At 36.5% G+C, this 288,358-nt stretch overlaps 1 protein-coding gene across 3 annotated transcripts; it reads right to left on the reverse strand.

The window, feature by feature from the left end:
• Window positions 1-6,831: 6,831 nt before the first annotated feature.
• On the reverse strand, window positions 6,832-206,986 carry LUZP2 (leucine zipper protein 2). 3 transcript variants are annotated; one of them, XM_009688373.2, is made up of 12 exons: window positions 206,626-206,986; window positions 112,005-112,122; window positions 110,518-110,588; window positions 107,359-107,440; window positions 97,448-97,510; window positions 69,928-69,990; window positions 67,011-67,073; window positions 51,922-51,996; window positions 47,417-47,581; window positions 20,449-20,535; window positions 7,978-8,055; window positions 6,832-7,653 (listed from the first exon to the last, which is right to left on the reverse strand). In XM_009688373.2, the coding sequence occupies exons 1-12, from the start codon at window positions 206,685-206,687 to the stop codon at window positions 7,549-7,551; spliced, it is 1,032 nt and encodes a 343-aa protein (XP_009686668.2). In that variant the 5' UTR covers window positions 206,688-206,986; the 3' UTR covers window positions 6,832-7,548. The 3 variants fall into 3 exon arrangements, with proteins under 3 accessions (XP_009686668.2, XP_068801429.1, XP_068801430.1); XM_068945328.1 differs by lacking the exon at window positions 97,448-97,510 and having other exon boundaries at window positions 7,006-7,653; window positions 206,626-206,978; XM_068945329.1 differs by lacking the exons at window positions 67,011-67,073; window positions 69,928-69,990 and having other exon boundaries at window positions 7,006-7,653; window positions 206,626-206,955.
• Window positions 206,987-288,358: the final 81,372 nt, after the last annotated feature.

Genomic DNA, 288,358 nt, shown 5'->3' on the forward strand with positions numbered 1-288,358 from the left:
AAAAAGTATTTTTATACCAGAGGATGGTTGAAAACCCATTTCTAGTTTGTTTCCTCCTCTGTATTCTTAATTAATTCTTAATTACTTTTGATATCTCCAAACCAGCTTACCCCTCGTGTCCTTCCAGGCATTTTTTTTAAGTGGCACTAAAGTTTAGTTGTTTTTCTTTCATTATAACATATCATTGAATTAAAATAGATCCATAAGCATTGTGAATTGAAAGAACTTCCTTTTTTATTTAATCACATCCAGCACTACTTATTTGTACGTTTCTCTAAAATTGAACTGCTCAACTGCTCCCTCCAAATCCAATAAGAAGATAGCTGTCTTAAAGCAAACATAAGTAAGAATAGGTCTCTACTTTTCCTGTCCATTCCCTTTGCCGCTGAACCTCTGTAACATCTCCTAAGCACCCATCATTCAGAGGAACTCTTCTGAAAGGCCCACCTCTCGTTGTTAAACAGCACAGCTTAGCTGGCTACAGCACGCCACTGCGGTCTGAGTTTGGATTACAATTAATCTTTAAAAAATCTAGAATATTGTAGCTTTTGCCCTTTAGAGCATTTAAATTAGCTTTTGAAGAACATGAAACACATAAAGAGCATGCTGGACATGATTTGGGAGGGTCCTGCTGCTATTTCAAATAACTCAGCCTCGCTTCATTCTGACCAAGCAGAGTCTAAACGCTGTAATAGACGCATATATGAAAGAAATTATCATCAAAGAACTTGACGTGCCAAACTTCAGGCTCAGATTTTGACATCACTCATAAGTTGGAGCTTTAGAACAGGGCTGAATCAGTCTCAGCAGTGGTTTTCTCAAAGAACAAGGAATAATTAACCCATATATATGTAATTTGTTGTTTTATTTAACCGATGCATTTAAATTGATTTTGTATAGATACACGTATATTACGTTAAACATAAATGCTAAAAAGAATTATTCTGGAATGTATACACTATATAAAAACATATACTATATATGAGTGTATCTATAGCATGAACACACTATACACACACTATTTTATACACTAGTGTATAAAATATATATTTTATAAGCTATAAAATATATATTATGGATGGATACATATTTGATATAGAAGATGGAGCCAGACTCTTCTCAGGTATCCAATGAACAGATGAGAGGTAATTGGCACAAGTCAGGAAAAATTCTAGCACTGAAGAAATAAAATACAAGCTGTATCTGAGAAATGTTTTAATATTTGTTAGGACTCAGTATCCCGTGCTGGAAGGAAAGAATTTGAAATGCTGAGAAAAATTTCTAGATTGCTTAACACCTTTTTCTAGATGCAGATGAGAAAATATTTTTCCGTTTTTTTCTCTTTTAAATTCACAAGCACTACTTCTATGCCTAATGACGTTTTTTATTTCTCCATCATCTGCTAAACTTTTTTCAGGTGAGCATACATCCATTTTAATGATTGCTTATTGTAATTCACAATATTATTCTCAAAAGCATTCATAGCTATTCAAATGCAGACACACACATTACAAAAAACAAGAATACATTTCCAGTTTAGAATAATAAAATGCAAACATTTTAGGACAGATGTGTGAGGAGTGAGTTGTAGCCCATTTTTCTTACAACAAAATATTTGTTGTGCTAAGGTTTGTATTTGCTGGGATATATTTAAATAAATATTTTGGTTATTTTCCAATAACACCTCACTCATATCACACAAAGCAAAAATATGCAAACGTAAAAAATGAACTTTTCTTATTCCTGATTATATTATTTTGTTCAGGGATGTTTAGCCTCATGGGAAATTAATTTATTTGAACTCGACCCCATTTTTATCCACTAACCCAGTGCCCTCCCCTCCAATAATGAATTCAGCTCTAGAAAAAAAGTAAGTTGCATTTTGAAGATACCCTACAGTTAAAAACAATTTGAAACAGGACTTAAATAAAGTAAATGCAGATAACAGCACAACTCCCTTTTACCTAGATCCAAAAGTTTCAAGATATATATGCATAATATATTAAAAATCAACTAGAAAAAATGTGACAACTGTCAAATGATCTCTTTAAGATTATCAGTTTTATGAAGATGCACCTGGTGTGATGTTAACTATAAAAAAAAAAAAGTCTTTTCCATACACCACCAGAAATGCACCTTTGCATTTTTGATATTGTACCTATTTATAAAATAATCCTTAAATGTTCATAAATGCACCCGTGGCTGTTTACTACGGGTATTATTTAATGATCCTCCTACACATTCTGTTTTAGTTTATAATTTAAACAACTAACATTCCCCTATCAGGATAACATGAATGAATAAATAAAAGGATAAATGAAAGGAACACCTGCAGTAAGCTTCAGCTAGATGATATGAGATCTTAGATGCAAGCTGCAAATTTAAAAGGCTGTATTTTGTATTCAAGTTCTGATTCAGATTAGAACTCATAATTTTTTTGGAAAATGCAGTTTCATTGGAATTAGAATTTATTTTAAAAACAATTCTAATTAAATGAAATACTTCAGGTATGTTACCCATCATTTCTTTTTCTGGTATTCAAAATATTACAGTTTTGTCATTTTACTTAATTTTCGTAATAATTAATTATATACAATTATATTGATATAATGCATTTTATATTCATGTATTCATTTATTATACAATTATTACTGTTGTATATTTTACATTTCCTTTGCTAATGCTTTGACATCATTGAAATATAATATTTTGATATTTTCCAATTTCAGGCTTGCAGAATTTTCACTTAAAAAAGTAATTTTTATTAAAAAGGACAGCACATTTCAAGATAGCAAATTTACACAAAGAACAGAAATTCTACTCTCCTATCTGCTAGGATTCTAACATTCTAATAATAATATTTTAACAAGAATTCTAATATTTGTACTTCCCATTAGGTAATCATGGACTGTTTGTTCCCAGAAGCTTCACTGAAATCACCTGGTTAAGAAACAATCTGGCCCAAGGATCATAAAACAATCTTAAATTTTACAGCTTTCTTTATATGGGTCCTCTTTCAATTAGTAAACAAACATTTCTCTGACATCAGCATGTCTAAATTTTGTCCTGGCTTTTCTGCTTGTTTAGTTTTTTTTGTAGTTTTTAATTTTTATGCTTTTAGATGGTATCTTCTACTGCATTCCTCAAAAACTCCCTAGCTTGAAAGTCAACTGCACCTCTGATGCATTAGGGATCCATAAAACCAACGGTAAAACAATGACAGATTATTTTAAACAGTGTGTTTTCCCATACCACAGGAATGATGTAAATTAATTTTCCTTGTGTGAGAGGCACTAAAGAAAGTGTACTAAACACGTTTTGGCACCTTTGCCAAGTTTTATCATAATTCTGAAATGAGCAGTTATGCTTGGTGTCATTTTAAAGGCTTTTGTAGAAAAGAGCAACATGGAAACTAGTGTTAACCCCATTCATTTCTGTTTAACATCATCTCTAACTACAGAGCAAGTGCCACAGCAATTTTTGCGCTGAATGACGCCTGCCACAACTCCTGAATAACACCAAGAGTTCAACACTGACAGTTTCCAACCTGACACCTCATCCAGCCATGCATGAGCCAAATCCATTGCCCATGTGCAGCGGTCTGAGGGACATGCGTAAGTGTACCTGCAGAAGATGTCTTGTGTCAATGGCACGTGACCGCTGCCTCGTATTGTCACATACTCGAGCAGGATTCAGTAGGAACGGCATCCTTGAAGCTGGCACTTTAGCCAACAGTTTGACAATAGAAAAGGCAGAAAGTGAGAGGATATTACCTGATGAATACGCTGAAACTCTTCTGAAAGTTACATCACTTTATATTACAGGCCAATATTTAATGAAGACAGATGTTTAACCAAATTGTTCATGATATGCCAAAATATTATTTGCTTGTCATAGCGTTAATGAAAAGCATTCCTACAAAGTTACTGCTACAAAAGGAGAGGTATCTATGCAAAATATCCGTATTTCCATGCAGATGTTAAATATTTCATAGTTTTAGTTAAACACTTAATTCACTGATTCATCACTGTATACAGCAAGGTGGTATATTTGCAACACGTATGCATATACACCTATCTGTGTCATTGTATCTAGAACCACACTAATCTCTTTTCAGGAATACAAATGACAGGATTGCAAGAACAGAAGTAGCAGGCACGATACTACCTTAGTAGACATGATACTACCTGTGGTTTTTTATTCTCAGATCCTTGGAAGAGCTGCTAGAACTGCCCATTTGAGACTCTTCCAACACTTGCAGTTATCAGGCCCTCTTTTTATCCTGTTTATGCAGTATGGAGTAAAGTATGGACTAAGTATGCACTGAAGTTTTACTGGTGGTTCAGGTGCAGGACACTTCACAAACGTTCAGAACAAATCATAAACTAAAATTAGTTAAATCACCAGCAAAACTTGTTTTACTTCATTTTTTAGTTTCAGCTATTAATCATGATAAAGTACAAAGAGATCACTGCATTACAATCATAATACAAGCTTTAACATCATTTCCAAAAATAAAATTCTCTATCTTTCTTAACTTTCTGAATCAATGTATAAGGAATTTTGGGACGTTCTTGTTCCACTGTGCAAATCAAGTTGCATTATGAAAGTGTCCAAGTAAATCTCTAATATTACTGTACCAGAAAAAAAACTTACAGAAATTTAATAAAAAATATTTTCAGTTAGAGAACATATAGCTAATAATTGCTAAGATAGTTTTGTTGGTCTGGTTATTTACATACATAATCTACTTAGGCACATGAGTTGTTTCATGGCTTGAATCAAGGCCAAAAATTATGGGATAAAAATATTCCAATAGAATCGAGTTAAAATGTTTTATAGATCATTAAGTTGTACGGTCTTGATTCACAGCACCTTTAAGAGTATTTGCGAAGAACAATGTAATGGTGTCTGGGTATTGCTAATATTTAAAGTTCGTTTTTTTTTTTAACTATTATTTTGAATAAACCAATACTTTGTGGATAGCAGCGTATTTAACATACATTTAATCACAAGTATGCCAGCTATGCAAACTTTTATAGTTAACTTAAAAAAGAAACACTAAAAATAAAATCAAATGATCATATCAAACATGGAAGAAGGATTTCAAGTACAGATTTTGCTACCTATTTTCATCATTAAAATAAAAAAACCCCACATTTTAAGTGAAGTCAAAATGAGACTTTTCCTTATAAACACCTTGTCAACATACTCAAATCACATAGACTATAGGGAAAAAACCCACAATAGCTGTTTTAATGTATAAGATACTGGTTTGAGATTTTCCCAGAAACCTACCCAATAAAATTTGTATTTCTTTAAACAAACAAGCAAAGAAATACTTCATATGCTTCTATAACATTTTTAATGTGAGGATCATGCAAATATAACCCAGATCACAACTCCATGGCTAGAAGAAAGCTTCTTACAATGAACCTTTTTGAGGGGAAAAAAATAGAACAGACATCTAGTGTTGTTTTTCTGATGGAAAACAGATGTAAATTACCTTGTGGTGAAATACCAATTAGATGATGCATTTTCCCAGACAGCAAGGCTGAATTCCTAAAAAGTACCAGAAAATTTCCTAGAAGGCCGAGAGGTGAATTCTTAGAAAAGGCATGGAGAATTTGCAGCAAGCAAAGGGGGATAATTTCCTAGAAAGTAGCATGTGCAATACCTAGAAAGCAGAGGGGACGTTCCTAGAAAGCATATGGAAAATTTCCTGCAAAGCTGAAGCATAAATTCCTAGAAAACAGAGGGGAGATATTCCAAACCCGACTGGACACAGCCCAGAGCAGCCTGCTCCAGCTGACCCTGCTCCAAGCACGGGATTGGACTGTTGGGTCTCCACAGATCTCTTCCAACCTCAATCATCCTGTGAAGCTAGATTGTTACTGACTTACAAGGTATAAGTTTTTTCATGTTGTGGACAGCAACCTCAAGCTGTCTCTTGATACAGCAATAATAAGCAGTTATAACAATAGTAGATGTTTTGCCAGCATTACTAAATTCTTTGGAAAGGTGAAATGAATGCCAAGGAGGACAGCTTACCTCATTCTTCTAAGACATGTATGTAAAGATTCACGTCCTTTCTAGAGAGGTGACAGAAACAGTTTCGGTGGCCTTTTCAACCCACACCTCAGATACTTCATTTAATGTGCATCAGGTGCAAAGACATTTTAGTTTTGATATATAACCAAAAATTAGGTGCCAGTTGTAGATTTGACAGGATCACAAGGCTTTACCAAAAATTTTGAAGTACAGCAGACTGGCTTCAACCTGGTTTGCAGTGGCTACAGCTGAAATGCAGAAAAGGACTGCTGTGTTGCCCAGACTGCCCGAAACAAATTCATATTGTATGTGATAAGCTTGATTTTATAATGCTGGTTAGGCTCAACTGTAAAAAGTCAGATCTCTTTTCTGATCATCTTTGCGGTCAGGATTTCTCATATCACTTAACATGGATAATCTTTTCTTAGCAAGTTGGTAGTAAATTATAAACAACCAGTTACAATGGTTACAATTGTTCAAAACTCTTCATGCAAGAGGAAAGCATATAAGCACGGCATCAGGTATTGTTCCTAAGGCATTAGGTTTTTGAGAGATTTTCACGGGAGGTGTATGAATTCCTAAATTAGATTGACTTTGATATATACCCAAAGAAGAAAAGGAAATCTTTCTTCCTTCTCCTCACTTTCTTTCTGCTTTGAAATCTTCCGTGGACTATGTGACCTATGAGAAAGTGAAAAAATCCTAGGAGTCATATAGTGCATCCCAATGAAAATACTAACCGGTACTGTAGTGACAAAACACCACCTGTAGTGGACAAAATGTGTTTTTACCATTTAATGTGCATTTATCCTATCGAGATCAGCACAACTATAAGGTATGGAAATGAATTTTTGCTTGAATCCTGAAAGCCACAGCTCTTCCCATCTCCATCCCTTTAACTCCGCATTTCTGCCAACATTTCTGTGCTCAAAATTGGGCTAGTAGTTATAGCACTTAGAAAAAACAAACAAACAACTTTTATTGTTTAAGTAAGCAGACTTGAAATGGTATTACTGAAATGCAAATATACATGGATCCTTAGTCTTCCACTTTTACAGTTACTCTGATGAATTGCACTCCACTTCAACTATGCTTACAAAGACTTGTAAATATTTTTTCCATGTTAACTGCCTTTTATTCTTAACTTGATTTAAATGCTAATCTGCTGTAAAGGTACTTCATGTAGAATAGATGCAGAAAATGATATTTGAGAATGGCAGTTGTTTACAAAACAAACTAATTTATAATATGCAATTACTGACCAGGGTAGAATTATATTTCAAAAAAAACTGGACTGTATTACAAAGCATTTCTTCAAACATCCATTTTGGATTATTGCTTAAAGATACTAAATGGTCTATTCTAGACTATTTTACAAACATTCATAAAATAGTGAAAAAAAGCATGCTTTAGAAACCTGTTACATTTCATGCCTCTGAACTAAAAAAAAGAAGATGGGAGCAAGTGAAGGACATTTTTCATGTAGATTAGTAGTGCTTAGAGGTTTTTTTCTTTTGTACTAACAGGCTCTTCAAATTTTCTCTCATTTCTTTCAGGTGATTTTTTATCTTCAGGTTTAGTCCACGGAGGGCTGTGCAACTTCTGTTGAAGGTGAAAATAGTACTAGCGTAAGTATTGCATATATGATACGCACATATATAAGCAAACAGAAAAGTGTGTTAAAATTCCATAGGAACAGCACACACAGAGCTGCATTTCAAATATTAAATAGTTTTCCAAACTGGTAATAACCAAGAGCCATTCTGAGCAGAACAAATGAAATCAAGTATAGTAACAGCTTATACTGAATTGAGTAAGCAGTTCCATTTCAAAAGTACTAGCTCAGAATGGGTAAACGTACTTCAAGTAATTGCGTATTTTAAAAGACCTTTTGTTAAAAACTTGAGAATTTCAGAAACAGAATACCTGAAAGCTTGTCTCTGTGTCTGCTGCCTTCACATGAGATGCTGAATTATTGCGGTTCCCCAAACATGTCTTGCCAACCTGCAAAATACATATGTCCCATATAACTAGCTAAAACAAGCATGTTGTTTCCTAAAACAAGCACGATTTTCCTGAAACATTCACCATATTTTCTTAGCCTAGCTGATGAGATGGAATAAAGAAGTTCTAATAGCTAAGTGAATCCCACACTGCCATCATTCACGTAGAGTCTACCGTGACTGCAAAAAAACCAACAACTTAGCACTTGCATAGATTTTTCCTCCTTTTTTAAATCCTACAATAGTCCCATGGAACAGATAAATAACTACAATCTTCTGTTATGGATGAATATTAACAGACAAAAACTAGCATTAGAGTTCAGGACTCCTCTATTACTATTCCCTTGTCTAAATCTTTAGACCTCTTGCATATAATAAGCACTGAGTATATTGAATGGGGAAGTCGGAGGACTCTCAAGGTATGGAAAGGCTTGATAGATTCATCTCTGTCATTTTATTGCAGCAGGAATGTTGTTTTCCTTACCAAAATGATTTTTAATATGAAGAAAAACCTATTCTTCTACTGTGAAGAAGAACAGTACAGATAAAATGCACTCCGGTGCTGGAACAACTACAGTGGATGTTGAATCAAAGAGGCCTTGTGTTAGGAGCCTTAAGCAGAGATTTACCCAGCACTGAAATTTCTACTGAAACAGTATCCTTCAGGACTGGGATTAATGACACCATAGGTGAAGAAATTAAAATGTGAAATGTAGTAAAATATGGATAATCTTTGATCATTGCTTTAAAATAATGTTCACACTGGAATTTTTCTACTTATTTTGAAATTAAAAACAGATACTTTCAAATGAAGTGAAAATGAAAAGGGAAATAACATCTTTCAAGTTTTAAAGTCCTCAAGACTCTTTCCAACGTAATAGAAATTTTGCTTACTTTAAATTTAAACATGACACTTCGTCTGAAACGCTTCCTGTTTTGCGTTAAGTTCTTGAAATTTTTCAGAGCTAAGTCATGCCTAGATGGAATATTTTTACACATCAGACATAGCCCAACATATTGGTAAAAATAAGGTGCAAAAATCATTAACATATATATGTTTAGCAATATTAACATAAATATGCACTTAGTAAGGAACTTCCAATAATATCCACTACCAAGGTTGCTGGCATTTCTGCAACTTCTTACAACATTTCAAAAATGTACAGTTGATAACATTGGTCTAGGATAGAATTAGCTATATGTGCATTGTAGGGCAAAGGTATCACGAACAAAAACAAGAGGAAAAAAATCTGTTTAAATGGCACTTTTCAATACTTTTCTCCTAGACAGGGATTCTTCAGAAAACAGAAATTAAGTTTAAAGTCATCCAATAGAAGGTTAAATCATAGCAGGATAAAAATTACCTCACCAACAGAGCGTTTGCTGAACGTTTGCTGAAATTGATAATAAACACCGTAACATACAAAGCAAATGCAAACATACAAAGCAAAGAGAAACGTTTGCTGAAATTGATAATAAACACCATAACATACAAAGCAAATGTCAAGAAATTGTATAAATATGCTTTGCACAACTCCATATTTAATTTGAGTTAATTAAAAAGTAAGCGATTAACAAGAAGGAAGAAAATTCATTGGTTTTGCACTTGAGAGATTCTGACAATTCCTTGCCTATAACAAAGTTGATCTAGGAACAGATGTGAATAAGAAAATGAAACGTGTTATTAAGAAAATTACTACAAGAAGGGACTGCTGCCTCTCTACTAAAACCTTCTAGAAATAGCATAGTATTGCCAAGTGGTACTTCAGGGCATTTTTAGTCATGTTTGAGCTAATAAAGTGAGCCTCCGAGCTGATGCAATTTAAGTGACTTATGGTGAATCCTTTTTTCCCCTCCATTATACAAAACAGCTAATGAAAGCTGGATGAATATTACCTAATAGGGAATAATTAGTATAGTGTTCATAAAAAATACATTTTTTATCTATTGATACCTTTTCTCATAAAAAAAAGAAATATTAGTATTTAGCTGGTGTTAAAGATTTAGGAGTGAGATGACTGACAATAGAAATTTTAAATACATTTTTAACATTTCAAAGCTTCAGATCCTGGTAGAACTGGTATTTAATATATCTACTAATGAGCAAACTAAAACAGCGTTTTCAACTTAGTAATGTTTAGGAAAATTCTGAGGATTTCAGAGACCTCTAGGTGAACAGCTTGAGGGCAAAAGATGCAACAGTTCAAAACAGCAACATTTCATGTTATTTAAGAGGACAGAAGTAATACTAGTGAAATTTAAGGTCACTTAGTAAAGATACCAAAAAGTTTCACGTCACATCACAAAGATAATAAGAGGGAGATAGGAATCCAGAAATATTAACTGAAATTAATAAAATTATGGGAGGGCAACCGTTTTAAGTGATACCGAAAAGAAATGCTTACCTTAGAGAAATAAAAATATAAAACCTAATAATAAAAACAATGCTTTATAAGTGATTAATCCTTCATAGTCCTTTTAATGGACTAGATATGGAGGCCATCTTGGTAGGAAAACAGAAATACACGTCTGTCGTATTTCATATTTTTTTGACTCACAGCTGTTATCCTTTCTAGTAACACATGAGACAGATTACTGTGAGGGAACAGACAGAAGACGGGGACATTTTTCTAAACAAAGAAGTCAACTCGTGTCTTTACACTGCTAGAACAACATTAATTATTGATTCCTTATCACAGTGAAATCTTTGATGTTATTAACAAATAAATTACAGGTTGAACAACAGAGATGAACCTAAATACGTCCCCAATCAATAGCAATATCAGAGCCAGAATTCTAACCAGTCACTATGGATGTGCTGTATATATGTTCAATTTTACAATTTTTCTCAATTTTAAGTCAGTTCTGTTCCTAAGAGGTAAGACAGATGGTTTTAACACCATCTCCTATTATAAAATGTAAACGGAATTAAAGACAATCCAACAAAAATTTTTTCCCAGAAAAAAAACTTTTCCCCAGAAAAGATAGGGGGTGTTTGTGTGCATATTTGCATATGTATGTACACATACCTATATTTACAGGCATGTGTGTGTGTGTGCATATATACATATAAATATATACGTACATACACACACACACCTTTTACCTTGGACAAAGAAGCCTTCAAAGAAATTGGAAATATAAAACTAAAACAGTAAAATGCCTTTCATAGGTGTGAGTGACATACAGACAGAAACAAATATCAAACTTTGGGTTTCTTTTTTTTTGATAGTTTCTGCTATGCCAAGTGGTGGAAAAAAATTTGTTGTTGCTTGCTTTTCTGTGTGTCTGTCTCTCTTTTTTCTTGCCATATTCACTCCCAGGAGAGGTAACTACTCACAAAAATATAGCTTGATATGGTGGAAAATGCAAATAATAATTGCTTTTAGAAAAGAAAGGGCTTGAAATATTGTCTGTGTGGCTTTGCTATTTTATGAAGATGAGATTTTTAGAAACGTTTGCTGAAATAGACAACTGGATTTTGCCAGGCTTTGATTCATGATTTTTGTATATTAGGGTTCGAATAGAGAACTACTATCTATGTTTTCCCACAACAACAGGGACTACAGCAGTAGTTTTTGGAGATGGGATGGTGGGGGGGGGGGGAGAGGGAACAGGAAGCTGCTGACTCAGCAAGTCTCTCTGCAGGACACCTACCCCTCCAGCGCACACATACCTGCTAAGGCCAGGGAGTAGAGCATGGTCCCTGCTTGCAACCCAGTGCTCTTTGCTCCTTGCACCTATTTGTGAGTACAATATTTAAGTACAGGAGAAAGTGCGATATAGTTTGACGCTCCCCTAGATGTATGCTTGTATAGACGTACACCCCGGACAAAAAGCAGCACTCCTCATTTCTCTCAGAGAAGATTGATTGCTTTTCTTCCAATGAATACACAATTTTGGCAAGGATATTACTAGAAAAGCTAATAAAATGCCAAGACTGTGAAAAAAGATTAAAACCATCCAAGCAGAAACATGTTCAGAAGGTAAAAAAAAGTGAAAAGAAGTAGGTTGCAGACAAAACCATCTCAAGTCAGCCTCGTTAGTTTAATGCAACCACTGACTTCTCTTGTACCATCACAACAAAGCAGGTTGCAATTTAAAACCTTGTCAAAAATACTTCAAAGAATGCTACCTTTTGAATGTCAATATTGCACACCACTTCACAACGTGGACTGTCTCACCAGCTGTGCTGTGAAAATGCTTTGCAGCTGTATGGAGAAGACAGGGGACACCGCTAAGTGGAGCAGAGAGTTTTGTCTCCCCAAAATCTCCATCAGTCACAGCTAAGTTTTAAATCTAGGCTGGTCTCAGGGAGCGGCAGGGAACAGGCGCTACTGTTCTGTCACTGTCTGAAGACTTCATCCTTCGTATTTGTTAGTGTTTTGCATTTATGAAACCAGATCTTCCCAATATCAAAAGAGCTAACAATACTCGCAAATTCTAGCTTCATTATCTAAGTCTATTTTCTGCCATTGGCATTTAGAACAAAACACAGTTTTCCCTTAACTCTGTTCTGTGCTTTCTTATCCCTCCCTTTAACGAGTGCAGTTGGCTGTTGTCGAAGGAAGCGGAGGTGGGAGTCCAAGCAAGTCTCACTCAGAAGCACAGTGCCTATGTTCCTGCTCTTATTACACTACTGCAATTCCAAATATTTCACAAAATCCACATGTGATGTCCATGATATTATTTTAACTCAAAATGCAAGATAAATGCACTTTTAGACTAAATTCCCATTTTCTCAATATACTTGAGACTGACGTTTTAGAGATTCAATTATTATCTGCTTGATTCATTGGTCACAAGGAATACATCTATTACCATGGTGAAAGGGTTTTTTGGAGCATTTCATTGTTTATATCATCCAGCCAAACTTGTGTCTTACATTTCCTTAGAAATGGAGAGGGATTCTGCTACAGACGGTTTTTTTAGTACCTAAAGACTTCTCAGTCAAATATACTTATCCTAACTTCACATCCTAGCATGTGCCCAGATGAACAACCTCTTCTTTCTGACTCAGGACTCAAACCTTTAATACTTACAAGTCGGTATTTACCCAAGTATGTAGTTATTAACTAAATGATGACTAGTCCTTGAAATGGTTATTTGAATCAAACAAGACAGAAAGCTACATTTCTCTGAAGCATATTTTTCCTTCCCTAACATTATCTCTTTATACTAAAAATGGTAATAAAGTGCTGTATCTAACCATTAGTGACTGATTCCAGAATTTTACCCACAAATGAATTACTTTCACAGCTAGTCTGTATATTTTATTTATGGCAGCATTCTTTGCTTTGCCATTAGTATGCTACACTCTCATTGATTTTTCAGGTATGTCTGCCATATTTTTTGTAATTTATAGCCTTATTGATAACACAACATTTTATTAATTAAACTAAAATGTGCTGCATTTTGAACATAAAGCATCATGCAGGACCAAATGCTTGAGCAATCACTTTTAAAAGCTCTCATACACATCAGCGAGAATTCTGAGCAGTGAAAAGGCTTCAAGAAAAAGAAACTATGGAAACTTTATTCAAATCTGTTTGCTAGCTGACCGTGCCATTTCATTGTTTTTACTGCTACTAACTCTCTTCTAATTGTGTATTTTCTTCTTAACATCTCCTTAAAACTGAGCCTTGCCAACAACTGTAATTTTTATGACTATGTTCTTAATCTAAACAAAGCAGAAGGCTTATTATGATTCTCTTCTACACAGTAGATAAATAATTTAGCAGACTGTATTTAGTGGTGTTGAGGGCTCATGTTACTTGCTCTATTAAAAAAAAAGCATTAATGATTTATTTATTTGTGTTTGTAAAATAAAGTTTTCATACTGCAGTGCATTTTGCCTTAAGCAATACATTTTGTGTGTACAACAGGATTCAAAGTATCTGGAACAGTTAAGTGAGATATTTAATGAGACAGGATAATTGAGGCATGGCATATGGCTTAAAATACTATTCCATCTTGATCAGTTTAGTATGCATGTTAATTAGCAAAGTACCTTCATATGAAATTCTGGTTATTAAATATGCAGCTTGACCAGTACAGTATGCAAAATTTCATAAGCTACGGTGTTCAGTTTACCTAGTGAATTATACAGCAGAGCTGGAGCAGTTCACAGTTGGGTGTGTAAATTATAAAGGTGGATCACCCAAGTGTGTATCTTCATTTAAAAAGAACATTAAAAAGTCTGTTAAAATTCAGCATGTCCCTTGGCTATTAAACTATGCAATTTGATCCACAAACTGCTGTACTGTAACTGTACTGTAACTGTACTGGTATTCCACCGTATCAATGCAGTTAATAAGAAAATAACATTGTGTTGTTCAAATAACCCGGCAACTTATTACAAGTTCCTGACAGGAAGTCAAGAAGCTTAAATAAGTGAGACTATATTGCACTGTTACAGTAATAAAGTATTTCCTTGACTGCTACAGCACATCACTGAGGCACGTTGCCCTTAAAACTCAGCAGAAGCCACCACAGGTTCCCGTGCAGCGCTCCCACACGCCACTGCAGACCTCCGGCGAGCGCTCAAGGAGACGTGCCGGATACGTTTACAGAGCACAGCACAGCAGAGAGGACGGAGCTAGTTCCAATAAAACTAACCAGAATATGGGAGCAAAGGATGGCACGATTAGCTCAACTGAGAAACCAGGTGTCTTAGTGGAAGTGGTACTCTCCGCTGTATCGATCCTACTCTCTTAAATTAGTGTCATCAGCTCTACAATACAGTAGCTGCGGTACGGGCAAAAGAAGCCTGGTGATTTGCTCACTAATGATGGCATTGATTAGCTTAAACCAGCATAACTCACAGAAGAGAAAGAAGATTTCATAATATTGAAGTTGGACTACACTTAGATGAGATATCTCTTTGGAACTGGATTCAGAGCAAATTGCATTTCCAGATTTTTCAGTATTTCTTTGTGCTATCTGTTCAAAAGATTTTTAACCTTTAAAAGACAAGCTTTGCTAAAACTTTCAAATCTCAACTAATTACAAGTGAAAGAACTTATATTTTACATTTAAAACTGAAAAGGGGGACATTTCATCAAAACAATTACAAACTCTATCAAATGTTGCAATGGGTTTGATGACTGAATTTTTGTTACACTCTAATCTCTCAATAATCATGTATGTCTGGTGGTCTGCAAATATATGCTGCTATCTTATTGCAAAGAGTGCTAAGTTTTACTAATTGGTATGACTAATGTTAGTTGCTACTAGTTCTACCCCAGACTGACTGAAAATTTTGGGATCATGGTATTTTAGCTCTTTAATACATGAAATACACAGTTCTTCGTCACATTTTTTTCTCCCTGTGCTGAACGGTATTTTCAAATTTCTTGCGCTTCATTTGTTTTGAGAGTATTATGACATTTCCGTTTTCTATAGTGGACTGTTGCCAAATAGATAATTTGGAAGAGAAGATTTTGCACTAGCATACAATGTTCAGCTTCAATGAAGCCAGTAGTACTGCATGCAGTTATACCCACTGTTGAATATGACTTGATATTTTATTCTCTCATTTTTCTCCTGTCACAGTAATTCCCATAGTTCCATGAAATATGCCTTTAATAGCTCATTTACAACATGTTCCTTAAAATGTACACAAACTATATCCATATCCAGATTAAACTGGATTTCAAAATCACAATTCAAAATCATGATTCAATTTTTTTTAAAAAATATGGCATAAGCACGGTAATATACAGGATAGATGTTCCTCTCTCAAAAAAACATTCTGCAATGTAAATAACATTATTAGCCAAGTTAGGTTTATTCAAGGACATATTTTATCAGATCTGCTCATGAATGCATAATAGATCTATACTTTAATCTCCCACGACCCTCACTGTTTATTAAGATATGCTGCAAGATGCATGCCAAGTGTGCATATGTGTTTTCCTAAGACACTCCTGCAGTTTTTCATACTTCTCTCTTACTGTAGAGCATAGTGGATGGTTCAACTAAATTGATTTAACTCCCTATGACCTTCGTAGTCCTCATTTAGGGAACAGAATTACTGAGTTAATTTTAAGAATTTTATCATTTTGAAATTTTGTTACAGTAATGGTTTCTTTTTTCTCTCATTGCTCCCTTGGGAAAGTGAGAGTACAATGTGATCAAAGCTGTGCAACTGAAACTCAGAGAAAAATGAAGCTAAATGGTGTGGTTGCTTAGGAACATGTGCATGTTTTGGTCCAATACTTTTTGTCCTTTGTCACTGAATGATTAATGAATATGCAGTGTTTGTTTACTGCAGGAAATTAAGGCAGTAAATAAAAACACTATCACTTTTATTTATCAGAAAAGACTCTGCAAGGACAAAGAGGAAGAAATCTAAGATGAGAGCAAGAAATAACTACCACATAGATGGTTTTAAATGACATGTGTCACATGCATAAGGATTATTTGATATGAAAAGAAGACAAACTACATTCTTAGGTAAGAGTAGTTGGCCTTTGCAAGGGAGAAGGGAAACGATACATCAATAAGAGTTCAGATTTCCCCACAGCGACTTTCAGGAGCCAATCACAAGGAAAAGGTCTCTGAATAAGACTAAGAAAAATACTATGGATGAGATTCCTCCAGGAAAAAAAATTCTTTAGAGTAATAGGAACTTTTAAAAGAAAACTGAAGTTAAGATACTATGGTCTTATTTTTATGGGCAAATTTCAGATGATATGAGCAATGAGAATTTTGAATTACACGATGTCCTACCTACTTATGGCTACAAGTCCCATGTCAAATATTGTGACAGAAAAGCTGCCAGAAGCATCTAATTTCCAAATGAGTTCTTATAATTTAGTTTGTCTGTATCCCATTTGTAAATAAAATTTCATTTATCTACATTCCAATATAAACTACATTAATTAGTATGAACATACATAAAGCTATAAAGAAAAATTGCAACAGGATTAGCAGATTAGATACAACTAGAGAGATGGTTAGTCATATAGACCAAAAATATCGGTTGATACAAGCAACTAGCCATTTACCTTTTTTTCTCTTTTGCCTTAAAATCTGAAATGTTGTACGTTCTTCTGTAATAGGTGAACATCACTAGACTAATTCTCCCAAGTAATAAATCACAATTATTTTTATCAGAGAGACAAACAGAGGAAATTTGCAGAGCTCAGAGAGTGTTGCTGAAAAACTATGTTTCTAAGCAACATCTTAATTTTAAGCATATTCATGATTTTTTTTCTTGGCCTCAACATTTTTTTTTTTCAAACAAACAGCACATGAGAACGTGTTCTTGACCACCAATAGCTATACTTTTCCCATTAGGATCTTAGCAGCTGTAAAAGCTTCTGTCAAGAGAAAAAGAACAACTCCCTGCCCTTTCCCTCATCCCCCCCCCCCCCCCCCCCAAACACACACATACATACAAAGTATAAAAACATGAGAAAAACACTGATATATTCCCAAGTCTGGAATTTTCTCAAAGCGATAGTGGTCTCAGGTGCAAATCACAGCTTTCTACTACGAAAATAATTTCCTCCTCTAAGAAAAGAAACTTCTTGTAATTCTATAAGGACTTGAGATGATATCCTGGGAATAATCATGTTATGATTCACTGGAAAAAGGGACATTTTTAGTTCCTTATTCAAAAATATTAAATTTGAATTCCTCCTTGTCTCTAGAACGTATATATTTTATGACATAACATACAAAAATAATGAGAAAAGGTGGGAAGCAGTTGTTATCCCAATGTCAGATCATTATCTGTACTATTGGTATGTCCCACACAGTGCTTAGGAAGAGCTCAGAGCAAATGCAGACCACCTGGCAGCCCATACTGAATGCGCTCCTTGTGCACAATGTATCACATATTCTGCCAGTCTTAAAAATATTGCAACCATCAGGAAGGTCTTTTAATCGGGATGAACATGCTGAGTAAAAGATAACAACAGGATTGTAAACACAGAGAAGTTCTCCGGAGGGGAGTGTTTGCTATAGTTGAGCTGAAAGGAAGCTTGAACCACGTTGAGAATGACAGTGCACATACGAGAAAGATGAAAAGTTTCATCTTAAACAGCAGCAGACAAAACTGCTCAGCTATGTGAGCAACCTGCAGGACAAAAAGTGGTCAAGGCTAGGTCAGTTGTGAAAAAATTTATTTTAGTGTTTTGTTTCTCTTTTAAAATATTGCTTTCATTTCTTTAATCAGAATCCAGGTTTACTAGAAAACTTTAAAATTTTCATATTTTAGGTTTATCTGGTATTCAAAGTGAAATCAAGTGATTCTGACAAATCAGAATATTTTAACTTTGCTGTGATAGGCTCCAAATGAGCCTTTCACAGGCATAGACGAAAAGTCTCATTTAATGTTACAGAGGACACGTCTTCTTATATTTGTGTTTTAATTACACGGGAGATTCTAATAGGCATAAATATCACTCTGTTTACAGCTTCTTCACATCAGACTGTTGCTGTCCTAATAACCTTTTTTGTAACTCAGCTGTCAAAGCCATTCCTTGAACTGCTATTGCAGGAAAGGCATACTGAAATTTCAGAGACCTTTTTGCAAATCAGTATGAGTCCTAGTTTTTTTAATGTGTACAGAATGGAACTATGAAAATGATATAATATACCCATTTTTCACTTGCAAAATGAATTTATAGCATCATATTTTAAAGCAAGATTGGACCGACAAAACTATTACTTGCCCGATTTTCCAGTAAGTAATGTTATCTAGGCAAGACACAATGAATTTGTAATGGAGGTCTCTCTTACGGTATGTTTTTTCTAATTTTGCTCCTTTTTGTCCATACAGAAGTTTTTGTCAAATGCAGATTTAACACACCTTACATGTTTAAAGTTTAATGGAAATGTGAGTACCATGGACTATACAATTGGTCTTAAAATATGCTAACTTATTGTGAAATTAAATGTTATAAAACCTAGTCCTAATATTCAAATTTAGAAGTATAACCTAGTTTCTTTTTCTGTCAACTGTAATGCTACTTAGAAGGAGTAGGCAGGGAAAAGGACGAGTTAAGTTTCAATTTAACTTGAATCATGAAAAATAGCTTGACTCCTAGAAACTTCTAACGCCACATGGAGTCGCCTCTTGCTTTTCATTCCAAGTTCAGCCACGCCGACTTTCCTAGGTGACTTTCCCAAGTGTTTACAAACTTTCAGTTATAATCTAAATGGAGTTAACGCCAACTTAGGAATTTTATATCTTATTCTTTCCTCTTCTTCTGCTCTTTTCATGAATAGGAACTGAAGCTTCCTTCATCTCTAGACATTAAGAAAGATGCAATGGCAAATCATACACTCTTCTCCTAGATAGATAATTTCCCTTTGTCTCTTCCCCCTTCTAGAGGACTTGGCAGGGGGAAGTCATTTATAATGTTCTTAATACATGGGTAATATATATAGCTTTTTACAATTTGTTAGACATTGACTTACCTAGACCTGTTTTCCAAACTGTTCTTTACAGTGCTTTCCATTGCTATGATCACTACCAGCAAGTTACCCAGATACCTCCAAGTCAAGTCAGCCTGTTACGTTTGGAGGACGCTAACGTGTTCAGTATCTCATTCAAGAGCCACTATGACTGTCCTATTTTTTTCCTGCTGTCTTGTATGTTTCACCTGCAGAATTGCTAAAGTCAAAACAGCACTATATTTTTGGACTGCCCAGCAGAAAGTACATTCTCTGAATAAATTTTCTTTCTCACATGCTTTCTGTTTTTTCTGTCTTTTTGGTTGCTGTTTTATTTGCATTGTTATAAACCCAGCCACAATAAATGCTTTTGGGATTTATGTTAACAGCTCCCATCATGCTGCCTAAATGAGAGTTTTGCCTCAGTACAAGTAGCAGATTTAGCTTTCTGTCAGATGTGTCATGAGGAGAACGAAGCTTGTAGCTCTGCTCGCCTGGCAGTGGGCAAGATTACCTACTTAAACTGTTACACTGTCACCTGTTACTGTTCAAGCTAAAAATCTCCCTAAAGGTTTTGTTTTATCAAAGGAAGCACCTGTGATAGCTGCGCCTGCTTCGCAGTGGCAATGCTATGTAAACAGCGTTCTGCACCGCGCTGCGATCCAGCAGCTCTTCAACCCAGTCGCGCGACTACAGGTACTTCTCGAAATGGTTAAACATCAAATTACATCTTCTCTACTGCCCTTTTCCCTGCAAAAGCTCTACAAGTCCTATCAGTCTGTAAAACAAACCTAGTGAGCACACCTGCATAAATTCACAGCAAAGAGCATTTGCTCCTCAGCACTTCAATGCAGAATATAGCTGGCTTCTAAAATATACGCACCAGCTTGATTAGGAAAAGTAAGTCACACTGATAATTGCCTAAGGCCTTAGTGTTTTCATACAGTCTGTATTAAAACCTGATTCATAAGTGGGCTGAACTTACGTCTTGAGAATCACACTCCTGGATGCTCCGATTTTCTTTCTTTCTTGAGGTAATGCGAAGACTCTCTTTGTCTGCTGAGACATTTGGCTGGGCACAGGAAGTAAAAAAGGAAATGAAACATACTGTGAATATAGAAAAAAGCTTTAAACAGGTCACATTTGAAAAATCAGGATAACACGAAAATATGAGGTCAGAATTTGCAAACTGTTAATTACTTTATGCATCACATTTTCAGTAAGTTTTATAAAGGGAATTATTAAATATATCTTTATTAAAGCACTTCCTTGCAAAGGATAACTTGTGTATAAATCAATAATTAAGATTTTTTTATTGGAAAACTGACCACATAAAATTGACTCAATGGTATGTTGCCTTTTATGTATTAGTAAACAAGAGCATCTTCTTTTGTCCAACCGTTTGCATAGGGGTAAAGGAGAAATAAGAATTTTCAAAACTCATTTCTCTGGTGCTGCTGAATACTGGGCCAGATTTAGCCCCAGAATTTAAGCAGTTTATGAACTGCTGTAACTTATTTCAGCTGTTTACAATCTCTCCCTGCTGGGACCCCATGTCACTGTGAGTTAGGAAAATGTGTTCTATTTCATGCCTTTCATTTATCTCCCTAAAGGCAAAATGGGCTTCTATACGTAGCTACTCTACAGTCAAGGCTATCCCTTTATAAAAGCAGTGAATTTCCTCCCTCTGATGTTTTAGGCGTGTTTTCCCATATTTCCTTGCCACTTCAAAGATGCAAAGGAACATGAATAGAGAGAATCTGCACTGCTCTCTTTATAAGGAACTTGCATTAGATTTATACCACAGTATTTTTGAATTTACCTTGATATTTTCACAGTCCTGCAGCCTTACATACTACAGTATGGCATAACATGACAGATTTATTTTTAAAAGAAATGCACCATAAAAATCTTAAAAATGTATCACTCATATTAAATGGATATTCTGGTGTGTATACCATTGTACCATTGCTTGTGCACAATTTTATATTTTGCTGAAACATAAAACGATAAATAGAACACTGGATGCACCATAATTTGATGGTAGTCATGAGATAATCATTATCCCCATCCTGCTTGCTTAGGTATGCAGAATTATTTCTTTAGCAAGTATTCATCTCACAGTGATCATGACTTACACACACAGAACTTCTTCTGTTTCTTCATAAGATATTTAAGGTCTAAATCAGATTCAAATAAAATTCATGGAAAGAATGTAAACGATTTAGCTGAGATTTAATGAGATTCTTACGTTGCCAAAATAAAATTTTCTTAAAAAAAAAAAAAACTTAATTATTCATCTTTGCAGAAAAAATTCAAGAATGTACTCTCAGATAATTATCTCCTAACAAATTCAAAAAGATCAATGAGCCTTTTTTTCTTGTTGTTACAGATTTCACAATATGAAAATTTTGTAGCTATCCTTAGGGAACTGGCTTCCATCAAACTGTTTGCAAGACATCTTGAAGTTTTAAGGGTGGGGGCAGATAGAGAAGGAATTAAAACAATTTCTATTCAAAGAAGAGTTAGAACTTCAGATACTGGTTTTGCAAGCCTGAACCATCTTTTCTCATGTTATTTATAGCCCCGCACTGAATTACTACAGAATATAAAATTTTCAAAACCACTGGAGAACAGGAAAGGAAAAACCCTGCAGGTTACTGTGTGCAATATAGTCTGTTTGTTTAACAGCTCTTCAGTAAGGAAACGTTAGTTTTATAGAGCAACTCACTACTATAAAAAAGCAGCCAGGAGATGAACAGATTAAAAGAATGGATAGAAAAAAATTATTCTGTGAAATAATAAAAATCATTTCGTACATGGCCTTTAAGCTGTTACATGATTTGCCTGTTTGGACTGTGATAAAAATATTACAGGACTGCAAACTTAAATTTCTATTTCTTATTGCTATTGAATAAGACACATCATACGTGCAGTGAATGATAGAGCATGGATTCACCTGATTTCTTGACTACCTGAACCAGTAAATCCACATGGGAGGCCAGGAAGGTCAACCAGCTTGAGGCTTTATTAACTCAGTCTTGCATCCAAGAGGAAAATAAATGTTTAGTGCCTCTAGTTCTAGAATTTGTTTTCTGTTCAAGAGTGTACATTGACAAGTTATGCATACAGCATAGATACCACATTTCTCAACATGTTGTACAGACTTCTATTCAATGAAGAGAAGTCCTAAACATTTTGGTGAGGCTAGCATTAAGGAAATACTTTCCCAGTATAATGTTTACGTGAGTAGTGGAAGCCCTATAGCATTTCCTATCTCTAGGAAAATGGAAAATAGGAACAATTTTCTACTCTCATCCTTTTTATTATTCAAAATATTCAAGTGCAATATTTTATACTAGAAATCTTCCTCTTCGTTTGCCACCAAAACAAAATATAACATTTTTCTAAGTGTCTCAGTTCTCATGTAACTGCTTTAACCAATACAACCAGCCTCTGTAACAGTCCTCCAAAACAGGCTGTCACAGCTGCACTGCTCAGGTGTTGGCCAAACCCTCCAGGCATGAGAGACAGGTCTCCTTCATTCAGCGTCTAACCGACACGGTGCACACCCTGAGCTATATCATCTACAATTATTTCTCATGCTATTACCCTAAGCCGTCATTTACCTGCAGGTCTTGAGTTCCAGATTAAAATTACCTTATATTTCTTGCAGGTCCAAAGAAGGATACCAGAAACAGAAAAATCAGAAAGAAGGAAGTGCAAGAAGGAAAGGAGGAAGGGCAAAATGGGTCCTTACCAGGCTGGGGCTCATTTCCACAGGTCTGAGTTCTGCCCTTGAGGCCAGAAACCTCTTGCATCCTATATATGTACTTTTAATCCATCACATTTTTATCGTTAGACTGACTTCTTATACACACACAAAAAAATCTACATGAAAATTAATATTTTTGAATACCTTTCCCCCTGCTGATGATGGGGAAGTCTTCAAAGCAGACTTTGCAAAGAAGATTCTTTCTGCTATTAAAAATAATCTCTCCTAATAAAAAATGAATATAAATTCATTATCTGCAATGAAATGAATTCATAGTCTGAATGAAGCCTATTTAGTAGATTGACAGTTTACCTAATAAAAATGCCACTGAGTATTCCAGAGTGAAACAGTTTGGAAACAGTTTATCAATTCCTCTCCAATTTGCTTAAACCTCTCTGAACTCTCCTCAAAGCTTTTCAGTCCAGGATTTCACATCTGATTTTTTTTCCAAGGATCAGCAACTCTTTTTTCTTTTGCTTTGAAATCATTTGGAAATTACAGCAACTTCCTGGTGAGATCTTTCAAGCTTGACTGAAAACCAAGCTTTGAATTTCAGACGCTTGAAATATGCATAACGGTTTACAACCCATTTAACATATATGCTTGCCAATGAAAATGGAATCCATTTGTGTGCGTGCTGCTCGCGGCAAAAATTCCAGCATACTTATGACAGAAAAGCAAGCCAAACTCATTATTTCTTTGAGTTCTCTTCCAAAGTTTGTACTTGAATAAATGACAGAGCCCAATTCCGCTGCATGTCTTTAAAATTTCCTTCCCTTATATTTTGTATATTTTTCTTTTCATTTCAAATATCTTAGAAATTTGGCTGTCAAAGCATGCATTGTTACTATAATGTCCTCACGGTACTGCTGAAGATGACTACATAGTTGGGTCAACTGAATTCCATGTTTTGTAATCTCTCTTGACTTTGATATGTAGTTCAATTCTTCCCTATCTCAGTCAGCATTTATTCATGCGAGATGCCAGAGTGCTTTTGACAGGACTGCTTGCCAACACAAATACGGGTTCCATCAACACATTTATTTCCTATCGCTTACAATATCACTGATTTCTCTTTTCCGTGTTGAGGGTTTCTAACAATATTTAGTTTCCAAGTTAGGAAAAATACTTAAATCAAGGATAGTCATATAGATCTAATGAGGAGATTGAACTGCTTTTTGAATTTTGAATTGCACTGCAATTCCTGTTACAGTGCAAATAACTACCTGACACCTAATAATAATTAAAAAATAATCAATTATGCGAAAACCAAAATGATTTCTGTCCAGTCATGGGCAATGTCCTGATATGTACACTTATAAGCTATTTTGGTAAACTTTAGCTGAAATTACTGGAGCTGGTCCAGGAACACTTTTTGCTACTGAAGGCTTCACTGGCCCAATCTGCAAATATTTAAAAACTACCTACAGGAATGACTTGACAACCTGTCACTGTGCCTGCTCAGTGCCTAGCTGAAAACTCCGTGGCATCCATCTGGCAAGTGGAGGCCAGTCTCAGGGACACTCCTATGGCAGAGGTTGTTTCTCTTCACCTCCTTCCTATAAAATTACTGAACAGGCAGACTGATGGTCTGTAAAAAGACTACAAATAGCAAATAATTACGGTCTGAGTTGCCCCTGGTTTGCAGGGCCCTTTGTATGCTCAGAAAAGATGCATTCTTCTGGGAGATGTCTTATTCCTTTGGGATGGAAATAGTTCATTGCCATATCTAGGAAATTCAAAATTGCTCAAGGATTTGTAGCACTTGCTGTGAAAAAAGCAGAGCAATTTTGTATGTAGCAGGTGGATGAAGTTGTCAAAGCATTTCCGGGCAAGGTGCATAGTGGAAGAGCCAGAAATCAGCTCCTTTCCAAAATCAGTTCTGTCTGACTGCTCCTGGAAACCTGGGACTTTGTCTGCACACCACACACTTCACACAGGCCAACTGCCAAATGATGCTTCACTCATCCGACTTATTTGCTTAAGGAAAAAAGTATCTATTCTATCAGCTCTTCCTTCACTTATCTTTTTTGAATAGCATCATTTGCAATTGCACTAGTTCACAATTGTTTTCTGGATTGGATGACAGATTTTTGACTTCTAACCTAGCCCTACAAATTTTAGACGTTTTAACGTAACTGAACATTTATTAAATACTTGGAAATAAATACCAAAGATTTTCCACAACAGAAATCACAGTATGAGTATCTACATGTAGTATAAACCAAGCCGTTGTATTGCAGTGCTTTATATTATGACTTAAAAATCTTGCACAGTTTATAAATAATTGAAAAGTCCAATTCTAGCAAAGATAAACCACTATGTATATTTCTACGGTCTGTGTGTGTGTGTGTGCACAGCAGATGTAATCAGATTTTATCTATTGCATAGCCAATATTACTCAAGAAAGAGTGAGAAGGACACAGCTTAGTTTTTATCTCCATTTAATTCACATCTCCAAAGTTAAATTACATTTATATAGGGCATTTATTTCTAAAGGACTGCAAATAATACTATATGCCAAACCTTTAAGCTCCTACATGCTGTTTTTTAAACAAACGAATTGCCTCTGAATTTTTTCATTTGCACTATATCTAAACACCTTTAGGGTAGAAAATAGCTGCTTATTGGTATATGTTATGCAATCAGCTTTTTTTATTTTTTTAAAAAAGCACTCTACAAACCTCACTCCCACTAAAACTGAACATTGCTAGGATGCCTTTAACCTGGAAACCAAACGACCACGTTTTATTTTCTTCACATACCACATACATTTGTATTGGTTGTAATAGAATTCCTCTGAGATAAACATTAACGATAAGCAACCATCAACTTTCAAATGGCTGAACACATCCATCGGAGAGAAATGATCTGCGCTTTCAGATAGATGATTTGGGGATGATAGATATCATATTTAGACATAAATCTCCTGAATCATCCTTTCTCCCTAATATTTTTCATTAGGGAACTTTAAAAGTATAATTTAGAGAGTAAAATATGACATCACTTTTCATACAAATCTAGGTCTAATCTTTCAAAACACCTTTTCATAACATTACACGAGTGCATAGTTTTCCCTTCACACATGCACCCACCTCCCAGGGGCATATAATAATGGAACATTAATGGTTTTACCTTTTCTTTGCTAACTGTTTTAGATTCTTTCCTCTCTTAAAAAAACTACTGTAGAAGAAAAAAAATTATTCAGAAAAACTCTCACCGTCAAGAGCCAGGGAAGACACCTTTCCAGCACTGAATGTAGTACTTCCCACTACGCCAGTCTTCCAGTTAAAATGCATCTCCAGGCAAAATCAGTTACAAACCACCTAAAACTGGCAGACTCAATCTCTAATTGGAATATCCTTTCTCACGGAGAGCCAGGAGAGTCTCCCCGAACGCCAGAGACCAGGATATCCTGCTGTCAGAGAGCGGAGCTGAGCACCCTCTCTAGGCAAGTTCAACGCTATGCGTAGCAAACTCACAGTTTCTTTCGTTGAAATAGGAAAGAGGCACAGAAGGGGAAAATAATAATCAAGACTACTCCAATATTTGAAAAAAAGAAAAGGGAGGTTAAATTATCTTCCTCTGGGAATGCAAAAAACACACGTAAATGTATGTTAACAAACAACCCCTCCCTACACTAGTAAGATTAAACAAGAAAAGGAGCTACCATCTAAGTTAACAGAGAACAACATTTAAGAATACTGTTCCTACCACTGACCTTGCGAATTCCTTAAATAATGATGTTTATTAAGCTGAGGACAAGAAAATCACCTTGTCATATAGCAAACATGCATATGTTCTATGAAACATCTGAGACAATGAAAACCTGAAATTATTGGAGCCAGCTGTTAGGAAGGCTGTTCAGGGAAATTAAGCACTAAAAAGAATCTTGAATATCATATAGCTTTGGAACTTAGCTTGCCTAAATATTCACAATCCAAATTCCATTTTAATTGATAATGACCATCATAAAGGAGTCTAAATAGCGTTGAATATATATTTACACTCCGCCATATGTGTGTATATATAAGAAATATATAGCATAAAATAGAAACTTATTGTATCTAATGAATATGTTCATTTAGATATATTTGTGTGCAAATGTACATGTGTGAGAGCACGAGAGAGACAGTGAGAGGGAGATTGAGATTAATGCCACCAGTCTGATTACAAAATCCATTTACTATCAGGTCATGCTAATGCACTGGTTCTTACTCTTCCTAAATGGCAAGATAAGAAGAAAATTCAATAAACAATGACATAAAAAAGTAGTGTGTTGTAAGATAAACACATAAAGGTAAAGGGGAATGTGATTTGTACAGTCATTTCAAAGAATACTCACAGAAGAGTATAGCATAACTATAATTATACTACATATACTGCTAGTATTCACCACCTACTCTGAAGCGTTTGGTACTTTGCATACTGTCTACATACCAACTAAGAAAAGATAGACTTAGAAAGATATTACGTTAACAGCCATGGTCACTTAAGGTGATACTGAAAAGGGGTTCCATTATGTTTTATGGGGGAAAAAAAATCTGATCATTATACAAGTCCCACAAGATGACAGTCTTATAAGAACTAAACAAACTGAAGGATTTGTTTTTTCTTATGTCTTTTCCTACTTTTTTCCTACTTTTTCCTCCAGAAGATACAGCTAATATTGAACAAACTGTTACAGTATGCTTAGATTTGAAGGTCCTTGCAAGTTCTCTGGAGCATGAATTATTCTTTTAGGTTTTTGACAGTATTCAATACTATACTTTCAAGTACAGTCGTTAACAGAGCAGCTGTTCACTGGCACAAAGGGCAGCTAGGAAACAACTTCCTGTTGTCTTTCATTTTTACCTGGGGTTAATTGGCCCTTATGTCTTAGAATATTTCCTAATAGTAATAGCAGTAGTAAGAAATAAATATTTGTAAACGCTTGCAGATAATTCAGCTTACAGCAAAAACTGCAAAATTAAACAAATACATTGTTCACTTGTTCGGTTCTAATGTTGTCTAGTGCCTAGAGTAGCCGATGCAAAGTAAGTATTGGCAAAGAGTAGCTTCCGAAGTAAATGCGCATACTGCCTAGGCTGTTGAGTGCTCTAAGCAGAAGTGGTCTGCTATTATAAAATTCAGCAAATGAATGATAATTCTACTCCCTTCTTCAAAGACAATGGAATAATACGGTTGCCATAGATACTTTTTAAGTTCGTAAAAACACTGAAATATCACTTAATGGTCAAGTCTCAGCTTATCTGATTAACCACAACTTTCCAGACTCCATTGGTTTACTGTGGTAAGTCCTTATTCTCCTGTTTTCTGCTTGAGTCTTCTCTCTATTAGAAGCCTCTGTGTGAAAAAATTGGAAAGGTAGACAAAACATTACAGGTATTTTAATGTTGAAAAAAATGGTGGGTCATGGTTCATACCTGCTACTATCTCAAAAGCTCTGAATACCTCCATATACCAGCTGCAGGCAAAAAAAATTGCTGTTCCTAACAGCTTGTTCTGACTTGGACTGATTTTACTTCTTTCACATAAATAAGGAGAATCACAACTGGCTGAAGAACAGCATGAAGTCTAGAACTAATCATGCAGTGTTTTTTTTAAGGCTCTCGCTCTCAGGGAAAGTGAAATCTTGAATCACTCCATTAGAACTATATAAGACCTAATAATAACTCGGCAAAATTCCAATTTGGGTACATTCTAACCAGCTAAATTTGCTCTGTATGTTCATTTTGGCTGACAAATCTTTCTTCGCTTGTTGTTTTTTGCAAGTATGTCTATTTATGAATTAAAGTCAAAAGAAACGAGAATAATTTCATTTAAAGTGTAGCTTGATTCTAGTGACAAGAGAATCAACCTGTATTAGTCTGAAATTTATTAACATTTAATTGTAGAAGATATTCAGGCACGTTCTGTGTACAGGACAATTCTTCTATTGCCATAGACTTTTGGTAGCTGACAATTTGTGCAGTCACAAGAAAGATTATTAATAAAAGAAGACATCTGAAGTTTGCTGAAGATAACAGAACTGAGAGTTGCAGCTAAATACACAAGGAAATGTAATATAAGAAAAAACATTTGAAATTTGAGGACAGATGGTATGCTGACGTTACTTGAAACGGCACTGTATCACAGTAACACCCCAAAAAACAGCTATTCAACTTTGAGGGTCACTGAACATTGTAAATTTTCCAAATGAGCCCCAATTACAAAAACACCTGTGCCCAGTAATTTTATGCTAATCCAATGAAAAGTACAACGTTGAGCATGAAGAGTCTACATTATTTCTCATTTATTATCTGTTAGCCTGTTGTTTTTCTGTTCTATTTCAGTAGAGGACATAATTGCAAAGTGAATTTAAAGGACACCTTCCTCAGTCTGCCAAACCAAAACAAGTATCCAGTTTTGCCTTTGCTTAAAAATACCCACACTTGTTATTCATGCAGCAATGTGCAATAAATTATGCTATTATAAATATGAGGCTAAAAATGTGCATATGTAAGAAGCTATAAAATGAACCCATAGGAAAGTACATCTTATCACTAAAAAGCAATATAAGATTTCATCATTATTGTCAGCAGCAAGTGACACTGCACTCTGTACAAGATGCTAGTGGGAATGGTAAAATAATTGCTTTGCCTGATTATCTGTTGGGATTTTGTCTGTTACTGGGTAGGTGTTCCCACAGCTGCCTAGAGCTTTTGTCTCATTTTAATCATTTGGCTGATATGTAAAGAGAAAAACACTTTTTGAAAAACACATCTCCTATTTCATGAGTGTAAATGAAAGTTTGTGCCTTAAAGAAGAAATACGAAATTATGCTTCATATAATCCAGTTAGAAAATGTAACATGTCCCGTTAGATCTGTTCTACTCTGTTTGAAGGCCTCGCTTTTGTTAATCCTAGCTTTTATAGGAGAGAGAAATGTTTTATTGCTATACAATTTGGTTTCTTTGAAGTCAACCAGGCTAATGATACAAACATTTTCTGCAGGCTAGTCCTGCTCTAATGATGTAGCGAAGCACGAGTTGCATACACATCATGCATTTGGAGGAGAGCCAACTGTTGTGGGAAAGCTGTTGATGTTTGGGGCTTGGTCCTGCAAACTCTGAGGCACCACTGCAGCTATTTCTGCGGAAGCTGAGCACGGTCAGCGCCTTTACAGAAACACCTGGAATTCCTGCAAGGAATCCCTTTTTTTAAATCCCCCCATACAAACTTTTGCTATGACCTTTCTAAACCGAGATTTCCTTTGGAATAATTTTCTATCTCATCATGGATTTTAAGGAAAACGCTTGTGTAGTATTATAGGATTTCAGTACCTGCATTCAGATTTCACAGTGCTACAGTTAGTTACACTGCAAACATTTTTGTAATTCATCCCATAGTGCACCATTGAAGTCTGCAGGCAGCCTTTGCGTAAATCTCTCAGGAGCAATGGATCCTAAAATCTTGACTTATATCATATAGGTGTTTACATGCTGTTGGACTATTTAAGAGTCTAAAAATATTGCTAAACTGCTTCCATTGCACTTCACTGCACCCAATACACCCCAAACAACATTACCTAGTTAAAAGGAAAAGTAGAACAATCTCTAAGGTGGCCAAGAAAATAATTACATTTATTATGTGAAAGTTCTACATAGTTTGCCTATAAATATGACTGGATTTATCATATAGCATGTCAGGACTTTGTTGATTTATTGTACTGTAAGAAGATTTACTAGACTTCTGGCATCTGTATCATTAATCATTTGCATTTCAATTATAAACTTACTTTGTTGATTCTCTAACCCAAGCAAAAGAATTTTATGAAGCTAAAACTTTGTCTGTAAGGGGCAGCTTGAGAAATTATTACATAATCACACATCATAAAAGCTGTATCTGCTTTTCATACCCTATAATTATTGAAAGGATCAATTCTGTGAAATGTTATCTTCTGCTACAGGCCTGATGTAATTAACAAAGTTATTGGAAAAACATGAGTTAAAGGCAGGATTGGGTCTCCTATGTTTTGCTGCCTTGTACTATCAAAGAAAAATGTCCTTCAAATTTTGTTTTTAGGTAAAGTTTTGAATTCCAAGAAAGGAAGGATAAACTTCAGCATGACCTGCAGGGTCTCTTATGACTCTCTAGCAACACATTGCATAGACTTCATTTCCAGGAGATCTTTGTAAGTATAGATAACAAATTTCAAGGTTGTCCCAGTGCACCTTCAAGACAATCCTCCTGTGAATGTGACTTGCCACCACAACACTCCTGCAACTTGCCTTCCAGTGTCCTTCAGAACAGTAACGGTATCGCCAGCAACAACTTTAGAGGACTTACATAAAGACAGAGAGAGAGATACAGAGCACTGGCTGACTGACCTATGTAAATCATAGCCCTAGAGTAGCTGAAAATTCATCAGCTAGATAGTCCTACTCATTAAAAAAAAATCACAACATTAGCAAAGACTAGATATCAGAACACATACGAGAAAAAAAGGTAACCACTGTAATACAAAAAATTAAACGGGCATTAGTGACAAATGCTAAGTGAAAAAGAGCAGATATAGTATATTTTGATAATACGTGCCATGGAAACTAACAGCAGCAGATGGAGGTACCTACACAAGGTTGCCTTCACCTTGTCCCCTTGTTTTTAATTCTTGCTTACCCCATCAAAAATTGTTACCTATTTGAAACAGTGAAGAAGGTCCACATGTGGTCCTGATACCAATTAGCATGCTAAAACCAGCGTTCCTACAGTGTTTTTCAGTAGTCAATGCCACTATTTTTATTTTATGGATGGAAAAACTGATGTATAGCATGGCAAACCACAGGATCACTTAATCAGAAAAAATAATAGGAATAGAACTTCGCTTTATATAGTTGGCCACACTACATCATCTATGGCTTACTCCACACAGGGACTATAAGTGAATAACAGTCAATCAAAATTAAGACTATTGGGGTAGAATACAGAAATAATTCAATCTCCAAAGGAATGCAAGTACTATTTTAAGTCCAAAATTTGTGTGGTAAGTGCATACAGTTTAGACTTACTGAGATTTCACAAACATTTAAAATATAAAGAAGGAAAGAAAAAAATCTGGATGGCAAGTTAACTATATAGTTTACATTCTGCACAGAAATAGCAAAGCTTTGGAAATGTGTTATTTTTAAAAGTAAAAAGACCTAAAAATAGCCAACTGCAGAGCACTGGTTGTACAGCACCATACTGCACAGCAGAGCAGCCCCAGACATTCATTTGTATTATGTGTTAAAGATACCTACACCACATCAGTATACCATATTTCTCTTAAGCCCCCAGTGATCTCTTACTGTGTACTTTGAAAAAAACCTTCTTCAATAAATAATATATATGTTTTAATCTATAAATGATATAGCTAGAGATAAGCTGCATTTTTAAGTGTTTTCCTAATAGTGATTTAGACTTGCTTGCCTGGAGATCTCATATGCGCCTGTATGATATAACACACTGTAAGCACTGTAAATATCTAGGCACAATGTCATTGATTGAGATGAAGGGTCACCCTGACTAAATTTAATTGCTTTTGGCACTTAGATAAACACCTTACTGCCTTTTAAGTAGAATTTTTATGCAAGTCAGTAACTTTGTTTTTGCACTTTAGTTCAAATAAAGATGTGCTCCTGCTATTTTTAGTGCTAAATTCACATTGAGACATTCTATGCAACTCTACTGAGGCTAGTCTAATCTTAAAATCACATATTTGAGATGCTGAATTTTTGCTTTCACAAGAAACATAGCATTTTTCTCCCATTTGATTTGCAGTGGGAGTTGGACATTAAACTTTCCCTTGTATCTTTGAAATTCTCTGGGCCACTGTACCGTCACGTCCTGACAGAAACATAAAGGAAGATGAATGAGGGAACCACCAAAAGACATATTTTGTTCAAATATCTAACAATTTGGAACTACAGCTATGCTAAGCTTCATGATAGTCCAAATCACAGTTTTAGCTTCATAACTGGAAATTGAAACGGAGGTGCTCAGCTCTTTCAGGGTTAACATTTCCACAACTGAGCTTAGGTTCTAGTCCACACACACCTGTAATTTTCTACATGGCAGATGATGCCAACATGTAAGTAATTAATTTGTAAGGTATTCTATAATCATTTTATTATCAAGTAAGCCTTTCTGGTATTCATTCAGTAGTACAGTAACTTAAAACAAATAAACTGAAAACAATCAACTTAAGTCTGCAAACCCTGATGAGTGTAGGATGCTACTAAAGATACTACATATCTCCTTTCAAACCTGCAAAGGAAAAACAGCAGCAGCTAAAAAAGTCCTTTCAAGACACAGACAGCTCAAGAGTAACTTCTTCAGTACTCACACTTTCAGCTGATCAGTGTTAGAAACTTTATAGTTTTTTCACTGTTTGTCAGACAACTATTTGAGAGCTGGAAGCAGCATGACATTTTCTGCCTCAGATCCTCGGTATTAATTCAGAAATAACCAGCCATTTCAACAGGAGAATATTCATCTGCATCAGCATAATATTGATCTAAATCAGCTGAGAATTTGGATTGTGTTTCTGTAAAATGTTATTTGTTTGTTGTTTGTTTGTTTTTAAGGCTAGGATGCAATTTGGCTATGTGCAAGAGCTATTCTATTATCCTTCAAGTCCCTGGGTATGTGTACATTTTTTGTTTATGACAATGAGATAGATTTGTTTCATTATGTGCGTGGATCACTGATGTTATTTACTATACAAGCACAGGAGAACAGATTCTTAGCTTTCAAAGGTTACTGAAAGACATGATCTGTCAGAAAGGAAAAAATAATACAGTAATCACCATAAGTAAACAAATAGCAATAAAACTATCTCTATATAAATATATGGATTAACATTGACGTTTTCATTCTAATCGTACTCAAAATGACAGATCCAAGAAAGTCAACGAACAGAAAATCTGTAATTTGGACCAAGGTGATACAAAAGTAGAGAAGAAGCAACCAAAATAGTTTCAGTTTAACCTCACATACCTCTGACCTCTCCTGTTCCATGGTGAGGTTAGTATGATGCCTAAATAAACAGCACAGCAGCACTGGCAGCATTCTACTTTAATTCAGTTATGAAGATAGCCATTATCTTTAACTTGCATCATGTCAGTTTGGGAGGCTGAATATGTTTTCTAACAGCTTATAAATGAGACATACATTTATTTTTACATAAATACAAAAATTTTCTATAATTCCTGCCTAATGATTCCTACCTATTGCAAACCATTTAGAATAATAAAAGATAGTCTAAAATCAATCTAAAAATCAAGACAGTGATATATTTTGACTAAAAATAAAGGGCTATCTTTCATAACAGAGAGCAGACATACGATTACAAAGAAAAGAGAGAGTCGTTTGACATACTACTTACTAACGAATGAATTTGTTTCCACATCATTACCTTCACTGCATCCACCTTTTCCCCTAGTAACTTCTCAGTAGTATGTCATGTGCTTATCTGTGCCCTTTCTCTTCACCATTTGGGCTGTTGCCTGGATTGCATACCAGCATATAAATTGCCAGGGCTGCACTGGTGTCAGTTGTGATATAAATGGCTTGACAGCGGAGGACGTTTTGCTGCAGGCTATTCAAAGTACAAAATGCATCTTTCCATGTGTTTGGAAAGAGCTTAATTCACATTAGTGCAATTTAAATAATAAATAGTAACGGTCTGGACAGCAAGTCTTAGCTCCTCAGGAGGCATTTTGTTCAAAGAAGTCAAACGCTTCTAGCAGTACTCAGTACAATACAGTATGCCAGATGCTAAATTATTGTCCAATGGAATTTACTATCCCGGTCCAGATTTTTCCTATTCAGCTCTTTTATCTAATACCTGAAAATCAAAATGTACTCAAGGGTAATAGAGAACAAGCAGCGGTTATAATTCTGCCTAACTGAACTATGGGCTGTAGGAGGAGAGGGAGAGTTACCTTGTTATTTCTTTCAATGAATGTCCATGTAGAGACAGGTAGAGCCTCCCCTTGAGAAATTTCACCAGATCACAACATTATAAGATTGGAGAGAGAGCCTGAATTAGGTGTATATAACATCTATACTTTTGCTGAATTTCTGGTGCTGAGGCCATGGACAAAAGTATTAATTTAAAGAGTTTTTAAAGAACTGGAAAACTAGTGGAATAAAATTCTCAAGCTAGACATCATATTATTTATGGAAAAATTTTGTAGTCAGTATTATGCCAGGAGAGGCTATCCATCCCCAAGGTTTTTTCTGTCCTTAAAATTTATCACAATGAAATAAATTCATAATGTAAACTATCACATTTCACTGATGTCAATATATTACTCCAGTATGGTATCATACAGTGGCAGCAGACAGGAGAAGCCTAGCTTTCAAGTTACTCATGAGCACTTATGTCTAATGTCGCAATGCAATTAGCTGACTTGATATGGATTATTTCACTTCAAGCTTTTTATGATACCCATTTGTTTAGCAGTAGCTCTAGAGGTTTATTGGAAATGTATCTGTAGCTAAAATTAACTAGGTGTGAAAAACAGAACTTTTTATTGGATCATCACAAATATAGCTAGCATTATTACAGAAATATTTGCCAGTATATATATATATCTATTAATTACATGTATAATTCTGATGTAAACCTATAATTTGCATTCCTTTAATAATTACTAAACTTTAATGTCTGCATTCTTACAGATCAGGCAAATTGCAATACCTAAATATTTTGTAGTACGCAAAGTTCAAAGATAGCTAGGGATATGGGTAGATAGTCAAGGATACAAATAAATCTATATAGATGTATGCCCCGAAACACATATATTTATTTTTGAAAACTATTTTGAGCTTGGTATTAAAACAATATACTTTCAGCTTCCTGAAAAGTTTTTTTCATCTTGCTCGAGCAGTATGCTACATTTTGGTTTTAACTGGTTTGAGAAAAATCTCTACCTTTAATAAGCATCGCCGCAGTTGTCACTGAAAATCTTTATTCCCCTTTCTATATCCTTATGCACCCTTACCAGACCCCTGTTATTGACTGCATGACTTTAATTACTGCCATACATCACGTGAATGATAATTGTATAAAATTATTCTTCAAAGAAAATACTGATTCTAATGCAATTTCCTTTCTTTCTAACATTTTGACAAGCCTTAAGCAGTTCTTGGTTCAATTTGTTTTACTATATGAAAGACATCTAGTTCAGTAGTCTCTTACAAACACAAACCAGTCCTGAGAAAGGTCAACATTCTGGTCTTGTTCTTGCACTCGCAGGAACCTTTCACCACCTGACATCATCTGCTAAGTATTCATTACTTAACTGAAATAGTGGCCCCAGTCTCTATTTCCAGTCAATCTTGCGTCAAAACAACAGATCAATTAAATAATGTAGTTAGTCGATACATACATACCTAAATAATCCCCTACAGAAAGTATATTTCTTTGTTGCATCTTCAGAAAAAACCTCCAAAAGCTATTCTAGATAGTTACTCTCCACAATAGCAAAGCAAATAACCTTGACTTCACAGTCAGAATCTGTAAGTCTGAAGTTTGTCTGCTCAAATCTGATAGCAGAGGCCAACAAGATAGGCAGACCCACATCAGATGGGACGGAAAAGGCTTGCTGCCTTACAAAATATTATCTGCTTGCTGTTTCTGAGGAAGGATAGCAGCAAGGAAGTGAAGACTTTGTTTAGGCTCACTCAGCCCATCTGCAAAAAAAAAAAAAAAGCCCTGATGGCCTTTATACATTTCTTTTGCTTTTCTGTGATGCCTGAACTTTAGAAATAGTCTATCCTTCATTGTAAAGGAGAAAAACATTAAAACTTTCTTTTACAAAGCATTAAGAGATTGGGTAAGTGTATCTTAAAAAATTTTTTTTTTGACTTAATAACATCTAAGAAACTGAAGCAATTGAATAAACACATTCTTTCAATGCCAGTCTTGGTTTTCCACAGCTATCGCAGAGGAAAAAGCCATTAGTTGCAGGATAATAAATGTTGTATAACAATTCTTACATTTTAGAGTAGAATTAATACAATGTCAGAGTAGGCAATTACAGCCTTCCCAGATGAACATAAGCAACTACTGAAGTTACGGTCACAGAGATGAGCATTTGTATTTGTAGGAAGACAAGGCCAAAGAGGTCCAACCCCCAGAAGAATTCTAGCCACCAGGAAGACAGTCTCAGTGAAATTGGAAACCTTCTGAAGCATAAGCTAAGTTTCAGAAATGATGAGGTCACTAAGAGAAACGCTTTTCCTTTTGAGACCTCAATTTTCTCCCTGATCATGCCTTAAAAGAGGCTTTCATATTGATTGAAAAAAGGCAAGAATCCTGGTAGAGGTAGCCTTTTCCAAAATACATGTAGTCCGCTAGCTTCCAACTCTCCTGGTTTTTAAGCCCTTCTTATAAAAAAGTCCCTGCCAACACGTTTGCCATCATGACTACAGTTACAACGTAGATCAGGACCATATTTTAAAGATATTAGACAGTATGATTCCATGAATAATGCATACCAACAATTTCAAAATAATAACAGAAAATATTAAATATGCATTTAATCTCCAACTCCATTTGTCATCAAGTTTACTTGAAATATTCAATTTAAGCACTATCCATTTAACTTTTATGCCTTGTGTTTAGTACATTCTGCTTTTCTTACGCTTGATGACTCAATGCAATATAAAATTCAATGCTACTTTTTTTTTTTTTTAAAATGGTCAGAGTGCTTTGCTCTCAAGAGTCAGTCAAAGATATTTCTTTGCATTTTCCAAATCACTCTTTGCTCAAGGCAAAAAACCTTAAAACTTAACTGTATCTCTAATGTCTCCCAGTTGGCTCCATACAAATATGCCATGCGAAACTTTGTAACGGTGGATTAATAGTACATACTGTATATATGGTAAGGACATTAATAATTATCATATAAACCATTAATGCATCCTTGAGCAGTAAAATTCTTTTGGAAGTACTCTCACAACTACGTTCAAGCTTGTAAGCCACTTAAAATGATTAATTACCTCTTCTGCACGTTTCATTTCTTCTTTTACACATAATATATTGTTCGAAAAAAGCATTAATACTAACAAATCTTAAAATATGTTCACTAGTGTGCAACTGCAGAGGCGTATAAATTCACTTTCTTTTCCATTGCTTTCATCAAAAAAAATGGAGCATTACAATGGCCAGACATCCTACATACGCTTTTTTTTTAATAGATCATGTAACGAAGATGTCAGGAAAATCATAAGATAATGCAACTATGCATTATCATCTTTCTGCTAAAAGTACCTTTAACAAAAATGAGAATTATTCTGTGTTTCCCTATCATCTCAGCTACCAACAGAAAAGAAAAAACGTATCTCATATCAAGTAACAGTTTTTTTTCCACGAGCAAGGGAGGGGAGATACCTGTAAAATAATAACATCTGAAATATAAGTAAGAGGATATCCTTCCCTTTCTCCTTTATGACAGAGTGAAAAGAAAACTTGTCCAAAACAGCAATGCCTAAGCTGGGCTAGCACTGGGCCCTATTTTCAGACTAAAGCAGAACTTGAGAAGATGGATAGATATAAACTGTCTTTGCTAATCCCTGGGCCCATTAGCGAGTCCATTAGCTACACCTAACGACCTGTTTTTTGAAGTTATTTAACACGTCTTCAGAAATTTAAATTTAATGTGGTCACATCACTTTTCCACCACTATCAAACAGTAACCTACAGTATTTTTATGACAGATGATGTACTAGATTGTGTGAGACTTTACAGAAACATGCAATAAGATATTAATTGAAAAGAGGATATTCTTTGGAGTTCTTCATACAAAGGCCAATCAGCCAGAAAGAGTGGTAATAAGTGCTTACCAGTTACTTTCTCACCTCATTAGCTCATTGCTAATTTTAGAGTCATAGGAACCCTGGGGTAATACAAGTAATTCCTACTTAGATAGTATTTTTACTTAGTATAAATTATGATGGACCAGCTCAGCTATTTGCACTGTGACAAAGAAGAGTGAGGTCAAACAGGTAATCTACAAAATGAAGGCAATTATAAAGATCATGCCACTACAACTTGAATGAGAAGATAATAGTTTGGGATACGGGCTAAATAAGAGATGTCAGATGCCTTTATTCCAATTTCCCTTGATTGTCCTCAGTCAAAAAAAGCCTCTAAAACTAATTTACTTTCAAGATAATGTGCTAATAATGAAGTCTTCTTTAAAGGGAGTAATAAAATCAAACAGCTTCACCTTTCTATTTAATTTCTCTGGTGTTAAACATTTTCCAGGGCATCATAAAAGTTTATTAAAAATTAGTCACTGAAGAAAAAGGACTCGTTGTGTAGAAGCTTTCTGAGGAAACAGCATAAACACACCCACGCTGAAGCAAATTCAAAAAATGAAACGAGATACAGGAGGAGTTGTCATTCTATTATGAATCATCATTAAAGGAAAAACAATACAAGACTACAGCTGGCATCTAGCTGATCATAATAAGAATAAAATCTGTAAGCCTGCAGTGAGGTATAAAAAGCAGAAAAGGAGAGACTTTCATGAAGAAATAGGTCATACCAATAAAGCTTCTACAATTAAATTACACTTTTTTCTTTTTTAAAAAAAAAAATTTCTTAGTGCATTAACCTTACAGATACTGTTAGTATCAGAGGTTTGCAGGGTAACTACCTCAGAAGGACACACACATTCCTTACGCTCTCTGAAACTTATAAAACAATGCATGGTGTCATTTTTCAATGCTATTTTATTCTCAGCATGTTTATGTGTTAGGAAAGGGTTATATGATTGTATGTCGTTATCACATATTACAAAATGTGGCTGACTCTGCATTTAGTAATTACCTTTTTCTTTTTCTAATTATGGTTTCCCAGTCCCAGTGCCGAATGCAATGAACTACAGGTCACTGAAACTGCAGGTGTCAGTGATATCTCATTAACTCTGGCAGAAGTAAAGTCTGAGGAACCAGAAGTAGAAAAGCATGAAGGCACCCCAGAGGCAGGCTTTCCAAGGCTTTGATAGAGCACAATTCAAGGCACTGCTCTTGACATTCTTACTGTTTTCTTATAGCTAACCGTAGATATGATATTTTGTGACCTTAGCTTCAACCTGTTTTCTCTGACAAAGTTATGAGGATACACACTAATTTTTTTGTCTCAACTGTGAACACACAGTCAATTTCCAATGAAATCTGAACACACTTCATGTGGTATCTGTATTGGTCCGTATTATCCTGGAGTGCAATTAAATGAAAGAACAGCTTTGCTCCATGTTTTTTCATAGTTGCACAGAATTTTCACTTAGCACCACAGCAAAGAAAACATTTTTGGTTTAAAACCCACCATTCATTGTTTCAGGTCTCTTACATTTTGTGGCCTTTTTTGACACAAGCCCTTTAACAAAGTTGCCTCTTTGAGGCAACACTGGGCCCAAGGTACTCCAAAATGCTAATGATACAGGAAGAGAAATAGTATGGTGGGTTTTACTATCCTTGGATTTAAAGAAGGAATAGGAGATTCAAAAGGAAATATGTAGCCAGACAGAGTGAGAGAATAATGCTGAAAAGTAGGAAGACAGGAGACAAGATGAGTATTCAGCAGTCCAGAACAGAAGAATAAAACCAGTAGGGAGAAAGAAGAAAAAAAACTTGACTGCTATTACCCTTCTCCTCCCTCACCGTCTGAAATAGCAGATAACTGCAGATAATGATTTAGCAAAATCGATGAAAAATTGGAAAAGAACAGTCACAAACATTTTGGATTACATAGCATTACTACTATTTGGTATACAAGTCCCCAAAACACAGACTATGTTACCAAAAAGCTTGTAAGTATTCTGAATTTCAGGTATCCAGCTCATTTCATAAACATCTTTTTAATTCAACCTAGTATCTTTTCTGTTTCAAAATAAGTCCATTTGCCTGTTTTTTGAGCTCTGCAATATGGTTATTACAAGAAAGATTTGGGTTGTTTCCTGACATAATGCCATAACATCAGTTTGAAATTTACTGCCTAAAGAGAAATAACTTCCAAATTATGTATTCTGTATGTTATAATAACAGAGGTCACCCTGAGTAAAAATAATTGGACACCTTAGAAAAGCTTTCAGAGTCTCAGTCCTTCTTATAAGGACAAAAATAAGTCCATAATTATATTTGTGTTGTTTCATAGGTTCTTGAGTGAAGAATTTATGACTGCTTTGTTCAAAGGGTTGGAATCTTCATTTTTTCAGGAATATTATGATAAATGATACGATCAGCAATAGCTCTAATTTTCGAATAGGTAAATTTTTTATTTAAATAATTTGTTCTGATTTTGATTCCTTTCATGACCTATAAAGGGAGAGAGATGAGATGATCTATTGCTACATTTGGTTGATTAATTTTTCATGAATCTGAAACTACTGTTAGTTTTCTAGGACCTGCAAAAATAATTTAAAAACACAATTTAAATGTATTCTCTGCACACTCTTCATAAGCATGGATTTGACCCAGCTTACACGCGTCAAACATTGCTTCATTCCTTCAAAAGGAATATGCATATAACTCTACATTAATTTTTTCATATCTAATATATGTATCACTGTATTAGACTATTCTACAGTATTATCATTAATATAATAGAAAATATTATATAAATAATATTTAGCACAAAATTAACTATTGTGCTATTATTTTACATCAAATACTCATACTTATCATTTCTAATTTTGTAGCTACTCTTTTCAGATGAAATGAGTGAGGTCCTGAGGCTAGATAAATCAAAGGTCCTTTATAAATATATTTTTTTTTAATCAAAAATTCTGATAAAACAAGTGAAGAAGCTAAGACTCTTGAGACTACATATAGCCTTGTTTTTTCAGCAGGCTTGCAGGCTTGCTCAGCATCTGTAGTTGACAGATGCTCTATGCACTTAGAGTGACTGTTAGCTTAAAGTCAACCTAAATGCATAAAAGTGCCAATTAGGAAAATTCAGGCTCTTGCGTTTCTATATTGCAGTACCAAAACACTTTCCAGAGTCTAGTCCCTTTCTGACAAATGGGAAGGTCCAAGTCTACAAAGCAACAGTCTCAGAAACTCTTATCCCTCCTGTCCCTTCAAGAACTCTTTCTTAGGCTTAATATACCTATAAAGTTCCCTTACCTCATTCAGACAGAGGAATGAATAGAATACTTATTTTTCCAGATTACATGTCGGACAGTATTTCATCTTTTTCTGGATTTTTACACTCATCAGTGTATGCTGTAACCCACAACATTCACTATATTTGAGGCGGAAACAAGAGCTCCCTGCAGCTGTTGATACCAGGAAAGGTAACCTTTCGACAAGCTAATTAGAGCAAGTTTTTATTTGTGTATTTTCTTGAAAGATTTTTAAAGCTTTTAAAAATGCATGCAGTATTGCAACACTTATTCCCCTTTCAAGTCTGTACTAGACATTACTTTTAAAAGATAGCTCTCATTCTTACCCAGCCTGTTGTTCCTACATCGAGACTAGGACACTGCTGTGGTGTTCCTAGGTAGTCCTTCCTTCAAGCTATCTACAACATGGAAGGGGTTGCTACTTTCTTCTTAACAGTCTGATATTCTTGGGTATTTCCGAGATAGATAATGTAGTTCACAAAACACACAAAAACCACTGGGCCTCTATAATGAAAGAATTAATTTGGGGAACATATGCAACAATGTTTTTGCATCTGGAAAAAACACTGCAGAGCGAACTAGTTGCTATTATTCTAGCATCCATGTCACAGTATTCCCCATTATTCATATGTTCAACTTTGTTAGTGGATGTAGAGACTTTTTCTCCGTTTCACTTGTGATGTAGCTTGCCGTTAATTTTCCAGAGTGTTACTGAAGCTCATTTTGTTGCATTTGGGACACAGGTATATTTACACTGCACAGTCAAAGATGTTTGAATGACACCTACTATCATTAAATTGTTTTCTAAGTTTAATGTTAATTTCTATAAGAAAGACACATTAAAAGAAATTAAAGAAGAAAACATTCCATATAATAATTCCACATAATTGGAAAGAAATCTATAACTTCACAGAATTTTTTGTTAAATCAAAATACAGTTAGAGCAAGAAATGCCTCAAAGGAAGTCGGTTCCAGTACCCACAGCATACACTGGCCTACATACGCCACTGCATGTATCCTAGTAAATGCCTAGATGCCTAATAAATGCCTAAATGTTCCCATCCATTAGCAATATTCTTGAAGCACCTAAATGCTTGCAAAGTTCTGGGTCCTCAGAAATTCATCTAGACGTTTTGTAGGAGTGCAGAGTTTTAGTCCTCTTCCTTCTTGTCCTTTTTCTCTTTCTCCATGCCCTCTGGAACGGGCATGAAGAAAGGAAAGGGCTACAAAAGCCAGATCTGCCATTTCTGTGCTAGTCTAGAAGTATTTTCCACTGACATAAAACAGAATGGTCACCTGCTGCTATTACAGTGCAAAAGAAACTATACAATAAAAATAATTGCCAACGGTCTAGAAAGTTAAAGACCAGACAATTCAGGATTAAGGATCAGCCTTCTGATTACGTTTGGCCTCCTCTGAGGTGTTAGTGTCATTGAACATTAAGGCACAGAGCCTTAAATCCATTTGTAACGGCATTTGCCCTTACATCAGGATTATGATGAGAACTCATAGTAAAATGAGTTTCGTCTGACATATTAGTACCAATTCAGATGGTAAATTCCATAGCTTACGTTCTTGTAAGATGTAAAGATTATTAACTCATTTAATGCATGCCACAAAACACACCTCAGATGGTAACTGCTTTTGATACTTTAAGCCAACTCCTTCTATGGCTTAAATGTAAAAATATGTAAAAATTTCCTGTTACTACCCACTACTCCAAATCCCTGAGCTATCCACATCAACAGCTTTTTAATTCTGATTTGCGTTTCTTTAAGTCACTATCTCTAGAAAGACCAAAATACATCAGTAGCAAATTAGGTTTTCAAATGAACCTTCACAAGAAATTTGGCAATTTTCTTGCCTAATTAACCTTTCTGTACAATGTTTTTTCTTCAATATCATCTCTAACAAGTACTATGAGGGGAGATGCTAGAAGAACCTTAGCTGTTATGGTCACCAGCTACAAATACAAATATATGATCGACCTATTTGCACTTTTTAACAGGAATCAATCCCAATTCCAGGGATGATTGTCCCCAGGTGATACAGATACACTGTATGATGTACCCTTTAATTACAACTTTAAAACCAAGTTTGACATTTTTAGAAAACATTTTTATGCTGGATAGGTACGTCTTTGAAGCAAGATACTTATCAGGCAAAGTATTTTTTCTATTCTTAAGGTTAAACTGCTGCTTTTGAGATATGACAAGGTACATAAGCATTGCTCATCAGAATTTCCCATTTTTACATACAAAAATACATTTAATTGATCATATTTCTACACACCTAAAAAATAATCGAGCCTACTATTTAAAAATGTTCATGCAAGTCTTAACAAAAAGAAAAAGCTATACATCTGTAGTTGGAGCTAGCTGGGTTGTAAGAGGAAGACAAACCAAGGAATAGATACATAAAAAGGGCTGTCATTACAAGAAAAAGTAAAAAAGAAGCCTTCCAAAATACAGTTCAGCTGTAGCGGGTATAATTCTGGAATCACTATGATTCCTTGACAACCTATTACACAGTTGCAGATTTCAGTTGTTTTATAATCACAGATAATGCACAAATTTATACTAATGAGATGTCAATGTGTGGACAAGTAGGACTGCAAGCTATTATTTTCTCAGACATTTTCGTGGCATACGCTAAGCGCAGAGAAACATGAGCAACGTCTGTTAAAGAGGCAATATCGTTTACTCAGGCACTTGGATACAGCAGACTAACTGCTGGTTCTCAAAAGACTGTAGCAGGGAAATACTGATACATTTTATAAACAGGAATATTAAACACAAAGTCAACAGGAATATGGAAAAAGAAGGAAGAGTATTTTGTGTTTCAGTCAAAACTTCAAAGGTTTAATTCTAATCTCTTAGAACAAAGAGCTCAAATGCTCTGTAGTCCTTTTGTCGCACCGCAGTAATACCTATAAAACCAAGGAAGCTCAAATGCTTCAGAGCCTTTGACCTACATCGCACATTAAACACAGGCATAGCAGCCTGTTAGACCTTATCTTTGAGCACTCCTATGTTTTTGAGACAGAGGCACAAACGTTTCCAGGCTGAAAAGATGGATGATAAGAACAAAATAGACAATACTACAAGCCACATTAATAAGGAAAAGTGTGCTACTGAGGTCCCAGGGTACAGCTCAGTATGACCTAAAGGAAGAGTCCAGTCTCCTGCAGAACATGAAATGAGTGATCTCAGTCTCAGTGAGTGCTGATATAATATCCCCATGCAACGTAACTAAGTAATATACTCCTTTGTTTCTGGTGGTGATAATTTTTGGAAAGGAAGGCTTCTTACTATAAAATAACTATCAAGGAACCTACAATCCTTACTGCAAGAATAGCGATATGAGATCCAGTTTCCTTATGAATTTTTAGTTTCCGTAATTATATTCTGCTTACTGAAATTATATTTCAATATTAATTGCATATAGAAAGATTCATTGATTTTTTGTTTCAACCTCTGTACTGACAGTACATATCAATAGGTGCTATACGGAAACTACAAATTGATTACCAGTAGCAACGAGTAAGCAATTCCTATTTATATTTTTTAGAAAAGTGTTTTAAGGCTAGCTGGAATTTAAGGGGTATATTAATTTGTCCTTTAGTTATCCTTTTGTAAAACTTTCATTTTTATTTGAAATCACCGATTTGTCCTAGATCTATGCAGTTAAATACAGGAGCAAAATACAACCCCGTAGTTGGAAATAATCAGGATAGTAGTTAATCACTATAATTCTTGACTGTATTAAAATGATTTAATGTCAAATAGTTTTCACCAGAGCACTTTTCATCAAAGCTATGTATCATTTTAATATCTTAGTCAGAGACTTCATAAGTTGAAGGAGATCTTGTGTGACCCTACCCCTTAAAAAAAGTACACGAGACTTTTGCCAAAAATCTGTATTTTGGCAGTTCAAGGAGCAAGGTTAAATATCCCCCAAGCAAAGCAAAGACTATTTTGGAGTTAACTGATTTCAGTAAAAAAGAAAAAAAAGGAAAAAAAAGTGCCTCCAAATGAAAGATCATTTCTAAAAGTTTAAATCTTTATAAATCTATATATAAATATATAATTGTCCATTTTAGAGATGGGAAAAGTGAGTCACAGTGTGAAAGGAAATGTCCCATGGAAAAGCGGAAGGTAGATGTTCTTTGTTCATAATCCAATTGCCAAACCTGCTGGATCACATCCCTTTATTTTTTTTTTTAAACTAAAACTATGCTTGACCCCTGACTTGGTCCTAAGCCCTGCCTGCAGTAGTTTGAAAAACAGGATCAGAGATAGGCTGGCTTGCCTTAAGTAAGATGCTGTTTTGAAAGCTATTTCTAACTGCATTATATCCCCAAAGACCAGAGTGGGCAGAAGAACAAGCCAGCCAGGGTACAAAAGTCCAACTATAACAACGCATCTGTTCTAACGTTCAGGCTTGCTCCCAGGCTGTCCTTCCCATTTCTTGGATATCTTGTACAATTAGAATATTTCCTATGTCCTATTATCAGTTTCATTCAGATCTCTTCCGGCTACAGATGCAGACTAAAGAAAACAGATCGAAAGAGATTCCTTCCCTTTGGGTGTCCCATAATGTTTTATGCTTCTGTATCAGTTTTTTTTTCCCAATATAAACACAATAAGCAGAAACTTTTTTAGTATTTAATACTGTATTACCACAAACACGTTATCAATGCCCAGTAGGTAACTGATCCTATGAATTTGCATCCTCACTTATCTTAGATGCAAATCCATCCTCCTCGTAGATATGCTATGCAGACATGGTTCATTTACCAAGTGACAGACAGATTTTTGCTCCTCAGCAAGGAAAATAGCTGTTTCCCAGCTTCTTAAAATTTTACCAACATCAGAAACAGGCTTAGAATTATCCTCAAAATTCATCCTAATCTTTCAATGAATTTTAAATCCTCCTTAGTTGCAGTTTTTTGATGTTCTTACAGGGCAAACTCTCAAGGTTGTTTAAAAAAAAAAAAAAAGGAGAAACCATACCTTAGTGCTTGTCGCTTGAAAGGGAACTTTTGAGCCCTTTGTCATGGGGGCCGTCAGCTTCTCTGCTGGATTTGCAGGGATCAGATTCCTAGCGGGAGGGTGATTGTGCAGAACGGAAGAGAGGCAAAGCTGTACAGTCTCCTTCAGAGCTTTCAACTGTGACTCCTGGGGAGAATAAGAAATCATCAGATCTCAGAGATGTGTTATTATCACCAGAACTGCTTGGTTTCTCTCTCTGCATTAAACCAAACATTCAGGAAAAATTGCTGCTTTTTTTTTTTTAATTAAAGAAAGAAATTAAGGCTGTTTAATGCATTTTTTAATATGATTACCCCATAGGTTACTGTGCATTACACATCAAGCTGCCCAGGAAGCCATTGCACTCTTCTCTTTCAGCCATGCAATTTTATCCATATTAATTATTGCGAAGACTTATTTAATATTACTTAATCTTAAAAGGAACATAAATACAATCTGGCAAATATTATACAGTGTGTAGACTTCTACGTATAATAGTAGACAGAACTAGATGTTTACCTGCATCGCAGACATACACTTTGCATGGAATTTTACACCCTTCGGAATAATTAGTATTCTTCTACACATTATAAATATTCATTTTATTCCAACAGAAAGATGATTTACCTCATGCACATACATGTACACATTGTGCTGTTGTCTGACCTTCAATCTGTTAAAAATATCATTGTCCATATCCATTACTGACCATAAAGCAGAACTAAAACTTAAGTGGTGAATAAGCTGCCATTCTCATAATGTTTACAAGATAGTGCTTGCAACTGAAATCTGGGCCAGTCTGGAAGAAAACCAGTCAGTACAGTATTCAAAAAAAAAAAAAAAAGACCAAAAGACTACCATAAAAATACTGTTCATACACAGCACAATAAGGGAAATAAGACATGGAAAGGAGCTCACTTGTTTGTGAACAAGAGTATCTTTCCCAGAAGATGCATGCGTTGAGGAGGAACACTTTATTATTAAAGAGGACAGTATGAGTGGATACTTATTAACATGTATGAACCCTGAGTCAGACTGAGATGTCTCTAACACAGCCATTTCAGCATTTCTGAACGTCCCCACACGTGCAGCATACACCTCAGCTCTTCTTGCTCCACCATCAAACAGCTGCCAAGAGGCTGTCTGATGATGAGCAGCTGCTTCTGTGAACAGGGAAAAGGATTCCTCCTGCACAGGGAGGAAGTGTCTCTTGATCCCAGGAAGAAGTTCAACTGAGGCTGGGTCCTCTGGAATCACACTCCTCCCGGAAATCCCTCTAAATAGCTTCTAGTCCTCTCACCTCCCTCCTGCCCTGCCCTCCACAACCTCCTCTGCCTTGGAGACTGCATTATATTTTGCCAATTCAAAAGGCAAAAGCAGAGTACATTATTATGTTTTCATCCTGGAGGCAGCAAAGTTTAACCCTGACTACACTGCTAGGAGACCTCTAGGACGTCAGCACGAGAGAAACTTAAGGAAATGCAATTGGAACAAGGATGTGATTTTACCAAGTTTCACATAACCTTTGAAATATCTGACTGACTGCTGGTCACAATAAGCTGTTTGCCAGTCAAAATACTGCCAGCACATGATACATGTTCTCATACTTCCCAGACCTGTTTATATTCTTGTTATATTGCTGAATTCAATACACAATAATTTGGGCTGTGGTAATGCAAAAAATTTCAGTCTTTCAGGGGTTCCCGACTGGCAGTAGAAAACTGCTGTAGTGTAAATATACTTATGAGAGACACTAAGTCCACTGTCAGGACAAAAAAATTTTAAGAGAAACATTTAACAGAAATGTCTGAAATCTCTGAAAAATGCAATAAAATGTCTATTTATAGGCACAGCTTGAGACTCAATGGCTCAATTCTTCGTTTCAAATATAGCTCATGTTCCAAGAGCACACATCGCTTTGTATTGTTTCTATTCCTTTAGCTGACACTACCTGGGCTAACATTGTCAAAACAGTTGATTAAGTCTTCACTGAAGATATGGACGGACTTTTGGCCATCCCTAACTCTTTTTAGTTCATACAGAAATGCTCTCAAATAGGGGGAAAAGGTGCTTTCGACTTTAATAGCTATATTACTCTGCAGTTAGAACTAGTGAAGCGGGGGTACTTCTAGTCTCACAAAACTATCTCACAATCCCAATGATAGGAACTTTGTCTTTCTCCTTCATTTGTGCTGCTTTTTTAACTCCCTTTGCCAGCTCCATTACCACTGCATTTTCACAGCATGTGAGTAATGATGACATCCAATGAATATCTCAAAGATAATTTGCCAAAATACGACAACAGCCTTCTGGTCAGCCTAGAGAGACACAGAACCAAAACTGTGCCCTAAATTATAATCCTATATTATTTAACAGGAAAGAAAGAGAGGATCAAAGAAGCCAGTTGGGTTTGCTGCAAATCCCCTTTTAATTTGCAGACTGAATTCCTTAATAGCGTTCTCATTAAAACTTCCTGATGTCAAACGTTCTTTGTCTTCTGTTTCACAACTGTCTGCATTATAATGAACAACTGTATTTAGAGTATATTTACTGCAAGCATTGTGGTCTTGTCATTGCCACAGACAGCAGATTGGCACTGACAGCAGATGAGTGCACATGTGTATGAGTGCATACGCATGCAAAGAAGGAACATGCTTAATTTTTAGATTAATTTGTGCAGCAGCTCAGTTCAGTGTACTAACAAGAAACATATATCCCACCAGAAACTCAGCACACAGGTCTGGGTGGTGGCTATTGTGAGCATCACTTGCACAGATGACCTTTGGCAATGCTGGAGGGAAATCCTCAGCTAAGATGACGACTTCAGTGATTACCGCATTGAAGATCAAAATAAAAGTCTTTAGTACAAGGGACGTTTTTGTGTGTTTATACACACACGTACACACGTATGTATATATTTGTGTGTGTGTATCTCTCTCTCTCTCTCCATATATAGATTATCTATATATACACACAAACATACACTTTTTTAAATTTCAATAGAACCTGAAAATACTAGAAAACTAAACATAAAAATTAGTCTTCAGTAGTATGTTGAATTTTTTTTCCTCACTCTTCAGTTCCGTCTTTTGGCATACATTGTCCATATTTAAAAACACAACCACCATGTCAATTAACCAAAAACTGAGACAGAATGTGTACATAAAAGTCCTAAGTGGTAAAAATTTCAATTCCTGTTTCTTGGAAAGAAAAGAAAAACAGAAAAATTTCAATTGAGAACTTAGAATGATATTGTAATTTTATTTAAAAGGTTAATCTTGACAGTCGTAAGAGTCCAGAATAGGTTTCTCAATAAGACTTTCTCCCTAAAAGACCTCAGAAATTCAAATTCAAAAATTTCATTCTACTGAGACTACTCCATTTTCAATATTTCACTTCATCCAGTAAAGAACTAAAACTGAAATATTAGAAATTTCATCCAGATACATTTCTCAAGATTTTAATGGAAACAATGAAACACTTTTGGATCAGCCATTTTTAGTCAGAAAATATTATCCAGGAATTTTGAATATGCTATGGAAAAAATTACTGAAAAAAATAAGGCTTGTAAATCAAAATTCATAAGACATTTCCCGGACTCTCAACACACAAGAATGGTTGGTAAAAAAAAATTCAGTTTCCTTTTCCCTCCAGTTCCATACTAGGTGGAGCCATTGCTCTGTGTTTAGGGGACAGCATGTTCTTTCTGCATGTACCTGAAGGCTAGGAAGGAAAGCAACCCCTGCTACCCCTCAGATGTAGCTGGGTACCCCAGGTTACTCACTCGTGAGCGAAGTGGTGATCTCGCTTGCAGCTGAGTGTCCAGGATGGTCCCGTTGCACAAAGATCATCAATGGGCAGACTCAAACCTACCTGAGAAGGCTGAGGAGATTAAGTACCTGTTCCTACCATGGTCTGGGCAGCTGATAAACTGCCTCCCTGTTGCATCACATTTTCTCTGCAGATACCCTAGATCTAGAAGAACGTTTCACTGTTGCTCACAGGAGTGTGTGTGTCCTGGTTTGCCCCCTGCCCAGTTCCTCTCTGCTTGCCTGTCACAAGCCCTGACGTGTGCGGATGCGCTCCGCAGACAGACGACCTCCTTCAGGCCTAGCAATCCCAGCAGACTTATGTATTTCTCTACTGCATCCTACTTGGAACTACAACTAAATCTCAAACAAAAATCGTATTAGCTACAGGCACATTCTCTTTAGTGTACTTTAGTGCACAAAGAATCTCAGCCTGCTGTTTACTATGGGTCTTTGAGATGTTTCTTTCTAATTTGACTGCCCTTCACTTAAATAACTTTGCAGCTGTGCTTAACTCCATGCGTTATAATTAGGCCCACTGACTTCAGTACAATTACTCCCACGTACGTGTAATTAAGTATGCACCTAAATCTTTGCAAGACTTTCATTTATTTTTGTCAAATTACACTGAAACACTCATAGCTGATAAACACGCTTAAATTACTTAACACGTCTTACTTTGTCAAGGGCTGCCTTTTCCAATTCATCTTTTGCAACTGCTAGTTTTTGCTCCAGATCCGTTAGCTGTTGTGCCTGTGAGAATAAACAAGAAAAAGATGATACAATCTACAACACAAGTTTTTTTCCCCATAATTCCTCATGCAGTGCCTGTGAGAGAGGAAAGGATTTAAATTCTACAAATAATGCATATGAACTGGGTCAGAATCCTTTGCCAAGCGACCAGGCCTCAAGGGATACTTTCTTCCCGAGAAAAAGTGTATTTCTATGTGGGAACTGGGCTCAAACCTTCTCCACTAATGTGAATGCAAGTTTACTCTTTAATCGCAATGTCATTGAGAAAAATAATTCTATTCTATAAAGTATTTATAATTATACCACTGAATATTTTGATTGTTCCTAAGCAAGCTAACAATTTAAATTCCTCCGTGTATCTAATCTTCTGTTAGCAATTTGAAACACTATTTTGTTTTTTTAGGCATTGAGACGTTAATGCCCAACGTTATGCCTTAACATAACTAGAGAAACTAGAATAATTCCAAACATTAATGTGCACAAACTCCTCGTGAAAGGCTACTGGGTTGTCTATTGGTAAACAAGTGGTTAACCCCAGATTTCTTCATTTCCTTCCCTAGAGATCCAAAAGTAGGAATCCACAAGGCCAGTTAATTACGCAACTACAGAGTGAGAACGCATTTTGGGAGATTTGGGTTTGAAGTCAGAGTCAGGCAACTAGTCTGAACCACACAGAAAAGGATTGTTTGCTTTTTATATTACATCATATTATTTTCTCTTATATTCCTTCAGGAGGAGATCTGGCTTCTCACAGCATGTATGGAATATATAGGGCGCAGGGGTTTGGGAGATACTTTTAAAACTCAGTAAATAAAGGCAAGGATTTTCTCTTCTTCTCTTCCCTAGGAAAGAGATAAAATTAAAGAGAATTCTTGCTTTAGGAAGATGCATCCTCTGCAAGAACTATGCATTTAAAGGAAGCAGGAGCTCCAGTTTCACTGAGTACAGTATATTACTTACCACCAGAAACGCATAGCATTAGCTCTGGTACTCCATTGACTGGAACTGTAACATTGGTGATACTGAATGAAAAAGTGGTCTAGCTGTCCAGCCCAGACCTTGTGGAAATCAATCATCCTCTCTGTAACACTGGTCTTTCAGCAATACATACTCTAAGAAATGCCATCCTGGCCTTTCATTTATCAAGTAAACTTTATTTTGTACAATTAACTTTCAAATGGCAATTGAAATTATTTAATTCTATAGGCTACTTTTTAAATCTAGCTTCTTATTAATGAAAACATGTATTAATTTGTATAGTGGTACCATAATAAAATAATTTGAATAACAATAATTAAAAATTAAGGTGAAGGAAAAGCGTTCAACTTCTTTAAGTGGTGCCATGCCTGCCATTCACAATTCTCCTCCGAAGGAAGATCATTAATCCAATACATTGTAACAAAGTTACTCACATCAAGGGAAATATTTCCAGTTTATGGCGAAAATCTATTCTTCCAAAGGATAGGTGAATACCTATTAATAACCTCTTCTGAATGCATCAGTTATTAAGCCCTGTACGTATTTCTGGTACTATAGTAATATTTTGATGGACTGATTTTACCCGCATCTTTCTTGTAAATATATTTTATTCACAGATTACTGAGCCAATAGGCCAGTGATATCAATCCAACTGACATGAAGTGACAATAAAATCCTTGCATTAAAATGCATTTTTTTTGAAATAATGAACTGCTCACTTGAAAGTGGTACTCTTTACATCTTAGTCCCAAGACCACAGAACGATCAATTTTTTTTGGCAAGCTTTCAAAATCATCTATCAAACTTGAATTCATATTGCAGCAGTTTTACTGCTGCTTTAATTAAGAGGATTGTAAAGGAGTCTAATTCAATTAACATGGTTTAGACACTGAATACAGAACAAGGACAAAATATCAACCAATAGGACTATGAAAGGCCCATTCTGATAACGGCTAAAAGCTCTTTGAAAAGTATGGTCCACGAAAACTAAAAATGTTAAGTTTGCCTTAGGCATTCTGGAAGAATCAGGTCCTTATAGAGGAAATAATGAGATAAATCAATTCTTGATTCTCTGAAAGAATGCACTGAGCAATTACTGTCAGTGAAGTATACTCTACTAACTCAAATAAATGTACTAACCTTTACTTATTGTGAATTACACTACACATAGTGCCCATGTTTAAAGTTTTCTAGACATACATACAAAAGGAAAAAAAGAAGAGTAATCTGACCTCAAGCAGACAGAGAGAAATCCAAAGTGACTTGGAAGTTATTCATAGCTTACAATTGAGAACAAAGTGAATTTCTGCATCTACGTCAAATAATGCACAAACAATACCTTCATGTTTTTGGTACAGTGCTTTTGAATTTTCAAGAATTTATAAATATCATACTTATATAACATAGATAGTTGAGATGTTCAAATTTCTCTCTCAAACTCAAGGCCATACACCAGCAACAAAGGAGTAGGCGAGGACTCCGTTCCACTCCTGGAACAATTAAGGGTCATTTCATATCATTGAATAGCATGGCTGCTGTGCAGTTTAAAAACATTTTCAAGACAGCTTTCTAGCATTTTTAGAACTTCATGCAACATGCCATTCAATGTGGAATAAGAATTAAATGGTGGTGGAGTTTTTGTTGTTTTTGTTTGGTTGTAACTGCTAACTGCTCAAAATAAACAGGAAAAAAATATGCCACTCCTTTTATTTTCCCTAAACAAAATTTCACAAAGTATTTTTCCCAGAAAAGGCGAGGTAACAGCTTCACCTCAGAAGGATTCCTCACACAGGCAGAGATAAACATATTTATGCCTGGGTTTTCTTCACGACATAAGAAATTAGAATTTTATTCGGTTGCTCATTACGAAACTTTTTAAGCCTTATGCCTTCAATACTCACAACTGCTGCTTTTTGAGGACAAAATTATGACGCATTCTGCTGAATTAGAAAAAATGATTGACTAAGTGATGTTTAATTACACGTTAAATAGACGGGATATTCTGAACTACTTTTTTTTTTTCCACTTAGCCCTTAAACAAACGTTTAAGGGGGAAAAAAAGATAAAATACTTGGTATATGTATATTTATTTTATAATTTATCATAATTATACTTTCTAACTGGGACAACTTCTTAATTGGAAATCACTTAACTGGAAACTGGGACAACTGCTTACATTGAATGATTTATCCTGTAAAATAGGAGTCTACTGTGCTTATTCTGCAGGCATTATTTGCATCTCAGAAAAACACATACGCTTTGTGCTTCTGAATTGTACTACTTACCGTAGCAAAAGAGGTTAAATGTAATTGAAAATAACACTTTTTTTGGTAGCTATACCATTTAATCAGATGTGCAGCTAAAACCAGATATTCAGCAACATCTGAATTCTATTTTAAGCACTTATAAGAAAAAGAAAACAGCTAATTAAAAAAATCATTTCCTCCAAAATCTCACAGTTTGTACATTTTCTTGATGCTTATTGCTGCTGCAATGCTTTCAGCTCTCATTAGTCACTATAATGGATGTGTAGTAAAAGGAAATTAAGGCCTTTGTGTTTGTTATCAGTGGAAATTTCACTTTTCCTCACCAAATGGTATCTTTTCCCCACACTCATGCTCTTCCTTCACATAAAAAAAATAGCTACGATTAAAGTAAATTTGCAGTTCATTAGTTCATTTACTAAAGAGCTCAAGTTTTACCTAAAGGAAAAGAGCCATTTTTCTGTAGAAGCACAACATGCTCAGAGCCACTTCACTACACTAACCTAGGTTCCTCGTTGCTCCCCCCCCCCAAAAAAAATCTCCCATGGTGGGTTTTTCTCCCTTTAGATCAAGCCAGAGTACCCTAGTATGTATTAGTTGTTATTTCCAAATGCTAATAGGTCCACTTCATTACAGCAACCTGTTGCTCTTTTGTTTTTGATGTCAGCCTTCTTTAAATAATTATATTACTCATTTTAGCAGTAAGAAAACAAACATTGCGAGGGTAAACATTTTAAAATTCATTTTAAGCATACCAGTGTGTTCTATAACTTTGTCAGTAGTGTGCTGCAAACATCTGCTTCCTTCTTCTTGAGAAAGGTGAGTTCAGATCTTGTCAGAGGCTACAACTTTTTGTTTTTTGGGGGGATTATTTCTAGGCTTTGACTCCACCCAGGAAAATAAACAAAAAAAAAAAAAAATACAAAAACAGACCTAATATTCCTGGCAATACCACTCAACTTAGAAGAATTTGTCAAGAAATAACGATCATAAAGCTTTCAATTATGAAAATATTACCTCATATTCAGCTGATCAATAAAGACAAAAATCACCCAGACCAAACAATATTCATTAACAACAACATGTTCATTAATTATTGCAAAGTGGCTTCAAATCTGTCAAAGAATAGTGCAGAGATTTAAAAAAATAATCTCAAAATGAAGATTAAATTTTACTTTATTTATTTTGTAAAATTTCTATAGCACATCATAAATATCATCATAAATATCCTTCCTACAGGGGACTCTGAATTTACTGTCAGCACTGTCTTAGAAAACGGGACCAAGTAACAGGCAGACAAAGTGATGCAGCACTATACTCTTAAATAATACATACATCTGACAGAAGCTTTATTTCTTTCTGATTTGGAACAAATGCTGAAGTGTTCACAATTCCCTACGTACTTGAGACCAGATGCATCATCGCGCTCCAGATGATGCCGGAGAAAGGCACAACTCCTGGCCCTGGGCAGGAGAAATCCTGGGCAGGGAGCAAGGAGCAGGCGAGGAAGCCTGCCCACCCAGGGAGTGGGGCATGTGGCCACCCAGCCCACCCCAGCCCCAGCTGGGAGAGGCTCCTGCCTCCCCCTTCTCCGGGGCCCACGGCACAAATCGCCACGAGTCCTGCAACGCAATTCACAACGCAACTCGCAACGCGACTTGCAGGTCAGCGAGTTTTCCGTTCTAATTTTTCAGAAGAAAGTGTTTTTCTTGGGAATTGCTGCAGCACCTATCACTGCAGAAGTTTAAATGCTGAAGAAAAATAACTGTGCCCATACAGCTACTTTCAAAGCACATATCTGGCATCACTATTGTTGATTCAGACTCTTTACCCCATTTTGCTATAAGGAACACCAGGATCCAAATTAGGAGTTTTCCTCAGAAACAGTTCCTTTTTTTCCTGTTACATGCTTATACAACCCGAGGCTTTGGCTCATCTTTCAGTTTTCTTCTATTTCTTTCTGAGTCCTACTTTTTCTTCTCATCTTTGGGCGGTTTGGATTTACTCAATGCTTCACAGCAGCAACATTTTAAAAATCTGTCAAGCCACCTGGGCCACACTCAAAAGTGTTATTAGAATTAGATAACCAGGAAAATGTCAGTCATCAAGTCCCGATCCATTTCACTTTGATACTAACGGCAAAACTCTCCTTGTCTTGGAGGGAGCTGGACCAGATCTGTAAGTTGATTGAACAGTTAAATGCTTACAGTTCAATGTAAAGCTGCTGCTGCCAAATTTATTTAAGTAACCTCATCTCATCTTGGCTACTGAGCAGCCTTGTCTCGCGCAGTAACGCAGACCGGCTATCAAGGACTACATTAACTTCCAATGCAAGTCCATACTCTCAAGGCCATTTCCTCAGGGGTATACAGGAACTTTTTAAATTGGATTTTTCAGTTCATTAAAAATGTTGTAACAGTTTTAAAGACTATTAAGACTGTATATAGACTCAAGACTATGTTATAAAAAAAACTTCTCTAACAATGTACTAAATAGATATCAATTACTAAGCACTGAAATGATATTCGCATTTTTCAAACCGGTTTTTTCCACCAAACCATTTTCCACCACTACATGAAATTATTAAAGAAATAAAAGAGTTGAAGGACATCTCGTTCAATAAGAACATCACTAAATTGTCTACTGTTTAAGGAATAATGACAGTCAGAAGGCAGGTGAAGTCAGCTGTCATCTTAGAATAAGAATGTTACAAAAATATAATCCAATGTCCTTAATGTATATGATGACATCCCTGCACCTTCTAGATGTCACTTATCTCCTTTTATTTAAAAACTTTCAATGTTTGCAAACAGTGTTGTAAATATTTTTCAACAACCAGTTCTGTCAAGATCCTCAGACCCCTCCTGTGTTACATTAAACCATTACTAACAACTCTAACATTATAATAACAATATACAAGATACTAAAATATGACAATTTAAATGGAAAACACGCAACTGTAAGACAATGCCAAGGTAAACAGTGACATCTGCTTCCTAAGCAAAAGGCGTATAATCTACATAAGAGTTGCTACACACAGTTGTCTCGAAGCAATACAAATACACAATGCAACTATTCAAGAGAATCCAGGGAAAAAAAAGCAAGAATCCACTTTTTTCACCGGACCTACTCCAAAAGGAATCAAATTAAAAAATAAATAAATCTTGTGCTTCACAAAAATGGAAAGTTCTCACTCACCATATAACAAAAGACCATGCGATACAAGACAAAGAAAAGAGCTGAACTAAGTATACTTTCTCAACAAGATAGCTGTCTGAAAAGTAATCACAGCACCACTTACCAACTGAACATCAGCCACAGATATTTATGCAGTATGCTTAAAATCCATTAGCCAAATCTAAATCACCTCTTCCAAGGGCCTCAACTTCTACTAAAAAAATTTTGTCCCAATAGTGGACAACATCCAACTACAGATGTAAAAAGTGCTGCATGGATCAAGAAAAAAAAAAAGACTAATTAACAAAAACAAGTAGCATTGTAAACCTTCTCATCTGGAAAGAAAAAAGAATTCTAGCAGTCTCTAAGACTCAGTTATCACACGCAGCAAGAGACGCAGAAATCTGAAATCATCAAGACTGTTAGGACGAACACTCATACTGCAGCGTAGAAATACCACAGGGAAGCCCCTACAATATCTTTTCTTAGAACTCAGAGAAAACATAAATTCTCACTCTTGACACATCCAACAATAAAACCCTGCACAGCCTAACTCCTCACTCATCCATATCAGGATGCGTTCTTCCAGACTCAAGAGCAAAAAAACCACCGGCACTAAGTTCATATTCAGCCCTGCCATTCTCAAACAGGAAAAACGGAATTCTCTGAAATTAGGATATGATAGAAATCCACAGATAAATAGACTAACCTCCATATAACTAATAACTGCTTCAAATATGAGCAAAATCTGCAATACAATTTCAGGCCCTCAGCCATCACTGCAGTGGCTTTGAGGAGAACATTTACAGTCTTCTTCCCCTATCATAGCTAAAGATGACTTTCAACAAACAAGGCTACTCCTCGAAGGAAATACACCTGTTTTCAAGCAAGTTTTCAGAATAATAACTATATATTATAACACTGCAACAAGAAAATTTGACTCTCTCCAACAACGTGCTCCTGGATGTCACCTATCCCCAGACACAACAACTTTTGTGGACCATCAATTACCGATTAAGCTATTAAACCTTTGCTGATTGTGTAATTTCAACCATTTGCAATACAGGGTAAAGACAAATATCATTAATCTCATCTTCAGACTTGGCACAAACCCGTGTACACAAACGGAACCAGAGTGTCAAACGCAAAGAACTCTGTAAGTGCTGCATTCTGCGCTCACAGAGAAACTGATTTGCGCCTAAGGTCCAAATACCACCATATCACTCAATCTGTTACTCAGAAATCTTTAGTAAGGTCAACACAAAGGAAATAATTCCTGACCGAAAGACAAAGAAAAACATTTTGCAATGCTTGCAGTCAGTATGCTTTTTTCCTATACTCCAAGCCCATCACTCTAAAAGAACAAACCACAGTTTGAAATAATTACTCAAAATACTACTATTGAGCTCATCTTCCAAGGTCTGAGGCAGATTACATTATTTGACAAATAGTATTACTTAAGCCTTTCTTCTCAAAATTATTTTTAATATTGATCTGAGGGTTGATATTTAATATTCTTTTCTCTGCCTTTTCTGTCAAATTTCTATGCTATGGCACTGAGTACCTGTAAGGTTTTTTTTTTTGGTTTTTTGGGGTTTTTTTTAGGTATGTTCCTAAATTTTTAGGCAAATCAGTAAAAGATCATTTTTCTATCTTACATGAGTCCACCTAATTACAGGTTCATATGATTTTTCACTTTGTCATTTTCTATTAGTTATGTTTGCGCATAATCACTTTTCTGTTTTTGGAAGTGTTATTTGGCTCTAAAATCCTAGTTACTTACAGAGTTTTCAGGGAGCGGATTAAGAACCCAAAGACTGGAAAACAATAAATGTGATACACATCTTCAGAAAGAGAGGAAAGGAGGAGTTGATGAGTTATAGATCGTTAGTACAACTTTGATTTCTGGAAAAATACTGACAAAAATAATCAAACAAACTACCTCTCTAGTGGACAGGGTATTATTTGGTATATGTCATTCATGAGCTGAACAACAAATTAAACATATACTCACTATATATGCTGGTGACACCAAGCCAGAACTCTGTGTCATGAGGACAGACATTATCTAAATTTATCTTGACATACTGGAGAACCAGTCTGAATATAAGACAGCATTTGCTAAACATAGGCAGGAATAATCAATAAAACAAATATAGGATCAAAAACAATAGAGATGAATGACTCGGGATGATATCACCACTCAACATTCATGGGAAAGGCAAAGAACGCTGCGCATACAGACTGCAAGATCCTTTTACTCCACTCAGCAGGAGAGAAATCCCCAACTGGACCCCAGTGTCCATTTTAGGGCACCTCAGAAGGACGAAGACCAAAGGAAACAAGTCCAGATGAGAACAGCAGGAAGAACTAGTGGTGTGCAAACATATCCTGGAAAGCAAAGCTGGAAACAAAACCCAAAAAAAAGTTAAGCTAAAAATGAGAACAACATGAGATAACCAAGATGATAGTCTCAAAAATGTAAAACGTCGCTGTAAAGAGAAGGGAAAAAACCCTACTTGCCAAGTCTACTGGACTTCCATTTCAGTTAAGTAAAATTCAAGATAGAAATAAGAATACCTCTTTAAAAGGTAAGTACTTAAGAGTTTGAACTATTGCAGGTTTCTAAAAATATGTTCCTTACACATGAACATTGTGTAAGGATAAGACAAACATAGTGGAATCTTCTTTGGAGTAAGAGAATGTGGAATAGATGACCTGCAATATCCTTTCTATTTTCCATAGCTTTCCATAGTTTCCCTAAGAAAACACCTTTGGCCAGAACTGAACATGAGCTGATGGAATTGCCACATATGTAGAAGAATCTTTTATTTATCTCATTAATTATGAAGTTACATTTCTTGTATTTAATAGGAAAATTCTGTAAGAATATTTCAGACTTTTAATTTTATGATTTATCAGATTGCAATTGTATTGTGGATATTTTTGTTTGGTTCATCTTTCTCTTTCTTAAGAAAAGTAAACGCTTTTTAAAGAAAATAAATGCAATCCAAAGCAAAATGATCCTGTTTTTGCTAATGAAGTTATCAAAGAATAACATACAAGCCACAGTAGACTGCTAGGATTATTGCATAGAAACCATCACAAAATATAATAAATAAAATTATAATTAAAAGGAGGTTCAATTTGCTATTTCCTTCTCATTCAACATGACATTTTTGCCAAAGTCAAGGGAAACTTGTTAGAGGACATTTTCATATCTGAAGTCTTGGAGAGTTATTCTTCCAAAAGAATATTCTTATAAATGCTCTACATTAAGTGTGCAATAACCTGCAAGTCTCTTCTTCCAGGTACTCCTTAATTGTTATTCAGTTAATGTGCTGAAGTCAGCCTGTAGCTTTTAAAAGTTCTTATCCTTAGCAGAGTCACTGGTGTAAAATCTCTGTGAAAAATCTAATCTGATACTTTGCATTACACCATGTTTTTAAACAACTATTTTATACAAGCATTTTTAATTCTTTTTCCCAAGCAGCATTACTAAATTTCTAAGGGGAGGTCACAAAAGATCCAGACACTATGAAAACATATGAGATGAATAAATGTGCTACAGGCTAGAACCTGTCTGAAAGCAAGAAAAGTTGTGGGATTTTCTCTGAGAAGTTGATATGACAGCCCTGTATGCACCTGTGCTCAGCTTCCTCTTATTTTCTTTAAGCATTGAGCTAAAGAGATTACATTGGAGATTAGCATCACAGGGCGATGTAAAAGCAATAAAAAATAAGAGCCCTTTTTTTTGTGCTGAATAAATTAATATGTAAATAATGCTTAAGGAAAATAGTGTAGCTTTCTTGGAGAGCATTTTTTAAGAAAAAAAGAGTTTTATGGTTCTTTAAACATTATGAAGAATCCTTTAAAACGTGTTATAGCAGACTCATTTTTCAAACATGGACAGTCAGTTGCATTCTGCAGTTGATAGCAATATTAATATAAAAGGATGGAAATCATGGGTGAAGCGAAGGTGTATTTGAGAAATGGCTGGATTTGGGCCAAAGCTGACCACCAACTGTATCCAAGTAGTTAGCAGAACCATACTGAAAAAACTTAAACTTCTGCTTCTTTGTACATGTGTGAGCATAAAAAGGTAATCCATTAGAGGTTATCAAAGATTTAAAATTACCAAATCTATTTTTTAATCAAGATAACAATGTCATTTAAATTTTATTGATTAACATATGAGTTCTCTTCTAAGTCAGGTCTTTTAATCTGTAATGTCTTCACACCTCTTTCTCTGTAGGGAATGCAGAACGACACAGTCTGTGTCACAGAAATAGGTGTTTCGCAACTCCAGGAAATAGGTTTACTGTGGCATGTAATTTTCCTCCTAATAAGGAGGAAAACACATATGGTGGCATCAATTTTACTTTAGGAGGAAGAACGGTATAAATACTTACCATATCCAGTCAATATGATCTGAAAATAACTTCACAGAATTTGCCTTTCTTAGAGTCTATTTAACATATCAAAGGCATGGTTTTAAATGTATTTCACACATCCAATTGCTGTAGCACTATGTAATTTGAAAAATCTGGAAAGTGCTATTGAATATAAATGGCAGACAGAATCACAGAATGGTTTAGGTTGGAAGGGACTTCTGGAGATCATCTAGACCAACCTCCCTGCTCAAGCAGGGTCCTCTAGAGCATATTTCCCAGGATCGCATCCAGGTGGGTTTTGAATCTCTCCAGGGAAGGAGACTCCACAGTCTCTCTGGGCAACCTGTTCCAGTGCTCTGTCACCCTCACAGGAAAGAAGTTTTTCCTCATGTTCAGATGAGACCCATAATCATAGGTTTAGTTATGTCTTCAGATACTTCTGTCCTTTATACAAAAGATCAGTTCAGGTGTTTCCCAGACAGGGATACTTTCTTGACACATGCTCTGACTGCATTTCTGAAATATTATTTTTAACCTGCCTTCTCTTTTTCATATAGGTCTATGCAAATAGTTGCAAAAGACAAGCCCAAGTCTGAACTAATGACATCATATTGCTTAGTACTCACAGGTATTATAATTATCATTCAGAGTTCGTAGGTACCTACCTGAGGTTATACATTGTGCAAAAGCAACTGTAAAATTAAAGAACTTGATTGAAAATTTGTTATTAACTATTCTTTATTCTTCTCTTCTGTCAACTATTTAAGGTTTCTATGCAGTATGTGGTTAAGGGACTGAACACTGGACCAAGACACAGGAACTTAAATTCTAATCACAACAGACACACTGACAATGTCTGTAGCCTTGAGCAAAACCACTCAACACCAAAGTGTCTCCCACTAGTTATCTGTCGCATGGCATTATACCACATATGTGCCACATAAGTAATCAATAAGGTCATAAAACACTTTGAATATATAAGAAGGATATATAAATGCCAAATATAATAAACTCCGGTTTTATTTACTACCACTTGATAAGTTACTGTGACACAATGATGTCAAAAGTAGACATAATTTACCGGTTGCCTGGTGTATTAAAGGAGAAAGCTGTCTTTTCCCCCGCCTCCCCATTCCTCTTCCTCTCCCACTTATTCCCCAAAGCTCTAGTCCATACAGAAATAATAGTTAACTGAATAACAGTTAACTGAAGTTAGTTCAGTTAACTGACAATAATAGTTAACTGAAGCTAAGGCTCAGTGAGAACTAGTTTCTGGTAGATGTTGGTTACATTAAAAAACCCACTACTATTATCATATACATCTTGACAACTAATTTCACCAGAGAAAGCAATACTGTAATGGACACAGACTATAGTACTCCTACATGCTCTTTTGAAGTCCTACAGGCTGAAGTTTACATCCTTCTGTGGAAGTGTCACGAGAAGCTTGAAACAGTCTCAGCTATATAGAGAATGTAATTCCCTCAGCTCCTCAACGAAGCACTCAAAAAGGCTAAGTTAAGGTTTAACGGGTAAGGAAAAAGTGCAATGGTGAAAGGGTAGAAGTTGTAAAACATGGTAGTAACTAGCAGCCAGGACTTCACTACTGCACACTGTTCATGCTCTGTGCTGGCAGAAGACTATCCATCCACAATCTTGATCTTTTAATGGAAAAAAGTTAGAACTTCTCAGAACAGCCTTCACAGCAATAATAGCACAAAATCTTTCTAGTTGCTGGTATCAAAGCAACTAGAAATAAAATGAAATACCACCTGCTCTTGCCCAAATCTTGCAGCCTCTCTCAGATCAGATATTTAAAAAGGTTTCTATCCCATACCAAATGGTTTCCATTCTGTTCAGTATGTCTTACTTCAGACTTGAAACACATAAAAAACAGCATACTGAACCTACTATTTCCTAGATCTCACATGAATATTTAGGAGGCCAGCATAACATGCAGTATTCTCTTTTCTTTATAAATCAAGAATTATTTACTTCAGTCAGGAAAAAGACAGACAAATAAACCCTGCAAACACATTTCTGACAACACATAAAGGAGGTATCGAAATAGCAAATCACGAAGTCAATCACACACACAGCTGCACACAGTCAAGAGTTATTTCAACTATTTGCATAAGTAATAACCTGTACTTCTCAATATGTGGGACTTCACAATCCACATAACAATTCATTAACATCTTCCATCCACGGCTCTTAAAGCTTTTTTAGTTACATTACTTCATGATTTCCCTAAACATTTTCTCTGTTTTGCAGGTAAGTGCATTTGGAGCTGGATTTATCTTACGTAGTTTGGGCTCTACCCTTGGGCTGATGGCCCTAGCATGCCTATATAATCAAGAACTATATCTATCCCGTGTAGATGAAGAAGTTCAAGATAAAATTCATATGGCCAAATACAGGCATCTTCTTTAGAACAGGTTGAATTTCCTTGATTCCAGCTGCAATACTGAATCTCCAAAGATTAAAAATGGAATCTATGGTGCAAACATCCATATTCTGTTAGATAATATCCACTTCTAATCATGTTCACCCTATCAGCATCACATCAATTACAACACAAGTTAATAGCTTAACCACTAAATTATCATTCTTGAGGAAAGATCCTCTAAACAAGCTACTGAACTAGGAATCAAGAAAAGGAGGATTTCCCTTTAGACATGTAAGTGACTTGTCATATAGCCTTTGCAAATTTATTCACTTCACCCTTTTCCTCTCCTCTTCTGTAAGCTGTTTTTTAGGTGGTCAGCTTAGGGTAGGAATGCTCTCTTGTTAAGCATTACTACATGATCACGAATAATTCAGGTCCCTTTTCGGGACTGCTACACTAGCATAATAACAAGTAGATAACAGTACTGAGTAACTGTACTTCAACTAAATAAACCAAGCCACACCAAGGAGGTTTAGAAAATATAATCTTTTCCTCTGTTCTCAATTACATCTAAATTGATTTTGAAGAGAAATTTGTTATTTTGGCTAATAATGACTGATATTAAAATTTAACTGCCTAGATGTATAATATGCCTACCTGCTAACTCTAAATCTATTCCCCTGGTTTGAGTCTTATGATGATGAGAAAAAAAAAACGTTCCTGAAAAACCTTAGAATCAACATCTGTATGGAAAAGATTCATACTATATGTTTTAAACTGCCTGTGTTAGCCCATCTTTCCAGTACTCTACATACAACAGAGAGACAGCAGAGAGAGTTAAGTATCTCCAGAAAGCAACTTGGACCTCATATTGAGATGAATTACTCTTAAAAGAAATCTTAGTTCTAGTCACTTTGACGATGACAACTTATCCTCAACCTTTATGCAGGGAATAAAAGCACTACTCAATCAGCAGCCTCAGGTCAAGTGACCTGAGTCCCTCTCCTCCCTCTTCAACCGGGATTAACTCCTCCCTCTGTTAACAGGGATTTGATGTCCTTTAGCAAAGCGTTTGTACATTCTGCCTTTTTTTTTTTTTTTAAATAGCTAGACCAGCTATTCATTTGGCCTATATACCCAAAAGACATTTCCATTTTTTTCTAGAAGCTTCAGTTCTAGTAAAGATATTTTAGCATCTAATAGGAATTTAGATCCAGGGATCTAAGCAATATTCTATTGCTCAAGTTTATCACAAATCTAACACCTTGCTTAAGTGTCACCAGTAACGGCCATTGCCATGGAGGACTGCTAATCAAAGGAAAAAAACAAGAAATAGCTGTAAAATATTCTATTTTACATTCAGCCAGAATGAAAAATATTGTACAGAACCTATGAAATAGGGCAATACTTTTTGGTCACTGGCAGGCAACTAGGACATTGCTTTATGTGAGCCTGTGAATATAAATGTTCATAAACTATATATTTTCCATTAACTTCTGTCTATTTAGAAACAGACAAAGATATAAGATAATTTTTTAGGCTTTGGGTCTTCTCTTCTTTGCTCCAGAAAGCAATTTAATAAAAAGCACTGTCCCTGTTACAACAGTTTGTGAAAAAAGCCATTAAAATAGATGACATTTCTGAAATCACATTACGGTATTATTTGTCTTTGGTGTTTTGACTCATTCAGTACGGTGAGAAGGAAATCCTTCCTTAAAACTACAGTAATAAAGGTAGTTATCATACTCCTGGACCACTTCAATATTACCTCAACTCTAATATCATAGCTAGCGATAGTGAAGTAAAACTCACCTTAAAAATCAAATCCTTTTTCCCATAACGAAGTTCTTTCAGCTGAGCCTGGATCTTTTTTGACTGAAAGTGAGGATAATAAAAATCAGCATTTTTTCAGTTAAAATATTTACTTTTAAGAATGGGGGTGGGGGAGAGGGTGGAGAAGAAAATACATTCTGACAACAGCAGGAAAAAAAAATCAGCTTTAAGATGCAGAAAAAAAACCAAAATGAAAGTCAATTGCTTTTCCAGGGTAGCATGTCTATACTAGTTAAAGGTATCAATGGAAGCTTGGACTGGCCATAACCTAAAACATGAACATAAGCTAGTACTATTGTGAATAGTCATCTGGGTTACACATTTCGGACACTAGATGCTATTAATACTTTCCATGTATGCACAACTGAATGCAGCACCTTCACTATACAGAGTCGTCGTCTTTTTATATTTGTCTGCATTGTGGCTGTACCATAACTTATCATGACATTTATTCATGTTTTATAGAGGAAAAACTTCCATAGAGTTGCACAGGTTCTGTTTTGTAATGACCAAGGAAGTCCAGAGGGTGTTCAAATGAGCTAGGTCTTCAATTTGCGATCACCCCCATTGAAAAAGGCATAGTTATGCTGATTTATATCAGCTTAGGCTCTGGTTCAACTACATTTTTACTTTAAATATCTTTAAATTTACTCTTTAAAAAATAATTTCATTTAATTTCACTTCCCATTAGCTTTATACATTCTATCAATATTCACTCTGGAGCTGCCCAGTTCTTTCCTGGTGGTCTGCTGGCTGCACAAAGCTGGCTGCATTTGTTAGCAAGCAGAACTTCTGGCACACCTTCCCTGAGGGTGTCTTAAGATGACATGGACGAGCTTGCTCTGAGCAAGCTAATTATTCAAGTCAGCAAATTGTGTGGGGGGAGGGGTTTCTTTTTCTTAGCTCCAGCAGTGTCGCTAGTTTTACTGAGGAAGTAACTCCCCAAAAGTAGTTACATCATTTGCTAAATCACAAACCTGTGATGACATTAAGTCTTCTGGCCTAAATATACTCAATGTGTAACAGAAGTGACACCAAAGCAGTCACGTTGCCTGTAATTCTTTTGTGATAAAATTTGGTAGCGTCGCGGTTTTTCCTGTGCTTCTAGGAAGAGGCTGTACAAAGCTCACATCTTTTAGCACAATCAGAAGGCTAAAATCAAAACGTGATAAAACGTGATAGTTATCTCTAAACTATAGGATCAGGAATTATTTCCAGGCATACGCCCCCTTCTGTGCCCTGACAAGTCCTGGGTTTGCACCACCCTGCCTTCCTCTCTCCAGTGTGCCGACTTCTTTGAGAAGAAAACCATGGCATGCAAATTGTATGGGATCCCATCTACTACAAATCACACTAAAATAGGAAGTACACAGTATGAGAAAGCAGAATGAAAGCAGAGCTTACTATTAGGCAATTCTATCCATAAAGTATATTTGATCTACTAATTAAAAGAACACTGATTTCACATAGTTATAATGCTTAGTCCGTTCTACATACAGTACTTAATTAAAGGGCAGCAAATGCACTATATTTCTCCAGGCTACTCTGCTCAACTCTGGAAAATAGCAAAGAAAAGAATACTTCTGTAGCATCCTTAATTGTTCTAATGGCACCAACCCACTTAAAAGCCATGTTTTTTGCCAGGATGATCCATAAAGTCTGAAATTTTTAAGCTTAAAAATACATTCACAATCTGCTGTCATGAGTTTAGTTACTACAGAATTTGGTTTCCTGAAATTCTCTGACAGCAAGGCTTGTCACGCCACCCTGAGTATAAAATAATTCTAGACTTCTTCCTCAGAATTATGCACATTTATGTTGCAAATATTAAAGTAGATATGATCAGTGACTAGATCTTCAAGTTAATTACCAAACATTCAAGATGTTATGTAGTTAAGAAAAACAAACTTTAAAAAGAGTGGAAAACAGCAAGCTGTTACACACACTCACAATTTTTAGGAGTAAACAAGGGAAGAAAATATATTTGTATTCAAATACTGTGGCATGTTTGAAAAAAAATGATGATATCAGAAGATAACAGATTTAGACAAGGTAGTAAAAAAGTTATTATTTCTTACTGTTGAGGATTTCTCAGAAAAAGTGGTTGTAGATCTTCATTTAGGGTAAACAGCTAATATAATTAAAAATTAATCTATGAACTCGTAACTTCTGACTTTAAAAACAGTGTCTTTATTGAGGAAACACATTCAGTCACATTTTTAAATGAAAACATTCATAATTAAGGTGTTACGTTTCTGCTTCATTCTAGCAAGGTAAAATGACCTTCACAGGACTTATATATGCAGAAAAGGTGACTAAAGGGAGTAAATCAAGTTAATATGTAGTAAAATCCACTTTCATGAAAAGATGAGTAGCTAAAGTGACTGCTCACACGAATACAGTTACGCGGACATTTAACTAGTTAAGTAGTAGTTTCAAATAATGAAACATTCTGTGGATCAGCAATAATAAATCTTTCCCAACTCTTTAAACTGTTGAAAAAAGGCACTTTGTCTTATTCTAAAAAGGTTCTTCTCTTATTCTAAGCATGGGGGGTCATGAAAAGAAAATCACTTTTACAAATTTATATTATATTTATATTATTTATATATATTACAGTATAATATATATATATATTACATCTACAAAGCTATGTATGGTTTTCATAACCAAACTTTAGTGTATTTGTCCAAAACTAGAAGTTTCTGCTCATTTTCCAAAATACCTAAGTCACCTCTGGTGCAGTCACAGAAATGGGTTGAGGTGCAAGAGCTTTATGAACACTAATCGTACATGCATAGTAATACAATCTATGCCAGGGCCTCTGCATGAAAGCCACTGTAGCAAGCTTCTTTCTGGATATGCTAGATTTAAAATAAAGACAACCCCTACTTACCTCTTCTGCATGAATACCACAAAGCTTGTTTCCTGACAGGAGCTTGTTTTTGAGGCTTTTGTTCTAAGAGAGGGAAAAAACCCCAGTTTTGTTACTGAGAGTTACTGAAATATTAAGGGATACTTCAAATACTTTATCATACTGCTTTTATTTATACATGGATAACATCTTCCAGTCACCAGCGAAGACACAAATAAAAGGATAAGATAGATGTATCATGCCACAACAGTATCCTCTCTCACAAAATTCTGAAAGCCTATCAGCTTGCATCAACACATGCTTTCCCAGAAACAGGAGTCACATAGAAAACTTCCAAACCATCTAGCAACTGAAAGCAATTTAGATTGGATATGCTGAGATAAAAAGGCAATAAAAAAACACCTAATCCTTATCTAGTGTCAACTGCATAACTGAACATCATTTGCAGTAAATCATTACAAAAACTGAATAATAGTATCAAGGATCTCAGAAACTCAACTTGATGACCACATTCATGGGTTCTTTTCATTAAATTTCATAATTTAGAAGGAGAAGTAATCAAAAGATTTAAAAGGCTAGATAATTGATAGCACTTTCCCACTCAAGATTCTCTTCCTTGTAGCAGTTTTAATTGTATTCTCATTTACAGGTTGGTGGGGGGGGGGGGGCAAAAAAAAAAACAAAACCTTTTGATAAAATGAACTATCAATAGGCTGATAATTCTTTCCCCATTCTTCACTCATATTACCCTGTGGTTGAGAGTCAAGGGTAAAGTTTTCTCTGCCATGTGAACAGCTTTGTAAATTGTTCAGAAACTTTTAAATATTGAATATGCAGATACTCAAGTGCTGAACATAACATGCTAAAACAAAGAAACAGAAAGATTCCACTCCTATGTTAATGAACTATAAACATCCATAAACCTTGGCCATTGTATTTCAGAAATGCATACTTACTACTCAATATCAATATTGTTTTTTAACATTATGCAGAAGAACATGCTGGCATTTTACAAATAACATTAATTGGATTCAGTTCAGCAGTTCAAATTCAGGTCCACATCTCAGTTGTGAAGCTTTATTTCCAGAATTAGAAATTTTGTGTTTTTCTTGAAAATACTTATTAAAGCCAATGCAAAGGAACTCCCGCTCCGTTTGAAACTTCCTTTGCACAGTTCCAAAATAATGAGAAGATATGACATCATTTCATACATATTTCACTGTTGCTATTTACTGTGCACCAACACACACTGCCACAGATACAATAAATCATTTCAAGCTGTTTGACACAGGTGTTCACAACTCCGTAATGCAACAAGCAGCAACTGGGATATTACTTTGAATGAGACAAGCCAGATTCTGCCTCGCACAAAATATGATTTGCAAAGCTCTGGGTGCACAAGGAGGGAAAACAAATGCTCTTCTCTGAAGTTTCACAGTCAATTAGTTTTTGTTCTTTATTCCACAGTACTGTAGTAGCTTCAATCACAGACCAGCACCTAAATAAAGATGACGACAACTGACTCAGCTCAGAGGAAATCATGTAGCTGAGACAAGATAAAGAAAGATAAACGAGAAAGCAACCAGTGAGATGAAGCACACCCAGCACATCTATTAACCACCAGGGGTACGATTAAAGAGCGATGTGGTACTCTGATCACACATTAAGAGTGATTGCTTTCAGATAAAAGATCAACATCATCTCTTGGGGTGACTGCCCAGCAGAAGTGCCAGAAGGCAGCGGCTCACTAGGGAATTGCACTTTCTACTGGCCCTGGAAGTCAGTACATCGCTGTGTTTTGACTTAACTGGGTTCATTATCCCCCAGGCTCCTGAAAGCTGGACAACAGGCAGTTCAGAAAACAGACAAACTATTCCTGTATTCCAGAACAAGAGTAAGAACGAGCTGTAAACAATACATTTTCACTCATTTATCTTCCTTTTGCCCAGTATAAATGACCGTAAGAAATACTTTTATAAATACATCAACACTTTCTAATTAACTTCCACACTTGCTGTTTTGCCTGCTGCAACATAGGCTATCAAGATCTGAATGCCTTGCACCTCAAAAGGACATAAAATTGTATTAGGTGGCTGTAAGGATTTCCAAAATTCATGCCAAAATAGTCTGGCAAAGGAATACAGTTTGAAAATATTTTCGATTAGATGGACTCCATTTTGGATATTTAGCTAGGTTCTAAATGATTTAACAATCCTCTCGTATTACCCAGGCCACTAGCAACGAAACAACATTTGGGGTTGCCAGAATGCAGACAAAAAATGATTATTTAGTCTACAGTTGTGTTTATAAATGAGAGCAAGCATTAAAGGTTACACTTATCAAGGGCATAAGGAGGAACTTGTCAGAGCTAGCTGACAACTTCTTCCTTAGAACTGGAGTGTTTTTTAGGTACTTAGCAAATTACATGACACTAGCAAGTACAGCTTTGCAACCTAATTAATACTGGTAATTTTCCATAGCAGCATGTGAACCATGCCGGTGAAGACAGGTGAAGTATATCTGAGCCTGATTTGATCAGGATTCTGATTTCAACTGTGCAAAATAAAGAGTCTAATCATGTACATATTCCATTAGCTTGCTAGAAAGGGGCTATTCAAAATCAGATCAATTAATCAGAGAAAATTTTAGCTTACAAACGCTTATCAAGTTAGGACAGAAGTTCCAAATTAAGTGTTAGATACGGATTCAAGAAGACGTTTATTTTGTTGTGTTGTATTTGCTATTTTGTTTTTTAAAGAACAACAAGAAATAAGTTTAACTAGAATTTTACACAGTTACAGTTTCAAACATTTTAGTTGTTATGAAGTACTTAATGGAAAAAGGTCTTAGATATTTCAAATATAACAACCACTATATGTTTATAAAATGAATTAAGTATTCATAAACATGTCTGTAATAGCCACTCTTAAAATAATATACAGTAATGATTTTAATTAGATATAGCTTTTTAAATTTACAGAAAGGATACCATTATATCCAAATGTAGTTAAATACAGTTGAACTGCTTGAAAAAGCTTAAAGCAAAAACTGCTAGCTGAAGTGTTTGAATGCAAACATATCATTAAGCCAAATTAGCTACTGTAACATCTCATTCCTCATTTACTACATTGGTTAACTCATTTGCACCAATAGTTTCAGCGCATCCCTAAACCGAGGTGTGGAAACCTGCTGCCATTGCTTGCTCTATGGGAAGAGACAATGACTTCCACACATGTGTTTGATGGTACTTTCCTGCTATATCCACTTGAGAACTAATAGTACAGCGCGTGACTGCGATATCTATCACTGACCTCCAGAAAAGTGAGAACTTTCAATGACATATTGTCATACTTCTTAGCACTGAAAATAAGCTTTTTACCATGTTCCTAAATAGATTTGTCAGTCCCTGGACATAATTTTTCCTTCGCTCTTTTACTTGATACAGAGACAACAGTCACTAATTCATTTGGGTTCTCATTTTATCCCCGGTATATGAGGCCAGGCCTAGCAGCATGAGAAAGTTTGGTTCGGTACAATTTTTTTTTTTTTTTTAATTCCCGTCTCCCTATTAGAAAACGTGGACAAAAAGACTTGTCCACATTGTACACTTGTGCTATTTTTTAAAAAAAAGAATAGCACAAATTAAACACTTAAACAGAAGCACATTTATGACCACAGATTAGTTCATTTGCTCTCTGTAAACTTATAAAGTTATTAATTATATAGCCACTTTTTTTTTTTTTTTTTTAATAAAATCCCCTTCTCATTCAACATATAGAATAAACAACTCAGGAGTTAAGAGTTACGGATAAACAGGCATTGATATATTTTTCTTTCACTAATGTTTGCGTTCTTGACTTTAAAAATTAAAATATATATTGATACATTATTCTTCTATGTACTCTGACTTGGAGTAAAAGGTTTAAATAGGTAGTTTGTCAAAACTAGAGGTTAAAGGGATTTATCATTGTTGTGAATCTGATGTTATAGATTAACACTCATCTGACATACCACATAACATATTTACAGAAGGGTAAATTTATATCATTGATGACAATAGCACAAATTATGCAGTGTCATTTTTTGATATTAAGATATCTTGACCTATATCCACCTAGATGAGTGGTTTATCCTCTCATGTTTGATAATACGGAACACCCATACTCGCTACTGGAAATGGCATTAGGATCTCAATTCAGGATTTTTATTATTTGACACAGGATTCACAATCCATCTAAGGAGTGTGATAAGGTGTTGCCATGCGTTGTTCAGTGGACAAACTACACCATGCAGATATCATCAATACAAGACAAGTTAATGTTGTCTGCTAGCTTTTGAAAGTGCAAGGACAGAGTATGTTCATGCAAAGACAATCACTTTCTCTCTCAGAAAATTATTCTCTCAGAAAATTATTCTCAGCAATCAACATCAATCCAGGCATTTTATCTGAGGTCTGACAGCAGTTATTTGTTATATACAAGATAAATTTGGCTCTGCCTCCCCTTGATAAATAGTGCAAATCAAATCATGCTGAGCCTCTGCTCATCTCTGGAACATTTCTTATGGGCATCCTATAAAAAAACAAAACAAAAACTGGACTGTACTCAGCAAGAGCATCAGGGCCAATTACCAACATGAACTGTTTTCCATTTCCTGTTAAACAAAAGCTGTTCATTGAGCCCTTAGGTGGGAAATTGGAAGACAGCAATGGACAAAATCAAATATCTGCACTTATCTGATATCACAAGGTACTGGTACCCATTTTGTTTTGAATATTAGCTTCGTATTTCAGGACGCTGGAAAAATGTTTTATATAGCAGAAATTTGCGAGATCGCTTTAATCCCAGCAGGGCTGGCTCAGCTCTTCATCTTCCTGGGACAGATAAATTGAGGTTCCTGCACTTTACTGTGTGAGGATATTTCAGATAAGACCTTAAGAACTGCAGTTCTATCTTTTCCTTAAGGACAGCAAAGATATAGGGAAACACCATATGCCAATGGATTGGAAGAAATCAAAGAAAGTTCACACATCCGAAGAACTATTGTGAATGCCTTAAAAAACTAACTCATCTTGTGGGGACTAAAACGTTGCACATCCCAAAATAAAGAGAAAGACAATTCTCTCCTGGTCTACTAAGAAAGACCAAGAGAAACAGAAGAGACTCTCAGATATTCTATCTTTTGAGGAATGCTCCAGTATGCGCAATATCAGGCATGAGTTGAAATCGTCCTCTGTCCCTCATGCAGTGCTGGCTAACCACATCAAGAAGCAGAGCTGACATGACAAGTGATGACAATCCCATGCATAAAACAAAATAAAACCATAAGACCAAATGGGGAAAAAATCTTCTTCTTTTTTTTTTTTTTTTAAACCATCTGGTGATTTAAGAACATTATGCACAGGTTTCATCATTCCTCTGTTGAGTCTTGTTTTATCAAACGCTGACATTTTCACGCAGCTGCACGCTTGCTCACAGTGTTCTGTGATTCCAGCTCCGGGAGGCGGCAAATGCAGCTATAGCCACGGAGAACGTCATTGAAGTGTTCCCCCAATATCTAATGCTTCCAAAGCACAGAGACACCAGCTATCTGAATAAAGTATCAGGAAATATAACACACCAAAACAAATGACAAACACGTATCCCTACAATAGATTAGCAACAACACACACACACACACCCCCAACAGAAATGAATGATACCTCTTCTACAAAAAGAGATAAAAATATGTAGAACAGTCCAGTATAGTTTACTATTCCTGTAAGCGGAAAAGGGTTGCATAAAAACCAAAAGGCCAAGCACGTCACCTATGTGCTCATTGAAGCAACTGAGACATGAACAGAAAACCTGCACCTTCAGAAAGGCACTACATGCTAACAGATTTCATTGACAGTTGCACTTCCTTAGCTGCTTAGCTGCTCTTGGCAAAGGGAAAGTCTTGGCAAAAACTGATGCATCTCAGGAGCTGATTCTGGAGCAACATGAAACCTGTGAAATAAGCTAGCAAGACTTCAGGAAAAAAAATTAAGCATGTAAACAGTGCAAGGGACTATGCCATTTTCCCGAATGTGGCTTCTTAAAGAATATGCCTACTAAAAAGAAATTAATATGAAAAATTAAGGAAGATCTTGCACAAGTGAACTTTATACAAATAGCTTTGTACCAAGCTTGCTTTATATAAGTAAGCTTTATATAAGTTTTTTTTATATAAGAAGAAATTCACCAAAGAGCTGCTGCAAACTGTCATAGCATAACTGAAATTACTGGAATTATACTGATTTAATTCTAAGCGAGAGTCAGACTGGGTTCCAGAAAAGGGCTTACTGGAGTTTTTGGTTTTCAACACTGTATAAAATCCAAATTGCAAACAGATCACACACAAAAAGCTGAAACCACACAGGACAATAGTTCAAATACGTAAATGCTTGATCATGTCTCTATCTTTGCTCTCTAGTCCTTCAATTTCCAGTATTAAAATCTCATATTATATGCCTAACGCTAGGCCTCTGGGCAGGTACCTAAGAACACCTGTAAGAATCAGTGCAGGATTATTATTATTATTATTATTTAATTCAACCCTACTTTATTTTGCAATACCTACCAAATTTTTCTTTTTTTATTTGAAACTAAGTGTTAATTGGTTTGGCCAAGAAAAAAAGTTGGGCACTCAGTAGCTTTAACAGTAATACTCGTTTTAGTAAAGAACGATGGAAAAACATAATTTACTCATGTGATGATAACAAAAAGGATATTAGTTTGTCAGTCATAGGCAGGTAAACCAAGCAATGTAACTGCCCGGTAAATTTAATAACTTTTATGCTCAAATACTTCCCGGAATTAGAGATCTACCTCTATGTCATAAAAGTTTTACTTCTTATGAATGCTTCTTAAAACCACAGCTGACTACATATACTATTTATTTTAAAGTGGCATGGTTCCACCTGCAATATATATTTCAATATTTCTGAACGCAGCCAGATTTTCAGAAGAGCAGCCTGATAATCAACCTACTGGCTCAACATCTGTGTGTCTTGAAATTCATATTATTTCTCAAAATCCAAATTCCACACCCACAAAAAAGTTGTATAATTTCAAATTCTTGCAATTTCAAAATTTAAATTCATAGATTCAAATTTCTGCCAAACACGACTATGTTTTGAAATACTAACAGCCAACATTTCTTCAAGCATGAGAAGAAAAGATGGAGTCTTTGTCTAAATTTCCATTCTTATCACATGCTTTTATTCCTTTTCAGGAAAAGTTTTTGGTCGGTCTGCTGGCAACTCATACTGAAATACAAAGAAAGTTTATTTCAAGAGATATTCTTGGCCCCTCCCTAACTTAGAGGAAATTGCAAATATCTTTTAGCCTTTTTTGATCCTCACTTCAGAGAAGGAAGGAGAATAACACGGTGGTCAGAAAAAGAATATAAGTCCAACTGTCATCAAGAGAAATTCTTTATTTGATTAAGGACCATCAATAGATTTTTTTTTTAAAGAGAAACAATATCCCTGTGTATGGTTTAGAGGTCAAAACACCATTGAAAAGGCAGCTTTAGGCTCTCTAAACTGGGGGACCTGGGAGAGATGGTGGGGAATAGACATGAATATGCACCGTTCCTTCAGCTCCGTTTTCTACGGGAAGAAAACACAAGAACACGTTTCTGAGATATGAAAAGAAGAGAGTAGTGGCTCCTGATGAGGATAGCTGAAAACCAGTATCACTGGCAATAATTATCCTTGGGATAATTAAAATACAGTAGCCTACCAAGTAACCTATCAGGATCAGAATATGGACACTTATATATCATTTAGAGCCTGGAACCATCTTGTAAAGATAAGCAGAAGGACCTGAAGTCAGGAGAGAGGAGGAGGAGGAAGTAACAACAAAACAAATCCACAAACAGTCTAACATATTGCCTGGAAATTTTCAGTCCTGCCTGAGCAGAAAAGTAACATTATATGTTACTTTTATATGTTATGTACATATTATATGTTACCTATGTACCATGTTTTTTGGGAGAAAGGAATAAACTGCTTTAGAACAAACAGAGCAGCAGAAGAAAGGCAGAAAGGAAACAAGAGCTATCAGAATTTTAAAAGCTCCTTTCCTCTTAGCTCTGGTTTGTTTAAATGCTGTGGTTCTTTTAGGATCAAAGGGGAAAAAACAGACATATAAATTGGTTTGGGAACCCAGTGACTCAGAATCATAGGAAAAAATCCCAGAATATCTCCAATCTCCTGCTGGCTCTAGTATGGGCCAAGGTAATTTCACCATTTTCACCAGTCCCTTCCTAACACTATGTTTCACAGCCTAATATGGCACATGCTTTTCCTGTTAAAAATTGGAGCTCAGTATTAGGTGAAACGGAGATTCTGTCAAAGGCAATAGCAGCTGGTGTGAGGAAGGAAGAGAGGGAAGGACCCATGTAAAATATATACTAGAATAAAATAACACATTTGCAAAAATCTACTATCAGTCATTTATATTTAATAATTTCAGTGGGTAAAGCACATAGATAAGCTTTGTCTTTTTAGAAGGATGGCTAGTTTAGCTTTAACTGGTGATAACTAAGGGGATAAAAATACACTCTTTAAATCTTGGCTTGATGAAATTTTCTCATGTGATCTGTCACGATGAATTCTGGTTTGATTATCAGTTTATTACAAAGTTAATCCAAAGTAGGTTTAGCTCAGCTACTTCTGCCCAATTACAAAGAATGTAAACATACCTTGTTTGGGCTTTTCATGACTGCTTATGCAAGAAAAGTGACTTTGCTAGCATCTGCCTGGTTATCTGAAAGCCTCTTCTTGAATCTGTTAAGGTGGCTGGTTAGAGAAAAGGAAAACCATTAGTCATCTAGAAAATGGATTATCCTTACTACCACTTTCCTAGAGAAATGCTTTGTTTCTCTTTGACAGTAAAATGTACACTGTCAATCTCCTGAGGTGGGGAAAATGTTATAGAAAGATATGAATATGAAAAACTCAAAGGTTATAACCTTTGCCTCCTGCTCTGAATTACATAGCAGCAATGAAGAACAAGTCCTGTTGCTGGGACATAGGTTTTGTTGCTCTAGAAGTATACCTGCTGTGATGCCCTCTTTCATCCACACACATATTGGCATAGAGAACTGCTCTCACACTGCTAGATATTTTTGGGACCCATTGTTATCAGCATATAAAGCACTGGCCTTCGGGAACTGACTGAGAGAGAAACTTTTTAGAGCCAGGTAACTCAGAAGTCATTTGTGCTGTCTCTCTGAAACTGTGCCATTCACTCTTCAGCTCTCTGTTTTGCATTATCCTTGTACTTTGCTGCCATGAATTAAACGTTGCTGTACATAGTATACTCTGTAGGTTTAACTATAAGGTTGTAATTGCAAAACCAGTTAGACACTTACCTACCTGGGGAACCCAACAGGGGAATGAAAGTTTTATTTGATTATCTTCATGTCTTTCTTAACTGTAATAATCAGGCCAGGAAAAATCTGACTTAAACTAAAGTGTCCTCTATCACTTGGCTGTATCTGCACCCAGGCCTGTATTTCACCAGATACAAAAGCCTGGACCGAGAAAAGCAACTACATATAGCACAGGCTGCAGACCCTTCCCTCTCTAAAAGGTTAGCAGTTACATATAGATATTGGCTAAGCCTGTGAAGAGCTAGGTGCTAAACACATCATTTGCCCAACCTTGCACAAGAATTTAAACTTGATTCTACAGTGGAAAAAAACATCCACTTTAAGAAGTGCCTATTCTCGCTTTCTCAGCTAAAACAAGAGAGAAAGTGCAAGTTGGCAGTATAAGTTCCTAACTAGATTCCAGGCTGTTTAAATAAATAAATGTCCTGTGAGAGGAAAACACCCAAAATACCAACAGGATGTGGAGAACACTGAAATTGAATTCCTCTCACTCTATCTACGTGTCCACTGGACTACGTAAAAGGCGATTCTCTTTCCATTTTGTGAATGACTAGAAAAAAAAGTCTCTGATTTATGGCATTACATGTTATTGGAAATGCTATTAATTCATGAAAACAATGCACAAAGGGGATATATTTACAAAGCGATGATAATTGTAAATCCTAAAGCAATAGTCCTTAGACTCTAAGCTTTTTTGATTACAAACGTTGTTTTACTTACTAAGTGAAGTGACTAGCACGTTTTGAAGTTCCGAAAACACATAGCATCATGATGTAGATTTCTAACCTAGTAAACCAGGCATGTATGTGGCCCTATTTTCAGTCATAATTACTGTATTTAACACTTGATTGCTGTACTTAACATTTGGTTACTGTATTTAACACTTGATGCTATCTCCTTTCACTTTAAGAAGATTTGGTCCTCCTGATTGTTCTGTGGGATAATTGATTAACCAGAGAAATAATGTATTTGGCAAGTAAGGAAAGGGGGAAATAAGACACACAATAATCAGAGTGCTGATCAGGGCCTACGGAAGAAGAATAGTCAGCTGAACTATCAGTATTTACACTGTGGCAAAGGCATCCATATCAGAGGTGATGGCTTTATCAGCTAGTAAAATCAGGAAATACCTATGTATTCAGGAGCCTGATGCAAAGCACAACAGATTAAACTGAATAGGTCTTACTGTTAAAATACTTCATGAGCTTCTGCTGGGACTGAGTTGGCTGAATCATCTCTACTGAGGCCTGAAAGTGGAAGAGTTTTATTGCTGCAGATCTACCAATTAATTTGGTAGATAAAATTATTCCCTTAAAGCCAAGTATCCGTGATTTATAAAAATATAAAGCCCACTTCCTGAGATTTTAAAAAAATAGGACAGTAAAATCAAAACATTTCATTTTTAGGAACCACGAAATAAATGCCATCTTTCTCTGCATTTATATGCAGAAATAATTTTCTGTAAGGTTTCTACAAAATAAAAAGACTACAAGTCCTATAGAAAGGACACATTCCTAACTGTAAACCACCTACCAAACAGCAAAAACCACCTACCAAACAGCAAAATAATATAAAATAACAGCAAAAAATGCACTTTCTTGTAAGCGAGTGAGTCTGAATTTTCTTCCTTTTCCCCTCCTTTTCCATAAATATATAGTTCTGTTTAAAAACTTGCAAAGACAAGCAGTATATTAGATTTTTCAGTGTCCTGTCTGGCTCTTCTAGTCACCTTCAAAGGTAAAAGAGTTACAGTGTGAACAATGTAAAATAGAATTTAAGATCAACTTAAACTGAATAGAACAAAGCAATATCACATTGGCGATAATAAAGTTTTATGAAATGAAATTTAAAAAAAATCTGAATTAGATCTAGAAATAAGCTATGAAGTATCACTAGCAATAACAGAAAACAAAGACAAAGGCTAGGGCAAAGCTAAGTTTTAATTTCCCTCTTTTTAACACTCATTGGATAAGACAATTATATTAGAGAGACTATAAAGGGAAAGCAAACATTTTCCAAAGGAAAACAATGTGGGACCTTTAATGATTAAAAATAACTAACTTAAAAATACTATGTATTTTCCAGACCATTCATTTAGCTTAAATCATCATAAAATTTGGGCATTATTTTACAACAATTTTAAAGAACCCACAGTAACCACAAAACTTTTAGAACACAAAGTTCCTCACACTGTGCAGAGGATGTAAGCAGCAGTAATCAGTGCAGTGCAGATAATATTTTGAACTGCACAAACACACTTGCCTCTTTCAAATTTAAATCATCTGGGCTTTTCCCAAATGATAAAAACAGGAGTTGACAACAGTCGCTGGGAACCTGCACTAATTAAGAGAAAAATATTTACAAAATGTTTTCCACCTAAGCAAACATTTTCATGAAATGCAATGGTATAATACTGCTTTTAATTTAGCTCTGTATATTTTAGGAGTCAAAGATTTGCTCTTGCTTGTTGCAGCAGCAGAAAGCTCAAGAAATTCCATTTTTCATCTTGCAGCTTCAGAAAAACAGTCACCCTCTAACCCAGAAAAAATGCAATTAACTATAATTACATGAGTCAATTCTGTGGGGATACTCTTGTGCTTTGTTGAAATGAGGCTTAAAGAAATAGCCCAAAGTTTAAAAAGCCAAACAAACAAAAAACCAAAATAGATTCCGCAGAGTACAACAATGAAGCATATTTCACAGCTACAAGAACTGTTTGTAGAAACAGTTCATGGAAAGTGTTGGATCACTGTGTCCTTATTTCTGCCTCAGCAGCTCTGGGTCTTGACTAGTTCTTTGCTAAATCGATTTATTTACAGTTTTGCTAAAACTAATGTGCTCTTCACATTCAATTTGCATGGCAGATTTTATCTTCTTGTGAAATTAAAATACAGTGACAGCATTGTATAAACAACCAAAGCAGATTTCATAATAAGAAATAATAGCTGCCTCCCCCCTCACCTCTATCCACTCTGAGCCCACATAAAAGACAGACATTGCTGTAGGAAGGAAGCATCGTTACATAGCAGGTGACACCTTTTACCCAAAACTATTCAGCATCCCGTAAACAGGTACAGGATAATGGTCCCATGGCTCTATCTTGGTGCTAACATTTCCTTGATCTTGTTGGGCTCATTTTTAGCAAATGAAGGAGAAGATCCTAACTGCCAGCTCCCAGATCTCCACCTCTTTTCCCCTAGGATTCAAAGTGAGCATAACATCTACAAATTAAATGCTGAATGTCTACCATTGGCTATGCCAAACACCCTAAAGCTCATAGCTCTACCAAAAAAATTAACGGGCAAGAAAAGAATGAAAAAAAAAAAAAAAGAGTGAAACAATCCTATTGGGAAGTGAAAAAAAAAAAAAAAAAGGATATTTAAATTAACCTGACTTCCTGCCTCTATATAGCACAAAATTGTGTAATTTACAGCATAGTAAACCTTTTATTTAATACAAACAATACATTGGAATTATCTCAGGAAGTTAATTAGGTTCGTTCTGGCCTCTGTGACTACTGAAGGTGTACAGCAGAGTACAGCTGAACAGCGAGGCTGACTAACACCTACCCATCCATTTAGGCCAAGCTGAACCCACAGCTGGCCGACAGGAGAGGCATCACTACATTTTTTCTGGAAATTTTGTTTTACATAACTCTTGTACTATATTTAATATCCAGTATTTTTTGCTCTCCACTTAAGTTCATTTTCTCCACCTGCATCGTTTTAATTGGAAAGCAGTCTCTTTTCACATAAATTGGAAATTAGCAAAATATAACCCTACCCTCTGAATTCAGATTGGCTTGTTTCATCCAAATTTTCTTAACACCTTGCTTGTTATGAAATTTGGCTAAAAAACAAACAAACAAAACAACAACACACCCACTGAACACTGCTATTTTATTTTTATAAAAAAGTTTCAGTCTTGGACTTTGTTATTTCTGGGCATTTTTCTACCTGGAAAAGCTTCTGAAACCCAGGGTCGTGCCTCACAGTGGCACAGCACCCAAAGCCATACAGCTGGAGCATGCTACGCCTACTCTTGCACAGCACGTCGTACATTCTTCCACAGAAGCCTAATTTTACTGTGGAAGTAGAACCAGTAGCTAGCTAGTAACCTGCTTCTCAGTGTGTGAAAGGGTCCTAACACAAAACTGTTCGTATTTAAAGGTATTTGTTCTTGCAGAATACCAGTCATTCACTACTAAAATTAAGGAGGGCAGGTTTAAACCATTTTACGAAAGACTAAATGGATGAATTTCCATAAATTAACAATACTTGAATGTAATTGGGACAGTTGCTGAGTCTGATCTTGAAAATGTGGATTTCCTAGCTCAGTGATATCCTAAACCCTTTAAATTTAAAGATCAAATTATCTCCTCAAGTAAGCGGGCAAAACTCCACTGAAATCAATGGGAAATCAATCTTTCATAATCTCCAAAAAATCTGCCACAAACAGAATAATTTGAAAATGACACAGAAAGATTTGAAGTTATGATACAAGAAATAGTATCAGCAGGTAGTACTGGAAATGGAGATAAAATTCAGGGTACATCCTCAGAAACTGAGTCACTACAGTTTTCTTTGCATCGACTGCTGGCATTTTGGTACCTTGTAAGCTATGTTTTTAAGGTCACATTATCTTCTTATGCACATATACACATATATATGAATCCATATGTAAAGAAAAACTTTAACATTAATGTATATACAAATACATACTTATGAATACACACACACACACACATACAGACAAAAACAAGAAATGGCCACCTGATACACAATATTAAATTTATATTCTTAAATAGAATAATTACTCTACATTTTAAAGAACCTAATTACAACATGTCAAAGGAACAGCACAGGTTGTGGACGATCCAGAGGAATGTGAAATGTTTTAACCATAAGACCTTACTGGAGTTCAGGCATGCTATTTGATACAATAAAATGCTACTCAGAGATCCTTATTCACAAAGAAAAATTGAGATGAGACTAGACAACACCTTCCATAACACTTTAAAGCAACACCTGCTTATTAAACCGTTCTAATTTCACTTAGGAAACATTTTCAAATCTATTAAATTTTTCATATTTTAAATTGTATGAATGCCAGAGATAGTTAAAAGAAGTGAATAATCCAATTGTTATTGGCTGTTTTAAACATTTTCAACTACGATAACTGTGTAATCAAATTTTGAACAACTGAAATTCATTACATGAGAAGACTTTTATAGGTAAATTTGACAAATAGGCATAATTACTGGGACTAATATGGCAAAGCCATTTCTAGAGGTCTAATGAAAACTGTATTTTTAAATTATAGCATAGATATAAACCAGCATTCTTAAGATCAATACAGAACTTAAATGACAACTAAATAAAATCAATGTCACTTCAGTATTATGCTCACAATTACTGACAAGTCAATTCATCAATTTATTGTTTCTTTTTCAAACAGCATCCTCAGCCATGAGTAAGACTGAGCTGTGTTCAAAAGGGAGCGGTGTTGGGGAAAAGACTCCGGAACTTAGTCGTTTTAAACATTTCTGGTAACAGATAATGAGCAATTGTGCAACCGAAATAGTATGATTTTTGCTACCTGACTGGATGTTGAGCATCAACTCTTTCCAAGCACTAATCTAGAATAATCTACAGTGAATTACTGGAGTGATTCTGAAGGAATAGGCCAGTAAGTTTGGAGAGTACTTTGCTCCCACTGCAGCACAAAGTTTACATTTTCACATTTCTAAGGCTAACAATTCAGTAGCTAGACTGAGTTATTCATTAGAATAAGTGATATTTAACTATTTGAGCTGAACAAACTCCGAACATCCCCCCCTAAAAGCACTGAACTTTTTGCTGAGAAAAATTTCTGCATTTGAAAATATTCTAGGTTTTCTAGCCGAAGTGAGATGGAAAATAGGTGAGAACCAATTTTTTTCCTATCAATAAAAAATAGTTTAACTTCTAGTTAACTAGTTTAACTTTACTTCATTTAGAGTAACACACTGAAGTTGCATTACTATTGGATAGTTCATAAGGTTTTGCAGAGAATGGAAAATCCTACAAACACATTAACTCAGGTACTAACATGACTGACAAGTGAAGAATTTTACGTGACGCTTTATTTCTAGAATAATTCTAACATGGATTTTAATAAAGTATGTTACTGTTTTAACCTCTTTGAATATCCATACGTAATTGGAATTATCATTCCAAAAATTGTATTTAGTTTGGTAAAATTAAGAGTAGAGGATAGCGAGTCTCAGGAGAGGACTAAAATTTTTATAAAGTCGTAGGCTATCAACCCTCAGTCTAGAAATACTTTACCAAATAAAGTTGGAATTCTGCAGCTACACTTTATCTTGCATCGGATTAAGAACTACAAAATAACAGCAGTCCAGTTTAACGTAAACTTCTGAACAGCAAATATTATATTTCAAAATCACTTTCTGCTTCTGTTGAACTCAGCAAATAAACTTACTTATATTAAACGTGATGAAGAAAGTGCGAACACTCTCAGTCTTCTCTCTTGAAATCTGCAGAACTTTAATACTTTTGTATGATGCACCATAATATGATCGGGTTGGGGTTCTCCAGTCTCATTTCTCTAAATTCTTATCAACTTTAAGGGAAAGCTAGTTAGAATTGCCAGAGACATGTCTCTCTCATCTAATTCAGTGTCTCACCTAATCCAGGGGTCTCCGGTGTCTGGAGAACTCAGCTCAGGACAGGAGCATTCCAGCAATGACATAGCTTCATCAAGTAGCATTTTAAACAAATACATCAAATGTATTTTTATACTACACAAATCTTTTATAAATTCTTATGCAGAGTGCTGCATCGTTTTTATCAGAGGCAAAGAACGCTTTGATACAGAATATGGCTAATTCGGATCTCCTCTTTAACGGTCATCCCTTTCTTGATGATAAGTTGCAAACAGTGGTGATTGACAGTGTTACCTGTAATAATGAAATCAACAGCCGGCCTCAGCTATCTGTTTATTAACCACAGAAATCTGATTATTAAATACTTGTATTATTTCATCCAAGGATAAAAATCAGCAATGCCTACTCAAGGTTCTGAAGTATGAATTATGTTCTTATTTTTTCTACATATGCCACTCTTATTCCCTTTCAAGTTGTCTTCCCACTGGGTAATTTCAGTATCTTGGTACCAAAGCTAACTTGCCATTCCTCTGCTTAACATGAATAAATTAGCTCAGCACTTTTTTTTCCCTCCTGGTTCGCAAAACTTACACTAGCATCAGGGAAAGTCCTACATGGATAATAACATTTCACCCACCCTTAAAGTTCTCTGTAGGTTGGCTCTAAGCCACCTTGCCCTCAAGATCTGTAATGCTAGAAAAAACAAATTTGGATAGCACTAGGATTCACAAAACTCTCTCTGTAAGTTCAAAGACCAAACACCCACCCTTAAAGTTCTCTGTAGGTTGGCTCTAAGCCACCTTGCCCTCAAGATCTGTAATGCTAGAAAAAACAAATTTGGATAGCACTAGGATTCACAAAACTCTCTCTGTAAGTTCAAAGACCAAAGATTTTAATTAGGTTTCATGCTGCCCCTGTTGCCTAGTGAGGCTACAGCAGACGTCATTGGGAGTTGTGAGTTCAAAGGAGTCAGTAGAGCTCTTTTAAAATTAATTAGTCAAGATTATTTCTTTTACTTCATGTTTTACTGCCTCTTTGAATTAAAATGAAGTGAGGGGACCACGAGGGCTTATTATTCGTATCCCTTAGTTTCCATAAAAATAAGAGAAATGGAGTATCAGAGAACTCTAGCATCTCCCTACTCCCTATGACCTATTCAGTCTGACCTTCGAAATTTTTATAAAAGCTTACCTTAGATATTACCACATTAGGTAGCATCAGTACCCAGGAGCTCTAATTAACAGTGGCAATTCCCTATGAAATGGAATGAAAGCACAGATTGGAAATGACTCTTTCTTCTCACTGGAGATAATTTGCTCCAAATGACAATCGAAAAAGACTAAGCTTCAGGGATAAAAAAACCTGTTACAGAGATTTGAGACTAGACTATTGAGATAGACAAAAATAAAGAATTCAGATACATTTTGGAACTAACGAAGGAGGATGTCAGAAGTAAGAAATTAACAAGGAGTCCTGGGCAATCTGGGAAAAACAAGTAAAGAAATCAGAACGGCTTCAGCAAGATGACTAAAGAACACTGCTATGATTTTCAACATTGTGGTTAATTGAAAAAGTGATAGACAAATAATATTGTGCAAAATCCAAGCAGACAGTTTTCTAAACATGGTGGCTAAGTACAAGATAAAAGGTGGGTCACAGGCATGCATTTCATTTTTAATCTTCTCCTTCACTAACGATACATTCCACCCAAACATTGTTATTTGAATGTCTGTCGTCTACTCTCCTGTAATTCATAGCTGTGAATCAGAGTTTAGAGAACCTGAATTAATATTTAAAGAATGTATCAAGCATCCAAAAACATGGTGGACCTTAGGAAAGAGTGGACCAAACGAAACATATCCATTCTATCCCCTTTGATTCTGATTATCAACAGCAACTGAGAAAATGTGTCCTAGGGTCTTAGATTTATAAAGTCAGGAAAACATTAGGACTTTTAAAATCTAAAGCTCATTCTAATATTTACAGTAGTTACGCTTTCTACCATATATATAATATATACACAGTGACAACCTGGATGCATTAGGGTGATTGCTATGTGATCTCAAATACTAATTAATAGTAATTTTCAACTGATTCAACATTTCCACCTTTGTCTTATCATTTTCAGTACAAATCACACTGAACAATTTTAAACAACAAAATTATTTTTGAAAGATGAGATTTTACTTCAAAAAGTAAACTTAGGAACTTAATTCCAAAGTGAACCAAGAAACAATACTGAATTCAAAGTTTGTTAGCAGAATGTGCTGTTTAAAATGGTCACTGTTTCTGTACTCTTCCTCTTCCTGCTTATTCATCTACCCCTGGGCAGTGCCCCCATCTCTGGTACTTGTAGATGCTTTTTTAGGTATTATGCAGATAAGCATGTAAGCAGCACTGTAGAACCAATGCAGTATCCAAATAGGGGGAAGACGGTCCCAAATAAAACTTTACCCTCCTCCTCCCCGCCCCTGCACAGGACAGCTTTTATACTTGGAACAAACACAGGATAAGATTTAATTTTATCTGGAGAGTACGAAGAGTGAAGAACTACAATGTCCTCCTTTATAGGATAGGGTCAGCATACAGTCTCAAAGCCTTAAAATTTCATTTCTGCTTCACTAAGGGAGGTTTCTTTCACTGTAATTCAACGTAATTTGATTGAATTCACTCTGCAGGGCATGAAATTCCCTATAGATCAGGTAGGATTTATAACTACCATGACTTTACCTTTTATTAGTGCAGCTAAGCACAGAAAGATTGGAAAAAAATTCCGTTTTAGGATGATTTACTCAACACTAAAACCATAACCACAATTTAAACATGAATAGAGGAAAAGTATTGTTTACAAGGTAGTTATTTAAAAACATGCTTCTTAGCAGAACAAATATTACTGGGAGCTATAGTCAAATTCATTTCCTGCTCCTAGTTCATTTTGTATTGCCTGTATTACCGTAGGTCTTTTATATAATTCATGGTTTTCCAAGTTCTGCCACAGTCTAAACAGCTAAGAAATGGATGGCCTTTTATAAACCACTGTACCAACTTTATAAATACATGGGATTGTTGAAAATAGAATCTGTAAAGAGATTAACTTACCTTAATATAGGTATTCACAGAGATATTTTAAAGTACATTATCCAAAGATAATATGAGCAGCTGAATAGTTATTTCTTCTCTAATAAATCAGATGTGATTAAATGGTTTAAATCAGAGCCTTTTTTTATTACCTGCAAGTCTTACATGAGGCAACTTTTTTCTGTCATAATCCAAACCAATATGACACAAGACCAAACTACAATGTCCTAAGTACATTTCACTACTTTTCAGTAAAGAATATAGGGAACGATACCATTTATGAAGTCTGGGGGCAAATTCCTCACTCACTGATCTCAAGAAAATGGCATACCTAATGTATGCCACCAATGACAATTCCCTTTTTCTAAAGATGACCTTGTTAGCACTATTAAGAGAAAACGAATGAAAAACCAACAAAATGTATAACTGACATCAATACATACAAGAGATTAATTTAGGAAAATAATTCATTATGTATGTATACTTAGAGTTGCACTCAAAATGTTCAGTTCTGAATGCCAAATAGTAAGTGTCAGGATAGAGATTTTTTTGGTCACTTTAAAAAACAAGGGTTAACAGCATCCTGCTTTAACTTCATTTTCAGAGTGGTTGTGACATCACTTGCCAAAACTGATGGGTGACTGTGACATGGTAGAAGTGAGCTGCTCATTCCATAGTAGCTCACCTCCAAACATGAACATTTTTCAAAGTATTTTATACATATTTTCTTTCAGTCTGCATTTTTGCTGATTTCCTTAGCTCCACCTCTGCTTTTGAATTCCCAAACCTCTTGGTATCTTTGTCAATAATAGCAACTTCCCAAAATAAGGGCTAATCCATTTAAATGCCAACCCTTTATTAGACTACATTAACATATCACAGTCTTACACCTGGAAGTTTTACAGATTTTTTTCAGGTATGGCAGAAAGCGCTTGGAGACCTCCTAAAACTGTCAGAATTTTTCAGATGCATGATCCCTATACTCTGTATTTGGCACTTTTCCATACTAAGGACAATTTTTGTTGTTAATTGGGTTTTTTTGAAAGCCTTGAATAGCCTGAAAATTGTCTTTCTGTACAACATCCTCTCCTCACATGTTACATCACAGCTGCTGCATTCAGTTGGAAAGCTGTTGTTGTCTATTCCTGTCTTTGAATTGCAATGTTGAACGGCAGTAGGGCATTCGCTGAAAGAACAGAACTAAATGGGGAATTATTTTTACAGTCATGGAAGAGTCCGAGATTGCAAAACTCAGAATTTGCCAAGAAAAATTGAAGGGAAAAGCAGCATTTGAAAGAGCACAAAAGTAGCCACAAAAGGAATTCAATTTTCATTATCTATTTCTACTCATCTGTATGCAGAGAGCCCCCCCCCCCTTTTTTTTTTTTATCATAAATACAATGCTATCAATTATTTAAATACACAGCATATTCAATCTCACCATCAAAAAATTTGTAAAAGCATACTATGCACTTTGTGGTCAGAGGCAAGGATTATATAACATGTTGCCTTAAAATCATATAGTTTAACTGCAGTCAAATTTTGTCAAAGTACTTGGGCCTAACTAAAAACCTCAAGAACAATTAATGAAATCCCTGAAAAACTTGCTGGCATCAGTGGACTTACTTTCAGGGAACTGGCAAACACAGCACAGAGGTTTAACAAAAATCCATTAGATAGGTACTGTTATTATTTCTTTTTCTGCACACTAGCTGATGCACAGAGAGACTAAGCAATTCTCTCAAATTAAGTTTATTTCAAGGCAAGTTTAGCTGACAGACCCAAGAAAAGAACACTAGAGCTACTGATTTCCATAGCATGCTAGGATCATATTGCTTCTTTAATCACAGCTACTATCCTGTACTTCCTCTAAAGCACATGCAAAATAAATGGTGCCTTCAATCTTTTCTTATAGCTCTTAGAACATATTGTAAAATGATAATATAAAAAAAGGAAATATTTCAGAAGATTTGATTAAATTAAAAACAAACAAAATCCAGATCACTCATGTTGACTTTTCCTGTATTCATCTATGCGAGTGTGTTTGGATAGGATAATAGTAGAAGAATGACAGATGCATCACCTTAATGGAGTAGTTTCAGTACTTGCATTAAACTTATCTTTTCCAGCTACAAATCATTGCTCTTCTTAAATATACGGTTGTGCCAAACCCTTTATTTTTTGGGAAGAAAGATCCTTTATCACTTCTCATGCAATTTTGAAAACCTAGTACACCAAATCTTTATTGCATTTTTTCTACACCTCATCTCTCTTTATTTCACATTAAATTAAGTCTCTTTGCCTTAGTCATGTCTTTCCTATTACACTCCTTCTGCAAGATTTAATCCTTTTATTCGCACAACAAATTTGAAACGTTTATACAAAGTACTGGAAGGTACTGTAGTACCATTTAGAGCATCTAGACGTTAACTCGCTATTTCCCTAGAGAAGAACGTTGCCTTTCTCCTTCTAGTCTGCTTGTTAAAACTTTTTTTTCTTTTAAATCCTAGAACTGAAAAGAGATGAGTAATATAAATCAGGTCGTTCTTTTTGAAGAATTCCAGGAACATTTGAATAACAGTCAGATCATACATAATTTGGCCGTATGGAGGAGGAAGGAGGAGAAGGAGGTGAGCTAGAATCAAAAACACAACTGAAGGCTTCAGGAAACTGGAAATCTTTTGTAAAGGTAAAGTTTTATTGGTGTGGTATATTCTCCTTCCTATCTTAACTGATAACTCTAGTTTAATTATCACTCTACATCTAAGGTTAATTACCATTTTTCAGCACCAACATAGATGCGTCAAAAGAAATTTACGCAGGTCTTCAGAAGCCGTTCACTCAGTAACTCACAAAACTCCTGCTTATCTTCTGTGCCATTCTGTAGCAGAAGTAGTTCCCTAAAGATTTAGTGAGAATCACAGCCAGGTACGGTAGGATAGTAGAGATATATATAAAAAACACTCCTCAAACATTTATGATCTTGTGAATGTCAGCCACTCAGTCTATATATATGTGCTTTTCCCTGTGCATTGATCTGTTTTCCAAAGATTTGCCAAAATAGTAAAGAGAAATCATCATCCTTTTTGTTCTTTGTATCCTGCAGTACCTAGAGACCTCAGCCAGACTGACATGCTATTTAGTGCCAGACAATTGCAACATGACAAAGACACTGATTGAAATAAGTTACACATTGAATGACTGCTACCTATAATGATCAGTCCCACAGTCCTCAGGAAATGACGTTATGTTATTCCGAATTTGTTCTCAAGGGTTGCCTAGGACTGAGTTCAAGAGGAACTAATAGGAAACTCTGCAATAACTGTCAAAGTACAATAACGTGTAATACTGCAGCAGGAGATCAAATGCCAAATGAATCCAATATGCAGACATTCAGTCTCATGAAAAAGTACTATACAAAAATAAGGCAATTATTAAAAACTTCTAAAAGGAGCAGCAGTTTAAAAAACAAACATGCAAACTGCCTAGAAGTTGTTCAAAAATACTATACTAGAAGCCCCCAAAACCCTGTATAACTCTAAAAAGCTAAGAAGGCTATCAGAGGGAACAGGTTAGAATTTACAAAAAGAAAAGCTTGCTCAAGCGAGGAGAACAGGAAAGACCGTAAAAAAATATCAGGTCAGTGATAAACAGTGAAGTAGAACATAATTTGGTAGTGTAAGAAGTTGAGGAGGTATCTGGGATCACCAGCAGGCATGAAGAAAGGTATTTCTCTTTCTTCAAAAGACAAATTCAGGGACAACAGGTTCACAAACATACACTATGGGGAATATGCAGGAATATTTCTTCTAACATCCCAAATCCAGTGATGGTGGACACTGTGGGAAGTGAGAAGAGAATCACAGAATCACAGAATCACAGAATCACAGAATCGTTTAGGTTGGAAGGGACCTCTGGAGATCATCTAGTCCAACCTCCCTGTTCAAGCAGGGTCACCTAGAGCATATTGCCCAGGATCACATCCAGGAGCCTTTTGAATATCTCCAGGGAAGGAGACTCCACCACCTCTCTGGGCAAAAGAAAATCGAGTTTCCTCAGAACATACGCAGACCCCATAATAGACCTCAGAACATACGCAGGCTCATGTTTTCTGCCTTAATAGCATCTGCTGTAGTCCTTATCACAAACAAGATACTGAGATAGATGGACCATTGTGCATCTCTTATGTTCTTGTAATTTGAAAGATGGTTAGGAGTCACACCACTTATCTGTGTCTGATCCAGAGTGCCATCCATCAGATGACGGTTGGGAACATGGCCCATGCATTCTGGATAGACATGTTTAGTCATTCTGCAGACTAACACACACTTAGAAATTTAAAAATGTAGGTCTCCAAATTAGAGGTTTCTCTGAAACCACTTATCCTATGATTAGCCTAAGACACTTCAGCAGAGACTGTGGTAAATTCAGTTTATCTAGTCAGCTCTTGCAACTTCAGATAGAAGGCTACAAGGAGATAGAAAGTGTCTGAATCACTGCATCCTTAAATTGAGAAGCATAAATACTTTCTTCGGGCAGGGGAGAACTATCTAGGAAAACCCACTGACTAATGAAGTATTTATTTGTGTGCAATAAGAAACTGGATTTTCTATGGCTTTAGACTGACATGATTTATCAGAATTAGCAAGCTCTATTTCAAAGCATCATATCATCACAGGTGAATAAAAGCAGTGGTAGTTATGACTGTAGATGGAAGAAAACTAAGAATGTGGCTTAAGTAACACCTGAGTGTCTGAAATACGCAAGATTTCCTTTGTGGGTCAAATAGTAACAGGCACTTCTTTCAGATTGCACCTGTATACACCCTGACAGGCCACAGACACCAGAGATCACAGTTTAACACTCTGTTCAGACCTGATTTTCATATATATCAAACTTGGAACAGACCAGCTTAGAAAAAAGGGCAAAATATAAAAATTGAACAGAATAGATGAAGATAAGTGTGTCTTGTAAGCGAACAAGAGACCATCTGATCATCTGCTTTTAATCCTATGAACTTACTTACATTTGGGAAAAGGCAGAACAAGATGAAAGTAAAAGGCTAACATTATTGTGAAAAAAAAATTCTGATCTGTAAGCATATCACTTCTACCTGGCTTATTCATAAATTAAATAACGGAGTACATGTAAAAATCAGATGAATTTATCTGTACTATTATATTTAAATATATACGGAATGGAAAAGTCTGCAGAAAAACGAAGCTTGTTAGTCCAAAGAAAACTTCTCCGAGACACTGACTACGCTAGCATTCTTGCCTTCAATGACACAAGTACAGCGCTACAATGCTATTTAGCCTAGAGTTTTCAAAACTAACCACTTCAAAAACTAGACTCTCAAAAACACACCCTTAGAAACTCTAGCTTCAAGACATGGTGACAAATTTTTTTTAGTAAATATTTTTTTAAAAAGGTTATTATATAATCAAGAAATATTTTACTAAAGATCATGGCTGAGTTCTAAGATCAAACTTTCCATCAGTGGTTCATCCACCTTAGATGAATTTCAACTACACTACTGTTAGAAGAATGCCACACAAAATTTTACTTCAGTCAGTACACATTTCCACTTCAGCCAGCACACACACTGCTCACCCATAACTGAGGCTGCAGCAGATGTGGGTCCATTATCTATTTCCAGAATTCTCACAAATATTGTGCAAGCCTTACTAACACTTGCTTGTGCTCCTTATATTTTAAAAAAAGCAGAAACACAGCCACAGTGTGAGAAGTACTTTTAAAGTAAGAGATGGTTAAAAAAATTACAATTTAACATTTCAAAGTAGAGAAATTTTGTATTTATACATGTGCATATTGGAAATATGAATGCATAGAAGCATTTTAAAACTTAGACCTCCATAATTCATAAGGTATTTTCCCACATTCAGTTAAAGTGGCAAGTACTACCTTATAAGAATGGCAAGGCCACATTTTTTACTTTTTCAAATAAATAATTTTTTATAAACATTTTATATGCACAACATTTTGTTTCAGTCCCTGAAAAAACATTTCAGTATTATTCCTGTGCAAGAGCTGTGCAAATGCAACGCAAAAATGAAATCTTCCCAGAGGTGCCAGTGGCTGACAATCAGTCTTACCAAATAAATAAAAGCTAACGTAAAATCACACTGAACTTTGTAGTCTTCACTTCATCTAAAAATCAAGATTTCATATACGCTTAGAACAGGTAATGCTAAAGCAAGGCATAAAGAAAAGTCTGCAGTAACTCAGAAATAGAATATTTTTCCCTCTGCCGATGCCAGATTTACAATAGAACAACCACAAGGCAATGGATACAAACACTAGTACAAGTAACCAACCCACTGATTATTTGTTATAGTGACTTGAGAGGAGGCACTGCAAAAATGCAATTCACATATTAACCCCAACACTGCAGTATCTGAAATATATTTAAAAGCCCACAAACAATATGATCAGCATCTCCCATAGTAGTTCTTGTCTCTTTTTGGTGTCTAGAGGAAAATATGTAGTGGATTTGCTTATTTTTTGAAGTTTATGATGTGCATAACTGAAGTAGCTGTAGCATATACACTTTATATGGAAACTTTACATATGAATTTTAAATATAGGTAGTGTGTGTTGTAGATGCTTCTGGTGTTCTCCATGTAAGAAAACAAGTGTGACTCAAATTTTGATTACAAAGTACTGACATTTCTATTACTGAAAAGAAACATAATAAAAATGTCCTTGGGTTCTAGTATTTTATTTCCTCCTCCAAAGCTTTTCCTACTCACAATTTAACTGAGAAAATAAAAGAAAAAGACAGGGTCAACAAGGGCTATATTTCATTTCTATTTCAAAGACTAACAAAGGAGTTTTTCCTCTAAATGGTATCAAATAAAAGTGTAGAACATAGCTACATCCTCATTTCAACTGGATTAGAGAGAACGTACTATGGATAGGGTATTCCAGGATATCCAACGGGATACAGTATACTGCCACTAACCTAAATTGGTCTAAATTTGACAACTTTTAGTTGTCAAAGATTCTTATGCTTAAAATGTAACATAAAGCTTAATGTAAAGTTTTGTAAACAATAGAAAATGGAACAATTTGAGATTCATATTCACGAAGGAGACTTTAAGAAAACGTTTTAGAACAGTGTTTGTTTAGAATTTTAAGAATCTTAATTCTGAGATTTTATTTCTTTCCTCATTATCTTTCTGTTTATTTTTAAAGTAGGTAATTACACTGTAAATGAAGTTTCACCATGTAGCAATAAACTAAAGAACTGAACTAAATAGTCCTTTCTGAAAGACCACAACTCATCAGTACAACAAAGTTACAGAGATGTACTGTGCACCAGCAGCAAGGAGTCAACAGTTGTTTTCAAAGAAGTAGTACTTCCAAACATACATTGTCATGTTTGGTTGCTTTTGTTTTTTGAATACTTTACTGAAGCTTCATCATTCTACTAAAACAACATAATGTCCCAAATCTGAAGCCAAACTATCACCTCCCTCAGTGTAAACTCTGAATGCAGATTTCTGCTCAGCTCTGGCTTTCATCAGAAAACCATCTATCTGTACAGTGGTTAGCTAGATTAAGCAATAGGGAGGAAAAGTATGTACCAAACAGGTACTGCTGAATATGTATTATGTTTGATTGATTTGCACTTCATTATTTAATATATGAAAAATTGAAATTGAACGTATTAATAACATATAGACAAATGAGAGCAATGTCAGGATAATTAATTTTCTTTTCTGTTTTCTCTTTTCTCCTTCAATCTCCAAGCAGTTTATTTTTATGCTTATGCAGTGCTCCTGAATTAATATTAACAGGATAAAGCTCAAGTACTATCCCATAGCTGCGTAGCTAAGCAAAATACTCATACCATGCTTCTTCAGATTGAATATCTCAAGTCAAAAATATCCTTTCATTTCTGTGTAGAGGAACCGGATAATTACTTGTCCACTATTTTTCATCCTCAGTATATAAGGAGACATAGATACAGTATGAATTAAAAGACTACAGTGGAAAATTAGACTTAAATCATTCTAATTTATTTTAATAGCTTATTTAGCATGTTTGAACCTGATGGTTTAGTTTTACACTCTAAAATATCATGATGTTATAATGAAGATGAATTTGTGCACCGGAACAACACTCATTGCTTGACATTCTAAAGAGGCAGACCTCAGTAAATCTCGAAATTTTCAACATTTCACAATTCTAATACAAGGCTGGGAAAAAAATCCTGAAATGCTTCAATGCTTTCTCAGTTATATATTAGAGGAGAGAAAAAAAATCTATTCAGTATTGTTCAAAAATTAAAACTTCTCTGAGGTTGACTTCCGAGATATATTGCTGACAATCAAATATTCCTCTTACCTCATTTTGGAGGTCACGGATCATTTTGCTCTTCCTTTCCATTTCAGTCTTCAAAAAGTTAATCTAAAAGTTTAAAGAAACGTTGAATGTAAGCTTTTGAAATATACCCAAACAACACTTTAAGCATCAATTTCTACTTTTTTCTTACTGTATTCACAGTTTTGAAAAGCAATGTGAAAATTATTTAAACTTGACCCTAATCACAAGCTATCTTAGTGAACTACTGGTTGTATACCAAACTGCTATATACCACAGTTTGGCATTTGCTGAATAACCTGTAAACAAATAACATGGTATTTACCAAGAATTTGCTAATCAAGACAGGAAAATCACTGTGCCTGAAAAGCCTCATTTTACTTTTCAATCAGTAACTACAGTGTTTGTTCTTCACAATGAAGCCCAAGGTGATCTTTAGAGAACTAAGGATTTTTACAACAACATAAACTGATTTTACAGTTTACAAAATTTGTATCTTCTAAGAACACAACAACTAGCAAAGCTGTTTTCTAATCCAGCATTTGATATAACTATCATGCTATTATTGGCCCTAACAAGAAAAACCCCTGATTCCCACCAGACTCACCTGTAGAATAAAGTGCAATACAAGTGAAAGTGTTTGAATCTGGTCCTTAGTTTTTATTTATTTCAATGATTTGTCTTGGAAAGTATCAATTTTCAATTTTCATCTTAGTTTAGCAAATATATACAGTTTAAAAGATCGTTTATACAACTCAGGCTGTATACTTTCTTTTAGAAGCCTGTTTTCCTCCTGGCTTTCTAAAGCATAATGGGAGAAAACAATTAAAACTGCTAGTATTAAATGAAAATATTCCTCTCACTTCAAGGTATCCACGAGCATCCTTCTTGAATTAGCAAAACTCTCCTCCCTATACACCCCATGTCTTGTGTCCTCCCCTCTCCCCCGCTGATACAAAGTACAATCATGGAAAACTTTACAGTTCTTTACAGATTAATGGTCTGAATATCATGCAGCTCAAAAATCACAGTGAACCTGTATGGTATGACAGCTGTCCTTAAAATTTTGTCCACATTCAAGCAGACAGACATCAGTAATTTAAAAACCATCATCAGACTGGGCACCGCTCTGACGAGAATCAGAAGAGAAGTCAGCGAACGCTGTTACCACTTAAGAGGAAAGCTGGCAGAGGCCCATGAGACTAAGGCTCACTGGCATGCAGAAATGGAACTTCTTTTGCCAACACTGTTCCAAACTTTCGTCTAAATGGTTCAGTTAGTTATGAAAATACTAATCACCTCCAACTACCACTGAGGGTGCTGTTTTAACAGAAGACAAACCTATCCAGCTCTTGCCTAGCAATCATATCCACATATAGTGAATTTTAGTCTACATATATTGTGTCATAAATACAAACTTTTTGTACAATAGTAAATAAAAGTAACAGTATAAGATCAAGAGCAAATGAAAAATAAGAAAATCACTATTCAGTGTAATTTATGTGTTCAAAAGACTTGCTAGCTATCATTAAATACCGGCAAAATGTAACATGCTGACGTCTGTTAAAGACCATTCCTTCTCTTAGTCCTACCTCTAAAAGAATATTATTTTTCTTTCAAAGTATATCACTCCTAAATCTGAATATATATGAAATAATGAAAAAGATATGATACAGAAATTGTTCTCTGTGTGCATAGCCTGTATTAGCTTAGATCTTCTAAGGAAGAGATATTTAGGACAAACCACAGTGCTGTTCATTTAACCACTAATTTATGTTAGTCAAACCAGTAATTTATGTTAATTACTATTCACATACACCCGTATGTGATATCACTGATATGGACCTCTTACATACTGCAAGCTTACAGTTTTAGCCTTCCTGAATAATGGAAAATGCAAAACAATGCTGTTACACTTAAAAATATACATTTACCAGCATTAATTAAAAAGTCAGATTTTTTTGCTTTTGTAACAGCGATTTTAAAGTTCGCCTACTTAACCTCTAACAGCTGAAGAGCCACTTAGTCATAAAGTATAACTATAAAGGGCTACATAGGAGGGATATATATAGCTCGGCTACTAGAACTAATGTAGGGGGAACCTATCTGTCCATTTAAATGCATCCGTGTCTCCATAATTTTATGCTCTAAGGCAGATGAGTCTGTATCAGAGCATTTGCCTGATGCTTTCAGTCAGTCCCAGAGAAAAGCTGTCATGACGGACTACGATGTTGCTTCAGAACCTGAAGTTCAAATTTACTCTTCTGGAGCAAACAACAACAACGTATGAACCATTTCTAAGGAGAGGTGTACAAATTCTAGTTTCAGTCTCCAGATCCTAACAGGATAACATACATGAACGGACGTTTAAGCTCAGCTCTAAACTAAAGGCACAGAAACTGAAAAACTGAAACTAAGAAACTTTCTACATCTTTTCCACTTTCCCACCAACTCTTTGCTCTTGTTTGACATTCAGCTGTTTCAAAATGTTGGCTGCCTTTAATGAACATCTAGCTGTAATTATGAAAATATATAATGAAAATATACTGGTGTTCTAAGACTGAACTTTGCAATATCAAGCAAGGACATTGCTTCAGTCTCCTGGAGACAGACATTCAAGATATTCAGAGCTTTGTGTGTTTCAGAGCTCATTACATTTATTAAAAGCAACAGCTTCCATCCAGTGGCCTTTACTCACAGCAGTTTGTGACCTTGAAATGTTCAAATTAAATTTTCCTCCATCGAAATACAAAATGCTCTGGCAGATGGCAATGATCTAATTCTAAAAGTCAGACAATAGTTAGTTACTGACTGCAGATGAAGGATGGAAGAATACCAATACAAAAGCCAAAGCTCAGCTGTATGCTTATTTACTTACCTCTGTCTTCTTAATCTTACTTAAAACTATGACACGAGCAGTTAAGATGGGACTGAAATGTATAGTGTTAACTATTATGGCAGTATCTGGCAAGTCTAACATACTAAATATTAATTTTTGTGGTCTTATTTTAAAGTCACAGTGTACAAATTGATACTGCAGAGCACTGCAAAAAAAAAAAAACCATGCTGCACACTTATAATGAAATCTGGGTACAGTGTGGTCAGCGTCAAAACTTCCATTTGACAGGATCAGAATTTTGGCCGTGGCAGAAACTACTTTCAGCCAAATAATGCAGCTCTAATAACTAGAGAGACCTTGCCAGCCTATTACAGGAAAGAGAGAAAATATTCTTAAAAAAAAAGAGTAAGTTCTGTGAAGCATTAAACACCTCTGAAAGTAAAGTTAAATGTATTTGTTGTCTATTGGGATTTTTTTTTAGAGGAACATAAGATTTAAATAGTTAAAAAAAAAAAAAAAAGCTGCATTTTAATTTAGAAAGGGATTTTTGCCATAGAGGCATTTAGGAGTTTGACTTGCCATAGAGACTGTTAGTAAACAAAATACATATTGTTGAAATAAAATGAACATCTTATCTTTCTAGTAAAAAATATTGCAGACATGCGTTTGTGGTGGCTCTTGATTCCTTCTTGGTGATGGATATCGCTGAATTAAATTCTGCATATTTTGTTAAGGATCTTTTACTGCTAATTAAAAAAGAAAAACTACTGTTTTCAGAATGACCATATTGTTCTTGCAATTTCCAGGAAAATTTTCCTCCTCCTCCTAGATTACATAAGAGTACTTAAATAGACATATCCAAGGACTGGTCAGAACCAGGTTAAACTACCGGAGATTCTGCATCATCTGTATCTAAATGAAGAACAGACTATTCACTGTTCCTCAGACTTCACCCTCTACTGATATCTGTTCATTTTCTAACATCAACTGTTGGAGCGTGCATTTAACATCTGACCCCCATCAGACTGCCCAGCCCTGATCGGGATTCCCGCCAGTGTCCCTTTAAACTCATTGGCGAGGACAGCTCACATGTTGCTAGGGGCCCTGGCTGCCCATCACCAGGAACTTTCCAGAAGGGAGGCAGAAACCAGGCTCGGCATGACTACGCCCACAATTGGGCCTTGCCCGTAAAAGGTGGCCGCTGGCCCTACAAGGCTGCTGGAGTTGGTGGTGGTAACTGAAGAAAGAAAAGAACCACCAAGGAGGAGCGTGGCTGCGGGACAGCCGTCGTCGGGAGCAAAGCACCGGATAGGAAGACCAGTGCTCCTTCAGTGTGCCCCCCCCAACTCCCTCCTGGTATGGGACGCCAGACCAGGACAAGCCCACCAGAGTCCACCACTTCTGAGCAGCTGCCTGAGGTGGCGTGTTAACCACTACGGGCTTTGTTCCTGGGGACCGGCATACCCCATCGGTGTGGCCGGATCACAAATATGGGTTGTACCCGCACACGATTTTATACCGAGGATCAGTACACCCCCACCAGTGTGGCTAGGTCACGTCTACAGGCTTTGTTCCCAGGGATCAGCACGCCTGCCCACCGTGGCCTGATCAGGGCAATTCCCCCCCCCCACCCCCGCATGCCTTCTCTCGCGCTCTCTCTCTTTTTTTTTTTAATATAGACGCATCAATATCATTCATAATTTTATTTACTGTGAAACCTCATTTGCCTTGTTATTGTTCCTGGAAGCTTCCATTAAATACCTTTGTATATAGTTACTGTATGTTTGTATTGATTAACTGAAATTAGAGAAGTTATATTACTTGTAAGTCCATTGACCCGAATATTGTAACCCTATACCACCTAAACGAACCCAATTCTTTTATATTTGGTAAGTCCCGAGGGGCATAATCAGTTTTCCAAAATGCCCTTTAATTGGTGTGGGAGTTCCTCTGCTATGGACCAGGACACCAATCTAAAGTCTCGTTTGTAGCTTTCAAAGTTTCAAACTTTCAAGAGAGGAATTTATATTAATGTTTTGGTCTGCAATAGGCATGTGCCTTTAAGGTGACTCTCCCAGTCATTCCCACTCCACATTTTTGCATTTCCAGCACAGTGTCCATAGAGTGCACAGCCTGGATTCCTTCCCAATGGCTGAACCAGAAAATGGCCTCCAGAAATGAAAATATAATGTAGCCAATCAGGTAAAATAGATTATTATTATTATTTTAAATCCACTCTCAGCTGTTTCAACTGTTATGGGTCTGGATACAAATCTCGTCTATGCTTTTCCCTCAATAATAGCTTAGAAACTAATTCATCTTTTTGATTAGAGAGGCAAAAAAGAGGAGATAAGCAACTATTTACTTATCTTTAAAAACTTATTTCTTTCTTTCCTTCATCAATATTACTACAACTTTATCTTTGCAAGCCATGTATAACGTATTACCTAATTCTAAATTTTCATAATGAACACTGAGCAACTAAGAGAAAGGATTTACAAACATATTTTCTCCTTTTCCTCAACAGACTGTACTATAATTGTATAGTTAAACAATCTCATCACCATGTGTTTTTAGAAATTGTTAGAATGAAACAAAAGAGCAACAAGGGCAAAATGTAAGATGCAGACTAAGTTTTGTCTTAGCTTGACTATTTTTGAGTATTTCTCTGTTTTACTCTCTGTCTTCTCCCTCATCTGGAGCAGTCCAGCTCTTTTTATTCGATGTGATTGAAGTTAGTGAGAAACAGCTCTACTAAGCTCAAGGTGACTTGCTAAAAAATAACCGTATTTGCTAAGATAAATGCAGTTGGTATGATGTGCAGTCAACTGAAGAGCCCTTCCCAAAAAGCTCTGAAAAGTCTGCCAATCTAATCCAGAGACACAGAATCACTACAAATCCTTTTATATAAATTCACCTAACAAAAACACTTGGAAGTGACCTAAATGCTTCATTGTCCTCTGCCTCTTTATTAACAAATCTGAAAATTACCTAATTCTTTTTTTTAGAAGAAACCGTTCCACATCACATTTAAATAGAGACATATATTACAGAATGGTAACTTGACGGTTTATTAATAGAATCATTCACTGCCTAACAACCATTATAAGCTAGTTATGCATTTATTCTAGTATTATGTACAGATAGAAGGGTAGTGAACCAAAAAACTCCACCAAATTTTTTTGATTGTTAAAGAGGACAACAGGAATTGGAATTATGCCCTATTCTCTCATAAAAATTTTTACATAAACACGTTGTACACCAAAATCTAGTGTGGTACTTCTGACTTTAACATACTTCATCTATTTAAGAAATGTTTTTGGTATACAACTAATCCGTAGTTCTAGTATGAGTTGGCCTGAAGGCTACAGAAGCTCCCTCACAACCCAAAGCTTTCAGGCAGACTATATTTGACCTTGAACTTCGCAATATTGGACTACTCTAAAGCTTAAACCATCTCCTCATAACTGGCATCACTTCTGCACATTTTAATATCCTGGACACAGCAGTTAACACAAGGGACATGAATTTAGCCTAGTTAGGCCATTTCATTTCTAGGAAAGACATATCTCCTAGCAGACTTGTTGCTCTTCATATGTTGGCGCTGCAGATGTAGAAGACAAAGGACCCAATATGGGACAGCTTGCTCTAGCCAATGGCTTCAGCATGGTTAGTACCTTTGAGGACAGCAACGTCTTTAGGCTTCGCTCTGACTCCTCAAGCCTGAACTGCTGCTTTTCTCCTCAGTAAGTTGTTACTACTAGCAGCAGCTTCACTGGGCTGCCCTGTGAGAGAACGTGCTGCTCCCTACCAATGCTTCAGCCAATCCTCCAAATGGCTGCTTCTTACCTGTCCTAATGTTCTTGGCTTCTCTAATGTTAAAGGGCTACAACAAGGATAAACTGAAACATGCAATGATAACTTTGATGACACTTGTGCTATTCTCTATTGCCTTTTTCTGATGAATCATTTGTACAATGCTGATAGTGAATAGTCTTGCCATATTTTCTACAAAACTTGGATGTGAAGAGCATTGCTGTGGCTAGCCTGCTTTTAACTGCGTGATCTCCTCTGTTCTTTTAGTTTTGGTCAGAGTCCTTGAATACTGTCAAGGTTATTTTTCACGTAATTTGATTTAAAATACTTCTAAATTCTAACATATACTTTTACATTTACATAATATAGGCACTCATTACTGTCAGGCAGGAGTTCCCTGTTGAAAACATACAACATTAATTTACTAATTAAAATACAGTAAGCATTGTATTATGCCTCCTTGGCAAGAACAGAAAAAGCATAATTTTTTCCCATCAGTTTTTTTAGGTACAGGGCCTTGAGAAATGTAATCGTATTCTTGTTTACACTGGTGTAAATCAAGATTTACTTCACAAAATCCTGTAGAATAAAATGTGCTTACATTTGATTATAAACAAGACTTACAACTCATTAAATTAGAATTAAATTCAAGTTCCCAGCCTCAAACTACCTAGACCTCCTTCCATAACTTTCATTTTGCTTTCAGAAATATGCAAAACACAGAGAAAACAGGTGTAAAGTGACACTGTGTGACAGCAATAATATTTATTTCCCATTCTGTTGCAGCTTTCATCTGAGGATCCTGAAGCATTTCTTGAATATTCATTCAGTTTCACTGCGTTGCTGAGTTTTATTATGTACATTGTACCCTGAGGCATAAAGAAATGTCACAAACCAAGGACTCAGTTCAGCTTTCCTTAAAATCAGTAGCTAATTTAATATTCTATTATTAGCAAGTTTTAAAAGAGAGCTGAAGAGTTCAGTTTTTTCTTGACCAGTTGACAACACTTCCAGTCAAATTCTGCTCTTAACAAAAATGGAGATTTTTTTTCCCCCCTGTTACTTGCACTGCATATTTTTGCATTATAGTTAAGAGTAGATTTTGTTTGACTTTTGAATAAATTTTGTATTCTTGCCTAGTGTTATGGTCTAGGTTGAATTTACATTGAAACTGCTGCTAGAAGCTAAAAAAACCCAGAGCATTAGATCACTAAGAACAGAGCCAACTGTCCATTCACTGTATCTGTGGTGCATTCAGCCCACAGCTAAAAGATCTTGAAGAACTGATAAAAACTGAGATAAAAAAAAAAAGTTTTCCACCTTTAATTTGTAGGACTGCTATTTGCTGTGGTACTGGGATCAGTGCACATGAAAAAAGATAATTTTGGGTCAGCATGTTTCAAGTACTTAGCAGAGAGGACTAGGTTCTCATTTATTCTTATTTCAGGACAATACATCTTGCTTCAGTGGAAAAACATCTTTTAAAAAGTGCAATTTTTCTTCAGGATATATGACAGCCTGAATATCTAGAAAGATCTAAAAAATATTTTATACTTTTGAAGTTAAATAAAGCATTTAATTTTCTACCAAAAGAAGGGTTTTTTTTCTATAGGGAAAAAAAAAACTAAAAGTACAACAATCCAGTAAGCGTGTGTTGTGGGAGAAAAAGAACAGATAAAACAGCATCTTTATTCCTCAGATTTCTAAGCAGCAAAGAAAAAAATGGTTTCAAAAATTGTATTTATTCTGTTTTTTTTCCCAGTTATCTTTCAGTTCTTCAGTTCAAAAGCTACTTTGTTTCCAAATGGAAGGTAGCAGGTAAAACATATTTCTTTCCTTTTTTTTTTTAAACCAAAATACAACATGATCCATATAAATGATAATCTAATAGTATACTAAAATTCATGGTTAACATTTGTAAGACCAATGTTTAAATTTAAACTGAAGGACCCAGAAGAGCTTTCCCAGCTCCTGAATCTAGAGGAGTCCTTGATGCATCCTGACTCCATGTCAGCATACGACCTGCGCATTCCACAAACCTCCATTTCCTCGTCTATTTTGGATTACATTTATATATGGACCTGAAGGCACCAGTGGTGCATTCTAGCCAGCTGCCTGATCTAGATGAGTCAGATACTAAGAATCCAAGATATGCCATTTTAAAAACCTGACATGAAGTTTAGACTTAATACAATCACTGCACGATTCAGTTGCTGAACTGGACACAAGATCTCTGTTCTCACTGAAAACAGTGAAGTCCATTAACTTCAGTGGGAACATCTTCATTTCCTAAACTAATCATTAAATTAATAATAAAAATACACTCATGTCTTTTCCACCAAGGACATAAAGCCTCATTCAAATCACATTAAGGCAAAGAAAGGCATTGGTAAATATTTGCTAAATTAGGTAATTCTTTTTAAACCTCTTTCTTGGGAGCACCCTAGTTTTGTGAGCCTGAAAAACAGTAAAATATTACTAAATAAAATAAGGATTATCCAAGATGAAACTAAAAACAGATCTATGAAACTTCCTGGCAGCTTGTTTTCAAGTCCACTGAATCAGAGTCACAAAATAGCTGAAGTTTGACAGTACCTCTGGAGGTCATAGGTCTAGTAAACCTATGCACAGGGATGTTCCTGTATTAGAGTACTACCAACCACCATAGGAAAAATTTCCTATTTGTATCTAAGTATTAAGCAGAAAACATGATTCTAATTTTTTCTGCCATAGCAAAATCCAGCTATTTATGCTCCATAGCATAACAGCAGTACAGAAAAATCTAACCACTTGTATAACTTATCCAGAAACAAAATTGTTTTAAAGCATGAAATGTTCATGCAACTTAATACCTTTTTATACTGATAGTTAGATCTACTGTAGTCAAAACTGGACTCTTTGGCAGCTGTTTCTTTTCTTGCTGAAAATCATCAATTTCAAAAACAGTAAATGGAGGTAGGACAGTGTGCATTGCTATAGATGAGACAAGAAGGTCTTGTTTCTTCTTCAGGGCAAAGACTTAGGGCCAAATCTCCAAAAGTGTATATACCTAAATCCCACAGAAGCTAGTGAAGACAAGTATCTTAGTACTTTTAAGCATCCAAACTTTCTTCAACTCCTTTCTTCTGAAATTTGTAGAGAACTGACACATACTTGAAATCAAAGTTTTTTTTCCCCACACAAAGACAGTTGAGATAAAGGAAAATTCTCAAGGCAGAAGGGTAAAAAAAGACAGAAGAAATAAACAAAAATAATGAAGGAGGGACAGGGAATCACTCACGGTAGCCTGCTGCTTTTCTGCTTTCTCAGCTGCCTCATTAAGCTGCTTTTGAAAGGCCTCCTGGAGAGATTTCATTTCTTCCCTAGTTTGTTGAAAACACAGAACACAAACTTCATTACAAGTGTCCATTAAGAAATAATTCTTTAGTTTCAAGAAAAGGCACTTTTGATTATTCAGAGTGACAGACAGATGTTCTATGTCTATTCATCTTGCTAATAAAATCATAAAGACCCCACGAACTCTAGTGCCAACGACAGACAAAAATTATCTGTAATGGAAATTGGCTACCTTTTACATCTACAGAGGATCCTGCAGTGCAAAACATCTGCCAGTGTATAATTTCTAGCTAAAAGGACTGACACAATAAAAGTGAAGAAAGCGGGCTGCTGAAGACACACTGAACAGAGATCACACTGTTATCAATGAGAAATAGTTTACACTATTAAAAAAAAGCTGTTAAAATTAAACCTTCACTTGGCTCTTTCTAGAAACAGACAAGACAAAACTCAGCAGAATATTCTAGCATATGACTGGAGAAGAAACAAGAAGATACTGTTTTGACTGAGCCTTGGGTGAAAAGAAAATCATGTCACTGATGGAATTAGAATTTCTCTACCGATAACTGTAGTAGACTGAGATCCTCTGCTGGCCATGTCGTTCTGCCGACAGCACATGGCCTTACGGGGCTACGGTGAGATACAAGAGTGACAAGAGCTTTGTCGGGGCTGCTGCTCGCATGCATAAACCTTTAGAAACAAGAACACTGAACAGGGGATGATCTGGCCTGATGAAAACTTAACCCAAGTGAAAAGCATCTAGTTCATACCAGAAGAAAACTTTGTGAGCTGCTAGATGATCTTTCCTGTTAGCTTGCATCTCTATTACTTTTAGCAACTTCAGGAACACTAATCCAGAACAGATTTAATTCAAATAGTGATTGAGCAGCATGAAACCAACACACCTTCACCAATGTATTGAATAAACAGATGCGATCAGTTCAGAATACTGATGGTGCACTGAAATAACAGAACTTGAAACATCACAGGAAGTGACCAAGGTTAACTACAACTTGGGAAGTATTGAAGAATTCACACAAAAAGGATTACAAAAAAAACCCTAATCTGAAGTTGGCAGAGCCACATCAGTTTACAATGAGCTGAGATTCTAGCACCCTAAACTTTACTGTATCATCCATCATTGCAAGAAATAATCAAAGTAGCGCTCACAGACCAAATGCAGCTCACGTTTGTCCAAAGCAAGTATACCATAAGATTAATAATGCAATGCATTTCAAGTATATTCTGTGTTTTGGTCCAAGCGCAACAGATTTAAGCATAACAGTAAGTGCACTCTTTTTCACTTACTGCAGATGAGGCTTTTGGCAGATAAACTGTGACCCTTCGTTACTTAAATTTTAGGCGGGGAGATCCTTGGCACATTGCCAACAACAGCTTCTTATCCTGGACTTCAATACCTCTAAGCAACTAAAATCCAGAGAGCCTCTTAACAGCAGTCAGGTATCTACAGTAGCTCCAAGGCCTTTTTTGGGAGTATAAAGTAAAATCCTTTTCTTTTTTTCTTCTCTTCAGGAGGGTGAGGTCTGCTCAGTAGCATAATGCATATCTGATTATGGGCCTATCTCTGGAAAATGCTGTTCTGAAGTATACTCAATAGCTGACTCCCTTAGAAGCAGAAGTCAACATGTATTTTTGGATGGACCCTGAGAGATTTTGAGGAGTGATTTGAGCAGGAGATTAGGGAGAATACTTAGTAGTGTGCGGCTAAGAAATACATCTTTCCCCTTAGAGGACTCAAATTTCCCATCTGCGACTGGGAAAGTCCATTTAAAAATTTACTCAATAGCCCACGAATACTTTTAATCAACTAATGTATTTATTTCATTAGAAACTGCACACAACCAGTATTACGTATGAAGGACAGAGTCCATGACAAGGGCAGCTATGATGGTGAAATGTGTATCTTCAGCTGCATACAAGCTATGTAACATGTATTTGTTTAAATAGGGTATTAGCTGAAGTCTTGCTTTCATCATTCAATAGATTTTTCTAGAGTATCTGAAAGTCCCTTAAGCATCTGATCCATCTCCACTGAAATAAAAATGAGAAACTTCCATAGGTACCGTATTATGGCTCTGATCTGTTTTGTATTGAAGAACTGAAGGTCATTTTATCACAAGCCTTCTCTATAGCAATGCAATTTCATATGTGCTACAGAGCTTCTATTAAACACGATACCACATTTCTAACAATGAATGAAATACACACTGCACCTTAAGTTTTTAATAAATGTTTTTTCTAAAGAAAGATGTGAGATATAGATGCACTTATCACATCATGCTGTTTCAGATAAAGCGATCCCTAAATTAGTTATGTTTGCTTGTTACTAAAATTGTACTGATATAGAGTTTACCAGTTTGAACTCCAAGAATTAAGAGAACTAGGTCACTGAATAATGAAATAGTTGAATAATGATAGTTAGGTTACGAGAGCTAGTGACTAAGGACTAGGCTTGCATTCCTAGCCATGTAAAGTCACTCTTTTATTAAGCATTCAATGAAAAAATTGAAGGGAATCCCTCTCCTCCTCTCCTCATCTCTCTCCTCCTCATCCGACTCCTCACAGATAGCCAGTGGGAGAATTTCTACATTTGCATGATGACTAGTCATTTTGAGCATCTACACGTGTGAACATCTAATTAAGAAGATTTAATACATATGTAACACCATTTCTAACTCCAGAGACTGGGACACTCAAAGGTAAATGCATAAACTGAGGATTATCATCCACTAGTAATTTTTGAAGGCTTCTGATTTTTTTCATTTGAATAGATAAAAATTCATGCCTGAACTGTCCTGAACAATCCCTCTCATTGGCAAATATCTCACTGTTGTATTCTAATATCTCTTCGTAATACTATTCATGTCTAAGTCGTCCAGTGTGTCTGTTACCAGCTAATATGTTGTTTGTTTGAATATCATTCAAAAATAGCCCTCCCTGCCCTTATTTTACTGTTATGGTAAGTACACTCTGGAGTAAACTAGTGCTTACAAGTTAAACTAAAGGCAAAGATGGAATTTCATGGTCTTGACGGTTTTCAGCCTTTAACCCGAAAGAAAAGGGTGGAGGTGGGGGGTCTTACCTTTGCTTTTGGCCCAGTTCCAGAAGTTTCTGCACATCATTCTTGGCAGATGCTTCATCTTTTTTCAAAGACTGATAACAAAGCAGGAAATATATTACCAAAGAGATATTTAATGTTATTCATCTGCAAAATGATTAATTGGAACCTCTTTCATAAAAGGCTCCCAGTGAATTACACACATTACCATTTGCAAGAAAAAAGGAATAGCCTGACTTTACCATAATTTAGCCCTGCTAACTGCACACAGCTGTTTCTTCTCAAATATTAAAAGAGATTTGATGAAAAACAATAAGGAGATTTAGAAACAAACAAATGGCTAAAAGCATTAGAAGTAGAGAACAAATACAAGTATGTATACATAGGATAATAGTACAGCCCTTTGCCTAATCTCCGACAGACGGCTTTGCTAAGTACTATCTTTAATTTTGCTGCATAGGAAATCCCATTCTAGCATAACTGTGTTACAAGGAGAAATGCATTTCTCTTAAAAAGTAAGAGCTAAAACCAACAATAATAAGGGAATGGTAAAGGACTCAAAAAAAAAAAAAAAAAGAGAAAAGGTTCAAGGTTCAATAGGCAACAGTTTAAATAAATTGGCACCAGAAAAGTTTGGAATATAATAAGATGATAAGATGCACAGTGCCAGTATATTCCTATGAATAGCCAACATAGGGAGGAGTAGTGTCCCTATTTTTGTCCCACTTAGCTTACATGAACATGAAGATAAAAATGCAATGTCAGGAAAACATTGTCCTTTAAAATGAAATGAAACGTAGAGACAAAGAAATCCCAATTGATAATCAGTCTGAATGTTAACATTAGGCCAACAAACTACACCAGAAGACAGGCATGCCCTGAAGTGAACATCTGATGATTTCAGCACTACAAATTCAGAGCAGGACGCTTCTCACTTTGAGGAGCTGATTTCATTGCAGTTAATCTAAGTATTGCCATGAAGTTCAACCTACCCATGACACCTATAACCTCCTAAATTAAATGCATAGGTGCTTTCAGCTCTACCTGTCTAGCTGCAGGCTCATCTAGCACAATTTGTCAGCTAAGCTTCTGAACTAAATGCCCTGCAGTAAATCCAATCACTCAGCATAGATAGCATGTCAGCTAGGTAAAGAGAGCAGCCAAACGAACACAGTGTATGCAACTCATTAGCAAAGGTGTAGCTGACGACATCAGGGGATCTCCTTTTGTTAATGGCTGCTGGGCTAAATGTGCAGTAGCTCCACTAAGACAGTTTATTCTTTCTTTCGCCGAACTATATTCTATTTTCATATTTGCTTCAGTTTTTGAGTAAGTGGACAAAGGGTCCAACCCATTTGGATTACATTTTCCTTAAAAAATATCAGTTTTAGGTTAAGTACAAGATCAACAAAATAATAATTATTCACGTCATTCAGTTTTCACAATAAATATCAATATGAACAAATCAAGGTAAGCAATCCTCTGTCACAGAAACCAAGACAAAACCTAACCTGGAGGTTTACTTTAATTCCCTCAAGTTCTTTAGAAGTCTTCGACAGTTGACGAAGGATATTGCTCCTTTCCTTAAAGACTTCTTTCAGCTGTCTTTCCAGTTCTTCATAGCCCTGTCTAACACAGAAAATAAAAGCATGAGATCCTCAAAACATCCCTTAATGCATTTGAAAACAGTCTTAGTTCATCCAAATGTAATCAATTCCTACACTGGTTTTAGATTCCAAAATGGAGTGTGGGGAGGTCCCCTGTCCACTTGCATGACAACTTGCTTTCTCCTAACATTGATAAATTGATGTGTTATATGGCCAAATGAAGTGCTGCATCTGAGTATACAAACCATCAGACTAAAACACTGGCAGTGGTATATTGTCTGTGATGAATAGGAGGCAAGAAGGATGCATTTAACATTAGTTGCATAATGTATAATAGTATGAGATTTTTCTTGTTTTGAAAGGTATTCTACACAAGAAACTGAGAGAACCTTTAAAAGTATGAAGTTCTTCACACCCAGCAATTTGAGGGAAGAATGATTCAGAGCTATTTGAACTTTGTAAAATATATTCCATTCCACAATTCCCCCCACCCAAACCTCCTTACAGTATAAACTAACACTGATAGATATGCTAAGAGGAATCAACTCTCATTACGATATAACTAGGTGATAAGTCAAAATAGTGTCTGCCTTTCTCAAAATGGTAATTTTTATTTGAAAGGTAACTACACTTTTTAAAGGTTCTATAAAATACAGAACGAAATCAATCCATTCCATATTGTTTCAGGTTGAACGAAACGAGGATCCAACTCATATATGCCACTTCAGGCAGAAAGCAAGCATTTCAGGTAACTCTAAACCAACATATTTTTCATTTAAAAATTGTTTTGAAGCTTGATCAGTGAACTGAGACATCCATTCCTTGTACAACTACAGTTTAAATACATTTTTTTACCCTCCTTCCAGTAACTCTCTTTCTAAAAAGCGGAAAAAGAATCTCAACTGTGTAACACATCAGTACTATTTTATTATCAGATCTAAGATCTTGAAGTTAAGCAGGGATCTTATGGATTCCCTTAACAGACTTCAAATGCATACGTTAGCAAAGACAATCATTTAAGTTATTAAGTATGCTATTTAATAACATTCAGATCTATTTTAGCAATAGACAGCTCAAATGACAGATATATGAAAGAAGAAAACATTTGTTCAACATCAAATGATATTTTGGATACCTATCAGAGATGAAAGTGAGTGAAATGCCTCTTCAGTCAACATAAGACTTCAGGAAAAGCATATAGCTTAACATTATATTTAAGTTTCAGCAATAATTGTCTTCAGTTTACTTTGTCAACATTGTTACAGACGTAACATCAGCTATGATGAAAAAGCATGGAATTGTTCAAGTTTGCACCTCTTTAATGAAACACAAAGCATCTCTGATTTTCACTTGCTGCTGCAAAAATAAAAAACTGTTCCTGTCTGCAACATAGCACCCAGCACTTTCAGTGAAGATCTTCAGTTTCTGGGTTGACTATTTCATTTTTCAGTAGAAGTTGACTTTTAGGGGACAGCTGAAGAGGAAAACAGAGGAGAGACTGATTTTTCTTTTTTCAATACCAAAAAAAAGTTAAATTTTCCCTAGAGAGTAGGAAAAAAAAATCTTTCTAAATAAACTGAAGCTGGTAACTAAAAAACTCATCTCTCAGCAAAATATTTTATTCTCTTGATATGCTTTGAGTTCTCTCTAAATTTTTGAATGTGCTTATTTATTTCAAGAATCCATGGTTTCAGACTGTTTGTATTATGTTCATCCACCAAAAGTAAAGAAAAATGCAGGTCTTGGAGTAAGCCTATGAGATGACTATATAAAGACAATGGGTAAAGTTAGTATGAGGAGATGTGAAGACACATTATAAATGCCTATTAGTAACTAAACAGCATCTGTAAATAACCTGTTATCCTCAATAGGAATAACTGATGTTATCAAAAAATTATCTCAAATACTGGTCACACAGTCAAACTCATCATGGGCTTATAGGAAAAGCAGTATGCCAAGAATTCAGACCCTCCAAAATTTAGTACTATGCAGATCTGGGATTTTGGTTCATATTTTTCTTTAGAATGGAATGAAAGAAATTACCATTTTATAAGTTAAATCTTGCCAGTGCTAGAATACTTGCTGCATATTAGCATTCTAGTTCTTACATGCAATCAGAAGAAAAACCCCTACATTAAGTTTTATGAAGAAGCACCTATGGTTTTTGTTACCACTCCAGCTCTGTTGATTTTTAACAAGGTATACATCGCTACAGGAGTTGACTCACCTCAGTGGCAGTAAGAACATTAGGTGCAGTCAACGTGAAAAGCTCCAGAGAATACTCTCATTTGAGTTTGCTGAAGCATAGAGGTCATGGAGGAATTTCCTCCTAATAAAGTAGGCAGTTAATTTCAGGCAGACGGTCATCACTTGCATTCCTCTTAACATCACGAAAAGTATATGGAGTTTGATGGTCTCCTTTGTTATGGAAAAGTCATGCGTTTATTTAAAGTGAAACCTGGCATTAAAAAAAAAATTACCTGCAACTGGCAACACTGTCTTAAACGATCACTTTAAAGTATCCCCAAGAGTTTTCCCAGTACAGTTTGTTTGAGCATTTAAAGGCCTTCTGTTCCAAGCAGCCAATTATACTCTCCCATGGGTATTCATTTAGCAGAAGTTTCCAGCTATTGTCTTGTAAATTCTAATATTTACTCATTTGCATAAATGAGGATCCTCTAACCTTAATTTTTACTTAAATATGCTATAATACACATCAATTTCCTTCAAAATATATGATACAAAATATTAGGTGGAAGGCGAGAAAAAAACAACAACAAACATGCCACAGTGAGTCACAGAACAAACTAAATGCTCTTTCTTGAAAGGGAAAGGGGCACAGAGTTGTACAAGACTTACTGGCATGGCTGCCTTTTTTTTTTTCTTTTAAATCATGGTTAGAATTCCTCTGAAATATAGTTTTACTTATGGAAAAGTATACTGGCTTGGTGAGGGTAAATAGTTTGATCTGGGATGAGTATAATCCCTTGCTAAGTATAATTCCTAGCTCTTAAAATTAAGAAAAGCTAGGTGAGGTATAAAAAACAAACAGTAAAAGCCATCCCGCTTCCTGAAGTTTCCAAAGCCCATTCTCCGAAGAACATAAAAGTTGCCTGTCATTTTTTGAGCTCAACACAAAATATGATACAGAGTATTAAGACTGGCGTAGACATGCTAACATTTCTAATAAGCTCATACCACTACTGTGACAGAAATGCATCTGTGGGACACAGACTCGGGCAGTTAAGTAGAGGCTAAATCAAAGGATTTCAGTTCAAGGAAAGATTAAATTTAGTATGACCTAATTCTGTGCATGATTAAAAGTAGTTAAGTATTTAACAATTTCTACCTGCTCAGCTAGATGACAGAAGTGGTAGGAGTGCAATGAAGTGGGACAATTAGCTGGCTTAAGACTGTCATATCATATTCCCACACAAAAACTAGGAAAAGCCAAAGAGAGAAACAACTATATGTCAGAATTGTTAAAGAGAATTAAAGAAAAGGAAATAAGAATGAAGAGGCAAGATATAACTATCAGAGCTGTTAGCTACTGTATCCTCTCAGAGGATTTAATTCTGGACGATATTATCTCTGATATGAAGGTTTGATTCTGAGTGTTGCGCCCAAGAACAGTGCCCCCATAGTTTGAAGCCAGTAAAATTCAACTCAGCACCTGTGCGCTGGCCAGCAAAACCCTTGGATTAGCCCATTTTGGTGACCTTAATTTCTACACCGAGAAATTGTATCTTTTAAACCATCCAAGTGCAGTTCAATTAAAAAAAAAGATGAATTTATAAATGCATTTGTCTGATCATGAATTACTTAGATTATTCATTGATTCAAGGACCCCAACATTCCTCTACAGCACTGAACAAACCTTGGCTTTTATGCTTCTGTAATATTAACAGGACTCGCATGACTGGGTTTAAGCAAAGATCCCTGGTCAGTTGTTTTTCTTATTCTTCCCCTCTTGAACTCTCAACAACAAAAATTCAGTCTCCTGGGCATCAGATTAGCACTCTTCAGAAGGCTTCACATACATATATGCAATAATAAATATAGATAGACAAGTGAACAATTTGTTTATGCTGAACTGCGATGCCAGTTCTGTACTAAGGGAGCGTTCTCTAAGAAGCTGACTGATTTAAGTGCGCCATTGTACCATGTCATAAACATCACAAAATCACACTAACTTTCTGATACCTTTAGATGTCAAAAAATCTCAGGGTACTCCATTTGTTTTGATGTATAACTACACGAGGGCAGAGTAAGCTAACCTCGTTCCTAGGAACTCCACTATATAGTTATACACAGATTAAATCTGACCTCTGAATATCCGCTTACACTGTTCTGCAAAATGAATTTTCATTATCAGCATATCCACCTGGGACTACAGGGAATATTTACCACTTTAACAAATGAATGCCCTTTCAAAAATGAGCTGAAGCTGTCTCTTTTCCAGTCTTATTGCACCAACTCTTATGGCATATATTTGCCTCTTTAGTATGTCAGAAATTCACTTTAACAAATCTCAATCTGTAACTGAAAAAAAAATGACAATTGTGAAGACAAGATTTGGATACAAAATGTATAATAATGAAATAGAACAATTTAGCAATATTCTGCATGTGAAGGTCATCAGTGATATTCTAATTGCAAATTGTTTCATTTCTACCATCAGTATATTGACAGTGTCAGTGTAAATTCCAGTATCATTTGTTTTCATGGAATGTTATTCTCTTATAGTTTTAAACTTAATCAGCTGTTCTGACTCTTCTATTATTTTTATCAGCATGACTGAATAGATACAGTAAAAATTTCAACAGCTTCTAATTTTCAGTATGCAATGGACACAAGTGCCTAGTAACTAGAAAGATTTGTGCCCCCAGAGATCACGCCACCTCTATGTATTATTTTCTTAAATTTTATAAGTTAAGCTTTTAGTCTTCAAAATCAGCACTGAATCTGTTTCTCACTGAGTAATATGTACTATGTTAGGGCAAAGGAAAATTGATTTTGTTTCCCCTCTAGGTTTACAAAGTCTGTCTTTGAAATACAACTTTTATAAACACTTCAATTATTTATTCATGGTACATAAATGTCCCTGACTGCAAAGGAAATTTAAAACAAAAGAGAAAATTGGAGCATAACCCACAGAGCATTAGAACCTCGGTCTAAGACTATAAACTTGGATGGATGTTTCTCTCAGCAAGTTCCAGTGAAGAAATCTGTGGTCAGTTACATTCCATAAACTTAAAGGTATTTTTTGTTTGGTATTGTTTTATTTTCCTGCTCTACTTGCAATTTATAATTCAAGGCACCTTACTGTAAGCTGTAAGAAAATTGTTTTTTTTTTTTACCCAATAAGTATCTTGAGAAAGCTATGAAGGATTTTACTTTTTTTTTTTTTTTTTTTTTAAAAAAAAGCAATGATAGTTAAGAAAAGAGCAGATTGTATTCCTTTTCAGGCAACATAAATACATTTATTTACTAAAATCATTGCTTACACTTGCAAAGTACATGATTGCTCAGGTGTTTCTAAAGCAATCATTCAAAGATATTCTCAGTTACAGATATGCACACATGACCATGGTTTTTATTGAAGTGAGAAAAAGATTAATCTCAATTTTGAATTACCATACCTAGAAGACGAAGATAAGAATCTTTAAAACTGTAAAATAAGCAAACTTGAGAGGGAAATCACTGACCACAAAAGCAGAACATCATACCATTGCTCTTCTACCTTTTCCAAACACAAGCATTTTTTTCATCTAGAAATCCAGTAGGACAGAAGTAATCTGCCTGTGATCAAACAATGATCAGATTATCTAAATTCTATAATAATAACAGTATGTAACCGGAGATTCAAATTTGCCTGATATCAGGCAATTCTGAGTCAAACACCACATTTGGAAAAATCATGTAAGCCTTAAATTGATCAGCAGATAAGCCCTTGCTGAAATCCAACCTTTTCAGATACAACCTTTTTCCATACTCAAATGGCATCTGGATTATGTTTAGTATTAATCTGGACATTTTTTAAACAGCATCCACAGTGTCCTTGCTAATACTGCTATAAGGAGAGCCATAAACCTTGCGTGTACTCTAGTTCCCTGATTCTTTTCAAATTTTGAGTTAATTCTATTAATGAGTTAAAATAGATGTAATTAATTATATTCTCTATTAGTATATTCTCTATCAGTATATTAGTTAACTATTGACAGATAGTTAACTATTACAAAGCAAACTTTAGAAAGGTTTGCTTTTGCATAGCCTGAGTAATATGAGAATGAGCTATTTATTTCTTCCATTTTCCTTGTGTTATATTGCTCTCAAAAAATTTAACTTTTTTGCTTGTTTACAAAGTACTGAACACAAGCAACATTTTTTGACCCAAACCTACAATTTTCAAAGTTTTTAGAAAAAACAAAACAAGATCAATACAAATCTTAGTACAGAAATTTCAAAATGAATTTTTTTTAATAGAACTGTGGACATGAAACATTTTGGGATTCAGGGGGAACCAAGGAAAAGTTTTCATTACCTGACCCTTCATTATTTCTGGGTCAAAGTATTTGGTCAGAACATTTCTCCCTTACCTACAGAGAATAATGTGCAATCACATGTTTCAGTCTTGGCTTATTAACAGTTCAAATAGAAGTCAATACTTAAATGCCTATACCAGGTTATGACTGCTTTGCAGATTAAAGCGTCCTAATTGTGCTAACTTTAATCATCCATAAAACGACAGCAGTGCTGTTGCATTAGTTTGGTTTCAGCACCGCTGGCATAGAGAACCCTTTGCGTTTACTTCCTTTTACTTTTTTTTTTAATGTAATCACCATAAATAAAACAAAACAATCTAGTGTCTTTTGGGCAGATGTTTGGTTACTTAGAATCAATCACCCATCAGGGAAAACACGCAACTGTCAGCTCCCTTCAATGAGCAAAAGGAGACTTCTGAAAACTTGCAGTTCGCTTAGATACGCAGCCTCCAGGAGATGAAACAGCAGTTTGAATCCTCATGTGTTATGTGAGACTGAAGATAACAATCCAAAGAAACAAAGCCTGTACTGAACCACTTAAAAGCGCACAGGCCAGAAAAGCAAAGGGTTTACTGTATGAGGCAAGAACGTTCAAAACCTTGTGACCGACCCTACAGAAAACTCCTCCCAAAAGCACAGACGGGCAAGTTGAGCCTTTTTCTTCTTCAAGCTGTCTTCCAGTAGGCACTTTACCTAGAGCAATGAACACTTGTTGGATTTATACAATTGTAATGTGGAAAGGGAGCTATTAAAGTCTGTGAAAACAACATTATTAAACTCTTCACAACTGTTCAAATACAGACTGCGTAAGTATGGACATGTCCCCTGCACAGAGCTGACTTTTCACATCTGCCATAAAGGTTTTAGTCTGGTTTTAGTCTTTAATAGGAAATCCATTCATACTAAAACCGTTTGCCTTCTGATAGGTAACATTACCCTTTTCAGTTCTGATATTCTCCATAATTTATACATATAATACTGCCTTTGGTCTGGTTTTCTACTGCAGATCTGAAGAAGCTTTTAACTGTGACCCCAGTAGTATTACCCTTAAATATAGTTCACTTAGATTAGTCTCCTTAGATAACCAGCAATGCCTTTTACATTTGAAAAGGCAATGAATGCCTTTCTGTTGTCCCTTACAATACAGTCAGGTTAATATTTCTATCTTAGCTAGTTACATAATTTAATCTCATTGTCGTCTTTGGAATTTAACATCTAATTCTGCTGTTAATAAAAATGGACCTATCAGCAAAATGACATACCTAGGAAAATTCCCTCTCTTTCTGCCTAAGCTATTTCAGTTCATATAAAATTTAAATAATTCTATTTTACTTGACAAAAGTGTCAATATGTATCCTGTAAATGTCTGTACCACTGTTTAATAACTAAGCTTACGGAAGAAAAAAAAAGTTCACTGCCACAAGCAGATGACTTTTAGAAACAGAAGTTGCCACACTTGCTTTTTAAAAAAAAGCAGGGAAATAACCCCAAGATAACCAACAAGATGAGAAATTACAATCATGGATAGTTTAGTTTTATATACATGTCTATGAACACACATACACACACACAAATAAGTCCTATAAATGTATAGACAATGCTTTCCTAGGCACAGACATGTCACAAATTCAAGTTATGGTCCTGTAATCATGCCAAAGACATGCACTGTGGGATCTCCCAGCCCTATATATTTTATTTACATCTAGCTGGGTATTCGCCAAAGTACACATGACATTTGTACTGGCTGAGGGAGGGCAAACAACGCAGTACAAGGACAGCTAGTTAAATTAGCTCCCCCCCCCCCTTTTTTTTTTTTAAATGTGACTTGTCTCAGTGATGAGATACTTACCTTTTGTCACATGGCACATGTGGAAAAAAAAACAAAACTAATACAATTAAGTTAGTTTTATTGCATTACCAAACCATACTCTTTATTCTTTTAGTACATGAACAGATCCGTGTTTTTCAAATTAACGCCATTAAAAAGTCCAGACAGAGGTGATAAAGGTACTTAGGAGACTCAGGTGCTTGACTGACCCTTCATTTGCTTCCAAGATCCTAAGTTCCTGCTCCGCTGCCACCCAGCACCACAAGCACCTAAGCACATTCTACGTTACTAGAAATTAAATCCTGATATTGCTGAATTGCTCAGAGTCACTGTGGATCAAGAAAAGAAAAAGGAGGAGCTTGACTCTGTAGCCTTGGTGCTCAAAGCACTTAACTGGTTTGTGCAAAACACAAGGCAAGTCCTGATCCCTTGAATATTTATTAAGGCAGGGAGAGCAGCCCAAAAAAAAAGAACAGTGGGAAAGTCAATGTTCTCCTGCACTTTTGGAGACCTGGGAGGGCCCAGAAGATGTTCTATAATAATAAGCTATAATAATAAATAATAAATCATAATGAGAAAATAATTCAGATTCCCTCCAAAGGAATATGAAGTTACTTCAGTGAAGTGAATGTCATAAAAATTGTAAAATCACTGCAGCCCAGGTCTGCTGCCACTGGGCTCCTTCAAAGGCAAAGGGGTCACACTTAAATAGGTTATTCACAAAAGTTATCTCCAGCCTAGCATAGCTGATCTCCTTATATCCCCTGATATTTGATGGAGAGGAACGACCCTCTCTAGACAGAACTAACACAGTGACCAGGAGCTGAATCAGTCTCTAGCAGGATTTCCCTCTCCCGCTGACAGCAGAGGGGCAAGCTTCATCGAGGTAGTAATTCCTGCACGAGACAGAGTCCATGATCATCCCCTGCTCCCCTACTGAAGGCTGAACAGAGCTGCCTAATAAAAAAACTGAATTCAGCCTGTACAGCAGCCACCACACAAATACACAGGTGGCCAAGGTAAACTGGCATCACAGCTGCTTCACAGAGTGCGCTGCAGCACTTGCAGGAACGCAGACTCCCCCATAAAGGTCTTAGCCACCTGCTACAAAGGCATCATCTTTGGATATCACTTTAGTTATAGATTTTCACCATACTTGCTCCGCTTAAGAATTTAGACAGGATATATATACACCTTCCTTTATAGTGCATCCATCTCACATCTCTCAACATGAATAAAACAATTAGGTTATGAGCAACAGATATACATACATTTAGTGTTGGAAGAAATAAATTATTTCTTCACTATTTAAAGCTCTTCTGTTATAAAATAAGATTACATTAGTTTTGGCCTGTAGCAAGAAATTTTCCAAATGTTTAAAACTGCTGTTGCATGCTAATTTCTACATCGGTTCTGCTCAAAAGTGAATAAAACAGTCCGTTCAGCATAATTCTTCCTCTCGTTTCTTTCACATGCTCTGATGATAACCTCAGATTATTATAACAAATAAATATTTTTCAACCAAAGAAATGAAAAGCCCTGCATTTGATTAAAATTATTCCAGACATTCTTACAGAAATTTAGAAACCAAAGTAGCTTATCAAACATTCTACTGTCTTCTTCTGCCGAGCCCATATTGCTCCCTGTTGATCAGTTTATAGTGTTTCAGCCATTCGAGTTTCATAATGTCTCATGCCTTGGAACTTCTGCCATTGCCTCTGGGAGATATTTCCACAGGCTACTACTAGATCAGAGTGTTAGAGGGAAATGTTTCCTAACATTCAGCCTGAATTTCCCTTTTATTTTTTTTCCAGAATCATGCAAACTCTTGCCAACAAATCTGTCATTTGCAATTTTACTGTCTCCTGTCCCCTTTTTCTCCATCACAGTGCTATGAATAAAAAATACCATGCACATAAAGAATAAGGACAACCTCCTGGTTGGAAGCATCGTATGTAACCAACTCGTTTTCTTATTGTGACTTGCAGGCAAATTGTATGACTACTTTAATACCCAGGTTTTTGTTTATGCACTTTGGCATTACAGGATTAAGGAATATCACCAGTACCAGACCCTGTCTGATGTTTTAAAAACAATAATCTTCAGTATCTACAATTTCCTCCTATGCAAAGCTGAAAAGCTGCCCAGCTGTGGGCACCTTGGGTGCACCTCAAAGAATGGAAGAACGTATGTTCAAACCAGGTCACCTGCTCAGCCTTGCTTATCTGCCAAGACTAACAGTATCCAGTTACAAGCTGAGAATGGTAAGTCTACGTATCTTCTGTTTCAAGAGTGCATATTCCTTAATTTTCATTTCATTAAAAGGCTTCATCATTCAATCGAGACATCTCTCTAACAGATTACTTCGATATATCAATATATCACCAAACCAAATCTTCATTACCATAAGATATTAATTAAGCAATCCAGTAGTTACATATTATGCATTTCCCAAGTATCAGGAAGTACAGTACGCTGCAGTGCAGATATTCCACAATTGAAAAAAGTAGGAATTAAAACAATAAAGCATCAAAAGCATGAGGTGAACTTGTTACATAATTGATGCTACTAAAATAACAGGCATAGATATTGATAAAACAATAGTAGTCTCCTTCCATCATACAAATACCTAGCTAAACTTAAGTAATCCTCTAGAATTAGGGATACTAAATATTAAATAGTAATAGTTTCCTTTAGTTTCTTTACTTTCACATTTTAGCAGAGGAATAATATGTGACGGACTATTAATTCCCTCTCCACCCATGATGAACTGAAAACCCCTAAACTTATTTTGTAGAGAGCTGCAATTGGTGTTCAGTCTCCTGAGTCCCCTATATTCAGATTTAGCAATAGCTACAAGTATTGTAAGACAGCATCTCTCAAGCAAATCCAAAAAAAGGCATCATGAGTACGCCACCAAGCCCAACCTCTTCTGAGGACTAACTCACTTCAGCTAACATGCAATACTATGTTAAATTGTCTTCTTGCTGGCTTAGAGAGACAGCAGAGCAAGCAAGCCTCTGAAAAAGACAATATATTCATTAAAAACAACTTTTTGGGGATAAAAGTTATTACAAAAGCTACAAAACAACGTTATTTAAGAAATATATAGAAGTTTAGACCTTAGAAGGAAACCTGGAGAAGATCTGGAGAGTTCTTATTCTGGCTCTATGAGGTCAATAGATATTGGACCTTTGGTCTTACAAAGTTAAAGCCTCATTCAAGGGAATACCAGAAGCTGTTTTTTCCTCTTGGTAAATTTTTCAGAATTACCTGGAGACAAACTTTTTTTTTTTTTGGCAACACAATCATGCAAACCATTTCAGAATATGTTTTCTTCCTAAAGGAAAAGCATAAGAATATTCTACCTATCTGCAAGATTTATTTCTAGACACTTGTTATATTGAATCTAGCATGAAAACCAACCAACCAAAACAAAAAACAAAACAAAACCCCTCCCTGCAATGCATCGAAAGTCATCCACTCAGCAATTCTGCTAGCAGTGCTGTCCTTTTACCTGTTCTTCTCCTTTTAACACCAGTAGTAGGACAACAAGTAGAACAGGTAGAAGAAATTGTATAGTTCATTTTACTCTTAAATCCTGCCTAAAAGAACAATGTTGAACAATTTTGCATTAAATTTTTCTGCACGGTATCATAACCTCCTTTAGCTTTGTTCAGTCCACCATGAAAACAGATTATCTGAAGACACTATTATTCTATACTTGCACATAAACACTACCTAAAAAAAAAAAAAAAAAAAAAAAAGGCCAGAGAGTAAAACTGCTGACATTAACTCATGAAAAGAGTACAAACCGAAGCGTCCTTGGTGTTCATGCATCTAAAGACCCACATGGAGCTATAAAGAAGGAAGGGGAGCCAGAGGTGTTATTGTGCAGTACCCTGGTCTCTGACAACACAGGGCTGCCCTACCCTGTGCTGCGCTAATGAAAATCATGGGTCAAAGATATAACCCAATAGTCATGGGGGTAGCAATTCAGATTAGTTCTCAAGGATGAAATTTCAGAGTGCATGGCTATAGATTCTTATTTCCCTGCAGACTGGCAAACTGCAGCTGGCTTGAAGGTCCATTTGTTTCCAAATTGGAATACTTCAGACTCTCCATTCTCTAGGAACCTCAATCTATTCAAAAAGTATTGGAATAACTGTTTGCTGCTTTTCCATTTGTGTTGGCACAAGGATGATAATGGTCCATTGATACATCCAGGATGTGCTTCTCACTTCTGATTAGATGACTTACAAAAATTATCCTCAACATCTTGAAAAACGTCCTCAATCAACGGTAAACACTTGCTTAAAATACTCATAAAGCCTCAAAATATATTTAAGTGCTGTTTGGAATAAAAATTCCTGTTTTTGTAAGCTGTCCTTAACTGGAGGCCTATATACAATGGAGAACAGCTGAATTTTTGTTGTTGCTATATTTAGCATTTTTCTTGAACTGCAATTGTACACGTGTACTACATTTCTATTTTAAACACAATTAAATAGTAGCTCCAAAATACATCGCTTGTTAGGGTCATATATTGGCCAACCAATCCAAACTGTTATCTTACTTCAGCTGTAATGTCACTTTATTTGCCTTTCTGAATGTAATACAATCGACAGAAGAAAGAAGAAAGGAAAGGGGAAAGAAAGGGAAGTTCAAGACAAAAGTACAGCATTATCTGCTAAGAATTAATGTACAGTTTCCTGGCAGAGAATGCGGTTTGCAGAAGAACAGGATGGAAAAGTCACTGAATTGAAACAAGATACAGAGACAGCAGAAAATAATTATGAAGTTCTGAACAGCAAGCTGAAATCTTAGTGAGAGTCACAAATACCTGAATGGCTCAAAAGAGCTGCCAAGTACTGGGATAAGCAATTATGAGGGCTAAATGAACAACTTAGGGACCACTGCTATGTCTCCTACTCTAACAGAACACCAACAGGCCTACTTTCAGCAGAAGCTGAGAGAAGGTGAAAGCTGAGGGAAATCTGAGTTAACTCACTATGAAACAGCTAGTGAATACAAAGTGCAAGGAATAGCCAAAAATACCTGGCAAGTAATAGAACTGAGACAGTAAAGAGAAAGGTTGGGAAAGAAAAAAAAAAAAAAAAGAATCTTACTGAAGAAGAACTAGAATCACAAAATAAATGAAAGGTACAGAAAAATAAACTTATTTCTATGCCTAACACTTGCTAAAACATTGCAGATTTGTACATCAGACATATGATCCTCATATTCAATGGCAGAAAATTATGCAAAACACATAGAAAACTGCAACATATCACAATGTGTACATAGTGGCTCTCCTTTGGACAGGTGATTTAACGAGCTACGTACGTTATTTCAATGCCTGTTTACTCTGCAAGGTGCCTCTTTGCTTTCCTCAAACGTATAATGAAGCCTAACCTTCAAAATTAAAAACTCTGATTCAGAAAAACAGCTAATATAACCATTGAACCAACATCTAGAACGTATTGTTTTTCTCTTTATAAATCAGTCTTCATATTGTTAATAAAATGTATGTGTTTAATAAAATCTGCTTATGATACACATAGCTTGGAGGAATTCATCAGTAATGTGTGTGAAAAAGCAGATTTAATAACTTGAGTCAGGTCTCACTCATCTTTTACTGGATCTTATAAAACCAAACTACAAGCATGAATGGAAATACTCATAAGCAAAACAGGCATTCCTTCATTCAGGTCTATTTAATGTAATATTTTCTTCTAAATCAAATTTTGATTTCCTAAAATCTGGATATAATGGTTTATGTTTACAATAGAGATTTTAGTTAGTACTTAGGTTTGCACTTATTAATTGCCATGTTATCCATCCTTTCTGTAAACACATCGTACTAGCATATAGGACTTCAGGGAGATTTGGATCATTCCATAATGAAATCCATGGGGATTTTCCACTGAGGTCTCCCTTTCGGTAAATACTTCATGTCTATGACATAAAACATTCAGGCAACTTGCTCTTTTCTTTCCATTAGCGTTCCCACTATGTTTGCTCTTTAGTCTCCAAAGCACTTCATAAACACAATTTTTTTTATTTTCCTCTATAATTTTCTGCAGCATTTCGGTATCTGAGTGACCCAGAATCATGACTGAATGAGCTTACTCCAAAAACGTAAGGATGTAAGGCATCCTTATTCAACAGGTAGGAGTGTCACGAGGTGAGAAGGAACACCAACACAACACCGCTAAGCTCAATTTATTAAGCGGACCGAGCAAGGGCCAGGTTGTGTCAGGAAAAGCGTCACATTCACAGCCATGCACGCTCACCCACACGCAGTTACAGTTAGCTGAGACCAGTGACCATTGCAGTGACCACCCCAGTCTAGCCTGGAGGAAATGTGTTGCTTGCTCTGATGGGTCTCAGGGTCAGGCGCTGGGTGGCTCCGATGTGTGATGATGCCACCTCTGCTAAAGGTGGAGCCAGACACTCTTGAACCCATGTTGGCCCTTTCCCTAGTCTCTATACTGGGAGGTTTTACAGTTAGACATGAGTAAAAGCTGACAACTCATGCCTCACTGGTACGCCCCCAGCAGCACCAACTATCATTCTTCTGTCCTTTGTTGATCCATAAGCCACACTGAGGCTCGTCACGTCCAACTGTTGTGGGCACCATCCCACCGGCCAGCACTCACTACACTCATTATTCAGCTCCTGATCAAGGCAAGGTCAGGATGCTCCTGTGACAAGGAGGCAGGACAAACTACAGGTATATATCATATTGACAATCAGACACTGATTCCACAGGAGCTTCATCTGTTAAGTGATTCTTGAAACAGCAGAAAAATATCAGTCTACCCTCCCAAGTTTTTGCTTTGATCTTTAGAGACTTTGTGGAAACTACACATATATGAGTTTACCAAAGGTCACAGCATAATTTATAATAAAAACTTATCAACTGCAAATATAAATATTTCTAAACTTCCACTATCATTTTTTGAATTCAATGAAAATACTTATATTATTTTCTGTGTATAGAGATAATAAGAATTATGCAGAGGAAAAACAAACACTTATATTTACCTGGTACAGAATCCAAATCAAGTGCGAAAGAGCAACATTCTTACCAAGTTTCATGCAAATTTCTGTGCTGTTGAGAAAATCCCCTGTGCTGCCAAAATACAGCTATGTTAAAAAGCAGATATAAAAAGCAAACAGTGAAAACAAATGACTGTCTCACTTCCTACAGACTTTCCTTTTCTCAGACACTAACTCTTCCCTCAACATATGCCCCAGTCAGCAACCAACACCTGGTACGTCCTATAGATGGAACAAAGTGTACCACTCCAACTCTACTCAAAATTGTTTTCACTTTTATCAGATTCCCAGTGATATAACCACTTCTTCAGCTGCATTAAGAACCACATCAACTAAGCCTGCTCAGAGTATATCTAAATGACATAGTACAGCTATGTGCATATATTTGTTTTTCTCTCATTTATATCTGCTTTGAATGACATTTCCATTGCACAGATTTTCAGGATCAATGAAAGTAAATGCTTCACAGCTAAGTTCTTCAGCAAAGTACTTTGTGAAATCAAAGGGTTTTTTTTCAGAGAATGGCACGTCAATGTGACTGAAATTCACTGTATATGCAAACCAAGGAAACTTCTTCAATGCACATGTCATTCCTCTCCTGAAAAAGAGGGAAAGCCTCCTTCACTCCACATCCAGGCTATTTTTGCAGAGTCAGAACTGAGCCAGACATGACCATGCAATTTTCTACACTTGTAATTTTTCTAAGCATGACTTTCTTACTGCATGCTTGTTGCAAGTTCTGTATTGTTTTTTGTGATCCTTACTCAAGTGACCTCAAAAGCAACTGTAGCAAAAGGGGGAAGAATGAGGTCTGGTACTACAATAGCAATACTCAGACAACATAAACGTATACATCTCTGGCTGGATAGACCTCCCAAGGTATCAGCACACTAATACCTCTACACTGTCCAACTTCCAGTCTTCAAAAGTTACTAAAATGAGCTCACTGCAATTTTTAAACTTTCCTAAATGCACAAACTGTTAGTTGTCATAATTTCATTCAGATTGCTATTCATTTTCATATACTAAATTAATAGAACAAAAAAGTAAAAAGTTCCATTCAAAAACTGCACAGGAACTAAATTACAATTAGAGTAACTCTAGGTACCACAGCTCAAAAATCCTTCTCCCTGAAATTCCCCACAGAAGAAAATCAGATCGCAACAATATGTAGAACAGGTCTGTGTGTAACCTCACATCCCTTAAAGCTGTCATCCTGTGCAGCAATATGTAAGGATTTACTGAGATTAGGGGGAAAAAAGGTGAAAGTCAAATTGGACATAAGTATATTTGTATCAGTTAGTTTGACTCTCTACTCAACTTTTGCCTAATCAAGGTTTGCTTTATGGGAGCTAAACCTTTATTCACTCTTCTGGAAACATGGAGCACCTCAAACAACTGAGCTTTTTCGTTGCTGCTGGAGTTCTAATAATGCAGACAGAGGGTCTTGTGGAAGATCCTAGCCCTTACTATAAGTATCTTGTTTGAATCATCTTTTCTTCTGCACTTGGATGTACTACTGAACGGCAGTCTGACTGCGAGAAACAATCCAAGCTTTGGCAGGGATTAACTACAAATTCCCACAATCAAAGTGAATGGAAGGCAGCCTTTCAGGAGGTTGTAGAGGAGGCACCTCTATTTATCACTGTGCATTCAAAAAATATTAGAATATGAGTAAACCTATATAACCCAACAGCAGGGTAAAGGGTTTATTGATTTAGCTTGTGCTTGAACTACAGAATGATTTTCTCAAGGGGAATTACCATATGAGATCAGTTATCAAGGAAAGTTCACTCTTTTTCAGTGATGCATTTTGCTTGTTGTATGTGCACCCAGATGTTTAAATACAGTGAATATGCATGAGAGATTTTAATTATACTGAATTATAGTATTATTAGATATGAGGAAGGATTAGCTTTTTTTTTTTTTTTTTTTAACAGGGTGAAAGACATATTTAACATATCCTCTTTATGATTTGTGCTGACTATAAAATCTGGTTTATTGACTTTTTGATAATTCATAGTTTGCTCCCTCTCCCAATGAGGGTTTCACTATTGTACCATAAATGGGAAAGAATGGCTATATTTTCAGACCAATTGCTCCTTCCACCTGGTGCACCTTCTCTCCTGAAACCAAAAAAGGAATTGTTCATGGGAATAAAAACAAAATCTTTTTATTTAAATATATATACACAAACCTAGCCAGAATACAAGGCATCTCCTGTAGTATTTCTTTTTCTTAAGGATCAAATTAAAACACTTGAAATCTTGCAAAAATATCCTTTCCTAAATATATACTCTATTCATTATCATGGGAAGAAACTTTTATTTATTTCAGTAACTTCAGAGAAGCAGACCTTCTGTAGACCCTTGATGATATATTTATATGCTCCCAGCTGGGAAAATTTAGAAAATAATCGTTATACAGTCTTACATAGCTCAGAAGTCAACAATAATATTATGATAAAACACTTTAGATAACCATATTTCAAATTCCCATGCTTCACACCGCTATTTATGCTACTAGCAACACCCAGCACAATTCTGTCAACGTACATGTGCAGAAATGCCAGAGTTACGCATGAACTCAAAGGCATTACTAGGTTCAAAACGTAAAGAGTACAATTGTTACAGGCTTGCTCAAAGCCAAGTATGTCTTTCACCTGTATTTTTTGTTCCCTATTCCTGTTGCAAGCCTTGGTTAATATCCACATTTTTCAGGCAGAAATCATAGCACACATCTTTAACAGCTTATCCATGACATACTGTTCAATTACTCAAAGGTGTTACTAAGATCAGATAACTGAAGCACAATAGTAGCAGACCATCTCAGATCAGCAGGACTATTCTCTGGACAAATAGATTATTCTTCTTTGCATACAGTACATTCTTATCCATAAGTCATGCGTAGGCTTTCAAAGATTATGTGAACATGAAAACAGGTGAGGGAATTGCATCACATTCATTACAGTAAAGAGGCAGGTTGATTTATGTCAATGGAATAGTTCTCATTGACCTCAGGGGAAGCTGGATTAGGACCTATATAACGATTAATGCTCTGTTTGGATGAGTATTTACACATGAACTTTGGTTCACTTAAATAGAAGAGTTTATTCATTAATATTAAAAGTCAAGCTTTAGATTCAAACTCAGTTGGGCAACATCACTGTAACTGAGGTTCTTCAATATGGCCAAGAGCTTCCATACTCATAGGAAAAATTCTGGATAATTCAGTAAGTTAAAAGCAATAGGATTCTAAATATTTTATTATTTGCATTTAAATATTTTAATAGGTTCTACAGAAAGTATACTATATATAAAAACCTGAATTTTTCTTAATTCCCCTATAACAAATTTAGGCAAAAGTAACTGGATGACCGAATCTTATTTAAATTATATAAACTTCTTGCAGAGCTGAAAGGACAGTATCTTTCAAAATCTACCTCAAGAGAATAGTTCCAGATGTTTGACAGATTACATGATTCTGTGATTGCTGTGTATCTTATTGACTTTTATTCATTCTATAAATAAAAAACTGGAATTCTCATGTTTGTATTGTGGTGAATTTCATGAAGTGAAAGGGAGACAGCCATAGTAATTTTAAGATTCATTCACTTTTTTTTCTCTTGGCACCTTCATGACATGAAATAGTCATTAGAAGTCCACATTGCTTTAGATCAACTACAGAGATTTGACTTTACAAAACTTCTTTACCCAAAATAATAAGGTGCTTCATTTGCTTTCCATACACAACTCGTTAAAGTAATGCACATTAGCCTAAAACACAACGTCTTTTCTTAAAGTGACTGCTACAAATTTCTATCTATTTGTACCTGAAATAGCCTCAATATTATTAAAGTTTTGCTCATTTTTACTAGGGTTGTGTGTATATATACAGATCAGGGGCTAATGCAATATACTGCAGTGCTGCATCGCCAGAGAACTACTTACTGCACACAACAGGTTATCTTCTGAAGGTTCCTAGATTTTACATCAGGCTGGGAAAATCTGAGAGGAGGGATAGCTACCGTACAATACAGTTTTGGTAATTTTAAAACCATTCTTCTAACTTGAGCCACTTTACCAAGTTATTTTTGCTGAGGGAAAAAGTTAGCAATAAATCTAGAGAACCAAAGAAGGAAGTGCCGCATCCCCCATAGCCAACAGCCCAGTTAGCACTATGTAGGAGATCTGGGTTCACATTTCTCACCTCCCTAAAAAAAAAAAAAAAGCTATAAATATATATTTTTTGGTTTGGCTACTGAATCAAAAATAATTGCTAGTTCTTTTTACCTATATTCAAAGTGTTCTGTTTAAAAGCACAAGCTCTTTATTATGACTTATTACTTTTAAAAAGCTAACCTTCTAAAGGAGCCAAAGTACCTCATCTTCTTTTTGACTCCTGCAATTGTTTACTTCGCTCTGTGACGTTCATTTCACTGTATCCAGTAAAGCCAAGTGTCCGATATATATTCAGGGTAAGAAAACGGACTGTCACTTTTTGGTTGATAAATAATTGTACGCACTCACCCTCTCTCTTTAGACATGTATAACCGCAGAAAATTTTACAAAATCAGCAGCCAACTTGCAGTAGATCCCACAGAGTATTTCTGAGAAAAGTACAAAAACAACAGCTCTTTGCACCCTGAAAACACACTGGTTAAAATAGCAGTATTGGTATGCAGGGCCCTACTAACACTACTTTGAGAAACACATGTGGTAGTACCGGTAGTTTCTCCTCAGGGTGCTAACTGGGCATGCCACTGAGATAGCCATAGCTCTGGCATTTTGTGCTACTGTTTCACATCAGGCCTAAGTGGGTGCCAAGCGCTCCAGCAAGACAACCCGCTGGCATGCAATGGCCCAGTTCCCTCGCAGCCAGCACGCTGAGTGCACAGCATGCCTCTGCTCTCCTCCAAGGGAGATGCAGCAACGCACCCGCTTGCTTTGGCCTGAGCAAAAGCAAGAGTCTTACAGTATAACTAGGCATGAAAACTAGGAGAAAGGCAGAAAAAAGGACAAGGCTAAGGAAGGGAAATTAGCAGCTTTCTAAGAGACAGATGACTGTGGCAACTCCATTCCAATCTCGCTAGGGAAGCTGAAGTCTCTGTCCCATTTTCCAGGAAAAACATGCATATGACGAACCAGCACAGCCAGTAGTCAAGTATCCAATTTGACAAGAAATTCATTGTTTGGGGGGGGGGGGGGGGGGGAGAAGCCATTTTTATTACTTTTCAAATGTGTTCACCTTAGCTATACAAGACTAAGCAGAAGGAAGAGCTGGGAGCAATCAATTATTTTGTGCTTGCAGTCTAACGTCTATCTATGCTTGTGAGCCTTATGCAAGAATTCTTAGAGTTATTTGCAGGTCATTTGCAAAGATTTGCTGTTACTCATCCTTACTAGGACATCACTTAGCTAAACAGTCAAATATTGACAACAACATTTAAAAGAAAATTTGTTGATCTGATAAAAATTCTTCTTTTGTCCATCTTTCTTCCACATTTGTTCTATTCCCGCTCTGAGGAACAGTGAAGATCCCCGTTCTGAAGGTGATCCACACACACGTTTACCACTGAGAGCTGAGGGGGGCGCTGGGAATGAGCTGAATGCAAAACTACTCTTCATGTCTGGATCTCAGCTATGGAGCATCTTCAGCTTCTGCTGACTTCACAGGGAAATACCAGTCTCTAATATCTCCAAAAATAAAGTGTAGACTCAGAGGGCACCGTTCTGTACTCAGATCTAAAAAAAATGCTCTGTTTCATCAATTAACAGCTACAAGAGAGCAATATTTGAAGCTGATGTCTGTCAAAATCTGCAACCTTCACCTTCTGTAAAAGATACTGAATGAGTCCTCACATGCAGTTTCCTAGATAGTGCCTCTAACCAATATAATTTAAACAGGATATAGCTTGGCATTGCCAAAAGATTTCTTTGGGGAAGGAAGGGCTGGGAGCTGATCCCGTCATAAGCCCTCTGCTCCCAGGGGCGCACTAGCATTTTTGAATAAAGAATGTACAAAAGGGATTCATTATTAAATTATAACAGCTTAACTCTTTCAAGGCACATATGGCTAGTATCACACCCCAAGCAATATGGGGTGGGGTGCTTTGTTTTTAAGAGGAAGACAGAAGTAAGGGAATAATTTATTTTAGTTTCACATACAATTTTTTTTCCCAAGTCTTATAACCTTTTCTTTAGTGATGTATTCAGAAAGCCTACATACCTCCCCAAGAGATCTTTGAATAGCTCCCTACTGCCAGTTCCCAAAGATATACTAAATCTCATCCATTATCACTCATGTTCTTTGCCTGTTTTTTAAAGTCCAGTATTAAGTTCAAATATTCTAGTTTAAATAGTTTTATGCTACTATTTTTAATGTATCCAAACTGAGGAAAGTATGATCACCGGACCCTAGATGTTCATGAACTGATGTCTAATTCATCATTCACAGCTCATTTTCTCTTGTATAGTCTGAAATAATTTGTGAAGTTGAGGTTCTTCAGCAAACATATGGTTCAGAGGAAAGACATAAAAGAAAAGGAAAAAGCTGTGATCCAGTTCTTTTCTTCCTGCGCCGGGAGGGGTGGGGGTGGGGGGGGAAGCCAGGGAATAAAGATATGCTTTAAATTTTGTCCCTAGCAGAAAGCCAAGATAGTTGTCTACTTAACTGAAATTCTCCCTGATAACTGCAATATCCTCCTCTACATATTTAACCTTTGCCTTATAAAGCCTGTTTACATCTTATGCATGAGCTACCTCTGGCAATGTTTTCTGCATTTCTTATGGACTGTAGATTTTTAATTAGAGCAGCATGAAAGATATCTACATGAAATGGACAAAACTGAGGGAAAAACATAATTATTCTGGATCTGATGGCTTTCACATTTAACCTTCGTGCAGAATATGTTTCAGAAAAATTGCTTTTATTTAATGAAACAAAGTCAAGAGACCAAAATTCCTTTGCCCTGTCATATCTACTTACCTGATGCAACAGAGAACTCATCCCAGGTCCTAGGTTCTCTTGATAGACTTAAAAAAAAAGACCGTTTGTGCGCGTGCGTGTATTTACGTGTTTCCACAGTAGTCTGAATTCACGTCCAACTTCACCACCAGTGCAGCAGACTGTGTGTCAGGTAGGTACACCCACAGTCCTTTCCTATCCTCGTTACAACAGCTTTCTCCGAGCTGAGCATTGCCACGTGGTAAGAAAGGCAGCATGCTTAAACTGCCTGGAAGGGTGATAAAGAAAGAAGAACTCTAAAGCTTAGGGACCTCTTTGCAGCTTCTTTCTTTATACACCAGTGGAGCAGACATGTGAGTAGCCAAGCAAATCTCTGACATGAAACTGCAGAAGAGAGAAAAATGAACTCTCATTTAAAAAGCAGTGCAATGTCTAGCTCATTTTAGCAAACGTAGTCCATTTTATTTTTAACCCCCACAGTGCAGTGGCACTGTTGATCCCAAAGATACATTTAAAGATTGGTGGATCACATTCTATTATACTAAGCAGGTTTCCTGCACCGACCCACTCAGGAAGTTACATAACAAGAAATGAATATACAAATTAGTTACCTTCAGGATTTTAGCAGCTGAATTCAAAATACAAATTCACTGTACCCATGAGCTAGGAATTTATTACTACCAGCTTTAAGTACAAAGGACAAAGATTAATTTTAATGCTATGATCTGTTATTTCATTATTCAGACTTTAGTTCTCTAATAATTTGTGTTTTCTACCTAGGCCTCCAGGCTCTTGATAGTCAGGCAAGTTGTTGGTCTCTTATGGTACGAGCAACCATTTTTAATATTATTATGATTAGTATTCCAGTCACATTGGAAACACAACTTGCAGTCTGATATGAACTGGATGTGCAATGCTAACCTCAAGAAAATTATTTCTTTATTCTATATTTTATCCTATACAACGATCAGCTCAAAACCAGACAATATTCATAATAACGAATCATTCTTTCACAGAGTTATTGAACATAATCAAGGATGCTAACAGGATGCAGTGTAAATTTTGAATCCATAACCTGCTTTAAGATCAAAGAACTATGGTAGATAGAAAGATATTAAATATAAATCTGCTTCATCCTCAGACTGACCTGAAATAATAGGAGAAACACTTTTTTAAACCTTAGAAGCAACCGTAGATTGGCAGCAGGAAGAAACACAAGCGTTGTTACCTTGGTCTCTAAGAATAACGGTATAACATAATTGTTTCTAAATAAATATTTAGTAAGATCTAACAAACAGGTACAAAGAAAAAGGCAGACATATGGTGCACTTGCATTGAGAAAAAAAACACTCTTTATTGAGCTATAGTAGATTCCTGCGGCATACCCGAACTCTGAACTAAGGAGAGAGTAGATTTGTTCAATTACTCTGAGCTATAGATCTGCAACCTGTGACAAAAACCATCTCCATTACAGTACTGACTAAGAAGCATTTATTTACAATTTCTATCTTCTGATCTCATCTTTATTTTCTACTCCATACCAAATACTCATTGTACAAACTAATTGGAAACAGGAACAGCATCAGGTGAAAACAAAAAGTAAAAGAAAACAAACTAAAAAAGTCAGAAGCAAGACCAGAATAACAGGTTTAGCACATAGCTAAAAGCAAAAATGCTGTATTTCATCTCCCCAAAGTGGCAATTTATTGCCAAGCCCCTTCCTTAAGTAAGGATTATTTTTTAAATACAGTACAATCACCCTCTTCACTTACTGAACTTTCCTCATTGCGTTTGAGTAAGAGACTGAGGAAAACATCATTTATTAAACTCTAGGCCAGAACAGACCAAAGGAGACTACAGGTAGTGTTACAGTAAACCCTATTGAAGGGCACTCTGTCAGCTGCTGTCAGGCTTTCCTTGCACACCCTTCACCCTATATTGAGACCCCACAATTCATTTGAGAAAGATTCATATCCAGAAGTAAGGAAGAAAATAGAGAAGGAGTAGACTAAAAAAAAAAAGGAGGGGGGGATGGAGAACATTCAGGCTGGATTAGTTAGCTCAAGAAACTCATTAGGAGATGCAGCAACCCAGCTTGTCAGTCTTTTCCAAGTGCCCAATGCAGCATGTACAGACACGTATAAAGTTTGCTTTTCTGAGTTGTGGGCAAACATATGAACCTGTTTTAACTGAAAAATTAATTTTCCTATCCTAGTAGAAGATTTTTTCCCTTTCACCTGTTGAAAACATTTTACTCTAAAAACACTCTAATAATCTGTTTTCATAACATCTACCATGCTAAAAACAATTACATGTTCAGGATATGCATGACAGGTCATTCATATTCTTAATTTCTCTCAATTAGAAAATAGGGAAAAACTACTGCCTTCAAGAAAACTGAGACAAAAGCTGCAAGGTCAACCAGTATTTGCTCCTTTCACTTATCCTGCATCACTTAATCAGGTAATTGTTATTTTTTGTGGGTTTTTTTTTTACCCCATTAAGTAGTCATAATGATAGTTACTCATTAACTACATTAAAGCACAGAAGAAGAAAAATTGACAAGGACTGGAAATGACAAAATATCGATATTGTGTTGTCATGGCTAGCTCTAATCGAAAAATATATCCTGATTCTGCTTTGCCCTATATGAGAATGAAATAACAGAAATTCTTATTGAGCAAGTGAATGTGCGCCAGAATTAGACTGATGTATGAGGTAATCGGGGCTACACCATACACAAGACAGACATCTAAATATTTTTTGTAAATACTATTATCAAGTGCACCAAATCACCAAAACAAACGTTATTCTACAAAGCTACCTTAGCTAGCACACGTTTGCTCCGACAATTAAAATCATTGTACTTTTTTTAAAAAGGCTTTTTCAAAAATTTATAAATCCCCATCAAAACCTCAGTACACAAGCACAATCCTTGAAACACTTTTCATTAGTCTTTCACCACACAGTGAAAACTAAATTTAAAAACAAAAGATACTGAATTATCATATCCTGCTTTGCCATTTAATATGGGTGATAACAAAATTAGTTGTATATGAACAACAACTTTTTCCTATACAGCCATTCTTCCAGATTTCTACAACAGTAAGAGGAAGTTAAAGGGCTGAACACAAGTTCAAAAGCAATACCTTTTCTGAAAGTGGGCAAGTGAGTTATTTATAGAGATATGAGCCAGAAAACTGACCTGGAACTATTGTACAGATTATTAAAGAATCTAGCTTGAAAAAAAAAAAAAAACCCAAAAACCCCCAAAATCAAAAATATCAACTGACCTTCACGCAGCACTTGCTCCTGAACAATGAAGCCTCTTTGGACAAGTTAAGAACACATTGAAGCACAGGTGCTCTCCAATTAGATTACAAAAACATTTTCAGAAGCAATGATTATTTAGATCAATTCTCACTTAAGCACCATCAGTTGTAGTTTTTTTGCATAGTCAAATCAACAGGATGCTCTGGTTAATAATATTCTGGCCTTCCACAGAAAAGTTGGTTTCCAATATTCAGTCTAACTCATCATTAACAGTTTTCTCATTTTAGAGTATGCTGACGCTCTGAACTCACTACAGTCACATATCGCCAGCATCTAAGAAGGGTGTTGTGAAGCATGGCATGGGAAAAGTAGATCTGCTAAGCTATGATTGCTTTACTAAGCCTTGAAATTCTACTTCAGTAAAAAGTTTATGAACCCAGATTTGACTGGAAAGTATGAATAAGAATTGTTCTGTCATTGATCATCTCCAGTTTCAGACAGTCCATAATGCACCCATAAAATTACAGAAATGATTTTTTTTTAAATTCTATTTGTCTTGTGAAGTTTTGCTATCTTCACTACTACCTAATAACCCTTACACAATATAGGTACTACAAAAACAAAACAAGATCAGATCAGAAAGGCAGAAACATCATTAGGGAAGTAGTTAAAAAACAAAACAAAACAAAAAAAAACTTGTCACTGTTCTTAAAGTAGCCTTTAGGAAGTCTACCCTTACACTCAGCCCCTACCTGATAGGGTTGTATGAAAAACAAGTACTTTGCAACAGGGACTCTCATGTATGCTTATAAAACACCAGAAACCATGTACCACTGCTAGCAGAGGTCAGCATGTTATAAATATTTAATAATACATTTGAAAGGGATTTTGACTGGAATTACTGTTCTTTTATGCAGGGGATGCCAAAGCTTGCTGATGTCAAACTTCTACTGAGACCTTTCAATGCCTTACAGACAGCTCCATCTTTTCAAGGCAACAGATCCAGAACTTGAGCTACTGTATGCAGCATGCTTCACTAAAGGTAATATGGCTTAACTTGTAAACATTCAGGCACTGGTGTATATTTATTTCAGGTATCTTTGCTAATATTACACTGTATTTTATCTTATATAAAGTACCTCATCTTTTGTGAAAACAAGAAATAACGTTCCTGATGGAAAAAAGAAATGACAATAAATGACAATAATGTAAATGACAATAGCACTCACATTTATTAACTGTAACATCAAGTACTTGATAAAAAAAGAAAAAAAACTTAAGCTTTTAACTGCAACAGAAAGAATACCAGAAAATTGCTGTATACTGTGAAAATGTGACCCTCCTGCAATCACTAAAACAGATCCGTCTCCAGCTCTTAACTCCCAGTGCAACTCTGATCATGCCAGTGTTCCCTTCCAGTGCTGTAATCCTCTCTTTTTTCAGCCCTCTATGAAAGTAACGTAAAGTTCTCAACTAGGAAAACATCCAAATATCTGAAGGGTTTAAAGACCAAGTTCAGTTTAAATGATTAATCATGCAAAACCTTGAATAATAATTTCAACAGATAAACTTCAACAGGGTATTCAAAAACGTGAAGGCAATCACCTTCACAAACTGCAGAATTGGCCTCAGACAAAAGCTGGAAGCAAACGCAAGTGTTCCCAAATGTTCCATAAAAGGTGGGTAGCTGAAATTTGCTTATAAAGATGTACGCAAAGGCAAGCAAGCAAGCAAACCTACGCACTTATTTTTTAATTCCAAACTGGCTGACCAATTCATTAGCCAATATATTTTCTGAACCTTAATGCATGATATTTTGTATAGCCTCTTGATATGCTTCTTATAATTCCTACTGGGGAACATGTACATAATATATGTGTGCACGTATACATATGCACAGTTAGAAACACACAAATAATTGCACATCTATGTGCAATTATGTCAAAAGATTTTTAAGAATTTCTGAAGGGCAGTTTTCTCTGTTACCTCCTTCCAGTCCAATTGTATGTTAAGCATCTTCCTTGTTTCTGTATTGATTTTTAAGTAAATGATAAAAATCCTTAGAGCTTTTTGTGTTTCTACCAAATTAGTTTTCATATAGTTCTGCAGGTTTGAGTTGACTGCTCTGAACCTGACCTCATGAGTATTCTCAGTTCATACTGTGCTGACAGGAATATAAGCCCTAGCTTTTAAAAAATTGTTCTGAACTTAATAGGAAACAAAATACACTGCAGTATTTGAGGACGCAAGTTACTGTCTTAAAACCAACATAGAACCGAGAGGAGGCAGAAACATTTTAATTGTGTGCCTGCAAATACCAGAAGAATTATCTCACTGCTGATGGTTTTGCTATAGCTCTATTATTCCTGTACATATATTTAGGGTTAAAAAAGAAAAAAGAAAAAAAAAAGAAAAACTACCATGTAGCAGTTTCAGGCAAGCAACAATTCAGCATTTGCTTACACTAAACAGTCATTTTTATGCACCTATTTGCCTGTTCAAGACATAAACGAACCTCCTCACGCACAACAAACCTCTCCTGCAAATGCTGACAACTCTCCCCTTCCTTGAAAACACATGATGTAAAGCATTGCCATGCTTATGACACTTGAAGGAAGGACAGACAAGCAATGGACCAGATTTTCAACCGATGTTGCTCATTTAAGTGAAATCTATTTCTTAGCATTTGCCTTAAAAAATGTTCAGGTGCTATACGGGCACTGAACACCAAACAAGTGTCTAGACTGAAAATTGCCAGTACCGCTTTATCTGCAAAACTAAATATTTTTAGAGACATGAATCTCACTGACCTTCCTATTAATTACAAATATTTCTTTCAGCTGTTCATTTCACAACTTGTAATGAAATAAGATTTCCTGCAGACTGTAGTTCTTTCAATGTAATGTATTCAGAAAAGATTCCCAGTGTTTGTACTGATTTATCTTCAGTGAAATTAAGCTTACTGTAGTGTGAGGAAAAAAATACATGCAAAATATAAACATATTACATATATTGTATGGAAAAAATAGAACTGCATGTAATTTTTTCTTTTGTACTTTTAAGCTTCACTTTGTACATTTATATCTCAATCAGCCAAACTGATGAGAACTTCCAAAAAGGTGCCTTTACTGAAAAGGCTATTGATTTCAAAGGTATTCATCATGCATCATTTAACTGGACCAGGATTTTGGATTTGAACTATGTATTTTTTTTAGATCCAATTTTACTATAGTATAATAGTATTTTGACAGCTGCCCTTTATACTGAATGCTTTTGTACAAGTATAAAAGCATCACCTCTTTCTAGAGCCGTGTTAGAAGTCAAATGTTAAGCATCTCATGAGTTTTCCTCAGGTTAAATAAATAAATTGAATCGGAAATTGAATTGAAAGCTTGACCTTGAGGTTGGTTTTTCATTTCTATAGCTCTCAGAGGTACCAGAGTATTGGTAATTTCCTTGCTTAAATATAAGTTTAAGTCAGGCATATCTGGATATTCTGCAGAGAATCCGAGAACTCCACTTCTGCAATAACTGAATCAAAGTTGCTGTTTCTTCTGTCAGCAGCTGTTGTGGGCAAAATTATCTTGACTTGGGGGATTTTTACTTAATTTATTGCCAATTAGCACCAACTTCTGATGACAGATTTATGTACGGTAAGAGCAGCAGCACTTCCCCACACTCAACTGAAGTCCAGCGCTGTTCTTCCCCACACCAGGTCAGTCACTGCTCTTCTCGGGTGCCCTGTGGGTTACCCTCCATCTCTCCATCCCGGCAGGCACAGGAGGTTGGGGTGGCTGCAGAACTGTTTCCCTCATGCTGGTGTGGGCCACTCTTCGGCTGGCCATGCCCCATGGCCTGGCCACGGTCCCTCCAAAAGCACTCTTATGCCACAGAGTGTACCTCCAGCAGCACCTCCAAGAGCATCTCCACCAGCAGCTTCCAGATGTTGCCTGCCACTGCCTTGCATGGGCCACAGCAGAGGGATCACATAGCCCTGGATGGGTGACTGTAGCCATGTCTCCTTCACAATCAGTTAGAGCAATGAGAGAGGCATTGGTTACAGCTCACCAAAATCCTTCATGTGGCCCAGTAGACAAGGCAACATGCCAGCTTCATTTAAGCAAGTAATAGTTAGGCCTAGAATACCTTCTTTTCACCTCTCAATATTCCCTAGCCTTTAACCAGCCTTAGGTGGGGGTATTTCTGAAAAAGAAATCCTTCTAGATCTATAAGTAAATTGAGGTTCCACTTATTTTGCTGTTTATTCCATCAGCATATGTCAACAAGATCATCACTGGCTCATTTATTTACAACAGTTTTCTAGCAATGCCACAGGGCACATCTGCTTTCAAAATGAAAGGAAGGTTATACTAACTACCTTGCCAGGCAAAAAGATAACATCGGGATTTTCTGGTTGTTGCTTTATTTTGTTTTGTAAAGTGTGCGATGTCCTATACAGAGTGTAAAGTGATCTTTCCACTCAGAAGTTTGCAAGGTTCTATTTTTATCCTTTTCCCCACGTATACATTGCATCTTTTCATGGCCTACAAAAACTATTATTGAGGAAGCTGTTTTCAATGTATGGAAAAAGTAAGGAATACCATCAAATCAGCTGAGATTTCACTTCTACATTAAATCCCAGCCACACACTTCAGCCTGACTCTTTTGCAAATGAAGTGACATGGGTTTGTCTGAACTTTTGAGCAAAAATTAATTCGAGATGTAAACCCTGCTGAAAAAAAAAAAGCCAAGACATGAAGCCAAAAACGCACCTTACAACTATCCTCCTTTGGTTACAGGTTCCCTTGCTTCTTTATGGGAGAACAGAACCATCTGGATGCACAGGAATTTCCAGGCAAACTGGCATTCCAATATGAATTTCTTTTATAAACTCTTGTCAAAAGAATTAAGTTAAGCCTTTATAAAGCCATTTGGCCCCACTGAGATAAGAACAGGTAAGCTAACCACACCATCACTCAGAAAAAGCCTCTGTATCCTTACTGATTTATAGTCATGGTTTGATACCTGTGAAAAACTATTTTATAATTGTCTTCTGTTTTGATTTATTCATTCATACTATACCTTGCTGTTGTAAATAATATTCTGAATTACAATATTTTACTGATTTTCTTTTTACATTTGGTGATGTTCCTAAAAGTTCAGTAAATGACAAAAATATAAATAAAGGGATTAGCGCAGCACTTGCATTCAAAACAGTAGCGATGATTACAATTATTTTTTCTGTATCTATACAGATAAAGCATATAATAACGCTCTGCCACACTACACAAAAACTGCCTAGGTCCAGATAAAATGCACCCCCCTGTGGTATATTAATTCACAGTGAGGTCCATGAGGGAGGAAAGCTTACTCTTTTCTATAAAGTATCTGCCACAGAGACACAGAATATAGAACGAGATGCGTCACTGCTTTGTTACAACATGGCAATTTCTACCTTCTTATGTTCAAAAGAGTCCACAATTATTTCACAGGTTAAAATGACAATTAAACATTAATCATTAAAAATGTTAATATATCAATCTGCAATATTTGTGTAGTGATATCATAGCAATAGTCATTTGCAGTAGGTATAGAACAGGTCAAGAATTTATCAAACATGCTTAGTTATTTTTCAATGAATAGCTGTTTTACTGAGGATTTATGTTGGGTAAAGAATTAAAGCTCACTTCATAATGTTAGTACTCCCTAAAGAAAGCCTTATGAACTATCAACAAAATATCCCAAAATAACTAAATTGTGATACCTAAATGACATCATATAATTTTTTCCTTAAAAAAGAAGAAAAAAAACTTTCATTAATCATTTAAAGACAGATTTCAGCTTTTCATTATTTTCCTTATTCCCACTTTTCCATTTACCATCTTTATCTTTAAATTTATATTTAAGTAGTATTTAAGATCTCCTAGAGCAGTCTAAGGTCCCTCTCTGATGAGGGAAGCAGAGTTTAAAATGTGATTAAGAGACCATTCATGCAGAATATTTCCTTAACACTACTTTAAGGCACATTTTTTTTCCCCTCACAGCATAGCACAACATAATTTTCTAGTGACTGAAGACACTAAAAGAACCAGTAGAACTGACTTTACTTATAAAAAAAATTAACTGATTATTAATTATATATATTTATATTAAATACCAATATTACAATTACCAGTATAATTATTAATACACACCTGTATCTGCTATGCATAAACATAGTGCATACTACAGTTGGTCTCTGAATTTTGTTGTAAATACTATGCAATGATGCATAACAACATATTGTTGATATTCAGGGAGAAAAAGGGGGGAGTTAGAAATGGCAGAAAACACTTTGGATAGGATCCTCATTAGACCTCTAGAAAAAGGAGCTGAAGATAGGAAGATACGAGACCTAGTACAGTGCACAAGCTGAGTGCAGCCCTAGCAGTATGAGGGCAAGGACTTCAGAATTCACAACTACTGCCTTACAGGGCCTCTTGAGGAAGAGCTCATAATTTGACCTCTGACAAGTGCAGAATAGAACCATACATTTATTGATACCAACTAGAATGAGATTTAGTACTATTTGGGCCCTCTGAGCTGACTATTTGCAGGAATCAAATTTTGCTCATTAGGAAGAATACAAGCCAGCAACTATATGGCAACCATAACAAGAAAATAAATAAAAATTGTTTTGATTTTTTTTAAGAAAACACAATCAAAATGATGCAAGAATTAGATTTATTATAATTAAAACTATAACAGGAACTCAGCACTGGTGAGGCCACATCTGGAGTGCTCTGTCGAGTTCTAGGCTCTCCAAGACAAGAGAGACATGGACTTACTGGAGTGAGTCCAGAGAGCAACAATGATGATTAAGGCACTGAAGCATCTGACATAAGAAGAAAGGCAGAGACATCTGGGACCGTTCAGCCTGCAGAAGAGCTCAGGGAGACCTTATCAATGTTTAGAAATATCTGATAGGAGAGTAAAGAAGATGGGGCAAGACTCTTCTTAGTGCTGCCCAGTAGCAGGACAAGAGGCAACAGGCAAAAAAATGAAATACAGGAATTTCCACTTAAAAATAAGATAAACTTTTCTTTACTGTGAGGGTAAAGAGAGGTTGTGGAGCCTTCATCACTGAAGATATTCAAAGGCCAGCTGGACACAGTCCCACGCAACTGGCTCTACCTGACCCTCCTTTGAGCAGGGGGTTGGACCAGATGATTCTCCAGAGGTCTCTTCCAGCCTCAACCATTCTGTGATCCTGTGTAAATACTCTCAAGAAGATTTCAAGATTATAAAATCTTGCAAAAGCTGATACAAACTCTATCACAGCATCTTAACAGACAACTTCAAGAAGAAGTTTTTCAACCACCATGGACCCTTTGCTTTTTCCACACTTGTGCAGAGTTTGAAGTACTGCTCCCAGAACAGATTCCACTGCCCAGAGCCTTACTTTGAGGGACTCCTGCACTCATTTCATTTCTGCTTGTTGTTTCCAGCATACAGATATATTTCACAAAAGATAAATGAAAGACAAAGAGGTTGATAAAGATGATAAAGATGCTTTATTAAAATTGTGTTCCTACTGCAGCAGGAAATGACAGAGCCTGTTCCCGCCCACCTTTGATGAAATTTATTGACATGAGTAGATCTACACCAGATTTTCACTCGTATTAAAAAAACAGAAGAATCTGGATATAAAACACCATGTAAAAATAAAATGCAGATGCAGAAAGCAAGTAGACAGATATTTTGACAAAGTAAAAAAGGAGTAAAGTTTTTACTTGCTTTTCATCTGTGTAGAAACAGACACTTTCCTGACGTAAAGGAAAAAAGTTATATTACAGAGAAAGTTGCAAAAAACCCCTCAGAGGATTGTCATTCGAGGAGGTGGAGGGGAATACAAGACTGCTTCTTGAATGTGACAATTCAGTTAATAAAGAATACATAAATCTCCCTGAAGCACATAGCAGAAGTAAAAATATATAAATGCCAGTCCTTAGTCATTTAAAAGTGATTTTCCAGTCATGGCTTATTTTATTGCAGATATAAGCCAACTATGGAAATTGCAAAAACAAATAACTAGAGCTACTGAATTCAACTTTCAGTTTGGTCTCACTTTTCAAATCTTTTAGAAGTGTGATTTGTGAAATTATACTTGAGGCATTTCAGATTTTATCTGAGAGGGGAATGTACATATTTTTCAATTGTTAAAGGACTCACTAAAGGCAAATGAAACAGAAAAGTCTAATAACATTACCACATTTCAGCTGAGCTTTAAGTCACAAAAACCTAAATTCCGGTTAAAAACAAACAGGAGCCATTAAAAAAGATGTTGCTTTAAAAAAGATCAAAGAATAGAGAAAAGATGGGCTATATCAAAACCTCGAAATAAGCTAAAAGTCCACTTAAGTCCAACTTGTTTTAGCAAGATTGTATACATATTTTTCTACATAATTTGCCTAGATATAATAGCCTGTACATCATTCACACATCTTTCAATACAGCTATCCAATCTAATATTCCCTTCAAGGGTCGAGATTATATATATATTTTTATATAATTACATACATATATAGACTACATTTACATGATTCTAATATTTGTTCTTTGACATTTTGGCCAGTGACAACCTTATCATGCAACCAGGGGTATCACTTTACATTGCTGCTACCTCTTTCCATTTAGAGAAGGAAAAGTGCATTAATTTAACCTGGAGCTATTTATAAACTGTGATCCTCCCCTAGGAACCTTCGTTAAGGATGTTACTGAGCTATAGCGAGTCCAAGCTCTGTGCCAAGGTTATACTGAGGCTGGTTGGTGCCTCTTACTTCAGGATCAACAGAAGTCAATCCAAACATTCATGAGGTTCCTGATTCCCTAAAAGGCAATGATCCATCTTAAGGAGATAAAAATTGCGTGCTGTAATAATTTTAAAAGCTATACAAATTCAAAGTAATATTTACTATAATTATATTAGAAATGACAAAGGATGCTTATTATTTCAAAAAATACCTAAATAACTATGAGGCAAAGTGCACTGAGAAGTTCACTTGCAAGTCATTTGATTATCTTAAAATATATTTGTACTCAGACACACATATCTACAACCTATGGCCTGAAAATTTCTTTCTAGTTTCCCAGTGTTCTCCCACTCACTCTGAAAAAGAGTCTTTCCAAAAATAATATACAGATGATCCCTGAAGAAGTTTCTGCTATTTTTTGTTAAATGGCAGATGGCTGTCAACGCCTTCATGATAGTGCTTTTAGAATTGAAAAGTCTTCTTTGAAGCTCAATATCTCTTACTATTATATTGAAATGCAAACGATACATAGGAGAATATATTTCGTGTTTCATCAGCTTCAATTTTCTTAGCCTCGTGTTAAGAACACAGTTTTGTCTCAGTTTTTTAAAACATTTCTAGAATATCACCAACAATACAGAATACATCAGCACAGCTAGAGGTTGGCAAGTTCATAGCTTCTCAAGTCTCTAGTTTTCAGTTTTACAGAGACTGATAACTTGTATTAAGCCCTTGCTACTCCTCCATTTTAAATGGATTATTTCATATTTTCTCATGACAAACAAGTCAAGGAGATGGTAACGCCCACCCTTTCCTCAATTAAAAAAGCAATACCGTGTGTTAGGCACGTGCCCATATTCCCCCAACAATTTGGGTATCAGTGGTAAACACCTTTCTTGCTGTATTTAGGATTTAATACAAAACAGCTACTGTACCCATTAGCAACAATTTCATTACCTGCATTATGCAAAATTCAGTCAGTGTAAAGGCATGCCTGCTCTGAGTCAATTATTTTGGCTCATAACTTGCTCCTGAACTATGAACTGCCACAACACAAGACCAGTTGCATCATTCTCTACTTAGCATCATTCATTTCTTGATGCTTCTTCTGAGAGCAGCAGTATACTTTTAAATACATGCTGGATAACACAAACATAGAAAGAGAGTCATCTGAAGCAAGACTGCTTTCATAGCTTTCCTTTTCACATGCATGCAGAGTATAAGCTGCATTCTTTGTTCATTATCAAGACATGACAAGTCACAGAGCAGACTAGCCAACGTGTCAGTGCTACTTGCCTGATTTTAGCAGGGACTCGCTCAGACCTTCCTGTGCTAAAATTATGAAAACCTTCTCAATACATGCCACCCTGTGCACAAAATACTATATTGCTTGTAACACTATGGGTTAAAAGAGGCATCAGAATATCATGTAAATGGTTTCTTAAAACATAAAATTACAATATAGCAAGTCCTGACAGTGCTAGAATCCACACATTTATTTAAATTGCTTACAAATCTAAATAATTATACCTCCTTTCTGGCTAGCTATTTTCAGTCTGTGACATTACACCTTTAGAAGGCCAGATGCACTCACCCATCCTAACTTCATGAAAATTAAGTAACCTTTGAAAAAATAACACTTATTTTTCCATTTTAAAAAGGATGTGAAAAAAATCATGTAGAAAGCAAATTCCTATAGGAAAAGTATTACTCAAAGCAACCACAACTGGTGACATGTGACTCTTCTAGTTTTCATATCTTAGAAGACCGTTCTGTTAACAGTGACTCTTTAAACAAAATATTGTCACGGAGCACAGGAAGTGCTATATTGAAAGAAATAGGTTCAATAGCAGTTTCCTTTCATCTTCAAAAAGAGGCAGTCTGTTATTTGTACAATACAAAACAGGGAAAACATTTGACACCACGAAGAAAGGAAGTAGAGGAGTATCATCTAAAGCTGTTACAAACATAAATGAATAGTGATTCTGCAGGGTATGTTAAGACTGAAATTGTGTTCCTCCCATTTTAATAATAGTAAGTTTAATGGGTCCATGAAAGAAAGAGCAAAGACAGAATTAATGGCACAGGTAACTTCGAGAGTGGGATAGAATTAAATCCTTGTATTTCATAACAGCATTCCCAAAAAGCCACAATACCCTACATTTTGCTGATGTGGTCTTATGCATGTTAAATACTACATGGGCTGTCCCATATATGGTATTTAAGCAAGCACTTACTGCTGATAATGAATATCACATTAGACCATTTGATAACACTTTAAATACAAACTCCAAAGAAAATATGTGTATAACATATATAACCAAGTTTTTTTTTCCCCCTCAATAAAACTTACAATTAAAAAATCAGAAGAAAATGGAAAGGTTACAAGTTTGTGACTTCAATATTGGTTACATGATTAAGGCACTTAAGTTGTTGCAAGAAGCTTCTCTTTAAAAAATGAAGTTATATGCAACATTTCAATAAAATGAAAATACAATAAATATGTTTTTCTGCTACTAGTTTAATGCACTTGATAGCCTATCAAAGGTAACTGATTCTTTGTTTCAGAAATATAGATAATATTATCAAAATAGCATTCTGCTGTAGCTTCCCATAAGCAGCACAGATTTAAAACAAAATATATGTCTGGTACTATATGCACTGGTACTATTCTATTTAAATCCCCTTCCCTCCCCAGCCAAACTGAGTATCCATTTAACAGCAAACTTTAAATTGCAAAGCTCTGGTTATTGCGCAAGTGTATGTTTACTATTTCTAGATGCACATGTGACACCTTCAAATGGAATAGCTCCCACCACTTCAGGAAAGACATGCCGACTTACAGTGAGTGGCTCAGTCAATGATCGTATGAAAAAAAAATCTAGATTAATGTCTACATCTCTGAATTTCTGTAACTTAAGGTCTAGTTCTGCACCTAGTCATGCCAGATTTATGTCAGGCTGTACGTGATACGATTTCAAAACAACTAAAGCAATAAATTACTGCTCTAACACATCTTAGTCTTCTCATGTTGATCTTGACAGAACTTCAATAACAGCAGGGCAAAATCAAGTCGTACAGAGGAGATAAGTCTTGCCTTCACTTCCAAGGCCATGCCTGCCTTGAGTTGCAGCTATAGGTTGGAGGTTACTATTGATAAAACAAGTCTATTGGTCACACAAGGAATATGCCTGCGTATTATTGGCAAAGCGATGGGCACGAGGGACAGAATAATTAAATCTCTGCTATACGAAGACCTCTTGTTAAGCTTTTTAAATTGAAAGCTGAGTATTTAGTTTGTAGTATGTTAATACAGGTACATAAAATATCCTTCCATTGATGATCTTAAAACACTGCATGACTCCTCGTGCGAATAAATTGTGCTATGAAACCTGCTCATGAGACTGTAATTTGAGGTTGCATATTTGCAACCTTCTTTTCAAGAGGAATAAAAATAAATATCACAATCTAGAAGAAAGTGGAACAGAATCCCCTGTTGGAATAGGCAGTAATGCAGTGGAAATCAAAGACTGTTTTGACACATTTTACAAACAAGTAGGTTAAGAATACCCATGGTTATGCTAAATAAATAAGACTGGAAAGAAAATGCAGCTGTCATGTCTTTTTTAGCCTCTAGATTAAACTATTCTTTCCTCGCTTTCTGATTTTTTTTTTTTTATATGTTCTTCTTGCAGTTTCTATACTCAAAGTTTCCACAGATTTCTTTGTTTTTATTTGAATATTTAGGTTTATCTCCTTAAGGATTATCTCAAAACTTCACAACAGTATTTATAAAATCTTCATTGAAATTAAGACACACAGAAGAAAAAAACAAGTCCAGATTATCCCCTGGAGAAATAAAGATTTTTGACATTCTTATCTGTTAGACAAAGATCTTTTATATTCGCGTTAACGAACAACAACAAGATCTAGGAAATGTCATTCTCTCTAGTGCAAGAGAATGTCATCATTGAAAATAGCTTGCAACTATTTATAGCTTATACATATGCATGAGCTGCATACCTGCAGCAACAATTCATGATCCAGTATCAAAAACATAGGTCAACAGAATTGGAAAGACCGAGATGTTTGAAACACAAATAAGTAGATTTTTTTTTTTTTAATAATCTGATATACTTGACCACTCTATAGCTAAGAAGTAAAGTATAAAGAACATATGCACGGTGACTCTATAAATGCAAAAATCATATCCAAATCATCTCCATAAGAATAGGACATCCTTATTTTTGAGAAGCAATAAAAACACAATATAAACTTTGATTAGGATTAGCATTTCAAAGACAGCCAGTGAGTTAATACAGATATGGTAGCATAGACTGAGCAGTACTGCAATGCCAGGAAAACTGTAGACTAGTGCAAACACAGGCATAGTCACCATGCTCCATTTTAGACCACAAATTCGAAGGGTTCTAGTGTTCTTTTGGGGGTTTGAAACCTACTTTACCACACAAACACATATTCTCACCAATACATAAATTTGAAAGTAATCCCCCAAGAAACAAATCATACTTTATTTGCTATCCAGGTTGTCTTGCTGATTAGCATTTCCAAGGATTTGCAGTGGGCGAAAAACATTAACAGGTCAATCAGAGTGGAAAAGAATTGCAAGTTCTTCTAACAGATTTTAGTCACTGAATACTTTGGAATTGTAAGGGGATTGATTTTATGACTACAGTATAGAGTTCACCTCAAAAATAGGTGTCTTCCAGATGTATCCACTCCAGAATATATGGAAGACAGAAAACAAGATAAGAAAATAAATCTAGAAAGCAGTATTCTTGATTCAAATGTAAATTTTCCATAGTGTTGCATTTTTATTTCCACTCCGAATGAGTGCTCACATTTGTCAGCTTACTTCTGAGAACCCTTTCTACAGAAAAGGATAAAAAAACAAAACAAAACAGTGGAAGTAAACACACTCACAATGAATTTGCTTTCACATATCACTGGCAGAAATTTTAAATTTGCTTGTTTCATGCATGAGTTTTTGTTCATTTGTAATCACTTTCTTTCACCTTGAGGGCAAATAGACTCAATATGTGCTTTAAGAGAATACATACTTGCTTATACTTTTCAAAGTATAGGAATGATAGAAATGGACAGCACTGCATTTTATTTTCTGAAAAAAATCAAGAAAAGTTTAATAAGTATGGGTCTAAAATGGCTTATATGTCTCCCCTGCAGAACTGGGATGCTATATTAGAAAGAGAAAGGTTACTAAAACCAGGCCTCAGTAAATCACTAGAAAATAAATCAGGAGGAGACAATAGATCTGAGATTTCCATTGTTCTCTACCGTATGCAATCAGTTATGTACCTGTACAAAGAAGACTGATATGCTCTTTCATCAGCCTGGATTTATACTTGCTTTGAACTGACACAGAAGCCAAGAGCTTTGGCAAGTATTGCCATCTACAAAGCACATTGGTCACAGATGCAACACATCTTTTCCTCTTCTGCATAGGATTGATTGCATCTTGGATTCTTCTTTCATATTAATAAAGAGAATAATGAAGAAAATACCCCACCACCACCACCAGACACACACACAAAGCATTCAGCATCAAGGATCTAAGCTTTCCAAGTAACTCAAGATGTAGATGTTTGCTCCCTGTGGTATTCTCACCTTATTGCACCATTTAAGTGAAAAATCTCTTTCCTGAAGTACCAGTTCTTTTTCTATAGAGCTTTGTTTGTATATCATTACTCCTTCTAATACGCACCACCAAGGGGTAAAAAGGAGATTATTGCAATAATCTATTATCTAGATAATATCTTCACTTTAGATTGCTTATCTGAAGAGCTCATAGCTGTTTTATCTAGAAATAGTGAAAGAAGAACGTTTGTCCAAGCATAACAGCATTGCCTTTCTTTTGACATATAAGCTATCTATATTACATATGACCTATGCAGTGGTTTTTGCTGTTCTCTTTTTTCCTCTATTCCATATAAAATTAATTCAAACAAGACAGCAGAGTGGTGTACAGTGGAGTTATCATAACTGATGGACTCTTTCTGATTCATTTAAAACTGAAACAATAATTGTGATTTCCTCCAGAAAACAACAACTAAAGTATAATACCATCATCAGCAGATAAAGTGAGATAACTTTTTTCCTCTACAGCTCAAAAATATCCAAGAATTAATAGTTCTGGATCAGTATCTAAGCCTAGGAACAGGGTCCAGAGAGAGAATGAGTGTTACAAGAGGAAAAAAAAAACCCAAAAAACTAATTTCCCAACAGGTGTCAAAGCCAGGATATCTCAGGAAGCTACAAATTAAATGCTAATTTGACATGAATGAAGCCTTTAATTTTGATCAGAAATACTGAAGTAAAAGTTTTCAGCATTTCTGAATCAGCATTTCATGGCACTTTTTGATTCAATTAGTTTGGTTTGTTTTTATTGCTCCAAAAATTGTGACAATGCTAAAACAGAAATATTGAGCTGCCCAGTGTATGTAAATTCTGTTTTTTAAGCCCACTTTTTGGTCTACTTGAATGATTAATGTTTGCTTATCATAGAACTATAGAAGTAAAAGGAAGAAGGAAGGTTCGATTCTTTTGTCCTTTAACACTAAATAATTGGTCCTTTGTGTGTTTCCTGGCAAATATTCAGATTTAAATAGTTAATGTTTGCTTAGCATGAATAAAAATACTAAAAACCTCAACATTCCTCTCAAACTGTTTCTTTCCTCCCTTTATGTTTATATAATTGTTCCTATAAGAATCAATGCACAAACATACATATGTCCATTCTCAACTACTTTATAAAAGAAACCACCATTTAATTATATTGCTCTGTGATAGAATTGGTCTAACCCTTTTGACCTATGGGCTGGACACCAGCCGTTTGGGTACCTGTCTGTAAGTCAACAGTGAGGCTCCCACCAGGTCCTGGACACCAGAGACTGCATCCAGGTATGTGAAACAGGATAAAGCCTACGTAGGGACTACGGAATACGATATCGGCTGATAAGACAACCAAGGTGCCCCTGTAGAAGTGAAGCAACCTGGAAACAGGTGAGAGAAATTATGAAACAGTGGGAAGATTGCAGAAAGAAAAAAAGCTACTGAGTAAGCCAAAATAAAGGCAGCAATAAGTTACTAATATTTCTGCTGAGTGAATTACAGTGGAAAATTGGTGGAGAAGCAATTGGGTAACTTCTGCCATAGAAACTACACCCGAGGACAAAAACCCATGAAATCAGAAAGGAGAAAACATGGAAGTAAAGCAGGTCACAAAGGTCCTGAGCACTCTGAAAACAGTTCAGAAGTCCCCGTCTATTCTTCCAGGCAGGAATGAGCAGCACTGTTCTCTTTCTCCTCATCACATGCCATTTTTTGGTTTGCTGTTAAAAACAGTTCACGGTAATACAAACAGAACTGACCTCAAATTAAGCAGAAGAATACTACAGACAGGAATGATTGAAAATGTCCAATCTTCAGGTAAAATGCATTTAAAAATAAAGTCAAAAAAAAATGGAACAAAGTCTAGAGAAACGTCTCTATTGACATAACAACAGCTTTATCAGCGACCACAACATATAACAAGCCTTCTCTACAGAGAAGGACCTGGGAGTCCTGATGGACAACAAGTTAACCATGAGCCAGCAATGTGCCATTGGGGCCAAGGTAGCCAACGGTATCCTGGGGATACCATTAGGAAGTGTTGCCAGCAGGTCAAGGGAGGTGATCCTCCCCCTCTACTCAGCCACGGTGAGGCCATCTCTGGAGCACTGTGTCCAATTCTGGGCTCCCCAGTACAAGAGACATGGCAGTACTGGTGAAAGTCCAGCGGAGGGCTACAAAGATGATGAGGGGACTGGAGCATCTCTCCTATGGAGAATGGCTGAGAGAGCTGGGACTGTTTAGCCTGGAGAAGAGAAGATTGAGAGAGAATCTGATTAACATACACAAATATCTAAAGGGAAGGTGTCAAGACGATGGGGCCAGACTATTTTCAGTGGTGCCCAGCAACAGGACAAGAGGCAACGGGCAGAAACTGAACCACAGGAAGTTCCATCTGAACCTGAGAAAACACTTCTTTCCTGTGAGGGTGACTGAGCACTGAAACAGGTTGTCCAGAGGGGTAGCGGAGTCTCCTTCTCTGCAGATATTCAAAAGCCATCTGGATGTGATCCTGGGCAATATGCTCTAGAGGACCCTGCTTGAGCAGGGGGTTGGACGAGATGATCTCCAGAGGTCCCTTCCAACTTCAAACTTTGTGATTTGCGCCAACATTCATCATGTTTCTGATAACATTTCCAAGCTAGTTCAAACGAAATTGCAGACAGCGGAAGTCTATTCTGTTCTGAATTCAGATATGGCCAGTCAACAGAGTACAAGGGAGTATGAACGGGAAAGCATGCTCAGAAGTGCTGGCTCACTTGAGATCCTGGTCTAGGTGTTACTAGAAACACATGAGCCTCAAGGAGACTCGCACTCTCTTCCTCTGCAGAAGCTGCCTCGAAGGAACAGGTCTGATTCCCTCTGCAAAAAGAAGTCCCCAAAACACTGTACACCACAAAAGCTATGACAACCTTGGGAATCTCCTTTATCAAAAGTGCAGTTTACCAAAAATTGTTGGAAAAATATGAATAGCATGCTGGGTGATGCAAACTTAATTTTACACTCTAACGTTTTTTAGAAACTTTTTTTTTCCGGGCAGTTTAGAGAAATTGAATTATCACCTAAGAATAATCTACTTCAAAAAGATGGTAAATTAATGTAATGACACAATACCTAGATCATTTTGAAAATTACAAGTGCAATTAAAATGATAATAATGAATAATTAAAATATATTAAGTGTATAAAGTACAAATTGAGATAGGTTTTAAAACCTCTTGAGGAAATGAATGCCTTTTTCCTGTTACATTAATATAATTTAGAGGAGCAAACGGCTGGGCTTTTCATGGCTTGATTCATTTAAATGGGAAGCTATAGTCTGAGGAAATTTCAATCAAGTTTTATCTACAGAGCTAGATCTCAACTACCACATCCGTAGTTATATAAATGAAAACAGAATCTCTCTCTTCAGTTAGAGAACAGCACAAGCAGCATCATGTAAAATATGGGATGTAGCTAAATCAAATAGCTGGAGAAAAGACAAAAAAACATATTTGCTTTTTTCAAGAGGATTTAAGGGTCAGAGATGAAAATGGTTCTTGGCCCAGAAAAAGACCAACCGATGCAAATCTTTCTAGAATGAGAGCACAAAGCTACTTGCCCTTCAAGGAGAGACAGCAGATTACTGATGCTCGAGGGCAGAGCAAAGACTAATACACAGCACTCAAGACTTCAAAAGGTTTGTGGAGATCACTAAAGCCAAATAAGCTCTGAATATGGACATTGTACAACACCATACAGATATGACGACTGTGATTTATAAACCACTAAACTCTAGTCAGCAAGCACTAGCCTGCAAACAACAGGCTCCAAAAGTTTGCCTAGAAATCTCATCATTATTTTATCATGTGGCAAAAACATGTTTTAATTCTCCCTCTTGTCTCTTGATTATTTCCTTCTGGCTCTGTTTTGACGCTACACCTTTTTTTGTGGAAATATTCTAGTTCCAAGAAGCTATAGTTTAAAGAGCTGAGGAAAAGAATGACAGAAATGTTATCAGGGTGCAGTTCAGGAGACTATAATAGTTTTCTGTCTCATTAAAATAGTTTCAAATTACAGCAAGGGTCAGTAATAACCAAAACTTTCCATATGGTAAGTGTTTGCTCATCTATGTAACCACAGCTGGTAGCTGCAATTTGGTGCTAGCAGATGCAAACACAGCACAGGAAGATTCTGTTCCTCTCAGCATTTTTGCTAATTAATGTCTGAGTGTACCATGCTAACTGCTCTCTCTAGGGTACTCTCACTGCTTCGATACAGCACTGTACTAAGAGAAAGTCCTCCATCCAGAATTAGCTCCCTTCTCCAGTCTCTAAAATCTGAGAAGAAAATTAAATATAAGTCAGTGAGGGAAGTAGCTGAATATCATCTGGGTTCAGACTTCTAATTGCTTTTCTATTGAACAAAGAAATAAAAATTTTGAGACAAGACAGACATTCCGGCAGTGTCGCAAGTTATCCTGGACCTATTAACAGGTCTTAACACTTGTTAATACTTAGATACTATAACTTCGATACTATGCTGATGAAGAATTCTAGATGCTGTTATTTAGAGACTTTTGTATTAAAGCACAAACAAAAAAATCCCTAGATTTCAAACATCACGTCCACCTTTCTTGCCTCTTCTGGGACACCATTTCCTAACTCCTTTTTTACTTCTTATTTTGCTTAAATAAAATCATCCCCCCTCCTGAAAAAAACAGTGGAACTGATTTGTTGCCATGATACTGCCACTCTGCTAGCTGTTTTGCCACTTTTTCTTCTGTCTTTTTTCTTTGGAGGAGACAAAGAGAAGCTACTACTTTGTTTGCACAGCTGACACAAATGGGCCTTTATTTTCACTTGGCTCCAGTTATTTGAACAAATATGATAAAAATATTACTACTAAGTATAGAAGCACGCCCTGTCAGACTACTGTAATAACTGATATATCTCAAGTCACAGCACAAGCTGCTGCAACTGATTCAGTGAAAAATTGATGGTATCAGAGCTTCCTGTTTCAGTGCCTTCATATCCTGTGTGTGTAATGAGTGAGACAGATGAATCACCAAAAGGTCACTTAGGGTGCCTCCAGCTGTTATCTTCTGCCATTAGTGATGACTGCAATGAAATGACTCAAATTTCAGTAATACATGACACATAGTACAAGATGGCTTTTTTCACAGATCAAAAAGAAGCCATTTTTAATAGTGAACTTCAGCTAAGGATTTGCAAGCAGCAAATCCTATGAGAGAAATTTGAAAGCAATGTGTGATCTATATTAATGGAGGAAACAAGTGAGTATGGTCGATACTTTTAGTATAGCATGCAAACCTACTACAGGAGGTAGGAAGAGGGAAGATTCCCGGCTCAGCTACTGTAAGATGAGATTGAGCATCAACATCTAGGGACACTTTTTTTCTTCTCGCAGCTGTAAGCATACAACAGCTTTCTTCCTCAAAAACTGTAGCTGCTGGATACTGAGCTCTACTGAATACACAGAGATAAATAGCTCTGAGCTCTCCTGAAAAACTGACTCTGAAAAAACTGAACTGTGTCAAAAAACTGGAAAACTGGCATCGGTGACTAAATTGTATCCTTTTGTCATCCAAGCAGCGTAAGCAAAACATTATTTTAACCAGCAAACTGATAGCTTCAAGCAAATCCACAGGCTTCTTGTATGCAGTAAGGATCTAAAGCGCATTAGGAAGAGGAGACATCTCCACACATGCTCTGAATCCTAAACAGAGCCAAGCAGCACCGCGAGGCTCCCTGCATCCTCCCACACAGCATGTCACTTCTGCATGGCCTGGCCGGAGACGGGCTCTGAGCTGGGGGGGGACTCATTTTCATTAAAAAGGAACTATTTCTCTTCTGATTCCTAGGCTTTTTTTCCATGCTTATTTGTTTTTGTGTCTGTGAACTGCATAAGAGCAAGTTTACTCACAAGTTAGTATCTTTAATCTTTGGAAAACGCTATTCTCTGGGGAGTCTGGCTTTCTTTTTTTTGTTGTTTTTTTTTTTGTTTTTGCAGTGGGCAAGTGAATGAACTAAATATCAAGCAGGAGACAGGGTAAATTCAGGGAAGAAAAGGAACAATAGCGCCCTCTGAACAGGACACTGGGTCTTTATTTAAGAGATGGCTCTGAAGTTCGTGTTTTCTCCCCAACACCAATTCTGTGCATTTATCTTGTAACCTGTCCAAGACAGCTTTAATATGTTTTTAATATAACTTCTAACACAACCTCAAGTTTCACTGAAGTATCCAGTACTATGCATTACTTCAGTTTGGATTTCATTCTTTCTAAGCAGTTAAATCCCCGGAAAAAGTGTCCTAAGTATTAACTGCAGTTGTAAAATTGATTGTCTCATAACCTGCAAGAAAATATAAAAGCAGTTCCTCCCCAAACATGCTTCATTATCCTCCTCCTTTTTGAGGAACTGACATGTAAAAGGTTTTCCTTTAGTATAGAAGTGTATCATTTGTCTGTATTAGCTTAAAAAGAATGCTGAGCTTTAAAAAAACGCTCAGATTGTCTTAAAAATTTTAGATCAAACACTAGGGAAGTCACCTTGAAGAGTATAATATAACTTCTTAACAGAACACAAAAAATAACAACAACAACAACGCTCTTGACACCCAAAGTATATGATTTTAGAGAAGGGAAGAGTACTGTATATTGGGCTGAAGAAAGGAGGACATCCTTTGATTATTCTCGGATACACAATGTGTGTGGGGGAGGGAAGGGTTGTTCGTTTTCTGTGTAGATCTATTTTCAAAGTTTACATTATTTCCTTTTCTAAACACCTGTGAACCTGGAGGCTACATGTAGAAATATTCCCAAAGAAGAAAGTTTTCTAAAATGGAACATATGATTTTGAAACAGATTTTCAGATAAATGACATTTTATACAGGAAATTGTATCATCTGCTAGTCACAGTTTATGATCCTAAGCTTTACCCTGAAGATGCCATGCGATCTGGCAACAAAAACTATGTGGTTTAAATGAACCACCATACAAATAGCGAAAGGGAAAAATTCAAAAATAAAACAGGAAGATCCAACTTCCCAGGACCGTTCAGAATAGGCAGGTAGATCCCTTTCTTGCAAGTAGAGATGCTCAGATTAATAGAGAATTACAGTCTGAGCTCTGTAAATGTATTTTTTGAGTACCTAACATCTCTTCATAGATGAAAATCAGGATTGGTTTGGGAGTATTTCAAAAGTGGCTATAATTCTAATGAACATGATTATGAGTGGTTTGTTGAACTCTGGGCACTAAACTAGGAATAGAGCAAAACAAGATACCTTGATGAGGCTATTATAGGAGATTTTCAGATTTTTTTTTAATTTTGTTTTTAAAGAGACAGGAACTCTTTTGTTTTTACACAGAATTTGGAATTTAGGTGTTCAAAGGCATCATCTACTTTCATACCATATAAATGTATTCAGCGTTCAAACAGTCCAGGCTGCTTTAAGACATTTAAACAAAGAACAGCTTCAGGTAATGACTAAAGTCAAAACAGGAAGACTATATGATTGAATTTAAGAATTCGTGCCTACAATACTTCAGTCAATAAAATCATTGTTTAGCCTACTCTTCCCCTCCCACACCTGTTACTGCTAAAACCATTAAGTGCCAGTAAAGAACAGAACCTACATGATATTTGCTGCAAATCGTGAAAAATCCTCAGTTGTGACATATAGATATGAGATGATCAGCAGAAAGGGAGAGGAAAAGAGGGGAAAGACACCCTTAAAATATCTGTGTGGTCTGTGACAGCTAAAATCGAGTCACTAAACAGGGTCTTGTTACTCCTAAGAAAATTGTTGAGCTTATAGCTTCTGTTCTCCCCCCCCCCCCCACCCCTCAATTCATACAGATAAGCTATTTTGAAGGCATTACCTAATCTTACCTGCATTTTCATATAATTTATGGAGCAGGACAAAGATCAGAAACTCACAAGGCAACTTCATTCAGCATGCAGGGCACCCTGCTTTAGCATAACCAAGAAGCAGAAAAACCACCCTAAGTGAGGAAATCTCCTGTTCAGCTGAGTGATGCAGTGAAATCTGAGCTGATGACAGGAGACTTCCACAGTAATATTCCACTTGATTTTGATTCTCCTACTGATTCACAAGCAAGCTCCTAATTTGACTTTTATACGTGCAATGAAAGCAAAGAATGCTGTGCAAATACAGTTCTACGAGCCACGCAAATTGTCTTATTTTTGACACCTGTATACACTTAGCCTACTTCTTAACATTTCAGATAAGCACAGTAGAGTTATCCTTTACACACTGAAAAATCTGTTCCATAACACGTGTATACATCTTTTTAAACTAGAACATCTTTTTAAACTAGAGCGGATTTATTTTGACTGTAAAGTAGGTTATGTTCAAATCCCCACTTGAACAATTCACACTAAATGTCAGATCCGCAAAACAACAAGAATATGGTTCATCTCCTGGATAGTCCCAATTTAGCATGCACTTAATTGTGTTTTGTCTAAAGATCAGGGCTCTTTGTATACAAACAAGTTACCTTACATCACACCTTCAGTATAGCAAGTGACTCTCCCAATATATGTAATGATTAGAGTCAGAGAGCATGGTGTTCTGTTCCCATCTCTATTACTTTCTATGAGTTTTTTTTTTCCCCCCCACTTCCTGGTATTTCCTTTCTCATTATTTATGAACATGTCAAATATGCACAGAATCTAAATAACTTACTGACACAAATTTATGCAATAATATATATGTTGGAGTATTTCAGATGTTGACTTCTTAAAATGGAACATCAAAGTGAAATTTGGAAAAGCCACACTATATTATATTACAATAAATTTGATAATATTATACCTTTTCATGTTCAACTAAATGCTATACTAGGAGTCTGCAGTTTGTCCTCTCTTGGAGGTCTCAGTGGGAGGCAGTTTCTGGAACTGGTTCTATGGAAACTGATAGTGGCTTAATATACAGTTTAACTTTAAGATTAAGGAACAGTTACCTTTCCAATGTTACAAATAGCATTTTTTGTTAATGGACATTTTCTAATAAAGTGTTATTAAAACTTTAAAAAACCTCAGGAAGTTTTGGTGGTTAAACACTGTAGCACAATATGTGACTATATATGACTATGCTATACAATGTATGCTTTGAAGAGAAAAAACAAAACAACAAAAAAAAATCTCCAGTAACGTAATGAGTCTCTGTTGCACACTTCAGCCAAGAGAGATTTAATTTGCTCACAAGGTATCAACAAAAACAAAAAGGAAAAAAAGGCTATTTACAGAGAAATTTGCAGAAAGATGGAATAAAGAATAAAAGTAGATAACCCAAAGAATAGCATTTTCAGTCGGCCATGGAATTTCCTTGGGGCACAAGAAAGTACTAACACTGCTGAATATGGCATAATGCATAAGTTTAGCCAGCAAATTTACACTTCGTAGTTCACAGACATTATATACAACAAGAAAGGCCCACAGACTTTCATTGAAAAAAGGCAGGTTTTGAGAAAATCAAATTTACACAATTTTGGAAAATAGCATCATAGGAATGGACTTCTGTCCCCTCACAGAGTTATCATTCAGCATAGCAATATGAAGACCTTAGTATTCCTTCAGGCTGAAAAAGCAGCAGCTGAAATGAAGCACCTATAACTGGATGCCACATTCTTGAATACCAAAAACATCTGAACAAGATCTTTGAAAAGATGAATAAATAAAAGAACTGTTTTATTCTTCATAAAGAAATTAACAAAAAAGTCAAATAACTTTAGCTAGTACGATTTCTTTTTTCTTTTGTTTTTTTTTTTGCATAACTGAGCTAAATCATCATTGAATATGGACAAAAAAGTGCCATTATTAGCAAGAGATAATATATTGATGAATAAGTTTTCCTAATGAACCTTTCTCAATTAATAAATTTGCAAGAAATAGTACAATTTAGTATGAGAAGTCAAATTAGGAAAACTCATTAAAATCTGTAAATCTGCTACAGACACTTAGTGTTGAATAATTCATCAACTACTTAACACATTTACTAAAAAAACCATAAATTACTTTTATTGCTAGGCTAATTCTAATTTTTTGTTTTGTGAAAGGACTCTTTTTCTTAGCACAAGTCTGAAAATGTTTAATTGCAAATTGATTAATGTGGAGCTTTGCTAATTAAATCAGCTGAAGGAGATTTAGGCTGACACCACACTAGGTGCTTAAATTAAGGGACTGTCCCATTACATTAAATACAGTACATTTATCACAGATAAACTAACAGGCTATTAATTTGAGCTGACAGAAAATGGAAGAGGAAAATGAATCTTTACAGTATTGTATGTAAGAGATACACAGCTCTTTTGCTACTAATTGCAGCTTTAGAGTTTTCTAAACAATCAGAAAGAGTTTAAATAATGTTGTTTGCAGTCTGAAATAAGAGAGGAATAAAATCCCCCACTAATACTTCGCTAATGTGATAATATCAGTCCATATATCTGCACATTTTTTGCTATACATGCATTTCAGTGTTGCTAGGTCGAAGGTTAGCATGTAGGAAACTCTAGTAAAGTCCTGTGAAGTTTAGAAACCTTTGACTAGTGAGTATTAATAAAACTGAAGAAATTGTCTATATAACATTTACATGAAACTTTATCTATAAATGAATCTTAATCTATTAACCAGACATCTTCATGTAGATCATAGGTAGGTAGTTAGTGTACAAGTTCCATGACCTGAAATAAATTGCAAAAACAATATTGTGCCAGAATCAATAGGTCAAGAGATGTTATTCAGTTTCTTCAGTTTTTAAACTTTTTTCCCACTCCTCTGATATTCATTCATCATTTTGTTTTCACAGCTGTCAAGGTGAAAATTTGTCAGTAAAAAATTATTGATCAAGAAATTCTACTTAGATTTCCCCACAGGAGCTCTCCAAATCCCAAACAAAGCTATCCAGGAGAGCAGAATTGCTTCATCAGTGCAGACTGCCAACATCCTTTACTGCAATTGAGCACAGCCACCAGAAATAAGCTCATTAACTTCACACATGATCAGGAAACTACTCCAACAGCACAGCTTAGCTAAGGCCACATGCAAGCAGCAGTCAACAGCATAGACTTCACTTCCCTCACTTCAGACCACAAGTGGCCATGCTTGTGCCAGTGCAAACTCACGACTCCATAGGGCTCTGGCAGCAGCAGGCATTGTGCTGCAATGCAGTTTCCACAAAAAAACATGGCAGCAGGAATGTATCACAACATACAGAAATGCAGCCCAGTAGCTATAATACACTAAAAATACCTTGAAAGTTTTTGCCTTTCACAGTTCACGTAAAATACATCACAACATGCAGCATTGGAAAATACACTGGAATTGCTTTGCCAAGTTCATACATGGTCTCGAACACATTGTCAGTTATCTCAGCAAATTAAAGAGGACAGCAGGGAGGATGTTCTCCTTCCCTTCTGCCCTGCAATAAGCCTGGGACAGACAGTCCCCACTCCCAAGTGACCCTACCTCCTCTCCTCCATGGCAGCAGCAGTGACTAGGCACCATCAGCCACATACTGGTGGATCTGGTTTTAGATAAAGTTTCAGCAAGATACTTCCTTAATATGTCTCACAAGCCCTCGCATACATCAGGAAATGCATAGCTGAAAACAGGGGAGAGGCAGGAGGCTGCTTTTGACAGCAGCAAGCACTTAATCTGGTCACAAAATTGCTACCTTAAGCAAAAGAGCACTGCTACTACCTTGCAAGCAATTTTGATCAAAATAGCTATCCTTTCACTTGAGGAATCAACCCTCTCTCTCATCAAAAAAAAGATCAATTGAACTATAGTAGTCAGTTCAAAGCATATGAAAAATGGTAGAGGTTTACGCATAAGTCTCTTGCTCGCCTTACTCTGAGAACGACTGGAGGAAAAAAAAATAAGGCAGAAAAAATCTCACTGTGAACAGTGCCCTTTGAGGGCCGATAATGATCGTTAGGGACATTAGCATCATATAATTAAGACTAAAAATTAGATTTGAGTCTGCATCTAAACTGAATGATACAGCAATTATGAAGTTTGCCCATATTTTATGATACTGAGGCCAATTGTAAGCTCATGCATTTTAGCTTATTCAGTTGCACAGGCAGTCAAGCCAAAAAGCCTATTTCTGAATTGTTAATAATTAAAGATGAGTTTATCATAAAATATCTCCGAACTTACACAGAAGTTGCTCCAACTATACTCCAAAAAAGTGTTTTCGTTGCATTTCATCCAGCAAGTGGTGTTCTTCAGAGTCTAACAAACATCCATACAAATTAGAAGACCCAAGGCTGCTTTTTCAAAGTTGACATTAGGTAAGCTGAAACTGGCACAAGGCTTATATAAAATACACCAGTCTTCTGCTGGACATGCATCTTTCAGAGAATTTATCCTCTGATGAAGTCTTAGAGGATTATTCATGTCACAGGAAACAACATACGCTATAAACAGTCACCGAAGTATCCAAAATATACGCACAAACAAAGCTAGGGATCTGACAAAACCATCTTTTGATAATCCATGAATGTAGAAGAGCAAGAAAGAAAGAAAAGAAAATATATACACACACACAGACACATGCACACACCTATATGAAAAGCATGTAACATCTGGAAGACTTCACACTGTAAGGATAACTAATTACAATATTTATCTAGTAATCTGGTATAAACTTCCTAGTAGTCTTTGTCCTTTTATAATAATTCAGCACCATATATTTATCCTTATGGTTCTAGCCATCTCTTTCTACTGTGTTGCTTTTCCTGATCCTGTGTGCGATTATTAATAGACAGATTATTATCTTTTACATTGTTTTTGTCTCTCCATATACAAAGCTGAATTACTACTTTCTTTTTCTTTTAGTTAAGCCCAATTTTTTTTACTCGCACCAGCAAACAGCTGCTATTTCAGGCAATCTTACTGACACTAGATCACTCAAACAACTCCCCAAGACTATGAGCTAGCTGGAAGGCAGGTTGAGGGTATTTTTCCAATCATGCTACTTTGGTTTTTTATTTTTCTCTTTTCAAATCTATGCTGGATAAAAAAAGAAATAAACCACTACCATGCAGCAACCTCAGCCACCTATTAAGACCACTTTACTCATGAATGAAAAAACACCTTTATCACGTGCATGGATTTCATGCTTTAACTAAACTGACCTGAAGTTTTCCAAGCATCCCTAAGTGAAAGGTAGCACGAACACAGGTTCTTCACTACTGTACTGTCTTTAGCTTGTGTACCTTATTTCACTCTTAGTCACATGAACAAGAAAGTGAGGCCGAGCACTGCCAAAGACTTCACAATCATGTTGTGTGCGCACAGAAGTTGGGGGCTAACGCCATCCTGCACACACAGGCAATATCTGTCAGAGAGCACATAACAAAGACTTTGTCACTCAGTCCCATGCTTCAAATTCTATAAAACAGCAAAAAACTAATTACTTTTTCTAAGGAATTTCTGTATGAGCAATTTGAAGCAGGCACTGCAGAGTATTTACACAGTACAATAAATATGAAATAAGAAGGAGACCTTGAGTTAAAAAAAGAATAAATTTAGAATATAGCTCTACATTATTGTAAGCCAGCAGAACTAAATCCATTTTGATAACTTTGGTTGAACCAGTGTTATTCTATTATCTGGGAGAAATGCATTAATTCTAGTAACACTCAAGTATTTAGATACTAGGAAAATAGGAGCAGAATTAAATGGAACACATCCGTAAAGAACTCTCATTACTTTGTAAGCTAGGTAAAGGTCTATCCAAGCTTGTTATTAAGGAATACCATGGCTGACTATCTCACACTATTATTACTGCATTATTCTTACCATCCAGTTTGTATCTAAAACAAGAGCATACTGGAAGTAAGCCAAAGCAAGTTTTCAAAACAGTTAAAGATGCATATAACACAAGAAAATATTCAGCATATGCTGAGAACGTATTTTGAATTTTGATGTCTTTTAATAAATTTGTGTTTCATTAGGCTGAGAAAAGGGAGCAGCTGTAATTACAGCTGAGCTTGTATAGTCTATGTTCTAAGATAAACAAAGTTTACGTTGTTTCAAAAGATAAGAAAAATCTATCTTATTGGACAAATGCAACACGCAAGCATCAATGGAATGAGGTGTCCCACTGATAAATGTATTGTTATTTCTCAGCTTTAGAGATTAAAGTCTAATGACTTTCTGATTTTGTTTTTTCTATAATCAAGGTTTGCAGATAAACAGGAGGAAAACAGCGTTTCTGTTCTTTCTGCACACAACAAAAGTAAGATAAAGGCTGCATTATGATTCACTGTTAAAAACTGCCATCTCAGATGTTTTTTCTGCTTTACCACCTAAAATTCAATTATTATAGTCTATTATTTATTTATGCAACAGCAGTGCCTACAGGCTCAAAATATTGGCACTGATATTGAGGGCTTTATGTGCAAGGCACAATCTAAATACTGTGAAAAGAAACAGTCTCTGCCCTACATTGCTTATATTTTTCAAACAAGCCAGATAAATTGCAAGTGGGACAAAAGAGGCATACATAAGTACAAGAACTTGGCTCAAGATCGGATAGTAGGTCCATGGCAGAGCTAAGAACAGAGGTTCAGCTCTCTTGATATTGCCTGGATCACCCTATTTACCAAAAGAGGCTGACCAAACATGCTTACAAACATTTTCATAATGAAGTTATTCATAAGTTAGTAGACAAACTTTTTAACAGTGTTCTTAGGACTTCTTTCCACAGACTTATTTCTGTGAAAGCTGATGTAGTGACACCTCCACTAGATAACAAATCTTTGCTCATTCATAAAGCAGGTACAATAAAAGACAAAACCGCTCTTAACTGAATAGATATAAATTATTCCATTTTTAAAAGACTGATACAAATATCATCCTAATATATTATATACAGAAGCCTGCTTCCCTCGCATATGAAAACCCATTGCCTTCTAAAAGAAGGTCTTTGAGGAAGAACACTACTTTGTGAGCTTGATCAATAGCACAGAAGATCCAGCAAAAAAGCCAAAGAATAAAAAAAGGACACTGAAATCTGTAGTTTTGCCTTGTAGTCACAATTTGTAACCTGCCTAATCACAGTCATTAACAATGATTTTCTGAACATCATTCCTCCCAAATCATGCTCTTAAAATTACAGGCTTTATATCTTATTCCAGCTCCACACTAGTTACAAACAGAACATCACTTTAATAAACTTTCATTCATAGCACTTTTCAGTAGAGTATATTACCTGATTATACAATAGCAATTCAAAACATACCAGTTTCTTGATTTGTAATATATTAGTTAAAGTAAATCTATTTTGTAAACTACAATCATTAGAAATCACTAAGAACCTTCAAAGAGAAATTATCAATTGTAAAGCAACCAGGATATGCTCATTTAAAATAAACATGCTGGAACAGATTCTAAGTGGTCTTCTAGGTTTACAGTTGCATATTGAAATTTTAATTTGTATTATGGCTATATATGCTTGTATATAAATATATATGTATGAACACATACATTTTATCTTATAATTATATCATAATACTGCAGACCATGTTCCACCTTATAGTGTCCTACACTTCCCTGTTGCTTTCAAGGAAGTTTGTTGCACTTGCTCATAAGTAGAGGATTTCAACCAAAAAAAAAGATATTATTCTTTACTACACAGTGTACATAGCCCATGGATACAATTGGGGTCATATCCAGTAGTAGCACTGGGCCTGATGAAGCAGTAGGGCGGTCTGTTCTCTATTCACCATCTTCAAAGAAAGTGTCTTGATAATCAAGTGAGCAAGTCTTCCATTGTGTGCTGAATTTTTATTTGGAAGGTTTCTATGAATTAAGACTGCAGTGTTATAAAGGGAAGGTACATTCCCCTCTCTGTTTGTGTCAGCTATAGTACAAAAAAAAAATACTTATGTAGGAAAGCCAAGTTCCCTGTAAAGATGTGCTCTTACCCCCACATATTACTGCTGCTATTAATGGAAATTTTAAATTCTTCTATACCCAGAATCAGGGTTTCCCCAGACGGCATATTAGCGTTTAAGATTGCAATTCCATTGAGAGCATAAGCTAAAAGAGAGGAAAAGATCACCTCACCTCTATAGATCTAAAGAAGGTTAAACAGCTTGCTCCAAAACCATGCAGGAAGCCTACAGATCAGCCTAGCTTGTCTTCTAGAAGATATTCAGGATAAGTTAGGTAGTATGTTCCAGCCAGCACAGCTGCTCACTCAGCACAGTTTCAGTAACACAAGCTACTCAGAAAAATCCTTTACACTAACATAAAACTGTAGTTTATGTATGACATAGCCAGCTTGAGCCATATTTTACAAGATATGCTTCCATACTATGGGGTAAGCTCTATCTTTCTAAGTCATAGTATCCAGCCAAAAAGCTTTTATGGTCTGGTTATTCTGACGCTGAATACCATTTATGCAGAACACTGTCTCAACTTTGATGGGTACTGGCTATACAACCTACGATTATCGGATGTCCTGACAACTGCTTTACAGTAATCACAGAACAGATTGTGAAATCTTGAATATTTACGAGAATGTTGTTTCTTCCCCAGCCCTTATCTGGTAGATAGCACTGCTATACAAAACTCTTACAAAGGTTAACAAAATGAAATTAAAAGTTAAAAACAGACGTGCAACTATTAAGTATAGGCTTTTACAGGAGTTTTTTTAGCTGTGACTTGTACTTTTTAGTAAAGGCATTCCTCTCTCTACTTCATTGGACCTGGCATAAAAGCGTTCAAGGTCCTGTTTTGGCATTTCTTTACATTACACTTTATGTCTATAATACAGGTACTACTAGGTAAGAGATGTAGATCCTGCACTTACAGGCAGACAAGGACAATTCCACTGAAATCAATGAGTACAAACTGAGGCAAAGGAAAGACCATTTATTTTCTATTCTGTGTTACCATGTAAAGTATTTTCTATCCTATTTAATTATAGGCTCATGTTTGTTAATTATAGCATACACATTTCTCACAGTTGATGAAATAACAGAATCTTTCTTCCTTTGAGAAGATGTCTGTCAAGGAATAACATCTTTTAAACCAAATACCGTACAAAAACAGTGCAGACTTCTTTAAACTCAAAAAATTGCATATAGACTGTAGTACAACTAGCAGTTTCAAGTTTAAATATTTTGTTTTAGAGCGCTTTTTTGTTCGCTTTCCTAAATAGGAGATGATTTACAAACCTATTGGATTATGCCAAATATTATTGTCATTCAATCCTTCCGGTAGAGCAGCACTGAATAGGCAGACTGCTTGGGTGGATTTTTCTACCATTTGTTTGTGCTCATTTCAGTGATATATGCTTTCTTATGTGCTACATGAGTCATTTGAATGCAAAGCACTTTCACTTCTCCGTGTAGCAGTGACAGAATCAGGATACAGATTTATTTATTAAAATAAAGAGCACGATTCCTGTAACCCCTCACAGCCTCTGCTAATACAAGCACAAAAGAAAACATCGTTTGAGATGTGCTAGTGGACAAGCAGGCTGGCATGGGTGTTCTGTTTACAACATCCATTTGCTTACAGCTGCAGCATCTTACTAGATGTGTGATCTGAAGTTGCAAGATCTTTCTTACTCCTCCAGCCTTCTGTAGATACAGCTATTGTTGGGCCTTACTCCATGTTTATTCATCCAGACCCACTTCTTTCCTGATCAGTTGTGCTTAATGCTGTTTAAAGGTCTATTTACATTAGCAGATAAGGATAAACCTATGCAGTTACTACACAGAAAGAAGAAATTCTGCTAAAAGCAAGATCTGATATATGTAGCCTATTTTCTCTTTGTGTTCAGCTGCATTGGGACCACACAATTTGCAGGTATTGGGCCCCAAAATTGGGATAGAGTGGCCCCCATGCAGCTTATACACTGCTTACCTCAACCTCTCCACTGTTCACAAGGCTTTTCCACTCTAACACACTAAGCAAAAGCACGAGCAAAGGAAATTCCACACAGAGATCCTCATGCCTTTTTTTAAAATGAATTCTCCCACCAGTACATCCCTCATTTGAGGCTTTCTGTAGTCACAGAACTTGGTAGCAGACATAAAATATCCTCTGTATTTGCCAAATAATATAATTTACTAGTAAAATGAACCATGGAGGCCATGAAGAGCTAGAAACCAATGCATGTACATTTGATTAAAACCCCATCTAGCAGATATAGATATGGTCATAATTAAACCATGTGATATTCTAATACCAGTTAAAGTACAGTAATGACATATGAAAAAACTTACTAGTTGCAAACACTGAAAAATTAAAAATTAACACCTTGTAGGGTACATAAAGATGCTTTTCCAAAAAATGAGATGTCCAAAAACAGTCATACTTAAATATTTCAAATCTTGGATTTGAAAAATTTGTTTATATCTGAAATGTATCAGCAATTTATGTTGTCATCTCAAAATACTCCAAGAGAGAAGCTCTAGTTATTATGAATTCTTCTGCTTGTTTTTGGTCTTTTTTGATTACTAATAGTTTAAGAATAATGTTTGTGCTCCTCTTAAAATATGCCCTTTGTAACTAAAGATCTCTACATTAGAGGGTAACTTGTACTTTTCAAAATTTCTAACCGAAAACTGTGGTGGACAAAAATGAAACTATTGATCGACCTTGAACCAAATCACTAAATCCTACCTACTTTCCAGATTCTTAACTGGCTGCAGCTTCTATATAAGCTGGATGAACAGCTAGAAATAATGCTCTCTTGTGTCCAGACCTGTAACCTAGGGTACATTGCTCCACACAAGCTTATACAAATACCTTGTAAATCTAATAAAATTTCTAATATTATACATAAGTAAAATTCCTAATGTTTTTGGAATAAAATGGTCTTTTTTAATCACTTAGGGGAAAAAAAAAAGAGAGAAAGCTTGTGTGTGCTATGTACGTAAGTATACTCTCCAATTTGAGAGATGCCAGAAAAAGTTGTATTCAACTATACACTATTATTCAATATTATAACTCAAAAATCACCACAGATGGATGTCATGCAGCAAACAACCGAGTGATTTCTGTCTTTAAGGAGAACTTCTATAACATAATCCATTTGCACATTAAAAGCCTAAATATCACTTTAGAAGTACATTGGTAGGATACTGTTATTTTAATCTGTTTTTTAAGAGCCATTTCAAAAAGCTCTGGCTCCAACGATTTTGTGCACATAAATCAGAGCGAATTCTGTCAATTCTAGTACAGTGTTAAGTTGTTATAAAATCTATTTCAGACAGAAACCTTTTCTCAGTTTCTTATAAATAGTGATTAATCTGTCAAAACTCTGAACTTTCAGTTACTTTCATAGTCATTTACACCTATTTAAAGTGAGTAAAAATTCAATCTCAGCACCTGTCTACACTAAGAATTTATAAAAATAATTTATAAAAATAACTCATACATAGTACATCCACCTTTGCATAGGTACGAAATTTCTGTTTGAAGAGTAATGATCAAAGTAAAGAAGGGCTCTTGCACATTTACATGAATCAGTTTTCTAACTGATTTCTAACAGCTTTTGCAGTAGCTAAGGCTTCATAGCGTAAAGGTTTCAGAACGCAACTTGGCACTAAGCAGGAATTCAACAATGCAAATAAATTAATGGAACTTTGCATTAATCATGTTTCTAAGGATGAACATTCAATAAACGGGTACAAGGCAGATAGACAATTCCATAGTACACGTTCTCAACATTTTCAGTATTGCTAAATGCATTCTTTTTAGCTTCATTTGCTGCTTTTTTTTTTGGTCAAAACCTCTAACGCGCTGAATTCTAAACATCATAGTTTTTCCACTTTTTTAAAAAGCAAAATCAAAAAATGAAATATTCAAGGTGAATGTCTCTATTTAGAATGACCCTGATCAAGAGCAGTTGCTTTACATTTGTAGTCATTACTCATGCCATCTACCTTGATGTGCTCATTAATAAATGAAAAAATTCTGTTGCATTATTGATTCTAGATGGCTGCTGACTTTCTTGAAATTGCCAATGTCACAGCTTTACACTTCACACCTATTTGGTACTTCCTAGAGAGCCAATGCCAAATGTTGCTGAATAAAACTTATTCTTGTATTGTATGACATACTTGTCTGACTTCCTTTTCTGTAATACATTATTTACACTATTCAAAAAGTTGAGCAAGTAGTCTGTTCTATTTCATTAAGACTTCATGCTGTGTCAACAGCAACAACTGAGCAAGACGTTACCCCCGCTCTGATTACTACGCTGTCATTTATAGTTAATTTTTTGGCCATGCTTTAGCATTTCCTCTAGCACAAATATGTTATTCATATTTTCACATAACATACAAACCCTTTAAATATCCTTCAATTAGTAGAAAGAACTATAATGGAAACTTTGCAATATGCACAGTTCATGGCATGAACTGGTAAAGTAAATTGGTTTGACAGTGATACCTCCCACACTTCAAATATTTTCAATTGCTTCACAACGTTAATTTCAACAAACCAACATCAGGAATCTGAACTGGCTGGCCTGAACTGGAGAAGCATAGAAACAGCTCATTACTGTTCAAAGGCTTCATGTTTCATCTAGAGACTGAGGACACAGTTATCACTGATGCTGACTGCATTGATAAGGAACCTTAAATACATTGTATACCTATGTTAAGTAAATGTCTCCTCATTCTGTCCAAATATCTTGACCATGTGGCACTGGTTGAGGATAATGGCAAGACAAATCCCTGCAAACAGACCCCAGGTAAACCAGCTTTGGTGATACCTTCAGTTTGACAGAAAAATCTCATCCTTGGATACATCATTTGTATTCATTATCCTCTAAGACAATGGTTTTCAAAGGTCTTTTCTGGCTTTTTTGAACTCTGTTTCCTTTAGCTTCCGCACCTCCACTTGTTCTCAATATGTCAGTCTTCAAGCAAACAGGTTTTAAGTTTGGAGTTGCCATATATTTCTATTAATGCTAAAGGAATTCAATCAACTGGTACGGGTAAAGTATTTAGAACTTTCCGCAGGTTTGATGCTTTCATTTGTTATGTGACTATATGCAAGATATGTATACAAAAATATGTAAGAGTGAAACCAACTGCTGCATGGCTTCGGGTACTTCCCTAGGAACAGTACATAAATAATTCGATTCCCTACTTGTATACATTACAATAAAAGCAAAAATCCACATTTCATGTTTAGACAAAGGCACTTCAGTTTCCAAAGCCAAATTTTTGAACTATTTACTGAGTTTAAATGAGGCCTAAATTCTAAGTCTGAATATAGTAGTGAGCAATATTTCCACATTTAATACCTGTTCAGCAAGAACATTTTTTCTGAAGGTCTTCAACACACATTTGTAGGAAAAATATTCAGGCCTCATTTTTTAAAACACTTGTTTGCACGTTGGTGAGCTTTTACGCAGGATGGGTAATCATGCAGGTAACACGACCATGAAGCCTCTCAGCCTTGACTTTCTTACTTCATTCTGCATGAACAGAATGACCATTCCACCCCAGTGCACCTTGTTCTCACTATTATTTCAATCCAAAGTTATTCTAAAAAGTACTGGCAATGGATTCTGGATCAGAGACTACTATTTTTCCACAGTAGTAGATAGAGACTTCGTAATAACCCCTCAACCAAAGAGCAGCTTGCTTCTAGTTCTGCATTTGGCCTACTATCTTTTAAGTAGTCTTACAGCTCAGTTTTCAACTGTCCTATTAAGCTAGGTTTTCACCTTTAAACCATGGCTATTCTCTTCTTGGTAAGCACTCTGACTAGTTTGTTAAACTGTCTGACCCTCAGCATTTTCCAGCATCATAGCCCAAAGGATCATAGAAAGGAAAGTGAAAAGACAACAGAAATAGAGCAGTGAAGTGACATTACCAAGATAATAGAAGAAACTGCAGAATTGGGAATAAACCCCACATTTTTTGAATTCTTATTTTGTGTACTATTTTGCATCTTTCCTGTGCTGTGTTATTTTCAAGAGAATAATATGCTTGCATTATTTTGTGAAGCTCATTTTATCCAGTGTGGTTTTCTGAAAGGAAGCATGGGACAAGAGCATAGCTAAGACTATGCACATAAAAGCAAAACTGGCTGGCTGGCTGGCCTTCTGTTATTTCTCATACATTAATTCAAAAGACTCCTTTAATGGATAATTCTTACTGAAAAATTAAAGCTAATGAAGAATTAAAAAAAACAACAACAACATGAAGTCACATGAGGAAAGCAAAAGAAATAAAATGTAATTGCCAGAGAATCACAGCAGGTATAATACCGAATAGTTCCAGTTACGAGCTTACACTTCCCATGTACCAAAAAGAGAGAAGACCCAGAACTACTTGAGTTCAGTCTTCTAGCACAATTTCATTGATTTAAGATAGTCAGGTTGCTTAAGCTTTCGGTAAAGGCCTAAATACCCTGGCCTTACATTAACCCAGAAACATACTTTTACAAAACTACATAACTTCCAGAAAATGCTTGTACTAGTATTTTTGCAGAAAATCAAAGAAAAAAATAGTTTTCGATCATTATCTTTCTTAATCATTCATTTTATAACAATTCCTTAAGCAACAAAAGGCAAAAACAAAAAACCATACCCACACACAACCCCCCCCCCCAAAAGCTCCTTCCCCAACCCCAGCCAAAAAACCCCAACCCCAGCCCCCTACCACAGGTTAAACACTCCATAAGCAATGCTTATTCCAGACTTTTTATTTTCTAGTAAATTCATTTTCATAAAAGCAGAAACTGCATTAACCTAGTGACTGTTACCTTGCCAATATCCTTGCCAATAACCAGGAAACACTTCTGTAAAAAGCTATAAGACATATTTGACCAAAAGCAGTTAGTGGAAATGTAGGAGTAGTGTTGGAAAAAGCTCTTTATTTACATTATGCCAAGCTGAAAAATCCCATTTAAATCCTTTATAGATTTGGAAACAGTTAATTTGACACTAACATCTCTTTCTTCCCCTATCCCCTCTAAAACCAGCTGACCATTTAAAAAAACCACAAGAACAGAAGGATATTATGCACGTTATTTGTAAGAATCAACCTGACAACTCTGGAAAAGTTTAGCACTGATCTAGTTTTGCTACAGAGAACAGCATATTGATATATTGCTACACCATGGCAACTATAATATGCATATTTTTTATATATATATATAAATATATATATAAAATAATATGCATATTTTATATATATATATATATATAAATGAGCACTTATGAAAATACCAATTATCCATTAAAGTTAACACTCTCATCAATAACAATTAATAAAAATGCTTGCCAGTGCAGACAAAACTCCTGCTCATCTACCATGACTTTCAGGTCCTGCTCTCTAATCCTATTAGAAATAAAAGGATTAACAAAACCTTACAAGTAGAGCTAATCAATACTTTTGTCAACTGACCAAACAAAATATTGAACTCTAAAATTGTGTTTCAATATGAAAATTGTCATGCACAGAATTAAGGAGAAGCTATTTTCATTCCAACACAGAAGAAAATTACTAAAAACCCCTCAGTGATTGTTAAAGGCAGTGGGCAAATCTACTGTGGTGCAGAAGTACCAACATCTTGAGACAAATGATATTCTAATCAAAATAACCAAGCATCCAACAAGAAACAGAATTTCAATTCTTGATACCATGTTTTCTCCTCAAGAACTTGCATATATTTAATCTTTTTCTCCTCAAGATATAAAAAACTTAGGAAAGCGTGTTCCTAGAAATGACGAAAATCATCTCTGACACAGAGGCTTGAAGAGAGGAGTTTCTACTATGGGAACAGTATGGAAAAGAAAAATCTCACCAAGTAATTTGGTTTCATAAATATAGGTCTACCAGTCTAAACTAAGACGAAATTTCCAATTAAAAAAAAAGCATACTGTCATGGTATGCTCTGTACTAAACAACACATTATGCATTTATCATTATAAACCCCTATTAACATTTTGAAGATTTGCTCTCCCTGGCTTTTGCATCATTAGCAGTTGAAGATAGAAAATAAAATATTGTAACACTTTTAATCTTATTCATTTGCTACCCTTGTGTAATATTTATGTGATCACCAGTATTCATGGTACATACGAGACTAAAGAAAGATGTCATAGCTATTGAGACACAGACATTTATGATAAAGTCGCACTTTAAATACCTTCCAATGCATATTTACACGAGAATGGATCTATAGATCAGCATAAAGCTGTTCTAGATAGAACATCTTAATAAAACATGTTATAACCCTTTTTATCATTTTCTCCTTCTCAGACTGTGTAAACTATTCCTAAATCATCCTTAATGTAAAGGAGTCTCAGAGAGCACAAGGAATTTTTTTTTTTTTACATTTTGCCATTTTATATCCTTTTATTAGTTTTATTTATTTTTAGCAGTCTAGTAGTACTGCAGGTGCACGTTGCATGCGATTCCTACATAGTAGCAGGAACAGAATAACAGCTGAACAAAATTCAAAGTGCATGTTGAAAGGAAATGTTAAGGAAAATGCATGTTAATGCATGTTAAGGAAAAGTTCTAACCCATTTGATCTCAGCTACAGCACATCAAGTTATAACTCACCTAAGACTGCATAAATATGCCTTATGATTCTTCAGTTGTGGTTTACAAGACATATTTGGCATTAAAAAAAATGAAAAAAAACCCCATAACTTTTATATTAACAGTAGTCCCAAGAGCCTGAGGGCTTTACATTTTCAACTGATATCTGCTCAAAGAACTTTTTTTGGCAAGTTTTTCCTTAGCCCCTCACTTTTGAGTATCTTATGCTAATTCTTCCTGTTTCTGACAACACTACAGCATTTTATTATGATTGAAAAATTTGAGATTTTTCCTGCCATTGAATGAATGCAAGACCACCATATTAGAAAATTGGAGCTTTCTACTACTAGACTGCATAAAAATAGGTTCAACAAGAAGTTTTCCTGTAACATCTCCATTTAACAATAAGATCTTTTTACTGCATTCACCATGCCTCCCTACCTCTAAAAAGTTACCCAGCATACGTCACGCTAATTTCTACCTTCAGGAAGGAGGAAATTAAAAGTTAAAGGGGTGGAAAGATATAAAAACATAAGCCTTACAGTCTAAAGTTTTAATCCTTGCCACCAAAAGCTAGATAGCTCCATTCATGCATAAGGAAAAAAATAGCAAAAATTCTGTGCATCACAGTACACTATTATTTTGTTGCAAGTCTTTTAAGCACATACCTCACTGCATCTGCGGTGATGCTAAAAATGAACACAGAGCTGTAACTTGATATTAAGAAAAGTTAAGTCGCTTTAGTCCAGTTCAAATCATAATTTAGAATGACCCATGATGACTGGCCTGTTGACTTATATATCGTTGCAGACTCCTGTTAGGAGTTACCAGCATGTTTTCAACAGGACTAGTGCCATAGTGATGAGTTATTGCAATATTCTTGTTGGAAAATGAGCAATGAATTGATCAACTGTGCTATACACTACCAGAGTAATATTATATGCTCATTACAGCTGAAGAGAGCATTTTATGTGCCAACCCTTGGTTTTCAAGAACAAATAATCACCTAAGGAAGGGTAAAAAATTATTATTGTTTTGAAATATTTCCTTCTTCACATGCTAATGCCACCGCAGAAGACTTGGTATACACTTGAGGTCTTCAGTCAAATATTAACTTCATAAATAAGAAAACTTACATGAGCTGAACAAACATGATCTAATCAGGATAAACAAAGTCTACCTGGATTTCCATTTTCCATAGGTCGCTCTGTACATTGTATTTTCACATTTGAGTTGTCTCCAGATGCTACCTTTACTCATTGTCTGAAAAAATTCTGACCATCAGCCCACCTTTATACTAACCACCATATAAATCAATTTACTAGCACTTTAACATGTGCTGTATTTGTCATTGTCTGAATATTGTTCATATTTCAGGTTTTACTGGAATGCTTTGCAGATGCTGAATCACAAAGAATCTGAAAGTTATAAACACTAAAAATTAGAAATGCTCAAAAAGATCCTTCAATTGCTTAATGCTAGTGAGGGACAACTTTTAACTATGCAATATTTCTTCTTTAAAAGGAATACTACAAATAATAGGACCTCCAAGAGGCTCTCCCAATAATATGAAAATCCTCAAAGTAAAATGTTGACCAAAAAGAAAATCTCCCAGGATAACTAGAGCCTCATCAATACAGGGAAATACAACTTCTGAAGATAAGTATGTGGCATGTAAACTCTTTGAGAAGGGAGTCCTTTCATAGATAAGGAAATTGGGGTTATCAAGTTCTTATAAAAAGGTATCCTTATCCTCTACTGTAACATGCATTATGTTGATTCGGTGTTTAACAAGTATATTGTCATTGTGTCTTCCCAAATTCAACTTTAATAATATGGATTATGACCCAAAGAACTACAGAAAATTACTTTTTGTGGGGCTACATTTTTTCCTATTACAATTTTTTTCCTACTACAAATTAGAGGAGAAGTATATATTTTGTTAGGCTGCTGATAATCACCTTTTTCACTGTAGTTAACTCATCTATAACTGTGGCTTCCCAAACAGTTCACACATGGGTTTTGTGTGTGTATACATATACACACACACACACTGTGTAACTATTCAATGCAGGTAAGTTCTTAGTGAGATCTTATTGACCATTAAAGGTTTTGGCTGTACAGAAATTACAGGCAGCCAAAACCGAACACCCTGTAGAATGTAGCTCTTCACTTGATTCACACAGAAAAAATTATGAATATACTTGTATAAACTATCCTTTTTTTTTTTTGATGAGGACAGTTATTTGTGCTAAATGAGAAATAGTTCAAAAAGACAATAGCTTGTTATGTTACAATACTAAGACTTGGTTCCAATTCATTTTTGTATGAGGTTTTCTGATGACAGGAAGTCATCAGTGTGGAAATAATAGTACCTCCCATAATTTTGGCGTTAATTGCTATCATAATAAGTCCTTTTAGTTTACAGTAAGAATAAAACATCCTAATACGTAGACTTCAGAAATGTTTGCCAAATGAAAATTAAATACTGTGGATTTTTGGAGCTTTCCCTAAAGATGCGTTTGTTGTAATCAGTACACTTCATTCTATCATGTCTGTTAAAAAACCGTAAATGAAATTTCTAGCACAATCACAGATAAAACTCACTTCGCCTTATTACGTTTTGCCAGTATTCTGAACTGGCAAAAAACCCAGCCAAACAAAAAATCCCCACATTTAGATTGGTTATGTTAATTCATGCCACAGCTTATCAGAGTAAAAGTTTTGCTTCAGTAGAAATTTCCATATTGACTGTTCAAGGCCAAGCCTAGGAAAAACAATAAAAGATCCAATTGTTTTTAATCAAAAACTAATCTGTCAGTCACCTCTGTTTTGCAGATGCTTGTCTATATACAACTGTACTCCTGCCTGGACTTCTGTGTGTTACTAGCCCTTCAATAGTGTTTCCTTACTATGTCTAACTAATGAATAACTTAACAGAGGCATCACAAATGAAACAGGCAAGTGACACAAGAGGCAAGCAGTTTCTAAGGACAGATACAGAATACAAATATGCAATGAAAATAGCTAGAGTCCAAACAAATATTTATCTGATATGAAAAGCAGCAGTAACAGAAGTCCTTCATTATATGTTAATACCATACAAGTACCAGCTCCTCTTTGTGGCATTAGTAGAGAAGCCCATTAACAGTCATTTCATGAGACCACCTATCACAGTTGGGAATACGGAAAACCTAAATGGAAATAGACTTATTGCAACAGGGAGTATCTTCACATAAGAGATTTTTTCAGCTATTTACAGCTTTCACACTGTTCCTATATCTGAAAAAAAGAGATTTCACTATGATTCCTTATTAATCAAAATTAGTTCGCTTTGTTTTGCTCATGTATCTACTCTGTAGATTTTACAGCATAAAATTTGAGCCATGTTACTAAAATGGGGCTGACCCACATAAATCACTTGAAAAGTCTGCGCTGCAGCACTAAGAATCAAAGCCTGTAGGAGGGAAGGGAGGGTGACAAAGCTGCTTTCCTACCTTTCCCTATTAATCCTGCTCCGTGGACAAGAGAAGTCTCACACATAATTCAGATCAAGATCCACAGTAAAGCACAGTCTCACAATAATAATTAAAATACTTTCTGGATTCCCCATAGTGCTGTATGTTCCAACCATCTCTCTTTTTTCATGCTTCTTCACAGTCGCACGCACATGAGAGGACCCCCCCGGCAGAGCTGAAAGCATTTCCATTGTGTTCAAGTGAGGCATTTTCTGGTAGGTAGCTGGACCCATTTATCTAATGTCGCTCATCCCCACCTCTCTCCATGCTGTAAACACACGGATGCATTTACAGTTCAGAAGAGATGAAACCATTCATGTTAAGGCTTCCTTCCCTTCTGGCCACACTAGAATAATTCTTATTCTTCAAATTTCTGCTGCAAATACTTGTGGCGAATATATTTTATGTTCACCTCCTCTGTTTGCACATTCAAATGTGAATTTTCTTTTCCATAAGTATTAGTGCCAGTAAAAATAGTTCTACAAAATAGTCAAGAAAAGCAAAATATAAGAATGTGATTGTTAACAGTTATGATCATAGAAAGCTAATTTAACAATTCAGTTACTTGTGTGATATTTTAGAGGCTATATCCATTTATAAAGGAAAACAAAGGGAATAAAAAAAATCATATTGCAAGGTTTTTATTTAATCACTTACTGATGTTAAGGAAAAGTGTTCTTACTTTATTTTTCCCAGGTACCAGTGCTCTTATACGCAAAGCTGAAACTGGTTTAGATCTTCCTCCCAGTGTTCCCCCAAAGCATACATCAATCTTGCACAGAAACATGTGGGGCCAAGTCACAATCTCACTGACATGATTTGAACACCTCTTACCACAATATGTGTCTTTGCAATTGCAGTTCGGGAAAAATCCTGTTAAATGTTTTAACTGTCTGTGGAAGAGGCCACAGAAAATAATGCACTGAAAGGCAGGGAATGCCGTCCTCTCTACTGTAGCTACATGGGCCGCCAAAGCTGTCATATGTGACTAAACTCATAAGGAGCAGAGAGAGAACTTTGGATAGGCTCTAAACAGAAAGTTTTATTTTAAAAGTTATTTTTCAGTCACTAATTAGTCTTCCTTGAAGTTAGTGTTTTTCAGTAGATAGGACCAAGCAACCTATCATTGATATGAGATGTTATCATCACTCTCTGTGTTTTCTAAAACTACAGTAATGGGATTTCACAGGCTTATGAGAGTTAATGAAATTAGGTTCAGTATTGTTTTATGCACTAGGGTTTTTGACAATCAGTAAGCACATTCATTTTAGAGCGACAGTGTGCTATAACTGTATCCAAATTATAGTTGAAGATAACTTTGCACTTTTTTTAGGATATAGGAGCAATATGTACTTGCTTTGATGGTTTCATATTTCCTAATTTTAGACATTCCTATTAAACTATTCATACTAGATATACTTCAAAACTTTGATCGGCACAAGAAAAAAACTTCACCTACATCTACACCTTCACCTACACCTACTTGTTAAAAGATCACTACTAATTGAGCTACTATCCCTCTGAAAAATCTAAGCAGGCTTTTTCTATTTTTTTCTAAAATAAATGGGAATACTTACTGAAAAAGCAAAAAAAGCCATTTCTTTTTATTCAATAATATAGGTGGATTTTTACAGCATAAATAATAGGACAGATTTAGGTCCAAAATTTTAAGATCTCAGGTAAAACCAACAAAACAGTGTTCTGCTATATTATATAATCTATTGAAAAAACAGGTTGAATCAATAAACAATTACCTCATTGTGAATTCTTACCCAGAAATCTTACCTCAATTCAGCTTCAGTCTGATTGCTAAACCTCTGCCCAGCAATCAGCCGGATGTAGTTATGACCAAATAGGCTTGTTTTGTAGCATGTATGATGCATGGTATTGCACAATTTCAGTTTGTACTTTAATGGAAAAACAACAAGAAAGCTGGATTCACAGTCCTTTAAACAGCAGCTATTTATTTCTAATGACTTAATATAGCTCATCGATATAATGGCACTTTAGTCCAAAAAATGCAAATATATTATCCTTAACGGTTCTTTCCAGTTAAATTCCACTGCGGCTCTGACTTATATCTGGAAAGAAAGAGATGAAAGATAGCTTTGATGTGACACGAGGAAGGTACAAAGAGGGGATAAATGACTCATATTTAGTCATTTCTCTATCTCCACTGGATGGACAGCTATAGCACATTTTTTAAATTTATAGGAAAAGTAATTATTCCACGCATTTGAATAAAATCTTCCAATTACTTGCATTGCACACAGTAAATCCAAAGCTAATTAGCTAACACCAGAGATCATTAAGCATAGGCCATGTCCAAAACCAAAGGGCTCCCAATTAATGCTGAAAAGCCTGAGAAAGCAGGTCTGCAAACTATTCCCCTGCTTGAAAATTCACAGCACGCAATTCTGCTTTTGTCTGTTTTTACATTTACTTGCTTGTAGGAGAAGCTGTATAATGTGTGCTGTTGCATATACAATATTAATAGTAAGTGAATTTGAAAATATCTCCTTTCTGACTGCTGGCTATTTTGCCAGGAGTTATCTGCATTAAAATCAGCCAGGAGCATGGGTGATATAAACTCAGGAATCCAACAATTTTAAAAAGGCAGACTTTTCCATGGTGAATTCACTTAAAAGGCTTACACACATTACTGCATGAATTCTGTGCAGGTTAAATGCACAGCACTAACAGTAGTTCATCTGCCCTGCTTTTTTTTCTTCTCTTGACATTCATAGCAATTTCACAGGGATAAATCTTTACTGTTAATGAAAAATTATATAGACTACATGCACAAAAGCAATGATTGCATCTGAACACTTTACTAGTATGTTGTCAATTTTCTTTTGGTTTTCTTTAAAGCAGTAGCATCTCTTATCTAACACTGGTTTCTGAAGTATGCTTACCTTTTCTTTTTTTCTTTCTTTTTTTTTTTAAATAAAACAGCTTTATAAGATATTTTTAGCTATGCTACAACATGGTAGGTTATATGTATTAAATGACTAAGAGGATTTTTATTTCCATCAAAACAAAGTATATATTATGTCAAAAAAGGCTACATAACAGTACTATCATCCATTTAGTTTACCCTCACAATATCAAAATAAATCCAAGAAGTCTGTTGACTATAAGCATTGTAAACAAATGTGTTCCACATCAATCTACAGTATACATAACTAAATGTGGTATTTGAGAGATTCTGAGCTTGCCACTATGCAACCAGAAAAACATTGGTTTCCAAAGAGTTTGTCAGCTCTAGGTTTAACAATTTAAAAGAGATAGAAAAGTAGTACTTCCTACCATAATGTTACTGCCAGAAAGCACAGCAACAGAACAACCAGATTGGTCCACAGGCACAGAGAAGTGCTAAATGATTTAAATTTGGTTGGAATTTTCAGCAGCAGATGGCTCAGAAGACAGTTTGAAGACAAATCACAGGTTACTATATACCACTTGCAAAACAAAAAAGTCGTTAGGATAACTTTCTCCAGTTCTGAACACCATGATTTCCTCAGTTAAATGAGTAAAGTTTCCATTGACACCTCTGCAGATCTCATCTCTGCCTGCTTGGAGGCTACACACAACTAGTAGCCCAAAATAGTAACAGAGCTCCTGTTTTTCTTGGTGCCATGACCTTCAGGAAACATCTCTTGAGCTTGAGATGCAACATGAGACACGGAGGCTCAACTCCTGATCTTTTAGCTAAGTTTGCTCTTGCTAGCGCTACTTTAGGCTCATGCAAGCTGAAATAGAAGACAGACCTGCTATATTCTTCTTTGAGTCAGTCGGATGATACTCTGGCTGAATCAGAGATGTTCACACTCTGTACATAACATTTGCACCTCCCATTAAGGGAGGCCAATTACACCATTTTAAACAAGGTTGCCATTCAAGGGACCCTAGACTGCCTGAATTCCAAATACCAGTAACAGGTAAAGAATTATTTATTTTCACTTGAAGTGGTTGCAAATATTCTTCAGTTCTGAACTCTGCTACCATAACTGTGATTTCCCAACTCCGCATGAGAATTCAATGTTGTGTGTGATATACAGTTTACATTGGAAGTCATTAGGAAAGTTGAAATAAAGTGCAGTCAAGCGTTCATGTGCATTGTGGTACTTTTACTACTCACCTGTAGACTTGCTTTTGTGTTAATACGAAACATAACCCTAATTTGCTAGTTTTAAGAGTACGTTTTTAAAAGCATTTATTTAAACATTGCCTTACAGATATCCTACCTATAAAAGGTGAATTCTCTAAAACTTCTAGACATAAACGCACAATAGGAAAGTCAATGAAAAAACCTAATTTCACTGTCTAAAATATAACTAGATAACAGAAGACAGATGCTGAAACCTTGCTCTGTCTTTAGACCAACTGGAAACAAACTTCTATTTTGCTATTACTTTCAAGTCCTGTGAGGAAAAATTCATCTGGTAGATGTTTGCACACAGTTCTTGATAATATGAACAAATACTGATTCTGGTGAAGCAAATTGCACAGCTTCCTTCTGATCTGAAGACAGACTACTGTTCAATCCACAAAGCATAAAAACTAAATACTACAAGTACAAGACAGTTTCATTATTTTTGCTAGTTTTCCTTGTCCATATACAAGGGCTTATAGCAGAGGCTTAAGAAGGTCTCTAAAAACTATTAATCTGTCAAGTTCAAGACAGTACTGGTTATTTCTCTTCCAAAGTTCTCCTTTTCAATTTTCTTTTTACATAATATACTGTGTGCATTACTACCAAGTTGAATAATTATACAACAGAAAAGAAACAAGTTATGTCGTCTCAAAAATTGTACCAATATGGTAAATACGTTAAATACATCAGAAATCTCAGAATCTGGATAAGAACAAATGTTTCACCACAGGGCCTATAAAGAGAAAATAAAAAGATGTATTAAATACACCTAGTATTTTTAAAATACACCTAGATGTATTAAAGCACCTAGTTTTAAAAAGTACAAACCGATCATCTTGAACAAACTACGCTGAAAGAGACATGTTCAATACAAGATCAGGTCACACTTTTTCCCAGCCTTTCACAAACACCTTCATTTCATGTTTCTATTTTTTCATTACATATTATTTAAGATACACTAAAGAAAACTCCATACATTTTGTGCTATAAAACAAAGGAAAACATTTCTGCATATCTTTTTTTCAATCACATTGAATTGCTAGCAAGTCAGTACAGTGCCTTGACAAGAAAGGTGGTTTTTTGGTAACAGGCTCATAAAAGCTTAAAGAAATACCATTTTGAACTACAAAACTCTAGGGATAATTTTGAAATAAAGCAAGCAGCAGCCAATACATTACCAACCTCTACGAGTACACTAGCTAAGTAAAAATAATTATGTAATTCTCATGCACAACAGGATTCTTTCCAACATAGTATTTTTTTTTTCTTGAAAATTATATGCTTAATCTCAAATGTCTCCAAGTTCCATTCGATGAGGTGCAATGAAGCTTACATGATGTCACCACATGTTAAGCAACGGAAAATTGCTTCCTTTGTAAGGTGTGAGTGTTTCGTTTTGTTTTGTTTTTTTCTTTTAAGAATTCAATAGTGACATCTACTACTACAGGTTTTCATCAGAAATTGGCTTTCCACTAAAACCTGTTGCATACTAGTGCTTTACAAAGGCATGTATTACTAGATTATTTCAATCCAGTGATATAAACTGATGACCGCAGAAGTGGATTAGTCAACAATCAAGCATTGGTTTGGAGAAGCAATCAGAAGGAGAAGGTGGTACTGGTTCTTTCTATTTTTTTATTTTTATTTTTATTTTTTAAACACCAGGCTGCAAGTCACTACATGTCATTGTACCTCAACTTCCTATTGATTCTCCAAAAAGAAATGCCTTAAAAAGAGGGAAAAAAAACCAAAAAACTTAGAGCTCCTAGAAAAAAGCCTTTTTTTTGAAACACAAATTATCTCCTATTTCATTATGATGCAACTGCTGCAACTCCTAACCATTTGTTTTTCATTAAACAAAAACTCTGGTTACCTGTCAGAGTTAAACATAACCCTACAACATGAATTACAATCCAGAGCTACAAATTAGATACAATCTTGTATATTTAAATGAAATAAATAGACAAAGGAAAGCTAAACAGTATATTTCAGGAAGAATCACGTTTTCAATCTAAAATCTACTAATGTTCTTCAGGAAGAAAAAGGCAATTCATAAAATGTATTTCAATTCTCTGCTATCATTCTCCTTTGCAAATCAAAGGAAATTAGACCTCCTTGAATAATGCTATTTTTAAGGAATGACCTTAATGATTATAATACATTTCATAATCACTAAAGTTCTTAACAGCGTAAAATTTATAAGTTGATAATATTTAAAAAAATTACCCCTGGAATAAAATTCATCTGACCAGTATTTAAAACTTAATTGGTTGGAGAAGACCAATGCTATTTTCAGTGTCCACAGTTTTTCGCTTTGTATCATATAGAAGTACTAACTTCTGTGTGCTCAGCTCTTCCATAGGAAGGTCCTTGAAAAGCCAAGCATCAAGTAAGTGATTGTGCCTCTATTAAAGTAAACAACACGACTTTCCATTATTTCAGCTAAACATAGCTAGGGCATTATAAAGACGTAAAAACAAAGCTTTTTCTTGGAAGCATTTCAAATTAACACATTTCAATATAGAAAAGACACCATTTCAGCCATACCATTTGCCCTACAACATTCTCTCAACTAGATGAAACTAGAAATAAGAGTTTGAAACTGGAGAATTGAAAACAGATTTGGACTTTAGGAACAACGGTCAGAAACACGATAGGCACATGCACGTACAACACCTTTAATAAAGCAGATGACTGCTTGCTTGTAATGTTCACTCAGTCGGACATTAAGAGATACTTAGATAGTACTGCCAACTGTTGAAAAATCTCATGAAGTAACAACTACAACACACAATCTCATGACATAGCAACAACCCCTGACATGATATTTAAACAGTGGAAGTTTGATCCATATTCTATTTAAAATGCAGAATGTCTCTCCTCATCAGTTAATTTCCAGCAATCAACCCTCCCTAATATTTTTCTCTCAAAAGGGCATAGTTTTCTTTTTCTGAAGAAAGGGCACTTCAGCTTCCAAATAGTGTAACTTGAGACTTGCAGAGAGTAAGTCGTCATAAGTTTTGCTCGCTATCCTCAAAAGTGCAAGTCTAACAAAACTGTTCAGATTCTTCTGCTGGCATTTACCCAAAAATATTTTGAAAGGTCATTTCCTCAGGTCAGTGGAGTAATCTGAGAGAGGAGAGGGAGGATTAAAAAAAAGAAAAAAAAGATTCATTTTCATTAGCACTTCCCCCTCAGCATTTTTACGATAGAGTCCATTATTCCCATCACATGTTCTGTTCATTCAATGACTTTCTCTTGTCCTCTTTCCGTATTTTCCTGTAGAGGGAAAATAGCATTGTGACATTAAATAGCATAAGAATAAGAGGGCTTCTGGTGCAGACAAATAGATTTGGGACCATCTGACAATTTGATCACATAGAAAAACAAGTGCATGAGCATGATGCTCAGTTCCCTTGTGTTGGCTGCATTTGCCTAAACCTGTTTCTCTGCTGAAACCCATCCAGACAACACTTTCTAGCAAAGGCAAGGGCACATTTCTGACCTAATGTTTTAGCACTAGCATAGTAAGTATAAAAAAGGAAGAAAATGACTCTTCTACTATTTTACTGGAAAACTCAAGGCATTTGAACTCCTCCACTGTGTTTGAATTGAGAAACACATGCTTAAGACTGCAGGTTTCAATTTGCCCTGTATCTTACTTCTCCACCTCTTCCTATTAAATTTTATTATCAGTCTCAAAAGAAAGTCCAGTACTATACTTCAGTCTTTTGCAAGGGTCCCTTGTTTCCAGATCCCCACATTTCTTTCTAGCAATGCTCTTCTTCCTCCTTGAGTACTTAGCAGTTCCTCTGCAAGCACTACTGTGCTTCGTCTCTCTTAGTGGTAACAATTTCGCTGCATGATGACAGCTGTATTTCTGCATTTTTCAGCACCACTTCCTTCTCCAGACAGCATCTGAGCAGATCTTTCATATCCACCTGTCAGAATTCTCCAAACAAAGACCCTAGATGTTTTTATATGCAGCTTCCCTCCAGAGCTGCATAAACCATCTGAAACTATGGGAGAACAACAAACAGGACATGTTTCTTTGTAGCCCCATTGCTTCAACTGTGCTTGATTTAGTAAGTTCAACAACTCATGGTTCATCTCATGCAGGAATCAAAATGCAAAATTATAGTCTTGTTTTCAGAGAAAAAAATACATTGTTTTTTTCTCCCTCTCTTACTGCAGTGTGTCCAACATATGTTAGCCCATTTGGTGAAATCATGTGAATCCTTCCTGATACTAGTATTTAATATACGTCACCAAATATCAAAGCACTGAAAGGGAAGTAAACAGGATTTCAAGCTCTGTCTCTCACATTCCCCATTCCACTACCTGCCCTCTTTCTTCTTCTCTTTCCCCGAGTTGAACTGATTTACATCCTATAATGAAAACTACAACTGCAACTTTTTCACCCATTCCCCCGAGTACAAGATAATTCTATAATCTGCTTCTCTTCTCCGCATATTTCCTGGACCCATGGACTCCAAACATACAATTCTGCTTAGTACTTGGCTGGAAAAAAGAAGGTAGCACAGAGTGTAAAGAGAGGGAAGGCACTTTCCCAACTCCCTTTCTTATCACTGCCAAAGCTAGGTTTGAAGGTGAAGGCACGCACAACTAAAGCTGCATAGTACAGCATGGAGCTGGGCAAGAGCTGTGAGGCAGCACAAAGACAGTACTGCAATACTGTAGCACTGTAGCAGTTTTACTATATATTACGTGTCATCTTGTATTTCCCTCAAGCATCACATCAGATTTGTGCCTTCCACTATCACCAGTGCATCAGGATATACCTTCTAACACTGCTGAGGTAAATCTGAGGATTGTTGTTTTCACATGTCAACACAAAGCAGCATTTTTAATTAGAACACTATGTTCTGGTTTTCTGATGTTCAAAGTGCAAGCATGTGAACAACTGCAAATACACCAGCTGAAAAGCTAATACACAGCATTAGCCACAACATTATCATCAAAACAGATGGCACAAGCCAACTGACAGTAGCACCTATAAAGCTTAAGCATGTACAATTCACAAAGAAAAAAGGGAGAGAGACATATCTGTTAATTCTTTTAAGGGGGAGTTAAGTGGCTCAAGAAATGTCTTAAGGGAGATCTTACTGGGTACCTGAAGCATATGTGGTAAAACAGAGCCACACTGGTAGCTTCAAACCACATTCAATACAAATCTGTTTCCCTGCAGCCTGCTTGTGTAGTTGCTGCTTTGCTAGCACCTAATGAAATGCTAAGCTTTCCATACATTGTGTAGCCCAAGCTCGGGGGGGGGGGGGGGGGGGCATGTGAAGACTGTATTTTAGTGCTCAGTATATTAAAACATAGAATAACAGCAGTTACAAATTACAAAGTGGAATACTCTGAAATAAAGATTCTTTATACCATTTTGGGGAAAAGAATTCCACCCCCAAATCATCTTAAAGTTGTCAGGAGAAATGCTCACTCCTGAGCTGTTCCACCATCTTCACCACTGCCAGCATCAGGGAAGAACATCCGACTGCAGCATCACATGTCCAGATTTCGTGAACACCTAAGCCTCTCAATTTATTCAGGCAGGTTAAGAAAAAAGAAAAAAAAGAAGCATCACCCACAAAAGTAAGAGTAGATCCTCAGCTACTACAGTTTACCTAAACCAACAGTCTACTCTTATCTAGCACTAATTTCCTGTTAGTGAAAGGAGATTGTAAAGACAGATATATTAGGTATCTGTATATCCCACAAAAACACCTCATTTTGTCTTCTACATGTCTCCATACCTTCTCCCTACTCTGGAACAAATATGGAGATTTGTGGAAGGAGCTGCGTTGGTGAGAAAGACAGACAACAGGCAGGAATTACACTGATCAATGTCACACCACGGAAATGCAGTTTGGATTGGTGGAAACCTGCACAAGCTGGAGGAAGAAGCACACATTCCACAACGACAAATTTGGAGAAGCTCTATTTTATACACTGAACTCATCTCAAAAGGGCTAGTGTGGTTTTGGAAACAAGTAGTTATCCAACGTTATTTTTTACTTTCTACTTTAAACAGACACTGTTCTTACACAGTTCAGCATAAGAATCAAGTCTTGCATACCAATTTGGATGGAAATGTAGAATGTGCTAGTTAAACTGGCAAAGATACAATGCTCAAAATTAAAGGATGTCTCCATTTGGTTAGTGGCCAGATCCTTCGCTGGAATAAAGTTGCAGATGCCAGCTGAAGATCTGAGCCAGTTTCACTCAAATACACTACTGTATTTCTTCAATACCACAAGGGACTACAGTGATTCTTATGTTTCACTATAGTCACTGACCTCTGACAGTAGCTCTTAAAATGAGGGGTATTTTTTCCTCATTTTCTCTGTGGAACAGATCCAACCATAATTTAAACATAGTAATATCTAGATTTTGTTTTCAGGGACATCCTTCAACTATCCTGTTGACACACAGTATCCAATTACTTAGAGATACACATTTTATTCTGAGTTGTCCACTTCATTCTAAAGATAAATTGAAGTACAGACTATGGCACGCCTGTATTTTCTGCTTTTGCACCTGAGAAGGTACATTGTTATAGCATTCATCAAGTTAGTACTGATTAACTTTACATTCACTGTCATCAGTTTCAGTACTCATGTTATGCAGAGGACTAACAATTTCATATGAACACGGTAGCAAATATTAAGAAAAGGAAAAAAGAGAACAACTTTTAAAGCACAGAGAAAGGACTTAAAATATTCAAATACCAAACAAGAAAAACCTGGATGTATCCAGGCCTCTGAAGATTTGGTCACAGAGCAAACAACTACTACTACTATGCAAAATAACTTAAGGATGAACATTTCAGACAGTCATAGATGCCATTCAAAGAATAAAAACAAAACCCACAAACTTGAAAGGAGAAGGGTTTGTTTCATGGAATGAGGTGCTTCTCAGAGAAAGATACACAGAAGCAGAGCCAGATGGCTTAGTATAACTGAGACCTCTCATGTGTTTGCCATCAGGATGCCTACAAGGATGCGATATAATTCCTGTATTTTTTGTGTAAATGTAAAGTTATAGAATCGTTGAAGAACAGCAGCCTTCAGACTACCACACATCAAAAGTAAAAGAGGGAGTGGGCAAAGCCTGAAAGATTACTACCAGCACACAAATGACAGTTGCTGTGATCCATATCGAGTCTGCCTTTTCTCCTCACACCTCCAGAATCAAGTAAACAAGGCATGCATGAGCTTTTCCCATAGGTTCTGCACCAAGGCTAGTGTAGGAAACATGCTGGCATGTAGTAAAATAAGAAACTTGTTTAATACCCGGGAAAAGCTGATCTGTGCATTGTGCATTCCCTCTTTAATGTGGTTCTGCAGACTTTAAAGTGAGTACATCACTGTACATCAGATACACCACACAAGAAAAGGATTTTAAGAAAGGAATAAAGACTAAGATTCACTGCATGTCAGAATGTCCTGAACCTAAAACATGAAGCAAACATATTAATACTTCCTTCATTGTTCTATTTGGGGATATTTAAAAAAAAGGCAAGAATTAAAAAGCAAAATCCCTCAAAGCATTAACCTACAGAGATTTTCTATTTTGCAGAAAATAGATAAGCATCAAAAGCCCAGTGCAAAAATAATTTAGAATCATCTTCTCTGTAAAGGAGAGGAGGATGCTCCATCCAGAATCTTTGAGTGTTTTCTTGGCTAAACTGAGTCCCAACTTGATATTCTCTTTTTCCCCCCTACACACATGCGAGAAGGATCCCACTAGGAATTTTATATCATTCTAAGAGTCATGGTGAGTCAATAAGTTTGCAGGGTAAGCGCAAGCTAATCATGGCTCTAATTTTCCCTACTTTCCACTTCAGACAAACAAACAAAAAAAATTAAAAACTTGCATCTTTTATTCATATTTTAAAATACCATGTTGTTCCACTCTTAACTTGCTTAATGTAAGCAAGCAAACTCTTTAGGCTGTTTCTTATCAGTGACATCCAAAAGAAGTTCATATTAAAATAATCTTTTTCACTTTAGAACAGGCTCTGCATGTTACCAACCAGACTAGTAGGTACATGTTGCAGTGCCATCCAAAAGTAGTCAAAATTAAATTCCACTTTAACTGGATGCTACAAACACCCTAAAGGAGCTATAAGTTTCACGCCTATTAAACCAGCCAAGCAAGTTAGTATTCCCAGCGCTACGGGTCTCCTGAACAAGGCAAACTTCTGTGACATTGACCCATGGAGACCACAAAGCCATCTGAACCCTCCTCTCCTTTTTTTTTTTTTTTTAAACTAATCATGTTTTTAAAATGTATTAGTAGTCCATGGTCCTCCCTCACTGGGATAGATGTACTTACAAATCTGCTGCTATTTCTTATAATGGAGAAAGTTACTGAGTTTGTTCCTTTAGTATTTTAGATCAAGAATTCAAACTCAGTCTAACATACACTGTCAAATAGATACTGTAACTGCAGTCTAAATGGAGTCTGTATATAAAAGGAAGTCCTTTACTTATTAGCACAAAAATAGTAATTCAAACCAGAAATGGGCAAAGGACTGGTGCAGTGTGAGTCTATAAATGGATTCACTTAAGGCTGAAAGTTTATTTGCTCTGATATTGATTTAACGGAAGTATCACATGGGAACAGCTCTATAATTGTCAACACAGCTGTTTTGTGAACACTGCCCAAAGTGAGGAAGCGTCTAAGAAATCAGCAACCAAACCAAAAGATTAAGGGGGAGGCAGATCCTTTTTACAAAATCCTGAAAGTTACCATAACTATTAAAGATATATTGCAAAGCAGCACATTCATCTGAATACATTATTCCTCACTCAAAAATAAGAGTTATCTCTGGTATTAAGATACTGTAATTAGTTCCTGTATGCAACTTAGTTGAGAAATTGGAGGGGAGATAACAGTTACTGAAAAAACATTAACTGATGAAACTTTCAGAACATCTCTCTCAGACAATAACATCCATTTAAGAAATCCCTTTTAAAAAACAAATTAATCTCTAAAAGATTGCATTGTGATGGTCAGTATGGATAAACATATTCAAACATATGCTATTCCTGAGAGAACTATTTTACTCTACTATTCCTGTTTCAAAAGCTGGAAGACGATTCAATCTCTACAAATATCCTGCAACTGTTACACATATCCTAGGTTGTAGCAACACACTGTTCTTTTTTAACCTGGCAGAATTACAGTGGAGTTGACCTAGGATGATACCAAAAAAATCAGATTGATTTGTTTTTATGCCATTCTTTTTTCTGACACCTCAGATAAAGCTGTAGAGGAAATCTGATATGAGTATTTTAATTCTTCTAATATGAGTATTTTAAGAAGCAGGCATATATATGACCATATCAAGATCGATCCTTGGATCCTAGTGTCAAGCTGAGAACCCCAATCAATTGAAGCTGTGGTGATACTAATATTGTCCAAAAAAAAAAGTTTATGAGGATAACATTTCATCCAACATTTTTCAGTTAATCAGGATTTATACTGTAACTCTCAGAGAGTTTTTTATGGAAAAGTAGTGAGGGAAAATTAGAAGAAAGGAAAAAAAAATAAGAAAGGACAGTTTCCTACCTTTCTCCTCCACACAAATATACATTTAAAGCATAACATACAGACTACTTAATTTAGAGTTATCTGAATAGAAAATGATGCTGCAAGGAATAATAATCATGGTAAAAGAATGAATGCTGTTCTTGGTTCCAGTCACCTGTCCAGCAGAAGTACGTACCACTACTGCTTGATGCAAGTCTGTAGATCAGTATCTTCTAATCCTAGTGATTTCTGTAACTATATATCTTAATTATTGACTGAAAACTTCCATTACTTCATTTTTTTCCGTTAAAAAAGGAGAGCTTACTGTAATATGGGTCAAAAGGCTAATATACTGAAAGGGGAATACAATCATTCCCATATCAATTCAAAGACTAATGTTAAATCATTAGCCATTGCAAATCAGCATAAGTACGAACATATTAATCATGTTAGAGATCACTACTGATACTAACATTTTTATAATGATAGCATTATTACGGTGTGATAAGAGCAGCACAGAAAGTAAAAATTAATATTGATTAAATGTAGATATACCAATTTGCATCAGCTGAGAACTACCCAAAAAGAGAATAAAGAATTAACCTAAATTGCACTAATAGCATAAATCTTTTATCCTCACAATACTGTTGCCTTGCCGTTTATATAGGTCCACATCTAGTGTCTGTCATTGGTTACCTTTTGAATGCCTTGCCATCTTTGCACATATTTAAGAATGAGGATTGACATTTTCATTTATGATCAAAGCAGAGAAATTTGGCAGTCTGGCTTCCTGTAACTGTGTAAGCAGGATTTTTTTTTTAAATTAACCTTTTGCCTCCGTTTATTTCTTTTATTATTACTCTAAAAAAGATGCAGGATTCTGCTCATCTCACCCAGTGGTCCAAAGATACCTGAAAAGCACTTCTGAATATGCCGAAGCTCATAAACCTGGAACTAACACATTTAGTATGCATTTGGGGGTTATATGAAATGCAGTCAGTACATAAAAGGAACTTGAGGCCTCAAACGATTCAGATCTATTTCTGTGGCTGATATAGACTGGTAACTGGCATATAAACTTTGCAAAAGATTCTGGGCCAGCTGAGAGCATGAGAAAGCACCCGCCGTGCAGTAGGAAACACCCTTCAGGATGTGTCAATGCCACTGGCAACAGGGGATTACGGATTGCTGAGTAAGAATATAAAAAACAACTATAATTTCTCAAGTTACTTTCTCAACAGTGCTAGCCCCATGCCATATTTATGGTGGCAACTAATGGCCTTAACAATGTAATTTCCTGTAGATACCTTGTATTTCAATTGAATATTATGCTTACTATTTTTACACAGAAGTGAGAGACTGCCCAACTGAAAAGACTGCAAAAATAGAAGTTAGCAGAATAATTTGAGATGAACGTATTTACTCAAAACAATGCTCATCTCTAATATCGTATAATTTCTTGCATTTGAAACAAGTGGCAGGAAATCAAAAATTAAAACCCAGTATTACTTGTAGAAATCATCTGATGCCTTTTATGTATAAAAGATGCATCCAAATTTGTCTTTCATGATAAGAAAAATATACAACAGTTTTGAAGCATTTAATTCCATGTAAGCAAAAGCACACATATCTATTCAAACCATTGAGAAAAGACACACCTAAAAATCGATTTTTAGTACTTCATTATATGTCTGCAAGCAGAAATCCTGTACATACATGCACTAGACACATATTTATGTTTTCCCTTGAGTGAAAAAAGATCTTTCTAATTTCAAAAACTCATACTGATGAATTTTATCAGATTTTTACAGTCTTAAAGCTCTTCTTGTCAGTACCCATGATGATGTTTTGGCATCTACTCAGCAGAAGGGGACTTTCCCACTGCTACTTTTTCTTTCATTAAATTAACAAGAAACAGGTGAGAATTCTCTTCATCCTTATTAGCATGTGGTATGTAATGACAGGTGAAAAAAGATATTTATACACACACACACGCAATCCGTAAAACAGTGAAAGATATACCAGTAAGTTAGTATTAGATGTACATCATTTATGAAGTTTAAAAAGTATATGGGGCACAGGTATCTGAAGCAAAAGAATCTGTTCTATTGCTGTAGAGTTCAGGAAAAAGCGCTAGCTGTTTACTGCTTTCTTATTAGGAGATCTAACCACAGTGAATTTAATTACTTTTTCTAATTCTTTAAAATAATTAAAAACGCATACACCACAAACTATGCCAAATTCAGTGATCAGCAGTAACAAGAGCAGTAGTCTTTCTCCCATCCCATCCCAAAGTTTTCTCCAACTCTTCTATCATCTATACATACAGCACTTTCTCATCTCTGCATGACAAAAACACCTGGATGAAGCTAGGCTCTGGAAAGGTACAGGTAAAGAGAGGATCTCAAATATAGTATCAGTACTCCTACTTATACATTCATCGCTTGATGTCTTTTTCCAACTACCTAACAAGTTCCAAAAAAAAAAGTTATAAATACAGACACCACCTTTTCTAGTGCTTCCTCCCCCCGTCCCTTTTTTCCAAATATTGTGTCTCATCCTGTTGGGCTCAGAATGGCCATGGCAATTTCTCACCTTTTAATTTGTTTAGTGAAACTTCCTGACAGCTTATTCCCTGCAAGTCAGGTGGTTGGGGGATTGTTTCAGTACGGAGTTTGGTTCCCCCTCCCCTCCAATTTTTGCAGCAATTCAATTGCTGAAAGCACTTATTACTCCAGATGGGTCCTTGTAAATATCCACAAGATCAAAAATCTGGGCATCTCTCTGAAAATTCTTCTACAGGAATGGCTCAAGAAGCTGCTTTAAGGGCCATTCCATTCCATAGAATTTGGAAAGATTGAAGGCAAATGAGATTATTTCATATTTTTTCCTCCATGGTTCTTCCACCTTTTTCTGTTAGCAACTGCTCTTGTAAACAGCACATTGTTCCACATGTTTTATCCAATCTGACAAAAATTGTATGTTCCTGCAATAACTAAATGTTACTGGAAAAGGTTTTCCATTAAGTATCAGTACCAAAATGACATAATCAAGTTTAAGAACCTAAGGAAACATACAATGTCCCTCTAGTAGAGGAGGAAAGTGAATGTACTGGAGATCGAATATTTAATCCTGCCTGTATTATCAACTTCTGTACGTCACCTACTCAATGCAAACAGGTTAAGCGTTTCACATTACATTTTATAAGCCACTGCTGTGGGATTTATCTTGGACAAAAGGATCCTATATTCCTTAAACACTTTTAGTTTTTATATGTTTACTGTATTTTTTACCAACTCTTTCAGAAACTATTTACATTTTCCTTGTCAGTCTAGGTACATATTAAACAGGCACACCACATTTTATCACATTAAAATAGGCAGAAACAAGTTTATGTAAAAAAAAAAAAAGAACAGTAAAATCTGCTTTCAATAAATAGTAATAAATTCTTCAAATGGATTCAGAAAAACTAGCATTTCTTCCTCCTTTCAGGACCTGATAACACCCTTTCTTTGAGCCAAAAGATCTCCAGCTGAGTAAAAGTTAGGGAAGAAACTAGAATGCTTGAAACTGCGACAAAAAGAAAAGTATGAGTTAAAAAAATATTAAACATCTGCTTTCATAAGCTTTTCTGAGCCAAATACAGCACATCTGTGTATTCTGAACAGCAGATAGGTGTTTTCCAAGTAAATAACATAGCAACTGCAGAGACATCTCTATTCACCATCTATGCACTTGAGTATATCTTTTCATACACCATTCATGTATGAATGAAGAGATTTCAGAGACAATAGTATTTCAGTGATTTTTCACTGAATTAAATAGCACAGGCTGCACTGATTGCAAAGTTAGAGACACTTAATAAAGAAAAATATAAAGAAAGAAGTATCAGAGTGGGCTCTAAACAACCCCTCTCATTATCTGGGCACCATGGCTACAGTTTCATTTCACCAGCCCTACCGTCTGCATTAAGCCAAATAACCTTCTTCCTCAACTCAGAGTGAAACAAAGAAAGCTGTAAGGCTGTTTTTCCCAAAAGTTCAGGCTGGATTTCTCACAATCAGGACATGTGGTACCCACCATAAACGTCAGCACTAAGTAAAGGTCTAATTTTCAAAGCATATAGCTTTCACTTACGTTCAGATTTGCACAAGGTCAGCACAGCCAACAGGCTGTCTCTTCCCTTTGGAAATTCAAAAAGCAGCAAATCTAACACATTCGGTGCACTTAAAGAAAATCCATTGCAGGTTATAGGTACTGAGCTTTTTGCAAAGGGACCAACCATTTTAGAACTTTGCCTCCCTTGATATACATGGACTGAAAAAAACAAAACCAAAAACTAGCCCCATGCCTATTCCAAAGGAGAAGAAACCAGAAATTTGTGCGCATTCTCCACACAGCTGATGGGCAGAGCTGCACCTACGCCAGCAGACTCAGCCAGTCACTAATACCTAGTAAGAATATAGTGGTTATATTGGTTATTTTGGCACAGAAAGTAAGAGAAATAATCATCAACTGATCAGTCTCAGCAAAGCAGCTCAAAGGCGCCACCCGTTACTAAACCCAGTTGTTTGACTTGCACCTTTACTTGAAAATATTTTGCTATAAAAAACTGTGGAGTGAAGCGCAAGCAAAATTGATTTCCTTTCTCCATTTTCGAGAGACATTTTCTCTTTGCACATTGAGCACACATTTCATTATGCCGCATCAGGAGGAACAAGCTAACTCAACATCCAATCTAATGCCACACAGAGCGCATCTGCTTTTCAGAGTCTTGTCAATTCAAATTTTCACACTTTTTTCTTTTCTCATCTACATTTCAGTAAAATCTCACTTTTCCCCCCTCTTGCTTGCTGCCACAGGCTAGTCTGCAACAAACACGACAGCAAAATCATTCAAACATGACGAAAAAAAAAGTATCACCAAAAGACAAACCTAAGGTGTCCACAGCGTATTACTGTGGCTAACAGCACTCTAGGTCTTCTGGTTCACTAAGTAACTCTGCGATACACAGGCACATCACCTGCCTCTGTTATCATTCACAGTCATAGAAACACCTGAAACGCAGCATCAAGTAATGTGAATCCATCTACCACATTACTTAGTACATACCACTTACCACTAAGTAAACAATCACATTTTGTTTACCACCTGTAATGCTAGGTGATGTCCCCCTCGCTTCCGCCACCAAACTAAGTTTTATAAAAAGCCATAACAGCTACTGAAAATATGAAAAAGTTATAATACAGTGAGGTTACAGAGATTGTATCCCTTCATAAACCTATGTTTGCCTAACATTTTAATAGAAGGTACTTTGATGCTCTCTAGGTGACAAGATATTAGCACTGAAGCCAACAATAACACACACCATTTGGTAAAAGTGTGGCAGCCTGGAAAAATTTCATATTAAGAAGGTAAAAGAATGATTTGCTGCAGTTGGATCTGCAATTAGAAGGGAAAGATACTAGTTCTGCGATTAGATAGCATTCTGCAAATATGCACTCTGTTTTCCAAATACTGTGATTTGTGTGGCAGCGGATGAATCAGTTTTTTAATCTGCTTCCACTTCCCTACTTTGCCTCTACCCTACATGACAGTCATAAGCCTAAATTGGCACACTTTGAGCATTCATAAGTTACAACAATAACAGTATGTAAATGGCTGGAAGTATTAACTTGGGTAAGATGCACCAACTAGCAGCATAATAGCATAATCTTCCTAAGATAGAGCTGAGACAAAATATGACAGAAATTTGACATTTCACTGCACTCCCCCTATCCATAGGAGTTATCAGTCAATACTGATGAGAAAGGTATTGGGAAATTCCACACACCTGTTTCTTCAGCTTAATAAAATAATATATATTGATTTCTCAGCAAATCCAGCAACAGAGATTTCAGAGGAAACACTAAAAAGTGTTACTAAGATAACATGTAGCAAAAGTAAAGATTAATAAACATATGAGCAGCATTAGGTAAGGGGGAAGATGGGTAAGTAACAGCAAAAAGGAAAGGAAGAAAAAAATTGAAGTAGTACGCATAAGAACTGGTATTTGATGCAACATCAGACTGACTTAGTATCTCACAAAAAAGGCATTTGCTACTCTGATATGTTTGAAGTAGGAAATATACATCTGAAACCTTAGAACAAGATTAAGATGAGGACTGGTATGAAATATTCTGACAAACATATTTTACTTGTCTTTCATACAGAGAAAGTTTACAGTACTGACCCTTACAAGACAGCTGGCACACCCATTGTGCAAAATAGGCAAACACTATTCTTGACAAGTTGCATAAATGCAATTTATGTGTCTGCAGAGTGATACATTGTAAACATTACTAACTGGGAACTGGTTTCTGCTAAATATATAGAAGCGATACCAAACCTACATTCTCACAGAAAGAGGGATTACAAATTTAATTTAAGATCTCTTTACAGTCAGTCCCAGTAATAAATTAATAAATGAGAAAGAAACAGAAAAGTGTCAGTACTAGATATCATCTAGAAATTCTTTGATCACAAAGAACACATCAAAAAAGCCAAAAGTAATTTTAATTCTCCTGGGCAGAAGTGCATTATATATAGCATAACAAGCAGAAGTCCAACTGTTCTACTGCATTGTAAGAGCTAATTCTAGAGAGCTTCAAGACTTATTTGAGATTACATAGAACTTCAAGAAAAAAGTTAACTGTAAATTGGATCAAGTCTAAAAGTCAGTCTTTTTCTTGAAGGTTAGAAATGTTTATAGCAGCGTCCTTTCCTCACTTCCTGTGCTTGTATTTCTTCTTTCTCCTTTCAGATTCCAGAGACCAGCAACATAAGTGATAAAATATCAGACAATAATCTGTTTTGTTGTATTTCTGGCCAAACTGAGAAAGACTTTCTCTATGTCTAATTTAGGTTGTCAGGTTTAAACTCAAGAAGCGCTTTGCTACCTTACCTTCTTTTCTGGAATAAAATATTTAAAGCATACCATTCCCATGGCTGTCATTCTTAACTAGAAATTAGCCTCATCATCATCAGAAGGGGGCAAGGGGGAAGAAAACACCAAAATTTAAACTTCCGCAAATATTTTTTCCTCCTCCTGCTCCCTAAATGCAAGGCAAAAAGGTAAAATAAATGTGTGGTTGTTCTAATGTGCAAGAAACACCACAAACATGGAGAAGCAATTCATTACGTAATAAGGCTAGCATTAACCATATGACATAGATATATATATATTTATATACACACACAGACACACAAGAATATAAACATATATTTATATATATATATATCTTATATATATTTATGTGTATATATTTAGGGGGAAAACAACTACAATACAGTATAGAGATTCCCAAACTAGCTTCTGCACTGCAGTCTGCAGCTCAGACATGGTTGAGTACTCGGAGGCGGTATGGTTGGCAATGGCCCTGGTGCTACCAGCAGGGACTTGGTTTTGCCATGGCCAGTTTCACAGTGCAGCACCCACCCCGCGAGGCTGTGGGCCTGGTGAGGGCAGAAGGAGAAGCAGGTGCTGTCTCTACTGCCTGCACCTTTCTTTTTCATACCGCTGCGGCTCAAAACTTCCGCCAGAAGGAAGTAACTGTACCTCTAACAGAAGTCCTTACAAACCATTACCTGAACATGCATCATTTTCCAGTTTGATAGAAATCAGAACGCTTTTACAACCCAGAAAACTCGGAGAGCAAAAGTAAGTGTGAAAGGAATTCTAAGCAGGAGACATAAATGATAAGAGTTAATGCCCCTGTATTTCTGAAGGAATTTAGAAAGAACAATATTAAGACAGTCTGTTATTCACCAACCCTACAGCAAAAGCTCATGCTCTTTTCTGCTAAAGGAATAGTCTACGTCAAACTGTGGCTGCAGAATTCATCTTCAAGCATGGGCGGAAGGACGGACACTGCTGTATCAGCCTGAGATTTCAAAAAGGAGAATCACCTTTGGCTACCTGCTGGAGCACATAGCAATAGAGCGGCTGCAGCTCAGGGTATCGACACACAGCAAGTCTTGTTCTTCCACTTCAAAATCTAGGACAGGGCCAGGGTTCCTCTACATTCATAGATGTCTTAACGAGATATAGTCACTTTCAAGATCCAATTATAGCCCAAAGGGTTTCTAAAATGCGAGTTTAAGAACTGGAAACAAGAATTTTCAAACTTTTTTTTTAAACTCATTATACTAATATCAGTGACGTTCACCTTTACTTTCCCAGATTTTGGAGTACTTCAAGTAGCTTTATCTGAGAGGAGGGAAAAGATATTAGTATTTTCATATCCCTTAAAAAAAATAGTAACCAAATCTACCAAATGTTAGGAAGAATATAGTTGAACTTAAAAACATCCCCAGGGAAAAAGCAATCATTTGAATCAGCTTGTCGTGTTTTATAAGGTAAATGGAATTCAGGATACTTCTATCACTTCCAGAGACAGATGCACAACAGATCAAAACCCATAGCTTCACTAGGCAACATCCACCTCCCAGAAACGCACACACCACTTTTATCCTGCAATGAAGCACAGAGATGGCATCTCTTCTGATGCCACTAAATTACATATTGCTTTGTAACAACAATTTAATATGCTTGCCAGTGAACTGTACTATTAGAAAAATAAATAAATAAATACTACCAGCCATTTCATTGCCATTAAAATAATGCAAGTTCTGTCTTTTACAGCCCTGTTATTTGTACATTCATTTAATGAGTTGCTGTAGTAGTAATGTTATTATTGTTATTAAACTGCATCCTGTTGGGTTTATGGGTCTGTTCTCAACTATAAAAATATGTTGCAGTCAAATTGTTCAAAGTGTTAAGGCTCTCTCACATTTTGTGTGTGGACAGGAAAGAGTCCATTATCATAGGAAAAAAAACAAAAAGCTTCACTTTGTATCAGGCTTCTGATAAGGACTGAGGATTTGGGAAAAAAATCATTGGCAATCAAAAACTTAAGAATTTTGCCCTTCAATAGTAATGTTCAAGTAATATTTGGAAAGAGGTGCTTTTAGCTAAACATAGGCAAGTCTCATTAGACAAGGTAATTTGGGTTGCAGAGCTCGGTTACTGACCCAAATGAATAATTTCATGCAGGTGCACCCCCCTGTAAATATGTATTTTCCAGTCAGAACGCTTAGGAGTCCAAGATCACACACGCAGCCAGCTGCAGAATCAGGCCCAGCGCTTACACGCACTTACAGAGCACTCGCTACAATGGAACTCACTTCTGACAAAGCTCATTGATGCAACAGAAGAAGGGTGGGGGGGGAGTTTCAGAACAACACGTACAAAACCATTTTATCTATCAGATCTGCCAAAAATGAGAAGTCTAAGGGAATATAAAGATGGACATGGAAACACACACAAACTTCAGGATAGTTTGTCCCAAGTTCATTTCACCTTCAAAGCTTTGCTCCCCTTAGGTTTTTTCTTTTTCTTTTCTTTTTTTTTTTTTTGGTAAATGAGACTGATTTTAGAGCAGTAAATTGTACTCATTTCATTGAAATACACATTTAACTAACTGAATGAACAACACGGGCCTCTTACTTCCTTGGTACTACAACCAACTGGAAATATGATTTAGGGTGACCACTGGTGCTCAAAGAAGCACTAAAACCAAATTTAAATCATATAGGAAAAATGGTTAATTTCAAAAATATTAGCTTTGTGCAATTTGGTGGACATGCGGTTTGTGCATGTGGGTTTAGACTATGTTGAGATGTTAGCTACATAAAGCACTGAATATCAGAAGTTAATAATGAACACTGAATCTTAAAAGTGATAGCTGTTTGTTTTTCCCCCTTTTAACACTGTAAAATAAGGAGAAAAGTCAACATGCTGTGTGAACACTGTTCAATTCATCAGTTCATATTGGTTTACAATTAGGCTTGAAGACAACTTGCTGAGGTCTTCTGAAACTATAATCATAATACGACGCAAAGAAGGGGACATCACTACACGACAAGGTGTGTGTGTGAGGGGGCAAGTAGCTGTCCCACCTCAGTCATTGCCCATTGATTTCAACACCAAAAAATGTATTAAAGGAAGATAACCTTGCTTCTGTAACAACTTAACAAGAATGTACTTCGAAAGGAAAAAAACATGGGGGAAAAAAACCCATCATTCATGATAGGAAACTTACTGCCCCTTGAGGTGGCTGCTGCTTTATCTTAGCTAAGCAATTTCACACAGCAGGATAATAGATCCTGCTTTTTGCAAAGGCAACTGCTCCTGCAGACCTGCAGGTTTTCTGGTTTCCAGTTGATGCATTAACCATATGTTTATAGAAATGCTAACTGCCAGAGCCAGAACTGCCTTCTGCTGAAGGAGATTAAAGCATAATCTTTTTCCGGTAGATGGCATATTGATAGCACTGTATCATTTTTTTTAAACTTCTATCATGCACTGTTGAAAAATGTTCTAGATAGGCAGTTAAAATTAAGTGACTTTTGAAAACAACTGCTCAAGAGAACAGTCCATCATATCAGGACTTTTATGTATCACCAGCTCTACTGTAGAGTTTCAGTTTTATTTTTAACAGGATGACCAATCTGATATCAAAAGCAAAACTTCCTTTTACAACACATGCTGTACTTGTGTAGAATTTTAACTGAAATTTCAACTGAAATTTCTCTCTCAAGTTGATCGTTTTCATCTTTCAGTTACCTGAGTGTAAGTCATCATGCATCACAGAAAATTATACCCTTATGAAAACATACAAACTCCTTAGTGTCACACTGTTCATAATTAGTATTTGCATGCCACCTTCAACTCATTCATACTTTGTCCAACTTTCAGGGGGGGCAGGGGGCGTGAAATCTTTTAAAACCATTAAGAATGAGCTACAGTCATATTTTTCTATATGTGGACTATTTTCTTCAGGAAGATGACAGACACCTGCTTCGGGAGCTTTACACCAGATCTCTTGTCCCAGTTTAGTCCCCTAAAAATTAAATCAGTGTGTAATACATGTCAAAAAACCCAATGAAATGTGAAAATTTTAGTAGTTTTCCACATTTCTTTTCACCACATTTTAATCTGTAGAAGTCCATGCAAGATGCAAACTTGCAACTGCAAAAGCTGGCTTGACGTTTCCTCCCTTCTGGTACAATTTAGCAAAGAATGTATCACTTGTAAATGAATGTAAAATTATTAGTCTGAACTGACAGGAAGTTTCGCACTTCACTGCTAGCGACTATTTCCTTAGACTACTTATTAAATCAAAAAGGATTATTATTGAATCACAATACGTTACAATTTTCCTGAGTTTTATATTTCAAAGAGCACTGGAGTGATTCATATTGGCACTACAGAGTCTCTAAATCAACAATTTTACAAAGAAATAAGCCCCAAGAAAAACAACAACTCAGAGGAGTGAAATAATTGAAGTCACTCCTGACTTCTCCCTTCATTCTGGCCTTTTCCCGTTCACAGATATTTACAGTTATCATTTGCCCACGTTTGAGAACGCAGAGAGAGGTGCTTCTGCTACACCTTGCTTTTTTTTAAAACTCAGTGAACAATTTGAGCTTAAAACATGAAGTGTCCCTGCAAAAAAAGGTCTTCAATGGGAATTCTATAGCAGGAGACCAAGAATAATGAATGGACAAGTTTCCCTGCAAAATGCTCATGCATATATTTAGGAACTTCAGAGTTTATAGGGTACCTATTACTAGCACAGAAATGAAATACCATGGTTAAAATTGGGTTTGATTTGCTGATTACTGAAAGTAAAAAGGCCTGAACTGACAGCAGTGTGATTAGAATATCTTCACCGTAACATCCCTACCCTGTACCCACTATTAACTTCCCATCTGTGAACAAGAAAATGTGATAGAGCATTTCAGCTTTATCTCTGCTGAACATGCTATGTCTACAGCATAGAGAATATACTACCTCTGAGGAAAAGTGTGCAATACACATTATCTTATCAGAACGCTGCATAGTCAGACCAGGTTTTCTTTTTAAGCTGCAATACATTTTGTTCATATTTTCCTAATGATTTATTATACATGCACAGACAGCAACGCTTCTGAATTGCAGTAACTTTTAAACATGTTTCTTGGCATTCAAATACCACTGCAATATCTCACCTGTATTTCACAGCAGAAAAGGTAAGCCCTAGATTTATACTCAGTTATAAAAGCCTAAACTGAAATTAGATTGTTCAAGTGTTCTTTTTTTTTTTTTTAAATGCTCTGTAAAGGACAGTGTTAGTATGTTCAGTTTCAGCTCTTCAGCTTATTTCCAATGGAATAGAATCTATCTGCTATTGCTGCTGTATGTACGAAGCTTACACTTGTAAACTGTCTTGTTTCATCACAGGAGCTCTAGGTCAACATATCAACATACAGAAGAGCCACCCTTTTAAATCATAAAGAAAGCCTAGAAGGACCAAGGAAAAGACTATCTCTTGGATGGGGCGGGGGGGGGGGGGGGGGCGGGAGATCAGGATCGGCGCTAGAAAACATACCTACTCTCTAAACTTACTACTATAGTAGAAGCTGAAATCAGTATTTTTTTTCTCTTGAGAACATTAGATCTAAATGAAGAATAAACAGCAGACAACGCATGACAACTCTAAGCAAAACAGCTCTGTACTCACCTAGAGCAAAAGACCAGCGCAGGGAAAAGAGGCAGCAAGTAATAAGCAGAGATGAATTTCATACTGTGGCTTGTGTGTTGTGTTTCTGCTTCTCACTAGCCTCTTCACACCGTCTCTTCCTCCCTCTCTCTGTCTCTCTCCTGCTCCGTCTCTTCCCCCCAGTGGCTTCCAATTGCCCAAGCCTCGCCTGGGAAGCTGCCTGCTCGGGTGTGCGGGGGTCCGTGGCTCTGTAAGAGCAGACAGACCAACAAGACGGCTAATGAAGGGAGCTTAGAGTGGGATTTGAGCTTCAGGAGTGATGTCACTAGGCAGCGGAGCTGCTGCTGCTGCAAGCCTACAGCCCGATCGCCTGTGATTATTCAACACAGTGACTCTATTGATGTCCTGATGGGTTTGTTACAACTAGCCGTGTAAGCGGCACCCAGGGAGGTGAGAGAACACTGGGGTCGGCACTTCGCTCTGAGCTTACAGGAGAGCATACTGGACACACTCCTCTGCCAAACAAAGATAAAACTGCCCAAATAACACACACCAGTATTCTGTAGTTAGAGTCATTCTATTTGGTTGGAGGAAATCTGTACAAGATGCCTTGTCAGGATCCTTGCCAAGAGGCAGGATCTTAGTATTTTTGTTCCAAGTACATGTCAAGTTGCAAATCAGCCTGACACATGAGATCTGGGAAAGGTATTATTTCTGCAAAGCAGGAATTCAAAAGTTACTGTTTCAATCAGATATTCATACTATCCAGTACCACATCAAGTTGAAGATAAAAGCAGAAATAGCTTCCAAAATGGTATTTTTAAACACTGATGTCATCTCTACAAACCCTTAACCACCAGAAGCAATTCATAAGACCTTCAGGGCAAGTTAAGATTTTCTTTTTCCCTGCTTTTCAGGTTTATATTTTGTCTGATCTTAATCTTGATTTAATTAAAACAGTGGTTGTTAGAGATGCTTTCAGCATCTAAGCATTCCCAACTTAGTCACAAGTGAAGTTCATCTGGTTATGAATGAAGTTTTGCTTTTTTCTAAACTTCAGTCAGAAATTAAACCCAGAAGTGACTTGATACGCAAGAAGCATACACAAGTGCAGGTAAGATAATATATTCTTTCTAACCTATGAAAGTACCTCTTTTTAAACAAGAAGTATCCTTGTATGTAATATGTTTTATATATATATATGTATATATAAAGAAACTTTCTCTACAAATGCATTAGGCATAATCATTACAAGAGAAGGTTTTAGCAGCAGGCTTAACTGATCATGTGAAAGGAACCCACAAGTTACAATGCACATCCCATGCATAAAAGAAGTTTTGATAGTTTGGCCAACGTATCGTTGCATTGAGTTGTCTTCTGAGGATTAATACTGGATTCCATCAATGCAAACAGTGCATTCACTGTTCGCAATGAACAGAAACCTTTTTGAATATCGCACTGACCCTTAATAAGGCATTCAGATGGCATACAAATAGAAATAATAAATTAAATCATACTTTGTTCAATGATAAAGTGAGATGGAGGAAAAGCACAAAAAAGAAAGGCAACATACATAGCCAAGAACAAATAAATTAATGCATTTATGAATCCTTGTCCTTATGTCCCTACTACAGCTTTTTTTTCAGTACACCTGGAAGCAAATTCCATTCAACCACATTAACTTAAATCAGCATTTCCTGTTATTTTGATGCTACATACCAGCATGAAAGAAACAGTCATGTTACCATGGATACTTATGATAGAATAGTAAAAAGGTCGTAAAAAGTGCAGTCAGCTTGTCATTTTTTCATCCATAAAAAGCCAACCTTTCTAGGCTATGTCTTGGCCATATGTCAAGCTAATACTTCTCCCATCTTTACTTTATATACACATATGTAGATAAAATAAAAATAAAATGAAGTAGGCTCTGGTGCAGAGGAGCAAACCATGCCCAATTTGCTCAGTGAGTTTAAGAAAACTCAGACTTCTAGAAGTTGAGGAATTATTTTTGAATTTTATTTCTGTTCTGCTGCTTTTGGGGGAATCAGAGGGTGGGAAAGGGGTTCTACTGCTAAGTCCTGGTTTCTTCTCAAGGTTTTCACCAGGCTTTCATAGGAGAGCACAACTCCTCAGGAGGCTTAGCGAGTTCGGTGCAGGTCGTCTGCAACCAGAATAGCGATATATCACACGGACACCACGTCACCATTCCTTGTATAATTTCTCCTTTCTGATCAGAACTGACTGAACATGGCAACCTCTTGTGCTTTCCGACACTGCTACCTTAGTTATGCTCAGATCTGAGTACCCTATGAAGACTGTCTCAGTGTATGGGCTCCACAAGGGCTCAGCGCAAAAGGGTTGGCAGCAAGACCCCCTCCCCTCATGACTGGAAATATGAAAATGGGGGGGAGGGGAGAAGTGTCTCAAACCACTTGACAAGGCCTGCGCACAGCCAGGCCATTAGGACACCGCAGAAGTGGCTAATCCAGGATTGAAGCAAGTGCAACCCTAAAGGTTAAGATATGCACAGACAAAATTGTGTTACTGTAGAGAGAAGCATTCAGCCGTAAATGCAGGTAGGGCAAACAAGAAAAATCTGCATTTTTTAGAGGCAAAATTCTACTATAATGTATCTGACTGACACTTCTTTTAAATGCTACTATTGTTAGATTTGGTTATGCTCAAGCTCTTTACCTGAAGACGTAAAAAGGCATCCTCCTTCTCCAACACAAGTAATTCAGCTTGATTTTGAGCCTTCTATTCCTTTTTTTTTTTTAAAAGGAAAAGATGCACGTTAATAGCAGTGATGTGAATCTTGAGAAAAGAAGCATCTATTAATACCAAAGAGGGAACTGTTTTTAGATTTTGCTAGACTCGCACAGAATAGTCTATTTGTTTAGTGTTGAGTACACTGAAAGCAAGATCAAACATTTATGTATAATAACTTAAAAGACCTCAGAGAGAAATATTTCTATATGAAGACCTCAGACATGCAGAACTCTTAAATATGTTATTTTCACTCCTGTAATTAATGGTTTCCCTTTCCTGGTTGAAATTTATTCATAGTCTCATTAAAAAATTACTGCTAGTTTAGCATGTTCTTTTAGAAAGAACTGCATGGTATAAATATAAATAAGGAGAAAACAATGGAACTGTTACTACACAACTCAAAGGAAAAGCTACTATTTTATTTTTGAAATGCCAAAAGACACAAGTCTCGTAAATAAACTGATAGTGCGAGTATACCATTGCCTGCTTTGGAGAGGAAAATGATTCTACTGAGCCTCTTTGTGAAATATGGCACAAGCTTATGCTTGTCACCACAGGACATGCATTTATGCCTGCGTTTACATAGTAACTGCTAAAGGACAGTCCCAATTTTGATTTCTTTGGAAATAATGGTAACAAAGAAGGAATCATGAAATGACGTATACGAGATTCACTTATTTCAAAAGCACATGTGCTAGTAGAGAGGAGTTGCTGTAAACATACTTACAAAGCAAACCATTGACTTGCTACAGAGTACTAAAATTATACATGTTGAAAGTGCTTCACAAGACTTTGTGCAAAACACTTTCAGAAGAATAAAGCAAAACACTTGATAAACATATCATGCGCTACATTTCAGGGTGCTTTACAAAGACAGTTGATTACTTTGCTACTTGTGAAAAAGACAAACTGAGGCAAAGCTCTGGACGGAACTTAACTACCCTGATTTCACGTCCAGTGCTCTATGAAGTAGGCTACATTGCCCTAAAAATATATCAACATTGCAGTGCAGAGAATGCTATAGTATATATACATACACACACCCATACACAATATACACACGCTTTTGTTGACCTTTAGCACCATTATAGATAACTAGAATGGTAACCTGATACCTTATTGCACCTCTGTACAACATATTACATTTCAATATCTTAAATGGACAAGACACATTGAGTTCCCAAGTAAGTAATAATATAACCTCTGAAATAAAGGAATGATAAGTGGCATCTTAAATAACAGAGGAGATACAAAGCCACAGACATTGGTACTCTTTTCTTAAGTATAATTGTTATGAGTTGGTTAACACACATTGTAGACCTCGGGTATACGAGGTGCCAGCAAGGGTCATTCTGGGAGGGCAGTACTAGTTAGGCAGCAGCAGAAGGGACAAGCAACTTGCAGGAGCCCCTTCTTTTCTTTGCAGAAGGCTGAAAAACTGAAATTGGGTCTCTTCATTCCTTTACACCCTCCACTACCTTATCAAAAGTTTGGCTAATGTTGCCACTAGTAGACTACTTCCTCTCTGCCTCTTGTGTCATTAGTTCCTAAACCAGGTACGCTTTTAATGTTTTTGAAAAAAATCACAGGAGTGCTAAACTTAACATACAAGTGATCCAGCAGCCTGCTTATAAGAAGTGTAAGGATAGAAAAACAGGAGCTGGTAAACTCAAATCAGTCTGAAAGAGTTTAAAAAAAGTTTTATTCACAAAATCCTAAATAGACAAAAGAATTACAAAGATGTATAAAATATAGGTGACGGAAGCAAAGTTCTGCTTAAGCAATCTTCACTACAATGAAATCCAAAAGGTCTTTCTTTCATGGGGATTCAGCTACCAGGATGGGAACACCTTACTCAGTCTACAAAGGGATGTGGAGGGTCTTCTCATATAATGGTAGAGTTCAGTGTGAAGCATAGTCTAAGAAAATTCCATCTTACTTTTTAAATTCCGTCTCCCTTCTTTGGGTACCAGTCATGTTTCTCTCTTTCCCCTCAAAGAAAGATTTAACTTTAACCTCAGAAATAGATACAGCATTCCTTCTCCTACTTTTTCTTTTGTACCGCTCTTCCAGTCCATCTCCTTTCCTCCCTCAAGTAGACTGTTTTTCTGCCTTTGGAAATGCTCCTTGATTTGATTCAACTATGAACAAATCTGTCAAGCTACTGAAGGGAAAAAAGATTCTTACCAATATAGGAAGTCAAAGCGTAAGTCTCAGCATGAAATGTCTCAATGCACTGGGCCTAATATTTCATACCCAAATGTACAAACACAATCAGCATACACACGTAGAATTAGTGTCTGCAGTTTATTATTGCTGCTCTTGACTGAGAGTTGATATGTTAGTAATAACCACTTTGAGATAAGAGGTCTGGGCTGACTGAACCTCAGCTCAATCTTTGACATATGCTTTTATAAACATTGTGGATATCCACTTTTTCTAAATGGTGAAGTCTGGTGACTTGCCTGCATGAGAAAGGAATGTACATGAGTGACAAATATGTAAAAAAAATTGGCAGAAGTTCTAGCAATTCCTCCTTTAAGACCGTATATTTCACAAAAATGAGATACGATATTATTACCACCTCTTGTAAGCATGCCTATGGCATAAGAAATATTCAGAATTACATAGCTAAGTAAACCTTCTCAAGCATTTTTGGAAGGAATTCTGACATTTCATTATCTCAATTTTCAAAGTATGAAATGTAAATTTCCAAGGATAGATTTAAATACCATAACCCTAGAGCAAAACAAAAGTAGAGTAGTAGTTCACAATGCATTCATACATCTTCATTTCTACACAGCTAAAAAGAATGATGCAGCTGCCTGAGGCGAGTATTTAACTAACTTCAGCACCAAGGAAAAAAAATAAATAAATAAAATCCTGCCTATCATGCTTACCAGCACTCACTAGTATTATAGCTTAAACTTCAGAGCTGAGTAAAAGCTACTGCAAAGGTCGCTCTGAAACTCACTTAATCTTTTACAAAGATTTAACTAGGCAGCACCTTTTAAATATAAAGCCAATAAATTCAGAATTAAGGTTATTAAAATAATTAACATCCTGCTCAAAGGTAAAAATGTGGTTAACTTAAATTTACTTAGACTCCAGAGGTACCTTTCAACCTGAATTAAACTTGTTAAAAGTTCACAGGACATGTGGTCCACCCCTGTCTTCTGTTAAAGAAAGATGACATTTGACAACAATCTAGGGGAACAGGATAGCTTGTAAACAGCATTTTACAACATAAATCATATGAAAATAACACAGAAAACACTAAAAATAAGCTTTAAAAGCAGGCACTGAAAGTAGGACACACTTAGCACTGAATATATCCCCAGTAAATTGAGAGAGGTATATACTCACATATATACATACACAAGAAAATAACCACTTATGTGGATTTCAGGATTTTTCATTTAGGGCTACAGAAACAGAATCCCAACCATGTATAACAGGAGAGAAGAAACTTTTTTGATTTAATTCAGGGAAAGCTCTTCTTTTCAACCATTCAAAATAGCAATGATTACATATTAAATACTTAACACACCTGGGCTGTCTAACTTGGTTGCACACTAAAGGCAGACACTTGACATTATATTAGAACTGCAGTAATTCTAGCAATGACTGCAAGACTTGATCCAACCACTTAAAAGACTACAGTTAGGATAACAAGCAGTCCTAGGATCTCAGGAAATATAGAAGCATAACAGCAAAACCAATTCACTTGAGAATTTCTGGACTTCCCTCTGACAACTGAGTCAACACTGCTAAAGTTTTTAATCCATAAATTTAGTTAAAATTGTGTGTGGGAGAGGGAAGAGAGGAACAGGAGAAAAAGAAAGAAAACAGTACTGAGGAAACCCAATTCTGTTTTTTCTTCTTGCTGCGTAAGTCATGTGAATGCAAGGACAAGATCCACGCCATCATTTACAAATGACCTGCATTACTTGTTATTAAGAAAACCTGACACTTGAGTTTTCTATTTGTGGAAGCTTCTGCTTCAGAAACCTTTACAAACATCTCTCCTTATACCTCTAAAGCACATGATCCCTGATGACTTGTAGCTGGTATAACATGTGGTGTTTATTTAGACAATACAGTAACAAGAACTTCAGGTCCAAGTTCTCACAAAGACCTCTTTCATTCTGCAGCTATAGGAACTGAAATCCAAATTGCCAAAGCCACCAGATTCACCAAGGTTATTGGAGAAGGAGTTAGGACGTTTTCAGAAGCCGAGTGGTTTGGCAACAGTCCTTGACTTTAAAATACATTTCCTGTTTTAGTATCTCAGAGCTGAGGTTTGCTTATATTCAGCAGACATCTCAAGGCAAGTCTGCCTTCTCATAGCGCGATTCAACTCTGTTGAAGCCAGCATGCATTCAAAACGAAAGGCAGTATGAGGTTCAACAGATCTTAGAGGCATACTAAAAATTGTTTTATGCATGTGTATTTTAAAATCAACTATTTCTGGAATTTAAGAGGACTTTTCTAATGCTCTTTTGATACATGAAATATGGCTGAAATTGTTCAAGAATGAACTAGTTTTTTTTTTTTTTTAATGATTTAAAAGAAAAAAATCCTTAAAGAATAGTCTCTCCTGGATTAGAATTCAGCACCTTTAAAAATTGATTTCTAAAGCTTTGTGGGTTCCCTTCTTGTCTCCATTCATCTAAAGCACTAAATGTAAGCTCATACCTATACTTACATGGAGCGCAGATCTCCTTCCCCACTATTATATGTGAATTCTAACCGATTCCCAGTTACAAAAATAGATAAATAAAAATAAAAATCCAATTAGATCAGTTGCAAAGCATATGGCCTTCTTCAGCTATAATGGGATTGAATGGGATCCAAGAGAGAATTATTACAACCAAGTCATTAGGATCTGTCACTCCTGAACTTTACAAGAAGCTCCATCCTGATACTCCAAATACCAGAGCTGTACTACTCTTGAGACTTTTATACTCAGTCTACTGAGGTATTTTTGATAAAATAATGCATCATTTGATCACTAGCTATCTGCTGGGAACTTATGTTGTGAAATAATCTGAAACACTGGGCAGGCAGGGGGGAACAGAAAGAAATTAATATTGCTAAGCTTATTATAAGGAATCCCACATTATAATAAATATTTACAAAATACTGTTAAATACCTTCATAAGTAGTCTCTCGTGTAAATATAAAAGGAGATTCAGATAACGTGTGACATAATTACAAGCAGCTTAGAAAACAAACACATAAACAATACTTTTACCATATCATCCTGAATCTGTGTTACAGCCACTTATGATGGGCATGAATGTTTCCACTTCATTCTATACTTGATTTGCTTTACTATTGTATCATAATGCACAAATTATTATAGTGCTTTCATGGCTGAATAGAGGTTATCATATGAGAAACTGTGAGCAAAGGAGGGTGTTCTACAGTATCTTTATAGCACTGCAAACAGAACAAGTTGTGTGCTGTCATTCACACCAGTGATATACATGCAGACTCTTTTATGAGGAAAAGGAGAAAAAAAAACGTGTCACAAAGCAAGACTATATCTAACTGATAATTGCATTTCCTTGAGGAAATAGTTAGAATTCCTTAATATTTTGAACTGTTTTCTGTTATACCCTATTAAAAAAATTCTAGTTTTTAAAAAGCTAAACAGAAGCGTAGCTCTAATTCAAATTTTATTTGACATGACGTGCATTAGAATTACTATCAAAATCATATCAAAATATCATTAATACAGAATTAATTGGAACTTGTTGAGTATTGCTGCATCGTATCAGTGTGATTGCCACACTATGTTATAATTGCATATTTAAAATTATTGCAGATCATTTCAATGGAACAATTACAATTTACATGTATACACACACTTTAAAAAAAAAAAGTAAAACACTACAGGCTGAAGCAGTCATGTCAGTCTACCATGTCACTGATTCGTTCTGTCAGTGGGATATACATTTGGTGCATGTTTAGATAATGATCCAAAACTTATACAATTCATACAAATGCATGGTTACCAACAAAGGAAAGTAACACTGGAGCAGAACAAGCAGAACAAACAAGTATGACCGGGGCACTTCTGGTCTGTAGATCCAAAGGAAAAAAAAAAAAAAAAAAACACACACACCACACACACACCCACACAAACAGATAGTAACCAAAACCAGAAGCTAAAAATAATAATAAATCAGGATTTAGAAGTGGTGGCATAACACAGTAAGACTGCTTGTTTTGTTCAGCTTCTCACTAACTTTTGAATTCCATATAAGGCATCATTTTTTCCATTATTAGGAACTGGGTCAAGTGTTGGGTGTGCCACATGTCACCTCTGAGACCTTTCATGAAATAGTCCTCGATTCCATGAATCTAGGTTAGTGCAGCCCAGAGGCTAAAAGCACAATCCTTAAGCTTTTCATCCTTCCAGTTCACCTTGCCACTGCTGAAGAACTGAGGTAGGAAGAGGTTTGAACATGCTGCCAAGCCACGTTCCCAATTTCTTTAGATAGAATATGACAGTTTATGTAAATATGAAAGCTGTTAAAAGTGTGATGAAGTAATTTAAAACGTAAGCCTGCTTATTAGCAGCTGGAAAGCCTGGAAGACTGACAGGGATGAACATAAGAAAGGCAAAGAGCAGTCCTCTTGCACCATGTGGAGATTGCTGAAGGACAGCAGAAGAGACACATCTGTGCAGGCATATTCTGAACTGTGGAAAGCACTCTCATGCATGCTCATTTTGGCAAAATGCCAACAAGCAAAAGGAGGTATCAAAAATTAGAGCTCAGATCCCTTTTCTAAAACCCTCTCAAAATTCTTATGCTTACACGGATACTGAAATGACTGCAACAAACTCTGTGATAACCAAGTAGATAGATACTTTTTCCTTCCAGGAAGATAGATATAGATATATTTTCTTTTGGCAGGAACAAACTTTCTGCTTTATTATTTCCATTCATAAATATGAGTTTTCACTCATTCAGGACTGGAACTGTCCTTTGAGATTTTTAAGAGAAACCTTTGTAAGGCTATTGAAGTACAAGTCACTGAACAATACCACAGAAAGACCATCTTTCATTTCTATAGTTCCTCTGACTGTTCGCTTCTCTCCTCTCTAGTCTAGTTTCCCCACAACTGGAAATAAAAGGAAAATGCACTGGTGCCAATGGCTGGAAAGCTAAATTGAAGAAGAGTGACATAAGAGACTGCCTGGCAGAGCACAGAGCTGAAAATCAAGTTCTCTTCAGTCACCTTATGTGCTGGGGGAAATCACTGCTTTTCTTGCAAGAAATGCAGGTTCTTGCAAAGGCAAGCATGTCTGACATAACTGTTCTTGTGGAATGGCCATTAGCTGAACAGCTGGAGAAGTGCTACGATTTTTTTGTTTATTTTGTTATAGAAATGAACTGGATCACAATGACCTCATGGAGAAAAGGCCAGCATTAAAGCATAGCATGTAACAGGGCAGCTACACAGGTAACTATGCAGGTTTCAAATCCCATTCTCCATAAATAGTGGGTTCTGTGGAGAAATCATTTATTTGATCTCCACATGAGGTAGGATAATCTGGCCCCAAATAAACTGGCACTTTGACATATTTCTGCTCACCTTTTAGCCTCACACTCCGCCTAAGGCGGAGGGTATCATATGGAGGGTAATTTTCAAATTAAGCAGCAATTGGGGAAGGAGTGGACTCAGATTATTGGAGGGCAGGGATAAAGTGTTATGCCTGGAGTCTTAAATTAAATAAGACAGTCTCTATGTCTTTTCCTAAACTATCAGACTTGCACCTAGGTTGTGAGCCATACAAACTTTTTTCTTTTTTACAAACTCTCCAAAGTGTGAACCCATTAACAAAAATCCAATCATTCAAATTGAAGCATACACCAATATATTTAATATCCCAGTAAAGGGACAGAAAGTGATAAGAACTTTTGTTTACGATTTCCAAAGGATTATAGAATTACCAGCATGTAATTTATACTGTACAGAGACTTTCTTGGCTGGTGATTTTTATCCATACTGGCTATAATGAGCAATAAAGAATAACTCAATACATTATTTGTGCATTTTCCACTGAGTTTTGTTGTTAATCTAGGACAAACCATCACACTTTAAATCTCCACCATGACCATCATGTGAAAATTATTAAATTATATCTTAGTTAATGAAGAACTGTTGATATAATCCTTCAGCTAATCACTTTTCATTAGCTAACGTATAAAAGTCCCTTAAACACCATGCCCCCCCACCCCCATCCCACTCCACAGTATTTAACAATGGACAATTCTATGAACTCCAGGAATTTTAAATAAAAATAAACCTTATTTTTAATGAGTAGGTACACACTAAATTGTGTTCTTTAGTTTACTCATTTACCTGAGAAAAATCACAAAAACAGCATTCTCAATTAACATAGAGCAAAGTTGGTCTGAGAGGATTTTTCTTTGACATTTACACTTTTGTACTAAATGACCTTTAATGCTGGATTATTCAAGAATTTCCTGTTGTAGTTACTTAATTTGGCCTTCATTCTGTCACAGATTTTAATAGAAAGAAACCCCCAGCTGTCTGCCAGCTGCCTGGCACACAAAAGTTTTAATTACTATATCTAGTATAGCACTGTAAGTGACTAGGTGAAACTCACCAAAAACTTGATTTGACAATCAATGGACTGTGTGACTGAGAATAGTAACATGTAGGATTTAAGGAAGTTAGCTTCCGTTTTGGTTTTTTTGTCCTCCTTTGGGGAAGACTTCCTCCTTCAACTAAACTCTTCTGAACTTTATTACATTGACCTTTAAACTCTTCAACACCATCATCATCTTCTCCCCATCTGCATCCTTCCACACAGCCAGCTGCTCGTCATTCTACTTCAGAACTTTTAATAATACTGGAAAGTCTTTTAAAACCTTAATCCTATATCTACGAGTATCATGACACACAATACTATGGTCTTGTTCTTCCCCAACCTTGTGCAAACCCTTAGAACTGCAATTTCAGCCAGCTTTACCAAGCCTGACTTGCAGAAATGCTGAGACAAGTAGTTAACTTACCTAAACCATGGTGGCATTTATACAACAGTAGACAGAACTAGCATACTCATTACATTTTTCCCTTCTAACTATTTGAATACACTCACACGAAGGGTTAATTACAGTGCCTTAGAAACAGCTAAACCCTGCCATTATGATAGCCTATCTTACAAAAGCACTTAATTCCACTTGAATAATAATGTGATTTTGTGCACTAAAACCACTATTTTTCTGATGAGGCAAATGAGAAAAATAATCTCATGCAAAAACGCAATGAATGAAGGTCCATTTAGCAGGTGTTGGATCTCCTGAGCAGTTAAACTATTTGCAACTTTGAAGCTCCTCTGCAGTGCTGAGTGATCCAGACCTTAGCAACAAAGGTCACCCACAGCACACAAATCACCATTACTCAAAATACAAGTGTTTGTAATTTAGGTTTGATATCCCTGAATACTTTTATCCAGTTTGAACATGCCTTTTGAGAAAACCTACTTGTTTTGTTCAAGTTTCTACAAGTTCCCATTTTATAAATCGTTTTCCATCATATGCAGAAAAGTGCCTCGCTGGATTTGAAGTACTCAAGTTGCTTTCAATCTCCATCTTCAGTCTCCCTCTTACTAGAAGCAGACAGGGCTAAGCAATAATATAAGTCTAATACGTACTGCAGAGGCTCTGCATCTACATGTTCTTTGCTGGGAAAAAGCCCCATGCAGCACGCATAGAGCCAGCAATCCCAGCCTCCACAAAACAATTGACAAGATTGTGCTCTGTATCAGACTTACGAGCAACATAGCAGTACTTTCCTTGTGATAATAAAAGGATATCAACCTTACTTTCAAATATCAGAAGCTACTCAACCAGGGAGGGGAACAAGACATAAAATTTGAAGAAAGGAATAAACTTCGGAATAAGGTCTTTCAAAAGTAATAATAAATAATTAAAAGAAAAATCACTGGAGAAGCCCAGTGATCTTAAAATACAGCCATTCTGAAATTGTATGTTCACAACCTTGACATTTTTTTCCTTATTAAGCTCTGTGGAAAAGTATAGATTGTAAAAGTTAGCCTAACAATTTTAAACTGGTATTTCTTATATATTCCTTACAGTCCTGCAGTATTTATTCCAAATGCAACTGACATGTAACTGATGACAAATGTAGTTCCGTGCACTTAAAATTTCTGACCTTTTTCCTCCCCCATTATCTGTTCTCCTTTATTGAACATTTACATTTCTCAGCCACATACCAGCTATATGTCTTTTTGCTCACAAAGCAGCATGAATAAACACTCCTGTGTAATTTCTTTGGAAAGGCATAGCTCTCCACTAGTCAGCTGCATAACAATCTCATTGTAAATACCAGCTAAGTAACAGATGTTTTAGTTTATCCATACTATCAGGTTAGCAGAAAGTTGAGGAGGATCCTCAAGTTTAGCTTTTTTTAAGCTATACTAGCACAGAGAAGCACAGATACACCAAAGTCACAGACACTCACGCTGACAATCTGCCTTCCCTCCTTCTCCTCTTCAACTCAGACACCTTCCACTCCCAGCAGGTAGATAATTCCCAGGTAAATTTTTGTACATTCTTTGTACAGACATTTCTCTGACCATCTTAGAATATGTACAATGAACATTTGTTACTTGTAAAAGCATGAAAGTCTCACTAATCATTCCTAAATTTTGTTAAATATAAAAGATGTAATGCAATACATAATCTTCATAGATCAAACTTTGACACCTTACAATGGACAGACATTAAAACATGCAAGTTGAAAAAAACTAAACTATATTCCAGGATCTTGAAGGTTCAGAGATCATCATAATACATCGTAAAATATAGATATCAATACAGCAGTATATTGCAAAACATAAAACCTCAAATATGGAATAGTCCCAGACATGATTCACTTCAGAGCTTTTTCTTTCAGGCATATTCTCACAGAAACCACAAACTAAGAGACAGGTGCTCTTAAAACAGAAACATAAAAAAGTTATTCTGTATCATTCTTTATTTCCTATAGAGTCTTTGGATAGTTGCCCTTTTAGGGTATTTCAAAGAAAGATTCAAGAATCCCCATTCAAGATTCCCTATGTACAGGTTATGGAGAAGTTGATTTCCTTTCTTGTACCTATTGTTTAAGTCAGAGTACAACAAACTTGAAAATCTCTATGTATTTTGCTTAACACATTTGATAACAACTATGGACATTCTTTGTATTGTACTAAAGAATCTTATTTTAAGTCCTTAAACTCTGTGTTTTTTCTTTGCATAAGAAAAATATAACCTCATTAAATGAGTATTACATCTCATCTCTGTGTTAAATTTATTGATTTTTCCATTTACTTGATTTACAGTTTTTATGGTAGGCCAAAGAGTAGCATAGGTGTGCTGCCACTGTACTGCTCATAAAATAATTTTAATAATTGAGACTATTCCATCTATATATATTCCTTGTTTTTGGGGGCATTGCTGAGTAGTTAAGAGATGTTTACTGCTATCTTACAGTAGCAGGCAAGTAATTTTCTTATAGTTAATTTAGGACCTAGAAATAAAGAGTTCACGTAATTCCACCATGCAGATATTGTTCTCTATTTATCAACCCTAAGTCTGCTATTTACCTGCTTCTGCTGAGTTTTGATCTATGAAAGTAAGCTACCACTCGCATCAAGTCAACTTGTTTTTTTTTTTTCTTTAAAGCCTCTTAGAGGGACTTTGCCAAAGGCTTTGAGAAAAATCCAGATATCATTTATCTTCTACTGCACCTACTTTTAGTGTAGAGATACTTGCATGATGCTGTGAGTGAGTAATATTCAGCATAGTCTAGCAAAGGGAGAGCATGCAGAGACCTCTCTGCCTCCCAGCGCAGAGGCAGTAACTTAAAGATATCCAAGAGCTTGTGCTGGTGTGTCAGTCCCAGCCAGAGATGAGACAAAGCCTCCTGCTTCAGCTACAAAAGAGGTTAGGAGAAAAGGAGAAATCTGCCTCTACATTTTCAGAGCAGTTCTCCTGGGGAGGATCATCCTGTGGATTGGACTCTGCATTACCATGGGATCCAGGTCACTGAGTTACATAAAATAAAAGATTAAAAAAAGCACACACCTCAAGAGGGGCATTACTTAAAATTCCCAAAACTGACTACCATACAGAATTTCACCCACAAATCCCAGCATGAATCGTCATACTAGGTTCTGCAAATATCTTGCTACAAACATAGGACAAAAGCCTAAGTATAAAACATTGCTAACTTTCTAATACTGGGGGAAAAAACATGAAAGTTAATACAAAACACAGCTTTTGAGTTTAATGAAATTCTTCTTTGCAGGTGTATACATCAGGATTTCACTAAGTTGCAACAACTAGCAGTATTGCTGGCTCTTTAGCTTCGCAAGATAAGAGAGTCCAGCAGTGTAAACCACTACTGTGCTCCTGAGCCACAGTTCCTCAGTGACAGAACAGTAGCACAAATTCATCCCTGACACTTCCACAACCTTGGCCTTAAAAGGCCAAGACTGCAGAAAAGGTACTTATTCTTGTAATTATCAAAGACAATAAAATTGTTTCCCCATTCTTAGATACAGCGACAAAAGGTTAGTGTCACAGCATGTGAATTACAAGGTTAAGACTACTCATACTTGCAGAGAACAATATACAACACTTTTGAACCAGATGGCCTTCTTTTATTAACTTAATGTTATTATTAGTTCGACATGCATTATTTACAAGAAGCTATACAGAAAGTCATTGGTTATTATTTGAAAGGCTCACACATTCACAGGCTATTTTGATCTGTGTCATACAATACAAACATAACCATTTCACATAGTATTAGATTTAATGATCAGTTATGTGCTTTTCACGCACAGACTGGCACGCTGCAGAGACAGTGTTATGTATAATAAGATATTCAAACTAAACTTCAATTACATGTCATGGGTTTTATTCATACCTATTACCATCTTGCTGCAGGGAGCGATGCTGGGAAACCTTTCTGATAGCCTTGCAAAAAAGCAGGGGGGAAAAAAAAAACAAACCAAAAAAACAAAAACCACCTTTTTGTCTTCAGCTGGCTAAAAACCCAGATAAACAGTCTCACTTCATATGCTTATGAAAACATAATGATGGTAAGAGGAAGTGGAAAACAGTAATTTGTGTCTGAAAGAAAACTTCATCTTGAGTTTCAAAGACATGGGGGCAGGGGGAAGGGGAACCTTGGAGGGGGGAGGAACCAAGCACAATAGTAATCAATGAGTCTTGTAGATCTTCACAAGCTAACTACTAACAAAAAAAAAAAAAGGGTAGCCTTAGTTTTCTAAGCCTATTTAAATGAATGGAAAACTTGTGCTTTTGAGGAAAGAGAAGTCTATAAAAAATATTGGTCTTTGATCTTTAGTTTTCAGATGTTTGGCCTTGTTCTCAAAAATACTTTCTGCTATTTATTCAAATGGATAAGCATACAGAATGTCACTCTAGCTTTGCCCATACTACTCCAACAATTTACTACATCCTTGATTTAGGGCTTCTCAGAGGGTTGAAAGGTCTTGTAAGCATAAATCTGATTTTCAGATAGCCAATGAGGAGAAAAGTATCAGATGGAATCATAAGTGTAAAAATTATCATTGATTTAGTCTATATTATACACCTAAGCATTCAGAAAAGGAATACAGTATCCCAACATCCATTCTATAGAGGAAGTGACTAAATTGTCAAATAAACAAAGGACCTTTGAAACTTAACACAGAAAGGTGAGTTAAGTCTGAGATATCATTCTTTCTTTGTTCATTTGTAGAAATCAAACAGACTTCAGAACTGGAGATGAAAAGTAATTGTGAATTTCCCTGCTTATTTATAATTTAGCTGTTTCATTCTGCAATTTCTGCCTCCCCCCCCCCCCAAACGTGGATTCTGCCAGCCAGTACATTTCCCTCATGGATACCAGATCCACCATAGGTTTGTTGTCACACTTCAGTTTCAGTACGTTATCATTTCTGTAATTATTTCATCTTCATTAATTCTCAAGGCCTTTGATACCTAGGGATATCTTTTCTTTGTACTTAACAGTCTGACATCTTAGGTAAAAAAGCTAATAGCTTCCAAATCCTCTGGATAACTGAAGCTGCCAGTCTAATTGTCCAGTCTCCTGGAGTTAATGCATAAAATCATTACCAAATGTTTTATGAAATTATAATTCTAAAATTAATACTAACAATCTGATGATTAAAATACTTCCTCCTGCAGCTATCCTCCCATTCAAAAATTTACAGATCTGTTATTTTATAGGTGTACGGAAGCCATTTGATAACTTGTATTTTGCTTTCAGGTCTCACAGAAGATTTCCATTAACCTTAATAAAATGTGAAGATTTTTGAAAGAAAAGCTAGCTGATAAATGTATGTATAGATGGGTATGTGCATACACATGTTTGTGTGTAAATATAAAAGAATTCTGCAGACAATATGCATGACTAAAGGTGACAGAAGACCTAATATATATTTGTTAAGAAAAAAGGGAAGTTATCACAGTAGGCTTGTGGTCAAGTGCATTTGGCCTCACATCTACTTTTTCCTAATTAGACAAGGAAAGTAAGTTATCTTTGAATAGTCTTTGCAAGACAGTTCAGCCCCCAGCTTTGATACTCCAAAATTTGGCAATCCTTCTTAAAGTTAGGAATTCAAAGCTATAAGTGACTTCATTCCATTTAACAAGTGTCTTACCAATTTTTAATCAAGTCTTATCAAGCATCAAGTTTCTCCTCTTTTACCATCCCTCCTCCCTCTTCTCTTCCTCACTTATTTGGATGTGCCTATTTTTTTCCCATAATGTCAGTTCTTAAACAATCCCAGATCCTATTTTTATCTTGTATTTGCATATATTGCCAGTGTGACTAAGCCTAACTGATGCTGCTTAAAGGGAAGGAACAAGTGTTCTGTTTTCAAGAGGCACCACAAACAAATTTAGATAAAACTAAGGGTATTAGTCTTTGTTTCAAGAAAAGAGACAAAGTAGACTAAGCACTTCCAGTTACTCATTGCAAAACTGCAGGGAAGTTCTGGAGGCAGAATTTGCTGATCTCAGACTATTTTTCCCCATATTGATTCTTGCTAAAAGTAAACTGAATAAATACCAAAAAGTATCATTTTGGTGAAGGCAACAAAACAAAAGCTCCAAACAAAAAACATACAAGTGCCTTGTTTCTTCTCACTCAAAAGGAGAATTATAGTCCCATTATTCAAAATGATCTGCTTTAAGTTTTTGATAAAGATTTAGACACTGATAATATGTAATAATCTTCTGGATAAGTACAAAGTGTATTGCAGTGATGACTACTATGTCATGCCATGCAGGGGTAATCACAGTGCACTGGATTTTTTCTTGCCTATATTTGTTTTCTGTACATAAGAGCAACAGTTAGATCCCGTTTCTGGTTTCTCTCTCTTTTTTTTTTTTTTCCCCTCTCCTTAAAAACATTTGAGGAAGTAAGCTCAGGCCTACCTAACAAAATAGGTGAATGTTACAGAAACACCTCCTAATCAGACACAAGAAGAAAGGACAGGAAAGAAACATAATGCAACTCCCTTCTCTCATGGTCAGACTGGAGAATTCATTCACTCAAGTCTTACATCTGTACAGATGGGTATTTGTCTCCATTTAGTGGAATCATTAATGCTTACTGAAAAGGGCACTCAATTTTCCAGTTTAGATTATTAATTTCTTCATGAGCAAGCCAGGGCAAAGCCACAGCAGCACAAAGCTGCTCCACCTAATTTTATTCCCTAAGGTCAAGGCTGCCCTTTTTCCTAGTGAGGAAGATAGCCCTGGAATTCATAAAAATCCCACAGAAGAAAACTGCATGCAGTTCAGCTAACTTATCTTGAAGTAACTTTCATTGGCTAAAACATTCAGCTACTTAGTGCCTGCAATTATCAGAACATTCACTGTGACAAATTTGTGTCATTACTCATCTGCTCACAGTGAGGGGAGAGTGAAAGCCAAACAATATGCTGTATGCAACTCAAAGAAAAACTGTGTTCTGTGTGGCTGAGAAGAGAGAGACTGCAACATTTAGCTTTAGATCAAAGAGCAGAGACATTCTACCGCCAAAATTGAGATTTTCAAAGCGTCTCTGGGACGCTTTGAGACTATGACTTTTAGAGCATATCACAAATGTAAATTGACACGTTTCACAGTCTTCAGATATCCCCTTTATTCAGAGTCAATGTTGGATATACGCAGACCCTTCTGTGGGTGGTTCTGCGTAAGCGAGCCATGGCTCCTCAATTCACCTGGCTGTAGCAGCACATACCACTGCTAGCGGTGGGTCCCGCTATGCTACCTACATTCCTTGTTTTGCATCAAACTATCTGCAGCATTTCCCTGCCCCACTGAAAAGTAACCACCCTGTCTAACTGAGCTGAATGTCCACACAGCACACAACTTCTGTACAAGCCAGGAGGACTCTGCAGAAATCAAGACTTCTGTGGGACAGAGCCACCTAATTTGCAGATTCATTTATGTAATACTGTATCTGTGCAAACATTTTTAATGCAAAAATCTGTAAGCGTCTGATGCATTTTCATTGTGGAAGATAAACAGATTATTTGCATGTATGCTGAAAAGAGGACCAATTCTGTAAAATACTTAAGATTTCAGTGCATTTGGCTTCTAGAATGAAGAAAACCACATGAGAAAGTCACATGAATGTAATTAGCAACTAATGCAGTAGGGTAGAACATAATCTCATTGCCTGTCATGAAAAGCAACCCTATTTTGCCCTGTACACATTTACACTACACTGAAAATTACACTTCATTATATGAATTTTTAAGAACACAAATGCCCAGTTTCTTGTAACACATTTGCAGCTTCATTTGTAATAGAAGTTTTACAGGTTAGGGTGCAAAAATTGTGCACACATCCTCCATTCTCAAAAAGAACAAACTACTCATATAGGCAAGTGTTTTAAAGCCTTTAACACATGCATGCACAAAAAAGAACTGCATTCACGCATTCATTTTCCTTGTGAATAAGGCTCCAGTTAAGAAAGAAACCTTAACATATCAGTTAAATACTGATAGGATTTTCCTTGTAAAAAGGATATTTTAATGATATCTAATTGTCTTTATTCAACAGTGATTTTCACTATTGATTATTCTTTGTGTTGCTAAGTTGTTATACAGCAAGACTTGATAAGCAGCTTCTCTTCCAGAAGTAGTCTGTTAAAGATAGTGATGAATTTCCCTAATGCACTGTCTAGAGCTATTAAGAGGCAGACTCTCAACAGCTCCAGCAGTTGTCAATCTACTGCAAAGAGCTCAGCCAAAAACTGGATAAGTCACCAGAGAAGCAGAAACTGCAGATTATTCTCTAATATTCAGGATGGATGTTGGGAAGATAAATTACACCACCTGAAAAGAAATACATGTTACTGTTTCAATTACCATCTCTCCTAGAACATCATAGAGCAGTAAATACTTCTGCACTTTCTCTTTCAGCATCTGTGTCTCCTTACCTATCCCTCTTCTGTGGTAACAATCCTATTAAAACAAACAAAAAAAAAACCCCAAAACCCCAAAGTACTGTAATTAGCCTAAGGAAGCCACACAGTCTGAGACTTGCAAAAGCAGCATTTACCCCAGATATTCTTACTCCAAGAGCTAGGAGACATCAGCTAAAATTACAAAATGGGCTCAGATGTTTTGAAATCCACCATTACCAAAAAAAAAATCCAATCTGGGAAAGAAAGCTCTTCAAGAGCTCCCCCATGCTTAAAACAGCACTTAGTCCAAACTGATACTTCCTTGTAGTTCTTTGTTTCAGTATCTTATTTCCGCTAAAGTTGTAATTCAGGATCAGATTGAAGTGGTGCCAACAAAACTGCCCTAAAGCCCCGCTCACACACTTTACCTGTTATAGGAGTTCTGCCACTGGTTTCAGCGAATGCAAGATCAAATCACTGCTGACTACAAGCCGATAGTCTATTTAATTGGCAATAATCTGAACCATAAGTGGCAATGCTAAATTCCTCTCAAAATCTCAGCAGCTCTTAAAAACTTTGAACTCTACAAACCGCAATTTAAAGGCGCAGTAGTCACTAAATGGAAAAAATTAAATGATAGTGTCAATGTGTTCTCTTGCCCTCATAGTCTTAATTGCTTCCCTTCCTTCCCAATGGAAATAGTAAAAAGCAGAATAAATTTTCTTCAATTGTGGCACTTCAGATCTTTCAATTCTGTAACTAAATGGGTGATCTTGAGGGAAAGTCACTGCTGACTAAATAATTCACAAATACAACAAGGCTGAGCTTGCACTGTGAGAAATGAGGTTGATGTAAAAAAGCCTGAAGTTTCTTCATATATGTCAACTTTTTCAGAAAAGAAACTGTTCTTTTAGGATATTTATGATATGAAAGAAGGTGTGTATTCCATACACACTTTTTAAACCACAGAAAAAGTATTTCCTCTGAACTGGAAAAAAGTTATTAATATTGCATCTGTGCACTATACAATCAGCTAGGAAGACATTTGATTTAGATGCTGTGTGACAGTGGGATAGAACTGATAGAACTGGGGTTTTTTTGTTTTTTTTTGTTTTTTTTTTAAAAACTTCTCTGTTGGGGAAATAGCTTTTTTAACCACGGAAAAAGTAAGTGCTAGATGTTAGTACTATCAATGGTGTCACTTAAAAATCAGAACTTGGTAAGTTTGGTATGCTGCTACAGATCAAAGAACTATATAAAGTATTTTGCTTTTTAATCTAAACAGACAAAAAAGTTTTCATAGCAGTAGAGGACAAAACTACATCTAAAATGTGTATGGAATATTTAAAGTGTAATCAAGTTAAATATACCTTTTTATATTTACTCATTTCCCTCAAGCTTACTATACAACAATGGAGATGACAATTATTAATTCTTGCATAAATCTATTAAAATTACTCCAAATCACCTCATTGTACTATCAGATGAAGATAAGTTTATTCCCCAATTTCTCTTTACACAAGTTAAAAGGTTACTGCACTTCTACTTCAGTACTTCAATCATTACACAAAGTGTCATCTATTGATTTAAATCACATTTACATTTTTGTTCTCAGGAGTTATTTAAAATACTGAATAGAATAACACAGGTCATCTACTGCATAAAAATATTTCATGAGGACATAGGATAGCTCAGACATCTGGCCCATCCCTGCTTCTAACATTTGGGAAGGATCAGTTAAGAGCTTCCCTTAAATGAACAGCAAGTTAGGGAAAGCTGGGAAGAATAGGTCTCATGCTTCCATACAACCGTCACTGGATTTCCCTTTCAACAACTTTCCCAGGGCTTCCTTGAAGTATTCCCAATATCCTGGGTGGGTCCCTTTCCAACACAGTAGGTGCTGCTCACACTCCCGTTTATTGCAACTCTGCTGCAGTCACCTATTGCAAGATTGCCCCATGACCAGCCATGACTGGTTATGCACAATTTTGGCATTACATTGTATGTCACCTTCAGCTATAGCCAGGACCTTTGCTTAACATTCCTTGCTTCCTTTGCCCAGCAGTTTCTATTCATTTCTGCTGGAAGAACCTACTGCTGGGGTATATGGTTCCCTAGAAGCATAAAGTTGCATTTGAGGGCAATCAGAAATAGCACTATGTAGGACATTTCTCACTGCTTCTTTCAGCTTATCTTACACTGCCTACAATAGCTACCATCGCTGCAAGTAAGTGCTTTGAGTTGGCAAAAGCACTCTTAAATATTCCCACTTTTAGTCATTCCTCCCTCACTACATAGTGAGGCAAGATGATATTTAACTGTATCACAGATCATTTGAGTAAGCCTTTCTGTCACAAAGATGGGATTTTGAGATGTATTGATTTTCACTGCAATCAAATTTTAAGACTTTTAAATTTAATTGTACAGATCACAAGACCATACATTTAGATCGTCTTCTAGGTATAGACACTAATACATACTTAATACAGCTCACATGACAAAAAACCTACCACATATTACAGCATAAAAAAAACATAGGATCCAAAGCTCCCACACAATGCCAGATTTCTAGCATGAAAGCTAGAGGGAGAAAAGTGACATCTAACAAGACTGTTAAAAAGCTAATATAGATAAGTCACTGTGAAGAAAAACTAGAGGTTATGGTCCTGATATAATCATTAAGAAAAGGCTGAGAGGTCATATCATTTCAGAAAAAAAAACAAACAAAAAACCCCACACCAAACCAACAACTCACACTCCATTCAGGGAACAAGTAGTTCTGAGATGCAGCATGTTTAGCAACCCAAGTATGCTAGCCAGGAATTTGTTTGGGTACCAGCTTGTACCAGGTCCTCCAGTACATCACTTACTCTTCAGCGCTCTGCCTATCCATCTGTGATGTGCATACAACATTTTATTCTGCTCCCCTCCTTTCAACTACATTGGTGCACAGTTAAAGGGTTGAAGGAACAGTGAAAGGATTTTTGAAGAAATCCAATTATAAGTAGAATTACTGGGAGCAGCACTTCACCTTATGTTCCAAGCACCTTTTGGTCATTTGTAGTTAGTGAGAGTGTCAGTAACATAGTTCTTAATATTCATGTATTAACGATGCACCATGAAATACTGTGTCTCACATGGCTTTCAACTGTTTGTATGCCCCCTGCTTTGGTCATTATTTTATTAATGGAAGCATTTCATCTCAAAAGAATCGAGTGCTATACATCAGTCCTGTATTATTTTAACCTAACTCAATAAGCTATATTTCCCATTTTGCACAGATCATTGATTGTTTTGCAAGAAGCACTAGAGTACTTACTGGTATAGACCAGCAATAGACCTCAACAACAGAATAAGGTGTAAGGCTATTTGCATTCCGTAACAATACACGTAACTGCCGATACCTACAGGATGGAACTAATATCCAGATGAAAATTATTAATTTATCTCAGATCCTGTAAAGGAAGTCTGATTTTTCCTTTCTAAAAGGGAAGATCCTTTTATAAGAGCAGTTCCCTACTATGGGCTTTTAATGACTACAGATGGAGTAAACTGCCATATCCAGGCTCAGGTCTCATTGGGCACAGACTTCTTGACTCTCACACTTAAAAAAAGCCATTTGCCTTATTCTGGTACAGAATCTTTCTATGTGGAAGCAAAAGTGTTAATATAGAATGATTCCACCATTATTACTTGACTCAGCCTGGTATCATGCTGTGTATTTGCCTTCTTTATAGAAAAAGGATTATATCAGTCTACTAGGATACCTTAGACTGATATTAGCATAAGTTTTCAGCTTAGCTACATTTTAAAATAAATTGTGTTTCAGATTTTTTCAGCTCTAGTAATTTTTGTACTTTAGAAAAAAGCAAAATACTGAAGACAGCTGTGATAATCCTTGATGCATCTTTTAGAGGTGGCAATAATATTATTTACAGTAATGCACGTGTTAAATCAGTGTAGTGCTTTAAGGAGTCATGATCTGCTTACAGGATCAGGTGATGAATATCAAATCTATAAAATTTACTAGGGATTTGATATCTCGTGTATCAGTATGAATATAATTGCCATGCCATCCAATTATCTTCATTAGATAGATAATAGATAGTTATTTCTTTAGGTGCATTGGGGGGAGAGCGCGAGAATGCGCGAGAGCGCACTCCAGTCAGTTAACTTTTTAAACACACAGCCTGGATAAGTTGCTGTTCTCCCCAGTAATCATGTATCTCTACATACAGATACAGCTTGTTCAGAGTGGCCAAGGCTAGCTTTTTTTTTTGTGCCAAGTTATCACACAAATCTATGTATGTATGGAAAACTTGACTTTAGTAATACATTGTATTAATAGCAAATGTAATATTTCCAAGAGCAATATAGTTCTGCTGCACAGGGATTAACAGTCCAGCTGCTAATTCAGTGTCCCCTAACAAGTTCCACCACCAGCCACTGTCACTGCTTATTACATACAAACATCTCAATGCACCCCTCCCTTTCCCGATAGGGTCTAAATGCAGTTTTGGCGAATCTACCCATTATCTTTCAAGAAATCTAAAAAAAGTTAATCTTACTGGTGAAGAACTTGGTTTAAAAACAAAACCCTAATTTTGTCTTCATGCCTAACTGCAGGTGAATCAAATTTTTTTCCATTATGGATTCCATATCCATAACGGAAATGCCACCTCTCTAGTATCCTTCGCCATCTGAACACAGCTAGATCAGTGCCTAGTTTATGGAGCTATTTATTCAGCATTATACCGACTTTGGACTCGCTTATGCTGCTGACAACTTCTGAAACAAGCAGCTTTTCAGTAATATCCCACCAGAATGATCTAGCACAGAGCAGTCATGTAGGAGAACTCCTTATGGACCCTATTCTTAACTCCTCCACTGACACATGCATGCATGCAAGCAAAATGAATTTTCTTCTTGTATTGAGAGCTCTCCTATGAGGCACGCAATGACATTTTAAGACTCCACATTCCTGGGCACTGCTGTCAGAGGTGAGACATGGCAAGTGACAGCCATGTTACTTAACCCCCTGTTAAATGCAGGGGTTTATTTACAAACCACTGAGATTAGAGCTTTCATCCTCACTCATTTGCAGCATTACATTTCTGAAGTCTCAGCTCCCCTTCCCAGCAGGGAGATTGCTGCTGGTCCAGAAAGGTCAGGCTCAAAGTCTGCAGTTCCCACTGGGCAGCTGCTCACAGTTACCACTTTTGGGTGTTACAGGGGGGCTTGAGCCTTTGCCTGGACAGTTGTCTCCCCACCCCTCCCTAACCTCTAGGATCTTCCCCCACTTCCAGGATGTCTCCTCCAGCCAGAAGAGGAAGGGTCTTCACCTTCTTCCCAGGCCCTCAAGTCCCCATTTTCCCAACCTATAAAGCCTACACACAGAAGTGGGACACATGGTCAGCCCCCCTACTTGGTCCCATCTCCATCTCTCTTCATAAAGAGCGACACATCCCACAACCTGCAGTTCTGTAATCCAGGTGTTATCAAACATTTACAACCAGCTCATACCAGTTGCAGCTAGCAAGCAGCAGGCTTGCGCATGAAATTTCACAAGTTCCATTTTGGACATGCACCTGCAGTTACCTGCTGTCTGCCAACATTACCCATTTAAGCTTTTTTTCACCTACCACAGTCACATGCACTGTGAGAGCAGCTGTATGGTGTGGTAAGCAACTCACATTACTGACACCAGGACTACTAAGATCCCTTGAGAATGTGATCCATGCTTCAAAACAGCACTAGATGCAGACAGATTTCTTAAGTATGCTCTTAAAGCAACTGTTCACATATAGTCTCAAGAGAACATCATTCCTAGGCTTTAAGATTTGCTATCATGCAGTATCTAACCCACCTCAAAGGCTTCTAAACCTGGCTTTTGTATATAAGCTACTGTAAGAAGAGCTGGGTAAGCTCTTCAGCTTTATGGACTACAGCAGTTAAAGACATTTGGCCAGACAAATTGAATTCAAGTGATTCACGTTCAGCATAAAGTCCTCCTGAACACCTGCATCTTCATTGTGTTAGTAAAAAGTAACAAATTTGGGTTTCTTATTTGTTGTGTTGAGGACCAGTTACAGAGGGAGAAACTCAGCTTCATTTCCTTAAAGTTTTATGCTTTGCACAATAACTTTGTCTCATTGAAAAGAAATATGGATGCAGGAGTATTAATTATCTGGGACTGCTCAAGATTCATAGAAAGCTGCCACCATTAATTTTTTTACCTAACCAACTGCACTATTAGCAATACAATACTGAAATGCTTTCTCAGGATATCAATCTCCACTGTAATCACTTCAGTAACAACTCCTAAAATTAAACCAGAAGGAAGTCTGACCATCAGTCACCTCCACTGCTAGTGTTGGCCGAGTATACTCAAACTACTCAAAGAAAACCAGGTTTTTCAAGAGCAAGTGGAAAAGATTTATTTCCTGCCTTAAGAAACAGAGCTGCTGGTCCACAAACCCAACTATGGATCTGATTTTCATTATGAATGTAGTACCACATCAAAGGAAAAGATAAATGAGAGGCAGTCAGGTTTCTGAATGCAAATTACTACTTCAGGATAACAGATATGTTACCATGTAAAAAAATCTAGGAGGACTGGTGTCATCACTATTCAGCATACCTTTAGTGACATTGAGAAATTATTAACTGAGATTGCAAAGAGATTTTCAGGGAACAGAAAGACAGAAAAGTCTATTATTTTCCATTGAGTTATATTCTCTTCTATTTCTCAAATAGGCAGAACAATATAAAATATTTAGTTTTAGTAGTTTAGTTTTAGTAGGGAATTCTTGTGCACTTGGGAGATGCCAGTTCTTTCTGGATCTTGGTAAGAAAGAATGCCCACATGAATCTTTAAGTAAAATACAATGTTTAATCAGAATACTCAAAGATAGGGGCAGAATAAGAGACTAATGATTAAAATCTTACTTTCCTTGAGATGCGAGGGACCACAAGATAATACAGCATTGGACAGACCTCTCCATGTGGACATGGCACACTGTGCAGATCCCAGCACAGGTTGACCAGCATTTTGGCCTGTAAAGCTCTTACATGACTTTCTTAAAAGAAAACAATTCTAGTCATCATTCCTCCTGTCAAGCAAAAGGAGGTTCACATCAGATTGTGCTGCTTTACTTTTAGATAAAGATGAGGACACGCAAGTGGCATTACAATTAGGCAGCCAAATTCATCCTACAGCCAAGGGCACATGTGCAGCACAGCACGGGCCTGTGCTCACCCAGGACAACTGCTAGCTGGATCACTAACTCCTTGATGTACAATAGTCTTCTTGGTAGGATCACTACACAAATTAACTTAACATCCTAGCCAAACATTTCTTCCCCCATTAGGTCATAACAATGATACAAGTAAGCAAGTTTTCTGCATCTCTTCTCAAAAACCACAGTTCATCAGGATAACATCAGGGAAGTGTGGGGGGAAGTTAAAAAACACATACACCCCAGCTTCAGAGACTTCAGAGAGGTGTACCATTATTTGCCTAAAGCATTCCTGCATTTCCAAATTCATGTGACGTGGTCTCCTTAAGTACTTAACTGCAGCAGATCAAAACTCAGGCTACAAAATAAAAGAGAAAAGGTATAATTCGATTTGTTATTCATGTTATCTTTCCTAAGACAAGCAGAGACCTGGAAAACAGAGTATATCGACTGCCTGACAGTTACAGCGCTTACGAAGGCCAGCTATCAACACCATATAAATAGCACTATCACAGGGATAAGGATACAAATCTGATGCAACTCCAAATGTTTTTTTGTTGTTTTTTAATTCAAAATTGTAGAACTTCAGCATTTCTTTACCTTGCTGTTCCATCTCAGTAAAAACTATTTTGCATTAAGATAATCCAAAAATTCAGCATAGGTAAAACTGCAAACTCGGATAATCAAGCCTGGACTATATTTATTGTGTGATGTTTTGTATGTAGTTAAGCACATTCATGCTTACTGTCAGGTAGTTTCCCAGAATCCTAAGAGAAAATGCTCGACAGAAAGTAGATTCCTCAAAGTTGTATCCCAGGAAACCAATGAAATAAATCAAACTGACAGTCTTTAAAGGCCACTTAAATACCAGAAAGGTATGTGGGGGATAAAATGCTTCCTAATTCTTCAGCCTTTTATTTCAGACTGAAAATATCACCACTGTCCACTTAGGAAAGACTTTTAGCAGACTACAGAAACGACCCCTTTCAAGGGGCAAAGGAGCTGACCAGCATTCAATTTCTCCTGTAAGATGCAAATCAAGACCGTCCTATCGCTGCCCTCCAAATTCTCTCACAAAGCAAGCTGAACATTAGAGCCGTTGACAAGGGAGTAGCTTCTCCCATTCGAATCCTTCCTCACCTCAGAACTCTATTTTGCACAGCTCAGCACTGGCTGACACTCCGTTTTTTAGGGAGATGAATACTACTGGAGTGCACTTGTATCACATTGGAGCAAGGCAGACAAAGCTCATTTGAAAGCTCGGAAAAAGCTTCCGGATTTTTTTCAAATTAGACATCAGAAAGGTATTAAGCAGCCCAAAGCACGCAGTAAGACAGGGCTCTTGGCACCTACTAACTTTAAAAATGTTAAAAAAAATACTTACCTACTCTATGAGTAAGAAGTAACTGATTAAGACAGGTTTTGATTGCAGTTTTGGACATATTTTGAGTTAAGTCATTTGTTGAGTTGAAAAGTCTAAAAGCGCTCAAAAATTTTCCAACATTGAATCAGAAATCTCTTTTTAAAAGAAATATATTATTCTTTTCATTAGAGTCAAAAAAACAGTATTTGAGACGCAAGGGAGCATGACAGCATGTTTCTAACTATCATTTCTGAGAGTTATCTATTGTGGGTGGGGGAGGAGAGGGTTAGTTTAGTCGAGATTGAATCCCTTTTCACTAGGGCTTAGGGAATTTTTAATTTATTTTTTACTGAGAATGAAGAACTTCAAAGTAATTTTGAATGCCTGCCAGCTCTTCCCAGCTCTTCATTCACTCCCGCCTTAAGTGTTCTAGGGATTGTTAAAGTGTTTCTAGAATATACATACAACACCTCTATATAACTAATCCAAAAATATCTTGAATAAAGTTCCCTACTCTTTTCCTAACCACATTAAGCACAACCAAGAAGAGTACTGTTCTCACAGCATTACTGATGGAAAGGTGGTGGGTAACTAACAGCTCAAAATTCTAATAGCTTGGCTTTTTTCCAGCTCTAAACAGACATAAATCAAGGAAATCAGTTTCTTCAGTCTAACGAAGGCCGAAACAGGAAATGCATCACTCAGTTCTGATAACAATAATTATTTCAAAGCCTTTGATTTCAGGGAAGTGCTCAACTGCAGTTATAAATTGTAACCTCACCAGCATCATTAGTTAAATTTCTGACATACTTTCTCATATTTCATGCAAGAAAACTGATTTAACAGGAATATTCATGATTTGTACCAGTTTTGGCAACTGCTAAAAATAGTGGACTTACTGAAATTCCCATGCCGGTTCAATTGATGAAAATTGAAATTAATATGATATTAAAAAACACATATGCAACAAAGGGAAGAGAAAGTGATGTACGAGCTGAAATGAATTACGTTTCTGTGATACAAAAGCTTTCAATAGGATACATGTAGGTATAAAATACAGGGTCCAGGTGAAGAGTTCTTCTAACAGATAGAAGACTTGCATGAAGAGGTACACATCCTTATGAAGGCCTGTAAATTAGACTGTCATAGATTGCTGCTCAACTAGTCCTGGCTTACCCCCAGAACTATGTAGGATGACTAATTACTCCGGAAGGCCCAAGATCCTTCAAAAGTCCCTGCAGGCTTTCATTTGTATATTAGGAAAGAGTTAACGTTTGTCCTCGGCATGTAAAGGGAACAGAGCTGTTCATGCAGAACAAGAAAATTACTTTACTTTGTCCACTTGAAAAGGACCAGAGACAAGATCCATGTCTCCACAGTGTCCATGTCTCCATGGACAACAGAAAAAAGTGAGAATTAATATCAAGAACAGAATGCTTGGTTTCTAGTTTCTTTAACTTATCTTACTCACAATTAACAAGCATAGAGAGAGACTCATCCATCTTCCCCTCTACAGAGGGGATCTGGCATGGAGTTTCACCTCCTTTGCTTCAGAAGCTATCTGGCAAATGCAATGAAGCCCAAAGCCAAAGCCATCCCTGATCTTTTATGAAAACATAAAGTTGTTATCAGCTAGAATGGATTTTGGTCTTTTTCACGCTACTGACAATACTGAAAAATTGGTAACATTAAGCACTGACCGTCAGATTCACCTGTCTGTCCTTAGACTTTTGCAGACTTGGTCCCACCTCTGGGAAGCCCCTATACATCTATGAACTACATCATCGTCATTGCATTTCAAGTGTGCTGCATTTTTGCACCAGCTTTCTAGCGCACACTTCAGATAAGTCAAACACTATACCATGTCCTATACATAGCTCTGCCTTTTTGGATAGCTTATGTGGAACAAAATATCCCCAAAAAAATAACACCCTGAACAATCTGCCATCCTTTCCCTAGTTATTTAAACACGATTAACATTCTTTTCATTTTATTTTTTTTTTAAATATCACATCTGTCTGTGTACTGATAGGAGAGCCTTCACATTTAGCTAATTAAGACAGTCTCAAAGGCAAGAAGTCTAATGAATAACTCAAAATAAGTGCTCATTAATCAAACAATGCCTTCCAAGCACACTGGGCTTCCTAAACCTAGCCCACTTGGGATAAGGCTGGTAAGAAAAGATAGTAAATCAGAAAGATGCTGGAAGGCAGCATACAACAACTCTTAGATATCATTATTTCGTTATTTTGGATGCACAGCAATACAATACTTCCTATTGTACAGCTGCTTTTAGAATGTACCGCCTTTAAACTGACAAACGAAAAGCTTGAAACAAGCTACCTTAAACTAACAAGCAAGCTACCCAAGCTAGTTGCATATTCATGTAGTTTCACTTTATGATTAGTACGAATTACAGTTGAGGAGAGCTCTTTATTTTAGCTGGTGCTCGCAGAGCTGCTTGGGATAGACTTTAATCTATAAAAATCAATAGGCCTAATTCTGATTATTAGATATGACTCTAATAGATGGAGGGCAGATTTAATTAGAAAGAAACATTAGCAGTAGTGTTTAGGCTAAAATTAGGCCACCTAAATCTAAAATTATTTCTGAAGATCTCTGCTCGTCTGGCACTTCACTCAATCATCAGAACTTCATAATTATATTTAGACTTTTATGTTCTAAAAACTTTGAAGATGCACGTTTTGTCATGTCTGTGTTAAGAGGCTGAGCACACCCTAAGCTCAAAAAGACTTCCAGTACACATTCTTCCCTTAAGCCCCTTACAAAGGAGCAAAAAAAAAAAAAAAAAAAAGAAAATAGAAAACACACACCACACACTACAACACTGAAATTACTAATTTTGATTTGATAGAGTTCTTCCCCGAATATGATCACAGTGAATTTACTACAACAAAATGACACCATTGAAGCTTTTTTTTTTTAAAATATGTCCTGTCCTCCTAGACATCATCTGGCAGGATAAGAACTATTTTTAGACCTATTTTTTTCCAAGGTGTCAAACAAAATAGAGATGCCATATTTCAAACTCAGAGACAGGAGCAACCAATTAATATCAGAAAACTAGGCCTCATTTTGATTTCTGTAGCTTACTTAAAGAGAATCATTACAATAGGGAAATCAATTGCAGGAAACAAAAATACCCTTCTTTGTCATTGAAGGAAAGGGAGGAAGAGTCCCCATAAGGACTATCCAGAAACTGTTGACAACTTTGATGTTTCCTGTAGAGTTCACTTCTGTACTTGTTCAAAGCTATCAGGTCACAACATGCCAATCAGAGGAGAACCAAAACCAACAACTGTCAATTAAAAGGAGGAGGATGAAGGGCAGAGGCCATTTATTAAGTTAATTGTAAAAGTAATTGTTCATTAATCAAAGCTTGTTCTTTAACCAGACCCAAACAAAGCTGGCATGCCCACAGAATGCCAGCACACTGCATTCCTTGGCAGAATCCTGCCAAATCGTTAATCAGCATCTCAATTTTCTTGTTTGGCACCACTGAACAAAAGAAGTAGCTGTCACCAGCATAAAAGACTCTTATTGGATATGTTGTCCCATGTTGGGATTTTTTTTTTTTTTTTGGCTAATATTGCTTCCCTGCCTTTCTGCTCAGTGTCATTAAAATGACAATTCAGAGATAAATGGACTTGCTTTGAAGTCCCCTACTACATAGGTAGAAAAATATCATTACTGAGGAACTCGAATGTAGAATTAACTTTTAAAAAGGTTTCCACTACTACATAGTAATATTTTTAACACTTCTATGCTACCTTTACTGTAAAGGATATCAAGATATTCTTTACAAAGGCTAAGAAAGTTATCTGCTAATATGCTCAATATCCAAATCAGCAAAATACTAATTATCACAATAGATCAGACCTTTAATACCTTAAGGATTAAGAAGGCAGAGGAATTATTTCATTCCCCAGTGAACACAACCACCTATGAAAGAGTGTGGCAACACAAAAAACAATGCACAACACTATCATAATTAAAAATAAAACAATATTAGGAACCTCTAGGTTGATCCGTTCTTTTTCCAGTTGAGGAGGACTTTGCATCCTAGTTCCAGGTAGCACTGTAAAATTATAGGCAGCCTCCCAGTTCTTTCATTTCAGCTACCTTATATGAGTTAAAAAGCGCCCTTCAAATTCACTAAGGAACAGAGTAAAATGGGGGACAGACAAAAAAACACAAAACAAGTTTTGTATTTGAATGAAGCAGTTCCTCCATTACCGAAGCATGGTTTTACTGTTCATTTCAGCTATGGTTTCCTTATTTAAACTTTTGGCAAAAGTTTCACTATCTCCTTTCTCTCAGCAGAGTCTCCCGGGCAAAGGAGGCAGTGCTGCCAACTAGAGGTTCACCCTCCAAGGGGGACTCATGCAGGGAGCTGCTGGACGCCCAAGGCTGCAAGGGACGCGCTGCCTGACAGCTACTTGGAAGGCAAGTCCCAGCATTTCTGCTAACACTAGCAGCCAACTTTTTCAGACTGCAGAATGAATCAAGTGTTTGATGGACATTAGTATGTAGCAGGGGCAGCAACTTCCCAAACAATGCTGTGAATAACAAAATTGAAGCTACAAGCTTAGTTGCCAAAAACTACAATATATCAGAAAGCAGAGAGGGGGATAAACCTTTCCCCATGGATAATAATGGCCTGAATAGCATATAACACAAAAATAAGAGCTTTTAGACATCTGTGCCAAGAAAATTGAAATATTAGATACTGTGGTCTTCCTGCTCTGTAAACATGGCACAAACTTCCTCTCTTCTTGATCTCCACTTGTTGGTTGCACCCATAGTCACATTTACTAAACAGTGACTAAAATAGCATCCACAGCGTTCCCAACATTATCTTTCATAGCACATACACATGTATATCTGTATTTTTGCAGTGAAAACCCTGTGCTTTACTTATTTCTTCACTGATTAAAAAGAATGTTTAGATGTTCCAGCCAGCAGAATAGGAAGAAGAAAAAAGAAGTGGGAGAGGTAGGGGAAAGAAGGATAAAGGGAGAAAAGAATAAGGAAGAAAGGAAAAAAATAGATGAGAAATACCCAAGGAAGACAACAAAAACAGTGAGGGAAGAAAAAAGCATTATTTTCATTCATAATGAGAGAAAGAAAAATGCTGTTGCTCATAAAGAGCAAAGCTCTAATCTTCATCAGGTGCAATCCTCAATATCCACATAGGAATCACTAAACATACCCAGTGTTAAGTAACATAATCATTATAAACATCCCAGTTATAATGGCAAGGTAAACTCAAATCCTCTTATTCTGAAAGACAAAAGCTATTAAGATGAGAGTCATCTTGTCTTGATGGAGACACCCACACTAGAAACATCTAAAGCCGAGGCTAAAGTCTGTCTGCAAATAGATAAAATAATTAACAGAAATAACTGTCTATAGAGGATAACTCATCTCTTACACATGATCCCACCTCAGGACAAGACGCTTCATGTTCCAGAGTGTCTATAGCCCTTCATCACCTGTATGAGCAATGAAGATGACTGCCATGAACACAGACTGCTGCAGCGTGGAGGTCAAAATTTTCAGCCTCTACAACTGTAGAGTACACTTGTAGACAAGACACCGAGTTGCCACTGAGTTCAGCTTTCTCACCTAAGCTGGTATTTCATGCACTGAAGAGTGGTGTTTCCACACACCTCATGAAGTGGCAAGGAATAAGAACAAGCATTACCCAGGGTGTTTAACCAACAATTAATGCTACTTCTGTCATTAAACAAAAATGAGTTTAAAAATACAATTTCACACCTTGTGATACTAACAGGACTAAAATACAAACACAGAACTTATTCACTTTTCTGATAAAGTTGATGCATGTGCTAGTGATGCACATTAACAGGTGACTGTCCAGTGATACAGTTCAAAGCAAATGTAATACCATGGGAGTGCTTTGTCCATCTCCATTTTGAAAGTTTTCTATAATGAAAGTCCAATCTTTGTTTTTAATTAATACTCTGTGGAATAAAGTTTTATCTGACCATAGCTTAGATTTCCAGCATTGCAACCAATGCAGAGGCTTTTTGCTAACAAAACAAAGACCCACTGCCCCTGCAAAAACATCCCCCAACCCCACCTCCAAAAAAACCAGTATATTTCATTTCAGAGTTTGCTGACTGAATACAACTATCTTGGAATCCATGTAAGAATTGCAAACTGTTTGAAAACGTGGAGGGTTTGGGTTTTTTTTTTTTTTGATATATTCACAGGAATTTTTTTGTAAAATAGTAAAAAGAGCGAGAAGAGGAAAAACACCCATGCACTCAGTGTTAACATTCTCTATATAGTAAGTTGTAGCTCAGTTTCAGAAGAGAAGTTTTGAATGGAAGCTCCCTAGTACAGGGAAACGTGAAATACTTTGGATAATGTTTTCCTTCTAAATGTAAGAATCAGAGCATGAACAAATTTAGATGATGAAAACATCACTGCTTCAAAGAAAAAAGTTTGCACAGCTCTTTATAAATGACTTGTGATCAAATCTGATTGCTTTAGATTTGTATAGTGCAAATCCTACAGGAAACATCTTAAAATGAAAATAAGTTTTCTTCACACAGATATAATAGCTTACAAAAGCTGCTTTACAGAAAAGCATGAGGGGCACTAGGCAGACTTACCTTCATCAGCACTAGATTTATGAATGATTTAGCCCCTTAATAAATCCTTTCCATTGCAGTTCGTACTACACTGGTTTTAAAGCCAGTGCTGCAAGCTTCATTGCACTGCTCCACAGCCAGTCATGGAAAGCAGGAGAAGACCTAGAAGGTTGTCGCTGGACAGCTTCAGACAGGCCAAGGACCTTTCTTAAGCCTGAGCTGTTCTATTATAGTACTAGCATTCCTCAAGAATAATGAGTCAAGTGAAATAGTAGAAAACAGCCTCTCTCTGAACTTGCAGCAGGTAGCTTGTAATATGTTCCTAAATTACATTGCACATGTTTCATCAATTACACATAATCACAGAATGGTTGAGATCAGAAGGGACCTCCGGTCCAACCCCCCTGCTCAAGCAGGGTCATCTAGAGCACATTGCCCAGGATCACGTCCAGGCAGGTTTTGAATATCTCCAGGGAAGGAGACTCCACAACCTCTCTGGGCAACTTGTTCCAGTGCTCAGGCACCCTCACAGTGAAGAAGTTTGTCCTCATGTTCAGATGGAACTGCCTGTGTTTCAGTTTATGCCCATTGCCCTCTTGTCCTGTTGCTGGACACCACTGAAAATTCTTTGACCCCATCCTCTTGACACCCTCCCTTCAGATATTTGTCTACATTGATGAGATCACCTCTCAGTCTTCTCTTCTCCAGACTGAACAGGCTCAGCTCCCTCATCCTTTCTTCATAGGAGAGATGCTCCAGTCCCCTCCTCATCTTTGTAGCCCTCCACTGGACTCAAGTTTCCAGTAGTGCCATGTCTCTCTTGTACTGGGAAGCCCAGAACTGGACACAGTACTCCAGGTGAGGCCTCACCAGGGCTGAGTAGAGAGGCAGGATCACCTCCCTCCACCTGCTGGCAACACTCTGCCTAGTGCACCCCAGGAGACCATTGGCCTTCTTGGCCACAAGGGCACGCTGCTGGCTCATGTTTAACTTGTTGTCCACCAGGACTTCTCAGCAGAGCTGCTTTCCAGCAGGTCAACCCCCAGCCTGTACTGCTGCATGGGGTTATTCCTCCCTAGGTGCAGGACCCTGCACTTGCCTTTGTGGAACTTCCCCGAGGTTCCTCTCCACCCAACTCTCCAGCCTGTCTAGGTCCCTCTGAATGGCAGCACAGCCTTCTGGTGTGTCAGCCACTCCCCCCAGTTCAGTATTATCAGCAAACTTGCTGAGCGCACACTCTGTCCCTTCATCCAGATCACTGATGAATATGCTGAACAAGACTGGACCTAGTACTGACCCCTGGGGGACACTGCTAGCTACAGGCCTCCAACTAGACTGCGTCATTCACCACAACCCTCTGAGCTCTGCCACTCAGCCAGTTCTCAAGCCACCTCACTGTCCACTCATCTAGCCCACACTTCTGAGCTTGCCTAGGAGGATGTAATGGGAGACAGTGTCAGAAGCTCTGCTGAAGTCCAGGTAGACAACACCCACTGCTCTCCCCTCATTCCTTCAGTCTCCATTCTCTCTCAGTCATTCCTTCATAGAAGGCTATCAGATTGGTCAAGCATGATTCCCCTTTGGTGAATCCATGCTGACTACTCCTGATCACCTTCTTGTCCTCCACATGCTTAGTGATGACCTCCAGGATGAGCTGCTCCATCACTTTTCCAGGGATGGAGGGGAGGCTAACAGGCCTGTAGTTTCCTGGCTCCTCCTTCTTGCCCTTTTTGAAGGCTGGACTTTCTTCCAGTCCTCAGGCACCTCTCCTGTTCTCCAGGACCTTTCAAAGATGATGGAGAGTGGCCTAGCAATTCCTACCATCTTCTCCCTAACAAGGGAGACATTTACCCTGGACAACTGCTACCCTTTAGTTTACAAACACATTTTCTACTTCTCTAAAGTTCTACTATATTTATGAACTCCAGTTTTCCTGTTCTGTACTCAACCAGAAAGTCCAATTTACCCAAAGGATGGCAGGTCTACAGTGACAATACATGGCTACTGTAGTAGGAAAAAACGTGTGCTAATCTTCAAACAACACCCTCCATACCAGAGCCAGTTAGTTTAGAGGCTTCCAGAGTATAACTACAGAAATTCTATCTGAAGAGAACCAGTTACCTGGACAAGCAGCCTCCTTCCCTCAGCGGTGAAACTCTCCAAACGCAGCACAAACAGTCACCAAAGAGAGGATGACACACTATGCTAGCAAACCCAGGGCTCCACTCACTAGTGCCTTCCTTTTCTGCAGCTTCCTTTTCTGTTCAGCTGGGCTTCTCCTACCTCAACTAGGGCCACGTGAGACACTAATTATACAAAGATGGTGCCTAGCTTGTCCCAATTCATTCTTCACCTTCCTTGTCCCAAAAAGTTCTAGCATATCCCTCAAGGTTTGTGTAATTTCCTCACCATCCCATTTGCCCAGACCCACATTTTCACTTTTCCATCACTATCCTTAAAACTGTCCTCACTCTTTGCTACAACACTTGACTTCTTTTGTTTTCAAGTCACTAAGCACTAACGACACAGAGAAGATTCAAGCCAGAGAAAGGCTACTGGAAAGAGCATTCCTTACTACCACTCAATCCATTAGCAGAGATAGAGGAGACCCTACAGAACCTCCTTTCCATTAACAGACTAATGCACCTCCAGGGGAGGCAAAAAACAGATAAAAAAATAATCAAGAAATAGATAAAGGTTCCCATAGCTTTGCCAAGTGCAGCTCTGGAAGTAGACCCCCAAACTTTAGCTGTGCTCATACTTGCTTTCAGCCTGCTCTCATGTTCAGATACACTAATGTCTAGAGCACCTATTTTGGTACAACCCCTGTTTTATTTGCTACTACTCTTTGCTGTTGGGAAATTTATGACTGGTTCTGGCATCTCACCCTGATTCTCCTTTGCGAGTGCTGAAACAGAATTCATTTCATTTCTTAGCACTCTACTCTTTTGTCAATAAATTATTGCTGCTGTCGAACAGAGGCCTGACTGTCTCCTTTACTGACCTTTTGTTGCTTATAAATTTCTTATTATTTACCATAACCTTTTCTGCAACCTTCCTTTCAGCTTTCACCTTTGCTTTCTGTATTTTTATTCTTTGAGTCTTCTGCAATATTTTTAGTCCTCTCTAGTTGCTCTTTTACGCCATTCATTTGATTCTTTTGATATATGTACTTATATATATATTTTATTATTTGCTCAGCTCAAAACCTCAGCGCATGGGAGCACACTGACCAAGAATAAAGGACAAAATGTATTTATCATAACTTAAATTTGTTGCTAGTTAAGAGTGCTTTTACGCTCAATAATTTTGTTAAATCCCAACGCAGCACACTCCAGACTATAACTCAATGCCTTTAATTGTGATCTAGAAGAAACATGGCATAGAAATTCAAGTTAAATGTAAATCTTGAATGTAAGATGAGAATTGGTTCTACAGTATTATTCAAAAAGAAACAACTCAAATGAAAACTAATATTTATGTAGAAGGCTAGTTCTGTTCTCATGTTCATAGTTAAGTCTACTATTTTTCTGGATAGCTAGTGGCACTATTTGTAAATTGGTAATCAGCTACAAAATAACACAAAACTAAAATGGTGAGTCAAAACTGAGTAGAATCTCTCAAAACTGCTGGCAACTACATCTATGGACCTTCCTCCAGCTATCTAAAGAGAGCCATAAAAGCCTTCTAAATTACCTTCTAAACACAAACCATAGACTGCATATAATGAAATCAAAGCCTGCCAATGCCAATACAGCTTAAAAATCCCATTTTCAGTTCTTTTGCTTCACTTTTCAGAGGTCAACACAAGTAATTTTCCTTTGGCACATCAGCAGTAGTAAGCTGATGCTTGATTAAAACATGTTTAAACACATAAACACAAAAAAAATACAGGCCACATATCAAAAAGGTAGACAATCACACAGCCAGGACTGATCCTGAGCTATGAAGATCTTGAACAACAATCACAGTTCCACCTTTATAATATATAGTTCTCCCTTCTCATTCATCAGTACATTTTTGTTTTGTGATTTTCAGATGCAGTTCTGTCAGAGAAACATGACTTTGCAATATAATTTTCTTCTATATTCTTTCTTTCCATATTGATACATCTTTATGTCCTATTTAATCACCTGTGCAAGGTAATGAAAGGTAATGCAGAGATAAATCTATTGTTATATTTCCATTTTACTGACATACTTTTCACATTGCTGATTGTACATGCCTAGTTCCTCTTTTTTTTAAATTGTTAAACTCAATTACATTCGGGACTGTTCTTGCAAAGAAGATAGTCTATACACTGAATATATTCTCAGCATCAGAAGTTTCCTCAGAATCAGCAGTCAGAAAACAAAGACCTGAAAATTGTTACAGAACCTAGAGTTTCATCTGCAATCCATTAGATCCCACAAGGATCTGCAGGATCAGGTTGCACCTTTTTGCATGTTATCACTCCCACTTTTAGCTACAGAAACAAAAAGATATTGGGGGGCGTAGGGAAAATACACAAATGATACAATTTGCAAGCAATAACTAGGTCCATTACTTTCATTCCTGTGGTAAAAGCACTGTTTAGCGAAAAACAAACAAATCCACAGAATGCCCACAAGGCTTGGCCAAGCCATAGTTACAACAATAGCAGCATATTGGCATAGTTGTTTAGAAGCATACCATGCTTTCAGAGTTTTCACAGGAAGATGATGAAAACTGCAACCACCATACTACCAGAGTCAGTAGCAATTAAAGTTTCCCAATGTATATACGTATACTTTTACACAACTCTCCTACCCACTGCACGAAAGAGGTTTCAAGCAGGGCTGCAAAGGCTCCCTAGCAGAAACTCCCCCTTTTGACGTACCGTGCTTCTGCCTCACAGCTCAGTGCAAAAGGACCCAACAACAATGGATCTGAATATGAGCTTCGATAACTAGTACAAGTAGTACTTGCTATTTTTACAGCTTATAGAATTAGACAAAAAATTATGGCAAGAGAATAAGAATCAGGACAGCTATTTTACAGTAGCTTATCTATGTTTTTAATGAAATTGTTAAATAACATTGTTTAACATAGTTTCAGAGAGAAACTGAATACAGCTATAATTTAGCATTTCCCTACGTGTTGGCATAATAGCAGCAAGACTAGTTTTAAGTCAAAACACAGTAGGTGTCCCCCTCCCACTCCAAAAGATAAAACCGTGTATTTATTCTCCTTTCTTTTGCACAGCCACCCTGACAAGAATTAACTATCCAGCAATACATGTTCAATTGCCACAGAAATGATGATTGTTTAAACTACAAAAATATTTAACTGGAAGTTTTTCACTCCTTTTTTTTTATAGTGCAGTATACTCCTTGCAATAATATGCACTGTTTACACACAGTAAATGATTTTTTTTCCAAATCTAGTGATAGTGGGACATGCTTAATGTAATAGGATACATAACAAAAGCACAATAAACATTCAAAGTTAAGAACTATAAACATCACTCCTACACAGAACTGAAGGCTTTGCTGAAAAGGGCCAATTAAAAAAGGTGGTGGTGAAAACTTTTTTCCTCTTCCAACCAGGTTTCTGTCTATGGGTTTTCTCTCAGCAGTTTAGATCTTGACCTAATCAAAGAGTTATTGACAAGAAGGACCTGGAATTTGAAAAAGACAGACCACCACAGCAAATACGGTTTGAGCTCCCAAAAGCCTGCAATGAGGGTAGTTAAGGATCTGGTTTAGTTCACCTGCTAAAGATGCATGGCTTGATTCTTAAGGGATCAGGACTTGACAGTAGTTAAAGCTCAGGATGCACAGTCTGGAGAGCCGCATGCTCATATTTGCCCATGCCCTCAACTTCACAAAATCCTCAGAAAAGCCACTTACCTTCCTCGCCAGTTCTATGTTGCTGTAATCAAACAATGTTAATTTGGGTTATGAGCAATCTTTATTTTGAGTGCGTCCTGAAAAATATTTATTTATACCAGCTATGCAAACACATAGCATATGGAAAGTCACTGACCCATTACAGAATTCATTCTCACTCATTAATCACACTAATTAGTGTCTTGCTAAACTTACTCAAATAACAGAAATGTATTAATCAGATAAGATCAAAGTGTACTCTTTGGTTAGAAATAGTGCACTGCTGACACTGAGAATGGGTAAATTGACTTATTTTTCTAAACATACAAACCAACACTACAATGTTTATAGATGTCATAAAACAGAATGACAAAAATATTACTAACTTCTCTTTAAATAATATCTTCTGTTGGCTGCTCAGTCTTATTTATAATTCCTCAAATGGATCCCCCATATCTCAGGAGGGCTACTGTAACATATTAAAAAGGTGAGGGGGCTTTCAATCAAAAATATTCCTTTGTTTCCATTATTTCTTGTTACACAGCCTGCACTATTCCAAATGACCTCTTCCCTGTTGGCATCCACTCTCAGTATTTCATTAAAGTCTATCCAATCAGAAAACCTGCAGTATTTGTTATGCAGGAACTAGGCCAAGAGTTCAGGAATCCTTCATGAGAGCTCAGAATAGAGCTACCAAGTAAAAAACTAAGCAGTTACCTCCAACCAACAGGGAAATACCACAGCACTAAGGGCATCTTGTTCCCCACATCCTCCCCCTTAATTACATCTTCCAAGAGAAGCCTGCTTTTCTTGCTTGCTTGAGGATCAAAGCTGAAATACAGTTCACCATATTTCTAGATCTGTGTCTCTATGAATCGGACACCACATTAGCCAGTCATCCTGAAGAAAGAATTCCCTTACCAAATCAGAAGTACTCAGAAATTTGCCTTAAACTATTTGTCAAGCTTACAAAGCAGAAAATGGGAACTATCATGGATCAGAAGGAGGAGGGCTAGGTACTAATCATACCATTTATCTACTAGTACTTGGTATTGACATCTCAACAAATTCCAATAGGGAACATGGAAAGGGATCCCATGTTCAGAGGTCAGAGCTCCTGATAAGATAGCCTCCTACCCCGCATTTACAGCTTCAACTAGCTGTCACTACTGGTATGCAGAGCACTGAGTAACACAAGGGTTGAAAAAAGCAGCTAGGGCTGAGAAAAGCCAGAAGCCAGAGACGCTTTCCTGATGCAAGTGAGGTGATGCTGCAGTGTAAAAGCTATGGCAGAGCAGGCCCTTTCTTGATGGAGAGGCTTCGTCACCACAAAAATAACTTCCACCAACTTTATTGCCTTCCGAGTAGATCCTGTACCATCAATCTTTCTTTGCATTATGCTTGAAAGTAGAGTCAATATGAGGGTAGCCAACTTAATTAGCTCATTGAGTATCAAGGAAACTTTCATTGCTGTTCAGCCACAAAAGTAATTTTCCACTGCAGTTTGGCTACACATGGAAAATTCAGCAGCCAAGAACTAACCCCTTCACAAGAAGGTCGTGAAGCATTTCACAAGCTAGGCAAGGGCATGGGAAGAGTATTTTAACATGCATTGACACACCCTTCTGTGTCTGCTGAACTCCAACAAGCTGAGGAAAAGAAAATAATAATAAAAACAAAACACACACACACCACAACCTCTACTCATCCCCAGAAAGAGTGAGTGAAGGCCATGGCAGGTTCTCAAGGACTAGTTTCCAAATAGTACTAATATTAATGTCACAAAGAGGCAGAGGCATTAGGACATATGGCACTTCAGTGTCACAGGTCCAAATCTGGTTTAGAATGGGCTTCGTCACAAACTCCATTTTCAGACTGAGCAAAAAGCTGCATCACTTTGAAGTGAAAAGTCAGCACTTGTTCATCAGATATACTACAAACTCTGCTTAACAAGACTTACAAGGATAGAAGAACCCTGGAGTAAACTTTTCTTATTTAAAGACTGTATCTGCCATAACCTCAAGCCCAAGGATGCTTTTTGCTTCTACCACTCATGACACACAGCCCTAACCAGTTCTCTCTTACTTTATTGTTATGTTTTTAACTAAATACTTAAGACTACAAGTGGCACCTGGATTAAATACACTTGACTATACCCCAGGGTCATAAAAACTACAGGTATTCTAACAGCTGGAAGTCAGGATCCCCTGCACACAACCACACTTTTGGCTGTTGAGAGTCAATCATTCAAAATTTATTCTAAATATAGATCCTTCTTAAGATTATTTTTTGGTTAAAAGAAACATTTTTGCAGTGCATATTTAGTCTAGAGGAGATGCATTATTCTGTTAACTCAGTCTTGGAAGAAATGCCATTTCAGGTACATACAGGATTTTAGTTAATACTTAAAAAAAAAAAGTGCTATAGAACTATAACCACACTAACAGTCACTAGAAGTGTTCTGCTTAATTGCTTATGACCACAAAAATGCCATGTAAAGCACTTGGAGTCTACTGCATATTCAGAGCCCAGTTCTTTTCCTCTTCACTGTACTGCAGCAATCAGGTAATTTCAGATACAACGTTTTAAATTTTTTTTTTTTTGGTAACCAAGGCCAGAAGTGGACTGATAATTGTCAGCAGCTTATTTTGGCTGAAACAGCTTCTTCTGTCCATTAGCGTTTCCTTTGTTCATTCTGCAACTCTGGGTCTAAGTATGTGCACAAGCACCTTATTTGCTTTTTCTAAGACTCCATCTAATCAGTAGCACAAGTTCGAAACTTTTTTCTGAATGGGTGCTAAGGCTAAACAGAAAAGCCTATCTGCTGCATCTTTAAATACAATAACCAAAGCACTGCTATCCAGCCAAACAGGATTCTAATCCTCAGTGTTCAGATGCAATGCAGATATTTGTACTTCTCATAAAATGATGAGCAATCAATGCCTCCAAAAAAAAAAACACTGATTAACTCTGTACGAGTCTCCTCACTGCATGAATAGCTTGGACAGGTAGTTAACTTTGGCACTATTTCATCTTAGTCCAACTTCTTTCAAGGATTCAGAAGTCCTTATTGGTGGAGCCTATGTGTTAGTGTTCGCACAGCTGGAGTCCACAGCTCAGAGAAAAGGAGAAGGGGTTTGGGGCAGGGAGGAGAGGATTTGTCCATTTGTTTTCAACAGCACTACAAAATCTAGTGCGCATGCATTAGTGGGAGGATTCCAGGAGCCTATTCCAGATATAAAAATCTGTTCTGTTGCCCCATTTCTTATTATAGTTACTTGGATAGGCTTGCAGCTATTTAGCAGTTTTTTTTATCTTAAATCTAGTATTAGAACCTGGACTTCTTTGGGAAAGACTTCATCACTGGGGAATTCTCAGAAAGGAAATTCAAAACCCACATACTGCAGCTGAAGCTCTTTGGCCTGGACAAGCGTAAACTCTTGCCTTCATGCAGACAAGGGGGAGAGGAGGGGAAAAAATGAGAAATCAGAGTTTTGTAATATGTGCTGAAACCGAGAGCCAGTGCTCAAGTTCAACCACATAAACATCCCAGAACAATCCTGGCTTCATTTGTAAAGAGACAAATGTGAAAGAGCTTATAAGCAGGAGGAAGCATAAGATGACTTAAGAAGGCATTTAAAACTAAGCTCCTAACTGTATATTTAGATTTTTCTATGTAAAGGGAGACTACATTTGATTTTCAGTGAAAGCAGCTTTTGGAAAGATGCTACAATTGAATGCATAAAAGTTGAATATGTACTTTATAGAAGTCTACTATGTAGTGCAGCATTTCCACATTTGCTTACAAATTACATACTGTAAGAAAGTGCATACAGTACACAACTTTCCTTGCTATGTTGAAATCTTAGACAGCTTGTTTTGATATGATTTGGCAATGCTTCCTGAGTAATAAGATGCCTAAATATTAACTAAACAAACCACAGCACAAAGACTCGAAGAGTTAACATATACCTCAAATCTACACAACTTTCACTGTTTAAATATTTAAGTAGTACTTTACTTTCATCTGTATTTATGCGAAGCTTGGAAATTGTAATCAATCACAAAAGTAAGGAAAAGTCAAGCTCATTATTTTGGACAACCTCTGTAATACCATTCTACTTATCTGTGACAGAGGAAGTTTGTTCTTCATTCATCCAGTTCTTAGAGAAGTTACTGACTCTCACTCATCTATAAAGTGCAGTATGGGTGTAAAATCTTACCTAGCTGAACTGATAATATTCCAAATCCATTTGGGAAAAACTCAACTGGATCCTTGACCAGGTTTGTGTGGTCCCTGCAACGGAAGCTTAAACCTTTGCTATTGGAAAACTCCTAGACAGGAGCTTCTTTTCTGGAAAAGAGAAGTTCCCCAGCAGTTTTTTCAACTTTTTGGTTGCTTTAGCATTCCTCATCAGTCTCTGATACAGACAAATTGTGCAAGAGCTTGAGAAAAAACTCCTAGTCTGCCCTAATATCAGGAACTGAAAACTTGCAGCTGTACTTCTACAATCTCAGCCATGCATCAAGAGCTGCAGCCCATGTTTCTGCTCTCTTTACTCAGGTAATTGACTACAGAGATCTAAGGCAGAAATCAGTATCATTACATCTCAGATTGCTTGAGAGTAGAAATACCAATGCCTACAATTGTAATCCTTTTTGCATCACTGAAAGGTGTATTTTACTTTTTAACTGAAAACAGAACCTGAAGTAAATGTATTCCTAAAAGAGAAACCAATGAAATTTCTTCTGCAATCATTTATCCCTTTCCTTCTCTCCCTCCTAACCCTTTTATCAAGGAAGAAAACATTAGCTTCTAAAGCAAAGAGAAAGGAAAGATATAGGTTCTCTGCTTCTCTGCTTTTCGTTATTAGTAGAGGGGATGGAGTCCTCTCCAAGGAAATACAGATCATGTTAGGTAAACCTTAAATTGAATCCACCTGACACTTCATGAAAGTCTGTTTCTGGCACTTCTGGCTCCAATTCCCTTTGGCAGAGCTCACTCTACAGCTGTTCCTTATCTCTCAGGAAACATGGTGTTGCAGCTACATCATTTGTCACAACAGTTTGACACTTTCAACTCTTCCCTCTACCCTCCATAAATCATTTTTCTATGAGATTCTAAATTTCTCATCATTTAACTTTTCATTCTGATTTGTGAAGAAAAAAAGATAGTGAAAAGTTAAAGTTTCTTATGAAGACTTTTTTTTTTTTTTTTTTTTTAAAGTCTAAGGGGGAAAAAGTCCTTGGTAGAGCTGACATTGCAGGGGCTTATCTACACAAATGCAATTTAACTAATCTCATTAGCAGCTGCAAGTAACATTTAAATTGTATCTGTTAACCCAGTTGTCATTTGGAGACAAAATCATTTCCTTCCACACAGTAACCAGAGACTCCATTTTATGAAATTAAGTTTGTCAAAATCTCTTGACAATAGCAGAATTTTAGATTTCATCTCATTTGTTTTGGAACTGGGCATGGATACAGATTTACTTCCAAGTCTGCTGATGATGTGGCTTTACTCTGTAAATTGCTAGGAGGTACAAATTTCAGTAGATCCGTGACATGATCCATGGGAGAACAGAAAACACAAGATAGAAAAGCAGGCAATCAAAACAGCTTCATTGCTAAAAGACAAGGTGGAATAGTGGCCTTTAAAATTACATGCTTTTCATTTTTATGTTTTCCATTCATCTTTTATAACTAGCTTGCTCCTTTATGACTAAAAACAATTACTAGGTTAGGGTGTTAACACTGTTAGGGGTTTGGATTAATTAAAGCAAATAGGAGTTGAAAGGAGGAACAATCATTTATTAGAGTAACACTCAAACCTAAAAAGCAAATACCATCAATATAACAGTTTGGTTCATTACTACACTGAAAGCTGGTAGGCTAGTTTCTCTAAAAACAGTCATTCTTGATGAAAGTGTAGAGCCACACATTCCTCAGCTACATAAGTTATTTGGAACTCAGAAAATTACTCTTATAAAAAAGTTGAGAATTCAGGAACTTAAAAGCATCATAAAAATTTTAAATATGTTTTATGATCCACAGTGGTATTTTCCATATAAAACATGTTCACTTCCGCAGTAAGTCTGACTTCAAAGGTCAAGAACACTTATCAAAAGCACACTATAAAGATATGTTTTAAAACATAAGCCTATGCAAGCCTAGTTGGATACCATTTGCAAAAGCGAGCATACTTCATAGATTGGTAAGTTCTCCATACATAAGATGACTATTTCCATTGCAAGGTAAAAGTTCTTACTCGCGTAAAGGCTCTTGAAACAAAGAACAAGCAATTCAAGGAAATAACTCGATACACTACTAAAATGCCCACATGCTTTAAGCATATTAACTAGTGAACAGTATGGAAATTATGCAAAACTGACCACTTTAGGCACATTCTCATTTTTGAAAGCGTTTGAGTTGATGATACTTAAGGAAACATAATAAGGATTAAGAACACCCTTTCAATTGAAATTTGAGATTTAAATACTTGTATGCACAGTAGAACATTATTCCTTGCTCTGCCTTAGAGTATTTGCAGTAGCAAAATCAATTCTGTTAGTTGCCATGGCCTTCCCCATTATAAAACCCTATAGCTATTGATGAATTACTTAATACCTTTTTCTGATATTCTTTTGATATAGGGAGATCAATATTTGATCTCATCTGAAAGAAAAGGTAGATGGAAAAATTTTTGAGGTAAGTGTACTTAAACCTTAGGGTTGGATGAAGAGTGCAAAAAAAAAAAACCTTCAAACTTTCTCCAGATCAGCATATTAACCTGCAAGAGTCCAGTATTCCAGAGAGATCACAGCACAGAACCAAATTTCAGAGAACAGTGAAGAGTGCATATGAAAGGTAGGGTCTTGCTTTGAGAGCAAGACATTCACAACATTACTTGGACAGTATATCGCAAGGTGGCGAGGGGAGGAAGTGCTCTAATTAGCAAAATGATGCGATGCTATACTATTCTATCTCATACTATTAAACCAGTTCAGACTTCCAAATATAAAGATCATATCAGCTTTTGACTACGCGTCAGGAAGGCCCACATAGAGAACTAGCTAGTGAATACGTGCACATCTCAGGAGCTAGCCAGAAACAGAGCAGGAGTTAAAACAATTGCAGTCTTAATCTCCATATCACAATGGTTGTTCACATTCAAATGCTTCTCTGCAGTGTCATACTGGGATATTTCTCTTCCTTTAGCTCCTTTCTAAATTAGAGATTCAGTATCTCCACTGTTGCATTTATATTACTATTATACTTTATATACAACCAGCTCCAATACTGAGTAGTGGTGCTGAAGCCACATACTAGAAAAATCACAAGGACTGAATGAACCCTTCCTCGATGGTCTACTATAAATAACTTTGCAGAAGACAGTGTAAAAAGCCTGCATCTTCAGACAGACACTCTAATGAAGGTAGACTAGGTCCTCAGGTACTTCAACAGCACTAGGCTAAATTAACAGCCAAGAAGCAGGTCAGAATTTATTTTATGAATATATGGTAACACTCTATCCAGCTGAGCTGCTTTGCTCTGTCATACCTTATCTTTTCCTCTGACTAGCAAATTCTTAATACAGATTAAAAAACAAACAAACCACCTGACCCACACTGTGCCATCTTCTTCCTTCCCTTATCCTCCCCCCAATTTGTTTCTCTTCCTTCCATCTCTACAAGTCAAAGCCCCAGAAGAAACCAAGTACAAGTTAAAAGCATTACCTGTTTCAGCGTAGCAAATTTTCAGTAGTCATAACAGAAGCAAATCATTATCCCAATGTAAGCTGAGTCTCAGCAACAGTGACCTCCAAACTCCATACTTGTCTCAGCATCCCCATATTATCTCATGACAGGTTGGTAGCAAAATTATGTCAGCACCATCTTGTTTCACATCACCTTGGGCAAAAACAGTGCAAAACAGGTAGAAACACTCATTCCAACAGGCTAGACAGAGGAAGAGTCAGAATCAAAGGATAAGAAAGCAAAACAAAAATGATTATGTCAGTAAAAATAAAGTTTTTAATATGAAGAAAGCTAATTCCCCTTCACTTAGTAATTGGAGGGAAAATAAAGATGCTATTTCCATGCATAAGTAGTTTAGAAATGTTATTATTAAAATATAACCTGAAGAAGATGCATCCTTTCCTTTATAATAAATTTAAACATTACTAAAAACACAGGAGAATGGAGGTTTTGGAATTTCACTTTTAGAACTGATCATGAAAATTAAGATTACTACTATTAAAATGTGTAATGACTTATTTAATGGAGAGTCCAATACAGAGTGGCCTGTCACTGTAAACAAAATGCTACAGCTTTTATGTCAGCTATACAAGGTAATAGATAAATGAACCTCAACAGTACCTAAAACTGTAAGATTCATCTGACTACATGATACTTTTTGGTGCAGAAAAATGTTTTCCTAGTACAAAATAAAAGTTGGAGATAAAGTAAACAAAACAACAAGTGTTTATAAAAGTTTTAGGAAACTGAGAAGTAAATCTTGATTAAGAAAGGTTATACAGATTGCATTTAAGGGAGGACCAGTGACTATGTGACACAAAGATGGGTAGCACATGGGAGCACTGCACTTTGCCAGAGCATTAGGCGACTGTGGACCACGTTCCTCTGAGAGAAAAGGCACTAAACCAAATAGGATACATTAAAGGATCAGGAAAAAAAAAAAAAAGGAAAATGGAAAAAAGGGAATACTGAAGAATAAAAAGGATCAAGATTAACAATAACCATGAAAAGAGTTACATGGAAGTTGTACTGAGAAACAGCGACCACGTTCTGCAGATATATCCATTCAGATGCAGAGATTCCAAGAGGTATGGATGTGGCAGTATCAAAGGCGTTAAGTGATTTTGAGAGTGTTCAAACAATGCATACTAGAAGAAACTTGCCAAAAAAAAGCGATGAGAGCCAGGTCTAGCTCAGTCATCTTCACGTTTGATCCTGACACACTTCAGTTCTTTTGTTGTTCATATTTGAACCACCTCTTGCACACAAGGATTGCCATGGGTTGGCAACATTACCAGGTTTCATGGAAAAGGTAGTTTGCAATAGATAACATTATTCACTACTGATTATTGGATTGCTGGATTATTGGATTGTTCTGCAGGGCACGGGTTATATTCTCCAATTCCCCCTGGACAGCAAAGTGCCAGGCTGTACAATTCTCAGTCACTTCTGGCCCAGCAAGAAGCTGCACGCTTTAGCCAACAGATCTTCAGGACCAAAAGGGGGAAGTGGAAAGACCCAGAAAATACTTACACTACACCTGAGGGAAAGAGAGGGTTATGAGTCCAGACCCTCACTGCAAAGCAACTGGAACAACCAAAAAAAAAAAGTTCTATCGAGAGAACATAGAATATACAAAAAAAACCTCAGTGAGAAAGCTTTCAGTAAGTCAATCCACTTCCAATCCCTGAGGGAGATGACGACTGCCTACAAATTCAATTCTGCTTCTTGCCTTTCAACCCATTCTAACTTCAATTATGCACTCCGCATACAAATCCCAATTAATTTACCTAGGTAGTTTTTATTTTTCAACATACAAACAAAATTTAAAATTAACAAAAAATTTAGAGTGGGAAGGGAAATAAGCAGTCCCTACACTAATCAGAAGGATGGGCTCCTGCTCGTGAACTAGCTCTGACTTGTACAACAATGGCTCAGAAACAGAGACAGCTCTGCAGAAGCATCTGTTTTAAAGAATAGCCAGTAGCAATTCCAATTCTAAATTAATATACATTTCATGGCCTATGTCAGTTTAATATAGATAATGAAGAGAAAAAAGATATTTTAAAACAAATCAAACTGTATATGGATTTGTACAGTGACACTATGAAACCAGTCTAAGTCAGTCACTATAATAAAATATTAGAACAGCTTAAGAGCTGTGAAGTCCAAGACTGAAACAGTTAGAGGATGGACAACCACTATGTCATGAATATTTTAGCATAATCCTATGTGTAGCTCTTCTTGCTTGCCCTCATTCTGTTTCATTTGCACTCAGTGAGCACAATCCTAAAACATTACAGAATGAAGACCAGACTTCTCAGTCTTTTCATGATTAAGTGATCATTAGCAGATTTATGCCTTGCCATAATTCACAATTGTTACGCATAAGACAACACTACATCTGGCTTGCTATGAAACAGTTCAAAAGGAACAGCATGCCTCTTAGTTTCTCTTCTGACATTTACGCAAAATTCCCTGAATAAGAGTGTCAGATTTGCGATAATCCACTAACTCCACAGTGGCTTCTCTTTTCTATGTACAGAGTGAACTAAACCATTACTTATCAGCTTAGATCCAAGATAAAAATCTTTTGAACTGCAGTACTTTGCTGGATTTTGATCTACACAGAGTGAAAATAAGCCACAAACAAAGATTATTTAGTAATTAAATGACGTTTATTAAAACTTCTATTATATTCCTTGTATGCATGCCGAGAGAGATGGTTAAAATTAGAGAGGAGGAAATTTATCTTGACTGTTCAAGCTTAGGACTGTGGGACTCATTTCTGGTTCAAACAATTGCAAACAGATTTGACATTTCAGGCACATTCAAATAGACATTACTTTACAATGTTTAGATCTAAAGCACAACTAACTTCATCCAAGCATCCAGTATATAATCAAGAACCACATGTAAACAATTTGTGACCCTTGACCTCTTCTTTGTCTCCCTCTCTTTCCCGTTCTTCCTATGAAAAGATTCATTTGATTACAGAAAGATGAGAAGCTCTATAGCTGTTAAACAGGGTTGTTATTAAAGCCACTTAAATAAAACAAGAGACCTTCTCAAGTTTAAGAGATCAAGACCCTCTTAAGACCAGTGTTCTACAGTGTTCTGCAAAAGACATTAACTGCAGTGTTTTTAAGAACAAAAAAGAAATCTTGATAAAAAGTTAAATCCTCAGTTCATTAGGTTCTTTAGTACCAACCTTTGTACATATCTTTGTAAATGAGTAGCAAGGAAGAAGCACATGAGTTCAAGTTTCTTCAGTAGATGGTCTAAAACCAAAAGCAGTTTACATACTTTGTTATTGACCAAACTGTATTTGTGGATGCAACTATCAAAGATTAGTTTTAAAATTTTTGTTTTATCAGAGTACAAATACCAACTATTATTCTATCCAGTCAATGAGATTTCCCAACTAATTTAAGAAGCGTTACAAGTAAACTTCATCTGTGTTGGAAGTGCCAGATAACAAAACTCCAAATGCTTTTAGTTGAACAGAAAGATGTTCTCCTCCCTTATGTTGATCAAGTTCATAACACCTGTGTCCAAATTGCTAATGTCCCTTCAATTGCCACCCTGCATTTTCAAATGCTCCACTTGCAAATTCCAGGAATGCCAACTTGTCCAACGAGCATGTTACAATTTTGATTCAGCTCCGCGCTGCTCTGGCCTAAGTAACCATTTTTGCCACTGAGGAACTCCCCCTTCTTATTCATTATGTGAATTACAAGTTTTGCTTCAGATAATGTAAAACAAGAGTGGGAAAAGTCCCATCTCTGATTAAGCAAAATTACATGCTTTCTCCAGTATCAGCGTTCCCTACTCCCATACTGGGAGTATCATACAACAAAGAATGAGGTGAAGGAGTCCTACCTCAAAAAGCCTTATCTACTGCAAAGCCTGCTTTACACATTTCTTTAGCATTTCCATTCCTAATAAAGGAAAATTCCACTTACTTATGCACTGTTTTTAAATATTAAAAAGATATCTGAAGTGATGCCTTTAGCATACAGGAAAAGTCATATTCCATCTTTTCAGCTTCATGAGATGTTCTTTAGCATCTACTCTAACTGCAGTGGGTTCCCCCCAGCCCCCAACCCCCTCGCGTTTCTTTCTCCTACTGCCTCCTTCCTAAATGCTCTAGTTCTCCTCTACTGTTTCTTCCTAGGAACAATCCAGGTCATCTTGTGGCTAATATGAATCCTCTAGTAATGTGTTCTTTACACTAAAGTCTGTGAATGGTAGGAGGTTACCTAATGATGTGGCCATATATTTCTGTGGAATTCCTTCCAGCATCAAGATCTTCCTGCAATAGCCTAAGCTGCCTGCTAGCTAAGACAAAGTGCCTAAAAAACATATTTCAAGTTACTTGTTACTTGAAATTGTATAGCTCATTTTATATTACCCTAGTTTTTTGCCAATATTTTCGTAAAAAAAATTATCCTGGAATTTTGTTTAGGGCCAAGACTACTAAACTTTGAGATGTCAAAAATATAAGACAGGATGTCTATTCTGCTGCATTGTTTTATAGAATGTGACCTTCAGCATTATTTTATTATATCTTTATTATTGTAGCAATCATAACAAAATGCCTATACAAGCAACTACAGAGCAGGGAGCTGCAACAGCTCAAACATCCTAGACATTGCACACAAACATCCTGAGAACATTGTGGAACAGAAAAGGTATCTAGGAAGTAGATAATCTTCCTGGCGAGCATCCTCTGGTTAACACCCTCTCTTCCCATGATCAGAAATACATGGTTCAATATCGAGTAAACCATAATATATTCTGAATTCCACTTAGCACTGTTCTGAGACCCATGCAGTAGAGCAAGAATTTAGCTGAAAAATCTATACAAAAAATTAAAATCTTCATGATATGCAAAGCTCAGTAAGTACTAAAATACCATGAAAACATCCTAACCCTGTTTATATAGAAATTACATCAATAAGCCCCAGCAGAGTTTCATTTAAAGCAGGCACCAGTAGTGCTGTCAGGTACTGTCAAATGGCTAGAAGAAAAGAAATGAGAGAACACTCTATATCCAGTTTTAACTTCAGGGGAATTTATGCTCACTGCTGCTTCCCAAACAAGTCACAAGCAAATATCACTTTCATGATGAAAACTGAAGATACAGATCGCAGCTGTAAGCTACAGAGTACACTTACCTTTTTAAACACACTATACCTAACAAATTTCATTTAGGTGCCAAAATGAAATGCAATGGTATTTTGAAGGCATCCCAAGATGCTTTCTTAGCTGGTATAAAACAGCATGGCTTTCTCAAAAGAACACTACCAATTACATCTGCTAAGAATCTGGCTACTAAAACCGCTGGGGGAAGGGCGTTCTCTTCTTGCGAGAGTTTTCTAGGCAATGCATTCAGAACACAGTGTTCAAAAATATTTTTATAGTCTTACTGAAACAACAGCACATCATAGAAACTGTTTCTTTTGATGCTTAATCATGAGAAAGGTTCCACAAATAGCAAATTTCTTAACTGATCACAAGAACTATAAAGATTTCTGACCCTTTTTTGCTTCTAAACACTAGTACTCTGGTGTTTAAAAATGAAGCCTTCTGAAATCAGCAGCAACAACAAAAAAGAAGAATGGCTCCTGCTTTACAGCAGGATCCATCACAATAAAAGGATACCTAACAGACTCCAGCAAAACTAAGGGTGGGGGGGGGGAACAGGGCAGAAAAGAGGGTTCTATTATGTGTAGTTTCGATTTGTCATTAAGCAGTGAGGATGTGTTTAGCTCACTATTTCAATTCCATTTAGAAGAATAGGCATTTTCTTGACTTGAAATAATTGAATTCATTTTCAGCATGTTCTAGTGAGGTATGTGGGTTTTTTTTATCCACAAGACACTAAATAAACAGAGGAGTACAGAGCGCACACACACTGTTTCAAGACTGTCATTGGTTTTATCATACCAGTATGTATCCGGAAAGAAACTCAGATTTCTTCAGTGTAGCAAGGAAGGCTCCTGCACAACCATTCAACGCCAAAATCTTAGTGCTTTTTCCATAGCCTTTGAGAAAACAGGAACTAATCCTAGAAATAGCACTGTACGATGGAGGAGTACTTGGGAGTCGATACAATTTTGAAGCAATGAAGTTTGCTGTCCCTCTCAGTTTAGCCACAAGCTGAGATGCATCTGCGTTTCAGTACTCCCTTGCCAGCAGCAGTGGGCATCCTTCTAGGGCCCCAGCTCAGCACCACCAGAGCCAGATTTCCTCCCAGGAAAACCTTCCATTCCACATGGCCAGGAGCCAAAGGAGCAGAGAAAGAGGTGGGCACCACAACCTGACAGCCCCTGCTTTTCCAAAGGGGCTTTATTCCTTCAGTGAGATCACAGACTTCTAAAGACACAATCCAAAACACAGTTCAGCATGTTCTCAATTCTTTCCCCCCACTCCGCAAAGCTGAGAGAAGGGCACACTTTCCTCAAGGCTTTGATCAAATTTGAACAGTTAAATAGTCTTAGCTGCACTTTTGTCTGTTGATATATCCTGAGTGACAAGTGAAAAGTCATTCTGAAGGAAAAAACAAAAATCAAACAAAAAGAGTCCAACATGTAGGGCTCATGCACTAACATTTCACACTAAAACTGGTCTGTACAATCTGGAAGGGATTCATACACCTAGTGGAGCTGGTAGTTGTTTTGCCAATGTCCAGTCAGAGCAGCAGTTAAAAACATCATGCACTATACAGTCCATCGATGTGCACACAGATATTAAACAACATTTTCTAACGGTATGGACATAAGTGCAAGACAAAGGAAATAAATCTTACAATAGTCCTTCCACAACCACCAAAATAATGATCAAGACCCTTCACGGGGTCTTCACAAACATGCTTAGCTATATATAGGTTTTGACAATATAGCTCCAAGTAGTTTTCATGGTTGAGCAAGGAAGTTTCCAAAACGTGCTCGCTTCATTATTCTCTGCTGTTACCTAAACATAGTCTTCTCTGATATTTACACCAAAGCTGCAATAAGAAGTGGCAGTTGTTATTTATTTGAATAGGCACAGCAGGTCACTCAACTAAAACTAAATGCAACTCAACATCTGACACTAAGTTTTGAGCATGCAGTAGAGGGCATCAATACCAGCTAATGCATGAGGTTTTCAAAAGATCCAAGGGGGAATTATTTTCCTATTTAATTGCTTTGCAGTCTTCCTTCAGAGTTTTTTTTTTTTTAAGCTATGTGTGTTGAGTAATTTTGCAACTGAATTATCAACTTAGATCTACTGCTCAGTGACACTGGCTTGTGAGAACTGTTGCATATGTTTAAATAGGCCAGCATCTAAATATTAAGCTGGTAAAATCTTCATGTGTTCTCCAATGTTTATTGGATACACATATGTATCTATAAAATCTTCTACGTTTGTTTAAAATATAGAAATATTCCCAAGTTTATGCAGAGCTGCTTGAAAGTCATCTTCCTTATTCTGGATTCTTAGTACCTTATATAATCACCAAAAGACAAAGGTCTGAATCCCAGCTGGTATAAACCAGAGTAGGTTAACTCTTTTGCGGGAACCTGACACAACATTCACATAGCATGTAGATTAAAAGTTGTGGCTATATACACTCAACTAGTAAAAATTACATTACCCCAGCTAAGAGTTTGGTTCAAAGGCCAAGTTAACATTAGATACTTCTGCTGTAAAGCCAAAGGGTAAATTATAAAAACAGATTTTCAGCAATGTTTCTGCATCAGTAAGATAACATCATTAGAAGCTATTAAGAGATTTTCATTAGAAAAGTGTAATTTAGACTAAGTATTTACCAAAAATAGTTTTCCATTAGTAAAAACTATTTTCTGGCACATGTTAAAGTACAATTTTTATCTTAAGAAAAAACAGTAGAGCTGCATCCTTATAAACAGTGTTTCAATAGGAAATGCTTATTTTCCTCAGTGAAGTGCATTATAAATAGGTTATGTAACCTGTTCTTGTCTGCATGCATACAAATACTGTTGCAAGCCTAACATCACCTCTCCTTTCCCAGTTCTGGGAAGACACTATTTTAAGAGCTTTAGAATATACACATGGGAGACAGAATGAGTGGCTGTGCTGCTCCATTTATCAGTTTATTCTCTCAAAAAGCATGTAATCTTTGTACTTCATTCAAAACTACATAAAGCGCATCTTCCTTTGCATCAGGATATGCCTGTTATACCTGGTCGTGAGATCAACCGGGTGTATTCTTCTTTGTGGTGTATTTCAGCTGTGCATCTGTACAACTTTTACTTTGTATATGTCATGTTTTTATCTTCCCAAAGAAACTTTTATCCTCAGCATGAAGTATCAATGGTCCAAATATTTGATCACTGAGTAGGCACTGTGACTGATATATTACTCTGACTTCAATCATATATTGGTGGGCCAATTCAAATAAATTTCATTGTAAACCTATTCTGTAACCTTCCATTGCAACGCAGTAAGTCAATCTTTCATGAAACAACACACTCACCCTTGCTGCTTGCTTTCTGAAATGAAAGTTTATGCTGACTGCAAAAAAAAATTCCTGTTTACAGAAGCGCTAGAATATTATTGTTTTTCATCTTCCATATTTTCATCATCTTAAAGCTATGTTGAAATAAAAATCTAGCTCATTCCAACTCTTGCGGCCTGATGACACTTTCTGTTCAAAGCTAAGTACAAAAATTGTTCCATACAGGAAAGTATTGATCTCATGTAATCTAAATGAGGATCATTGCTCTCTGCTTCCTACTGAGGAAAAAGAAAAGGCAAAATAAACAACTTCAAGAGCAACAAAAGTCTCTTAAAGATACAGCATACAGTTGGCCTGAGACAGAGTTCACGTGCAACAGAGTGCACGTTCACATGTATTGTTATAATTGAAAGTCAGCAGTAGTCTTATTTAAAGAAGTAACCTTCAGTACTGATCACAAGCGAACGCTTATCAGCTCTGGCCATAATGCTTTGGGATCACTGGAGAGATTGAATTAAATTGTCTGGTCTGATATTTAGTAGAAGTTTCGTGGATTTTTTTTTTTTTTTTTTTTAAAAGGTGGGAAGTGTCTTATTTTAATCTCAAGATAAGACACTCCTTCAGTGTCTGAAACATTTGTTCCTCTAACAGCATTTGATTGGCTTAACCACACACAGGATACAAGCCTAATCTTCCTGTGTTTATACAACAAATATTAGCTTCTTGATGCAATGTCCACAGAAGCAAACAAGTTGTGCAGGCTTTTGTATTACACAGTACAAAGCAAAGATAGGCTTAACCTGGAATGTCTTAGCATACTTCAAATATTCTGGCATGGTGTTAAGAAAGAAATTAGACTTTCACGGACTGATATTACTCTTGACAAGCAGTTTTATCAAAGTAGTGAGACACTATTTGAGTAGTTAGTACAGAAGAAATACAGATCAATTATTTTAGGGTTATTTAGGCTAGGAAATTATAAAACTATTTCAGTCTCCTAGATTCCCAGAAGAATCCAAGGGCAATTCTAACTTCCACAAGCCTTGAACGCATTTAAGTGCGGAACCTTCACCCGAAGGTTGCAATTTATCTTTCTACAGGTTTGGACCCAGAGCTCTCCCTAAGCATTACAGACTGCAACCTCCCTCGCAAATTAGAATCTCAAGCACAGAGTCCCTAGGGCAGCCGCTGCTCCAAGTCTCACTCATGGGAAGAGGTGGCTAGTAAACTAAGGCAAGTACCATGCCACCCTCACCACACTGTTTCCACGCACAGATAAGAAAGATTCAAGTATAAAAGGGAAATCGAGTTTGAAGGATATTCCCTTGTTTCCAGTTAAAGGGAGCTGTCACACCCTTGATTAAGCTACTAACTTTTGGATTCTACTAATTTTCCCAGGGGCATGAATTGCCTAGAGCACGTTTACTCCAGCTTTAAAATTCATCAGCTACCTTAATTAAGGTGGTTTTCTAATCTTTTAAAATATGAGCATATTAATATGGTGATGCATTTAAATGCCATGAACAAGAATATTTTAAAGCAACAAGTCTGAAAGTTACTAATGTCCTCCATAATTTCCTGACATGACTTTCCAAGTCCTGGCATTGCTTTATACATAGATACAAAAGTGTTTGTATGAATAACTACTACATGCTAAAGACTACCGTTTCTTAGCTGAAATAATGATAAAAGATATTAGTACTTCTGCCTGGAGCCATACGAAAAATAATTCTCCCATAAAAGTTTTCAAATGCTGAACTGTAGTTGAGAAAAAGCTTTAAAATGTTTCCTCTGTGAGGAAAAGTAACACAGACAGATGTGAAAATTTGTGGTGGGCTTAGAATATGTAAAACTAAATACTTTCAACCTTACCCTGCAGTTATTTGTTCCCCTTAGAAGCAAATTAATCTGCAGATACAATTGGCCTCCCTTTCTCTCCTCTTTGCATGTGCTGTGCCATGGAAATGATTAGCCCTGCTTAACACATAAGATGATTCTGTCATCTTTTCTCACTGCAGTGCTTTTTAGCTCAACATATCACTACTTGAAACATGTATCAATAAATTGGCCTTAGCAGAACAACTGCTTAGATCCCTTTGAGAAGGGCTACTGGTCAGAAAATTCCTGCCATTCCTCAAAGGATTTAAAGCACAAGAATAAAAAAAGAAAAGAAGTCATGCTAAACCATCTGTATATTGCATTAAATAGATATTTCCGTAAAAACTGAAATCAATGAGAAGAGGTTTAAAAGTTGGGCTTTTTTTTTTTTTAATATTTCCTAGCTATATTTCCAGTAACAGCTGCGAGTTTAATTAGCATCAAAAGTTGAGTATGACCTTTTTTTTTTAAAAAAAAAAATCTGTCTCATGCATTCTGCTCATTCCCATTCCTGAATGCTGAGGCAAAGAGTCTTCCCATGTTATGAAAATATGAAAACTAATCAGCAATTTTGGACCAAAAAAAGAGTAAATACATCAGAACTAGCTGCAGCCATACAGTGACAGTGTGATCTTGCCACATCTCACAAACTCAGAAGGATCATATCAGATCAGTCTCCGATAAAGAAAGTCCGGATCCCATTTTGTGTTTCAGTGGAGTCCCAGTCTCCTTCCCCTGGAGACTAATGAGCCAATAATCTACATGACATTAATGACTAGTATGCTGCCAATAAAGACAACATTAAAAAAGATAAACATAATAGTAACAGAGAGAGTGCGCACATGAGATCTCAGCCATTTCCAGAGCAAGCCACAGGATAATTATTGAAGAGTGCTAATCTCAGCACACTGACCAAACTTCAAGTGGAGCTGTGACTGCACATGCATTTATTGACTCAACAAATTCGTCTTAATGAACTTTATTAGAAGGAACTGACCAAAAAAAGGAAAAAAAAAATCAAGCTACAGTAATAATCACTATGAATTGATATTAATTCGTTGTTTACTGTCAATATTCAAGTAGTCATTAGACTCTATATGTGCCTATTTGTTTTCCTTTTTATGTAATATGACTTTTATATATTACATACTTCCTTGGCTGCTGCCGAAGACTAAATGGCAACCACAGAGAAATGGGCCACACTGAAGTCCCTCCATTCAAAAAAACCCTGCCTAAACCTCACCAAAAAAAGCATAGATTTATATTTACCACTAAGATCTGGGTGACATACATTTGAAGCAAACAAAGCACAGTGGATTTTACCAAAACTGAAAAACACTTGGAGAAAGATTTTTCCAAAATTTGGGCTTGGTAACACCATGCACACTCCATTACAATGCTACTGCACCCTACTACGGAAATCTACATAAAAGAACGCATTAGATATATCATTACCTTCCCAGAGTATTTTCACAAATTAAAGTGGCATTTTATGAGCATCTTTTATTTACTGCACAGCTAGGTAAGCAAGCAGAAGCATATACATTTTAAATATAAGGAAAACTATGAGAATTTAAAACATTTGCCTCATGACAGTCACTTGGTTAAATAGGTATGCCGCCAAGCCTGCACGGTCTCCTTTTAGACCCTTCACCATTAAAGCAATTGTTCCTTTTACTTTTTCTGATATCAGTTCCTACCCTACATTCAAAGCAAATATTTTCACCACTGCTGATGGATTTGAATATATTTTGTTTCGGGCAAATGAGCAGGGAACACAATGATATATAATTACATATTGAAGCCCTTTCTGCTTGTTAACTATACACATCAATGTGATAGAGCTGTAGTTTCTAGGAAGTCTGAAACATTTAAAATTGAAAGCACATTTTAAAAATTCACACTCAACTGCTCTTAGGAAGCACTTGGCTTTTTCAAGAAAAGTCACATTAGAAGCTTGTTAAAAATGGTATGTTTGGAGAGAGCCAACAGCACGCCTGGCCCAGCTGGCCAGCACTGTGAAGGAGCCCACCTTGATTTCAATACACGAGGCTGTTACAGCCATGACTCTGCTATAGCATGTGCATATCCAAATTATCTTATGAACTAATGACAGTAATACTAATATAATGACTCAAAATCAGTTGTAAAAACTCTCATAAGTATTATTTAGAGACTACATAAGGTAAATATCAACTAGTTGCTCAGAGAATAAATGAAATTAGCACACATAAAAAGTTAACCCCCCAAAAGAAATACTCCATATATACACGTGTGCATGCATGCACACACACCCACGCATAGTCTGCCTACAGCAATTTGCAAAACTCTTATTTGTTTTCAGTGGTTTGATCATCTGTGCTACTGGATTCTGTGGAGTTTATTAGATTGTATAAGTTCATTCATTTGCTAATTAGGATAACATATATGCTAGCTCCCAATCCTTGGCTAGCAGCCTTGTTGTTTCAAGTAGGCTGCAAGACTGTGCCCTTAAACTGTGGTACCTTAAATTAGCAGAGTGGAACTAAAAGCCAGTCAATAAATGATTGGGGAAAAAATATACTGGGGTTATTAAACTACAAAGACAGCCTGAAAACTCACATCTGCTCTACAAAGCCCTTGGATACTGCAAAAAACTCTTTGATGTTCGGTATCATAGACACACTAGTGCTTCACTGAGCAGGTACAACGATCTACCACAGATGGTGTTATTGCACATCACCTCTTTCAGAGGCAGGCAAGCACTGCATAATTTAAGCCTTTAGGACTGTCTTTCCAAACATATTGTGAATACAGCTGCACTTTAGGATTGCTTTGCTTGTGACCATTAGGTTAAGTCACTGCAACACACCATACTCAGGGCAACTGTTAAATACCATTCAGACTTGAGTTACCTTTAAAATCAGATGAAGCAGCTCCTGGAGTTGTTTCACACCAGCAGCATCCCACAACCTGCACACTTTCAAAAAAACCTAAACATCAAGGACTAAAATACCTACATAACCCATCCCTGCCTTCCTCCCATTGATTTAGGTTACAGCTGCTGACTGCCTCATGCTGTATTTTTAAAACAATACTTCCAAAACACAAGTGTACTGGAAGCTTTTGTCTCCCTAGAGGGAGGGAAAAAAAAATAATAATAATAATACAGCCTCTTTCTGCTACCCCCTTTGCAGGGAACTTTCTCACACAACCATCCTTCTGGCCCCACTGCCCCTCTTCCCTCACTGGCAGAAGTTTTGCACCATTGCTGACAAATCTAAGACAGCTGGGGCTAAGCTCTAACTTGAATCACATGGAAAGAAGTGAGAAGCCCATAGCCGCTCTTTTATAGGCAGCTTTTCTGGGTCATGTAGGATGTTAAACCCCTGAGTCTAACTCTGCCCTACCAGCCTAACTGGTAAGAGCACGTGTTACGGTTTTACAGGCCCTGTTAAATAAACACCTATTGAGTTAATAGGAATGATCTCTGCGTGACCCCTCCCCGGTGAACTGAATCTTGCCAGGCTTCCCACCATTTAAATTTGATATCACAGGTGGAGAGACAGCAGGTGCCGGTGGCAGCTGCTGCTGTCAATCACAAGGAACATTCTGGAATATTCAAATAACGGATCAGCAGTGAACCGCTTGGAACAAGGTCCAAAAAACCAACCAGTCCTGGAGCTAACGTATGCCAACGTCCATGATCGGTCTTGTCTATAAAAGAAGCTCCAGTCCCACAGGTTTGGTGGTGGAGTCGTTGAGGAGAGGAGAGGAGGAGTCATCAAGGAGATCAGAGGAGACGAGAGCTTAGCGGTCCTTTTCAGGACCAGAAGAAGCTAGGCAGCCTTTCTCAAGGCTGAGAGCTGAACTGACCCGTGCGCATCCCGTCCGAAGGCGCTGGACGGCCGCGGGATGGCGGGACGCAGAGCTACGGACCAGCGCTCCTCAGGAGCTGCCCTGCCCCTTGATTCGGGACACCGAATCAGGTCCCCCAGGGTCCTGTCGGCCACTCTCCCCTCGCGGCCCTCAAACCGCGGACACATAAATTATCACGGCGTTAAGCTAGGAACCGGCACGCCCACTGGTGTGGCCTGGTAATGTTATGGTGTTTAACAGGGCACTGGACACATACTAGTGTGGCCTGGTAAAAATGCGGTATTAAACTGGGAACTGGCACACCCACTGGTGTGGCCAGGTAGAGTACGGTCCTGTACCAGAAACTGATATGCCTATAGGTGGGGTTTTACATTTGTTATCACCCGGTGGTGCCTCATACAATGTCGAGGTACCTTTTCCTATGTTCCCTGTTAGCTTATTTGTGGTACTGATTGGAAGTTTCATGTACATATTTGTAAATAGTTTAATATAGTACATTGTTTGTACTGTTATCTATTAAAAGTGTTGTAAATCTGTTCATAAAAGTAAGAAATCCTGTACTGCCACCCTGAACCTATTTTTGGTTCATGGATTCAGTCAAAAAAACAACTTTCTTGTAAAAGGGAGCAATGTTTCCCTGGTGTGGCCACCTGGCAAACCTGGACCGTGACAGCAAGTAACAGGCACCAAAACAACCGAGCCAGGATAGCAGGAGACACAGTAGTTTGCTCCTGGCAAAACACCGTGGTTCTTCCACTCCAAAACATCCATTCTGTCCACGCATAAACTACATTAGCAACAGGCATGTCAGGTTTTCCCATCTAAAGCAGCATAACAACATAAAACATAACAAAGGCAACCAGGCTTTATTCTACTCGGGGAATGCTGTAAAAGCGCCTTTATCTGTAAGAAATCTTCAAGAGAGAGGCAGTAGCGCACTCAGCTAGGACTGCTTTACCCAATTGCTTGCTTTCAAAGCCTTTATTTATTGTGTGTCAGGGTAGTTGATAAAAGCACTTTTTCTTTTTTTTTGTTGCTGTTATTCCTTTAGTTGTTAGACTGCACTGAATCTTTTTCTTGTCTATTATTCAGAACTTGGAAATTCAGGTGTGAGTACCACATAAATGCAAAGTGATTATTTTACTGCAAGCAAGTCCCAGGGTACACATTGCCAGCAGAAATCGACAGACACATTTTTCCCCATAGCAAACGGTAGCGCTCCATGCTGCAGCTTGCTTGCACACAGAACCAAGAGGATTTTATAAAGAGCGATGGCCCCAATGAGAACGCTGGGTAGAAACTGCAATACCTCTCAAAATGTGACCTATGGATATTGGGAACAGGACCATAGTAATAATTTTAGGAGCATGCACTAACAAAATACTCGAGCAATGGCTTGAGTTAAAGTACTCTCAAACTGCAAGTTTTTAAACAATCCAGCTTATTTAACACCATGGGAATTACTTAAGTAAAGCTTGTAACAACATTAAAAAAAAATTGGGGGGAGGTTTCAAAACTAAGATGCTTTATGTCAATTTGTGTAAATTTGGTATCGGGCTTTAGGTACATGCTTTGTTTTGCTTTTTTTTGTGTTAAATCTTGTATTGTTGAAAGAACCTCTGAACCCTGAACAGTAATGAAAAAAAAATATGAAAAGGCAGGATACAGCCTTATATTCTCCACTCTAATATAAGTACATGCGTGTATATATATATATATATATGCACGTATACACACACACACGTGTGTATTTATTTAAAAAAAAAAAGGTTTCAGTCCTGAGCCATCTATCCTCCTGTACTTCCTGTAAAGTGAGGAGAGTCTGTAGTACATTGTGATGATGCATTAAAAAAAAAAAAATACAAGCACACACACATGAGAAGAAAAGGTAAGGAAAACGTACAGCCAGTAGGTCACCAAAACCACAGGAGACTCACTGTTGTAGCTGATATCAATACAGGTAGTTCATTCTGTGAAATGAAAATAGTGAAACAGAAGTGAAAACCTTGTGCTCAGCAGAGCTACATCAGCATACTGTGAGTTGGCCCAGATTTTTATCCTCACAGGCTCTCCTCCCTGGACAGCAGGCTGTCGGGAAGGTCGTCTTCAGGAGCATCGCTTGTAGGTCAGTTCCTGCAGAGCAGCAACAGGGATTAGGCTGGCTGACTCCCCGCCGCAGCTTCCCCTGCGCTGCTGACATTTCCCGCTCCCCTCCCTGCCTAAAACCCGACTGGGGAGAGGAGGCGCCGGCCACCCTGCAGCACACCTCCGTCGAGGGAGCCCTGCAGCTCCTGCCCCAACACTGATGATGCTCTGATCTGAATGACTGGTTACCTGTTACTGAGTCGCAGGTCACCCTTCGCGGTTATTCTCCAGATCTCGTCGGTGTTTCTGACGCCGAGGACGGCCGCTGCTGCCGCTGCCCATTCTCTTTGCGCTGAAGCTGCAGCTCAAGCGGCGCTGGCCTTTCCGCCTGTAGGTGTGCAACAGGGGTTTTTGCTTGTTTCTTTGAAAAGAAAAGCCCGCATAACCACTGGAAAGCAAGCGCTGCCCGGGCTTGTTCCGAAATTAACCCACAGTTACGGCTCTGAGAGAACGACGACAGTCGGCTGCTTCTGATAAAACGCTCTGGGATGTTAAGCCAAAGGTCCGTTTAACGGAGTCAGATCCACACCTTGTGATGGCTCGCGGCACCAAGGGGCGGCAGGGAGGGAGGCAGCCGAGGCCTGCGCCTGGGCCCGGCCGGACCCGGGAGCCCTGGGCTTCCCCCTGCCCACAACTCACCCTAGCGGGAGGGGAGGTGCCGAGAGGCGTTGCTGAGAGGCACGGGGGGCCACGTTTAGACAACCCAGGCGAGGCTTTAGCGAGAGGCCAGAGGGTGCAGGCGTGGTGAGCACTTCGGTCCCGCGGCAGCAAAGGTGCGTCGCCCGTCCTGGACCTGGAGCACTTGAGGAGTCATGTTAACCTCTTCGGACCGGACCTGCTGCAGGGAAGACCCTTGTTTCCCCAGAGCTGAACTCTTCCGCTGCTGGTGGGGCCAAACGTCGTACATCCTTCCTCTTTACAAGGGTTTTGGAGCTCTCTTTAAGACGGGAGAGGCCTGAGAAGCACAATTTGCCCCACTGTTAACTCTACACGCAGTAAAGTACAGCTTCTAGTAAGGGTAGTAAACCCCTTATTTTTTATTTAAAAATTGAGAAACAATGTGATGTAATGTCCACTCCATAGAAAGGCATAATGTAACTCAGATTAAGGAGACTACTAAACTGTATTTCTGAAAAATTCCATATAACACATTCCTGAGGTAATAGCCTGAAAACTCTGCATGCCCTAGGCAGGACTGCAAGGAAAAGTAAAGGATATCCCACCTCACTGCGCAGTCATGGCAGGCAGCTTTGTCTTTACAGAGAGGAAACAGAGAAAGATCTTACACATTTAATGGAGATTCATTCACTACATGGCCCACATGAAGGCCTAGCTGTCTGGTCAAAACCTTTCTCTCAGCACCAGACTCCTCCCTGCTGCCACATCAGCCGAGGTCTCCTGTGGGTGCTTATGCTTGTCCAAGGAAAGAGAAGGGAAAAAATCATCAGGAACAAACATTTCTGCAGGGCACAAAGACGCGTTACAGTAAACCAATTTCAAGATTTTAGTTCATCTTGTGGAGCAAACATGTTTTGAAATAAATACACTTTCCATTGAAATCAATAGCAAAGATTTGCTCTTACAGAACTTCAGTTAGACATTTATTTGCTGATAAAAACACAGCTGACTTGATGTTCAATGTAAACAGATGGTATAATAACTTAAATGAATGGGCCTGTTTTTTCCAACCATACGTACCATGATATCACTCTGCTACTGCTGCAGTAACAAAGCCAGACAGAATCAATGCATTGTAAGGTCAACTCTTTCTTAGAAGTCTAAGGCAGAGGCGCACAGAGGAATTTAAGGACCCAAACTGAGGCATAGGGAGACTTGATCCGTACTCACAGGGTCAAACTAAGCTAGGTAAATGTTATTCCTTAACTTGAAAGTAAACGGAGAAAATTTTGATGGAGCAAGTGAAGCTCCTCAAATGCACCTGGCATAAGGCGTTATTATAAAATCATGTAAAGCTTCGGCAGGTCTAGAAGAATAGGCATGGTAAAACTTTGCCGTCTTTGGGAATTCAGAGGCAGTCTTGCTTGAAAGGGGCACTTGTAACCCTGCACTCAATTGCTGAAGGTTGGGGAATAATGCAATGACATCCATGGATGTTAGCCTCCGCTCCTGGCCTGCTTGTGGCCCAGCCTCCTGCGGCAGCCCCGTCCAGGGCCTCTGTCCAAGGAGCACCTGCTGCTTCTACTGCTGGAGACAGAGCACTAGCCTCGGTGGGTCACGTATTCACACCACTGGCATTTCTTATGCTTAACAGATGGTGAAATGGTGAACAAACATCATCCCAAACAACACCTTAATAGCGTAACAGCAGATTTTTGTGGGTGAGGATTTTGATAGTCATTCAAGAAGAAGCAATTCACAGAAACTGTTTATATTCAAAAAACATCACGATTACAAAAAAAAAATCATTAATTATTGTGAAAATGTCAGGAAAGATAGCTAAGTAAAAGGATAAATATACAGACAACTAATTTCCATGATATTAAGATAACCAGGGATTTGAGAACGTATGATCTTATCTTATAGACCTGTACATTGAAATTTAGAGTAAGATCTTCAATAAGCATGCTCCTCATGATATTATACTTCGTATTTGCTCCTCACAATAACTATTTATATTCATCCTGCTTTATTTTCCTGTTCTCCTTTCCTTGAAATAATTGAAATGCTATCATCACAAAAGAAATGGAGAGTTTAGAATTACTCTCAGTCATAGCCTGTGCAGTAATTTCACAGTGAGCCTGATACCGACATTCATTTACCTTGCAGCATGACACAGCAAAGAAATGGATTTTTTATCCCACCAAGGTTTATGAATTTGTCATTCAAGAAAAGGTTCACTTACACTCAATTACCTTGAACTGCTGCATTCTTTTTGATTTTAAGAACATGCTGTAGTTTTCATAAGCAAGCAGAGATTCTTATTACTAAAACATCTAAGCAGCCAATCCAACTCATACTGAGGTCCAGTGATACAAATTTTATTGGTTTCTACAGGAATTATTTCTCTATTACTCCATTAAGAATGAATTAAGCAGAGAATCAACATTATGTTTTATTATGGGTGATGGGCTTTTGAGATGGCAGAGAAAAACAAGTGCCCACATTGTAGAAAAGGAAGTAAGTTCTTTAACAGTTGCTATCCATTTTTCTGTTAAACACAGTAGGATTGATTGTTCTGTCTATCTCCTTTGCACCATTCGAATGAGACAAAATGAATGAATTCCAACCACAGAGCATCTCTCTTGCTATGGGGATTGTGTCAGATGCTGGAGAGGTCTTCTCTACAGATTAATGAGGAATTTGTCAGAGGAAGAGGCCAGGCATGCTTTAATTTATGGAATGTATGTTTTTTCCTATTAATATGTATTGGAATTTTTTTATGAGCTCCTATGGCAAATGGCTCAACGGCAGGGAAGGGCTTGTCCTTATTAGATACCAGATATGACTATACAGAAGATACATAAGGTACTTATCTTTTCATTTTAAAGTTTATATTTTATTGTATTTAGGTTCATAAATATCTTTTAAAATAGCAATATTTTTACCTTTAAGCCTAGTGCATCATTTTGATAAGTCAGAGAGAAATAGACTGAGGTATTCATTTAAAGCAATCAAGAAATCATGTACACACTCAGAGCGATAAAATTAGCGTCTTGCTGTTTTGCATTCTACCAAAACTGAGTTTTTAAACTATTGACCAAGTCAGTGTCGGAAATCCTCTGCTTTCATCACAGGATTTGTCTGTCTTCTCTGAAGCTCATGCTACTATTAAAATTAAATCACTGAATCATTATAAGATTTTTCAAGATCACCTGATTTATTGACACAATAGAAATTTAAAAAAAAAAAACCACTTTTTTTTTCACAGTAGTTACTAGCAGCTATGGTGACACAGATGGCCACAGAGCTCTTTGCTTAGAAATAAATAAAAACAGTCTTTACTAAAGGCAAAGAATAATTCTTATTGCTCTTGGTATCCACTGAGTCCTGTCATTGGCCAGAGTGAAAAAACAACCATCAAAACACTATAAGGTAAATCCTTACTCCTATAAAAAATCAGTACAAAAGCCAGATTCTCTCCTGCTGTGTCATAATGCTACTGACTTTGCTCTAAGGTTTACAGTCTAAAGAAAGAAGTGGCCAGTTCACCACTGGCTTCAGGAAAAGCAGTACTTTGACCAACTTAGAGCATGCAATAAAAATTAACTCCTCATAACATGCCATTTCTTAAGGCTAGCTGGCTAGCTAGTTAGCTATGCACAATGTGCCTGTATGGAGGTCTATAAACAAACTACAGTGTGTAGACCCTGGAAATATGCCATGCTCTTGTTCTAAGGCTCCCTAGAACGTGCTCAGGTCTCCAAATCCCCCAGATCTTGGGGGGATCAAGTAACAGACCTTGCACAGGTCTTCAGAGTAATTGCAGCATTCCCTGTATGTTCACACTTTTCCTATTCAGAGGTCCATATGTCCTGAAAACTATGTTTCTCGCAAAAATATTCAGAACACTCTCTTTGCAAGAATATAGGTAGTTTACAAATTCAATTGCAATATTACACATGAAAAACTCAGAAATGAAAAGCTGTTAAAGATTTATTCTAATGACTCTGCTTTTGAAAATGAGGTTCCAAATATTTCCATGACAAGGTATTGTGTCAGGCATACAAAAATAGTAATGCTGTGAAAAGAATTTAGAGTAGAATAGAGCTAAAATTCAGGTGCTATTTATGGAAACAAAAGTCATTCATTTACAAGAAAGTTGAGTTATTCTTCACGGTGAAGTTTTCCTTTCTTTATATGGAAAGGATAACCATCTTAAGGAGACTTTAATAAGTGCATGTTAATAATTACAGGCCATAAATGACTGAAAGATAAATAAAAACAGAATTGGAAAGGTTTAAATGTTTTTAATGTGTCCTAGTACTCAGCTATTGCCTGATGACAGAGGAAGTCAGATAATGTAACAGACAATATGTCATTCCCCTAAAACAGCATTCCTAAACATTTCCAAGAGATTCCTATAAGTCACCATGGGACAACAACACGACCTCTATCATAGCATGGGGTAGTCAGAATAAAAATCGGCCAATGTCACATAAGAAAGAAGATCTTTATTTTCTTAACTCTGCTTTGACTGTTTTTAATATAGAGAAACTAGTGCAAAAAGTGTTATGGTTGCATCCACACAGAGGTTCACCAATTTTTCAGTCTAAACAGTAGGCTTAATACACTTTGTCATGTAGACTTACGAGTGTGAGTCCAATATGCCATCAGTTTCTGAAGCAGGAGCTATTATAGCAAAAAGAAAAAGAAAAAGAAAAGGCATGCTTTGACAATCTGTCCTCATATATGAACTCTCTCGAAAGGAAGAGATACAGTTGAAGGGTTCAGAAAAGAACTACAGAGATGACTACCTGTAAGGACATTATCCCTTGAAAGTAAGACTGAAGAAGAGATTATGTTAGAAGAGCCACAATCAAGAGATGCTCACAATAGCCCATTTGGAGACTTCTGAAAATATATCTTTAACAAAAAAAGATAAGCTATGATCCAATATTTGCTGTTTAATACTAGACTAGTTAAAATAAAAAAAAAAATTAAGTGGCTTTTCTCTTAGTAAGGTATATTATGTTTTGAAACAACTTGCCTATGGAAGCCTAGTTTTCTTTCACTGCATTTTAAAATCAAGTTTTTAATTTTAGACAGGAAGTATTCTGTTTTACCAAATATATAGAAAAATAGCAAGGTAAAAGAAAAGCAGATTTTGGCCTGTTAGCTGTGGTAAATATCATCTTAAGACTACAGGTATTACTATTTTCTTAGCATCAGTATGATTTCTCTTATGTGACTAGAGGCAAACATGTTTTTCAGTTTTTATTTATGCAATGATTTTGACCACAATTTACATATGCTACATACCGTAATTATGAGCCAAATCCAAATGTCAGTCACTCTGTTACCTCAAAAGAAGTTCTATGTATGAGTGAGAGAAGCAGGATTTTCTCTAATAGTAATAGGTGGACATAGGAGAAAAAGGGGTTCTTAATATATTTTTCTTTGGAGCCAGATAAATAAATGTAGATTTCTCTCAGAATATAAAGATGCTATGTGGTTGCTGACTATTAGCCATGCATGCTACTAGAAAGAAGTCTGTTATGATGCTTTAAAAACTGTTGGTCAACAGACAGCTAAACTGCAAATTATTCTTGGTGGCAGAGTACATTTTTCTTCTATTATTCTTATTTGCTACAAACAGGAAACAATGAGAAAACAGTGATTTATTGGTCTCATCAACTTTGCACATGCTGCATTTTTCATGACAGATAAATGATATTGAATTATAGGATCAGTGCCATTTAAAAGTTTTTAACAATGAGACAGGTCAAATTTTTTTAAATTTATTGAGGCATTCTATGGCTGACAAATATTTAATTTTCTGATGAACTTTGGGAAATGTGCCAGAAGAAAATAGCAAAAACTGATCCTGCAACATGAAAGTATGAAATGAAAAAGAGAACTGAAAACCAAGAATCAAAGTATAGATATGGATTGTTTGATCTGTTTAATGATATTGTTAGTCTCTTCAAATTTAGGATCAACAGTTATGAATGTCATGACTGTTCTGTCTCTGATCAGTAACAGAGTCCTGCTTGTCAGCAGCTTTTCCTAATACTATATTTGATTAAAACCAAACCCAGCACATTAAGCAATGCTAAATTGTAATGAATGTCTGAAATACAAACCCATGTTTCAGTTCCTTTATCTATCTTCAGTCCAGTCAAAGCAAAAAGTTGATTTTGAGACATTCAACAGTCAGTCTGAGTTTGAAATTTGCTGCACAGATAGCCATATACCAGAAACTAAGAAATGATTTGTCATTTTTTTCATTCCATCAAGTTTTCAAGGTTTTATATTTTCCTATTTTTTCTGTCTAGAATTAGGAGAAAAAGCTGAAAGTCTCCAGAAAATGTTAATCAAAATCAAGAGAGAGATATAAGCCTGGGTTAATCAAATACCTGAGAGATGTATGCTTTCAACTAGAGCACGTTATCTTTTGATTTCAGCATACATTTTAAGCTGACTATATAGGTTGATGCCTCCTTTGGATGTTACCAATTAGAAAATAAGTTACATTATTCTATCAGATACACTTGTACAACTCCTATTCTTTACAAAGAGAATGTATATATACCCTTATCTGGTGGAATACCTCATAATAATTCATTACTATTTATTTTTATAGTAAAGTAAATTATAGCTATCTGCAGAGTGTCCCAATTAACACATTCATCTACCTGAAAAAAACAACAAAAAAAAAAGATAATTCCCCTAATTGGTATGTATTCTAATGCATGCATTTAGATAACAGGATTATATGAATTATTGCAGTGGACCTATTTTCCTATTGTCAGTTTGCCTTGCTACACGCGGTCCTGCTTTAAGGACTAAAACCCAACATAAATTTAGCTTTTTATCTAAAAGAGTTCACAACAAAGCAAAAGCTGTTATGCACTTAACAGTACTGATTAGGCTTTTTGATTTCACACTGTCACTCCACCTGTGACAGTTAAGGTATGTTTACTGGCAAGACTTTCCAACGCATCGGTAGAATTTGCTTTACTTGCTCCTGGTGTAGTCTACACTTATTGGCTTTAGCGTGAACACTACAGAACCAGATGAATTTCCAGAGTATTGCATCGATTTGCAATGCACTTCCACGTGGCATCTTCCTTGACAATCTAGATCTTCAGCAATTTAGGGCAGGGTCTGTACCTGCATATAGATATGTTGCTGTTGCTGTTTGGCAAGTTGATACTACCACAATAGAAACAATAAATAATAATTTGTTTCCATTTATAATCCTCACAGCTATATAAAACTTGAAGAAGAGCAAAATACGAGTGCCCTGCCTGATCCCAAGACTTATTCAGACTCAGAAATTGTTATCCATATAGACTAGTCTTTGTCCGATGTTTTCTTAAAGTTGTTATTTGGTTCATCAAGGAATTTCTATGTTCAGCTAAACGCTGTCTTCTTTAATAGAAAGTAAAATGCTTGATAGTATCACTGCAAGTGTTCTGCTCCTCCTTATTTTAACAAAGGCTGATGGGGCTGCCTGGAACAGAGAGACAAGAGACTTCAGCAAAACTTCAGAGAGCAATCTCCAGTTGCTCCCGGATGTTTAAGCTCATAAACAAATTCTCACTAATCACTCCAGTCACAGTGTTCAGGCTGCAATACATACTGCAGAGATGTCATCAGACTAAACGTTGCCTGTACTTTCCCAGACTCTTTCTGCGTATCCTACGACACCTCCAGCAAAGAGAGTGTTCCTGGAAGTGGGTGCAACGACATGCCAAGAGCCACAAATTTCCACAGAGGGAGAAACTGGGGGAGTGAAGGATAAGCTGGAGAGCAGAGCTGCTACCCTGAGGGTCCTGGCCAGGCTGGAGAAATGGGGTGATCGTACAGAAAGCAGCTTGGCAGATAAAGCCCTGGTGGTACTGACAGACAAGAAGTGGAACTTGACTCACCAGTGTGCCCATACAACAAAGGAGACCAACTGCACAGTGTCAGCCAGGCAGCAGGCAGCAGGTTGGCAGGTGTGATCCTTCCCTCTGTTTGGCACTTCGGAGGCCACATTGCACTGCTGTGTCCAGTTTTGGGCTCCCCAGTACAGGAAAGACATTGGCATACTGGAGCAAATCCCTGGAGCAGGGTCATCAAGGAGTCGGGGGCTGGAGCACATGGTGGCTGGGGAGAGGTGGGAGAGCTGGGCTGTAATGGAAGGGAATAGAGAAGATGGAGCCAGACTTGTCTCAAAAGTAGATAGTGGGAAGATGAGAGCAATGAGCATAAATTGGAACCTGGAAAATTCTGATTGAACGTAAAGACAAAAAGCTTTCACCTTGAGGTTGGTCAAAAACTGAGAGTGTATTTCTTTAGCAAAGGTGACTGTGATTGGTTTTTTTAAACCAAATATTTATGAGTCCTTCCTTATGGAGTAAACCGAAAAATGCATTGAGATTTTTCCTCCAAGTTCCTAAATTGTAAAGTTCAGCTCTGCCTGAGATAAATAAAACAAGAGAATATGAAAAAGCCTAGATATTGTTGACCTCTCTTATTTAAAAATCAGGCAAACATCTGTGGGACTAAGCTGTACGAAATTCTCATTATTTGATCAAATTTCAAACCATAAAAGTATTCATAGCAAGTCAGAGGTGAGACGGAACATGCCTGCACGGATTTCTCGTTTTCTTTTGGAAAGTTTAAAAATCACTGAAAGGCAAATAAGGAATTAATCTGCCAGTCCTTATTACTCAAACCAGATGTCCCCGGAATGATGGAGGGTGCATTCACATTAGCATTTGCGTTCAGCTCTGGAGTGCACTTCTGAAGCAAATCTCCTGTTTGTTCCCACGTGCTGCAGGGGCGTTTGCTCTGGGGGGGTCTTAGAAGCTCGTGAAGGTGAGGCCGAAGGGGATGAGGTGTTATTAACGCATGCCAGCTGCTAATAGGTGTGCTGTGAGCAAAGCTGAGCTACAGCCGGTCGGGAGAGAAGTCCCAAAATACATATCAAATTGATTTTCAGTCACCAGTGCCAGCTGTTTTGCTCTGCAGATCTCCATATTCTGCTTTACTGCCTGCTGATGTAGACATGGCCTGAATGACCAGTACTGTCCCATTTAATTCAAAGACATTGTGGCCAGGTGTAGAGATTTGATCGTATTTCATGTAAAGTCAGCAGGAGTTTTTTCTTGACTTTAGGGTAAAGGGAATCAAGCTTTGAGTAATGACTCCAAGACGTGCTCATAAGTACAGTATCTTGAGCTAATTACCGATGAACTTGAAGCACTGATGCATTTAAATCTTGACCCCATTTTAGCTTCAATAAAAATGATGTAGCGTGAACTTGGAAACAATTAAATGTGACTTCTGTGGGGATCAATTAATATGTTAAAAATTAATATCTTCCTCAGGCTATGGTACATATTTAGCCCACTGCAATCCAATTTCCTAAGCCTTTCTTAGCTCCAGCCAAAAAAACTTGTTAAAAGAGTTATTAAAAGTGAAGAAAAAAAGAGTAGGAATTTTATTCACTTGCACTCTTCTCCCTGAACTCACTGAAGGCATTGATGGAAGATCAATAGTGGTGTTTCTAGATAGAATTTTGTTAAGATTTTTTCCACAGTTATTTTGGAAGGATGCCAGTATTAACACTCCACAGTTGTCTGGAACTTAATTCAATAATGTCAAGTGTTAATGTGCCAAGCTCACTACAGTCCTTTTCTGACCATCACTTAAGTCTTAAAGCTAAGAGAATATTTACTGGCTCCCTTATCTGAGGAATTTATCAATTGGGTTCCCACTTCAATAGTGCTGTTAAATATAGACTTTGTACAGGGGGAGGCACCCAGTGCTTAACACTAGGAAGATACTTAAATGCTATGTTCAGTCAGGATTTAAACTGGACTTTGGTGATGAGAAATGCCTTAAAATTGTCAAAAAAAGAATACTTTTTTGTAAAAGGATAGAAGAAAAGAAAGAGATTCTGTGACACTATAGTTTTTTTAGTTTGTCTCCCAGAAATACCCAGGAATTGAAAAAATGCTGCACTTAATTGTTTTTTTTAAACATTCTGATATCAAAAGGAACAAAAATTTTACTTCAAAACAAGACATTTTTTGACAAAATAAGGCAGCAAACCAAAAATATCACATTCACAAAGTTCTATTAAAGAGGTTCATTTTCCTGTGCCATCTGGTGGATTCTCATTAACACTGCATAGACAGCTCAGTTTGCCCTTAAAGTGACACAAATTTCTATCCACCAACTTGGACAATTTAAAAACTTATGAAAAGAGAAGTTATGCATTTCCAGAAGTATCATATTGCTATAGTATTCTTAAAGATATTTTGAGCCTAGCGAATAAAGTGGAATTGCTGATACACTACCAACATATTTTCCTTTATTCTCTACCTTTTTGAGGAATAAACTGTCAAAATATGTTATTTACCTTGTCCAATTTTGTTATTCACGTCAAAAAATATTCGAGCTGTGAATAAGATAATAATATAAAAGTCATTCTTACAAAAGAGAAAAGCCTTTCTCTTAGCTGTAATGGCAGACTAATTTGAGTCCTAGGCTTACTGTATATGCTGCATTTAAAAGAAGAACATATTATACATTTTTTGAACAAAAATGGAACATTACGTAGTTGAAAGTTATAATTTAAATAAAATGCTCTGATGACGCAAAGCATAAAAATTAAGGTTTTCTTAGCACTAACTTACCATGGTTTCTTTGTATTCTGTTAATGAGCGTAAACCTGGTGCCCAGGATTAGCTCTGTTGGATAAGTTAGAAAATTAAGGAGAACAATGTTTTGTTCCCAACGGATGAGATTCAAGTCTTTCAAAACTAAATGTCTTTGATATTTAAAAATAAACAAACACAGTATTTGTTGTAAAGAGTTTTGCTCAACTGTTGCTCACAGTACATTCAATTCATGAAATGGGTAAGGGAAACAATTTTAATTATCGACAGAAAATAATTTGAAGTCATTGCCCACAGAGAACGTCATTCACTGATGAGGACTCTGAGCAGACACAACAGTTCCCAGAAATTTTCTCATGCCATAAGCTCAGGGCCTGTCATACCTGTGACATTACCTATGGTAACTGCTGCTGACAAAACTAGCCAGCATGTGCAGCTGAATTTGTATCGCGTGCAGTGGAACTCATTGAAAACATACAGAAATAAAATTGCAATAGCATTACAGGTCTACATCATAGCTTATATGTGAGTTTACTAGGGAAACAATAATAGTGTCAGGATAGACAGGATGTTCCTGTCTCTCTAAAAGTCTATGCGTCATCAGTGAACCTGTAATATCCACCGATCATTACCAGCCCCACGCATTACATACCTGACCACTGTGATTAAAGAACTGGAGACTGGTAACGCGAAGAAACAGATGAATTTGTTACACAGGCAAGAAAAACCTACATCTGTTTTCCACTTAGATTTTAAGTCTCATCTTCGCACATTGAAAAGCAAGCAAGCATATGAATGAATAAGAATCTAGTTTTCATATATATTCTTAATCTTAGAATCCATGGCACCTTTATTCAAAGACAGTACAGCCAGAAGTCATAGTCCCATTGATTCAGTGGGCCACACTGTAAGTATTGATTATTGACAGTGATCACTGCAAGTAAATGGAACAGATACTCAATTATTATAATTCAAGTAGCTTTAAATGGAAACACCAGGTATTTAGATTGGATGTTATGAACACCTACTCATACATTTAAAGTATGCATCTGAATGCCATAGGACCTACATTTTAAATACCAGTCCAATTAAAACTAATCACTAGTTGCATGATTGGGATCTCAATTTCTGCAGTTTTCAATACAGTAATTTCAAAATCAAAAAAAGCATAGGTTCAAGTATTGCAGTATATAGCATCCTAAAAATGATGCAATTAAGCGTATGTCTACTCACTAAGTGGAAGGAAGAGAAAATGTTTATGTTTTTAACTGCTTCCTGTTTATGATTACATCATGCTAGAGAAAAGCAAGCTGAAAACATTCAGTACATCAGACCATGGAACAGACAGTAAAAAGAGGAATATGCAGTTAATAAAGGGTAAAATCCATAGCTATCACCTGCTTAAAAAAAAAGAAAAAAGACTAAAACCGGTCACTAAATCACTATATAAATTTTCTAATCTTATGGGTGATGGCTGCCTGATAAACTCTTCTCCAAAGTGTCCATCATTGTATCAGTTAAGTACAGAGAAAGCAAAATGAAAAAAAAAATAAAAAAGAAAGAGAAATATATATATATTCATTGAACTTCTATCAGCCATTAGCCAGAAGTGGTAGTGGGTGGATAACTGTCCACAAGGACCATCTTTATACTTTCTTTGAGAATTATAGTGCTGGATTTCTAAAGAAGTATTTCATGGAATTTCAAATTCTGATGCAACTAGTGTATTGTACCTGAGGTAATATATACAAGCTAGCTTCCTCCATTAAAAAAAAATTATATCTCATTCCTAACTTTCAATATGTAACAGCTCTTTTAGTTCTTTGAACATTTTCCAGGAAGTAAAATTAATTAGTTTATTTCCTGGAGTGTCTTTCTCCTTCTTCCAGAAGCATAAGATTATGTGCCTCTGAGCATCAATGAGTTGAAATGTTTTTTTTTCTTGCTTTTCAAGTACAAAGATAGTATTCATGTACAAAGGAAGAAGACATTCACCCATTTGCCAATGAAAGCAGACTTACAGTCTAGGATGCACAGCTCGGCTGTTAGGGAGGGATTCACCTTAGCTAACTTTTGAGGACCACAGTATCTGAGCTAATTATTCTAGTATTCTTTTACAAATAAAATATGATACATGTGGCTTGAATTAGACATCTACTTCAAGGATAAGATGCCTTAAGCCTTCGAAACATATATTTCTCTCCATTAACTGTAAAGGAAATACAGGCAAGTAACTCAGATGTAGCTCCACTGTATATATTTACCCTTTAGATGAATCCCATTCAAATAGAAAGAGCGGCATAAAAGCCAAATTGATTTCTCAGAGGAACTGGAGAAATAATGTTATTCCCCATACCTTCTTGCTTAATATTAGACTCGAGAATGGAAAAAGAGGCCATATCACTTCAATTTTTGTTGAAGATCTGTTGGTATTTGAAGTAAAAATTCTTGCACATCACTTCTTTTCAAAAATAGATTATATGAATGAATCTTCTTAATTTAGAGTAAGAATAGATGAACTCTTATGAATATTATTTTTTCCACACAAAGTTTCATAACAGAATGAACTAGAACATCCCATAAAAATTAAGAAAAAAATTCAGTTGACTATCACTTTCACTAACTTTAAGAAGAAAAAATCATCAATAAACTTTGCCTTTTGAGACAGCAGTTAGATCTGCAAGTGTGGTGGTTGAAATGAATAAAGCTAATATTCCTTTCTATTTGACTAGAAGAAAGAAATACCAGAAATCTGTCAAACAAGGCAACTGATCTTTTACAATCTCCAGGTTGGCAATCTGAAATAGCTAATGATGTAGAGAAGAACTTCTTTTGTGGAGTATGATTCTGAGATTTTGGTTCAGCTTTATCTTTATTTTAAATGCTCTAGAGTACGAATGCTGAGATAATGAATCAGACCCTGAGTCTTTCCCCATCTTTTCTGAGACTTTCCTGAAGGTCCTGCAAGGTCAGGCTCCCAGCCTGCAAGAGCTCTTCCCCAGGTTCTGTTCCTGGGAACTTTTCTGCTGCGGTCTCCATTTGAGACAAGGTATCTCCACTTCACATTTCTATTTGTCCGTGTATATCCCAGCACCAAACAGGGAAGTGTCCCCAAACCCTAAGGAATGATAACTGCTGAAGAAGTTGCAGCTGCCAGAACAAGTAACATATCTTGGTGTCTTTCTCCAACCACGCTACAATTGCCTGGCGTGGGCTGTAATACTTGCCATAATACTTGACAGAAGCATCTCACATGATAGCTTCAGACCATTCTGTTTGTTTTCTTTCCCTAGGGCAATATGGGAGATTACACTCTCATCCTTTGAGCATGTGGTATGTCATGCAGTATAGTGCCTGCATGTGCAATACAGCTGGCACTTCCAGAAAGCTTTGGACAATGACCATTGGCAGATGGACTGCACTGAACACGCGCGTTAAGTCTGGTCACAGTACGGGACAAAGTCAGGGCCGATAAACCTCTGCTGCTATTCAGATAAGCTCTGGATTGGCCAAACTGCATCATTCACTTAGATTAAGTGAAAAGATTGGTGAAAAAAATGTAGATGACAACTCTTTGGCATTAGCAAGGAGCTCTTTATGAGCTCCTAATACTTATCATCATGTAGAAAGCATTGCCATTACTGGCACATCTGCTCTCAGCAGGGAGTTATGACTAAATGAATGTGGAAATTGGGATGTATTTTCTTTCTTTCTCATTGTTTTCTTTTAATTTTAGTATCTGAATGCTTTCAGGTAACTGTTAAGAAATACTGACAAGCAAGATTATATTCCTGGTACTAAAACCATACCTATTTATAGATAGCCAGCAAATTTCCCATTTAAATTGGAAAATTTTTCAAGTGCCAACGTTTACTGAGGAAGTTTTATCATAAAGCCTTGAAGACAATAACACTCTAAAGTAGAAATGAAACATAGTCATTGTGCTGGGTAAGCATGCATTGTGCTGGGTTAAAAGCTGCAGGTTTTGAAGGCGTAGTAGGAGTGACATTTGCAACAGGGTTACATCTGAATTCCTCTACTTTGCATCAGTGAATTTATCCCACCAGTTATTAAATTCAGGTTGCTTCTTAGTTACCCATAACTGTTGTCTGCATATATCTCAGTAATACTTAAATATACCTTTTTTTTCTCTAAGCTATATTAAAAAAAAATAGGATGGTATCACAGTACTCAGTCTTCCAGGGGTTGTTTACAGTCAGAAAATAATCTAAATGAAAATTGAAAGAAACATGACAGTCTTGCTTTCTAGTGCATAATTCAAGTGAACCCAGACAAATATTCGATGTGCATAACTATTTCTAAATAAGATTAGAGGAACATGTAAAAAAATCATCAAAAAAAAATTTGCAAAACAGCTTTATGCAGAGCTAGGTCACGGGCAGTTAAATGACTTGTTTGAAACTTATTGTATGCTAACAGGAAAAGAGAAAAGTGAATTATTTATGAGAAGGTTAGGAATATTGATGGGATTCCTTCCTAAGCAGAGCAAATCATCAAAGAAGGATTATGTAATATACATGAAAGCCTTGGTGGTCACTATAAAATAATTATAGGCAACGTAACCATTGCCATACATACCAGGTCAGACGAAAGTCTCTTCTGAGGTCTCCATAGTCAAATGCATTGGGTGAATGTGCCAGAAAACTGAGCAGTTCTGAACATTTGAAAATTCTGCCACTAGGATCAGCTTTTTGCTAAGTCCCCTCATTTAGTGGTTGATTTACATCCATCCTGGAAACATGCATATTTCTTGAAGTTAATGTAAGTACAGATGCACAGGTGCATTTTTACTGTTGTTTTCTAAGTGCAGCAGTGTAATGAAACAAATTCCTAAAAAGGTCTATAATTTTCACCAGATTCCAGGTAGGCTGGATGTTGAAAACCTTTTGCAAATCTACATGATTTCAGAGCCTTCGGCTCCCCATAAAATCCAAGCCAC

Source organism: Struthio camelus, chromosome 5, assembly GCF_040807025.1.
Source record: "Struthio camelus isolate bStrCam1 chromosome 5, bStrCam1.hap1, whole genome shotgun sequence".
NCBI lineage: Eukaryota > Metazoa > Chordata > Aves > Struthioniformes > Struthionidae > Struthio > Struthio camelus.

Bases quoted from the DNA above. Each gene is read 5' to 3' on its own strand.
- LUZP2 (XM_009688373.2), bottom strand. From the start codon at position 206,687: ATGAAATTCATCTCTGCTTATTACTTGCTGCCTCTTTTCCCTGCGCTG. The intron at 107,441-110,517 runs GTAAGACCCCCC...TCAACAAACTAG, and splicing joins GAACTGGGCCAAAAGCAAAG to GGAAGAAATGAAATCTCTCC. The intron at 67,074-69,927 runs GTAAGTAGGGGT...CCTCACTTTCAG, and splicing joins GTGGTATTCATGCAGAAGAG to TCAAAAAAGATCCAGGCTCA.